A 288,358-nucleotide genomic window follows, 5' to 3' on the forward strand; every position below is an offset into this window, starting at 1 on the left:
TGGGAAACCCTCTAAGGACCGACGTATGCTGTGGGTACCATTCTATCTTTAGAAAAGAACATTTAAAAAGCATATACGCTAAAGTAGAAAAACTGGTGATCACGTCTTTAAAGTGTACAATACAGCATATCTTTCTATGCCACACTTCCTGTACAAGCATCTTAAAGTGACTAAAAAAAAGTACAAGCCTTCAGCATTAAAACTGGGAAAAAGGTACAGTAAGTTATTGACTTTTTCCTGCACATTTTTAAAACACTTGGGGCCAAGTTTTCAGTCATAGTGTAAGTGAATTCTACTCCATTGAAATCAGTGGTGTGTTCAGCATTCCTGGTTAAGTTTGGGCAAAAGTTTAGAAACGTGATATAGTAAGAAATGGGTTTATATCCAAGAACTTAATAAAACCTTAGAACTAGAATGCAATACTCAAGTCACGTACGTGGAATGAACACTTGCCTGCTATGGCTAGAAAAATTATAATAATGCTTTATAACTGAAGAGAAATATGTCAAAACCAACTAAAATACAATGGTAAGCCTTTAACTCTGATGTAATATGCTGTTCACATTCTGCGTAAAGTAGCAAGCAAGTTCCAGATAAATTGCATCTGGCAAAGTAAACGGTCTGGAAGATCTGCAGAGAATGAGCTTTTAAATTATGTAACTGAGGTATATTAAAAGCATGAAAGAAAGGCTAAGAATTTACCTGAGACAGTAAATAGTAGTAACCTTTTTATATGCTAAAGATGACTGTAAAGGATTCATGATGTAATTAAAATGGCAAGCAAAAGCTATCACGGGAAGGGAACAAGGCAGGGTTGTGAACCTTTGTAGCAGGCTATTGATATTCCCATTGAAGGGAACTGAAAAGGATGAAGCTATAGTGGAACCTCAGAGTTACAAACACCTCGGGAATGAAGGTTGTTCGTAATTCTGAAATGTTCCTAACTCTGAACAAAGCATTAGGGTTGTTCTTTCAAAAGTTTACAACTGACTTAATACAGCTTTGAAACTTTACGATGCAAAAGAAAAATGCTGGTTTTAACCATCTTAATTTAAATGAAACAAACAAGCACAGAAAGTTTCCTTACCTTGTTAAATCTTTTTTTAATTTCCCCTTTATTTTTTTAGTAATTTACATTTAACACAGTACTGTACGGTACAGTATCTGCTTTTTGGGGTGAGGGTCTCTGCTGCCTGATTGCGTATTTCCAGTTCTAAATGAGGTGTGTAGTTGACCAGTCAGTTTGTAACTCTGGTGTTCATAACTCTCAGATTCTACTGTATTCAAAAAGTAGCAGGGACCACCTTAAATCAGCTGTGGTGTTTGCTCAGACTTTTGTTGAAAGTTACTTTAGAGTTAGATCCTAACTAAACCAAGAGTTGTTCTGTAGTCAGCTGAATGGGGAGAGGAGTAACCATGTGTCTCGTGAGTGTCACCATGATAATTATGCCTTTGAATCTTAGCACCCATGTGAAATATATATTGTACAAACAGTACAGCATAGGTCCTAGGACTCTGCCCTGTGGGACCTCAGAGTGCAGGCAAATCACTTTAAAACATATTGAGCTTCAATCACTGAAGCAGCAGTCCATGGAATTGGGGTTTTCCCAAGACCCAGTTTTACTTGGTTCCCCAAGAACTCTGTTCGACTCAAGGCTCACTGAGGTTCCTTTATCTGGCATACAGCAAAGTTACACTGAGCTGGTCAGACTCAAGCATAGCAGGTGGATATAGGGCATATCACAAGTCCAAAATTACACAGCAAAACTTTAACTTACATAGATTTTTACTAATGCTAGTAATGCATGCATTTTTAACTACACATTGCATTATATGCCTCATGATTGGCTTGGTTACTTTTCAGAAACCAATCCCTATACAGCATGATCTGTCCATGTGCTGTTCATGTATAACCTGACTTTTACATTCCAAGTTTATTTTGTGCACTGGTCATAGCACCAAGGTGTTCCTGCTTACCTTAGCTACCACAGACATCCTGACTCCAGCATACTACTGCTTGTTAAGCACCTATTTAAGCTTCCATTCACCTTCCCAATCATGCACACTAAGGGTATGTCTACACTACGGAATAAGGTCGAATTTATAGAAGTCGGTTTTTTAGAAATCGGTTTTATATATTCGAGTGTGTGTGTCCCCACAGAAAATGCTCTAAGTGCATTAAGTGCATTAACTCGGCGGAGTGCTTCCACAGTACCGAGGCTAGAGTCGACTTCTGGGAGGTTGCACTGTGGATAGCTATCCCCCAGTTCCCGCAGTCTCCGCTGCCCATTGGAATTCTGGGTTGAGATCCCAGTGCCTGATGGGGCTAAAACATTGTCACGGGTGGTTCTGGGTACATATCGTCAGGCCCCCCTTCCCTCCCTCCCTCCGTGAAAGCAAGGGCAGACAATTGTTTCGCGCCTTTTTTCCTGAGTTACCTGTGCAGACGCCATACCACGGCAAGCATGGAGCCCGCTCAGGTAACCGTCACCATATGTCTCCTGGGTGCTGGCAGATGTGGTACGGCATTGCTACACAGTAGCAGGAACCCATTGCCTTCTGGCAGCAGACGGTGCAGTACGACTGGTAGCCGTCCTCGTCGTGTCCAAGGTGCTCCTGGCCACGTTGGCTGGGAGCGCCTGGGCAGACATGGGCGCAGGGACTAAATTTGGAGTGACTTGACCAGGTCATTCTCTTTAGTCCTGCAGTCAGTCCTATTGAACTGTCTTATGGTAAGCAGGCAGGCAAAACGGATTGCTAGCAGTCCTATTGCATCATCTTCTGCCGGGCAGGCAAGAGATGAGGATGGCTAGCAGTCTTACTGCACCATCTTCTGCTGAGCAGCCATGAGATGTGGATGGCATGCAGTCCTTCTGCACCGTCTGCTGCCAGCCAAAGATGTAAAAGATAGATGGAGTGGATCAAAACAAGAAATAGACCAGATTTGTTTTGTACTCATTTGCCTCCTCCCCCGTCTAGGGGACTCATTCCTCTAGGTCACACTGCAGTCACTCACAGAGAAGGTGCAGTGAGGTAAATCTAGCCATGTATCAATCAGAGGCCAAGCTAACCTCCTTGTTCCAATAAGAACAATAACTTAGCTGCACCATTTCTTATTGGAACCCTCCGTGAAGTCCTGCCTGAAATACTCCTTGATGTAAAGCCACCCCCTTTGTTGATTTTAGCTCCCTGAAGCCAACCCTGTAAGCTGTGTCGTCAGTCGCCCCTCCCTCCGTCAGAGCAACGGCAGACAATCGTTCCGCGCCTTTTTTCTGTGCGGACGCCATACCAAGGCAAGCATGGAGGTGGCTCAGCTCACTTTGGCAATTAGGAGCACATTAAACACCATACGCATTATCCAGCAGTATATGCAGCACCAGAACCTGGCAAAGCGATACCGGGCAAGGAGGCGACGTCAGCGCAGTCACGTGAGTGATGAGGACATGAACACAGATTTCTCTAAAAGCATGGGCCCTGCCAATGCATGAATCATGGTGCTAATGGGGCAGGTTCATGCTGTGGAATGCCGATTCTGGGCTCGGGAAACAAGCACAGACTGGTGGGACCGCATAGTGTTGCAGGTCTGGGACGATTCCCAGTGGCTGCGAAACTTTCGCATGCGTAAGGGCACTTTCATGGAACTTTGTGACTTGCTTTCCCCTGCTCTGAGGCTCATGAATACCAAGATGAGAGCAGCCCTCACAGTTGAGAAGTGAGTGGCAATAGCCCTGTGGAAGCTTGCAACACCAGACAGCTACCGGTCAGTTGGGAATCAATTTGGAGTGGGCAAATCTACTGTTGGGGCTGCTGTGATGCAAGTAGCCCACGCAATCAAAGATCTGCTGATATCAAGGGTAGTGACCCTGGAAAATGTGCAGGTCATAGTGGATGGCTTTGCTGCAATGGGATTCCATAACTGTGGTGGGGCCATAGACGGAACCCACATCCCTATCTTGGCACTGGAGCACCAAGCCGGCGAGTACATAAACCGCAAGGAGTACTTTTCAATAGTGCTGCAAGCACTGGTGGATCACAAGGGACGTTTCACTAACATCAATGTGGGATGGCCGGGAAAGGTACATGACACTCGCATCTTCAGGAACTCTGGTCTGTTTCAAAAGCTGCAAGAAGGGACTTTATTCCCAGACCAGAAAATAACCGTTGGGGACATTGAAATGCCTATATGTATCCTTGGGGACCCAGCCTACACCTTAATGCCATGGCTCATGAAGCCGTATACAGGCAGCCTGGACAGTAGTCAGGAGCTGTTCAACTACAGGCTGAGCAAGTGCAGAATGGTGGTAGAATGTGCATTTGGACGTTTAAAGGCACGCTGGCGCAGTTTACTGACTCGGTTAGACCTCAGCGAAACCAATATTCCCACTGTTATTACTGCTTGCTGTGTGCTCCACAATATCTGTGAGAGTAAGGGGGAGACGTTTATGGCGGGGTGGGAGGTTGAGGCAAATCGCCTGGCTGCTGGTTACGCGCAGCCAGACACCAGGGCGTTTAGAAGAGCACGGGAGGGCGCGGTACACATGAGAGAAGCTTTGAAAACCAGTTTCATGACTGGCCAGGCTACGGTATGAAAGTTCTGTTTGTTTCTCCTTGATGAAACCCCCCGCCCCTTGGTTCACTCTACTTCTCTGTAAGCTAACCACCCTCCCCTCCTCCCTTCGATCACCGCTTGCAGAGGCAATAAAGTCATTGTTGCTTCACATTCATGCATTCTTTATTCATTCATCACACAAATAGGGGGATGACTACCAAGGTAGCCCAGGAGGGGTGGTGGAGGAGGGAAGGAAAATGCCACCCAGCACTTTAAAAGTTTACAACTTTAAAATTTATTGAATACCAGCCTTCTATTTTTTGGGCAATCCTCTGTGGCGGAGTGGCTGGTTGGCCGGAGGCCCCCACACTGTGTTCTTGGGCGTCTGGGTGTGGAGGCTATGGAACTTGGGGAGGAGGGCGGTTGGTTACACAGGGGCTGTAGTGGCAGTCTGTGCTTCCTGTGCCTTTGCTGCAGCTCTGTGCCTTTGCTGCAGCTCAACCATACACTGGAGCATACTGGTTTGATCCTTCAGCAGCCTCAGCATTGAATCCTGCCTCCTCTCATCACGCTGCCACCACATTTGAGCTTCAGCCCTGTCTTCAGCCCACCACTTACTCTCTTCAGCCCGCCACCTCTCCTCCCGGTCATTTTGTGCTTTCCTGCACTCTGACATTATTTGCCTCCACGCATTCGTCTGTGCTCTGTCAGTGTGGGAGGACAGCATGAGCTCGGAGAACATTTCATCGCGAGTGCGTATTTTTTCTTTCTAAGCTTCACTAGCCTCTGGGAAGGAGAAGATCCTGTGATCATTGAAACACATGCAGCTGGTGGAGACAAAAAAAAGGAACAGCGGTATTTAAAAAGACACATTTTATAAAACAGTGGCTACACTCTTTCAGGGTAAACCTTGCTGTTAACATTACATACATAGCACGTGCTTTCGTTACAAGGTCGCATTTGCCTCCCCCCACCACGTGGCTACCCCCTCAACCCTCCCCCCTCCCTGTGGCTAACCCCTATTTCTGTTTAGCCACAGGCAAACAGCCCAGCAGGAATGGGCTCCTCTGAGTGTCCCCTGAAGAAAAGCACTCTATTTCAACCAGGTGACCATGAATTATATCTCACTCTCCTGAGGATAACACAGAGAGATAAAGAACGGATGTTGTTTGAACGCCAGCAAACATACACTGCAATGCTTTGTTGTACAATGATTCCCGAGTACGTGTTACTGGCCTGGAGTGGTAAAGTGTCCTACCATGAAGGATACAATAAGGCTGCCCTCCCCAGAAACCTTTTGCAAAGGCTTTGGGAGTACATCCAGGAGAGCCGCGAATGCCAGGGCAAAGTAATCCTTTCACATGCTTGCTTTTAAACCATGTATAGTATTTTAAAAGGTACACTCACCGGAGGTCCCTTCTCCGCCTGCCGGGTCCAGGAGGCAGCCTTGGGTGGGTTCGGGGGGTACTGGCTCCAGGTCCAGGGTGAGAAACAGTTCCTGGCTGTCGGGAAAACCGGTTTCTCCGCTTGCTTGCTGTGAGCTATCTACAACCTCATCATCATCATCTTCTTCTTCATCCCCAAAACCTGCTTCCATATTGCCTCCATCTCCATTGAAGGAGTCGAACAACACGGCTGGGGTAGTGGTGGCTGAACCCCCTAAAATGGCATGCAGCTCATCATAGAAGCGGCATGTTTGGGGCTCTGACCCGGAGCGGCCGTTCGCCTCTCTGGTTTTCTGGTAGGCTTGCCTCAGCTCCTTCAGTTTCACACGGCACTGCTTCGGGTCCCTGTTATGGCCTCTGGTCTTCATGCCCTGGGAGATTTTGACAAAGGTTTTGGCATTTCGAAAACTGAAACGGAGTTCTGATAGCACGGATTCCTCTCCCCATACAGCGATCAGATCCCGTACCTCCCGTTCAGTCCATGCTGGAGCTCTTTTGCGATTCTGGGACTCCATCATGGTCACCTCTGCTGATGAGCTCTGCATGGTCACCTGCAGCTTGCCACGCTGGCCAAACAGGAAATGAGATTCAAAAGTTCACGGTTCTTTTCCTGTCTACCTGGCCAGTGCATCTGAGTTGAGAGTGCTGTCCAGAGCGGTCACAATGGAGAACTCTGGAATAGCTCCCGGAGGCCAATACCGTCGAATTGTATCCACAGTACCCCAAATTCAAGCCGGCAAGGCTGATTTAAGCGCTAATCCACTTGTCAGGGGTGGAGTAAGGAAATCAATTTTAAGAGCCCTTTAAGTCGAAATAAAGGGCTTCATCGTGTGGACGGGTGCAGGTTTACATTGATTTAATGCTGCTAAATTCGACCTAAAGTCCTAGTGTAGACCAGGGCTAAGAAATTAGGTCTGTCTTACATCGTTACTTATGCCTACCCAAGCCTACACATGATCAATGAGTTAAGTTGAAGCAGTATGATCCAATATTATATGTGCTCAAACCACTAGTAAATACTAAGAAGGTTGGTCTCTATAAAAAAGAAAGCCTGAACCTTGTCAGACTTCTCAGCAAGGTCATTAGTTTGGAGGAAATGATCTAATTAGGTTGCCACCACTTTTTCAGCCTCTCATGTCCAAAAAGATCAGCTGTCAATGTTGCTGAGGACACAATAATGTCTGTGAATGCTAAAATTACCTAGGATTAATTAACTAAATCTAGCATGGCCTCTGGTGATAACATTTTTTGCTAGATCGGGGTGAGCAAACTACGACCCATGGGCCGGATCTGCCCATGAGCCGTTTTAAGCTGGCCCTCGGGCTCCCACTGGGGAGTGGGATCTGGGGCTTGCCCCACTCTGGCGCTCCAGTTGGGGGGGCCGCACCATGTGGCTCAGCCTCGCTCCGGCGCTTGATTCGGGGCGCAGGCTGTACCACGTGGCTCAGCGGCTTTCCTGCCGGGGTGCAGGGTTGGGGGCCACACCATGCAGCTCCCGGAAGCTGCAGCTTCGGGGGCCGCACCATGCAGCTCTGGAAGCTGCAGCATGCCCCATTCAGGCTCCTACATGCTCCAATGCCCCCTCTTCCCACCGGCTCTCCAATGGAGGCTGCAGGGGTCTTGCCTGTGGATGGGGCAGCATGCAGAGCCGCCTGCCCATGCTTCTGCATAGGAGCTGGAGGAGGGGGATGCCACTGCTTCTGGGAGCCGCTTGAGGTAAGCGCCGCTCAGAGCCTGCACCCCTGAGCCTCTCCCGATGCCCCTGCCCCAGCCCTGATCCCCCTCCCATTCTCCAAACCCCTCGATCCCAGCCCGGAACACCCTCCTGTACTCCAAACCTCTCATCCCCAGCCCCAACCAGAGCCCCCACCCACTCCTGCACCCCAACCCCAATTTTGTGAGCATTCATGGTCCACCATACAATTTCTATTCCCACATGTGGCCCTCAGGCCAAAAAGTTTGCCCACCCTGGAGCTAGATGATACTCGTTGAAAGTTTTGGTGGCATTGGTGTTCAAGTCAGTTATTCAAAGGATTTAGTCATTTGCATACATAGGCTACTCTGATGTTTTCTGAGAACTCCTACTGGAGTACATAACAAAGAGAATGTGGCCCTTTGTAGACTCGTTGCTGTACATGGCTATGCAAGGGACAGAGGGGTTTTGCCTCATTCCTGTTCCAACGCTAGATGACATCCCTTCGGGCAAGGGTATTCCCCCTATATGCTGTCAGCCTCAAACCACAGGACACATCTAGGTCCTCTTGACCAGAAGGTTGGTGGTTGTGAGGGCCTCTTCATAGCAAGGGCATGCATGTGAGGCCATGTAGGCAGAGTTTCTGGGTATGCATTAGTCCTGTTGTCCGTCAGAACAGGTAACAATGTGTGGGTACACAATAAATACATTTTATTGCAGTAGTGTCGGTTGGACCAAATCCCGATTGGGGCCCTATTGTGCTACGCACTGTACAAACACACAGTTAGACATGGGCTCTGCTCTGAAGAGTTTACAGTCTAAATTCAGACCAGATGTATGTGAGTTCAGTAAGCAGGGGAGAGCAGGGCAAGGGAAGCAATAAAACATGCATTTCCATAGGTTGGTTATTTGCATAACTAGATTTCAAATCATTTAAATTATGTATATATAAGCAAAATGATGATCCTGTGAGTTCAATAACCAAATAGCGTATCATGTACCTTACCAAAGCAGTCCAGGCTAAACTGAGAAGTAACAGCGATAATTACTTGCCTCTTGGTAAAAGACTATCAAAAGTGATTGTAATAAAGCCAGTCTAGGGAGAGCTTTAAATAGCAAGTCAGAGACTTGGACATGGAGTCTGTATTCACAGGGGAGCCAGTGCAGAGACTGGGTGCTGGGCTGATGTGTTACAGGGGCTCACTGCGCACAGGCTGCTGTGCTTTGTACCAGTTGGAATATTTTTCAGGGTGTGTGACTTCATTCCTAGACATGAGTTGCAATAATCAAATCTAGAGGTCCCACATGGATCACTGTGGCCAGGTCTGTTTGATAAGATGTAATGCAATCTTCTGGCCAGATAGAAGTGGAGTCTGGACATGTGTCAGAGAGTTTGTGCAGCCTGTCTAAACTTTCAATTCCCATGTTGTAAATCTGTAAGTTTAGCTTCTAACATAAAAGTTCCAGCCATTCATATAGTTGCTTTGGCGGCTTCCCATCTTTGCTGGCCACTGTGGGTATGGCTACACTGCAGTTAACAACCTGTGGCTGGCCTGTGCCAGCTGACGCAGCCTAAGGGGCTGTTTCATCACAGTGTAGATGTTCAGGCAGCCCAGGTTCTAGGACCCTGAGCATGGGCCAGCTGCAGGTGTCTAATTGCAGTGTAGACATACCCTGAGGGTGAGGTAAAATAGGTCAGTTTATTCATTAAGAGCATCCTGGACAAATTCTCCACCTGTAAACTGGTCCCCAATTACACTCATGCGCTTTGACTTGAAAAATTCCACCACAAAAGCCATGAAACCTGAAGAATCTGATGTCACAACAGCAGAGGTGTTGAAAAATGGTTTGTCATGCAAACTCGCCCCCCTGCCATTGTATTCTCTATGGCTTGAGCTAACAATCAGATACCAAATCTAAGGAGATGATCAAATTGCTAAAGAATAATGGCTTTTTGTCTAGGGACATTACCCAATAACAAAACATGCTGACTCTTCAGAATCAGCTGTGTGGGTGAACGTGAACAATAAGATTGGAATAAGGTTGTTAATAATTGTTGCATTTCAGAGTGTAATTAAAAATGTATTTTGAGCTTGGCAGCTAACTTTTAAATGTACATTTCTTGGCTAAGATTTTTCAGACGTGACTAGTGATTTTGGGTGCCTCAGTTTCCAGTCCCAACTTGAGACACCTTAAAGGGAGCTGATTTGCAGTGGGCAGGTGATCACTAATACTGGAAAAATCTTGTCCCCTGGCTATTTCATTGGTATTTTCTATTTCAAAATATCACAAGTTTACAAAATAGCTGAGTGTGTGGGACATGGGGGAGTCTTGGGCCCAATTTCTCTGACATAGGATTGGGTGTCCAGGATGAACTTCAGAACTGACTCAACAGATTCCATTTCTTTTACAATTCTGCACCTCTCAGGCTGACATCCTAAATGTTTGCAGCTTGCTGAAGTTTGAAAGAACTACCCTGAATGCTGGGGATACAATGGAAAGGTCACAGATCACCAATGTACAATGGGACTACTGGAAGTGGAAAAATATCCACAGATGATTTGAAATGTGCTTTTTCTAACGTTGGTGTCTTTGCTGCTTTTGAGATGCATGTAAATCTTCATCAGTGTCAAGATCTCAAAGAAAAGGATAATTACTCCCAGAGGATAGATCATGCAGATCAGTTTGACAGTTCTCAAGCTAACCCTGAATTGCAAGGATTGTCTTTAGCCCTGTTTTATAATTACTGATGCAAGAGCATAAGTAATTGTTGCAACTATTGATGAAACCTGTGTGCATGCAAAGTCTAGATGGCTCTTTCTTATTCTATACCAGATACCAAAAGAACGGACTTGTGTAACAATGAACTAGAAGGCATCCCTGTTTGTTTACTGCTAGCAGTCATGTTTCTGTACGTTTGATCCTGTGCTGTGTATTTTGTATGAGGTAATTTATACTATTTGGACCACTGGAATGAACAAGGCATTAAACCAGAAACATACAGTATGTATCCTCTAGGGACTATATTCTGCATTGCCAGGGGATGAACTATACAACTAAGCAGGTCTTTTATATCACTATGTCTATGTTTAACATACTAGATACAGATCCATCTTCCATTACACTAATTTCTGCGTCTGAGAAATGTCATACACACAGTGGCAATGTTTTCCAAACTAAACAGTGAATGTTTAACATCACATGAAGCTACTGGTTATTCATATTTTTATTTGTAGTTTGAGCTATAATTTATTTATATAAAAGTAGCAGCTGAAAATTCCATATAATCTTTACAAAAGTTCATAGTTCTCCAAAGTACGGCCACCCCTTATTTCTCTGTATGTCACTTCATTATAATAATTATTTAGGCAATCGTTTGCAGATGTTTCCTATCTGAAGTTATCAGTAAGTTTGGAACTGTAAATCCAGGTGTTTATTACCAGAAGATAGGTTACTACCATTGTATTGTTATACTGGCATGTGATACTCAACAGGTTGTTATACTGACAAATCAGATTACACTAACTAATGTAAACAAGAAGTGGTAGCATCAACATTTGTTATGATTATATGGAATGGTAAGTTCTAGGGGGAACAGCTAATCAATATGCAGCAATCTGCATATTATTTTATTATTTTTACAGCACTTAAGATTGTGCTCGTTGCTTTCCAAACAACTAGAACTCAAGATCCCAGCCCCAAGGAATTTACAATCTAATTTCAGGTGACCCACAGTGAATGAGGATGGGCAAGCAAACAGAAGTGGGGAAATGATACGGAAAGTCAAAGGTTACAATAATAGGATCATGTGATTACATACTTAAGGCATGAACGCATCTTAATGGTTCAGACAGACACACACACAGAACGTTGAACAAACTCACCCTTAGGATATGACTGAGCCTGCAAAAATGACGCTTTTAGGAAGGATCTGAATGGGGGACCGAGGTGGCTTGGTGAGCTCTGGAAGGGCGTTCTATCCATAGGAGTGGTGGTGAATGGACACAACTGGAAGTGGGAAAAGGAAACAAAGGGGATGTGAGTGCTGCCACATTTGACAGTGAGATTGGAAAACATTGAAAGAAAACCAAGCAAGAGATGTGGAATAAGGCTAAAGCTTGGCTACACTTGAAAGTTAACAGGGATTAAGGTAGGATATGAATTTAAAACATGATAGGTCAAGCTAAACAGAAACAAGGCACTTGTTTTCCAAAATAAGTGTGTTCATGCATGGAGTTAATCAGGAACTGCTGTATGTGTAGACAAGCCCTAAGCGTTGAAGGCCTTAAAAGAAAGGACAAGAGATTTGAATTGAATATGCAGTGCAATGGGAAGACAATGGTGGAGTTCAAAGAGGCTTGATGTGGTCTGAACTATAAATACTGTATGGTTACTGAAAGCAACTGGGACCACCACACAAGTCAGGTATCCCCATCCTCTGGCTTGCTGAGAGCGTTTCATTTTGGCTTATAATTGATACTATGCGGTTTCATAATGTAAACCACGAAACTTTGATTACACAAGTACCCACTATAACTCCATTTTACTGCAGGAATAGAAAGTGGGTTCAGTTTGTTTTGACAGCAGAGCTCCCACTTGTGGATAACACACACAATAAATATGCAAATTTGGACAGTCAGGATGCCCGTGCCCTGAGTTGCTCCTGTTGCATCCCAATGTAGTAAAACTGCTCAGACTAAAAAAACAAACAAAAAAACCCAAACCCACTTTCAGTTTATAAGAAAACAAATTGAGGATTAACTGAGACTCCTCATGAATCTAATCAGAATCTTATCATTACAGTAAATACTATGCAAACAAAAATAATAGTATCAAACATACAGATTTCTTCAGTACAAAAGGTCACAGGCCACGAATCCTATGCATTTAAAACATGCACTGCTGATTTGCCATTTATGCCACCACTTTGTCCTAAACTGAACAAACAGCAAGTGCCCGGCTCTCTGACTAGGCTGTTAGCCTTCTCTTTGTGGTTATCTTCTTGCTGCAATAAGTAAAAGTAGGCCTGTGAGCATCAGCCTTCAGGACAGAGATCTTCACCTCCCAGCTGTTACTGCCATCTCCCTTGGAGTCCAACCCGCCCTTTTTTTTTTAAACTTGGGAGTGGAATTGTCCCCCACCCTTGGAGATGCATGAGCATGCTCTATGGGTTTGTGAATGTTTTTCCCCCTGCTAGTCCCAGACTAGTTGGAGTCAGTGGACACCTGCTCCACTCTTCTGGCAAAAAAAGGCGCCCAACTACTGCTGTTTAAAGGAAGTATGGGTTACAATAACACAGTTGGAAAATGCTTGTCTGTGATCATTTATCACACCCTTCTCCTAACTCTGAACATATCTCCCACTTTTACTGAATCTCTCTCTCTCTTTCTCTATCTCTTAGTGGGCTTCTCCTTTTCCTTCTGCATTAGTGTGTGCTTATGGTAAGAAAAATGGCTATGCAAAATGGCACTTTCTTACTCAGCAAATCTGCTCCCTCTGTGTTCCTGGTTCCTGAGGCCTACTTGCTTGCTTTGATGACAAAATAAGGCTTAACTGTGTTTGGTCCTGTTAGTACTACTAGCCCTAACCCCCTAAGGCAGAGAGCTGGATTTTACTCCTTTTGCACATCATCGTCAGCAATCTATGGGATAAGAGAACAAACCACATGTGAGTCCTGTCTCTTAGCGCACTACTAGCGTGCAGATGCTATAGTGAGGAGCAAGGCATACGACCCTACATAAAATAGACTTAGAAGGTGTATATCTCCCTTACTCTTTAGTTACATTGAAAAACGGCCTCTGTATAAAGGAGGGCTACAAACTCTGCCTGCGTCTGTTGATGTGCAGCTACGCTTTTCTACCTTTCAGCCTCTTCTGTGAGACTGTTTCTTCTAACTAACAGAAATAAAAGGACATTAGGTAAGGTCACGGTTTTATAAAGGAAAAAACCTGAGGCATTTCAATAAGAACAAGTAACTGAAGTTGTACTGTTTTGTTCAATGTAGCTGCAGACATTATTTATAAGGAGAACTGGGGTTTTCCTATAATTATAGAATTTGTATTAATTATCTAAAAGAGCATATTTGTCCAGGTATTGAAGGGAAGGTTTATGCACCTGCTGCATGGATTGGGCCCTAGTTGTTTCCCTGAAAGTAATTTTAAATAAACTATAACCCCAGAGTATAGCCAATAGCTCTTAGCTGTCTTTCATTATCCTCTTTCCTGAAAATAATGACCTTAAAATTAAGTCAGTAAAAGGCACCAGCACGCACTAAAAACTACACAGTGCATGAAGTTTATATGCCTATCTGACACGGTAGCAGCGGGGTCAGAGTTTATATACCTGACTAGTTATGGTAAGTATATGTGTGTTATGTACCTGACTTGTATGGTAGTGTGGCTTATACTTGACTAGTACAGTAGCAGTGGAGGAGAGGGGTAATATACCTCACTGGTATCAGTGGGATATTTATGTTAATACTCCATAAAAACCTGTGACAGGGATTAAGGCCTAATCCTTCAAAGAGATCAGTGTGGGAACAGCCTGGCTCCCACAGTGTCCCATTGGGTAAAGGGGGTGTGTCCTTTACTGACCTCTTTGTTTGCAACATATCAATAATGCACCTCCCACTGTTAGTTGGAGACTGTAGGAGGACTCACTCAGGGATCAGGTTTGCCAGGAGACATGGCATAGATCTCAGAGCAGTGTCTCTGCTCAGGCATGTTCAGATGACTGATGCACAGACACTGGATTGGGTCACGCCTCTCCTAGTCACATGATACCTACTCCAGTAGGGCATTTCTCCTGGTCTTGACCTTATTGTCTATATATATTTTAACATGACAGTCGTCATAGTATCTAGGTACCAAAATAACAATATTTAGGTAGTGCTTTAAATGTTCAAAGCTTTCTACAAACATTAACAAAGCCTCATAACATGCTGGGAGATAGGAATGCATTTCCCCCATTTTATAGGTAGGAAAACTGTGGCAGAGAGGTGCGGTGAAATGACATGGCCAAGCCACGCGGTGAGTCATTGGCAGAGTAGGGTTTAGCATCCTTGCTCCCCACCTGTTGGTCCTTTCTCCACATCACAATCATACTGTGAGGTAGGAACAGAAGAGTCACCTCTGCACTGGCTAGAGGGACTGCTGTTGAGCACCACCAGGACCTCCCTGCCTGCCGGGGTTCAGCACTAACAACTGGGAGTGACAGACTCTAATGAGATTCCTGGGCAGCCCATTTGACACAAGTGCACTGGCTACTATGAATCCCATGCCAGATGCTGGTGGGTGTAGGTCTCTAAAGCATCCCCTTGGCTCTAATGTTGTGGACCCTGGGGATTTTCCCTGCCTTGCACAGACTGAGGCTCAGCAACAAGACATTAGCATATTGTGTATTTCTGATGAGTTGCCAAACCATTTAGAAGCCCAAACTTTCTTAGGAAACATCAATGCCTTTTTGCATGAAAGGAAAGTAGAAGTCTTAGAGGGATAAGACTTCCCTTTCTAATGGCACCTTCCATCCCAGCATAACAAAATACTTTGCAAATATTAATAAATATCCACAACAATTCTGTGAGAAGTATCCCCATTATTGTTCTTTTGCACATGAGAAAGCTGAGATTCAAAGAAGTTAAGGCCAACATTTTCAAATTTATTTGTTTCACGTTGGACTCCTAAATCCAAGGTTTGGGGCCTAATTAAAAAGGCCCCCATTTGCTGAGGTACAGAGTGTCCTCCACTACTACTGAAGGCAATGCAAGCTGTTGAGTGCTCAGGACCTTTGCAAATAAGGCCAGTTACAGAGGTTTCTTGAGCCTAATTTAGGGGCCCAAGTGGCCTGATTTGTAGGCAGTTGAGCACCCACAACTCTTTTGAAAGTCAGTGGAATCTAATGGTGCTCAGCCCCTCTGAAAATCAAGCCACCAAGTTTCTGAAGCCTAGCCTAAGTGACTTACTCAAGGTCTCACAGGAAATCAGCCCCAATGCTGGGTGTCGAACTCAACTCTCCTGACTTTCAGTAACTCTACCTTAGTCATAGGACCCTGCCTTCAATACAGTCCAGCACAATGGACAGACTCTTTCATAAGTTGTCCAAAACCACTTTGTGGAGATAAACTATAGGGCCAACGGTTTCAGACTTTGGTATCATAACCTGAACATCTAAACCCATAGTTAGGCACCTAAATATGCCACTTGATTTTTCAAAAGTGCTGAGCAACCCTTAGCTCCCATTGACTTAAATACGGAGGTAGGAGCCTAAACCACAGAGCCTCAGGTTTAGGCATGTGAGTTTGAAAATGCTGGTGAGGAATGTATGCAGAGGGGTAAAGAAATGATGAGAGCAAGACCCAAATGTTCAGAGCTGAATGTTTACAGTTGGGAGGCCACATCTAAATGGCCTGACTTTCAAAGGTGCAGCTCCCATTCATTTCAGTGATGTTTGTGGGTGTCCAGCCATTCTGCAAAGCAGGGTCTTTTATACCTAGGGGCATTACTTTAGGTAGCCTAGTTACTCTAGTCCCTACAGTGAAAGAGGCGTTTTCAGCTGACGTTTGTAAATAGATGCCTAGACACAAGCAGGTGTTTATAGATGGCAGGAGTTTTACTGGGGCATCAGAAAACCCTCCAAGAACATTAAAGACTAGCCTGGTGTCAAGCCAGGAAAGCAAAGGAAGCTGCCCGGGGAGGCTGCCAGCCAGTGGGAGTTTTTTGTGGCAGGAGGCTGCTGGGTGGAGTTTCTTACTCACCTTTCTGAGCTACCTCCAGCTTCGGTGAAACCTGCAGGGCGGGGTGGGGGGGAAACGCGCCTCTTGGAACAGGTTTGTCTTTTCCCTGCTGACGTGTTACTGCCCCAGATGAGCGTTTGAAACAAAACCACCCTGTCCGCGCAACGGCAGCCTGGAAAAACTGGTCACGTCAGGGGCGAGGGCTGCATTCCTGGCGGCGGCGGCTGCAGGGGACGGCAGGGAGTTGGGCAGGTATATAAGGGGCCAGCTCAGAGAGCCTGAGCAGAGAACGGAGCCTGGGGAGTGCGATGGGCGCCGGAGGAAGAGCCAAGCCAGCCCGAGGAGCAGAGGGGCTGCCCGGCTACCTGCCTTCCTCCCTCCCTCCAGGCGGCTTGGCGCGTGGGGAGAGCTGGGATCCCCGCGCTGCCTCCTGCACCAGCTCTAAGGGCCCAGCTGGCTGCAGCCAAGCTGGGAAACCCCAGTGCAAAGGGGGGTGGGAGGAGGGATCCTCCCTGGACCGTGGCACCAGTAAGTGGCCAGCTGCGTGGGGCAGGCCGGGGCGGCGCGGGTGTGTCTCTCTCTTGTTTGTTTTGTCTCGCACGTAGGTCTGTGCGGCGGAGCCAGTGCAAGCCGCGGCGGGCGGCGGGCGGCCTCCTTGGTGCAGTGGTTCTTAACAGTTCAACAGTTCTCTAGCATAATTGTGAAATGTTTAGGACCACTTGACCCGGGAGGCCCGGGCATCCGGCGAGGAGGAGAGAGAGAGCAGCGGACGGCGGAGCCCTCGGCGGCCCAGGTGGGAGGGCAGCCGCCCCCTGCCAGGGGGTAGTCTGCGCCTGGGACGGGCCAGGCTGGGGTGGGGGGCCCTGGTGCGCAGGAAAAGGGATCGCGGCTCGAACTGGATCGCTGAGAAAGGGCTGCCCATGCCCCGCTCTTAACCGAGCAAGTGACCTGCTGGGGGCTGCCTCGGAAAGGAGCTGGAGTCGGAGCCCGAGAAGCTGGGCTGGACGCTGACCCCTCAAACCGGAGCCGGGGCACTGCAGGGTGGGAGTGGGAAAATCCGGCAGACTTTCTCCAGGATCCCAAGTGGGAGCCTCCCGAGGCCCCTCCGGCCTGTGGGTCACTCCAGCCCCAGAGCGGGGAGGGATGCAGCCAGCCGGCTGCCCAAGCGCGACTTTTCTTTGTTCTGAAGTTTATTCGAACGCCCTCCTTTAACCGAGTTCTCCGCAGGCGGGGGTGGGAGTCCGCCCGTTCCCCCCGCCGCGGCGCTGCGGCGGGCGGGGGCGGGGACTGGGCTGCACAGGGTTCTTTGGCAGTTCTTTCGCAGCTTGCCTGGGCTGCTTCCCAGCGGCGCTGTGCACAGTACTGACAGGTGCTGGGTGGCTGGAAGGGAGGGTACCTGGCGCATGCAGAGTGAAGCTATAGGCAAATGGACTAGCTTTAATTGCAGAAAGAAGAGCGCACACACAAAATAGGCTGCAAGACCAGCTTATATGCCTATATTTCCCCCTCTGTACATGCCAGATATTCATACATTCTAATATATAGTTATGGATAATGCCCAGTGAAAATGAGAGTGACAAAGAGTAATACCAATGGAAATGTTTTTAAAACGTTATTGTACCGTGTGTTGTAAGAACTGAAATGTGGCTAATCGATAAGGAACAATTGGGGTACATGCAGAAACGAAAGGGTTTCTGTTGTCTTTCTGTTCTCTCTTAATTCATATCCATGTTCTGTTTCACAACCATTACGTGATTAAAAAAAAAAATTAAATGAATGTACTGCCTATGGAGGGTCTGTCTTCAGAAGTCTGATCTTTACATGCATGTTGGTGTTGGAGATCTGCCAGTCTACCTGTTGGTTCTTTAGCAATCTTAATGTTGTTTTGGACTCTAGCGTCACCTTTCTACTGCTGTACTTCATGTGGTCTTATTTTCAATATATACTGTTGTTTTAGAAATTTAGGGCCCAATCCAACTTTAGTCACAACTCAGGCAAATGACTTCAGTGGGAGTTTTGCTTGAATTAAGACTGCGGCACTGGGAACCCGATCCAAAGCCCATTGAAGACAATGTGTTTCATTGACCTTGTCTGCCTTTGGATCAGGCCCTGTATTCTTAGAATTTAGCTGCAGATTTCTCGGAGTGGAAAATATGGCAAAGTTTCAAGACAATTATTTCTGTCATAATTAAATTCTAAGGTTACTCCTCCATATCTCCCCCCACCCTCCTTTGTTCATATACATCTAAACAAAACAAAAAGAGGAGGCTTTTATTTAAAATGCAATGTTACCATTTCTAAGTCTTTAATGGGAAGGGATATCTGCCTGTGGTTTTTAAAACCAAACCAAACACACACCTACATCTGTGGCACTCTGCTTGCTTAAAAAGTTGCCACTGTTTTATAGCAAGCACGCTAGGTGCACATGTTCTATTACTGGGGGTGAAACTCTGGCCCCATTGAAGTCAATGAGCGTTTTGACATTGATTTCAATGGGGCCAGGATTTCACCCCTGTGTTGTTTCGGTGGGACAACATCCAGGGGAAACAAGATATCTGAATGCGGATAGGCAAAAGTGCCACGAATGTGCTGCTCCGGGACAGTTTAGAGCAGTAGGTAAAAATCCTACCATCTCTTACTCAGAACAGGTTGGGCAGGGTTAATTATGACATAATGGGGTTTAATATAGCTGGAAGTCAGGGAACGGTGGCCCTCTAGCAGTGTTTCTCAAACTGTGGGGCTGGCCTCCTTAGGCAGGCTTAAACAAGCCCAGATAAAATGGAAAAACAAATTCTGTACAGGACTTGGCAAAGATTGAGCTCCATATTCATTAATCAGGATGATTCCTCGTTCACAGAGACAAAAATTGAAATGGTCTAGCAAGGAAAAGATTAGCAGCCTATCCCATTTAAAGGTCTGATGATTCAATGCTATTCTATCTAGGTTCTTTTATATGGCACCCATCATCACAGTCTCCAAGCACCTGCCAAATATTGAAAAAGAAACAATAGTACGATTCTGTGCACCCAGTTCTCTTTAACTTCAGTGGGTGTTGTGAATGTTTAAGTAGTGCAGGGCTGAGCCTTGAAGTGGTGAAATTATACTTGCAAAACATCGTGGGCCAGGTTCCCTGGTTGGTGGAAATCAGTGTAACTCTGTTCATTTCAGTGGAGCTACACTGATTTACATCAGCTGGGAAATCTGGCCCAATGTGTTTCCTCACCACCACAAACAATGGACCTGATTCATAGAATCATAGAATATAAGGGTTGGAAGGGACCCCAGAAGGTCATCTAGTCCAATTCCCAGTTAAATCATCCCAGCCAGGGCTTTGTCAAGCCTGACCTTAAAAACCTCTAAGGAAGGAGATTCTACCACCTCCCTAGGTAACGCATTCCAGTGTTTCACCACCCTCTTAGTGAAAAAGTTTTTCCTAATATCCAATCTAAACCTCCCCCACTGCAGCTTGAGACCATTACTCCTCGTTCTGTCATCTGATACCATTGAGAACAGTCTAGAGCCATCCTCTTTGGAACCCCCTTTCAGGTAGTTGAAAGCAGCTATCAAATCCCCCCTCATTCTTCTCTTCTGCAGGCTAAACAATCCCAGCTCCCTCAGCCTCTCCTCATAACTCATGTGTTCCAGACCCCTAATCATTTTTGTTGCCCTTCGCTGGACTCTCTCCAATTTATCCACATCCTTCTTGAAGTGTGGGGCCCAAAACTGGACACAGTACTCCAGATGAGGCCTCACTAATGTCGAATAGAGGGGAACGATCACGTCCCTCGATCTGCTCGCTATGCCCCTACTTATACATCCCAAAATGCCATTGGCCTTCTTGGCAACAAGGGCACACTGCTGACTCATATCCAGCTTCTCGTCCACTGTCACCCCTAGGTCCTTTTCCGCAGAACTGCTGCCTAGCCATTCGGTCCCTAGTCTGTAGCTGTGCATTGGGTTCTTCCGTCCTAAGTGCAGGACCCTGCACTTATCCTTATTGAACTTCATCAGATTTCTTTTGGCCCAATCCTCCAATTTGTCTAGGTCCTTCTGTATCCTATCCCTCCCCTCCAGCGTATCTACCACTCCTCCCAGTTTAGTATCATCCGCAAATTTGCTGAGAGTGCAATCCACACCATCCTCCAGATCATTTATGAAGATATTGAACAAAACCGGCCCCAGGACCGACCCTTGGGGCACTCCACTTGATATGTGGAAGGATTCTGTCATCCTTCCACATCCAGCCTGCCCGCTGAAGTCAATAGGAGTATTGAGTGCACAAAAATGTGGGATGAGACCTCTTGATATCAATGAAGATGCTTCCCTCTTGCTCCATTTAAAAAATATTACCATACAGGTCCAGATGAGTATATTTTTTCTCTGCCTGAGCGCAGAATGCTCTGAGACAGCTTGAAAAAAACCCCTGCTGCCTGGTAGAAAAGTGGGTGTTTTGTTTTAAAAGAAAATCTCTGTAACAATGGCAGAGTGAACCTGTGGGAGTTTGTACACACAGAAAGAAAGAGAAAACTTAATGTCCTGTTTTGCTTTGTCAAACTAATGTCAAGACAAAGCTTTCCTGATTACTCATGGGAACTGATGCTTTACTCTAACCCTTTCAGTGGAATCCGGGAGGGTTACTGCTTTATTGGAATGTCTTCTCCATGCATGTTTTACCGTGCATGACATTTTAAATGTTCTGAATTGGATTGATGCTAACCATTGTTCTTTTTTTGTCAGACTTGTTGAGCTCCTGATGACAGGCTTGTAGTTTTCATAAACTGGGCAACAAGCCATTTGGATAAACAAACAAACAAAGCTATGCAATGAAATATTAAAATATGCTGGCAACTAGCTCTTCCTTGTGATACATTGCCTGAGCTAAGTGAAAACTTGAGGGGCATAAGCGAGGGAAATCAGACAGCTACTGCTCTTTTCTGCCTAAACTAGTAAAATGTTGCCGCACAGCATGTCTTCAGCTCGAGCCATTAACATGTAATGTTTGAGACTTTAGGGCAAAACGTAAGCTCACCCTACTCTGTAGCCAACATTTTGGCTTCATTTAATGACATCTGATATTAAGCACCTGGCTGAAATGAATAGTGAAGATATTAAAAGGCTGGTTATGGCCAGGATAGAAGCAGTGGCAGAGTAAACCTTGGTGCTACCCTGGACTTGGACTAAAGATGCATTTCTCCTAGCCTGCTGTGCCAAAGAGCAGGAAGTAAAAAACATTCCTCCTTTCCTCCTCCCCCTTTGTGTGGGCTGCTTTTGCTATTGGTGCCTAATATTTTCAGTATGCACAATAATGCATTGGACATGATAGCTAAGTGGTCAGAGATCCAGCTGGCAGCCCATAGCAAAGCTCGCCAAGCCAAATAAAAATAGAATGCCTGAATGAAGAAATCTATGTATTCTCTCTCTCTCTTTCAATTTCTGGATGCTACCCCATGTATGTGGATGACCTAGGCCTTGTCCCACTCTGCTCATTGATTAACATTTTGTTGAATGCAAGGCATCCTTGATAGCATCACACTTAAGTTCTTAACTAAGACATAGTCACACCTCTTCAAGCCCTTGAAGTAATCGCATAAAACCATTTTGTTGTTGTTAAAGCTAATAAAAATATTTTTACTTCAAAGCATCTATGAGCAAAATTTTCAAAGGGGACTCAGCGTGGCTGCTAACTCACACCTGCGGTTTTGTGTATGCAATCATTTGCAGGAATAATGATAAAACTTTCATTGTTTTATTGCCTGTTAGTGGCATGAATTGTTAGGCCCAATCCAGTTCCTGTTTTCTCACTGGCTGCAAGAAGAGCAGGATTTGACCCATGGGTGCAAAGTCAGTAGGTAGTTATTGATGGCCAGATCCTCAGCTGGTATAACTTGGCCTGTCTCCTTTGACTTCAGTGTAGCTACATTGATGTACACCAGCTGAGGATCTTGCCCTGAAATTCTTTCTCTACACAAATTATTACAAACACAAAATTATAGATGCAAATGGTCCAAGTGTATTCCATTTAAAATACATGAGAGTGGATGCTGACAATTGAGAGCAATGGGGCGGCCAAGGCCTGTCAGCATGACGATAACGAGAGAATGCACAGTCAATCTGTGGAACTCTTTGCCAGGGGATGTTGTGAAGGTCAAAACTATAATGAGGTTCAAAAAAGAACTAGATAAATTCGTGGAGAATAGGTCCATCAGTGGCTATTAGCCAGGATGGGCAGGGACGCAACACCATGATCTGAGTGTTCCTAGCATCTGTTTGCCAAATGCTGGGAGTGGATGACAGGGGATGGATCGCTTGATGATTATCTGTTCTGTTCATTCCCTCTGAAGCATCTGGCATTGGCCATTGTTGGAAGACTGGATACTGGTCTGACACAGTATGGCCGTTCTTATGAATGATGTGCTGATGAAGTGGGCTGTAGCTCACGAAAGCTTATGCTCTAATAAATTTGTTCGTCTCTAAGGTGCCACAAGTACTCCTGTTCTTTTTGCGGATACAGACTAACACGGCTGCTACTCTGAAACCTGAGGGTTAATATGTTTAGTCAGGAATGTGGCAATTCCCTGCGTTGGCATCAAGTCATACAAAAATCCAGCCATTTCAGAATTCATATGAGTCTCATTTCAAATGTGCTTATGATTTTTAGACACTATTAATGGCAGCCAATGTGGCAGTGCCCAGATTAAGCATGACCCCCAATGCTATCTGGCCTGCCTCCCTCCATCCCTGCCTGGCAGTTAGACACCCCTTAGTCACTTCTATCCTCCTGCCATTCTGGCTTCCCTTCATCTATATAGTCCCACAGGTTGCAGCTTGCTCCTTGATGGTGGGTATCAGAGTCTGTGTTGGACACCTGCGAGCACCAATAGCTGGTATGTATGCAGCTAAATCCCAAATAATTTGATTCTTCCTTACTCCAGTTTTCAATCTGATTTCTTTTCCCTGTTCTTTAATGTCAGACTAGTGACTCCATCTTTCCGCAAGGTACAGAAAGCTGGAATGGAAATGTTCTGCACACTGTATAGTATAATGTATTTTATAAGACAGTTGGTTAGAGTCCCCATGTGATGACTCTTAACCTGAGATGAGCATATCTGGCCAGAGCTGTAACTCTTTAGTCTCCTTTATGGTAAACATCACTTGTTCCTCATGTGCTGGAGTTACTTGAATTACCTTTGTCTTTCTTCCTGGAGTGCAACAGGAAGCAATTTTAAGAACATGAAGCACTAAAATTAGAAATACTTCAATGACATTTTTATGGTAGCCACATGCAGGGAATTCATTTTCCTACCTTGTTTAACCTTCACAATATCATAAAGTAGCTCTAAAGTCTTTTTGATGTCAAGATGAAATATATTTAAAATAATGTTTAGTTCCTGCACTTCATTAATCATGCAGCAAGCTACATTTCCAGTATTTTTATTTCTGAATTCATAAGGAAGCTGGGGGGGGGGGGGGAGGAAAAAATGAACCAATACATAGCCCATATACTGTGAGACTGTCAGGAAATGCTGCAGGTAAATGATCTAAGATATCTACTAATACACAGCACTCTACTGTCTCTTATTCCATTCTTTTCCTTTATGCTATTCTGGCAAATGTTTCAACTTTTCCCACTGTGATAGAACAGTAGTTAGAATTACTTCATCAAGCTGGTTAGTGTCCATGGTACATTGTGCTGCAAGTTTATGGTGAGTCTTGTGATAGCAGGTGTTTTTCCTAAAGCCCTGGTTCTTGGATTCATGTGAATAGTGGAGAATTTCCGCTGTCTTTTGTCACAAGTGCACCCTAAAATCTCAGTGACCAGAAGGTAAATAGGAAGAATTCAAATTGCATTTTATTTTTTTAATCTAATGATTTTTAAGTCAATCTCATGATTTGGGGAGGGGTCCTGCCTCATGATTTTTGAATGTTTGGATTTGGCAATACCAAATTATAAAAAATCTGGTAAAATGTAGCTCATTAATGTTAGGAAATCAAGACATTAGGTCAGTTCTTTTTTCATTTACACAGGTGTAATTCCAGAATGACTCTAATGGCTTGTGTGCACTGGAGTGACAGAACCAGAATAGAAAGACATTGATTTTGTAGTAGTGATCCATGTCTTTGCCATCTAGACTATTGCAATGTGCTGTATGTGGGGACGTAGCTTAACTCTTTTTAGAAATCTCAAGCTAGTGGAAAATATGGCTGCCCATTTATTACATGCTGTTTCATGCAGACAGCATGTCATGCTGGTACTTTGGGGTGTGCACTAGATTCCAGTTAGTTTCCAAACTGAGTTGATTCATAGATTTTAAGGTCAGATGGGACCCTTATGATAATCTAGTCTGACCTCTTCCACAACATAGGCAGGCTATAGAATTTCACCCAGTGGTTCCTACACTGAACCTAATAACTTGTGTTTGAGCTGGAGCATCTGTTTTAGAAAGACCGGCAGTCTTGATTGAAAGACTCCAAGTGAGGGGGTTACAAACATTAGGTTTACCATGGAAATTCCAAATGGTTTGGGATCCAGTTGCCTTAGAGACTCTCTCACTACCAGCCCCAAGTGAGATCAGCAGGAGTAGTGGAGCTAACAGAGCCCAGGTTTAAAAGAAAGGGAGCACTTGGTGGGGGTTTTCTCTAAAGAATCTTTCGTCTGGAATTCATGCCCTACGTGGTCCACCAGTGTCAGACTTTGTTGATCTTCAGGTCAAAGTGCCAGGCTTATCCATTTGCCCATGCTTTCTGAGTAGGCTTGGTAAGTAGGGGAGGCTACTCCTTTCTGTAGGTTGATTAGAGAGGCAATTTGTATTCTGGAAGATGAAGTTAGTTTTGACAGGGATGGCTAGGTCTTCTGTGTTGGATATTTAACCTTTTGGTTCTATGTTTTGAATATGTACGAGTACCTACAACTCTGGCTAAACTTACATTGCCTCATCTCTGTAGTAACGGAGCATCTCCCACATATTGATGCATTTATTCACGCAACAACCCTGTGAGGAAGGAAATTATTACCTCTCTTTCACAGATGGGGAATAAAGGTAGTGAGAAGATAATACCTAGCATTACACACAAAATCTGTGGCAGAGCTGGGAATTGAATCCAGGTGTTCTGAGATCCAGTCCAGTACATTAGCCATAAGAGCATTCTTCCTTACTTTTAAACATATATGAGAAATACTGAGAATAGTGGGTTTCTCTAAAATGCTTTAATGAGTTTAATCTTTCTACTTGCCAGAATAATATTAATTATAGATTAGGGATCTGAGCCCATGGTCCTTACCAGGCAAAACTCCCATTGATTTTAGTAATGTAACAAGCTAGAATAGAAAAACATTGACCATGAGCCAAATGTAATTGGTTAAATAATTATTGTAATTAAAACAATACAGGCTGTCTGATGTCTTTACTATCAGTATGCTCTTTCCAGTATCAATGTGACCCATCTGCGTACTCTGTGCTGACAATTCTAGGAGACAATTGGCCACATTCCACTCTGTCACAGCTTTGCAACACACGTTGAGTTCAGTGGAATTGTGCAGATGTGACTGAGAGCAGATGTGACTGAGTGCACTGAAGATTCACATCCCAGCTTGCTGTGCACTAACTCACCATGTAGACAAGCCCTTAGGAACTCTCCAAAATCCCACCCATTGAAACCAAGCTTTTCAAATCTAAGTGCTTAAAATTAGGTTCCTAAACCCATATTTAGATGCCTAAATATAAGTGGCCTGATTTTTAGAATCACCGAGTACCAAAAATCCAACTGAAGTCAATGGGGTGTTCTTAGAAATATCGGATCAAATGAGTGCTGAAATATGGATTTAGGAGCCTCACATTAGGGACACAGATTTGGAAAGTTTGGCTTGGTCCAGTAGAATCTTCAGGTAAAACGTCAAACTCTACTTTGCATCCTTCCAGACTTTCAGGCCAAAACTCTTTCACGCATTCTTTGGAATAACATATTCCTTATATGTTCTATCTAACCTTGTACACACTCCTGTGTCTCCAGTGTGTGACTGAACCCGTGAATTCTTAACAAATAAAGTCAACATATGAGACCATTAACAAACAAAAGAATTATATAAGTTCATGGAGGAGAGGTCCAATCAATGACTATTAGCCAAGATGGTCAGGGATACAACCCCATGCTCTGAGTGTTCCTAAACCTCTGACTGCCAGAAGTTGGGACTGGGTGACAGGGGATGGCTCACTCAATATTTGCCCTGTTCTATTCATGCCTTCTGAAGCATCTGGCACCCACCGCTTTTAGAAGACAGGGTACTAGGCTAGATGGACCATTGGTCTGACCCAGAATGGCCATTCTTATGTTCTTACCATATTTTAAAGAGTGTTAGCATTCACTCATGTAGGCACCTATTATTCACCCCTTGTTCAATAACCAGCACACATCTGGCCTGGTGTGAGCTTGAGCACTGACACATGACTGTAATTGTAGATGCTAAATATTATAGTGCTCAATACATTTTGTTTTCTATTATGCTAAGTTTATCCTATGAATTTCACTCCAAGACGCCGTAAAGAATTATTCTTCACTACTTGTTGATCCATAAACGTACCACAGAAAGAATTTGTATCACAGCATATATCTATGGCAAGATATTTCACAGAGAAAATAAGTATTTGATGGGTTGCTTAACACTCTGCAGTTGAGTAAATTGATAATCTGTAGGAGTTCATTTACAGATTAATCCCAGAGATTATATGTAGTAATATGACAATTGCAGGGTCTAAATAGTGTCTTCTGAGATGCACTTTAAAGCTAAATTTAAAAAAAGTTGTAATCTACATTCCTGCATGAGGTGACTTTGCAGAAATTTTAGATGCTGCATAAAATATGTCCCCATCAGATTGGCTCTCACTGTGCTGTCTAACATCCCAAGGCAGAAAGGCCAACATTTTCAGGTATCTACATTTAGGCTTCTAAATCCACATTTAGGCTTTGTCTACCCTTGGGCCTTGTCTGGCTTTAAAAGATTTGCCACTTTATGCCAGCATAGTTAAAGTGGTAAAGCCACCTTAAGGTGGCTGTAGTTAAACCAATATACAAGTGCTTACGTCAGCATGACTTATTCTGGTTTGGTGAAGCAAAATAAACTATACTGACATAAATTGCCTTACTTGTATAACTATGTCTACACTAGGACTTTTACTGGTATAACACTGTTGTTAAAATAATTTTACCCCAAGAAACATAGTTATATTGGTAAAACTTAAGTGTAGACTAAGCAATAGGTACCTGAATGAATGCCCCTATTTTCACTCATGGGTATTTGGGTGATAAGTAAAAACCAGGCCATTTATTTAGGGCCTTTGGAACCCACCAGTAAAGTTCAGTAGGTAATTGTTACTCTCTGTGTCCAGGCCACAGAGGATGTGCGTCATTACACCCCAGATATGGAGGGTGGCTCTTGAGCTCGGTTTGTGCACACTCATGTCTTTGGTTCCCTGGTTCAATCCCTGGTGTTGGACAAGTCAGTGGCCATCACACCTATGTGTGGATATAAGTGCTTAACTTTAGAAACACAAATCTGAATAACTGAACTTAGCCTTTTCTACAGTCACCAGCCCTGCCTGGGCCTTAAAGCCAGAGCTCCGTAGACCTTAACCTGGGTGTAAATTTGACCTCTGCACCCTCTGTGTTGCCTGACAACCCATGGCCCTGCAGGAGCTGATGTTGCCTCTCCCTTCCTTGGCTTGTGTAGTGGGACTAGGGAAAAAAATATCAAGGAGCACAAGTGGTGAAAGCAAAAAATACAACACTAGAGGGGGCAGGGAAAGCTGCCATACACCCACCCACAGATCAGATCAACTCCCACTGTGCCATGGATTAGGGAAAGTGGTGGGTGGTTCCTTTTGCTCCCCTCAGCAGCCAGGGAAATTTCTGGAGCAGCTTGCTGAAGGATCAGCAGAGGATGGGGAGGTAGCTAACACCCTACCTGGGGACGTAGTATATGGTGACAGCAGACTGTTTGGCCCACAACCAGCAGAGGGGTAAATGGGAAGGACCACTGGATATGAGTCTGAGGAGAGGGACTGAACCAAAATTAATGGGGAGTTTGGTTAAGAGGGGCATGTTAGGGAATGGGAAGTGGCATAAAGCCCTTCTGCGGCGACAGTGTTAAGCTATCATTAATTTAGGGTACCATTCATGAAGGTACTTAAGTGCCTAAGGCCCATTGTTAGGCGCCATTGTGATCCACAAAACTCATGCTCAGCTGCCACCTAAACCTTGTAGGTGCCTATGTTTCTGCCTCTCGTGCCTAGCTTTGGCCTAAACCCCAGAGTGATTCACAAACTGGTGAAGTTAGGCCTAAGTCATGTGTTGGGGCCCATCCGTGGGTGGGCTCAGAGGGTGCCTACTGGATCAGGCCTCTCAGGCAAGTTCATGCAAAGCAGCTGGTGGGGTGAGGCAGGAATAGGGCATCCTTTATAAGCTTTAGCCTAATGGACAGGGTATTCATCCCAGAGGTGAAAGACCCTCAGTTCAACCCCCATCCTCCTCCTGAGAGGGAGAAGAGATTTGAAGGAGCACTGACCACCTCTCAGGTGAGTGCTCTAACCATTGGACCATGGGACAGCCTGATGTAGGGTTCCCTCAATCCCTTCTGTTGATATTGTTCCACTTTAATTAAATGATGGTGTAATTGAACATTAATCAGGCCAAAGAGTGAACTCTATAGACCAATGCTACATCACTCACCTGAGAAGTACCCAAGTGCTGTTCAGATCACTTCTTCCTCTCAAGCAGTGTGAGTGTTGTGGGAATGGGGACCTGAATCTGGAGGATCTATGTGCTAGGTGAGTACCCTATGCACTAGGCTGAAGGTTACAAGGGAAGGCTTTTTTCTCCCTCTGCCCAGCTACTTTGTTTTGGGAACCGCAAGTGACTTAGGTGGCTGAACACCTATCTTCCCTTGATTGGTGGAGCTCAGGTACAAATAGGCACCTCCCTGCAGCCTAGACTTAGGCATCTCTTATCAGTGGCTCCCATTGGCTAGCTAATGCGCTGGTTTTGTGGATTGCCATCTAAAGTGCCCAGCTCTCCCCATTCATTACCTAGGTACCTAACTGATACCATCCACTCAGAGTTTGTGGCCTGTAGTGTTGTGCTGGTGATTGTCTAGGTGCCACAATGCCTTAGTGCCTTGTTGTCATATACTGAGGGGAACCCATTCCCTGCTAGGAACGCTGCTGTTTCTCTCCTTTGTTGTTATTTCCTTGTATCCCTTTCTCTGTTTCTCTCCCTCTTCCTGTCATTGTCTCTCTCCTTTCTTTCGTATGCATCTTCTTCCCACCTACAACTTGGAAATCTCACCTGTGAGCTTCACTCCGACCTCTTACTCAAGCCTATCTGGAGCATGAATGAAATAGTTAATGCTGACATTAAAAAAGTAATTGTGAGGCTTTAGAGTTAAAACCTCGCTAAAATGAATAGGGTAGAATTAGGGGGAGTTCACCTCTCTGAGACACTGTTTGAGTCTGTGAGCAGACTTAGGTAGCCATCATTGTATCAGTTCATACTCATTTCCTGTTAAGAAGGCTTTTCTTCACAACCACTGGAGCTTACTTTTATTTTGAATAAAAATTGAAATTCTGATGAATGTGTCATGTGTGCCACAAAAATACACCACATGGGTTAGATCTGAAAAGCAAGTAGGTGTTTGACACATCTAACCTAAAATGTTTTAACTCTCTGCATTAGATGCTAGATGACCACCAGATTATGTGACTGTCCATAGGCAGAGGTGCAAGAACATAGGAAGCCATGCTGTTTCCAAGTGCACATGTCTGTAAACATTGACACAAATAAGCATTTGCAGCCTGAAAATATCTGGGCAAAAGTTGGTGCAGAGTGAGTGGATCTTCCAGTTTAATTGACCATTTGTATGTTTCAATGGCAATATTAAGCAAGAAACTCTAATTTATGCTTGTTCATGTCATAGATTCTCTTTCTGTGTTTTACCATGCTCCACTGATACCATCAGTCCATATTTCTCCTTTATGGGTTTCATGGAATATTATATTCATTATACTTTGTCTTTCTTTCAGGCTGTCAAAGCATCATTCACTGATTCATCCTTTGTCTCATAGGGAAGAGTAGCAGGTATGAGGAAATGGAGTGAATAATGTACACCTGAACTTCAATGTAAAAAGTTAGTAACCCTGAAAAGAGAATTTATTGCTACTGATGCCATTAGAATGAATTCTGTCTATTAGAGTTAAAAAACATACTTTGTAAAGCCTCTTGGCAGACTTCAATAAAAAGCCACTACATAAATACAAGCCATTATTAATGTTACTGTTATTTCATTTGTTTATTTTATTTTGTATTTTATCTGGACTTTTTCTTTCAAATTCTGATATTTTGGTAGCAAAATATATGATTAAGCAGTATTATATATTCATACGAAGATCCTCTTGCCCATTAAATGATATGGCTTAGGGTTATCAGTCGGCAAGTGTGAAAAATCGGGACAAGGGGTGGGGAGTAATAGGAGCCTATATAAGACAAAGTCCCGAATATTAGGACTGTCTCTATAACATGTATGGATGATTTAGTTGGTGTTGGTCCTGCTTTCAGCAGGGGGTTGGACGGGATGACCTCCTGAGGTCTCTTCCAACCCTAATCTTCTATGATTCTATGAAAATCGGGACATCTGCTCACCCTAAATTGGCTTAGAGGCAAATATCTTACTTTCCTTTTGTGTCTAACTATTCTCAGATAGAAAAGGAGTACTTGTGGCACCTTAGAGACTAACAAATTTATTTGAGCATGAGCTTTCGTGAGCTACAGCTCACTTCATCGGATGCATCCGAGTCTCTAAGGTGCCACAAGTCCTCCTTTTCTTTTTGCGGATACAGACTAACACGGCTGCTACTCTGAAACCTATTCTCAGAAATTATTTTTAAAAGCTTTTTGCAGCCCTACAGTCTAAATCGTTAATAGTTTCCGTGACAGTAATTGATGGTGCAGCGCCACCTGCTGACAAATGCGAAGTGTAAATAGTAACAATACAATAGCACCTCAGATTAGCAACACATGGGGGAACTGAGATTGTTAGCAACTCTGAAATGTTTGTAACTCTGAACAAAACATTTTTGTTGTTCTTTTAAAAGTTTACAACTGAACATTGACTTAATACAGCTTTGAAACTTTACCATACAGAAGAAAAAAATGCTGTTTGTAACCATCTTATTTTAAATGAAACAAACACAGAAACAGTTTCCTTAACTTGTCAAATCCTTTTTTTAACTTTCCCTTTACTTTTTAGTAGTAGTACCTTTAACACAGCACTGTACTGTATTAGTTTCTCTCTCTCTCTCTGCTGCTGCTGCCTAACTGTGTACTTCTAGCTCCAAATGAGGTGAGTGGTTGACCAGTCAGTTGGTAACTCTGGTGTTCCTTTCAGAGTAACAGCCGTGTTAGTCTGTATTCGCAAAAAGAAAAGGAGGACTTGTGGCACCTTAGAGACTAACCAATTTATTTGAGCATGAGCTGCTGAGTTTCTACTGCATATACATTAAACAGAGAGCTGTCATAAAACTATGGTGATTGGATGTTGATCAATAACCTTAGTTCTAAATTGAGTAGCAAATTGAGATTCAAGTTTCTCTTTCAAAATTAACAACATTGCTGTGATAAAAAGACCAGTCAAAAATCCCTGTCCCTTGCTGGGAGTCAAAGCCACTTGTCTCATATAACTGATAGGTTCTTTTCAGAGGGATAATTTGCTGTTAAAAAGTAAAAACCTGCTCTATTCTTTACCTCTTTATGACAAAGCAACATAATTTTAGTGGAATTGTACACTTTTCTCATTCCAATCAAGTATGTTTAAATATTGAATTAAGAAAATGGAATAGTTCTGTTTGTTCATGGGATTAACAATGAACACTGATATGGACAGAACAGCAAATGATACACGTTCATGTTCAGATGCAGTAAAAAGAATTGGCCAGTCCCTCAAGGGGGACAATGCATCGGATGAGCAAGACAGACATTTCTTGAGAGGACCGTCTGCGAGATCTTTCTGGGAGGCGTCTGATGACTTCGTCCCGTACAATACAATCTTGATTGTAAAAAGTATGTGGACAAAGTAGTCTCTCTCGCTGAGCCTTCCCAGGATCTCACATTCTGTGTTACGAGGTCACGAAGAATAGGAAATGTTTCCTTTATGTGTGACTGGCAAATCTGCCTCCTTCTGTTGTAACTTTTTAGAGCATCTCATTTGATAAAGACTCTTTTGTGAAATATCTGTAGTAATCGTTTAATAACAGACCTCAGGGAATGCCCTCCGGTCTGACCGGTGTTATAGGGAAAAGGGAACTATTTGATTAAGCCCGAGTAAAGAACGTCATGTCTCATCCCTATGAATACAGTCTACGCTTACCCCATCTGCTACATATGCCTATGCTTTCCTAGTGAGAGGATCTCATTCAGCTCTCAGTTAAAAAACGGGATCATCCTAGGGCTGTGATTAGGAGTTACTCCTGATTTACACCTTTGTAACTGAAAGCAGAATTTGGCCCCGGTGACATCTGACATCACAGCCCCCCTTTTAGCTCTACCATTCAGAAAGGAAGTAGATTGCAAATCAATTTGCATTTGCCACATCCAGTTCCGAACCAGATTGTCCTCTAGTTTAAACTTGGACTCGTTGGCAGAGCAAGAACATCAACACCGCGATCGCCGCAGCCCACAGAGGAGAGTTGTGGTCTGGTTCTACGGGCAAAAGAGCTCTTTTAAAATACCGCATGACCTAAAGCCTCCTGCCAGGCTAGTTGGCACCATCTTAACATTCATTGTGTAATATAGAACTGATTTTGACGTCAACCATTTTTTTCGTGGATACAGTTGTTAAAAAATAAAGGGGGAAGAGCAAAAGCTTCCCCCGAGCTCAGTAAGAAGCTGGCTTTATTACCACGTCAAATTGGGAGGTGGGCTCTCTTTGGCCGTTGCTGACTGGATGCATGGGGAACGGAAAGTCCCTCTTTCATAACTATTGTATTCTTGGGGCTACGTTGTGCTCTCGGTTACAGTCAGACGTGGGTGCAGAGTAGGCACTGTTCATTTCTACCTGCTTGGTCACAACTACCCCTCAGAGAAAGTCACCTGGAGAATATTAGAACTGCCAAAATCTCCTCAGCTCCTGAAAGAGGCTCTTTACTGAATAAATCCCACTGAAGTAGGAGGGTGCATTGTACTGAGCTAATGTTTTTCTACAGGGCATGAAAAAGGGCTACGGAATATCCCAAGAGGATATCCCCACTTTGCCTAGAATGTATTACATGAGCTCTCTCCCTAAGAGGCAGATAAGTACCTGCGATCAAATTTATACCGTGATTTCCTTTTCTGCCCAGAGGTTAGTTGCCCGTCTATAGCAATACGGAGATAAAGGCAGATGTTTCCTGCGCCAGGGGCCACCTGTTTCCATCCCAGCTACAAGAAAAGGCACCTTCCGGCGGGGCTGTAGGTGCTCTGATGAATTCTCGCCTGGCCAGTCATGTAAACGCTCACGAATGTGAGGTGGGAAGCAGTAATTGATTGTTCCCACCATTCTGATCTGGTCGGATCGTTCCGGGTTACAGGGCCGAGCGCTGTGTCATTAAATGCTCCAGCTGACTCTGGGCAGCGGGAATCCCCCCGGGTCCTACAACCAAGCGCGAAGCAGCAGCTGTGGCCGCAGCGCTGGGACCTGTGGCGCTGGCCCAGGTGCTGAAAGATCATCAGGGCTGCTCCCAGCTCCAATTAGAGTAACTCTCTGCCACCCCCGCCCCCGCTCACACGTACACTCTGACGCTCTCTTCCACACCAGGCACACGCTCGCACTTCTTGACTCTCCCTTCCTCCCTGAGAAAATGAGATCAGATTAACAGGAACCCTTCCTGGAGATAAATATGAGAATCCTGTCCCATGCGCCTTAAATCCCGCAATGATCCCCTGAGCTGCGGATAATCTTTGCTGTCGGAATCTCTAGAGGCGTGCGGAACCCAGCCCCAGAGCAGGCAGCAAGGCAGAGGGTGTATCCAGATGATTCAGGCACCGCAATAGTTCTGACCAGTGCAGCGCTTAGGGAAACCTATAGAAGTAACACAATTGAAACAAATGGACCTTCGGACAACACTGGAGAAACCCGTGGGATCTTTACCTCTTTTATTTCCCCCAGTTTCCTGATGCTCAAAAGCCATTTGGTCAGAGGTCATTTAACTGTTAATAAAACTCAGCCTCTTTAATGGTGGGCGCGGTGAGAGACAGAGACTAACACCGTTTGAGTAAGTAGCGTTTAGCTGCCCAAGCGTGAGAGGCATCCAGGCAAGCAAGTGAGAGTTAAACTGGCATGATTAGGGTGACAAGAAATTGACTGGAAGAGCGTGGATTACAAACTGTCTCTCTTTATGACTTGCAAATTAGAATGGAAATTAAAAAGCTCGAACACAGCGATCCCCACGCCTCCTTGACACGGCCAACTGAGCAAAGGATGGCCCACAACTGTCTTACATTAGGAGATGTCAGCCTTTCCTAACCCTGACCTTCACCAGTTGTTTACAGTAGGAATTTCAATCGCTTTCCTAGTAGATCAGGGCTGGCGACGACATGGACTGAAGCGAGGACTTGCTTAGGAATCTACTTTGGCAAAACAAGATGTGGTGAGATTGGGGTTAGGGATCAATGCTGGATGCCAATTTTAAAAAGAGCCCCTTGAAACTGATAATTGAAACAGACTCTCTTTGAAGTCATATGTACTGAAACCCTGAAAGGATTGATGGTCCAGGGGTTAGGGCACTAAAATGGGATTTGGGCAACCGGGCCACACACTCCCTGTGCGCCCTTGGGAAAATCAACTAGTCTCTCCGTTCCCCATCTGCAAAATGGGGATAATAGCACTGCCTTACCTCAAAGAAGGGGTGTGAGGTGCTCAGAAGGGGTCATAAAGGTACCTAAGATATTCAAAGGGGCCAGCTTTCATGATGGGTGTAAACTCTAACACGAGGATTGAATCCCATTCACAGCCATGAACGACTGGCTTGCAAACAGTAAGCTCAGGAGAGGAGCGGGAAAGTGAGGTAAGGGCCATATTTCCAAGTGGAAAGGGGAAGTGGGGAGGTTAACAGGCTAACCCCAGAATTAAATGAAAGGATAGAGCAGAATAACAGCACGCTTCTCTCCAGACTCGCTGACGGATAGTGGTGGTGGTGATGAGTAGTTTACTGTTAATATAATCCTTCACTTTTATTTTTATTTTTACATATTTTGTCAGTGCTAGAGATCCTTGGGTGACACCAGAAGAGATTTTTTTCCCTCCTGGGAGGCAGTTACAGAGAACTTCTTCAGGAGACCCCCCCAAGGAGCTCCTTCCGCCCCTACTGGAGTCAGGGAGAGCTTTGCCTCTGATTTCAACTGGCGCAGAATCCTGAGCCATGAGATTAAACTACCTCTCAGCCATTTTTGCCCTCACAGATTGTCCTCTTACATACAGTCCAGCCATTATCCTTGAACGACTTACTGCCAAAAAAGTCTGCAGCTTGAAACTTCAGAGCGTGCGTTATTGAAAATTAAAGGCTAGCTAGTTCATCCTCTTACCGGCCTGTCTGCTACTATACGGTAGGCTATTTTCGGTACCTATGTGGAGTGGAGTTTTGGTGGGCTAGGTTCAAACATACCCGGAACAGTTAGGTTTTTGAAGCCCCCAGGAGGAGGAAGATGATATGGCAGGAAGGTTATAGTTGTGTACATACATCTTAATGCCTGATACTAACTACAGATCACACTGCTGCTCGAGAGTGATTTCTGGCATAAGAGGTGGTACAAAAGTGCCAAATACCTTCACAATCTGGGGGTCGGGGGGAGGGATAGCTCAGTGGTTTGAGCATTGGTCTGCTAAACCCAGGGCTGTGAGTTCAATCCTTGAGGGGGCCATTTAGGGATCTGGGGCAAAAATTGGGGGATTGGTCCTGCTTTGAGCAGGGGTTGGACTAGATGACCTCCTGAGGTCCCTTCCAACCTTGATATTCTATGACTTACTCTGAGAGGAATCCAAGCAACACGTGGTGTGGGAGTTTCTAGCTCTAAAAGTTGTGCATTGTCTCTCAGATGTGGTGAGCTTCCCTCCCGCCCCCTTCAGTGTCCCTGCAGGAACTTTATTTCTCTCAGGGCCTAACAATGGCTGAAGGCTTACTTTTTTGTCTCAGCAGTTGTAGCATTACACGTCAATGTTTTTTTTAAAAATCGAGCATAGACTCGAGGACAAGCTAAAAAGCAGACAGATTGTGTGATTCAGACTTACTGGCTCTTTTCTTACACTCCAGGGAAGCTGCAGTCCCTCATTATTAAACAAAACATTTATAAACAGTGGAAACAAGCAATGAGAACTGACTGGCCTGTTCTAGATTCCAGTTTTTTTTGGGGGAAAAAACCAACAAACCAGTAGTTTATTGATGAGGAGACATCTGAGACATTACATCCTGGATCAATAGCTCTTGCTCCATTACACCATGTCTGTGTATTATATAGATGTTTGTGGTGGTGCGCGCATGTTTGGGCTATATTTGATTAGAGAGAGAGATTAAAATACTGGAGGATATTCTCCTCTAGGAATATATGTTAATTTTTCTGGTTCTGTTGTAGTCGTTAGTAATACTGCGATAAATTGAAGCCTATGGTGGCTATAGAATTCTATCCGACCATTGAATTTTGGGAACATTTTGGTATGCTTAGAAAGAAGAGTTGCCTGTATCCTAAGGCAGTGCTTCCAACCTGCTCCGCTTCCTGTAACTTCCATTTCAGTATCTATTTTTGTATTTTTCACTCCATGCATCTGATGAAGTGGGTTCTAGCCCAGGAAAGCTTATGCCCAAATAAATTTGTTAGTCTCTAAGGTGCCACAAGGACTCCTGGTTATTTTTAAGGGATTTGTTGAGTTATTTTCCTAATCTTGCTTTATTTAACTATGTATGAGCTATAAGTGTCTAGGACTAGTCTTGTTTTGCTTTCCTTTCTTTCCACTTGCTCTGATGTCCTTTTGAATAGCATGGGAACAAGATCAAAGGATACTTTTAGCACCTCCATCCGCCCCATGCAGCATTTGCTACAGGGAAAAGGGTGATTCATTTTAAAAACTCTAACAGAGAGAGAAAGACAGAACATTCCCTCTGATTGAAAAACAAAACAAAACAAAACAAAAACAAAAACAAACAAAAAAAAAACAAACCCCGCAAACACCCTACGTGAACTTTAAAGTGAGCCCTATTATCACGTTATTTAAAGGTCTGATAGTGTCAGGTATCATACCGGAGAAAAATATTATGTCTGACAAAATGCTTATATTTTCCTGTGGTATTAATGAGAAGCTTGCCCTGGGCTATTTCCCCATCTCAGAGGGCAGCAGATGCGGAAAGTCCTTAGGGATCAGATCTTTGAAATTTCATCAGCATTCATGGGTGACCTAGCCTTTTGAAGCACAATGATAGACATGATAAATCATCTTTACAACGAATTCTAATTATCCTTTATGTGGCCTGGGTGCCTCTTGAAAAGCAGAAATCTAACACTTTTCCTTCATTGCTTCCAGATTTCTATGTGGGTGTCAAACGTGGTTTGTTCTCCTCCTTTCCCTCTGTGGATTGCATGAGTCCCAAACCGGTAAGCGTGCAGGAGTCAAACTACTCTATTAAGTTACACGATTGCCTGTATTGAACTAAATTTAATTCTCTCCCCACTCCCAATGAAATTACGTGGCGCGGTGTAAAATAAGATTAGAAGTATACCATTATAGCAATTAATACTATAATGCCTCCATGATTAGTGTGCTACATTGAATTTCATGGATTTTTGCTCACTGTTGGCTAGATTTCCCTTGGGTCCTCTAGGCCAAACCATTGTATTCTTAGTAAATTAAATGTGAAATCACAGCGATATACTTTAAAAAATCCACTATAACCTGTATATCATATTAATAAATAAATCCAATATAATCTGTATGGCATAACATTATAGCCCTATATGATCGGGGGAGGGGGGTTCCTTTTCTATAAGGACCACTCTTAGGTTATGGAAGTCCTGAGTGTCATGTGCCATAAATGGCTTGCTGGGTTTATAAGGAAAGTGTGTGCTCAGTGAATGGACCTTACAGCCATTTAGCGAGAGACAGCGCTTTGCAAGGCCAGCCTTTCAGAGTCCCCTGCGGTGCAGTGCTGGTGGGGGGTGGCAGGCGCTGCCCGGCTGGGATGGGGGCTGTCTGTGCCCCGAGATTCCAGCGCTGCCCACCCATATGTGCCGAGCAGAGGAGACCCCCAGGGGGCTGCCCTGAGAGGAGCGCGGCTGGAGAACAGGCTGATGGGGCCGCACAGTGGGGAGAACAGTCAAAGCGCCACGTGCCCAGCGCAGCATTTTGTACCCAAGGGCCGGTCCAGATTCTTTCTACCGACCGGCTCTGGCTCCAGCGGGCCTTGGATCGGGCCACGGCTGCCTTGTGTTTTGCCGGAGCTCTCTGGCACCCCAGTTCTTGTAGCAGGGACACGTTGCTGGAGGGTCATTCTGCACGCGCCCTTCCGGACGGCGCCTCACCCCTCCCAGCAGCTCAGCGCCCGCCTGCCGGGGATGGAGCTGGATTGCAGCCAAGCTACATAGCCTAGGGGGCGGGGCGGCGGAGCAGAGCCCCCGCCGGCAGCCTTGCCCGCCGAAGCATAACAGGGGCACAAAGCGGAGGGAATGGCAAGCATGGGCCAGGCCTGCTCCTGCCACACACCGGAGTCACGGACTGGGGGTGTGGGGGTCCCGCACATAGGGCCCCATGCTGCTCTCTCCTACTGACGCGGCCACCTCTTAGGTGTCACCTGTGTAACGCGGGCACCCGCCTCTAGCGTTGTGCAGGGGCTCTGGGGGCCTGCATCCGTGCGAAGGTGCCAGGGAATGTCACGCCCCCCGCCCCAGCTGGGCGAGTGCTGGGCTTTCTGCGCCATCCAGACTCTCTCGCGCGTCCCCTCTCCGCGCGGCCTTTGATCCAGAACTATTCACGATGCGGGGCCCGCGCACCTGTGGGAAAGGGGGGCTGGGCTCCTGGCCCTATAAACCACACCGTGGTAACTGGGGTCACGTGGGGGTGCTCCCACTCCTCCGTTCCACCGGGACCAGGGGCTTCCCGGGCTCCAATAGTCTTGCAGACGGAGCGGAGTTTACCCGAGGCTGCAAAACTTGAAAGGCGCCACCGCAGTGGCAAGGTGCTAATCGGTGGGAAGCAGCGTCTGCGGGGCTCTGCTTTGGCTACAGAGCTGAAGGGGAGAATTCCTCTGTTCTGTTCCCTCCTAACACTTGCCAGCCCGCAGATGCTCTCCCCCTCCGCCCCCCGGAGTGCCTTTAAAGAGGAGCATGTTTGAAGTGGCCCGGCCCCTGATGGAAATGCGGTTATTGCCGAGGTACGGTAATGGCTGTCTGGTTATCTGGAGCCAGGACTCTGTGGCGAGGAGATAAGATGGTTATTAAGAGACCCGTTTTAATGCTCGGGGATCGCTTTCAGAGCGCCCAAGAAAAATGGACTTTATCTAGTCTATTATTATATACAATCGCGCCGCTGATGTTTCTCTTCAGTTTAGAGCCCATGAATAAAAGCTAATAACTTTCCCTTCTGCCTGTTTATCGCCTGGACACCTGGGGGATTTTTCACTTTGTCAGAGCTTATTAAAGGGATACTTTTAGGGGTTAGAGCTGGGGGTATTGGGGCTCTCGCCTCCTCGGGGCTCACTTAATACCTGCCATTAATTACTGATGTCGCACACAGGACTTTTAGAGAGCGGCTGGCTAAGCCAAGCCTGGGAGAAGGGCTCGTGGTTACTGCGGGTGTAGGGATGGGGGTGGAATTAATTCCTGCTGGGGCTGAGGTTTTCGCTGGCAAAGGGGGTGAGGCTGAACTCCGGTAGGATTGAAGACATGGGGGATTGGGCAGTGGGAGGGAAGCGCGTTGCCGGTGGGACTCAGGACATGGAGAGTGAGTCTACACTGCACTGTTAGCCCATAACTGGAACTCAGGTTCCCCTTCTGTCTACACACAGAACCTCACAGGGTGGAGGGTCTGAGCCTAGGTCCCAGGGCTCAAACCCTATCGCTTTGCACTATCTATACTTTGCAGCCCCGCTGGACTCATGCTCTGGGAGTCTCCCCAAAGCATTTCACAATCCCACAGGATGACTTTCTTTGTCCTATGGACAGTCAAGTTTCCCCGCACTGCACCATGAACAAAGGGCTAGAAGGCCACATTTTGGAAGGCGCTGGGAAGTCTGGGGTATGGGTGGTTGGACTTGGGCCTGAGGAATGTAGTACAGATGCTGGAGCCACAGGTTGTGACCTAGGATTCAACAATGGATTGCAAGTGAGTGTAGCCTGCCTTAGCAAACCCAGGCTCTGCTAACTTTAGTTCTACCAGCTCCGGGCTTACATTGCAGTGTAGACATACCGGGAGAGGCCAATGGAAGGAGACGTAGGGTGAAATCCTGGCCCTTTTGAAGTCAACAGCATAACTCCTATAGACTTCAATAGGGCTAGGAATTCATCTCTGTTTCCCTGTGGCAGTGAGGACGTGGGGATTGTGGTTATGGCAGTAGGCAAGGGACAGGGGCATGACTCTGGATGGAGGGTATGGGGTACTGGAGCAGTAGAACTTTGGAAAATTCACTACCCTGCCCCCTAATAAATGTCCAGCAACATTTGTTACCCTTTCAGGGGGTTTAAACTCCCTCCTTCTGCCCTCAATTTACTTAGATTGTAAGATCTTTGGGAGCAGGGACTGTCTCTTTATTTGAGTGTACAGTACCTAATACAGTTGGGGCTGGGACCTCTAGGTGCTAAGCAATACCAACAATTATAAGGTTTATTTATTTATTTCACCGTTCTCATGAAATTGCTTCTCTCTCTTCCCCCATGGAAAACTAGCAATATTGCCCATGCTCATGTTCCCAACAGGAACTTCATCTTCCTTGGGGAATGGGCCCATGTGTTCCTTCCAGACATTTCCCACCAAAACGGGTCCCTAAAAGCATTTGTAAGGAGAGCCAAGGAACCTTGACTGGTGAGAAGTTTGGAATTTCAGGAGGAGTATTTCACAGGGAGAAGGGACCTGAGCCTGGTGGGTCTGAGGACCTGGGGGGATAGGATGGGCTTGGCAGGGGGCTGATTCTGGGTGAGATTGTGGAGGTTGAGAGACAGGCTAGACTTGGCCTAAGGGCAAGGGATTGATTCTGGGTGGGAGGACTGAGGACGTGTTCTGGGCTGGAGGGGGGGCTTAAGGCTCTGACTCCCGGAGGACTGGCTTGGAATTAATAGTTTCGGAGCCCATTGAACCACCTCAGTGCAACTCTGGAGTCAAACGCCTCCCTGAGGAGGAGAGGCGGTAGGAAACCCCACATGGTGGGTTTTTCCTTTCCCCAGACACGTTTGACTATTTTGTCCTCATTCAAATTTCCATCCCGCGCCTGCCTCTGGATCCCAGATTCCATAGCCATTATACAAGCCGCTGCATTCATTGGCTGCTGCTGCTGTCTAAAACAGTGATTTTCAAGCTATGGTCTGGGGGGGTCCGCAGACTATGTCTAAGATTCCCAAAGGCGCCCCCCATTCGAAATATTTTAGGGTTCCACAAATGGAAAAAAAATTGAAAACCATTGGTCTAAAATATATGCTTTTTAATCAGCTGGAAGCCTGAAATGGGAGACCCTGTATATTTTGGGGGTAACCAAGAGCCAGGATGCTTTTTAGTGCCATTTCCTTTGGCAAAACTTTTGTTTATACTAGCAATTGATTAAACCTGGCAGGACCCTGGGTAGATCCGGTGTCCTATGGCTTGGCAGATGTGTGAGCTCTTACACAAGGAATCACTTTAGGCAGGCGCAGCTCAGTGTAAACAGGGCATCACTGGACTGGAGACTGGCTTCTAGCATTCATAGGAAGGTGTCAAGAGTGTAATTTTTTTTTTTTGGGGGGGGGGAAGAGAAAAGCAGAGTGGTGACAGTTTGGATCCCTTACGGAATCCCGCCTCTGCGAAGGCGTGAATCTCGGGACTGCGCTGCTGCTCCTTAGTACTAGAAATTAAAGGCGCGTCGACAAGGCTGAGCTCGGCGACTGTGGTCCCCCTACAGAGCCGGGCTGCATAGTTTATTCTGCTCACTCGCGCTGGAGACACGCCGAAGCGGGGACAACGCTTTGGGAGTTGTTTGCTTAGGAGGAGAAGTACAGGGAAGGGGATTAATGCGCTGCCTAGCGCCCCTGCCCCCTTGGCCGCTCGCTCTCGCCGCCCCGAGCCGGGGCGCTGCCTGTCCGCCCGGCACCGCAGGCTGATGTCACCGTGGCTGCGAGCCCCGGCGGGATAGGCTCGGGCAAGGCGTGGAGGGGACGCGGGGCTCCTGCAGCCCCAGGCAGCGGCGGCAGCAGCCCGCGCAGCTCCGGCAGGCAGGGGAGCTAGGCTGGCTCTCGGTGAGACCCACCCCGCCGGCAATTAGCCTCACTTTTTATACGGCTCCCATGTAGGCAGGGCACCCAGGCAGCCGTGCCAAGGCAGCTCTAGGCCTGCCTCCCTCCCTCCTCCCTTCCCTCCCTGCAGGCGACTTTTCAGGAGGAAGCCACCAAATGCAAAAGCTCTGTCTCCAACTTTCCTCGTTAGCAGCAAAGCCGCGGGGTGGCGGTGCGGGGAGCTGCGGGGAGTACCCTGGCTGCACCCCCGGAGTCAGATTTAGGGGCGGGCGGGAGGAGCCTGCAGGGTTTCCACGTGTCCTCTGGGTCTGCTGGACAGGGCTTCGGAGAGCCAGAGAGGCCGAGGGGGGATGCATCTGCCACCGCTTGCCACTGAAGTCGCTCTGAAGGCAGCAGGCACGCGTCTGTGGCGGAGGAGAGGCGCTCCCCCCTTCAGCCCAGCCATTAGAGACCCGCTCCTCGCCCCCGATGAGGAGCGGAGCCAGCTGCTTGTGTGTCTCGGGCTCTCTGGTTAATAACAAGCTTTTAGGGGAGCGGTAGCCCCGGCTGGAAAAGTATTTCCTCGGGCGTTTCCCTTCATCCCTTGCTAACTGTCATCACAGACTTCACAGGCAGCCCTGCCTTCCTGGCACTCCCCCGGAGAAATCACCAGTGCATGGGGGAGGCAGGAGAGAGGCGCTCCGGGTCAACGGCAAGGGCATCCTCAGACGAGCCCGATGCGGGCTGGGCGCTGATGGCCGGCAGGAGCGAAGCAGGGGACAGAGGGGAAGAGGCTGCGGCTCTGATGGGACGCTGAGCGGAGCTGCTGCTGCTCGCCCGCGGGAGGAGCCCAGCAGACCAGGTGCGCTAGAGGGGGAAATAAAAAGGAGCGAGAGATATTGGTGGGTTTGCTGCCTGGCTACTGGCTCCCTAACCCCCAGCCCTGCGCAGCCTGCCAGTATGAAGGAGTAACTCGCACCCAGCGTGGTCCTTGGCCATCGCTCAGGGAGCCGGATATTTCAAACCAAACGATGGCTTTTCAAAAATCACCCGATCCCTCCAGCGCCACCAGGAAAAACCCCAGCCTGCTGGAGATAGGCGCTCTCTGCCTGGACTCGGACATCATCTTCGGCTTCACCAGCCACCTGCTGCGGAGGAAAGGCAAGGTAAGAGAGACCACCGCGGCTGGGGGTTGTTGGGACAGGAAAGCGCTCGGGGCCAGGGGCAGCAGTGGGCGAGTTGGGTTTGTCTGCAAGCACCGATTTCCGCCCCGTTGTAGACAGAAGCTAAAAGAAAACTTGGTAGGGTTTAAGTGTCTCCTAGTTCCTACGTATAAAGTAAATTCCGAAACGTGCAACGAGCCCACGTGCAGTTTCAGCACCACGAACAGTCCAGGCTGCACAATAAAAGTCCAGCAATTAAATCCGGGAAAGACACCGCTGCTTAGAAACACCCTTCCCAGGGCTCCTCTATGACCGTCTCAATGGCAAACGCGCGGAATACAGCAAAGCCACTGAATGATCCTTTCTGAAAGGGATCCGGGCGGCTCCCTCGGATCACCTTGCTTAAAGCGTGGAGCGGTTGGCTTCAATCTACAGGAAACCTTCGAAATGAGGGTGTCTTAGAAATACCTGTGTCTATCCAAGGTGTTTTTTAAAAAGCACCTGATTAGTTCTAGCAGCATGACTCGCAGCGCAGAACCGGAGCTGGAACCTGGGCCCACTCCCCCTTTCCAGCTGCAATCCAGCCCGACACTGTGAGTCGAAGGAGGCTTTTGCAGCCATTACTCAGACGCATGAAATATTTAAGCAAGTTACTGAAGACCTGCAGAGCGCATTGAGTAGACACGGTAAGGAGACCGGGCACAGCACTCAGAATCATGCGTGTGTCTTTGTCTCCTCTGCCCCCAGGTTAATGCCAGGGACAAGGTACTAATGAAGCGTTCCCAGCTGTGCACAGTGCAGGGCCCCGGCAGCAGGGCAGCTAAAGGTTCGCAAGGGCGGGCTGCTTGGGGGCCAAAGGCATTGAAGTTTGCCATGGGCATCCCTGAGGCTGTGAGTGGCCAGATGGGCTAGTTACAGTGGAGGGTCTCCGGCCAGGATCTTTAACGGCTGCTGTAAATTAGGCCTGGAGAGTCACATTTTCCGATTTCACCAGCCTCCCCTGATGGATGCATTGTTTGGCTTGTGCGCGTTTGTGATTTGCGCGCATAAACTCCGCGGGGGACCTCGCCTGCAGCAGGAGATGATGGGGAATGGCGGTCATCAGAGGCACATGGAGAGATGCTGGGCTCCCACCGGGAACAAGAGCTTTGCAGAGCTGCCTAGTGCACGCGTGAGCCAGCTGGGGCGCCGGAGCTCGCAGGGGAACCGCTGCCGCCCAAGAGAGTCTGGGGAGGTGGCGCATCAAGCGGAGCGTAAGGGAGCTAGCGCGCAGTCGACAGAGTTCAGAGCCATTAAGCGTGCATTTAATAGCTTTCATTACGGATTAAGCGTCTGGGATAAGTCTGCCTGGTAAAGGCAGTCTCCCTGATGAGGCGACACGCATTATAGCGCACCCTGATCATTGCTTGAGCGCCTGAAAATCCAGGTGCAAATCTCCGGGAGCTAAAGAGCGATTAAAGTCACGCGGCCAAAGAGACTTTCCATTTAAAGACCTTTTATCGGCAGCCCGCATTTCGGGCTGTGGCTCTTCACTCACCTGTGTCCAAAAGTGAGCTGCAAGAGGCGCAGCGCGTTATTATTATAACCATACTGAGTCAAACACAAATCGCGCGAGTGTAATGCTGGTACATATCGTTGACCTGTATTTAATGGGGATTATGTGTGCGCGGAGGGGAACCGAAAGTTTCCAACCTGCCTGCCCAAAGTCAAATGCACGCATGCGAGGCAGTCTAGCGGCTCTGCAATGAGGCACACTAAAGAAACCACTTGTGGCTGTGTGTTTCCGGAGTGAACCCCTCCGCCCCTTCTAAGTGGGTCTGGGGAGCGCAGAGTGAGCGCGTGTAGACTGAATTCGCGGGGGACCTGTGCAAGCACATGGCCAAGTCTCTGCCACCAAAGTGCGGAGTAGCACGGGGCCAGCAGATGGCGCTCCAATCACAGGGACCGCTCTTAGCCTGCAACCAGAGACCAGAGTATATTGCCCCAGCCCTCGCGGTTGCTTCATTCAGGTACTTATGCACTGGAAGGGCTCAGACTATCCGGTGCGAGAGCAGTAGCTGGACAGGGCAAGCAGGTCTCAGACACATAAATAGCAAAGACCCAAGCCACGCAACTACCCTGCCTGCGAGAGTGAAGTGTGAAGCCACTGCCCGTCACACTCTTGCAGGTGTAAAACGCATCCAGATCCTCTCCGCGGGTCAGAACAGAACCGGCGGGATCTTTGTTGTCGGGGGGGGGGGGGGGGAGCGTAGCAATCAGGGGCAAGGAAGGGTTCCACCCGTCTGTCTGCCTGCAACACAAGTGCTAAGGACAGGAGGCGGAACGGCAGCCAGGGAGACAATTAGCTGAGGAACGGGGATTTCTCCACCTGTCGGGTCAGCTGTCACATGCACATTCCTAAAGAGCTGATGGGAGCGGGCGGAGCGGTACACAGACTCCAGCGCGCGTGTGTGTGTGTGTGAGGGGGCGAGAGCGCGGAGAGTCACCTGTGCAAGGTGCGCGAGGCTCTCAAACGCCACCCGAGCACACGTGGCTGGGGCCAGGCACCGAGCTGCATCGGGAGAGATTCCTCGAGCGAGCGAGCTCTCCAGGCACGTGGCATAAAACAAACGGCGAGAGTAACTCAAAGGACGAGCTGTGCCTCCTTTCTTGCTAGTTTGAAGTGCAGAGCCCAGGGTTCAACCCCATTTCCTTCGCAGGCACCCTTCCCCCCCTCCCATGATGTAGCAGTTTAAAAACCTGATCCTGAGAGCTGTTTGGAAAGTTTGGCTCGGGCTGCCCCATGCACACTCCCAACAAGCAACCCCCTTGTCACCGTTGGGGAAATTTTTATTTGAAGGGGCTCGCGCGGCAGGCACCCCACGAACGCTCCGGAGAGTTTGGAGCCGAACGGAGCCTGCAGGGTCAATGTAGCAAAGAAACGCTCAGACTCTAGCGGCTCCCACCTCGTTCACCCCACCCCACGCGGAGCCCCTCCTCCTCTCGGAGCAGTTTTTCCTAACGCGCTCCAGTGCGCTCGGTCCCTTTCTGCCCCGAGGTGGGGAGCTCACTCCTCCTCCGCCTTCTCCTCCCGCCTGCTCCGCCCGCTGGCTCAGTCCGGGGCTTCTCTCGCGAACTTGCAACCCAAACTTTACTCCTTTGAGTTCCAACAACATGGGAGGAAATATTACGTAGCTCCAGGCCGCCGCCCGCCGCAGCAGCCGCCCTTGCAAGTGGAAACCAAGGAGCCGGACTTTGCAGCCCCCGGTCCCTGGACTTGGCAATGGGCAGGAAGGTCTTTCAGGACAGCTCGGGATTGCGCAGCCCAGTGTAGCTGCAAAGAGCTGGGATCTGGGCGCGCGGGTGGGTCAGGGTCCAGGTGACAAAAACCTGCCTGGTCCGGAACCATGATCCGGGCTGCAGAGAACCCAGGTGGGAGAAGGTGTCTGGGCTCTGAACACCGGGCTGCGGGGGTAAGTTGGGGCGGAACTTTTCAGGGCAGGCTAATGGAGCCTGGTGCAGAGCGCGAGAGGTTTCACCCCTGCCCTGCGCGCGCGGATCCCCCAGGTGCTCGGAGTTTGCTGCTCCTGTAGTTGGCCGCGCGCTGGGGAGGCGCGAGGGGACTTTGCACGGGAGGCCGTGCGAGCAGCGTGCGCGGGAGCCGGTCAGTGCACCCGGCCGTGGGTCACAGAGTTGACTTTTTGCACCGGTCCGGCCCGGAGGCTGCTCTGTGCAGGGTTCCCCTCCCAGGCGCAGGGGCCCCGCTTTGCAGGCTGCCCCAGATAACGGGAGCTGCTGGCTCCTTGCACCGTCCTGAGTCCTTCTCTCTTTGCAGATCGCGGAGGGAAGCTCTGGGCGAGAGCCGGCCCCGCTGTCTCTGGAGCTCGCCCCTAGGAAGAGGCTGCCCCCTGCCGCCGATGAGGACCGTTGCGGCAGCCGCCCCGCTCCGGAGGGAGCTGGGGCCGTCTCGCTGGCCGAGCTGGGGCACTTCGAGAGAACCGGGAAAGGAGGATGGTGCAAGAACTGCCAGGTCAAACTGGCCGAACTCAAGAAGCAAGCCGTGAAACTGGCCGCCAGCAGCAGCCCAGCTAACTCCCTGCCGGTAAGCCGGGCCCTTGCCCCCTGCCCGGGCACAGGCTCACGCGGAATGGGGTTGCGCAATCGCGTCTGGAGCGCACACAGCTGGAGAGCTGTGGGGCCCTTACCTAGAGCTCTACACTGTGGCCACCCAGTACCTGGCTACAGCTAGATCTTTGTATACTACACAAATCTGCGTGAGGAGGGCTGTCTAACACATAGCATGTGTAGAGCTGTGCAGCCAAGGTTCCTGGTACCTGTCTAGAGCTCAGCATCTGCAACTCAGTGCTACTGCTATCTAGCTTTCTGCATAGTAATTTTCTGGGTCTCTGCGCTGTTTTAGAGTAATAGATCTAGCTGCTAGGCTGCAGAGCTAGATCTCTGCATAGTAAATACCTGTGTCTATACATAGTGCAAGTCTAGATCTTTGCAAAGTGCTGATCCAGAGCTGCAAGGGGAGTAGAGGGGGCAAAAAAACCTAACAAGTTTTAAGACTGAGCTTGATAAGTATATGGAAGGGATGGGATGGTAGGATTGCTTTACAGTGGCACGTGGCCCATCTGTGACTGCTAGTGGTAAATATCCCTAACAGCTGGAGATGAGACTCTAGATGGAGAAGGCTCTGAGTTACTACAATGAATTCTTTCCCAGCTGTCAGGCTGGTGGGTCTAATATATTTGGGGTCAGGAAGGAATTTCCCCTCAGGTCAGATTGGCAGAGACCCTGCAGGTTTTCACCTTCCTCTGCTGTGTGGGGCACTGGTCGCTTGCTGATTTAAACTAGAGTAAATGGTGGATTCTCTGTAACTTGAAGTCTGTAAATCATGATTTGAGGACTTCAATAACTCAGCTGGAGGTTATGGGTCTATTACAGGAGTGTGTGTGGGGGGGAGGAAGTTCTGTGGTCTGCAATGTGCAGGAGGTCAGACTAGATGATCACAATGTTTCCTACTGGCCTCAAAGTCTATAAGTCTATGAGTACAGATCTAGGGCTCCATATAGTATACATCTAGATCACTCTGTCTGTACTATTTTGCATGTGATTTGATTATAACATGAGTGATTTCAGTACTAAAAATGGTTAAAAACATTTCAAAGACTTCAGATTTCAAACTCTTCTTTAGCACAATGAAATTGCAGCCATTGCAAACTCACCCAGTACATACAAATAGCTGATTGCCAACATTACTTTTTGCTGACAGCGTGAGCTGGAAAGTAGATTAAACATTGTGTGGCATGCAGTCAGGAACACACACTGTATCAGAGATCAAAGTCAGTCCAGACTGTGCAGTCTTTCCTCACACTAAGAACATGAAGTGCCAATAGTGCCCTTTGTCAAACTTGGTAGAAGTTGGTGTAAGTGGCCTGTGTCTCAGAGCCCCAGTCACATAGTTCTGGAGATAGTCTGAGCTGAAACGGCAACTGTGCTTTACAGGACATTAATTTGTTCTATTGCAAGATCACTAACAATTGGCAGTAGCACTAAAGTGGCACTAACAATTGCTCATTTCATGGAGGCCATAAAATGCTACCGAATGTTAAACTGTGATGTTCCCGATGTGCCTACATATTTCATTCACATAATTTGGAAAGAAAGTTTATGAAGGATGGTTTTGCTGGGCCCTAAATGTCTGGATGCTTGAATACACATCTCTGCTTGGTGGGTTGACTCCTGTTCTTAATCTCACCAGGGCAAATCTTGGTCACATCATATTCTCATGCATTTATGCCTTCTACTAGACATTAATGAATATCTGATAATGAATGAGTGTATAATGCATGAGTTTCTGGGGCTTTCATTTGCCATATGCATTGCTTTACCTATGGGTAGTGTGTTTATCTGCACAGTCGTCGTCTTCCTCTGTGTATATGATATGCATATGTTAGTTGCATTATATTATTAATATGTTCTTCTAGCAAAAGTATGTGAAACATCACTCTTAAAAGCCATTATAAGTAAAAAGCATATACAATCATGACTAGACACATTAACAGATCACAAAGATTAGGTAGTGGGACAACATAGAACAGAAAACCCTAGTAGTTCATTTACAAGGCAGACAAAATGTGTATTACATTTTTGATAGCATTGGAAGTAACATTGTTTTCCAAACAATGCTTATCTGGATGTTTGCAAGAAGGAGGGGAGAGGTCTGCAGAGGAAGCCAAACCCTCTTGACCTTCATTTTCATTCAAAGAGTTCCTGTATGATCTGCAGAATTCCCATTGAATCTAAATATAGTTTTGTTTGGAGGTGCATTGTACTGCAGTGTCAGTATGCAAAGTTCAGATTATAGTACCTTAGGGCTTGATCTAAAGCCCTGTGAAATCAATAGGAATCTTTCCATTGACTTCAGTGGGCTTTGGATCAAGTCCTTATTTCTTTAGTGTAAAATGTCATGTGCTTTATCTCAACTGAAGGCAGCACTATTGGACCTCCTGTTGTCTGGATCCCCATGAATGGTGAATAGAAGTTTAATTTCCTATTGTTAAGTGTATGTGATATACTGGCTTTAAACGAAGCATACAATGCCTGAATCCTTATTATTCTTATAGGAGTTTCTGCCTTTATTGGAAAGTAATGGGGTCCTATATTTAGATAGAAAAGTAAATGGATCTTTGTCATGGGAAAAAATACATATGCTGGAAAGTCAATGGGTCTTGCCCAGGTGTTCAGGTGAAGAGACCTGTCTCCAAAGGCCTGTTTGTGTGGTCTCATTTGTGTAAGTCTCCGGGGAACCTCCCTGATAAGTACTTGATGATGGGTAAATTAATCCCCCTTTTCTTCAGGGTTCAAAGCATGCACAGGAAAGTAATAATTTAATAGCTGTCGCAGTGTTAAAACCTTGACAAACTTGTTCTTAGAGTAATAGATACAAAGAGTGGTTAGTTTATTGAGTAGAGTATGATAATCTCAAAGAGCTGAAGCTGTAGAGTTACAGGATATTTAATGGTTGAAATTGTATTTTCAAATGCCCACAATACATTTAGTTCAGCAAATAAACTACTTAGTACAGAGGAAGACAACACAATCAACAGCAAGAGTCCCTATTAATTTACTGTACACCAGTGCACTTTGAAGGCAACAGGAGATAATGGTCCCGATCCTCAGCTGGTGTAATCTGGCATTACTCTGAAGTCGGTGGAGCTATGTTGATTTACAACAGCTGAGGATCTGAACCAGTGTGTTGGCAGGTTGAGCATTTTATAATGTTTCATAATGTGCTAGCAAGGCAGCTTTTATTTTGGTTTCTTGTTTAATTACATAACAATATTTGAAAAAGCAGCTTCTCTTTCAGACAGTGGCAAGTCCATACATTGAAAATAAAGATAGAACTAATGACAAGGAATTAACATACTATGGGATGAGTAAACACAAGAAGGCTACTTCTTTGAACTTGCTATGTGCTCAAAGGATTTGTGGCCTTTGCCATGATAATTAAGGAATCTTTCAGCACAGATTCAGAAAGGTCTCTATACCTGGTACAGAGGCTCTTTGGGAAGGTGGGTGGGTGGTTTATAGATGAAAGAAGGACATAATTATTGATGAAAGAGGGAAGTTGCATTCTCATACATGGTGCAGCTGATAAGGGTTTGAATTCAAATTAGAGTAAAAAGTCAAAATATTGTTTGCTGTCCAAAGGATGAGTTTCTGTAACCTGCCTTAAAGGATAATAATTGCTTGAGAATACTATGATTAATTTAGCTTTTGTGCTGCTGCCCTTTGAGTAAAAGGTAACTTAAAATGAGGTTTCAGTGCTAGAGAGATATTCAGTGTCTACTGGTACACATTTGTTGTGTTATCTTTTTAAAGTCCTGAAAGTCCACTGACCATATATGGACAACTGATAAGAAAAATATTAATCTTAGCCTCAGTTAAAACTCCAGAACCAAGTTCTTAAACAAGAAATTTACTACACTCTACACTATCAATTCCCTTCTTTCTGTGTTTTCTTTACTATTTGCTGTCACAATGATACCTGAAAGTGAACTAAGATGTAGTTTCAATCAAGCATGTGTAGAAGCAAGCAAAGTTTAATGTGGAAGTAACACAGATTAGCATTAAATATTGCAGTATCAGTGTCCGTTTACTGGGCCATGTACTTATTCTGTGTAAAAAAATAAAAAAGAATGAGTCTTGGTTTATCTCTAATAAAAAGTTTTGTATTTGTCTGGCAGACTGGATGCCTCAGGGAATTGGTAATGGGATACAGAGTCTTTTACTAATGGCGTTCTGGTTTGAATTGAGACCCGGTTGGTAATGACTGAAAGTTGTTATAATTTGACAGCTGTTTGGTGACCTATAGGAAAATACTTGGTGGTCACAGTCTCATTCCCATTTGGCAGATATCCTCATCACAAACCACAGCACAACAATTAGCACTAATTGGCATAGTTGTTGGCAGTCACACAAGAGAGGCCAAGGATTGAATGGGCATGTAGATTTAAATAATAATAATAATAATAATAATGCTTAGGGTTTAAAATCTTCACAGCACTTGACAAATGTTAATTAATTAATCCATTCAATGCCCCTGTGAGGTAAGTAAGTCTCATTTCTAAAGAGATGTCAAAGCAGCATATGGACCTCAGAAAGGAGGGAAACAGGCAGAGAGGTTAGTGTTGGCCTACACACAACAGTTATACCTCCTTACTTATACTGGTATAGTTAGAGCAGTACAGTCCCCAAATGTGGATACAGCTATATAGATGTAAAGGTGCTTTATACTGTCTGTCTGTCTATCCATCCATCCATCCATCCATCTCCATTCCTGTATGGGAAGAGGGATAAGCTATACTGGGTTAAGACACCATTATGCCAGTATAACTATGTTCACAATAGGCCCGTAGTTATACTGGTATAGTTAACTCTTTCAGTAAAAAATCACTTCCCTAGCCCAAATAGTTATATTGGTACAAACTATGTGTTTAGACCAAGCTTAAGTGAGGCCAAGAGCACAGGAAGTGCCAGTTTCAGAGCTGGGATTGAAACTGAGGCATCCTTAGCTCCTTTAATGGTAAGAGTGAGTCACTGGAGAGAGCTGAGTACCAGCTTCTTGTATTCAGCCTCTTGTATTCTCAAGAGGTGGGCTAGCTATATGTTGCACAAGTTACAGTCTCTGAGTAACCATGACTGCTCTCTCTAGAGGCGGGAAATATAGTAGTCCAGTATTGAGTTGATGAACATTTGTATCGTGGTTGGTAGGTCCTTGTCTGAAAAGAAAGGCTATAGTCTCCTGACAAGCAGGAGGTGAAGCACATTATCCTGATTACTGTTGATATCTAGTTATCAAGGAACGGTGATGAAACTAAAAATACTCCAAGGCCTCACACTAATTCAGCAAACAGAAGGAGATCCCTTCCACAGAGAGTGTTGTCAGGGTCTTGGCTAGTTCCTCAAAGTTTGTTTTCCCCTTCCTGCTACTAACTCTTTGGCTCTTGCCTGGACTGAGCTCCAGCCAGCTTGGTTTTCATCCAAGTGATTATTTCGTGCAGGTATTGTGACACCTTTGTGATAGCATTAGTCATAGAGATGCTGATGACACTCTAGTCTTCATATTGGTGACACTAGAACCTGGGGCATCACATGACCTTTCCCAGGGGTTTCACATGTATGCTAAAAAAATAGAGAGGGTACAGGTTTGAAGCTTGGGGGGCTCAGTATGTGAGGGCGCTTGATGACCAGTTGCCCATCATCACTTTGGGTGCTATCAGAGTATGGTCACAACCACTTAATTCAGTCAGTTTGCCAGGGACAGGAAGCTTGGAGATGGGGTAGTCGTTTGTGAGATCTCTGGCTTCTAGTGTTAGTTTCTGAAATATTGGTTGGACTATTGCATGCTTCAGGGATGTAGGTTAATAGTCTTCTCTGAAGAAGGTTTAAAGGAGGTCATCAGTAGTGGATCCAGGTGAGCTTCCTTGGATTTCACTCATACAATTGAGCTTACCTGGATAAGCAAGGATCCAATTCACATGTGAATGACCCTCACAACTTCTAGTGCCTCTGAGTGTGTAAGAGATCTGAACTTCTTAAGGCGGGTGAGGTAGCTCTTGTTCTCTGTTGTGAGTTGGCTTTCTTTCCCTCCATATTCAGTTTATCTTTTGAGCTCTTTAGAATGTGGGGCAGTTGGGTCTGGAATTTGGTGAAGTCAGCTGATTGTTTGGAATGACTTACCAGGCCTTGACTAACCTGTGATTCATCTTTATTTTGCTGTGGGACTATTTTAACCCCGCAAACTGTCCCCGCTGTAATAGTGTTACCACACATTGGGGGAATGGTATGGGGGAAGCTTGGGTGCTAACACTCTGTACTTACCCGGTGGAGAATAGGGAACTCCAGTTTTGATGTTCCAGTTTTCAGTGCCTTTTATGAGCACTAAATTCCCTTTAAAATGTTTCATATTTAACATTTCAAAAGATGCCTCAGTGTAGAAGGTGCATCTTTGTTAGTAAATATGAGCTACAGGGCATTTTTTGGATGCATCTTTAATATTTAATTCTGCAACACGGAATCTTGCATAGACTTGGCTGTCGAGTGCTTCAGGCTATGAGATCAGATGCGGTTTTCAGGTACATGTGGAGCCTAATAAAGGGGATAGTGACAATGTCAGATCAAACGTACTGAAATGAGCAACCAAGTAAGCTAGTGTGTCCTCAGCCCTGCAGTAGTCCCCATGCTGTGTAAAAGGCTATGAAAGCTCATGGGACTGAAGCAGGGTTGTAATCAGCTTGCCTAAAACATTTTGGATTGTCAGGCATGCCCTTCTAAAACACAGGTGAGCAGGATTATCATGCAGCGCTGATGCCTGAGGCAATTGGTCGTCTCACAGGGGGATCTGAAATGGGGGAAGTTATGATTCCACAATTAGCTCCTGAGACTGCAGCCTCCTGGGCTGGTGGAGGGTCATTAGTATTGCTCTTGCTCTTTCTTGAGCTAATTTCTTCAACACCCTGGCCTATTAGACAGAAAGGGAGGAAACACATAAACCAGTTAAAAATTGCAGGGGTGTGAAAGAGCATCTGCTCCTAACATCTGAGGTTACTTTGAACCTGTTGAAATATGTAGTATTGTTTTATTGTTTTTGCCAAGAGTTCCACCTACGTGATCCCAACCAACTTCTGACATGTTAATAGCAAGACTGTGGGAGGCAGTGCTCATCTCTCCTGCTGCTGCAGATTGTGACTGATTCTCTTGACTTGACAGTTCAAGACTCTTGGAATGTGGGCTGACAAAATCACCAAGAGATTTTTCTCTACCCAGAGCAGGATCCTCCTCACTTCTTTCTCCATACCCTTGATACACGGACCTCCAACCCCATGGAAATGGCATTATCTGAGTCCAAATCACTCTACCTACTGAGAACACACTGAAACAGGGGAGGGCAAGCTTAAACTGGCCTGCTCTTGAACAGATTTTTCCTATGAAGAGACCACTATTTTACACCATCCTTTCTAGAAGGAAGAAACTTTCTACATGGATTTGTATACATTTCCTGCATGGAATAATATTTTAGAAAGGCTCTGTTTTCCTTCTTTGAACTGAATTACCTTCATGACCTAGATCTGGTTGGATGTTACTCAGGTTAAGAGTGAGGGAGGTCTGTGTAATTAAGGTTACCAGGCTCTCTTTTTTTAGTATAGGTGAAAATCTGTGGAACCCAACTTATCATACATACTATCCCCATCCTCTGACCTGGAACCCCTAGTCCTAGAAGGAGTATTCCCTACTTACATTGCCAATGTAGTCGAGTAAAGAATGTACTGATCAAGAAACTTGAGTTCTGTTCCTGCCTCTGCCACACTCTGTCATCTTTGGGAAGTCACTTAAGTCAGAGTTTTCATATGTGTCTGCTAATTTTATGTGTCTGTTTTTGTGTGCCCAACGTGAGAAAACTAGGACTTTATTTTCAGAGCTTCTAAGCATCCACAGCTCCCACTGAGTTCAAATGAAGGAAGAATGGTCTATGGTTAAGGCACTGGACTGTGACTCAAGAGATCTGGCCTTAATTCTCAGATCTGCCACAGACTTCCTGTGTGAACTTGGGCAAGTCATTTAATCTCTCTGTGCTTCCATTTCCCATCTGTAAAATGGGGACAATAGTCTCTTTTCCTTCCCTTTGTCTGTATTGTCTTTGGGGCAGAAACTGTCTCTTACTATTTTTTGTTTTCAGTGCTTAGCACAAAGGGATCTGATATTAGTTGGGGTATCTAGGTGTATCATAATAAAAATAGTAATTAATAATAAAAACTGGCACCGACAGTGACAATTGGATGCTGCAATAGGGAATTTCTCACTTGCAACTGGGTTGCCAAGTCTGGTAGTTTTAAACTGGGGGTGAGGGTGGGGGCTGTCTAGCTGGGGTCACTGGTTGCAAGTGGGTCACTATCATTTGAAGAGAAAAAATGCTTTAGGAACCGGAAACAAAGCCAGGAACCTTAGGAAATAATCCATTAGAATTGTAAAAATGAGTCTGACTTAAAATAGCTCAGAAACTTGACAGCTAACTAGCAGGGACCCGGCGAATCTGTGGAACAGGAAGTATGGGGTGGTGCAGAGTGTGTCAGGGCCAAGTGGAGCGTGTTTAGGGAACAGATAAGAGCTCAGAAGAATGAGAATGGATTAGAAGTTTAATGATGACATGGTAGTACCTAGAAGATGCTTATCTGCATATTGCAATGGGCTCTTACTATTGTATCGTTAGATTACTGTATTGATGAACTATGGTGGATTCTTGCCAGATTGCAGAAACTATTGTACTGTTGTATTCATCCAGTAGCAAAGTGATGCTGTTATGGAAATGTACTAAAAACGGGTTATCTTGTTTTTTCTTAATAAAAATGTATTATTAAAAACATGAAAAGAAGAAAATGTTTGTAGAGATGCACAAAATATTGTTTTCAAATGAATATTACCAGCAAGGGGTGTATGTAACTTTGCATAATAACTGATTTTTCTTCTAAGTAAATTAAAATGAATATAAACCGTTGGTGTAAATGTTATTTTAAAAGCTGCTCTGGGTGATGCAGTAGCATAAGTGGAATAGTCTGTATTGCAGGGGGTTGTGTTTGAAGGTATAATGCATGCTTTTATTGAACAGCACACACATCAAACTTGTTTAACTTTATGGTTCATACTTAATTATTGTTGACCCAAGACTATAAAACCTTGGACACCATCCTTTCTTTAAAACACATCTGTATCTACACACACACAGACAAGTAGTCCATTTTGACTGACTTTTCTCTAATGTTGAAGTTGCACAAGTTTTAAGGCAGGGGTAGTCAATTATTTTTTGTCAAGATCCAAATTTCTTGGTCAAGGTATACCCAAGGTCCAGACTCTAGAGAAAATAATTAAAACATTACAATAATGATAACAAGTAAATAAAAAGATTTCAGGGTCCGTTCAAAAGCATCTGGCGGTCTGGATTTGTCCCGCAGTCTGCTTATTGACTACCCCTGCTTTAATGTAATAATTAAGAGATGTTCATTTGCATGTAGGAAAAAATGTTTAAATGATATAAACAAAACCATTCATTTTAAACAGCCACGTGTTCATGTTCATTTTTGCATGTTTACTTTTAGCACTTAGAATCAGGCTTTGTTGCTTACATATTGTGCTAATGCAAATTGCATTAATGCTTATGGCAGGATCTGAAGATGTGCCAACACTAAAGGTTAAATATACAGAACTATTCCTCTCCCCATGAATCATGCCTTAAATTCAGGCTTTATTCAGTATTCTTGGAATTTAGTAAACTGATCTGAATTTCTCATTGAGATGGAGGCCAGTATTACCATATGTCGTCAGTACTTGTACAGAATTGATTAGAACACGAGATGGGAGTGGGAAAATGATCAATTTTCATTTAGCTCTTAGCAAATCGTCTGCTAACGTTGTTGGGGGATTTTACACTACTCAGTGACTATGACATGAAAGCATTCTGAACAAAACTGAAACTTGATACCTCTATTTAGGGTGAACATTGAAAGGCTCTCAGCATTAACTGTGGAAGCAAAGCATTAGTTCTAGTTTTCACAGCATTCAAAGGATTATGTTTAAAGTGTATCTGATTTTACTACAACATACAAATGTTGAAATGTATTTTGTGCTACCATTAAGGCAGGTAGAAGACTTGTAGAGTTAATATATTGATCAATACTGATCTCACTGAGAATGGACTGATTTTGCTGGAGTGTTTTAATAGGCATATTCAGTTCATTTTACCCTCTCTTTTTAAGCGTAGAATCATAGAATTATAGCAATGGAAGAGATCTTGAGAAGTCATCTAGTCCAGACCCTTGTGCTGAGGCAGGACTATGTAAACCTAGACCATCCATTGCAGGTGTTTGTCCAACCTAATTCTTAAAAACCTCCAGTGAGGGGGATTCCACAACCTCTCTTGGAAGCCCATTTCAGAGCTTATCTATGCTTATAGTTAGAAAGTTTTTATTAATATCTAACCTAAATCTCCATTGCTGCAGTTTAACCTGATTACGCCCTTATGCTACTTTCAGTGGACTTGGAGAACAATTGGTCACCATCCTCTTTATAATAGCCCTTAACATATTTGAAGACTGTTATCAGGTTCCCCCCTCAGTCTTCTTTTCTGAAGACTAAACATGCCCAGTTTTTTAAACTTTTCCTCATAGGTCAGATTTTCTATATATTTTATCATTTTTATTGCTGTCCTCTGGACTCTCTTCAATTTGTCTGCATCTTCCTTAAAGTGTGGTGCCTAGAACCGGACGCAGTATACCAGGTGAGACCTTGCTAGTGCAGAGTAGAGTGGGACAATTGCCTCTCATTTCTTACATACAATGCTCTTGTTAATACCCCCCAGAATCGTATTAGCAATTTTCTGCAACTATATCACATTATTGATTCATACTCAGTTTGTGATCCACTATAACCCCCAGATCCTCTTCTGCAGTACTACAGTCTAACCAGCTATTCCCCATTTTGTAGCTGCACATTTGATTTTTTCTTCCTAAGTGTGGCACTTTGTACTTCTCTTTATTGAATTTCATCTTGTTGATTTCAGACCAATTCTCTAATTTCTCAAGGATACAGTTTGTCTGATGATGCCCTAGCTTGTGATATTTTATTTACTTGTTATTGATTTTGGGTCTGGATTACACTCCCAATGAGAATTGGAGGGCAATCAGCGTTTCTCATTGTAGGAAACAAGGGTGATGTCATGGTAGAGGGTCTACTACAGACTATCTATCCATGAAGAAGAGGTGGAAGAGTCTTTTTTTTAAACAACTAACAAAATCATCCAAAGCATAGGACTTGGTGGCGGTGGGGGACCTCAACTACTCAGACATCTGTTGGGAAAATAACACAGCAGGGCACAGATTATCCAACAAGTTCTTGGAATGCATTGGAGACAATTTTTTATTTCAGAAGGTGGAGAAAGCTAATAGGGGAGAGGCTGTTCTAGATTTGATTTTGACAAATAGGGAGGAACTGGTCGAGAATTTGAAAGTGGAAGGCAGCTTGGGTGAAAGTGATCATGAAATGGTAGGAGGGAAAACAGCACAATAAAGATAATGGATTTCAAGAAGTCAGACTAGCGTATTCAGGAAGTTGGCTGGTAAGATTCCATGGGAAGCAAGTCTAAAGGAAAAAGCAGTTCAAGAGCGCTGGCAGTTTTTTATTAAGACATTATTAAGGGCACAAGAGCAAACTATCCCACTGCATAGGAAAGATAGGAAGTATGGCAAGAGACCACTTTGGCTTAACCCGAAGATCTTCAATGATCTGAAACTCAAAAAAGAGTCCTACAAAAAGTGGAAACTAGGTTAAATTTACAAAGGATGAATATAAACAAATAACGCAAGTATGTAGGGACAAAATTAGAAAGGCCAAGGCACAAAATGAGATGAAACTAGCTAGAGGCTTAGGGTTAGTGCGTCTGGTGAAGACATGCTATACCAACGGGAGAGCATCTCCTGCTGACATAGTGCAGTGTAGACACTGCTTTAAGTCGATGTAACTTACGTTGCTCAGGTGGGATGACTTTTACACACCCCTGAGCAACGTAAGTTACATCGATGTAAGTGGTACTGGAGACAAGCCCATAAAGGGTAACAAGAAAATATTCTACAAATACATTAGAAGCAAGAGGAAGACCAAGGACAGGGCCCACTATTCAATGGGGGTGGGGGGGACAATAATAAAAAATGTGGAAATGGCAGAAGTGCCAAATGACTCTTTTGTTTCAGTTTTCACCAAAAAGATAAGTAGCAACTGGACGTCCAACATAGTGAATGCCATTGAAAATGAGGTAGGATCAGAGGCTAAAATAGGAAAGGAACAAGTTCAAAATTACTTAGACAAGTTAGATGTCTTCAAGTCACCAGGGTCTGATGAAGTACCTCCTAGAATATTCAAGGAGCTGACTGAGGAGCCATTAGCGATTATCATTGAGAAGTCTTAGAAAACAGGAGAGATTCCAGAGGACTGGAAAAGGGTAAATACAGTGCAAATCTATAAAAAGGGAAATAAGGACAACCCAGGGAATTACAGACAATCATTTTAACTTCAGTACCCAGAAAGATAATGGAACAAATAATTAAGTAATCAATTTGCAAACATCCAGAAGATAAGGTGATAAGTAACAGTCAGCTTGGGTTTGTCAAGATCAACCTAATAGCTTTCTTTGACAGGGTAACAAGCCTTGTGGATGGGGGGAAGCAGTAGATGTGGTATAGCTTGGCTTTAGTAAGTCTTTTGGTACTGTCTTGCATGACCTTCTCATAAACAAACTGGGGAAATACAGCCTAGATGGAGCTAGTATAAGGTGGGTGCATAACTGTTTAGAAAACCATTCCCAGAGAGTAGGTGTCAGTGGTTCACAGTGAAGCTGGAAGAGCATATCAAGTGGGGTCCCACAGGGATCAGTTATGGGTCTGGTTCTGTTCAACATTTTCATCAGTGATTTAGATAATGGCATAGAGAGTACACTTATAAAGTTTGCAGACGATACCAAGCTGGGAGGAGTTGCAAATGCTTTGGAGGATCGGATTATAATTCAAAATGATCTAGACAAACTGGAGAAATGATCTGAAGTAAATAGGATGAAATTCAGTAAGAACAAATGCAAAGTACTCCACTTAGGAAGGAACAATCAGTTGCATACATACAATATGGGAAATGACTGCCCAGGAAGGAGTACTGGGGAAGGGGATCTGGGGGTCATAGTGGATCACAAGCTAAATAGGAGTCAACAGTGTAACACTGTTGCAAAAAAAGCGAACATCATTCTGGGATGTAATAACAGGAGTGTTGTAAGCAAGACATGAGAAGTAATTCTTCCGCTCTACTCTGCGCTTATACGACCTCAGCTGGAGTATTGTATCCAGATCCGGGCACCACATTTCAGGAAAGATGTGGACAAGTTGGAGAAAGTCCAGAGAAGAGCAACAAAAATGATTAAAGGTCTAGAAAACACGACCTATGAGAGAATATTGAAAAAATTGGGTTTGTTTTGAGAAGACTGAGTTTTCAAGTATATAAAAGGTTGTTACAAGGAGGAGGGAGAAAAATTGTTCTTCTTAACGTCTGAGGATAGGACAATAAGCAATGGGCTTAAATTGCAGCAAAAACTTCCTCACTGTTAGTGTGGTTAAGCACTAGGATAAGTTGCCTAGAGAGGTTGTGGAATCTCCATCATTGCAGATTTTTAAGAGCAGGTTAGACAAACATCTGTCAGGGATGGTCTAGATAATACTAAGTCCTGCCATGATTGCAGGGCACTGGACTAGATGACCTCTCAAGGTCCTTTCCAGTCCTATGATTCTGTGATTAGGCCCTTTCTGAGTACCTGCTACCAGAGCTTTTAGGTACTATGACAGAACATATTAATGAAAAGCATAAAAACTACTACCCATGCTGCAGCTACTGCATAACAGAAGCCAAACTACTATGAACATCAAGCACAACAGCCAGAAAAAAATAGCCAGGCTAAACCAAATACACGTGCCTGTCGTGATGTTCACATGGGCTTTGGTAGACTTCCAGAGCTAGTTCCAAAGGTGAAGACCTTCTACTGTGAAAGTGCTATTGCTTGTCCTGGGGAATTCACTTACAAATGGAAACCAGAGCATCCCAGATGACCTTAACTGTTATGACGAGGTATAGGCTGAGAGGCAGTCACTTGTAGCTGGATTCCCAAATTGGCCTATTAAATACCTTCCAGCATCTGTCTAAAAAACTCTCCTTTATAAGGCTTAATGATGTGGGGTCAGATCCTCAGTTGGTATAAATGGCCATTGAAGTCAACTGAACTTGTCTCATTTATTTGGGAATAATGTGTTACTGCCCCTTGTATCCTAACTATAAGAAATTGTTGTATGGAAGCCAGTAAGTGAGCTATTTCCATGTGGTTCATGGTAATGGCTATCTAGTATCTCACACATACTACATTCAAAATTATTTTAAGAAACATACTGACTTCTTCCTGTATTATGCTGTCTTCTATTACTGTTTTTAGAGCATCAGAGCTGAGTTTAGTTTCTAGGCTGAAATTGGGAAGAAGAAATGCTGAGCAATAGAAATATAGGATGCTCCTCAGGATGACTTTATTTTAAAAGTACTAGCAATGCCACCCATTTTGTGAGCCTTGTGTTAAACGCATACACCGGTTGCAGCAGGGTGTTGACTGCTTGGAGTATAAAAACTATGATTCCAATAAAAGAGAAGGGGCTGAAGACAATTTAGCTTCTGATGAGAAAGTCAAGTAATCCAAATTGAAGGCCAAATTCTGCATGCACCGGTAAGAGGAGCAAAAGTCCCATACTGTCTTGTAAGCCTGTTCTGCACTGAGCCAACTGGTCCTGAGACTGGTAGGAACTAGTCAGTAGAGTGGAGAGAGGGATTTGCTCCTGATCCATGTTAGGGAACCACAGCATGGTTTGAAGGATTGGGAGAGAAGATGTTATACAAATGTGCTTCCTGCCTCTCTCTGCAGGCCCCCACAGATCCTGACTCTATGCCTTCGTTGCTGGGGCCATAGAGGTTACTACTAGGCCTTTATTAACCCATGTGGATCTTGTGCTGGGGGAGAAGGTAAGGAAGTGTCTGGATTAGGATCCCGGCAATCTCCTTGCACGAGGGCTGCGGGTTCACTGGAGGACTCAATGCTACCCTCCCATCCCATCACCATGGACTGGGAATTTTCAGATCAAAAGATCCATCTTCTGGCTGAAAATCCAGGTTTAGAATGATCACCTAGGAGTTTGCTGTTTGGGCCAGTAGACGCATTTGGTGTCCAAGATGTATTACTCACTCATGGAGCAATCCACCTTCATTGGGACATCAGGTAAGCACTGCTTTTCCTGATATGACCTCCAGTGCCCCAACTACCATATATGATTGTTGGCGACAGGGAGTAGACTCCACTTCTTGAGACGTGGAGGAGTTGTCTGGCCCCAGATGTGCTATACACCCATCCACCTCCAATGGGAGACCTCTCTCAAGATCCACATTAATCTCTGGTGAAGTGGCACATCCATTGGCTGTGAAGATCTGGAAAACTCCATGCTGCAGATGCACCATGGGCTAGGATCTTGCCCATAACTTGCGGTTAAAGGTTGGCTCACAACCTCCAGTTAAAATGTTGAGAATGGTGGTGCAGTTTGCATGATTGTGATCAGAGCAAGCAGTTTTTCTGTTTTGTTGTAATAAAGGTTTTGTTGCAAAGAAAGAAGAGTGTATTTGACATTCCTCAAACAAGCTTTCAAAAGGGGAATTTTGTTTCTTTGACTGAGTAGCACTGAAATGCTGTAAGATATTGTCCTTTTGTGGGTTTTGTAAAGAGGAGACATAGTTGGAGTAATTGATAATATGCCCAAGGTCTCTCAGTCTGCAGAAAGAGCTTCCTCCAGCAATTATCTCTAAAAATAAAATAAAACCCATTTATTATTGATAACCCATGTTCCACATAAAGAAATACTTCTTTTGATAATGTTAATTTTTTATTTGTAGGCTCAAAAAGAGTCTAGAGTAAGCCAAATGTGGAGGATGAAAAGAATATATATGAGTTAATGTATTAAGTTTACATATTTTTGGTTTGATGGATTTATGGCTTTTAATTACATCTTTATGCCTAGTCACTTGAATTGGGATCCCTTGGGGGCCTTTCTGTAGAATTTCATGCTTATTTTCTTACATCTACAAGATTCTTTAACCTATAACCTTGTGTATTCTGAAAGCCACTTGACCAGCCTTTGCTGAAGTTGCATTTTAGTCATTAGTTTTAGGTTTCAAAACATTAACCAAGAGTAAAATAGGTGGAAAATACTTTTGTGATTGAAAGGTTGCTCAATATGCATGACACTGAAGCAGTTTGATGTACTATAGCTATGAAATATAGGCGGTGAGTCGCAGCTCTTCCATCGGGGGGAAGGGAGGGGTTTGTGTTTCCCATATTCTCAGGCTATTCAGGGGGTCTTTGTAAATCGGAGCAGCCCCAGGCTGCTCTTAGCTTATGCACTGGTTACAATAGCTCCCATTGGCCTTCTGCTTGCAGACAATAGCCAGAACACGATGTACCCACCACTTCTCTGACATGCCCTTCCTGGGCTGTGAGTGGGACTGGGTAAGAGCCTCTAAGTTTCACAGGTCTATAGTTCTGAATCTTGCAGTGTACATGCTATTACTTCCAGCTGCTGTCAGATATAGGGCCAGGCCTCATCTCTTGAAAAAGTAAATCAGGAGTGAAAATTGAAGTATAAATTGGAGTTGAAATTGGAGTATAAAACCAAAGTAAAATGAAGAGAAAATCAGGCCCATTGACTTCAGTAGAGTTACTATTGATTTACACCAGTGTAACTGTGACACAGCGGCCCATTGGTAGGTCACTATTCTGTGTCAGCAATTCCTGTGAGGTTTGACATACTGGTTTCAAGTTAGGTATTTAAAAAGTAGCATGTAATATATCATTTGATATCTGATAACACACTGGTCATTAATGTCACTGTGAAATGTTTGTAACAGGACGGTAGGTGAAGTTATGGATACTCTCTGATATTATGTTTTGGAGACTGAACAGATAAAGGAGGCAAAACAGGTTTTTTCCATATGAAGGGGAAATATTATGGTGGCAGATGCTCTGCCCAGGAAAGAGGGTTCTGACCTGCTGCCCCCAGGTCAGTCAGTGACTAACCCTCCTGCAGTTTTGTAATGAGGGCGGTGTGATCCTAAGAGCACCCCATGCCATCTGGCAAGGGATTCCCATATGTAGCAGTGAGTTTCAGTGGGCTGACCAGCTCATTAACCCAACTCACTGTTGTCTTAATCTATATCTAAAATGTGTTCATGTAAGGTATCATACGCAAACTGGTGACACACAGGTGAATAGTATCATTGTGAAATATATGTATTAACACTATGTGAGGCATTAAAGGTACTCACTAATATTATGCTTTAAAGTCTGAGACCAAACAAAGGGAGCGAAAAAGGTTTTATCCCAGATAGGAGGGAAGGCAGCTGTCTACTTGTCTTCTCTGTAAATTAAGCAATGGGGAATCAAAACAATGGGAGCCCCATTGACATAGAAATCAGCAGGGGGATGGAAAGTCCACAGGAACAGAAGAACAGCAGAGGTCACCCTGCCTCTAGAAACAGGGGTCAATTAACTTTGTGAGATATAAGCAGAGATAGAAAGCCATTTTGGTATCTTTCACCTAGGAAGAAAGGGAACCAACACCTTGTACTTCTGTGGAAAGTCCTGACCGAGAGAAAGTCAGCCATGGCTATAAAGAAGAATGATTGATAAGAAATTGACCTTGAACAAAGACTGTAGCTTGCTAAGTTAAGTCTTACCCAATAGAAAGCGCATTTGTACTTTGTATTTGCTTGTAACCATTTTTGTCTTTATCCCTTTTACTTGTGCTCACTTAAAACCTCTCTTTTTAATTTTGTTTGATTAAATAAACTTGTTTTATTTTTAACCCAAACCAACCCAGGGCTATGTTTGAATTGAAGTGGTGGTTAACTCCAGTTAAAGTAGTAAGCTGTGCTTTTGTCTCTTTAAAGGAGCAATGACCCTTTTGAACGAAGTTCTCTGAGTGTTCCTGAAGACGGCTGGACACTTGAGGGGCAGACAGCTTTGTAGAAATTTGGGCCTGGGATCATGTTGGGGTCACTCTTCAAGTAGTAACCAAGGCTGGTGGAGACCAGGGGCTGTTGTGTGGTAGGCAGGCTGCTGGGGTCAGAGTGCTGATCCTGGGTGGCACAGCACACAGACCCTCAGGAAACTGCAGGCTTGTTTGCTGGCTGTTGGTGTCCGGGCTGGGAGCCCTAGCAGGAGAGCATTTGAGGCACCTATAGGGCAGGTGGTGACACAACCTCTTACTGGACTGGGTTGAGCCCCAAAATGTTACCGTAACTGATGGGGAAATCAGACCCATAGAACTGAATCTGTGCCTATATTCCATATTGGTCTCTCCTTATGTGGGGGGTTTGTGTGATCTATATGCCTCATTTTGGCTAATCCAGAATTATTTTCATATTATTTTTTTCACTGGATGAGGAGCATGGTAAGTATGATTAGTTATATGCAAAGAATAAAAAATGGAGGGTCTATTAGATGTATAGCTGTGAAACAGCTGATCCAACAGGTGTACAACCCAGAAATGTAAAGTACAAACCTTCTGAAAAAAGTTAACCTTTGGACTGATACTAGGCATGTGAAGTTTCAGCCCCCGTGAGACATTTTAAAAGAAGCTGGAATGAATGAATATGGGTTCCTAATGAAAGTGGAATGTCTCTCTTAACCATAGAATCTGTAACTGTGAATGTTATAAAAATTCTCTTTGTCTGTCAACTAGACTGAGTGAATAAGTGATATTTTTGGTTCAGTGGCTGAATGAAAATATCTGATATCTCTGTGGGAAGACATGGCTTTTCTGATTTGAAAAGTCTTTAGTGAGCAACATATTACTACAAAAAGGCTTGATATCAGTGGAGATTCTGCCTTGGCAATAAATGCAGAATATGTAGAAGAGACCCTTAATGTAGAGCCGAGATTAGTATTTGGTCCTTAAAAATGAATACAAATCAAAATATCAAAGAGTTGTTTGCAGAGTGTGGGCTTTCAGATGTCTATCATTTTCAGTGTTTTTCTGTTATACTGTGATTTCCATTTTAATTCTTTTGTTGGTCCAAATTTCATCTGACTTACTTTCTTCTTCACTACTGCAGTGGTACTCCTATTTGCCAGTGTGGGAAACTAGCCCAGCGCATCTCCTCTACTTATAAAGGCTGTACTCCTGCTTTCTTTGATTCTGAGTAGTGAGAGGTGTGGAATAGATCATTATCTCATTAAGTGTAATGGTACAGAAGCCGCTGATCCACATCGAAGTGAAGTGAGCTGAAAAATGACTATGACTGTGCAGAAAAAAAAAAAGCAAACCGGCTAACTGGACAGTCAGCTTTTTTCATCCTGGTTAACAAGACCCTTTAAGCCTATGCTGGAACAAGGAAAAGAGGCGGAGTCTGATCTTGGACTGGTTTAAGCCAAGAGTGCAGTAGCTCATCTGAAGGCAATGGAGTTACAGAGGAGTGAAATCAGTGTGTGATCAGAATCAGCGTCAACATAGTCAAAGCATGATGAAAGTCTTTAGAAGGTCATGAGGATTGCCTAAAGGGTCAGGAGTTGCTGTGTTTGCAGCCAGGTCTAGAGAATGATCTCAGGCAAGCAGAAGTTGTTAGCATTAAGGAGATCATCAGTGTTTCAGGTGGAGTATTGTATACATTTTCAATGTGATTCTCTGTCAGTTACGCTCTTTGGCCAGATCAACCCCCTTGCTTTTATGTATATAGGGTATAGAAACAGCAGAGGATATGCAGAAATTGCCTATATGATTTTGGAGGGAAAGGACTGACCTTAAGCAGCATCGTTCTCTTCTCTTGCCAGCTTTGAAGAAGTCATTGCATCTCCTTCATGCTTCTGTTCAGTATTATCTTGTGTCCTGCCTGGCACTTTCAGCCCCTGAGGGTGAGAAGGAAGTACTTGCCAGGTGAACAGGCAGGCGACCAAAGGAAGCACCTCAGGAAGTAGCATGAAGGTGAATACCCTATATCACAAAATTTTCCTGTTGCTCTTGGGATATTCATTCCATGCATTAGCAATGCCACTCCCTGACAGAATGAAGCCTACCACCTATGACGTTTTCTGTCTCCATTTTGTGCTTCCATGTTTTTTACCTCAGGAGGACATAATTTAGCCCTAAATTCCTGATAATTTTCAGGGAGCTATTCATGAAGGGTAGCTCATGCTACTGAAAATATACCCCTAAAGCTTAATGTCCTCTAGTGGGTGATTCAACACAATGACATAGATATAAAGGGAGAATGAAACTGGGCATCCTACTTTTCTGGCTATCTGGTTAGTACTGCAGGGCTGGGCAGAGTATAAAGTATGGTCCTCAGATGTGTGACAGGAGAAGAGAGACTTTGTCACCATATGCTCCATCTTCACTATGAGGTAGATCCTTGAGGGGGAAGAGTCAATGCTCATGTCCGAAATTTAATGGGCGATGGAGAACCCGAGGAATCCAGGTTCTTGAAGTCCACTCCTACTTACAGATCTTGGGACAGTATCATTTATATTTTTCCTACCTTTTAAGAACTTGGTTTGATAAACTTCAAATGTACTCAATCGCAGACAAGTTAGGTGGGTTTAAAATCACAGGGATAAGTGAATGCTATCCATACCAAAATGTTGTAGCTATCACCCTCTGTTGGAAGACCCTATAACATTGATTTGGACTGTCAAGAGCTCCTCATATAGGGCTTGATTCTTCTGTCACTTTTTACATTTATATAATTCTGTTTGACTGCAGTGGAGTTACTCCTGATTTACACCAGTGTAAATGAGAGGAGAATCAGTGTATAAAATGCTGTGTAAAAGACTCAGTTAATTTAAATGTAAATCTGTCACAGTCTAAAAACACATTCTACAAGAAAATGTATAGCTCTTCGGTTTTCCTTGCTTCTATAAAAATACTCTTGAAAGCAAATTTATGTCTCTTCAGCACTTTTGTTTAAAGACAGGGAATAGAGATATGGAGTCCCAGACAGACATATTTTTGTTATGGGTTGTTTTTGAGCACTCATTTGATGGTAAGTCTTTGTTCAGTCCAGTGCTTTGTCATTAATGACTGTAGAGTAACTAGATATGCAGAGCTAGAGGAAATCCTGTCTTATATGTTCCTATTCTAAGGGAGCCTTAGAAAGGATAACAATAATGCCACTTAGGTTTACTTAGTGAGGTAATGTGTAAACATAGTTACAAATAAAAACTTGCATGATCTCTACAGAAATAGAAAAATAGCTTATGAAGCATAATGTTGCCCCTGCTACATGTAGCTAATCAGGCCTGTTAGTGCATGTGGAATAAAATACAAGCTAAAGGAGCTGAAACAATTTATTGCAAGTTACCTGTCTCTGTGGGTGTAGGATTTAGGAAGTTGGCAGCAAATGTTAATGTCAACTGAAAAGGTGCAGGGGCCTGACCTAAAGCCCATTGAAGTCAATGGACAGACTCACAGTGACTTCAGCGGGCAGCTCATTGCTGTTTGGATTGTCTAGGCTCCTGTAGCATGCTATCAGGATTCAGCCAGCTCACCAGATCCTGTGAAAGGGATAGCACATTGGAAAATGTTGTTGGGGCACTCTAGATTCAGGCCCATCCTCAGTCAGAATCTCATTGAGTCCCTCCCAAGATTCTCTGGGAAAGGGAAAATAGAACTGTCTCCGGCTCACTTTCACTTGCTGAAAGAATGGAATTTAGTAATAACTTTTAAAGAGAGGAAGAACCTAATGATTTTTAAAGGACTGTGGGGTGTTTCGAAAGGGTCAAACCTGAAGTTCTTACTCAGCTCTTACTGCAGTCAATGAGATTTTTGACTGAATAGTGGGCTTTAGGTCTTGGCCAATAGGTGGGGAACTGACAGGTGGGAAAATAGGATGAATTTTTGCAACAAATTTGTCCCTGTTATTCGTCAAACATTTTTGAAATTTGAATTGTTTTGACCAGCTCAATCAGCAGCATGGTTGAGAGGAATGAGTGGGGCGTGAGAGTTAAAACTCCAGTGTATTAGTACCAGCTCTGCCACAGATTTCTTGGGGGGCCTTGGGCAGGTAAAATAGACTGACATTTTTAAAAGCATCCACTTACTTTTGCATGTGCACACTACTCAGTGTGCACATGCAAGTCAGTGAATTGCATGTGCATATACCTTAGCTCACATATAGCCCCTACATACATGTGCTCATTGGCTTTTTGTGTGCTCAACTTGGATGTGTGCTCTTAAAAGCTGGGGCATTTATCTCTCTGTGCTTCAGTATCCTTGATGGTAAAATGGGAATGATAAACTACTGTACAGAGATGTTGTGAAGATCATGTGTTAAAAGTATTCGAAGATATAACGCTCTATATAATGCTTATTATTTATCTTGTTTTATTTTACTCGCATCTCTAAATGGCACTTTAAACTATCTCCCTAAGGACTGTACCTTTTCTTTGGGAGTGAGACCGATGGAGAGAAGTCTCTGTGATTTTCTTTCCTGGGTCCAGGATTTGTAAAGAGATAATCCATCAAAATAGATCACTTAAATCAGTACATTAAAAAAAGAATATAAAGGAAATTATTAACTTGCTCTTGCTATATGCAAACTTTGGATCTGTTTGCCCTGTGCTGAAAGCATCACTCACTTAAGAATTTTGTTTGTAGCAATTTTGACTGGGAAACGAGTGTGTGGCAAGAGTTGCGCTTGGTTTTCTTTTTGCAACATTAGCTTGTCTCCAGGCTCTGTCAGTTAGAGGAATGAAGAATGCTCTTATATGCTTTTCAGAGAGAAATAGTAGCAATTCTGAGGAGGGTGGAGAAGTGTCATTTGTGCAGGGTAGACCGCCCAGGAATGAGGGAGATTCCATGTGCATGATGGGCTAGTGATGCATCAGTAGAACAGTTGTTAGACCTGTGTACTATCTTGATCCAATTGATATTTTTCCATCTGTGTGTGCCCAGTATTATCAATCAGTCACTGAAGAGAGGGCTGGGCTGGGAGTGGCTTTTGAAAGAAGATCTGGTGTAGAAGACTGTACTCCCTGTTGTCTCCCTTCTGTGTTTGTGTGTGTATGTGTGAAAGGTCAGGCTCTGATAAGCCCCACTTCTCATTTTCTCTTGTGAGGATGGGGTTACACCCATTTCTTTCCTTCATTGTGTTGTGGGAAGGGGGTCTGCCTGGGGAAGGTTATCCCACAAGGGGCAGGAAGAGTGATGGGTGTGAGGTTGTCTGGGATGGAGTTAACATGGGGAATTGGGTGTAACATGAATGGGAGGCAGCCTAGGGAAAGAGGTTGTATGGGTTTTTTTGGAGTGTGGGGGAGTGCTCATGCTGGGATATGTCTAGAGAGAGCAGGCATATGAGGGATGAGCATGTGTCCGTATGCCAAGCACATGATTGCATGGGGTTGAGTGCAAAGGGAAGATATAATTTTGCGTTAGTGTAGCATATCAGCTTCTTCTCCTCCGACCTGCTAATAGTTATGCTGTTTCCAGTCATATGGAGGAGAGGGAAGCTGTCCATCAACAGCCACCCTTCAAAAAGCCCTCAGATAGGCCCTATTTGTGTGTAGCACCTTTTGTATATCTTGTTCGTTTCATGTTATGTTATGATGGAAATCCTGATTATTTATCTTTAATATTTTCAAGAGCATGATGTCTGTAGGTGCACCTACTGCACTCTGAGATTTGTCATCAAGATAAGAGATGTGTTTAGGAAATCTGTAATGAGAGAAAAATGCTTAATTAAAAATTTCACTTTGGAAGGTAATCCATCTTCAGTTAGTTCTGCTGCAAATTGAAAGGAGTCTTACACAATGGCAAGTGGTGGGAAAATATACTTGGCTTTCTACTTTTTAAACAGGAAGGAACTTTTTAAATGCTAGACTCACAATAGTAATCAGGGCAGTTATTTGGGAACATTATATTGCATATTGTGGCTGCAGAGTGTTGGGGGTGTATGCTTAGTCTATATAAGATGGTATTCTGCTTTCTGTAATGAATATTTTTAAAACAAAAGAAAAGAGGCTTAGTTGTGACTTTTTGGATCTACAGCAAAAAAATTGATTTCTTTTACACTGAACAAGACTTCCAAATGTAACAGCTAATATATTCTGAGGTCATGGCAGTCACACAGTTAACAAATTCTTCGTTTCCTGAGAGGTACAGCTTTATGTGAAAAGTCTTAAATTCAGAGTCTGCAATAGAATTTTAGCTCTTCATCCCCAATGACCATTATAAAATTGCCATATGCCTAAAAATATGCTCAGCACAACTGTGATTGTTCAAACTCTGAATTCACTCTCATTTTATGACATGATCCTTAGTTTAAAATAAAATTATTCTTCTTCAATAGAGGATGAAAGCCATTTGGTTATATATGGTTCATTATAAAATGCGGTAACTGTAAGTATTTTGAACAGTACACATGCTTTATTTGAGTTTTTATACCACTTTTGGTGAACAGTAAACTATAACATGTTGTCATTTTTGTCATGATCAGTCCATAAAATCAGTTATCTTTCTCTTTGGTCCAACTTATAAACACATATAAAACTGAAGCAGATGTCAGAGCGATAACCAGGTGTACATTGTAGTGCTTTGCAAAGTTTTAATTGCAGTATGCACGTTAACATGTTTAATGGTTTTGGTTAGTAAGTGTTTCTGTCAGTTGTGTCTTGTACAGGTTGTTTAATTGTACTCAATATTTTTCAGACTGAATCTTACTATTTCATTCAGACAGTTTCTGAATAAGCTTTCTCTCTGGGAAGTATTTTTTTTGTCGTCATGCGTACAGCACTGTGGACTTCAGAGTTGCCGTAGCTCTATATGGTACATTGGGGTGAAATCAAAATGTTTTAGATTGTAAATCCCCTGGGACAGATATTTTCTCTTTTCCAGGTTTGTATAGTTCCCAGCACAATGAAGCTCCACTCCCAGTTGGGCCTATGGACAGTACCATAGTATAAATATTTGCTACTACTGCCAGGTTAGTATAAGCCCCAGCACAGACAGTGTGCGGCTCCCCTGTGGTAGGGGAGCAGAGCCAAATTGCTGGTGGAGCCGTGGAGGAAACAGAAGCTCATGCCCCTCCATTGGGCCTCTGGTGATCCTGGCCCTGGTCTCTCCCCTTGTAGGGACATGGAGGCAACTGTTGCCTGGGAGAAAGGAGGCTCTGCGGGGAATGTGTGTCTGGAGAGGGGTCTGGGATTTGAGAGGGGCTCAGTCACAGAGCTCAAAAACATTACCGTTGGGTGGGGTGGGGAGCTCTTTGGGATAATGAAGGTGCTGACAGTATGAGACCTCCATGTCAGAGCTGTCAGCCAGCTGCAGCTTAAACTGCACTGAGTGGGGGCACCCACAGCTTCCATGTTGTCTCTTCGGTTTTCACTTTTTGCTGGAGACCCCGCCTCCAATGCTTAATTTGGAAGGTAGCGGTGCCAGGGCTCAAGAAATTAGGTGCCAGGGCTCAAGCCATTTTTTAACATTTGTAACTGATGTAGCAAGCCCAGAGGTGCCGGGGCTATGAACTGCTAAGCCCAGAGGTGCTGGGGCTCAGCCCTGGCAAGGTCTGGCACAAAATAAGCCTCTGTGGCCACTCCCTGGAGACCCCACTGCCACACACGGCATTGGAGAGACAGATTCATGGACTCTGCCTCTAAAGGCAGGTGACCTGGCTGGGAGGTCTTCAAGTGGCTCTGTGGCCACTGCCCAGAATAGTGACATGGCAAGGAGTGGGGTGCCCATACCTCAGGATCTCATGACTGTGCCAAGGGCATGGTGCCTTGCTTTTCTACCAAACACACCATGTGTTGTAGAAATGCCTGTTTGCCTCTGTTCCCTGCACTTACAGTAACTACATTAATTTTTAAGGTTTTTGTAAGTCAGTGGAAAACTGCATATCAATCTGTCTGTATGTGCTCAATTGTATTTAACTCTTTATAAGCCCAGTACCCAGTAATGGTGTTTTGGTGCTTTCAGCGAAGCCATTCCAACAGCAGTTAGTATACAGCACAGATTTGGATTTTGTATAGTGGGGCCTTTGTTAGTTAAATAAAATAAAATAAATAATGGATAAACATCCAGCCTGTCTTTTCTATCAGTACATTTTCTCACCATACAGGTGCCCAAATATACTGCTCAGCTGCTTTCTGGAGCTCTGAAATGTGAGTGCCTGCGACTGATTGGGTTGTGATTAAAAAGCAGTGACTTTTAATATGCGATGCTTCAGGGTGAAAAGGAGTCACTTTCATTAATGGTTTCTGGTGTGGGAGAGCAGAAGAGCATTAAAGCAGGGTTTTCAAGGACAGTGAATTGGCTGAGGTGTTAGTGCATAAAGATGTTTTGATCCAGTTGTAACGAGTAGCTGCTAGTTCCTGTTGTTGTTTCTGTTTTGATCAAGAGCCACTTTGTGTATGGCAGGGGTAGGAGGTGAAGGCAAGGAAAGGAAGTAACTGTTCAAAGTGCATCTCCTGTGGGAAGACAAAAACATGAGTAGCGTGGTGGAATCAAGGTTAAAAAAATTACTTACTTTCCTTTGGTCTGCATAGTGCATCCATCATGTACAGTTTTCCACATGTTGGGTAATGGAAAGTTGAGCCCCAAAGGAAGTTCTCTTTGTAAGTCAAGATGGGATCATAAAATTAATCATTGTTGGGTCACTAATTGGTGTGCAAGATAGGAATTTCCTAAACTGTATGATAAGTTCATTGGCTTTTTGGCAGGGAGCTCTTTAGCGAATGATATTCTTTCCTGGTTCTGTTGTTAACGCAGGAAAAGCATCAGGTCATTTATAGTTACACCCAGATCACCGCTTGTTTTTAAATAGAAGGGAGAAAAAAAGAAGTTGGCTGTCAAAGAGAATCAAAATGTTTCTGACGAAGTTTGTTTTCATGTCTCTGTGGCATAGTAGTAAAGCTTGGCAGCCACATGATAATCGTGAAGATTGATTGCTCTCTCTCTCTGTTAAGCATCTCACATCTCTGAATTTATGTTAACACAAGCATTATTCCAGCGGCAGCATCTGGCTCATTGGCAGGTTCCACAGACAGTTGTTCTGATGGCTCTGGAGATGCCTTTGGGCTGTCATGTAGTTAGGTGGCTGAGTGGGCTGGCTGTGCTGCTTTGTCATTCCCTTTTTTAATTTGTTTGACTTGCCTTTGTTTGTGCTGAATGGCTCTTCAGAATATGGGCTTTCGCCACTCTTGCCTAACCTGTACATGCAGGAGCTTTTATGAAATACCCAGGTTAATTTATATACCCGTGCTTCTTTGCTGATCAGAGCTGGAGTTACAACGTCCCAGTCCATAGCTTCCATGCAAGTTTTCCCCGTGAATCATGGCCTCAGTCTTGTGCAATAAAATGCACATTTTTGAGCATAGTGCTGCATAATGAGTTTCTCTGAGAACAGAACTACAAGGATAAATCAAATATTACCATTATACAGTCAGTGTCCTGAGGGGGCTATGTTGGGAGCTGGGAATTCAGGAAGTCGTTCAGATTTCTCAAGATGACAATATTTGTGTCTTAGGTAGTAAAGTTTTGGGGTCAGAGCCACAGCTCATGTAAATTGGCATGGGACCATTGACTCCAGTGGAGCTATGACAATTTACACCAGTCGCGGATCTACCCAGACATGTTTTTATTGTACAGTGTTCACATTTGCTGTAAAAACACCACTCCTTTAAATGCACTTTGTTTTTTGAGGGTATGCAGGTGTGAATACAAGTGCAATTTTAAGAGATAGTGAAGTGTCCTTTTTATTAAGTAGGATCATTGGGGTCACTGGTTCTTCTGGATGAAGTTCTTTGGCCAGACTAGATGATCATAATGGTTCCTTTTGGCCTTAAACTCTGTGGATCCATGGAACAGCTACACCATAGTCACAACTGGAGCTGTCTTAGCGATGTCTACATAGCAGCTGAATGGCGTAATTCCCATCGTGGGTAGACATACACTCACTAGCTCCGCTTGAGCTAGCATGCTAAAAATAGAAGTGTGAATGCAGTGGCATGGGTGGTGGCTTGAGCTGGCTGCCTGAGTACAGATGCTCCCCAGGTTACGCAAACCTGACTTATGCAAATCTGAGCGTACGGAAAAACTTCTGTAAGACAGAAATAGGAGGTTTTTTTTTTTTGGCGTAATGGCTGGAGATACGTTTCTGACTTACACAAATTTCAACTTACGCAAGGTGTTCTGAAATGGAACGCTTGCATAAGTCAGGGACTGTCTGTATATACCCAGGAGTTGGGTAGGATTGTACTTGGGCAGGTAGTAGGGTTGCCACCTTTCTAATTACTGATAACCAGGCCCCCACGGTGATGCTCCTCCTCCGCCTTTTCCACCCCGGGCCCCTGTTACTCGCTCCTCTCCTTCTCCCCTCCCGTCGCTTGCTGGATAGTCTCAAGGAGCCTGCCTGCAGGTAGGAGGTGGCCCCGCCTGAGCAGGGGCTGTCGCAAGTTAATGACCTGGCGCCTCCCTCCACCCTGTGGGACCTGGACTTTTAGTTTGGGTGCCATTTAGAGTTGCCAGGTTCCCTTTTTGACTGGACTTTCCAGTCGAAAACTGGGCACCTAGCAACCCTAAATGGCAGCTGGACACAGACACCAAAAACTGACTTTCGGGGTAAAACCTGGATGGGTAGCAACCCTTGCTGGTAGCTTGAGCTGCTGCATTTGCTGCTGTGGCCATATGGCTATTTTTAGCACGCTAGCTTGAGGAGAGCAAGCATATGTAAGTCGATCTGCTCTGGGAAGCACACCTCCTAGCTCCTGTGTAGACGCACCCTGGCTTTCAAGTTTTATCATAACCATATTAGCAAGACATATATATACACAGATTTTCTTTTTTCAATGTATATTTCCTTTTTATAATAGCAATAAAACATAGATCATTGAGTTTTTTATTGAAAAATTGAGACAATAAAATCTAGTGCCACAGTATTTCAGTTTTAAAGTGGGAGGAATTTTCCATATTAATTCAACTCATCATCCAAAAACTCTGCATACATTTGTTGCATGAACCTCCACCGAAATAAATAGACAGCTCAATGAAATAAAAATGTTCATAGCTGATTTTGGGTTAGGCTAGGGATGCTTGTCTCCTTTGTAGTCGAAGGAGTTTTGCCTTTGTCTTCAGTGGGACCAGGATTTCACTCTGAGGCTGTAATTTCTCTTCTTAAAGAAACCCTCCATTCACTAATACCGACTATTTCTTCCTAACATGTGTTGAGTTAGGTTTCTTTCTTCCAGAAGGGCCTAGAAAACAAATGACAATAAAAACATTCCACTGTAATTCAGGGGTTCCCAAACTTGGTTCGCGGCTTGTTCAGGGGAAGCTACTGGCGGGCAGCGCCACTTTCCACAGCTCCCATTGGCCGGGAACGGCAAACCACGGCCACTGAGAGCTGTGAGCGGCCGTACCTGTGGACGCTCAGGTAAACAAAGCATCTTGTGGCCCGCCAGGGGATTACCCTGGACAAGCCGCAAACCAAGTTTGGGAACTCCTGAACTATATGATAAATTCAGGCTTTGAGTAACACAATTCTGCACTATGGTATCAGGCTATAAGGTCTCCATGCCCCATCCTATGTATTTATTTTGTGTAACGTCTATAGAAGCTACATTCAATAACAGAATTGTTTAAAAATCCTGTAAGGGTGACTAGATGGCTCAGGAGAATGGTAATTCTCATTCTCTGGTTTTAATATGACCCGGGTCAGTTTGGATTGAAGGTAGTTACCAGTTGTTTGGTTGCCTATGTGAAATGTTGGAAGTCTTCATGGGATTCTTTGTAGTCAAATGTCCATGTCACAATAACAGGTTTCAGAGTAACAGCCGTGTTAGTCTGTCTTCGCAAAAAGAAAAGGAGTACTTGTGGCACCTTAGAGACTAACCAATTTATTTGAGCAGGAGCTTTCGTGAGCTACAGCATCCGATGAAGTGAGCTGTAGCTCATGAAAGCTCATGCTCAAATAAATTGGTTAGTCTCTAAGGTGCCACAAGTACTCCTTTTCTTCATGTCACAATAGGCACACCCATTTCAACAATACACATCCTGAAGTGGCCTATATTACTTTATTCTTTTCCCTCTCTAGCTTACTTTATTGTTGGTTTAAGCAGTCACTGTCACATTTGGTTGTGGCTGTCTTTTCTTTTTCAGGAAGGCTCTCAACAATGGGTTAAATGTTAGTTCCCATAAAGATTGGGTAGCAGCCCTCAGTAGTGTACACTTTGTCTCAGTTCCTTTCTGGAGTTGTTTATCCCTAGATGGTGTGGGGTATTTTAGAGCAGCTAACAAAGAAATCACAGAAATGTAGGGCTGGAAGGGATCTCAAGTGGTCAACTAGTTCACCCCCTATGCTGGGATAGGATTAAGTATCCCTAAAACGGTCCCTGATATGTTGCTTCCATTGGAAGAACTCCTGTGCCTGGTAACTCTTTCTGGTTCTGCAAGACTTGATGGATCAGCTTTTGAGCCTTAGAGAGGTTCTTATTTTAAAGCCAATGGGCGAGAGCCTCAGCTGGTGTAAACTGCATAGCTCCTTTACTCCAGCAGAGGATCTGGCTCTGTGTTGTGAATGGGTTCTTCCTTTGGGAGAAGTGTAGAGGAGTTGTATGGGATCCTTATTTCACTTTTCATGAAGACCAAGTCTTATCTAGGGCGCTTCGTTTTTTCTCCCTAGAACGCCCAAAGATGCTGTGTGCCCACAACTGCTCCCATTAAACTCAGTGGGAGTTGTGGGTGCTCAGTTCCTCTCAGGATTACACCCTCTGTATGGCAGTCCTGAAAAGATCCTGGTGGAGTTCTAAAGGATGCTCTACTGTTGGCTCATGTGTGGCATCAGGGAGACTTTGCAAAGGGGAGTCACTCTGCTTTGTGTGGGACTAGATTCCATTCCACATAGACTGTGCAGGGTAAGAACTTGAGCTTCTCTACAAACTTTGAATCAGCATTAGTGATAGCTGTTATCCACAAAGGTATTGCAGGTTACCACTCCATGATAATCCCACCTATATATTTTTGATTTACTTCGGCTGGCATAGGAGAACAGCCAATAAGGTAGTTTTTTGTCTCTTAGGTAGGTAGGTTCCTCAAAATAGTCCAGACAGCCCAGACACCTCAGTCAGTAATTTGAAGGGGTTAAAGCTGAAGTTTGGTTTATTGCCCATAGTTATTGTAGTTAGTATAATTGCGCCTAGACTATTCAGCTGGAGATTAGCAGCCAATAAGCTTCTTATGTAAGGACAGTGTTTTCTTTTTTCCCCTGCCTTCACCTGCTGGAAGGGAGAAGCAAACAGCCTGTCTGACCTGGCATAGGATAGAAGTACTAGAAACAACTTTATTTAATAGGTAAGAAATTATCCTGTGCTGTTCAGTTAAGTGCGGATATGTAAATAAACAATGATAATAATTCTTTATTATTTTATTACCATAGCACCTGGGATCCCTAGTCATGGGTCAGGACTCCGTTGTGCTAGGAGCTGTACAAACACAGAAAAAAAAAGAAGAGTTAACAATCTAAGTAAATAGTAATATAACAATCTGGGATTTTTTTATTTTTTGGGGGGCAATCCTAAAATGATAATCAATCTCATTATCCCTTGTTTTCATCCTAAATGAGAGATCTTCTGATACTTCTGTCTACCCATCCTATATGTATGATGGAAAACTTACTTTTGTTACATGGTATCTGTTCCTCCTGAAAACATGGAAGAAATGTCTCTGGGTCTGCTGAGCAATGTGTTTACCTAGTAAACTTTTCATGAAGATGTGATAAAATCCACAGTAGGGAGATAAGCCTGCAGATGGGTGTCATGCCACCCTGTTGTCACCATAACTGGTGCTTCATCAGCTCTCTTGTGGATGTCTTTCCATTTATAATCAAATACTGCTGGTTTACTTTCTCTCACAGAGCATCTGACTTGGCTTTTTAATGAGCCCCCTACAATTAGCTATTCTAGCTGAAGGTACTGAATTTGGCGCAGTTTTATCAATTCTGGTGCCTGGTTATTTGTAACTTGGAATATTGTGTTCAGTTCCAGCTAGTTCCAGACAAACTGGAGAGAATGAAGAGAAGAGCAACAGATTTGAATACGTGGCTGGAAGGATTCATTTGTCTACATGTGTACATCTTGGCTAGGCAACTGCTAAGGAGTGTGGGGGATTGTGATAATAGACTATGTAAATATGTAGGAGATGAGGAATTATTTAGGGTGTACAACTAGGAGTAAAAGCAGAAACTTAAGGCAAGAAAAATGCACGCTGAAAAACTTGCTGACATTGAATTGCATGGGTTGTGAATAGCCTCCAAAGGGAAGTAGGGCATTTAAAATCTATCCTGTTGGCGCCTCTGTCCTCCCACCCATAGCACCTGAGCACAAATAGCAGGTCAGTCTGCAAGACTGTAGTCTTCCCCTGGCATGGTGCTGTGCAGAGAAAGTATGTGTGGTCAAAAGAAAAGGAGTACTTGTGGCACCTTAGAGACTAACCAATTTATTTGAGCATAAGCTTTCGTGAGCTACAGCTCACTTCATCAGATGCATCCGATGAAGTGAGCTGTAGCTCACGAAAGCTTATGCTCAAATAAATTGGTTAGTCTCTAAGGTGCCACAAGTACTCCTTTTCTTTTTGTGAATACAGACTAACACGGCTGTTACTCTGAAACCTGTCATTATGTGTGGTCAGTATCCTGCTTAATGAAACTGTAGAGAACAGTCCTGCTCTGAGAGGGGAGAAACTGGGTTGTTTAATAAGTCTTTTTCAGCTCCCATTTGTGTGACTGAGATCATTATCTCCTGGCCAAGGGATTTTCTTAGAAAGGTTCTTTGATTCTTTGGGGGATGATCCCGCATGATCTATTTGCATATTTTCCCTTTGCCACACGGGAGGGGGAGTCAGCTACCTGTATGGCACCAGAGGCATCTGGAGAAGGATTTGGCCCTGGCAGTGTGACTGTAATGCCTCTCCACATCACTTAAGACCCGCTGTGGGGCTGTGATGGAAAGGGGTAAGTGGAGTGGCTGCAAAAGGGGTGTCTGAACCACCTCTGAAAAGTGCAGAGCTGTCTTCAGGGGGCGGGCAGGTGGAAAGGCCATGGAATCTATGCTTATGCAGTGGCTCAAAGGAGGAGTGGAGAGGTAGGGTATGTCTACACTGGAAACTTCAAAGCACTGCCACAGGAACCCTGTGCCAGTCAAGGGACTGGGAGAGATGGTCTTGAAGCCACACATGGGTTGTCTGTAGGTTTGGGGAGTTAGGATTCCATCTCCTCCTCTTTCGCCCCCTCCCCTCCTGCTTAGTTTTCTGAACAAAGTCCAAGTGGGAGGGAGGGGGAAAAGTCTCACCCCACAGAGAGGATGTGATCCCCACCACTGTAAATTTAAAGTCAAGTCAAGCCAGCAAGTCAGTTTTTGCTGAAGCAGTGACACTTTAATTATCGTGTGAGATAGATAGACCTCCTGCTGTGCTAACTAGCCATCTGCATATGGCAATTTGTAGCTTCTAGGAGGAATACACAATAGGAAGCCCTGGCTATTCTGAAAGCTTGAACCATTCCCTTATATTCCTCAAGTGTTCATTCACTAAAAAAGTAATTCATAAAATGAGCAAGTGAAAGATACATTAAATGGGTATGATGTTATGCCATGTGCTGGCCTTTTAAGGTGAAATTAAATGTATGAGGAATTGTTTTATGAAAAAATTAGGAAAAATGTCAACTTCCTAACTTTTGGTGTTACGCATCCGTTTAGTTGGATTGAGATGGCTTGACTGGAACAACACAAGAGTCTGTATACTGCTGTCCTGTGTACTCCAAGCATTTTTTCCAGAGAGTCATGTCCAGGTTTTCCAAGTTGACATTTTCACTGAGGTAGGAATCCAGAAGCTTTGAGCTGTACAAATAGAAAAGTCCAGATGTCCAGCCGATATAAATGAACATAGCTCTGTTGAAATATGCATCCTTTATACCAGCTGAAGATCTGTCCCAAATTGTTGTTCATCTCCTACCTCTCCAGTGCCTGTATGAAATGGGATGTTGGTCTCAATCCTGTTTCTTGTCAGAGATGACAAGAAAAACTTCTCAAAACTGACCATCACAATCATCGCTTTCAGCAGAATCCAAGGACTGAATGGGTAGAGACTAAAATATCCTTTTCTCCCTGACAAGGTGGTTCCTCTGAAGCACATTTTGACAGAGCAGTGTGAATTGTGTACACTGTACAGATTCTAGATCCCTTACTTGCATTCAGTAGTACCTTACTACTCAAACAGTCCCATTGAAATCATGCATCCGATGAAGTGAGCTGTAGCTCACGAAAGCTCATGCTCAAATAAATTGGTTAGTCTCTAAGGTGCCACAAGTACTCCTTTTCTTTTATTGAAATCATTGAGACTACTCATGGATTAAGGCACTACTTTGCCATGTGTAAGGGCATCAGACTCTGGACTTCTGTGGTTCATAGAGGACAGTCTTTAGAGATGTCAGTCTAGCATGTTTCACAAGTACTACATTTGCTTTAAGCAAAAAGAAAAGTTTTGTTCTTCCATGCAGTTCAATAGATGATCAAAGTTAAAGCACTAATACACCAGTGAGAATTCACTCCCCAGCCTCAAAGAGGAAAATAATTAAAAATAGAAAACCGATCAAGCTTCATTTAAGATATACAATTTCCCTTAAAGGTTTTTGTCTAAACATTTTTTTTAAAATTAAGATTCAAAGGAGAGCTTTTGAAACACAGCGGATTAGCTATAAGTGCAGTGATGGCTTTATAACTATTTTCCAAAACGTTTATATTGTAAAAGATGTTACTATGATAGAGAAAAAGTAGCGAATGGATGTTGCAAGAGCACATTTTCATCTGAACAAAATCAGTGCTGAATTTGCATTGTGAAGTTACAGTAAGTCACAGAATAGAGAGAGAGAAAAAAATTAAAGGTTTACTTAAAACCAACAATAAATGTACAAATTAAAAGTCATCATTTTAAAATGAAGTTGTACTCTATTAAAATAAGCATAAAATTGCATACTTGTTTGGATGTGTAGTTTATAGAATACACAGAATACTAAAATTGACTCAAATGCAAGTAAAATATCTGTTTAATTAGATCGTAAAGAAAGGAAATTAAAAGTAATATTTTGTAAGATAGTAATTACTGTTTCCAAAGTAGTCTGGTTCCTGTGTATTGACTTAAATTTAATTGTGATAGGGGATCTCTTTGGGGTTCTACATTTTGTTTGTGTCTTTTAATTACTTTAAATCACAACCATTACCTTTATTTTGCTTTCTTTCAACTAAATACACTGCAGGGCTTTTTGCTTCAATAGCCTGCCTGTTCACAAACACAGATCTCTGAGCCATCAGCCTCTACCTTTTCATTGTGAGAGGTTACAAGTCAAATCCTTGCAGGGACCTATGCAACAAGATAACAGGAAAGGACCTTGTAACCAATGGGGAGTAGGTTGAGGTGCTGATGGGCGTCTGAGATGTAAATAAACCAGATTGCTCTCATTTCCTGTTTCCACTGTATTATGCATTCCAATAGCACAATTCATCTTTATGACACACACCTATGGCTTTAACTTTACTGCAGGCCACTAAAGTACATTAAAGTGGGCAGGAAATGGAATTAAAAAGAGCTCAGTTGAGTGTTTAGAATAACTAAACACATTGCAATCGTTTTTAGTGTAAGATGACAACTCTTTTCAAGAAGATTTAACATAGCGCTTCACTTTGCTTATACAAATGAATGTCAGTGTAAAGGAATGCAATATATTTATAAATTAGGTATTCAAATATGCTCAAATCAATTTTCAAAATTCTCTGGGTTAGCTACAGTTAAAACACAAGATCGAGGGCCAGGCCTTCAGCTGGCTGAAGTCAGCGGAGCTATGCTGAGGTACATCAGCTGAGGATTTGGCCCCCACACGGAATATGAAATGAATGTTTAAATAAAATTTGCAGACTTTTACTACTGACAGCTGCACAGGGAGGACCAAATTCTCCTGCCTTAAATGAATAGTCCCATTAAAGGTAGTGTGGTACTCATGTGGGGAGAGCAGGCAAGATTTGGCCTTAAAAAGGCATGTAGTTGTTTTCAAACTTAGGCACATTTTAGTAGCTCTGAAGATGTGGTGCACAAGCCTCCCTATTCAGAGAGATATTTTCAAGTACATTTACAATTTTTAGATACATTTAGCTTTTTTAAAAAAATGGTGACATCTAGTCAATACTTTTCTTGTGAGGGTTTTTGCAAGTTTTTTTCTTTACTGCATATATACTACGAAGATATATGGCAGGAGGATTGTGAGTTTACAGCATAGGTTACTTGAACAAACATAACTCATATTCTCCCTTCCATAGGATAATTAGTGCCTGCCCTATGATGTCACTTACATGATACTTGTGGTTGAGGTTTTTCAAAATGAATCATTCATCCTGCTCTTTCTCTGATTACACTGAATGGCCTCTGGTTTTGCTGAGCACTGTGTTCTTTTTTTCTATCAGTGAATAGATAATTGAACACAATCCTCAACCTTCAAACTGTTTATCAATATAGAAGATATTAGTGGATATTGCACAATGTCATGTAAGGTAAAAACTAATTTGTAAGCAACACAGCAGAAAGCTGGAAAGGCAATTAAGTTAAAAAGTCATTAACATTGATCCTTTTGCACTGAGAAAGTACATTCACATTCCTTTCTCAGAAAGCATCTTTGAAAAATGTCTTGCACCTCGGTCTATCTTTAAGGTAATAATGATATTTAGTTTTCTTCAAATATTTTGCTTTTAAAACAAAGAATTTAGTTTAATGCAGCATATTGTTCAAGATTCACTTGAATTGTATGAACAAGGAGAAACCTGTAGGTAATTAGTAAGGATGGTTGCTGGCTGTTTCTCTCATCATTTGTTCACACTACAGGTATAAATGCTCACTGAAAGGATAAGGTTACAAGATGGGTGGGTATTACTTCAACGATTGCAGCTTCTTAAGTGAAAATCCAGATGCTTTTCTTCTTTCTCTCCTGTTGGTTAGCGTGGGCATATGAAGTAAATAGCTGAAGGTAAGATTTAAAGATTAAACTTTTTCTGTTTTGCAGTGGCAGAATAGCCAGTACTGCTTCTTGGGGTTGCCTAGACAAAAGTACCCATCTGCAGACTTTAAGTAAGTAAATGCACATATGGGGCCAAAATTTCAAAAGAATTCAGAGCCAGATTGTCAAGGGCTCAGCACCCACAAGTGGGGTCAGATTTTCAAAAGAGCTCTGCTCCTATCAAGGCATATAGGGTACTGACCTTTTTTACAATTGGCCACTTATTTTGATGCCTAGATGGAAGTTTAGGTTCTTCTGAAAATTCCGGACTTAGGGCCTGATCCAATTACCATTACAGTGGATAGGACTATTCCTATCAGCTTCAATGGGAATTGAGTCAGCCCCTTGTATTTTACAGTTGTGAGGTATGCTTTGAAACCTTTATTTAAAAAATATTAACTGAAGAAAACACATGCTTTCTTTTTTGTGGCAAATGGAATATATTGCAGCCTTATAGTCTGCAAATTCATTGGTCCTTGTCAAATTTGATTAGGCAGAAATGCAATAGCTGAGACAGAAATCGGAGAAGTGTGAATTAAAATTACCGATCTCTCCTCTCTTTCTCTCTCTCTCTCTTTTTAAGCTACCTTTTCATTACTTGTGCTTGTTGTGAAATTATTTTTATTACTGTCATCAAAGATAAAACCTTAAGGCAAACTTTGGGTCCAGTCCTGCTCATGTTGAAGTAGATGAGAGATTTACCCATAGATTTACTGGGAACAGAATCAGGGTATTTAAAATCTACCTCCTTACTCTTCAATCCTGCAGCTGTTGCTTGTGTGAGTAATCCTCACTCAGGTGAGTAGTCCCACTGAAGTGAGCGAGATTACTCATGTGAGCAGGGACATCTCACTTAAAGGTTGGCAGGACCAGGCCATGGATCTTATTCATGTGAATAGTGCTTACTTCCTGGGACTTTATGGAGCGTTGGATTGGGCTCTCTCTCAGTGCAATTGGCTCTAATAGGACCACCTGTGTTTGCTGGATTGTGCCTTTACTACAGGTTGATTATGCCCTTCCAGATTTCACATACAGTAGCAAACAAGCTTAAAAGTGAAATTAGGTTTTCAGAAACAGGGGAAACTATCAGTGTAAACCTGCACTGTACCATTCAACTCATTCAAGCATTCTGCAGATAATTACTAATGGTGTACACAAAGTAGCTATAGAGAGGTAGCATGATAGGTGTGACAAGTACTGTGTGGTTTGTTAATGCGCTTTGAGTGAGAGATCAACATATCAGTCTACAGCGTAAAAGACAACTGCTCCATCCTTTGTAGTGTAACAGATTAAAATGTTGTTAGAGCACTGCTTCGTCTTAAATGTTGAGGTCCTTATCATACCACATAACCTTCCTTGTCTGGCTCTTTTCCTTCTGTCTGTGAGGCAGTAATTGTGGTTGGAATTCTCATTCCCCTTCCCCCCTCTTGCTTGCAGTGCACAGAGCACATTTGGTCACTTTAATTTCTTCCCTCTGTAAAACATGTGAGTGTAACTTCCCCATAAGTCTTATTAGAGCTGAGGCTATTGAAGTGGAGATTCACTAGGACTCAGGATTGTCACAGGGTAGTGAAATCCCTTTCATTGGGCTGGCTTAACTTTTAAGTTACGTTTAATGTTTTTAACAGTAACTTGTGTTTCCTTTACCCTTCACACCCATCCGTGAGCCAGGTGTTCTTGTCACACTGAGTGGAAAAATAAAAGTAATCCAACTGTGCACAGCTGGTACCTCAGTGAGAAGCTGGAGGAGGATGGGCTGAGCTTCAAGAAGTGATTAGAGAAACTGCTTGAGTAGTTTAAACGGCCTCCTGCAACTGCTCGATAAAATCCAACCACTGGAAAGGGGAGACTGTTTTTATAGTGAATTACGATATTTAAATCTACACTACAATACACTTACATGAGCGGTGTAGTGTAATTTCCTAAAGAAGTTGTTTTCTCAAAACATTTTTGTATCACCTTGATTTTGTAACTTTGCACATTTGATTGAACGGGTGTTACTCACTTCACATATCCATGTGTGATGGGCTTCATTCTGTTCTCTCTTACACTGGTTTAAATCAGGAGTAAGTCTACTGAGGTCAATAATTACCCTGCTGGAAACTAGGCGTAAGGAGGAACAGAATTAGGCTTACTGATTTCTTTACATCAGAAGCACATTTTTGATCAGAAAACATTTTCATGTAGTAATTTGCTTATTTTAAATATTTAATAGCATTTTAGCATTGCCCTATTAGTCACATAATGCCAGAGCTTGGAAACACTGATGCTTGGGCTTAACTTTAGTCACATGATTAGTCCCACTGACGTAAGAGAACTAAATAGCACTATACCTTGAAAGTATGTGTTTCTTGTGGGACGACTCAAGTGAGTAAAGCTAATCAGGTGTGTCATTGTTCACGGGGTTTGGCCCAGAGAGTTCTATCCTGGAAACACTTGCTACTGAGCTTAGTGCCATTTAGTTTTCTTAGTAGACAGTGAGAGTATGTTCAGTATTTATTTACAGTGCTCAGTAGTGTGTGCAGGATTGTCCCGAGAAAAACTAGACTTTTCATTTTCTATTTGTCAGGGTTCATTTCTGCTTAGGGGTGGGTTAGAAGATCCTAAAATATTAGGTTTCAGAGTAACAGCCATGTTAGTCTGTATTCGCAAAAAGAAAAGGAGTACTTGTGGCACCTTAGAGACTAACCAGTTTATTTGAGCATAAGCTTTCGTGAGCTACATCTGATGAAGTGAGCTGTAGCTCACGAAAGCTTATGCTCAAATAAATTGGTTAGTCTCTAAGGTGCCACAAGTCCTCCTTTTCTTTTTCCTAAAATATTAATTGCTCCTTCCTGCCTGATCGGGGTTTCTTTATTTATGTGTTATCATCTCTCAGTAGATTGGGGAGGGGAAGGGCTTCCTCTGTCATGACTGTGAGCAACTCCTGTAACTTCAAAGATCATTTTACTAGGGTCAAGCTTCATAAAAGGAGCAAAGCCAAAGTAAAACCAGCACCTTTATTTGAGTCCATAAATCAGTTTAGTCATACAATGTACTGGGGACATAACTGTCCAAGCATAGCAACAGAGCTTCTTTTTCATTCTAATGGTGTAGTGCTGTCGGCACGAATACTTTATAATTCCCAAGGCTTAGACATATCCGTGTTTAGATATTCATTTAAGGGGCAATAATTTAGGAGCATAATGAAAAGAAGTACAATAGTTAATGATATTAGCTAATGAATGGTGTGATGCTAAATACTCTCTTAACAGCTTCTATCAACAGCAGTGTTGTATTTTTTGAGATACGTTTAAGAAAACATTGCAAGAGTACTCCAGCAGCTGATGATGAAATCAAGTCCAAGATTCTGCCTGAGTTGTTAAATAGTGTTTTTGGACTTTTTACATTCAAACTGCAGGGAAATAGCTCCCTTGGAAGAGAATAATAAGCAAAGCAAAAATATCAATGCCAGGATTTTTAAAAACAATTTTTACTGATGTATATTATAATTAAAAATCAGATATGTTGGTCTTCCAGTAAGCTGCTCATTTCCTTGAGAGCAATCACAGCTTAGCATAAAGTAGCACATTTTTTTAAAAAAAGGGTACTAATCTGGTTACACTCTAAGCGCACACACGATAGGACTATGTTACTAGCTTTGTCTGCCCTCATCATTAACAAGCAAATTAAACATTTTTTCACTTTTTTTTTAATTAAACAAATAAACCTTGGGCTGCTCTGTGATCTTTCATTAAACCCTTAATTGTCTGGAGAACTCAACATGAGTGCTTGGAGTTGGTCAGTTTTGTTGCACAGCATTAGGTATTTGGTAGCAGATTAACAACAGAGCTGGATTTACTCTCTTCACTAATCCTTAGAATAGTCTGTTGGGGAGGAAAGGCAGTTGCGTGTTTTAGGAGATAGGTTACTGTATCTCTGAACTGGAAGCACAGCGATGGGTTTTAAAGTGTCTGGACAGGCATGAAATGACTTTGAAAGAGAGAAGCTTATTTAGTGGAAACAAAATAGGTGTTGCTTTCAAATCAGCTTCTTGGCATGCCTACCTCTGAAGGTTGCGGTAGGCTCCAAATGTATTTTTCATCAAAGCAGTTGTAGCGTAAGGAAATATTGCCATCGCCTAGATCACAATTTTCAGAAATGACAGGTTTCAGAGTAACAGCCGTGTTAGTCTGTATTCGCAAAAAGAAAAGGAGTACTTGTGGCACCTTAGAGACTAACCAATTTATTTGAGCATAAGCTTTCGTGAGCTACAGTTGCATCCGATGAAGTGAACTGTAGCTCACGAAAGCTCATGCTCAAATAAATTGGTTAGTCTCTAAGGTGCCACAAGTACTCCTTTTAATTTTCAGAAATGTAGTTCCCAACTAACGGAGGAGCCAACTGCAGTCAGTATCTGGTAAACTAATTCTGATGCTGCTTGATTATTCAACACTGAGGGCAAGGACCACAAAATATTTACCAGGTCACGCTTTAATCTGTTTAGTGCTCTGCGGTCTAATTTTCATGGGTTTAAGATGATTGCATGCCTTTGAAGTGCATTACGATATTAGTAGGGTCTGCACCATAAACATTGTTGCAGAGCGTGAAAAACATGGGCACATTTCAAAAGGAGAGTTAATTAGAAGGGTAAGTAAATGAGTAGTTATCAAGTGCACCACGAGTTCCACTGTTAAACTCTGATAATAATTTTCATGCTGGGCATTATACAAATGAAGCTCCTTAACACTGATTAATCAGTTATGGGCTGCGAGTCTGCCAGGATACTCAGCTGAAGCCTAAGAGTTAGCAAGATACCTTCACTACAAGTACCACTAAGGATGAAGAGTGAGTTGTAGACTGTATTTCCTTTTTTCTGTACTTGTCTTGGACTGATTTTCCTTTTTCTACTTTTTTTTTCCCTTTAGGACCCAAGATTATCAGCTTTAATTTTTGACAAGCTTCAAGTGCCTGACTATTTACAGAAAAACAGGAATGAAGGAGAGAGCAGATGTGAAATTTGCGCCACCCACCTGAATCAGCTGAAGCAGGAAGCCATTCAAATGATCCACACCCTTAATCAAGCCAGCTATCAAGAAGTACCTGGCCTCCCTCAAAGTTCTGGAGCATTGACAGGTGTCTTACCAAGGATGGTGACTGTGTCATCCCAAAGGGATTTGCCGCTTGTTTCTGGGCAGGTGGGTAGACAGTCCGGAAAATCAACAAATCTTTTCTCTGGGACAGAGAGAAAGAAGGGACTTGGATGGCCTCAAGGCACAAGCAGTTTTCCAAACTCCAGTGTTCAAGTAACTGTGGCTCCCAGCGGCCTCAGTGGTGCTTTGAGCTCCGTGACTATCCAGGCTCAGCAATACCTTGAGGGGATGTGGAGTATCTCCAGGGTGAACAGCTTTCTTCCGCAAGCTTGTCTAGTAAGTACTGGCAACTCTGATAAAAAGATTATTAGTTTTTTAGGGAATCAGCTCAAATTGCTTTGAACCATGTCTTGAGAAATTAAGAGTTGAAAGGAGCTTTAAAATGATGATTTTTTCCAGCATATATAACTGTTAATTTGCTTCTGATCTCAGGTGATAGAACAACCTTTTTGCAAATCTCTTTGCACACTTTTCAGCTTTGCCTATAACAGATGGTGATCTTAACTTTCACACACGAGGTGTCTGGGTTTAAAATCACCAGTGGCTAAATTCATCCATGGCGTAACTCCATAAACATCAGGGGAGTTATACCAAGGATGAATTTGACTCATGATTCTGAGTATGATGCTGAACTTCTGGAGCCCTGTTGACTGCAGTGGAAGTTATTCATATACGGTAGGGGAGAAATAGGAACTCTGAAGTTTAATTTATTGTAGGACAGTTACTACTACAGAAGAAGGCTGTTCAGAATGTTCATATATTGCTCTGTGCCCATTAAGGTCGTATTTTTGACTCTGAATTCCAGTGTCTGTCTGTTTTTAAACAACTCCTGTATTATATGCATCTCTCTATAACATGGAAAATTTGTCTTTGGAAAAAAGCCATATAGAGAAGTTTGTTACCTTGAAAAGAGTGTCCATTACTGTCAAGGTTCCTTCCCCACTCTGAACTCTAGGGTACAGATGTGGGGACCTGCATGAAAACCTCCTAAACTTACTTTTACCAGCTTAGGTTAAAACTTCCCCAAGGTACAAACTATTTTACCCTTTGCCCTTGGACTTCCACTGCCACCACCAAACGTTTATATGGGTTTATTTTTATTAGGAAAGCATTGTTTGGAAACGTCTTTCCCCCCAAAATCCTCCCAACCCTTGCACCCCATTTCCTGGGGAAGGTTTGATAAAAATCCTCACCAATTTGCATAGGTGACCACAGACCCAAACCCTTGGATCTTAAGAACAATATAAAAACATTCAGTTTCTTAAAAGAAGAATTTTAATAGAAGTAAAAAGAATCATCTCTGTAAAATCAGGATGGTAAATACCTTACAGGGTAATTAGATTCAAAACCCTAGAGACAGGTTTCAGACTAACATGGCTGCTACTCTGAAACCTGTCTCTAGGGTTTTGAATCTAATTACCCTGTAAGGTATTTACCATCCTGACAGGCTGCTTCTGCTGGGCTGAGAGTATAGTTGGATAGGTTAACAATATTGCTAGGTGGGGTGAGGGAACCATTGCTGTGGCCCCTTGTAGCATGTAGTAGTTTAGAAAGTTTAGTGTCCTTTTTCTTTTGTAGAGAAGCAAAGTGTGTGTTGTAAATGGCTTGTCTAGTTTTAGTAAAATCCAGCCACGAGGAAGTTTGTGTGGAAGGTTGGTTCTTTATGAGAGTATCCATTTTTGAGAGCTCATTCTTAATCTTTCCCTGTTTGCTGTAGAGGATCTTGATCAGGTGATTCTGCAGTTTCTTTGAGAGCGTGAGGCACAAGCTGTCAGCATAGTCTGTGTGGTATGTAGATTGTAATGGATTTTTTACCTTCAGTCCTTTTGGTATGATGTCCATCTGTTTGCATTTGGAAAGGAAGATGATGTCTGTCTGTATCTGTACAAGTTTTTTTCATGCAGTTGATAGATTTCCACTCCATACGGCTAAATGCAGTGCCTTGCATAAGTGTCTCTAAGGTGCCACAAGTACTCCTTTTCTTTTTGCGAATACAGACTAACACGGCTGTTCCTCTGAAACCTGTCATATTTATGACAGTTACTAATTTTGTATGATCTGTATTGGTCATTAAAAGACCTTCAAGAAAACAGACCAAAAGTTGTTTGCTATGTAGGAGACACACTTTTTTTTTTTTTTTTTTTTTAAGAAAAGTAAAATTTCATACTGACCTAATACCCGATCATTGTGCTGCTGGAGGTGCCCCCATTCAGATGAGATCTAGACAAATTGAAGTCTACTGGTGGCCATTTTAATATCCTGAAGCAGATTTTGCAAGACTGGAGCTGTTGGCTCTGGACAGATTTCAGATTGGCATACTACTGTATATCAGTCTACATCCTTGTACATAATCACTGCCTAAGGTTGTTTGGTAGTTTCAGCTGATTGAGCTCCAAGTTCAGCAGAACACTGCCTTCTAAAAACACTGCTGTGTAATATTGCAGTTACAGAAAGACTACTGTGTTTGCATCCTAGAGGGGGTGACTTTCAGTGGTGGGTGAAACAATCGAACACACACCTGTTACCCTGATGTAAATCTGCAGTATCGCCATGGAAGTCAGATGGATTTACTCAGTGATGAGCTGCCAAAATCTTAACAAGCAGTTCCCTCCTCACCCCATGAGGGGGTTGTGGCCTGCCCCGCCCCCCGGGACCCCTGCCCCGTCCACCCCCCTCTCCTGTTCCCTGACTGCCCCCGGAACCAGGCAGGAGGGTCTCGTGGGCCACCGTAGTGGGTACCCACCCTACCCCGCCCTGTCCCTAAGAGCCACAGGGACCTGCCGGGGGGCAAGGTGGGGAGTCCCAGCGGTGTTTACCTGGGGCGGCTCCCGGGAAGCATCCGGTAGGTCCCTCTGGCTCCTAGGGGCGGGGTAGCAAAGCTAGGGGGCAGCAGGGGGAATGGTCGCTCCCCCACTGATCACATCAAAAGTGGCGCCTTAGGCGCCGATTCCGTGGGTACTCTGGGGCTGGAGCACCCACGGGGAAAATTTGGTGGGTGCAGAGCACCCACCGGCAGCTCCCTGCCCCGTGCCTGGCCCCAGCCCCAGCTCACCTCCCCTCCGCCTCCTCCCCTGAACGCGCTGCCCCGCTCTGCTTCTCTGCCCCACCCCCCCCCGGCTTCCCGCGGATCAGGTGTTTGCGCGGGAAGCCTGGGAGGGCTGAGAAGCAGGCGCGGCTTCGCGCTCAGTCCCAGGGAAGCGGAGGCGAGCTGGGGCGGGCAGCGGTTCCCCTGAGCGGCCCCCCCCCCCGGGTTACCTGCTGCAGCACGGGTGGCCCTCCTTGCGCCCCCCGCCCCAGCTCACCTCCACTTCCCTGGGCCTGAGCGCGAAGCCGCCGCTTGCTTCTCAGCCCCCGAGCTTCCCGCGCAAACAGCTGATTCGTGGGAAGGCGGGGATGTGGAGAAGCAGAGCAGGGTGGAGCGTAACTCGGGGGCAGAGGCGGAGCCGGAGCGGAGGCGAGCTGGGGCCAGGGGCGGAATTTTCCCCGTAGGTGCTCCAGCTCCGGAGCACCCACGGGGTCGGAGCCTAAGGCGCCGCTTTTGGCCAGTTGATAATTTAGAAACCCTTTTAGAACCTGTTGTCCCGCGGGACAACCGGTTGGCCTACCCATGTGCAAAGTACAGAGCTGCGTAGGGCACCAGGAAATTGGGGCACCAAATTTCCTGGTGCCCAACGCAGCTGCGTGCTGCTCCAGCCCCTGCTCCGCCTCTTCTCCATGGCCTCCGCCCCATCCTCTGCCCCCACTCTACCGCTTCCACAAAGCCCCCTCCCCTGCTCCGCCACAGCCCTGCCCCCACTCTCCTGAGGACTGCAGCAGGGGTTGGGCCTCCTGCACTCACCGGCGGCGGTAAGTGGAGCGACCTGGCCCCAGCCTGCTCCGCGTTGCTGGTGAGTGTTGGGGGGTGGTTCCCCCCTACCCCCCAAGGCTGGGAGCCAGGGAAGCAGAGCGGAGCAGGCTGGGCCTGGACAGGGCACCAAAATGGGTAGGGACGGCCCTGCACACTTTGTTTGAAAGCACCATGTATTGGTGTTTTGGAAATGAAACTTCTGCAAGATTTACAGTTTGAGAAGTTTTGAAAAATGTGGATTCATAGAGTTTAAGACCAGAAAGGACCATTAGATGTTTTGGAGCGAAACCAAATTTTGAAACGCTAAAATTCTGGAAATTCTGACTTTTGGCCAGCTCTAGTTCATATACAGGATGTGTAAGAGAGGATCCTTCTTGAAATAATGTGTTTACTACACTAAGTGGTAGCTTTCTATCCAAGGAGCTCAATGTGCTTTACATGTATTAATGAATTAACACTCACTACAGCATGTGAATTAGGTATTATCCCCATTTTAAAGACTGGGCAATGGAAAGGCTAAGTGACTAGCTCAGCAAGTCTGTGGCAGAGGTGTAACCCTTCAAGGTTACAGATAAAAGAGCCTCAGAGTGTATGTTCATAGAGTTCCATTATGTTCATGAGTTTATGAGATCCATTATGTAAGAACATATTTTCTGTATGTTAATAATTTTCATGCATGACCAATTTCAAGGACAATATAGTAAAAATATTGTCTGGGAGACAGAACAACTATGAATATTTTACAATAATCTTCAAATCAAAGTGTTCCCTCCTAAATACCTCTCTCAAACTCAAAGTATTGCACAATAATGCCCACCTGTGAGCTGCAGTGTTTAGTGAATTGCTGCATTCTTATATGGGTTTGGAACTCAGATTGTAAACTTTTGGGACAGGGATGCATCTTTAAAGCATCTAGTAGACTTTGGGTGCTGTATAAATTATAATGTTATGTGTTGCAGGATCAACTATTGGGAAAAACAGTTTGGGAACCAGGACAGAATAAAATGTAGGGGGAAAAACATAGGGAATAAGGTTCAAAAGATGCAGATACAATTCAGTTGTGAGATAGAGTCTTGTGATCAGTTGCTTCAATTGATTGCTCTCTGGTCAACAGTTTAAAAAAAACTACTGACCAGCTAGAGATGTTCCTTTTGGGGTGATATAACTCTAAGACAATTGATTTGTGTCTGGCTGTTGAAGAGTGTGAATATTATATTTTATTTTTAATAGCCCTTTTTGTCTCAAAGCTAACAAATTGAATACAATTTCACCTCTGGGGTGAAACGTGACAAAGGTCCAACAATGCATAGCATCACTACACAAAAGTTTAGAATAGGAATGAAGAACTGCACGGGGAAGCTCAGGCATGCCATATGCTGGAATTTGGTCAGGATGCTAATAAATCAATGTAAATATATATAAACCTTTTAGAAACGTGCAAATATATGGACTCAGGAAAAGTTATGTCTTTCTGTACATTTTCAGGTAAATGTATTTATATACTACATTAACCAGTTTAATGTAGCTATCCCCAGTGCAGTAAAAACATTACAGCAAATTGTTTTCCCTTGCATTTTATGCCAAAACATAAACAATGTGACATGGGATTTGAATAGAAACAAATGGTACCGGTTATATTGCAAAAATATTGCAGCTTCTTAAATCTTCTAGTTCAGGGGTTCTCAACCTTTTTCTTTCTGAGGTCCCACTCGATATGCTATAAAACTCCAGGGCCTAGTGGGGGTGGGAGGCCTCGGGGCAGGGAGGGGGTAGCTCAGGGTTCAGGGAGGAGGGGTAGCTGGGGTGGTGTGCTGGCAGAGGATAGCTCAGGGTGCAGGGAGGGGGGTACTAGGGGCTGTGTGCTGGGAGGACTCCCCTGCGGTCCCTGTTCCCGAAGGGGTCTGCCAGCCACAGAGCTGGGCCTCCCCACTCGGGGGGGGGCTCTTACAGGCTGCCGCTGCAGGAACAAAAGGGGCTGGGAGCTGAGGAGCAGCTTCAGCCTGGGGTATGAGCAGGCGACAAGGGAATGCTGCCGCTGCCTGCTCCATGGCACCAGCCAAAGCAGCAGCTGCCCTGCACTGCCCAGCTCTGGCTTCTTGCCTCCAACCTGGCCAGGGGGTGGGAAGGGGGGCAGGGAGGAGAGGTATGGAGCTGCCACTGGGACTGCCAAGCTCTTGTGCTGCAGTTTGGAAGGTGGGGGATTGCCCTCCATGTCGCCAACTCTGCCCATCATGGGCTCAGGGTTTCTGCTCCACAGGGAGCACCAGGGCTCGGGGCTCTGGCTTCAACCCTGCTGGGGTGGGGTGCCAGGGATCGGTGCTTGAGTCACAGGGTCTTGCGGCCCCCTTGAAACGGCTCGCGGATCCCCCGGTTGAGAACTGCTGTTCTCGTTTGCTTTAAAAAATTCAGTGGGAGAACTGGAAAATTGGATTATTAGAAAAATAGAAGTAACATGCAGAATAAGATGACCAAATATATGCCCCTGTTCAGCAAGGTGCTTAAGCACACAACTGCCAGTAAACACATGATTAGTCCAGTTGAAGTCTGTGGAATTATTCATCTGTCTTAAGTTATGCATGTGTTTAAGTACCTTGCTAGATCAGCCAGACACGGCCAGATCCTCAGCTCGTGTAAATCAGTATAGGTCTATTGAAGTCAAAGAAACTATGCTGATTTACCCCATCTGAGAATCTGGCCCGTTTATTTTAATCACAATTCAAAGTCTGTCCTTGAATTCTCAGGCAAGAGTCTCCTATTTACTTGAATGGGATTTAGGTGAATACATATGAAGGCAGAATTTCCCACTCAACAAGTGTATCCTAAAATGTACATCCCGATGGAGAATCTTCCTCTTTTCATCCAAGAGGTTTTAACTATGTACTTCCTTTGCTGAACTGATTTTGACAGGGACCTTCCCTGTTCCTATTCATCCAGCCAGTTTCCATTTCTTCTGCTTTGTCATAAGTCACTTGCACTATTTATGTGCTCCTTTATGATCCCCGGATCAACTAATCATTGCATTTGATCAGAACATCCCACTCCCTTTTTTACAATCTTCCCCATGAGAAAGAAATCCAGCTTCAGTCTGGACCTCAGAAAGGTCATCAAATATCACATTTTTTTAGATCAGAATCTGTCTAAAACCCAAAACTTTTTTCATCCCATAAGGTGTGAAGGTCACTATTTTACATGACTTAATTTGGATATGAAGGAGTTTTACATTGGCTCTAACAGAGTGACGCCTCAAAGCATTTAAGCCCATTCCACTAAGATTGTAGTGGTATTTCCAGTAGGACTATAGTAACAGTATTGTCAGAAATAGAATTTCTTATTGAAATTTGCAAAGCTGTTACTTTGTTCATATTTTGGTTATTCAGCAAGCATTACAACAACATTTCATTGTCTGAATATTCTACTTTTGGATACTGTGAACTGCAGGCTACCAGTGTTAGCTTTTTGTTCTCTTAATTTTGGTTTACTTACCTATTTTTGTTCCTACCACTCATGTCCCAGTGGTAGTAAGGCTTTTGATAGGTGGATATGTGGACCTTACAAATAGGACAGTTTTATCTTGGCTGTTTATTGGTCTTATGTCTAGGTCATCCACCAGTTAGAGGCCCCTTCACCTCTCTTCTCCTTTGTCCTCTCCCTATAATTGGTTTACTTGTAACTATTTATATACTTACTATTTATATGCTTTGTGGATATTTGGAAGTTGTCTCCTAGGGTCAGTCTCCAATAGGCACCCTTCTTCAGAGGTGGGTGCAGTATAATAAGCTACCTGGCTTGACAGGGTCATCTGGAACTCATCGGCTTCTACCTGAGCGCTTGGTGCAAATGTAACTCACACACCTGGGTGTGGTGTTCTGTCCCATTTAGTGGCACTGAGACCACTTAGAGAGAGAGATTAATGAGTTTGCTCTACAACCTTAGGTAAGAGCTGTATGGCTTTTAGCTCATGCAGTAGAGCAGATGTGGGCAAACGTTTTGGCCTGAGTGCCACATGGAAGTTCCAAAACTGTATGGAGGGCTGGGTAGGGAAGGCTGTGCCTCTCCAAACAGCCTGGCCTCTGCCCCATCCGCCCCCCCCCCCACTTCCCGCCCCCACCCTGGGACCCGACCCCCATCCAACCCCCCTTGCTCCCTTTCCCTTGACTGCCCCCCACATCCACATCCCGGCCCCCTGACAGGCCCCCCAGGACTCCCACGCTTATCTAACCGCTCCCTGTCCCGTGACTGCCCCCTTGGCCCTTATCCAACCCCCCCTGCTCCCTTCCCATGCCACTCAGAGCACCAGGACTGGCAGCTGTGCTGCCTGGCTGGAGCCAGCCATGCCTCCACACAGTCTAGAGCACCGGGGCAGGCCGGCGGCTCTCGCAGCTGCGCTGCTCAGTAGGAGCTCGCAGCCCCACTGCCCAGAGCGCTGGCGGCATGGCGAGCTAAGGCTGCGGGGGATGGGAGACAGCAGGGGAGGGGCCGGGGGGCTAGCCTCCCCGGCCAGGAGCTCAAGGGCCGGGCAGGACAGTCCTGTAGGCTATAGGGGGGAGGGATAGCTCAGTGGTTTGAGCATTGGCCTGCTAAACCCAGGGTTGTGAGTTCAGTCCTTGAGGGGACCACTTAGAGATCTAGGGCAACAATAAGGGATGGTACTTGGTCCTGCTGTGAAGGCAGGGGACTGGACTCAATGACCTTTCAAGGTCCCTTCCAGTTCTGTGAGATAGGTATATCTCCATATTAAAAGTTTGCCCACCTCTGCAGTAGGGGCTCATGCACCAAGTTCCAAAGGTCCCAGTTCAGTACCCCCCTCTGACAACTGGGGTCTGTCGGTGTTACACAAGAGAGAATCTTTCAGACCTGTGAGGACTTGACACAAGTAGTCTTGGGCTTGGACTGGTGGATGCACTTGATGGGAGAAAAATAATTTTATAGATGGGACAAAATTTTCTCATTTGTCTAATCATAGAACTGGAAGAGACCTTGAGAGGTCATCTAGTTCAGTCCCCTGCACTCAAGGCAGGACTAAGTATTACCTAGACTATCCCTGACAGGCGTTTGTCCAACCTGCTCTTAAAAATCCCCAATGATGGAGATTCCACAACCTCCCTAGGCAATTTATTCCAGTGCTCAACCACCCTGACAGTTAGGAAATTTTTCCTAATGTCCAACCTAAACCACTGTTGCTGCAATTTAAGCCCGTTGCTTCTTCTCCTATCCTCAGAGATTAAGAAGAACAATTTTTCTCCCTCCTCCTTGTAACAACCTTTTATGTACTTGAAAACTGTTATCATGTCTCCTCTCTCTTCTCTTCTCCAGACTAAACAAATCCAGTTTTTTCAGTCTTCCCTCATAGGTCATGTTTTCTAGACCTTAAATCATTTTTGTTGCTCTTCTTTGGACTTTCTCCGATTTGGCCACATCTTTCCTGAAATGTGGCGTCCAGAACTGGACACACTACTCCAGTTGAGGGGCTTGAATCCTCGACATACTCTTTAAAAGGCCGGTGAAATACACCATTGCCCCAGCACCTAAGCACCGGAATCATGACATTCCTGAGTGGTGGAATGCTATGATACATATCAGGGTCATGTAACATGGACAAAAACACCGTGGTAGTAGACGCTTTTCCCTTTTTTTGGTTTAGTTATTGAAACTCAGACATAAAAAGCCATTACAAAACAACTGTTCCATTAAATTAAAAAAAATAGAGAGAGAATTTATAGTATGTAGCTAGAATGCCTAGACTTCTCATGCATTTCATATATGTATATTTAATGGAATTTATTGCCGGTCTACAGAACATGGTGTCAAACCAACTATGTTAATTGAAAAAGATTTATTGTATTGTTAATGTTGTAGCATGGTTCTAGATGGTGTATAAAATAATGCTAGTTGAAATGGCATTAATGTATGCATTTAAGTTCCTTTTTCATTTATGTGCATTATTGATCTTACTTCATTGTTGGGGAGGTAATGGATATATAATTAGAATACACTCACAGTAATCAATGATGAGATTATTAGGCTTATAAATAGAATTTTAAGACTAAGATGAGGTAATTTCCCAGTGTAACTAAGAATCAATAATTAGAGGCTTGCCTTGAATCTTAAAGTAGTACTTGTAAGATTAAAAATATAACACTTTTAGAGAAGTAAATCTATGTATATTTCTTAACTGTGTTACACAAAGATATGGTTTATACAGAGTTTATATTTAGTTCTTCTGCAAAGTTAGCCCTTCTTTTAAGTTTGACTCTCTAACGCTCTCCCCAGCTGTGCAGTCATGAAGGTTGGCTGCCCAAATTTGACCTTGTTCTAGGGGCTGGAGTCATCCTGCCTTGCCCAGTTGCCATATGTTTGCAATCAGGCTTGAGGGAGTGACATCAGAAGATTCACTGAGCAAATCCCTTGTCCTAACACAGGGTAGTAGGTTCTTTCCTGTCTGACTTCATGCTCTTATTTCAGGGCAGAATTTGAAAGAGGCCACATGATGACTGGGAAGGCTACTGACTGACAGCTCAGTGCTGTTGGACAAAGAGAGAGGCTCAGCACCCATTCTGTCACGTCTCTCAAACTAAAAGTGATGTATCAGGGTAGGAACTCAGATGGGATGGTGGTGAGGGCCATGTAAATAGCTGGATGGATAGATAGGGGAAGGGACTCTTCCTCTGATGACTGGGTGGGGAAGGGGCAGTTTGTCCATCCATGCATTGGCGATGATCCCTTGCATCACTTTTGATACCCTCCCCTTCTGACCCTCTCCAGTGATTGGAGGTGGCATGTGTGAGTTCCCGCACCTCCTGCTAACATACCAAGGTTAGAAAGACTCTGGTCTGGTTTTAAAAAGAACCAACACAACCCCGATCAAGAACTGTTAAGTCGCTGTGCATCTGTGTTAATCGAGCTCTCGGGCTGTAATAAATTCCACAAGCTGCTTGACTCTAGAGGAGTAAATAAAGAGGGCACTGACGATAAAGGAGTTGCACTGCACGCATATGAACTGTCCATCCCCTGCCTTGGAACTCCAGTGTTCTTTCTCTTTGATGGCTTTGCCTACTGACCAAACTCTCTTGGGGTGGGCTGACTTAGTGAGGAGTCAGCATGCATGTAGCCCAGAGGGCAGCATAAATTTTAGGCCTGTCACAGAGCCTTGTTTAGTAGCTTTGTGTGTGCTAAGGGCCCAATTCTCCCCTCAGATGGCCAGAGCTTGTACATTTTTAAGCAAGATACTAGCTGCACAGTGACATGTACTCTGGTACCTGACAGGAAGGTTGGTCCCTAAAATTGTTTTCTTTAAAGTAGTTTAAATTTAACACACAGGCCCAAGCATGATCAAAATAGAAATTAGGAATGAGTGTCTCCCATTTTTGCCTTTTATTTTCTTTATTGGGATTTCTCTGCTGCTCATGATCAGAATATCTGAGCACCTCACAATATTAATGAGGATGTTCTTGGGTAGGAAAGTATTGTAGTCTCCATTTTACAGATGGAGTGAGGCACTGTGAGATTAAGTGACTTGCCTAGAATCCCCTGGGAAGTCTGTGGCAGAGCCAGGGGCAGGCCACCCCAGGTCTCGTGATTCAAAGTCCTGTGCCTTGCATACATGACCATCTTTCTTCTCTTCCCTTAAAGAAATATCGGGCTATTGGAAGTTTGCACTAATGGAAAGGCCTTTGCTCTGATTTGTCTTATGTGAGGAAAACAAATCCTAAGCTGATGTAAATGTATATTATTTCAAGCTTGTAAGTGCCTCCCTTTGCTTTCAACTACCGACTTCTGTCAGTGTAGTCAGGGGAGTTGACCAAGAAACCATGGGCTGCAGATTTGGGCAAACAGTCCATTTTTAATTGTGACCAAAGTGGTAGTTTAAAACATTTTGGCTTTGGGAAGCTGCATTCATTTCTAATGTGTGTTGATAAAACATGTCAGGTGAGGTTTTCTTGTGGCAGACAGATCCCAGTTATTCAAGCATAGGCTTTGTTTACTCCACTGAGACTGTTTGGAATCCATCCCCCACAAAGTAGTGATTTGAAAATGAGGAATATCCAGCAGGAGACTCCTTTCATTTGGGGCTGCCTTTTCCTCTGTGATCCTAAATCTGAGGGTGCCAGGTTTATACAGGGCATCTAGGAGGGCACACAGGTTTCTCAGAGTTTATTTGACAATGTGTTAATCAGCTGGTAGAGGTAAGAAAGAGATTCCGCTGGATACTGAGTGGCACAGAGCTGATTTTTCCACTGCCTGGGACTGGGTGTGGCCATTTACCCCGGTGTGAAGTGGCTGTAGAATGCTGCTAAATGAGAATGGTCGCATTTTACACCCACTTTGTATGAGTGCAAATGACCACACAAATGGCTAGAAGAAAAGGAGTACTTGTGGCACCTTAGAGACTAACCAATTTATTTGAGCATGAGCTTTCGTGAGCTACAGCTCACTTCATCGGATGCATCCACGGTATGCATCCGATGAAGTGAGCTGTAGCTCACGAAAGCTCATGCTCAAATAAATTGGTTAGTCTCTAAGGTGCCACAAGTACTCCTTTTCTTTTTGCGAATACAGACTAACACGGCTGTTACTCTGAAACAAATGGCTAGATTTCTCAATGCCTGACGGTCTGTTTGCACTAGCTTCAGTGCTGTAGAACAGGCATAGCCATTCCTCCCCAAGGAATGCCCTGGAGGGGAGCCTCTGCAGCAGCTCTGGCCTCAGCGGCATTCCAAAGCAGGGACCTGGGCAGCCTAGAGGAGAAGCAGGCATTTCAGGGGGTGGACGAGAAGTAGTGACTGTGGTGGCCCCACACCCCTGCCATAGGCATAGTTTGACCTCTATATTGGTGGGGATGGGGGGAAGTGGGCATACACATACAGACACACCCATGTGCATGCTGATACTCCTGGGGGAATTCTGCACTACCGCTCAATGCAGAATTTTGCAGAAATTAATGGTTTTTGCATATAATTTCCTTTCCCGCACAGAAACGGGCTGCAGTGCTGCTGGCTGCCACTACAGGCTGCTGAACCTGGCAGAGACTAGCTTGCAGATAGAATACACTGCAGGGGGTTGGGGTGGGGGTGGGGGGAGAGTAGAGAGTTCCTAGCAGCTGCAGCTTCCAGCATGCCCTGAGGGAAGGAGACGATGGTGCGAAGGAAACTCCACACAAGCCTGGGGCCCCGTAACAGGCTGTTTCTCCCTTTGGATCCCTGGGTGGCAGGGAGAGGGTGTCTGGGCTGGGGGCGGGGGGGGGGGGGCGGTTGGGCTATGGGCAATAGGGGGAGGGTGTCTGGGCTGGAGAGGGGGGCACAGCTGGGCTCTGGGCAATAGGGGGAGGGGCATGGCTGGACTCTGGGCAGTAGGGGGAGGGTGACTGAGCTGGGGGGCATGGCTGGGCTCTGGGAGGGAGGGGGTGCAGGTAGGTGGGCTGGGCATCCCCCATGGCTGGGCTCAGGAGGGAGGGAGTTCAGGTGTATTGAATGGGGGTGTGGCGCCATGGCTGCTCTCTGGGGGAGGGGTTGTGCATGTCTGGCCCCCTGGCTGGGCTCTGGGGGGAGGGAGGGGGCAGAGAAACAGGAACTGGGTTGTCATAGGGGTTTCTTTAACGCTCTATTCCTGGGGGAATTTTTGTGTTTGTTTGTATTGTTACAGACATACTTGCTGACAGGTATTTTGAAAGAAGGCATGATTATATAGTATTATTTTGACAAATAAAATTTGCAGAACTTAAAAATATTGTGTGCAGAATTTTTAATTTTTTGGCACAGAATTCCCCCAGGAGTAATACTGAAGCCAGTTTCCTTGGCTCACTGGCTCTTTCCCCTGCCTGGAGTGGTATCTGGGCTGCTGGTGCTCGGAGGGGGAGGGAATTTTCCGACTTCACAGGGGAGTCCCAGCCGCTGCTGGCGGCCACCCCAGCACCGGCTGCTGCAGCCATGTCACTGCTGTGGTACAGCTGTGACCACTTCCCTGCTGGAGTGGCTGCTGCTGCTAAGGGGACTTCACATGCCTGCTCCTGCTCCCCCCCCCCATTCCTGTATCCCCTTCTCTTCCCCATCCTCTCCCCACTTTCCCCTGCCCCATACCATCTCCTATCCCACCTGCTTCCCCACTCTCGCTTCTCCCTGTCCCCCTGTAGGCATTCACCTTTGTACAGTAGAGCGGCAGGCACTAGGACCCAGGAGGTGGCATCCAGCTGCCGAGACAGGGACCCAGAGCACAGGAGAACAGATGCTCTGCCCCGCCCCCTCTGCTCCCTGCCAGCCGAAACATGCTGGAGCAGGAGGAGGGGGCAGCATGGGAAGCACAGAGCCCCTCTCCCTCACCTATCTCACTCAGGTAGAGCAGAGCAGGCCCTCCAGGGCAGGTCGGCTAGGGTTGCCAGGCACTGGTTTTCGACCGGAATGCCCAGTTGGAAAGGGACCCTGCTGGCTGTGGTCAGCAATGCTGGCCAGGCTGCTAAAAGTCCGGTTAGTGGCGCATGGCTGCCAGAAGTGGCTGTCATGTCCAGCTCCTAGGGATAGAGGTGGCCACAGGGGCTCTATACAGTGCCGCCACCCTGAGCACTGACTCTGCATCACTCATTGGCTGGGAACTGCGGCTGATGGGAGCTGCGGGGGCGGCACCTGCGAGCGCTGGCAGTGTGCAGAGCCCCCCGGCCCCTCTGCCTAGGAGCTGGACATGCTGGCCGCTTCTGGGAGCTGCGCTTCTGGGAGCTGCAGGGTAGGCAGGGAGCCTGCCTTAGCCCCACTGCGCTGCTGACTGGGAGCTGCCCGAAGTAAGCGCCACTTGGCTGGAGCCTGTGCCACGACCCGCCTCCCATAGCCCAACTCCCTCCCACATGTCTGAACCCCCTCCCAGACCCTAACTCCCTCCTGGAGCCTGCAGCCTTCACCCCCTCCCGCACCCCAACCCCCTGCCCCAGCCCTGAGATTATTCCTGCACTCTGAACCTCTCATTTCTGGCCCTACCCCAGAGCCTGCAGCTCCAGCGGGAGCTCTCACCCCAACCTCCTGCCCCGGCCCAATGAAAGTGAGTGAGGATGGGGGAGAGTGAGCGATGGTGGGAGTGGGGATGGAGTGCGTGGGAGGTGGGGCAGGGATGGGGCTTTGGGGAAGGGGCAGGGCAAGGGTGTTCGATTTTGTGCAATTAGAAAGTTGGCAACCCTAAGCTCTACACTCACAGAAATGGGGGGGAGGGAATGGCACATGACTCCCCCTCCCCCACACCTTTCCTCTCTTTGGGGGAGCAATGCCCCCCTGCACCCCCCAAAAACTACACCTATGACCTCATTGGGATCTCTGAAGCAGAGGCACAAGCCCTAATAGCTGCCCTAGCCTGTGCCAGGGGCAGGAATAGCCCCCATAGACCCTAAGCAAAGGCAGACACAAGCTGTCTCCTCTCCATCCTTGCACCGGCACAGGCATGAATCTGGCCCAAAGTGCATGACCGTGAAGAATCAGGCCCCACTTCTGTGCTCTCAGCATCTGATTCTGGACATACTGAATTCAGTTACAACATTCCCAGTGACTTCAGTGGGTGCAAGGACTGAGCCCTCAATCTCAAACATTAATCCAAATTCTGAGGGCCCTGAGTTTGCTCATTATTTTGAATCTCCTATGAGGTAGCTTGCTGCACTGCTGTGTGAGATGGTGGACAGACCCTCCTATTTCTACTAAATTCTACCTCTGCTTTGTTTTCTGATGTAATTTTCAGGATGAAACAATAGTGAGGTGTTATAAACTCCCATTTGTAGCTGGCAGTGGTGCCTTTTTTGGGATAACTCTGTATTTGATTCACAGAGAGAGTGTGATGCACATAAAAGGCCGACACTGCAGGTTTAGGTACAAATTACGGGAGACGGTATTCTTGTTAGCACAGCACAGCTGCAGGTTGTAAAACAGCTACAGTAGTGTATTTTAGTTATAAACTGCCCTACTAGTTTATAACAAGTCCCAGTGGAAACACACTCGTAAAAAGTTTATCCCAAACATGTTTCAGTTCAAATGGGCATTTACTTCATGATACCTTTACATGAGTCTGAAAGGGAGAAATTTCACTTCCAAGGTATGTGCACCCTGTCATCCATGCTTGGGGGAAAGGAGGGTTTACAGTCTGAGAATTACCCAGATAGTGATTTACATCAGATTTGTTCCAGTTAATGGTAGTAGGTCATAGAGTTTTAGCATGAATTGCTTTTGGGTAAAATTATTTATCATTATTTCATGTACAAACAGTAGCTTATATAAGATGCAAACTTGTTAGGCCAAGCAATTTCGACAATTTAATTAGCTGTTACCACTGTAGTTTTAAAGTGGAACTTATTGGATTAAAGGGAACCCCCCTGAACCCCCTCCCCGCAAACTCCAGTGCAAAACCACAGGCCCAATCCTGCAAGAGCACCACATACAAAATCCGCATTGTCTTCTGTTGGAATTCTGCATGCAGAATTCTTGCAAGATTGGCCCAGTGTTTGGAAAGGAAACTGTGTCCAATTCTGATCTCACTTATGCTGGTGTAAATCAGGAATAACTCCATTAATATGAGTAGAGTTACATATATGTAAAACTGCATTAAGTGAGAGGACAATTGGACCCGTCCACTTTAATTTGTGTCCTTTTTATACTTCTCTCCTAAATGAAGCTACCTTTGGTTTTTATGTTTAGAAATCCTATCTGTTTCCTTTCTCTTGCACCTCCACCCATTTTTCTTGGGATTCTCCTTTCTGGTTTTCTTCTACCTTCATTTTATTGTCCACAAATTTATTTGTCCTTCTCTCTGCTTCTGTGTAAGCTTTTATATCTCAACGTTTGTTTCTTCTCTGTCCCCAGTGCCAGTTTATGCACATGATTTTACAGTTACTATTCCACTGGAGCACAGCAACAGCAGGCTGGCTTTTTGGGTATTTCTGGGAAATTCTGTGGCCTGTGTTATCCTGGAGGTCAGACTGAATGATCTCAATGGTCCCTTCTGGCCTTGGCATCTGTGAAACAATGGACAAAGGCCAGTGTCCAGAGACTGGAAACATTCTGGATGAATTTTTGGCTTTGGACCTCAAACTTTTATTAATAAGTTAAGAGCTTGTTAGAGCTGTAATTGTTACTTACTTTGGTTATAGGTAGACAAAATCTTATGAACCTTGGTATCTGATATACTGTATTGTGAAATTATCTACAATATAATTTTGGAAAAGTCTGATGTATTTGAAACTAGGCAGATGTTTCCTGAGCTCCTGCCATACGGTCGCAATAGAGAGCACTGATCCATGTATGAGTATACAGAGAAAGGCCTCTGTTCCCTGGTGCTCCTGAACCCTAGTGAATGTACCTGCAGAGTGAGGGAACATGTGACACCATCTTTGGCTTGTTCTGCCCCTTGAAGCAAATTGGATCAGCCGCTCCCTCCCTACCCCCTCGCTTGCTAATCCCTCCCCACTTGATTCTGGTTGACTCCCTGCCTGCCCATTTAGACATCTCCTTGCTAGTTCTTTCCCCATCTATGTTGGATGGACTCATGCTCCTGCCTGCCCCATCTTCCACCTGCTTCAACAGACCTGCTGCAATACCTTTACCTCTGCCTCAGTGGAACTGCCTGTTATGCCCTTAAACCAGCCTGCTCCCTGGTGTCGTGTAAAGAATTACAAGGACTTTTTTCAAACATATTAAAGAAGACAAGTAGCTGGAGTTTGAGCCATCAGTTCTGAATTCGTCTTTTTAAACCTCCTTATGGTAGTGATTGATATCTGGCTATTACTATGATTGGCACCCTATGAATACCTAAGATATAAACCTGCACAGCAGCTCCATCCCAACTCTCCTCTGCTGCTAACTGGGGTGAGAGATGGGGTGGGATGTGTAGGACTGTACCAGCCCAACACTGAGAGGCTATGCAAGAATTGCTAGGGTGCTCAGTTTCTTCACCTCCCCAGGCCCCCAGGTTCCTGGTGCTCACCCCATACTCTCTTTAAGACTCCCATCCCTGTCGTATTTCAATCTTCTAATTTAAAAAACAAAATGTATGGCCACTATTCGCAGCTCAGATAATTTGACTTCCAACAGGAGCACCATGGCCAAAGAGCAGTGCTTGTGACTCTGGTGTGTGCATGTCCTCATGACTGGCCCTGGGACCTAGCAGGTCTTGCACAGGCCAAGAGAGGTTCCCCACAGTGAGAGGGCAGATTAGGTCAGGAGTCCCGACCTGGTTGCTCCAGCCACTGGCCAGCTTTCTCCCCTGCCACAGCACCTTCTAGAGACGCCTACAAAATCCCAGGCAGCCAGTCCTGAAGTGTAAAACACATGGGGTAAGATTTTCAGAAGTGTCGGCCTACTTCTGCTTTCATTGAAGTCAATGGGTGTGTGACTTATAGAGGGAGTGGAGTTAAATCCAATGCTGAGCAGTTGTGGAAATCTCTCCCTTGAGGATTATTCAGTTTCCAAAGGGTTAAGGTTTCTATTTTATTTTTATAAGGAACCATTAATCTTGTGGAGCAGAAGCCTATGGCAGTTAAAATATTCAGTGCAGTCAGTAACACATTATAATGACAAGGTTGTGATTTCTGCACTTGATCATGAATGATTTATGAAAATTTAGTAAACAGCGAAGGCACAGTTCCCTTTCAGCAGCCTATTGAAGTCATCTCCTTGTGCAGACTTGTGTAGTTTAAAAAAATGCCCCAACAATCAACAAACCTGCTCCCATTCCCCTGGAAAATGATTTTTTCAAAATACATCCTTCAGAAGAGCACTGTGGATGAGGTAATTCTCACGATTTAAAAGCAACACCTCCTTTCATTATCTTGCTTTAATCCTTCAGGGCCCATAGTTGAAATTATCCTGAAATTGTTATTTGTGACAAATTGCAGTGAATGGGAGGTTCTCCAAGTTTTTTGTTTTTAGTTTTCATACCTCACGGCAAGTGACTCGGACCTGCTCGATTTTCTAATGCCTGAACTGGCATTTCTTGAATCAGCAACACTTCTTTTCTCTGATGGCTGGCACTAGCAGAACTTACTTGTGCATTAGTCCACCTTCCCTCGTACTTTGTTTCTTTTCTGCTTTTCTCTCCTTCCTCTTTCATCTCTGGCTTCTCTCTCCTCCCACGCTCCATTTTTGCCTCTCTACTTGCTTATCAGAGAATGGTCTAGAGAATTTCTTTGCGAGCAGGACCGGTAGACACCATACACACTCTTGTTCTCTGCCTTCCCTAACCCCTCCTCCCCCTTACCTCTCTCTCCATCTTTCTCCCAATCATATCGCCACCATCCCTTTCTGTACCTTCCCTCCCCTCCCTCTTTGCTTCACACTTAGTTAGAAAACATTCTCTCTAAAAGGCTCCCTGGGCTGGTTGTGAGTGTCCATCTTTGGGAGCATTCCCTGCTGTGTGGATGCTGAGCCTGCCCCTGTGTGAAGCACTTATTACAATCAGTTCTGGTCTCCTGTGACCCATCAGCAGAGCCAAGGAATGGGAAGTCAGTCCCTGATTAGAATCAACACTTCAGGAGCAGACCACTTCTAGTGCCAAACACTAGTAGCGCTTACTGTTCTCTAACACTAATAGCACTTTTAGGGCCTGAGCCAATGCCTGTTAATTTAGGTGGGAGTCTTTTCACAGATATCAATGAACAGTGAATCTGGCTCTTAAGGCAACATTTTGAAAAAGCCTAAGGCCCAAATTTTTAAAGGTATTTAGGCATTGTTGTGCTCAGCGTCACAGTGTCTATCATTTTTCAAAAGGGGTTTAGGCACTTAGGCTGGGATTTAGTCTCAAACTGACTTAGGGACTTAGGCTCCTAAGTCTAACTGAAAGTCAATGGCATTTAGGCTCCTAAGCCACTTGGGTATGTCTATACTGCAGTTAAACATCTGTAGCTGGTCTGTCTCAGCTGGCTTGGGCTTGGGCTACAGGGCTGTAAAACTGCAGTATAGACATTCTGACTTGGGCTGGAGCCCGAGTTCTGGGACCCCACAAGGGGGCATGCTGGCTCAGGATGGTGCAAACACTATTTGAAATGAATCCTAAGCTTTGAAGAACCTTTTTGTTTTTCTCTGTCAATATATGGCAAAACTGATGTTACCTCTGAGTTTAAGAATACTAATTGAGTAATTAAAGACTTAATGGAAAGGTATGGATTCTCTTTAAATACATTATTTCAATGATTAATTTATCGTGCATGCCTCGTTCTCATTTTTTTTTTCCTTTCCAAGAATCATTGCTCTCTCCTTTGGGTCCCACCTGTCGTTCGTTGATATAAATCTCTCTCTAAGAGGCAAAGAGTAAAATCATTTCACTTACTAGGCAACTGCAGGCTAAATTTTCAAAGCGACCTTTTGGGCACTGCAACTTTTGTGTGCTGAACTGGAGACCCCTTGCGGGGGACTGATGTTCAGCAAGTATAGAGCATTTGCCTTCTGAAAATCAGGCCCCATTAAGGCCTCTCAAGTTAAGGACTCAAAAAATTGAAGTGTCCAGAATCACTAGGCAGTTTTGGAAGTTTAGGCCTGTGGATTTTGAAAGGGGTAAGAGCTGGTGGGTATATATCTGCATTGTTATCCATTATCTGTATAGGGCCACATGCTATAATAGCTTCAAAAAAGGTGCGATAAATCCACTTTCATCATATGCATACTAGACATAAAAATATCTCATTCAGCAATAGAGCTGTATTAAATGAATAGCTGTTAAGAGATGTAACCTACTGTAAGACTAGAAGTGTGGTGCAAAAAAAGGTTATCCACTCAACAGGTTCTACTGAGTCATCATAAATCTCTGTTATCTGTCGCCTTGAAATTCCATGAAGTATCATGTTAGCTGTGCACATTTCACTTTTAGCTTTAGATTAAGAAGTGTCTGCCCAGAAAATCCAGTCGTTCATAAATCTTTGCTTCTTCTGTAATACTTTGTAACTTAAATGTATGATTCTCCTACTAACCACAAAACACTGTTGCGTAAATTCCAGTGCTATAGAACTCCATGAAGAAATTTTTGTGAAATTCAATGGGGACCAGGCTTTGGCCCTATAGTTTTAATTTGTAGTAACAAAAGGTGTACATGGAATTTATGGATTGCCTTCTGGAAGATTCTTTCTTGGAGTCAAGTTTCCTAAATCAGTCTGTAAAAATGTTTTTAGTGAATTGCTATGGGGAAAAGCATCAACCACTTAACAAACCCCACCACCCAAACTCTGTAAGCATCCGATCCTTAGACTTCAATGGGAATAGCGGGTGCCCAGAACCTGTCAAGATGCACTTAGCACTTTTGAAAATTGGGCCCGCAATGAAACTCCATGCAGCACTTCAGGTGTGAAGTGACTGACTAGAAAGGAGTTGCTTGACATCTGAAGAATTTTGCCACTCCCACTCTGATGAGAGAAGCTCAGTTTGGATTTTTCAGAGTGTGACAAAGCTGAGGTATTGACTGTAAGTGTGGATGCACTGTGATGTCTGTGTAGCAGATAGTTCTTTAAAACTTGATCTGTGGTGGCCCAGAATTTAACATTTGGTGGCATCCCAGGGAGTATTTAATTGCATTTGTGCTGCATTACAAGGCTGTCTCCTTTTCCTGAATTTGTTTTAGTTAATTAGTTGTAAATGTCAGAGGAGTATTTCAAATGACAGAAAGATCCTATATTATCATACATGAAGCAATTAACTCTTCTGACAAATATTTATTGTGGTGTCTTCTTTAATTAAGCTTTTTGTACTCTTGGAAATACAGCGTGTTCTCCCCAAAAGGACACTTTTCCAGCTCTGTGGTTGTATATTTTTGCAGACTGCCATGGACATCACAACTAGCTTAATGAAACTTGGCAATGGAAGAGTTAATAGGCCTACACCTCAGATACTTACATGACACTGTCTGTTTCAGAATACTGATTTCCGTGCTATTTTGGCCAAAAAACCAACCAAACAAAACCCCAAACAAACCAAAACCTCCCCCAAACACCACTGATTTGGGTCTTTACACTGAAAATGATTAATCCCCAGGCACTCTTGTTCTTTGCACAGATACCATTTGCAGGAGAAATGTAACATACTTGTGCCGTTGAGACCGATGATGTTGGAAAAACAGCAGAGCAGAGGCTTATAGGTTTTTTGTTTAAAAAATTGATGTTTTTACTTGTTTCTCGTTGCTGCTCATATGAATACAAGTTACAAATATGACTGTTTGTTTGTTTAGCTCCTTTTAAACAGATAGGTCTCGTAGTTGATGTGCCACTGAGAAATAATTCCTGACAGTTATAACTGAACCAGATAAACAGTTCTGCCATCCGCAAAATAACACGGTAAAACAAAAGGGTTCTGCTTATCGTTTTCCATTTCTTCATGCTTGTCAAACTGTTTAACTGTGCATTACCCAGAACAAAGGGTCTCCGTATTACTCTGCTTGTCTGCTGTGGTCATGGTTTTAACCTTCTCCACTGCAGGGTCCTTTATGGCATGCTTGTCCACATTCATTACTTTTTCCTTGCTGTGGCTATGTTTTAAGCACAGGCTGTCATACATTTAATCTATGTTCATATGTATACATCCGCATATGTATCTTTAAAATTTTTCTTCAGGCAGAAACGGCAACAGAGGGTGGACGGGAAGGTCCTAACGTTCACGTCGCCTCAGGGCTGAACAACTGTGACCAAACTGGAACAGGCGGCTCACTGACCTCGCAGAGTTTGGTTGCTCCTGCTGGGGCCTCTGCTGGTACTTCAGCTGCGGCTTCGTTCTTCATAAGGTAGTGTTCATCTTTACAATTTACATAATTGCTAATGGATATTACGTGGTTATATATTGAAGGTTCCACTGTGAATAACAGTTCATGTTAGTGTATGGTGGCAATTGCTGAGAAGGGAGGTAACCATCCTCTCCGGACACTGGCCTTGCACCATTGCTGAGGTCATGTTTTTATTTCTGGAGACCTAATGGGTATAGTTACATATAACAAATCCACCACATGATAGGCTTCCTCTGAGCAGGGGTTTTGCTGCTTTGTACTGGCAGAACTGAGAAGAGATGCTTGAACATCATCTACATCTATTATAATTTGTACAGTCATCAATGTTATGCACACAATTGACATACATTTTCAGAAACTCCTCAAAAGAAGTACTAAAACTTTGTGGATTATTAATGAGACTGAAGCCAAGGCTGTCCCTCTTTATGCCAATCCAGCTTTTGTACGAGTGCATGAAGAACTCAGTTGTGTTATCCGAAATGCTGACATGTACCATAGTATAACTTGTAAAATCAGATGTTGTTCTTGTTCATGCACGTCCAGCTGCTGATCTAAGAATTATTTTGGGGTAGTTCTCTGGCCTGTGCCATACAGGGAGTCAAACTAAATGATCATATTGGTCCCTTCTGACCTTATAAGTTACATATCTACAAGATGGTATGTGTGTGTATAACCAAAGGAGCAAACCCTTCATTCCACATGCTAATATTGCTTATCAAAAATTTGCTCATAGTGGTACCATATTGACATGCATCCATGTTTGAGCTATTTTTTCTTCCCATCTACCCCAAAGGGTAAGTCTATATTTTGACATTTGAGATTATTTGAGAAAAATGAAAAACACTTTTTATTTAGGTTGTTGTACAGTAACACAGGGTTTCTCAAACTTCATTGCACCACGACCCCCTTCTGACAACGAAAATTACCACACGACCCCGGAAAGGGGGATTGAAGCATGGCAGCGGGGCCGAAGCCCGAGCCCTGACTCCCAGAACAGAGGCCAAACCTGAAGCTTGAGGGCTTCAGCCCTGGGATTGGGGGGCTGTAACCTGAGCCTTGCTGCCCATGGCTGAAGCCAAAGTCTGAGCCCTGCCACCTAGGGTTGAAGCCCTCGGGCTTCAGCTTCATCCCTGGAGGGCAGGGCTTGGACTTTGGCTTCAGCCCCGGGCCCCAGCATGTCTAATGCCAGTCCTGGCGACCCCATTAAAACAGGGTCGTGACCCACTTTAGGGTCCCGACCCACAGTTTGAGAACTGCTGCAGTAACATAATATACGCCTGTAAATAGCATTTCCCCCCCTGTAAATGGTAACAAAAATAGGCTCTCTGGCTAAAAGCTTGAATTTCAAGGTATAGCCTGTAATAAATTGTTAGGACCAACTGGCAGAGTTTTCACAGTAGGGGTTCATTGTGAAAATGGTTACTAAACTATATTGGTGAAAATGCTGGAGTTCTAATTGCTAATGTTGCTTAAACGGAAAACTGTTGAGCAGATAGTAAGTAAGTTCTAAAAAAAAACCCCAAAACAAACTTTCAGGGACTCCTTCGTGCTTTTCAGTTTCTTTTCTATACAAAACTCAATTTGTAACATTCTGTTGGGAAAGTTCAGTGTGTTCAAATGTTCAAGTTTTCAAATAGTATTAAGAAATTTTCATGCTGGGAAAACTCGCTAATATAATGCACACAGAACATCCTTTCTTTTCTCCTTTCAATATCTTTTTGCCAGATTTTCTGATGTATTTGAGTTTAAATGAAGCCTTTGCTTCTTCCCAGGCCAACTTCTCGTGACATTACGCCTCATATTCTTCATAGAAATATCGCTATGATAGGAAAAAGGTATAACTAAGATGTGTTTTATGGAAGATGGGTCATGTGAGATATCATTGGAAAGGTTATGATTTTCTGAATGTGATGATCCTATTTGTATGCATGTACCATTTCTGTATCTGAAGTTAGGAATATTGACTATGTAACAATTACAACTGTGTTTTCATCTGGGGAATGCCCACCCGACAGTATGCAGTCAGCCTGGAATGGGCCATTAGGGAGATTAGTATCTTCAAAGTCCTATTGATGTCCCTCCTTCCTGGGATGCTGCTTTGACACTGCAGGGTCATGTGATCATGTCACCTGGTACTGGACACCATCTTGGACTTCTAATGTTTTCCCTTAAGAGGGGGCGGTGGTCAAACTGAGTAACAAAGGATTCCCGCTATATGCAAATCCTATTTAAGGCTGGGGAGTGAGTTAATCTAGGTTCTTCTCCGCTGCCTCCCTGCCCAAGCAGGAAGACTGCTGAAAACACCTAAAGAAACAAAGGAGCTAAACTGGGGGAGGCCAGGGGTTGAGCCCAGGTGATCAAGGTCTAGCCTGTGAAAGGAATACCTGGAGATTTAAGCTGCAAGCAGTGCAGTTTACCTTCAAGAAACTCTGCAACCTGCATAAAACAAAATTTAGGTGAGAATTTGCTACTATTAATCAGTTAATTTAATGTATTAAGTTTAGGTTTCGTGTTTCGTTTTATTTGCTCAGTAATCTGCTTTGTTCTGCTTGCTGTCCCTTATAATCACTTAAAATCGACCTGTTGTAGTTAATAAACTTGTTTTTTGTTTATTCCAAAACCAGTTTGTGCAATTCATAACTGGAGGGGCCGGGACGACAGGAAAAGCTGTGCATATCTTCCTCCACATTGAGAAAGGGAGTGGATTTCATGAGCCTACGCTGTATAGATCTGTATCCAGTGCAAGACAATATATTTTTGGATTTGCACCCCGAAGGAGGTGTGCACTTTAGTGCTAGGCAATCCCTTATCTGAGTCTTCCCACACAGAGCTGATCTCAGTGTCTGTATGCCTTTGCAGCTGGGTGTGTCCCTACCTGTGTGTGTGCTAGAGGAGACTTGAGGGCCTGGCACAACAGGACAGGGTGAGAGAGCCCAGGGTGGTGGAATGGGCGGGCTCAGTGGGACTCCAGTACATCAGGTATGGGCGAGCAACTCCTCACACTTCTCTTCTTCCATGATCCTATCTAAAGACAAATACTAGTCTGAATTTGTGTCCTGTTATGACTGCTGCTCTACACACAAAATAACTATATTAGAGGGTAATTCACACCCTTCGTTGTGCAAATTCTGTGTGTGGGCATTCTTACTTTGATTTAGTTCAAGTTGTTTTGGATTTATTTCAGTGCAAGTTTGTGTGTACACAATCTTATGCAAGTACAATGTGATAACTTCACTGCAAACTCCAGAAGACAGAGAAGTAGGACTTAAGGGAGGAAAAAATTCTTACTCAATCTCAGATATCTGAAATCATGGGGCGCAACTGTCCAGATAAATTACCTTCTCTTTAAGAGTGTAGTTTTGGGTTTTTTTTAACCCTGGTTTCTTCTTTAATGATTTTTATTGGCATGATGCAAAATAAATTGAAGTCAATGGAAAAACTCCCATTGACCTCACTGGGTTTTGGATCAAGCTCTAAATGCTTTCTATAAATCCATCTTTGTTTCCACTGAATCAAAATTTTACCGATTTAGCACTTAAATTCTGGCTAAAACATTTAAAATCCATTAGTTATGCTGCTTGTTACCTATCATTATTCCTTAGGAGAATGTCTTTTGTTCAACTGTTAACTAAATAACAGAGTGAGTTGAAATTTTTTTGCAGAATTTTCTTTTTTAATGACTTTTATCAAAAATGAAACTTCTTGAAAAATGATCAGTTATCAAAATTTGCTATGATGTTTTATTGAAATTATTTTAGGATTTTTTCATGTACAAAAACTTTCATTCTCTTACTGAAAACCAGGTTTTCAGCAAACAAAAATGTTTAAAAACAACTTGAAATATGATTTTTATAAAAATTTAGGCTAAAATATTGTAGAAAATTTCCCCCCAAATGGAAAATAGGTTAATTTCAAACCCTGTGAATCAGAAACAGAAGCAGTTAAAGCAGATACTGCTGCCCAGGGCCGCACCTTCCTTCCAGCACTCCTTGGTCCCAGAACTGGGCAAGGAGATCCCCCATTTGGGGGCTAGGACTCATGCAGCACCAGCCTCAAATCCCCCAGCCACGTAATATTTAGGAAAAAAAGCCAGGCAGAGATTGAAGCTGACCTGAGCACCTGCAGAAACAGCTTAATCAGGGACTACTGGCTATTGATGTCATTGGAGTATTTTTTTATACTTTTGGTTGGACACCTGGTGCTGATTGGCTGTTTGCTCTAACCGCCACCCACCTCCTCCCTCAATCTTTTTGCCTCATTCTATTCTTGCCTTTCATACCCTCCAGCTTCCTCCCCTTCCTCTTCTTCCCTGCCCTATTCCCTTCACTCCCTTCCTTTTATGTCCCCCCTCCCTTCTGTTGTCTTTGTGTTTAGCTAATCTGCCTCTCAACTAAACACCATTCTCCCCTCAATAAAACAGAGAGGAATAATGGCATCAACATGTTGTTTGCTGCCATCGCATTGTTCACTCTGCTTGTATGTTCTACTTCTTTCGCCTATCTTGTCTGTCTTGCCTATTTAGATTGTAAGCATTTTAGGGCAGGGACTGTCTACTACCCTGTGTTTGAATAGTGCCTCATGCAATTGAGCCCTGTTCATGGTTGGTTCCTAGAAATGACTAATAAATATGATTATTAATAATAATTTGTCGGTTTGTGCAAAATCATTTTCCTTCTTTTTGACCAGCTCTCCTGACAGTTGGAATTTTTCACTCACGTCCTTTTTGTTTAGTTTTGGGAAAAGATCTATTCTATTAGTCATAGAAATAAAGTAGATCAATAAAAGTATGCCTGTAAGCTAAATTTTAGCATATTGCAGATGTAGTTTAAATTACTTTGAAATACAATAAAGCCCAAATAATGAGTCTACCTTTACCGAGGTGAGTAGTACCATTCACTTTAATGGGATTTCTAACATGAACAAATATTTCCAGGCTCAGGCTCAGTATTATTGTTCTTAGGGAAACAACATTTATCTCAGTCAGGAAGGCCAACTAGAGGTATGCAGGCATGTTTGGGCAGCCTCTGGTTGGTTCATGGCTTTACAGCCCGCTCCAACCTTCTGGCATCTCTGCTGACATTAAAATCTGCATCTTTACTGAGTGTTTCTCTCTCACCTTTTCATTATTGTATGCTTAGCCATGCCTGGGGGGAGGGGAGAGTCATCTGTACTGTGTTTATTTGCTTATGTTTGTTCTTTACCCCAAATTATAACCCTATATTTGTAAGTTCACAATTAGTTGCTCTGAAGATAGTAAACAGGAGAACATGGCTTCAGGTGGGTAAATATAATTTAAGTTCTGCAGCAAAATATTTTTCTGGGTCTACAATATATGCATGATTCCAAATGAAGATAATTTAAGTAGCCCTTGTACAGAATGCATTTCTTTGGTTAATAAATATGCAATCTGAATCTGCATATTGAGTAAAGAGCTCTTTTTCATTTTACCTGCTTGCTCAACTTCTTCAAGCTTAATTATGTGTTTTGCTTTTTTATTTATTTTGTTATTTTATTCATCAGCTTGAAATGCAAAAATCTCTGAAGTGGAGGTGCTGAGCATCCAAAATCAAAACCAAATAATTAAAACCGTGGATGCAAGTGTGTCAGCAGAATAAAGTCAGTTTTAATCTTCCCTCATCCCTTGCTGTATTACAAGAAAAACGTTTTGACCAATATTGGACTCTGTCACATTCAGACCTGAAGAAGAGCTCTCTGTAAGCTCGAAAGCTTGTCTCTCGAAGCTGGTCCAAAAAAAGATATTACCTCCCCCACCTTGTCTTTCTAATATAAACAAACTGTCAGAACCTGCAGTCTGTAATCAGTGCGAGTGTTACCTCAGTAAGGACTACAAGGTTTGGCAGAAATAACAGATTTCCAGCAAGAAACTGGCAGAGTAAGAAGGCTTTCCTCTAATAAAACAAAATAAAAAGGACAGATACAGAGCCAACTTCTGTTCTCACTTCAGAGAAGAGGCTCCTGGTATAAGAGGAGTAGAACTGTGTCCCATATTGATCAGATTTAAGAAAAGTACAGTGGAACAGATCTGAAGTCTAGTATTAGTAGAACTGTCAGGGAATGAACTCTGCCTAGCTTTAGCAATCTGAATTTTATAACCATTGCCTGGCTGGCTGGTTTTTTTTCCTAAAGAAAGTGATATGAAAAGCTTTGTTCTTACTAAATGAAACTCTTTATAGTTACAGTACTACTAAGTGGGCCCAGTCCTGTTGTCACTGTTTCTTATGGGGGTACCATATAAGGCTGTTATAAGATGTAAAACTTTTGTTGACTGAACACCTCAGGGAGAGGGAGCACTGTAATTTCCAAGAGCAGGAAGGAGAAAGGGAGAGAGGAAGAGGTTAGGAATGAGAGTGCACTGGGGGAGAGGTTAATTGCCTAGTTACCAAAAGGGAAAACACCACTCCCCTGAGAGAGAAAAATCAAGCCCCCTAAAAACTGAAGCAATCACCATTAATCTGTGACTTCGGCCTGTTTGTGACTTGTGACAGTTGTGGTGATTTCTGTGTTCCTCGATAGGAGTTCTACTTCAATGAAGCCATCTGTGGCTGGCCCTGACACAGAAAGACAAGACTGAAGTAAGATTTGAGCAGTGGCAGGATGTTTATTGAAGAATCAGAGGGATTTAAACCCCTAGTGTAAAAGGCTGGATCACATGATGGGAGGAGGAACAACAATATATAAAGTAATTCTTCCTAAATCTTTATCTTGGTAGATTTTTGGAATAGCCCATCTTCTTTTCTTCCTCCCAAATTAGCTTATGAGGGATGTTATTTCTTGCATACTATATGTCTCTTACACTGCTAAGAGCTTTTGCAAGGTTTTTGTGTATGTGCCAATTAATCACGTTTGCGTTTGCAAAATGACTTCCATCGAAAGTAGGATAATTAACTGTAGTTGCAGTGTCTTAATACCCGTGCTACCATTTTTGTTTTATCAAATATCTTTTTAATTACTGTGTTTACTTGGGTTACTGAATCACTCCATTGTGATATAGGGTAAAATTCTAGGCTCCTAAATAATTTATGCACTTTTTGAGAGTTTTGCCTATAGGGCCCAATTCACCAATATATTCTAATTTTATTCTGGGGTAACTCCATTTAAGTTAATAAAAATGGAGTAAGACAGCATTGAATCAGACTCATTATTTTTCTGTTGCCTGCCTACTCTTGAGTGTGCAAGAAAACTCTCCATTTATATGCATAGTGTTTTTTGCTGTTTACCAGGAAAAATTCTATTCATCAGTCCATTTGCTTATCAAGGTCATAAAATATCCAGACAGTGAATAGTATGCATTATATTTAGAAACTTAGTAGGCTTTCTGTAGATTCAGGATACTCAATCATATTTTAATTCATGTGAGTCGTGGATTAAAGAATCTAATTATTCACTAATGAGCAATAATGGTACATATAAACTAAGGGTCACTATCCTATTACAGGCACCTGATGGTTCACTGATAACCATTTGGTCGTTAGATTGACCATAAAATACAGTCAATAATTGAGGTTACTCACAGAGCAGACACCTTATCAGCTTTAGGCATGGTGGGACAGCTTGTCAGTACTCAGTATACTGATTGTGCTGTGACTGAGCATATGATTAGGGTATTGAAGCAGTGTGTATCTAATGAAACTTTAGGAAAGGCATAGCAATATTACCACAACCATTAAATGACTAATGTGTTATTGTTCCAAGCCTCAGATGCTTCAATTAGTTCCAATAAACTGTATCTTGAATATTTATTTTAATGTGATCTAGTGTAGCGGTAGGCTCAGGACTTCAAAAATTGTGTTTACAGGCTTTACACTAGTCAAATTTGGAATGTTTGGGGGATAGATACAATGGTTATGAAATCTGTATGGCTTTGAATGAAAACCTAATGGAAGGAATAAAGGCTATCATGCCGGTTCCACATTTTGCTGTTTATTTTTGCATTTTTATATTTAAAATACTTTCTGAAAAAGTCAGGCATCACCTATTGCATAAGATTAAAGCTATCTGTGGCAAAATTTTATAGCCCTATATTCTGCTCTTAGATTCATCCATGCAGCTCCCATAGACTTGCATGTGTGGATCTGAATTCAGAATTTTTTCCTTAGTATATTTTGCCATATGAACAGTCAAAATGTTCTAATTCATGAAGCCTTCTAGGGAGACTTCATACTGTATCACAATGCTTTATACTATCTATGAGAAATCAGACCTAAGATCCATTTTTTTTTTACTATTATATTTTTTCCATGACAATACCTTAACTTTCATAAATTATTTAATACAGCAAAGGATGCAAACTGCCTTTTGTCTTTCTGAACTGCTATTCAAACTTCTGTGATGTGACCTTGGAAAGTAACCATAGAAACGTGTTAAAAGCGTTAACCTAAAATCTGTAGTTCACTATGACAGTGATGCAAATTCCGTGAAAGAAGATTATGATGTATTAAGAATACTAGTGACATATTACCTGTAACCTATTAATATTACCTGTAACCTATTAAACCTGATTATTCCATGACTATCAGTACTTTCAGAATTTAATGGAGGGGAAAAAAGCACAAAACTCTAACATTTTTAAAGTTGCTATATTAAAAAACTGTAGCTAAATCAATCTGTCAGTCTAACTTGCAATCCTATTAAATACAGGCATTATTTTTCTACTGAGTTCATAATACAGTTCACCAGTTCTCTATATTTAATAGCTGTAAACTTTTACTCTCTACCTGGCTGGGGTTGACTGGCATCATAGCTTTGTGCAGAGTTGGTATAATTTAAATCTTCTTGACAGATAAAGTGGATAACTGGGTTAAAAGTTATGTAGTTCACTAGAAGGTAAAGGGAATTTTTGACTCATCAGATACTGAATTAGACCTTTTAGTGCTGGCTTGCTGTGGTGAAGACTAATTTGTAAGTCTGAAACAGAAGTCAAAAGTAGTCCTTGATATTGCTAAGAATAACAGGAATGGAAGTCCACCTGAATGAGGGGGAGAATGAAGCTAAGTCACTTATTATTAATTTCCTCATTAAGCACAATCCACACCCAAGAAATCCTAAGCTTTCTCTTGGTATGATAGAAAAAAATAAAATTTGAATTAATTAGCTAGAAAAGCCCAGTACCAGCACATCCCAATTAAAGCTACCCTACTGATAAATATATCCCTATCCCCATGTATATTTCATCTTCAGATTGCCATTTAATAGCAATAATGAGCTAGGTACAGGGCCATTCCTGGGGAGCAGTGACTGACTAGTATTAATGGTCCTTGATTACTACTTGGAACATTAACCCTTTCTCTTTAATCCCCCTGCAATGCCCCGGTCTCTATTGTTGCTGTTTAATTTTTGTTTGGAAGGACATCTTCTTCCTTAAGTTTAATAAACCACAACATTTACACCTGCACTGGAAACTGTAGCACATGCACCAATTTGGCTGTGTGTGTGTATTTTAAGCCACATCCCTGTGGTGTTTAGCACAGTGTTATGCCATCATGGAGAAGTGACAATAGGAAGAGCAGGGACTATAGAATTGTACGATATCTTGTAACATTTTAGGGCAATTTATGAGTTCCTATTTGCGGTGGCAGCATAATACTGTCTATAAATAAGAGCAACAATGGATGTGTAGGTTGCATCCTGTTTCATGTTAACACACGAGGGGGATTCTGTGATGAATCCGAACTAGACAGTCATGTTTGAATCAAGCAGGCTTTGCTCTTTAAGGCAGAAATGACTCTCAGAACACCAGACCAAAGAGGGAGGGAAGATCAGAAGCACATTACTGATAATATCACTAATATAGCACCATACATTTACACAGTAAGCCAGGTTTTCTGCCGTGAAGAGCTTGCAGTCTGAGTTTAACAAGGCAAACAAAGAAAATACACAGAACAATAGTTCAGGAAAGGGAGAGTGTAGAGGAGTTGCAGCAGTCAGGAGAAGAGGTAAGGTAGATTCCAAGGCATCAACAGACTGAAGCTGAGACAAAGAGAGCAGTAGAAAAGTCAGAGAGGTTAATGGACTAGAGATCAGAAAAGGACAGTGATTAGACAGGGGTGGGGGAGACTATGCAATGCTGGCAGAGAGCAAATGGTGATCAGAGAGGGGGGCTTTAGAGAGATGAGAAAGAGAACAATCAAGAGAGTGACTGTCATGGAGAATGGGGGAATCAGTCCTCAGCTGCAGATCAGGGTTAACAAGAGGCATATAGAGCCGGGGGATTAGAAGGGTCATCAGCATAGAAAATGAAGTCAGTGAGGATGAGGGAAGGGGATCATAGCAAGAGCCAGGGAGAGAGCGTGCCAGGCATCCAAATCAGGGAAATAGGAAGGAAGAGCAGTTAGGATGGAGATAGGAGAGAGGGGTAGCTAGCCAGAAGGCATGGACCGCAAACAAGAAGAAGTGGGATGGGAAGGAGGGACAGGCTGGAAATGGGAAAATGGAGAGAAAGAGGAGGCCAGTGCAGCAAGAGAAGGAGGGGGCACTCAAAGAAATGGAAACAGCAGAGACTACGTTGGAGTGAAAGAGCCAGGTTTTGGTGAGGTGAAGTAGGTGGAGGTCAAGAAACCATGGAGGAGGTGACCAGATTCTCAAAACAAAAAAAAAAAAAATGGGGCACTTTTCACACTGGGGCTGTGTGAGAGAAGGGGGGCATATGGATGGGAACAGGCCCCACTTCTGGTGGTGATGCAGGTGCCATCTATCTGTCCCTCATTTTTTGGTGAGTGTGGGGGGTGGCCCCTCGGTGTCTCTGGCCTGGAAACGTTGCGATGTCTGTGCCCCTGGGTGATATGACTGGGTGGGCGGGGGGAACGGTTTCCCAGACTGTCCACCATGTCCCCAACTGGGACGGAAGAGTCAGAGGGAGTTGCTGATTATAAAATGAGACACTTAGATGACCTGTTGTAAGGCTCCAAATTTCTGGGACTGACTGTTGACTAGTCCTGTCCTGGGTTGGGGGTGGGGGGGAAGAAATGAGACATTGGGTCACTTTAATCATTCATAGGGATGGAATAGGGACTCCAAAGGGAGCAGGAGGCTGAAAGGGAAAGGGCAGAGGAAGAAGAAGAACCAGGCTGGTAAATATTAGTCATTATACCTGGTAGAATGCTTTAAAAATCATTTGCAAAGTGTACAGCTCACCCATCCAGGCTGGATAAATACCTTGGAATGTGTTCGCTGCACACTTGCTAGTAGCTTCCTAGTAACAATAAATGTCCTGTGTCTTTTTATTCAGTTTTGTGACACAATAAATACAGAATTAGTACTCAACAAAACACATCCAGTCTCTACAGCTATCCATCCAGTTACCTTATAGATCCTTGTACCTTGAGGCTAATCCCTCAGGAGATGAGGGCTGACTTTCATCAGCACTAAACACAGAGCAGCCTAGCTAAACAAAAATGAGATTCTGGAGCACAGGATGCAGCCTCCGGGGCTTGCTGAGCTGGTTCAGCCTAACGCCTATTATCTATAGGAGCTGATGCCGGCATTGCTGCTGGGAATACATTTTAAACCACTTGTGACATGTGGGAGAGCTAGATAAAATCAGTTGAAACCAAATGTCTCATAAATATGTGGAAGGGGAAAATCTAGTATCAGAACTCCACGAATTTGAACTTCTAGAGAATGACAGAACGGGCCAGAACAGGGTGGGTGTAGTGGAGTCAGTGGAAGGGATTAGCAGTGTTGCAGAGAGGGTGGCGCTTATGGCTTTTTAATTGGGCAGAGCCTGATATATTCAGGAGGAACCTTGAGTCCTATCCTGTGGATATTTGCATTTATTCGCTTTCTGTTCCCTTAACACTAGATTTATTTATCTAAGTATATTTCCCTTTCCCTCTGTTCCCATATTTCTCCCCTTCCTAACTTCTTTCTTTCTTCCCTTTTTTTTCTGCATTTTTGGTCTTTCCAATCTGCCTTTGCTTTTTTTTTATTGTGTTGCCTTTTTAACTCCCAAACTTCAGCCCTCGTTTTGTTTCCTATATTTAGGTTTTTCCACCCTTGGCTCAGCAGCAGTGGCAGCTGCACTGATGATTTTGCTTCAGTAGGGATGCAGCGTTCCATAGGTAAAATGATAATCGTGACTTTCCAGCAGGGCTGTAATTTGACAGTTTGCACCTGTTTCTTTTAACTTTATTGGTGACTTTTACATTCTTATATGCAATATATATTTTAACTAATGTAATGCTTCGTTATAACTGACAGACTCGACAGTCGTAATGATAAAAGCTGCCTGCTGCTTACTTGAATATTTGATTCTCATTGTTGAGTTGCAGCATGCATTACTGGATAGCTTATCATGTACACTATGCAATCTTCAAGGCAGACTTTTAAGTAACGTGGATTGTATTCTAGATTGCTTTGCCCCTGTTAATGTTTTCAAAAAGGATGCAGTGTATGTTTTCAAATATCTTTAATCACAACATAGTTGATAGATATCACATATAAGTGGCAATGTAACCTTACCCAAAAGGAATACTCCAGCGGTATCATTTCAGTGCTGTTCACTTCATATGCGAGCTGTTTGTCCTACAGAATTCTCTTAATTTCAGTGGGAATTCTGTACCGGGAACATCCCTGAATTTTTGGGCCCTACAGCTCTTGCCTGTGTTTATCTAAAGCTGTGAGGAAGTCTAAGACAAACTCATTGGAGGGAAACAACAAAATGAAAGTTCTTGTGAAAACAACTTAAGTAGCATGAAATCAACCCAGTTTCAATACTATTAATTAATCTAGCTACAAGGAGATTGTCCAGCTACAAGTCCCAAAATGTTCTTTCGTAGTGTAGAACATGCAGTATCTCTTTTTAGAAGAAAAAGAACAGGAGTACTTGTGCCACCTTAGAGACTAGCCAATTTATTTGAGCATGAGCTTCTGTGAGCTACAGCTCACTTCATCGGATGCAGATGAAGTGATGCATCCGATGAAGTGAGCTGTAGCTCACGAAAGCTCATGCTCAAATAAATTGGTTAGTCTCTAAGGTGCCACAAGTCCTCCTGTTCTTTTTGCGAATACAGACTAACACGGCTGCTACTCTGAAACCTGTCTTTTTAGAAGATTTTCCTTATGAAAGGAATTGGTGAGTTCTTTTGCAGTTCAGTAGTGGTCCATACTGCAGAAGCAAGTACATCTCTTCAATTGGTTAAGTGCTTTTTCAGTGGGAAAGTTGTCTGTCTTTGCTGGAATTTGAACCTAGGATCCTTGGATCCAAAAAGCTTCAGTGCCTCTCAGCCATAATAATAAAGATACACACTTCACAGGCCTATATATAATCACAAGAGGGGAAGGCTATTTCATTTCTCTGCTAGGTAATATTTTAAATTTGAGTGGTACAATTTCAGTCCATTATATGTCCGAGAAGATCCGTTTTAGAACTACTTTGAATTAAGTAAATCACAGCAACTTCATATCCTAAGAAGCATCCAAGTCCCTCGTCCATTTAAAAATAGTTCATTTTGTGGGCCTGGAGCTCCTGCCTTTCTATGATTTCCACTGAATCATTTAATACTGTCGGTGCCTATTAAACCTGATCAAACTAGGGATAACAAATGTCCCCCTAAGTAAGTTATTTTGCTTGGCAGTATAGATCGTGTCAATGCCCTGACTAAAACTTCACTGATGCTAGGAAGGGCCCATTACTGTATTCTCAGATGTGAAGTAATCATGGATCTGGTACAACTTACGGAGAAGAGAAATACAAAGGGTTTAAGGATAAATATCACTGGGTTTTGTATGCTAAAATAGGCTCTGCATTAATACACGTTGACTCGTCCATACTATGGGTGGCTTAGGATCATGGAAAGACTGGATCAGACTGGTCCATCAAGTCCATTTTCCTAACTGACAGTGGCCAGTAGCAGATGCTTCAGATGCACCCATCTTAGCCGTATCTTACTCTTCACCTCCCATCACTTCCCCCGCAACAAATGCCTCTGCTCCTCCCCCTGGTCCGGGTGAGTCAACATCAGCCAGTCAGAATGCCTTTGCCCTATACACCTGATGTGTGTTTGATAAATATCATAGAACATAATACGCTATAACAAGTAATTTATTGCCTGAAAAGTCGTTTTAGTATTGGCTCTTTTTTTTTGTTTACTACGACTGGTATTGCAGGGCAAAATGCTAAGTGCTCTGTGTATATAATTACTTTAATAATGAATGGTTAGTTAATACAGTTGTTTCTGTTTCATTACTTTTGAGCTTTAAAATGGCTTTATTGCTTTTCCTGATTGAATAAAAATGAAGCTAAAGTTCTATTTTCTGAACCATACCATGTGTGCAGGAGGCGCCGTTTAAAGGCTGGGAAATAAAGTCCAACTTTTTGTCTAGGAAGAATGCTGGGATTGGATTGATGTAATTCTGCCTGCGTTAGCTTGGTTTGTTTATGAAATAGGGGGATATGAAAACATTGTTGGCTTTGAGGTAGCTAAATTTTCTATATGTAGTTATGTGCTCTACACAAGTTAGGAATTGACATATATTTTTATATTCAATGTTGACAGTTTTGCTTACATAAAGATTAACCTACACAGGTTTCAACAGTTTGTCGTATGGAGCAGCAATAAATAGTGAGTATAGAAGTACAGCCATGTGTACATCTGTGCTTATTTCATTTTACAGCATTTGTGAGCAGAGCTAGACTGGTAGAAGCAGGGCATAGTTACTGGCTGCTACCATGGAGTATAAATTAGCCAGTTTCTCAGTCTTAGCTCTGGCTGTGGGGGTCCAGAAAGCTTGGACCCTACACTCACTGCAGTTGAGTATCTGGCCCATAATTCTTGATGTGGAAAAAGTATAGATCCTAAGAATAATACTGTGATGATTCCTTAGATCACAATAATCAATGAGAATTTTTCCGTTCACTTCACTGTGAGCAGAATTGGGCCTTTACTGTGTTAACTTAGTTGATTTCTCTGCCATTCTGATTTAGTAGATGATAGCCCCAGCTCCAAGTGAGAGAGCTAAATTTAAACCTGGAAGGCAGGGTTATCCTACCTCATGGAGCAATTGTAAGAGGCAAGGCAGGAACTTAACCTTAAACTGACATCTTATAAATCTCTATCAAACTGCATTAAAGGCAGCCCTTCTAAAAAAGCCACCCTTTGATGCCTTACATTGTGATCCAAATACAGAATTGTCCCCTGAGCAAGGTGACCAATGGAAATAGCTGGCACTAACGGCTTGTTCATTGCTTGACTGACTGGCTAAATAAACAAACGTTTGGTAGCCATGCCTGCCTGAAGATTCTAATATGAGAAAAGTCTTATTGCCAGTGATTGACTGTGTAAACAAGCAGTCATATTAAGCATGTTTTAGTGGGAAGAGCATAAAACCATAATCCAGGAACTCTGTATCCCTCTGTACCAGTGACTCATTGTTCATCTGTAGACCAGATTGCTCTTAGATTAAGCCTTCTATATGAACACTAGTTCACAGCAAGCTATGAATCTCACACAATCTTGCCACACACTAAGGGTATGTTTACAATGCAACTATAACCCCTCTGCTGGCCCGTGCAAGCTGACTTGGGCTGGCTATGTAACTGCAGTGTAGACATTCAGGCTTGGCTGAAGCCCAGGCTCTAGGCCCTGTGAGGTGGGAGGGTCTCAGAGTTCAGGCTGCAGCCTGGGTCTGAACATCTACTCCTCAATTAAACAGCCACTTAGCTTGAGTGCGAGTCAGTTGGCATGGGCCAGTCGTGGGTTTTTAATTGCAGCGTAGACATACTATAAATAGGGTTGCCAGGCATCTAGTTTTCAACCGGAATGCCCAGTCGAAAAGGGACTTTGGTGGCTCTGGTCAGCACTGCTGACTGGGCAGTTAAAAGTCTGGTTGGCTGCCTGTATTGGGGCAGGCAGGGTGCCTGCCTGGCTCCGCGCAATTCCAGGGAAGCTGCCAGCATCTCCCTCTGGCCCTTAGGCATAGGGGCGGCCATGGGGGCTCCACGCGCTGCCCCGTCCCGAGTGCCGGCTCCGCAGCTTCCAGTGTCTGGGAGCTGCGGGGGTGGTGCCTGCAGGCTGGGGCAGTGCATGGAGCCACCTGGCCGCACCTCCACCGCGCCAGAGAGACATGCCACCACTTCCCGGGAGCTGCCTGAGGTAAGTGCTGGCTGCAGCCTGCACCCCCAACTCCCGCTCGTGCCCCAACTGCTTGCCCCAATGCTGAGCCCCCTCCCGCACCCAAACTCCCTCCCAGGGCCCGTACCCCCTCCCACACCCCAACCCTCTGCCCCACCCCAGAGGCCCCTCCCTGCACCTTGAACTCCTCATTTCTAGCCCCACTTCAGAGCCCGCCCCCCAGCCCAGAGCCCATACTCCCTCCACACCCCAACCTCCTGTCCCAGCCTGGAGCTCCCTCCCACACTCCGAAGCTCTCAATCCCAACCCCCAGCCCGGAACCTCCTCCTGCACCCCAAATCCCTCATCTCCGGCCCACCCCAGAGCCCGCACCTCCAGCCCCGTGAAAGTGAGCGAGGGCGGGGGAGAGCTAGCGATGGAGGGAAAGGGGATGGAGTGAGCGGGGGCAGGGCCTCGGAGAAGTGGTGGGGCAGGGCAAGGGTGTTCGGTTTTCTGCAGATAGAGAGTTGGCAGCCCTAACGGTAAGTGTCCATGTGACCTTGCTGTCATACGCTAAAAGTTCCATGGTGTACTTTAATGTGCCTTGCTTTGGGCGAGGAGTAGATCAAAGTGCACAAAGTCCCACTCTTACTACATGGCAACAGGGCTCACTTTGTGCATGGCAGCCTAGTGCAGGTATATTTACACCCCAGCTTGCTGTGAACTAAGGGTTTGTACAGACAAACCTACCGAATACTTATCAGGATTAACTCATGAATGTTCATACAGTACTTCGAATATGTAAAATGCTGTATAAGTGCTAAGTAGTGAGCATTATCATTATTATTAAGCAAGGATCATTTGGATTCAGGCCCCCCAGCTAGAGGGAATTGGGATGGACTAGCGAGTACAAGCCCTAATGTCTGTATGATTGCTAATGGCCAGCTGGCTGGAATGCACGGTCTCATTAGGGAGCAATATCCTAGGGGTAAAGCTCAGAGGTCCACTGAAATAAATACAGCTCTGCTGATTTTTTTTTCTCCATCTGTGAATTTGGCCCAGAGATTGTGGAAGAAATCAATTGTTCATGGAAAGGATGAGAAAAGAGGTTGGGAGGACAGGAAGAGCAAGATCCTGAAGTTTTTTTGGAGGATCCAAGTCTTACTGAGCTCTAACATGCAGTATCCCTTAATCTTAATATATCTCATTTATCCTTAATCTAGTCTTGTGTAGACACAGCCTGCTGTCAGCCAAGAAATGAACTGAATATAGAAATCTATGCCACTCAAGGGGTCATTGTGGACAGTTCTCTGAAAACGTCCACTCAATGTCAAAAAAAAATGTTAGGAACCATTAGGAAAGGGATAGATAGTATGACAATAAATATCATAAGGCCACTATATAAATCCATGGTGTAACAATCTTGGGGTTCATTAAATAACAAACCAGTGAATGAGAGAGTAATAAAACTTTAATAAAACAAATTGGAGAGTGTTTCTGGTGAACTGCTGCACAAACCAAGTGGAGTTTCCAACCCCAGGGCACATCTCCAAATTGCCACACTCACAACACAGTTCCTTATGAGGGAATGTCTCCATATCACAATCTTTCATAAACATGTCTCTACATCTTAAAGAAAAATTAATTCACTCTTATCTACATATATAAAATCAGTTAACTATCTAATAACACATACATTAATTCTCAACCCATCTAGTACATTTCTATAAACCCAATGTGTCAGCTACCTAGAGAGGAGAGGTTACCAGCATATCTTTCTGGAGTGAGTATTTACCACTCACTTTCCCCAAATACCCCTTCTCCAGGCAGGCTAGCAAATCATTTTCCCGCTCTGATCCTCTCAGTATCCGCCTTTCATTAGAGTCTGAGTTGTTCTCTTGTTCCTTGACAGTTTCTCCTTCGTGTGTTGATGATAAAGGATCAGTCAGATGGGAAATGCCAGAATCCACATCAGCTGTCAATGTGTTGGATCTTTCTGGGATTACTCGTAGATCCCTTCGATTACGTCGAAATGTGCCCCCTCTTCCCAGCCCCCCCGGTCTATATAAGACCTTGGATGCAGCTGTTCTTTAATGGTACTCTTTGGCCCCAAGTATTAGAGGTGTGAGTCCTCAGGCCCACTCTGTCACCTGGGTTCAGAGATGGGAGCTCACACGCCCTTTTGTCAAAATAATATTTCTGCTTCCACTTCTGATTTTCTTTTCATCTTCTGTATGGCTTCATTGTGATGAGATTTCAGCAAGTTCTCAGTAATTGGTAAATTAGATCTGATCCTTCTTCCCATTAACAGCTGAGGTGGGGAAAAGCCATTCTCCAGAGGTGTACTTCCGTAAATTAATAAAGCTTTATACAAACCATCCCCACTGTCAAAAGTTTTTTGCATAAGATTCTTTACTATCTGTAGACCTTTCCACAAGCCCATTTGATTGGGGGTAATTTGGACTCGATGTTTTGTGATGAAAATCCTAATCTATGGCAAATTGCCTAAAATCTGCACTGGAAAATTGTGGCCCATTATCACTAAAGACTTTATCTGGAATTCCCTGTCTGGAGAAGATTCCCTTCATGCCAACTATCACTGACTTACTGTTAGTACTGTGCAGTGTGCATGATTCTTCCTCTTCTGCACCCCAATACCATTCATTTTTATTCCCTAGGAGTTTTCTCAAAGCTGCTGCTTTGTGGATAGATTAGGTGTAATTTCCTGAGGTAATTAACCATTCCCAGGAACCGTTGGACAACTTTCTTTGACTGGGGATGTGGCATCATTTCAATGGCTGAAATCTTCATCTTATCAGTTTTTACATCTTTTCTGGAAATAATATCCGCAACAAAAGTCAGTGCTGTAACCCCTAAAACACACTTCTCCCTATTTAGTTTGAGGTTTGCAGCTCTAGTTGCATCCAGGACTTTCCAAATTCTACGATCATGCTCCTCTTTCGTTGAGCCCCAGACGATGATGTCATTAATATATCCATAAATCATCTGTCTGGTTTTGTGGTACATTTCTGGTGCTGAAGCTATGCCGAAGGGGAAGCGAGAGGAGCTGTATCTTACAAATGTGCATAGTTTTGAACTTTCTTCAGTTAATTGTCAAAAGTGCCAAAAGTGTGGGGACGCATCCAATGTATTGAAATACTGAGCATTTGAAAATTGAGCCATAATCTCTTCTCTGCTTGGTAGTTTGAAATGTTCCCTTTTTATAGCCTTGTTGAAGTCTTGGGGATCTAAGCATATGTGTAGCAGCTGGCCATTACCTTTCTCCACAGTGACGAGGGAGCTCACCCATTCAGTTGGCTCCTCAATTTTTTGTATTACTTGCATTGCTTCCATGCTTGCAAGCTCAGCCTTGAGTTTATCATGGAGTGCAAATGGCACCTTTCTAAATGGATAGATAACTGAAGGCACCTGCCAGATTGTATGTTCACCTTGCAAGCAACCCAAATCTTGAAACAGGTAATGATATTCCTGAAAAGAGTGCCTCATAGCAAAGTTCAGTGTGATCTTGTAGTGAGAGCACGCATTTTACCAGATTGAGTATCTCACATGCATCCAGGCCTAAATTTGGTGTCACCCCTTGGCACTACAATGAAAGGGAGCCTATACATGGTGTCTTTATGGTTGATGCTAACGACACACCTTCCCTTCACTGGCATATTTGTTCCAGAATAACCAGTTACTTCTATTTCTTTTGGTCCCATTTTTGGTGTTATTTTCAGTCTCTCATAATCTTGTTCAGACAGAATATTAACCTGAGCTCCTGTGTCCAATTTCAGTAGAATGATTGTTCCATTCACTGTTACAGGCATATCCAGTTCCTCTCATCAGGCTTGCTAGAGCCCAGTAAGTCTATGAGAAACTCCTCAACCAGATTGCCTTTACTGAATATACTTGATTTTTCTGCATTTGGCATCTGCAGCCTTTTGCATAATGATTATTTTTCCCACATTTATGAGAGTTTCCCAAAGCCAACACACTATTTGGGGCCAGGCTATGATCCATACCTTCCACATGACTGTCTGTACCCAGTCTTCCCCCAGCAGTGGTTTTCATAGTGAGTGGTTCTACTCTTTGGTTGGACCTATTCTGGCTATATTCTTTTGTAGTTAGTACACTGATAACCCCTTCTGGTGAATTCAGCTCTTTGGCTTGTGCTTTCACAGTTGCTGCTGCCCTGCATATTTGAGGAGCTTTTTCTAAAGTTAAGTCTTCTTCACTGAGCAGTCTCTCTCTTAACATGTTGTCTTTAATGCCACAAATGATTCTATCTCTGACCAGAGACTCTGCCAGCTCATCAAAATCACAGGTTTTACAGAGTTTCCTTAATTCTGTGACACACTGCTCTGTGGTGTCATAAGTTTTTTGCATGCATGTAAAAAATGTATGTCTTAAAGGTTTCATTTCTTTTTGGCAGTCTCAAATTTAGTCAGCATTTTACTTAACTTCATGCTTTCACCTTCTTCAAACTGAAAGTTGTAAATATCCAATGCTTCCTCCCCAACAACATGCAAAAAGATTGATGTTTTCACTTTATCATTTTTCTCCTCTGCCTCATGACTGCTAAATACAATTCAAATCTCTGAATTTTTTCCAGTTCTCTGCAATGTTGCTTGACAGTTGCAGACTGGAAGGAGGTTGCAACACATCCATTTTTGGCTTTTCCCCCTTCGTAAACTAGTCAAGCTACTATTGTGCTCCCAAATACATGCAAAAATCTCTGTGCCTGCTGCTCCATGTGCTTCTCTGGTACCTCCCTTTGTCTCTGCTTTCAGTTGCAAACACAGGAATTAACTTCAAAATGACTGCAGTTTCCTTCTCATTCAGCACTTCTGATGCCATGTAACGATCCTAGGGTTCATTAAATAACAAACCAGTGAATGAGAAAGGAATAAAATGTTAATAAAACAAACTGGAGAGCATCTCTGGTGAACTGCTACACACAGCCATGTGGTGTTCCCAACCCTTGCCTCCAGGGTACATCTCCAAATTCCCAAACTCAGAACACAGTCCCTTATGAGGGAGCGTCTCCAAATCAATCTTTCATAAATAATCCCTACACATAGTACGCCCATACCTTGAATACTGCATGCAATTCTGGTCACCCCTTCTCAAAAAAGATGATATTTTAAAACTAGAAGAGGTACACAGAAGGGCAACAAAAATGATTAGAGTATGGAACGGCTTTTATATGAGGAGAGATTAAAAAAGACTGAGACCGTTCATCTTAGAAAAGAGCCAATAAAGGGGGATATGAGAGAGGCCTATACAATCATAAAGGGTGAGAAGAAAGTGAATAAGGAAGTGTTTTTTAACCCCTTCACGTAAGACAAGAACAAGGAGTTACCCAATGAAATTGATAGGCAGCGGGTTTAAAACAAACAAAAGGAGGTACTTTTCACATAACTCACAGTCAATCTTTGGAACTAATTGCCAGAGAATGTTGTGAAGGCCAAAAGTATAATTGGGTTCAGAAAAAGAATTTAGATAAATTAATGGAATTTGATAAATTCGTCAATGGCTATTAGCCAAAATGGCCAGGGCTGCAACCCCATACTATGGGTGTCCCTAAGCCTCTGACTGCCAGATGCTGGGACTGGGTGACAGGGGGTGGATCACTTGACGATTGCCTTGCTCTGTTGATTTCCTCTGAAGCATCTGGCATTGGCCACTGTCAGAAGGCAGGATACTGGTCTAGATGGACCATTGGTCTGACCCAGTATGGCTACTCTTATGTTCTTATGGATGTCTGGGATTGCAAATCTTTCATTTAACTTGTAGACATTCTCCGAGTTTTGTTAAAGTTATTCTAGGAAGACCAGGCCAATGTTGTTTGGGATTTTTTTTTTTAGCAAGTTTTCTGTGCTACATTTCTAATTTTAGAAGCACAGATCAAATACGAATAGCAATAATATTAGTAATAATGCCAACAAAGTTTATCTGTTTGCTGCGGAAGGCTCAGGATAGACTGCTAGAGGGTGTATTGTAAGGACATCCGTCTATTTATTGTCAGTATTGACGAGTAATTAAGGAAACAATAACTGGAACTGCAGATACAAAGACGGGCTCTGTTACTTTTCCTGGTGCTTCCTTTCAAGTTGCTTTGCAGTGGAAAGCAGGTAAAAGAATAGCTGTTAAACAACACAGTAGTAATTGCTAAATTTGTTCTGGCATTGTTAGATGGGAATTGGGGAAGAACAAATGAGTATGGTTTTTGAATAGAGAGTAGAAATGGTAAAGAGTAACCCAGATCCAAAACTCCAAAACCGTTTTTTTATGGGGGGGATTGAGGGGGTTTCAGAATCCAGATTAAAAATTTCTCTATAAATATCTGTAATGTGCCAAACTGAAACACTGCATGTGAACACTTCAAAATGAAGGATGTTTAGTATATGGACTGAAATTTTATGGCTCCAGCTCCTCCCTACCCTTGATCCCCATTGAAGCCTCCAGGAACCACTGCTATGCAAATAATAAAAATTATCTCTGAGAGATATGGATAAATAACATAGATTTGAAAACAGAGTGCTAAAGCTCTGTTAAAAATATAAGTAATTACTGGTACTGAAATGTATCTTCTGTAGTGTATTTTTGGCAGTGTGGCTTAAGAGCTAGAATCAGGACTCATGGGTTCTATTCCTGACTGCCAGCGGTTTGCTCTGTTTCCATGGGCATGTCACTTAAACTGTCTATACCTCAATTAACCCATCTACATAATGTATAAAATGGTAAGTTTAAGAATACTGCTGTGAGGAAATGTTTGTAAAATGCTTTGGAATCTTCTGATGAAAGGCATTACATATGCACATAGTTTTAATAAAGCCTCTATTCTAGCTTTTTTTTTTTATGGTATAGATATACATTACAAGGGAGTGCAATTACGGCACTTACTCTCACAGCTATAATGTCCATAGCTTGTCTAGTGAACTTAAGCTTTAAGAATCAGTATAGAGCAGGGTTCGGCAACCTTTGGCACGCGGTCCGTCAGGGAAATCTGTGGGCCGGCTGGGATGATTTGTTTTCCTGCAGCGTCTGCGGGTTCAGTCGATCGCAGCTCCCATTGGCTGCGGTTCGCCATTCCAGGCCAATTGGGGCTGTGGGAAGTGGCGCGGGCCGAGGGATGTGCTGTCTGCTGCTTCCCGCAGCCCCCATTGGCCTAGAACGGTGAACCGCGGCCAGTAGGATCTGTGATCTGCAGAAGCTGCAGCTAAACAAACTGTCCTGGCCTGCTAGCGGATTTCCCTGACGGGCCACATGCCAAAGGTTGCTGATCCCTGGTATAGAGCCTTTACTGTACAATTAAATGTCTGAAATGTCACATTAACTTTTAAAAATGTGTATTTCTTTAGTGGGTAGGGTTTGTAGCTGCGTTTATTCTACAGCCTTGCTCCCTTTGTGCTAAACATTACCTAATTGATCTTCTCATCCTTTGCCTTGTTGCCTCATCCATGCACAGCGGAAAACCTTATATTCTGTAAATTGTGTGGAGGAAGGAGTAGGTTAGAGACTGTCCCTTGTCACTGATATTTGAGTGCTCCTTCATGTGCCATATATTAGTTTTATTTTCTTCCATGACACATAGCTATGAGGAAAGAACTCTCCAGAGTGTCTTAAAAGACAACTTCTATTAAAGATGAAAAGAGTTAAGCAAAATGCAGCCAGTAGATCTCACAGCTAGAAGGAAAAATAATATACACCAGTGTCTCAGTAGCTTTAATTGGAAAGGGAGAGAGGCATGAGTGTGCGGAGTCCAAGGCTTAGTTCCATTGCAAGGATTTTTGTTAGAGAATTAGATAAACAACATAAGTTAGATGGGGAAAAGGAAAAGGAAAAGGCTGGGGTGGGAGAGGGAAGCGTGAGAGTATGTGTTTGTAGTAAAGCTGCTCAATGCTTGGAAAACCATCATAGATAGATGATCATAATACTTAACTTTTACATAACGATTTTCTCCATAGATCTCAAAGTACTTTATAAAGAAGGGTAAGTATTGTTAGCCCCATTTTGTAGGTTGGTAAATTGAGGTTCAGAGAAGCTCAGGGTGTCACCAAAGGTCACCCAACAATGTGGTGGTAGAACTGAGAACAGAATTCAACTCTCCTAATGCCTGCCCCTCTGCTTTAACCAGTCGACTGTGCTGCCTTCCAAGATACAAAAGGACAGAATTTTCAAAAGCTACATTTTCCCTTTTGCAGTAGCAATTTTGTGGGACAAATTAGACCTGCAAAAAGGAATGCTGGGCTAGGGTTTGGCTGAAACTTTAAGCCAGATGTTCTGTACTGGTTAGTTGGGTACAAGTTATGGAAAATCCAGCATTTTTAAACATTTCAAAAGTAGTTTCTTATGAATATATACGCTGTTATGAATTTTCCTCAAGAAGAAGTGTTGGTGAAGTCTGATGGGGTTTTGCTATTTATCCAGGCCTACAGCCATACCATTTGTGGGCTGTGTTTTGGACTAGCTGGGATTTGGATGGGGGACCACTAAGCAGAATGCTGGTGCTGCAAGAAGTGATGTTGGGGACTCAGTATGTGGCACTGCTCCCCTCAGGTTTGTTGTTGAAGTCCAAGTATGGTATTAAGTGTACTGCACTGCTGGCTTTGGACTGAGATATAAATTACTAAGATTCTGACCACTTGTGCTCTTTAATGGACTGATGGCACTCATTGCAAGAGCTAAGGATAAGGAAAAGCTCACTCTCTTATCCAAATTCCAAACGCCGATAATTACATTTCACTTATCTAAATCCCTCATGCCTTTTCAGCTGGATCCATTACTTTCATCTTCTGAAAACACTGATGTGACTGCTGCAGAATGTCTGTGATGGTTCCATCCCATAAGTGGCTGCATTTCAGCATTGGGCATAAATGTGTGTGCAGGTGTAGCCCACTAAACTTTGTTTATAGTACACAAGCACTTCAGGGTGCTTTTTGGGTAGAAAAGATGCTCTATAAACATAAGCCTCATAAAAATATCTATTACTGCAAGTGCCCTGGTCCTTGTTATAATGCTGATTATTCTCTAGGACAGCTATTCCACTTCCTCTCCTTTTCTTGTTTTCTGACTCCCTATGTGGACATGCAGTCCCTGTGCCAAATAAGTATTATACGCCAAATTCTTAGGAAGAGAATATATCAGTACTAAAACACTTAATTGCTTGATCTAACGTATGGCACTGTGCCTGTTTAGATTACACAAAGGGTGGAGATGCACAGTGTGTGTACTATACAAGGGAACAGTCTGAAATTTGTTCTTTCTCCATATGATAACTTAAAAGGTTAGGCCCAGTGGTGTTGTTTTTCACTTGCCTTTTTAAATGGACAGCCTTCTATAAGCTGGCTCTTTTGGGAGATATCACACCTCAGTACAGCTGACCTGTTTTTTTCTAACTTGGCCTTTTTTGTGCACCTTAAGTTATCTATTGGCACTTGATCTGGGTGCCTGAATAAACATGGGATGTGTAAATCCATTCTTTATATCCCGTTCTCTTTCACATATGATTCTCAAGGGGATTGCTGCAGCAGACTTTATGGAAACAATAATTATTTCATCAGGACTTCATGTATATCTTGATTGTACTTTGAAGACATTCTCGAGAGCTGTTTTTATAATTTCTGCAGTGGATCATAGTGTGAAAACAAGGAAATAAACATTATCTTTCATATCAATCAGCAATATGATTAAATAACTACAAGAGCTGATTGCTGCTTGGCTATTGAAAGAAATGCCAAGTGTGGTACCACAGTGGACGTACCCAACAGATTGAGTCTCTTTGCTATACAGTAAAACCGTATATTTATGACACATTTAAGTTTTAAATTTACAGTTGCAACTATTGTGCTCCTGAGCAATTGGTTTGTCTCAAATCCTGCTTCAGAATTTAGATATGCATTTTCAGAGTTGACTGGGATTTTAGCGTCATAACTCCCATGGTGGGATTTGTGCAACTAACTCAGGCTGCACTGCTACTGAAAACTTAAGGGTTCATTATCACTGCTTAGAAAGTCCAGTGGGTATAGAGATTGTTCATTGGCATTTATGATTCCCTGGAGTTTGCTGCTTTTATGTTATGAAGAAATGCAACTGGTCATTGTGCTGATCTCTGTACAGAGAACACAACCTATTGTTTAGAGCTAGGAGATCTGCATGCCAATTCCTGGCTCTGCTACTGACTATCTATATAACTTTGTGCAAGTTTGTGCCATATTCCAGAGATAATCCTGGGACAGGGCAGTTATGTGCCACCCCCTTTGACACAATCTGTCTCATAACCTCTCTCTGCTTCAGTTTCTCCATTTGTACAAGTATAATAATTATTGCTTAATAGGTGTGTTGCCAGACCTAATGTTTGTAAAGTACTTTGAGATCCTTGGATGAAAGGTATGATACAAGTGTAAATTATGTGACAGGGTTGGGCCAGATGGCTACAGGAGAGTGATAGAAGGCAGATATATTAGCTCCACGTTAAGTAGGTCCCTTTTCCCTGGGTAAGGTAACAGGGAAGGTTCCAGAACAATCAGGAACTTTCTGGAAACAATTAAGGCAGACAGGCTGATTAGAACACCTGCAGCCAATCAAGAAGCTGCTAGAATCAAGACAGGCAGGCTAATCGGGGCACCTGGGTTTAAAAAGGAGCTCACTTCAGTTTGTGGTGTGCGTGCAAGGAGCTGGGAGCAAGAGGCGCAAGAAGCGGTGAGTGAGAAGGTGTACTACTGGAGGACTCAGAAGTACAAGCATTATCAGACATCAGGAGGAAGGTCCTGTGGTGAGAATAAAGAAGGTGTTTGGGAGGAGGCCATGGGGAAGTAGCCCAGGGAGTTGTAGCTGTCACGCAGCTGTTACAGGAGCCACTATAGACAGCTGCAATCTACAGGGCCCTGGGCTGGAACCCAGAGTAGAGGGCAGGCCCGGGTTCCCCCCATCCCTCCATCCCCCCAACTCCCTACTTGATACCAGAGGAGTTGACCTGGACTGTGGGTTCCACCAGAGGGGAAGGTCTCTGGCCTGTTCCCTGATCCATTAGGTGGATCAGCAGAGACTGCGGGGATCATTCTTCTTCCTTTCCCCATGCTGGCTAGTGATGAGGCTAACTGAGTGAACTGCAGATTTGAACCACGAAAGTGGCCAAACTGAGGGCTGCCATGAACCTCTGAGGCGAGCAAATCCGCCAATAAGCGCAGGACCCACCAAGGCAGAGGAGGAACTTTGTCACAACTATTAACAATAAAATGATTAATACTAGCCTCATACTCATGAAATAATGAATTTAGAGTGACAGGCTTTTGTATAATGGGCCCAATCCAGTGAATGATCCATCTTCAGAACTGGAATGTTGGCATATTTATAAGGTTGGGCCCAAAGGTGTCAGAACTATAACTTATTGCATCTTTACTTATTTTAATCTTAATAGGGGTACAGACATTAAATTGAGCATCTCTTGGCACTGTTGCAGAATGTGTCTCTGTGTGCTCTCCACTGATGGTCTCTGGGTCAGATCCCACACTCCTTATTCAGGAAATCTGGCCAGTGAAGTTGGGAGATTTACTCGTATAAAAGTGTTCAGATCTGCAGCCCGTGGATACACTGGAAAACTGGTGAGCAGAATGGGTAAAATCCTAGTGCCACTGAAGTCAGTGGCAAAACTCCCAGTGACTTCAGTGGAACCAGGATTTCACTCCCTAGGCATGTGGAACATGCACATGAATGTATCTCTTGTGTTAAGTTCACAGGTTGATTTTTAGAACATATGGGTTTTACTCCAGAGCCTAAGTTTTATTTTGGTTCCTTGATATCCTGCTTGGTGCCATCATTAAGGATTAGCAGAAACCTTGATTCTAATCCCATTCTTACTCACAAAGAACAGAGTTACAATTTTAATTGTACGTTTTAAATGTTTTCCTTCTTCATCTTTTGTGTTTTGAAATTCTGCATTTCAAAAGCAGGATCATTGTTTGGCACGTTAAAGCATGTCTCTTTAACGGATTTTCCTTTTAATGAGGAAGAATGGAATTAAGGGGGGAAAAATCTGTCTTGAAGGGATTCTCTTTTATCTAATAGTTTTCAATGCAGCCAATGGTAGAGAGACTTGCACTCATCTGATTTGCAGTCTATTGGAATGTCTTTTTTCTGTATCGGGTAACTTGTTAGCACACAAAACATCACTTTCATAAATGTTATCACCAGCAAAGCCCATCTGGTCCTGCTAGTGACAAGGGGATGATTTTAGGTTTTTATGATGTCAGTGAGATTTCAGCAGTCTTGGACTCATCTGCCAAGCTGTTAGGGAAAAAAAGTTAAGACTATAATAGGAACTCTGTTGGGGGAGAAATTAAATGAATATCTTGCCAACCATATTTCTGCCCATATTTCCTTCGATTAGTCTCCTGATGGTGTGTCCTTATGAAATCTGATTAGAATGAAATGACTTGATTTGTTAAACAGGCAGTGATGACAATGAACATCTGTTTTACTGCTCTAAATTGCATTGAGCTCAGAGTAACATTGTCCTTTCTTGATATTACTTTATACAGAGCAGCACAGAAGCTTAACCTGTCCTCGAAGAGAAAGAAGTGCCATCCGCCCCTGCCACGCTCTCACGACTTCTCTGTCTATGCCACCAACTTTAGTGGCATACTGCAGTTATGCTCTCCCCCAGCACCGCCATGCCTTTTGAGAGCAGTGTCAAAAATCAAGGACAACCCTGGCATTGGAAAGGTAATTCGAGATCTCAGTCTCTTTACAATTTCCTACCTAATTTTAAGGAGCCATACATTTTAAAGCATAGAGGCAGGGATTAGGTGGCTCAGGGGAGTGGTGCTGGGATACAGAGTCTTGCACATCTGTTTAGATGTGACTGTGAGTAGACTCTTGGGTGGCCTATAAAAATGAGTTGGTGGTCTCTGTCCAGATTCCAGTGGACAAGTGTCAACTTCATAAAAGTGAAACGAAAGGAATAAGTGAGAGGAGAAACAGGCCTTCCGCCTCCAGCCATGGAAATCTGGCATCTTTTAAAAGTGCTAAATTGTCAATTTTGCACTAATTTTACTTAAATAAAATCAGGTAAAACGTAAGACAATTATTTAGAGTTTTATGTATATTTCTGACATGTTAAAAGCACAAGCTACAGTGTCTGAATACTTATTTACATAGGTTACAAGAGATTAATATTTCAAGGTGGACCTAAAGTACCTAACGTGCAGAGGAGAGTTAAAAATGCACCTCAAGTAACCATACAACTCAACATTAACATAAATAAATTGTCTGCCTAAGTACTTTTTAAATGACACTCTGTTGTATTGTATTCTGTTAAATCAGTGAGTTGAAGGAGATAAAGGTTTTTGCCAGTGTATTTTTGCTAAATGGAAGTGAAATGTCTGTAGCTTTACCATTCTATGAGACACGTTTTTTAAGAGGACATTTACAAATGAGAATGTGATTTCTGCCCCGATTTTTTTTCATATATTTGATAAGAAGCAGGCAGATGAATTTTTGAATGCAATAAATTAGCAAGTAGTTTAGTACCTCTTACCTGGGAGTCAGTGATGAGGGAAGGGAGAATTTAAGAGACTGTTTCTACATTTGCAGCATATGCCATTTACCCTGTCTGCCTCTTCTCCTGCAGACTTAGGGCTAAGTTGTGGCATTAAGCCACATCCTTGTGTTAGGGATAGCGCAGAGTTATGTTGCCTTTGGGGGAGCTCTGCAAGATATTGTGTTTTATAAAAATACGGTGTCCCTAGAGCTCACAAATGCTTGCAGGAGCCGTTTCTGTGCACCTTAAAGGGCTTCAAACTGTGCACCCTTCCATAGCTGGCCACCTCTGACTATGGCCCTGCCTTCTTCCCATCCCTTTTGGTGGAGCTGGTAGTATTAACTAGGACCACTCATTTTGCTGAGGGGAGTTCTGTTTTGTCCAGTATCCTCAAATAGATAATCCAAATATAACTCATGATCACATACAGGATTCCAGATCAGTAAAATGTCAGGGGAATCCTGCAAATAAGATAATCTTGTAGAGATCACTTTTCTGTCCATAAGCAGAATGGAGCAGAGCAGGGGGCAACTAAACAAAGAGAAAAACCCTGATAGAAAACAGCAGATCCTGCTAGAAAGCTGGACCATTCTGCACAGAACTAGACTGAGCTCTAATATTTAGGATCTTGGGCTTCTTCTAACAAGGGAAGTATGTAACACACTGACGAAGTGTGTCATATTCCCTTGTAGTCACTGGTACTGTAGACTGTAAAAGATAACATTCTGCTCTAGCCACCTACTCATGGAGTTACACCTTTAGCTGAATGGAAGGGTCCCGTGGTGTGGCGTTGAAGGCCTGGGTTTAGCAACCTTGGTCATGCAGAAGGCAATTATACCAGTCTCTCTGGCCCTTGATTTTTAATATGGCTGTATCCCTTTAAGCCAGTGGTCTCCAATCTTTTTACGCGCAAGATCACTTTTTTAATTTAAGTGCAACCCAGGATCTATGCCTCCCCTTTCATGAGGCCCTGCCCCACTCACACCATCCCCCCTCCATTGCTTGCTCTCCCCCACTCTCACTCACTTGCAGGGGGTTGGGCTGCGGGACGGGGTGGGTAGGGCCGAGGGGTTCGGAGTGTGGGAGGGGGCTTTGGGCTCAGCCTGGGGCAGGGGTTGGGGTGCAGGAGGGGGTGAGGGGTGCAAGCTCTGGGAGGGAGTTTGGGTGCAGGCTGGGGCAGAGTTTTCGGGGGGCAGGAGGGGGTCTGGGCTCTGGGAGGGAGTTTGGGTGCAGGAGGGGGCTCCAGGCTGGGGCAGAGTGTTGGGGTACAGGGTGCTGGTCCTGGGAGGGGGCTCAGAGATGGGGCAGGAAGTTTGGGGTGCAGGAGGGGGTTTGGGGTGCAAGAGGGGATATGGGGTGCTGACTCCGGGAGGGCGTTGGGGTGAGGGAGGGGTGTAGACTCCTGCTGGGTGGCACTTATCTCGGGCAGCTCCTCGTCAGCGCTCCCTGCCTGCCATGGCCCCATGCTGTTCCCGGAAGCAGCCAGCATGCCCTGTGGCCCCTGGGGGAGCACGTGGCTCTGCGTGCTGCCCCTCTCTGCAGGCACCACCCCCGCAGCTCCCATTGGCTGTGGTTCCCCATTCCTGGCCAATGGGAACTGCAGCAGTGCTGCTTGCAGGCAGGAGCAACGCGCAAAGACCCTAGCCTCCCCTCACCACCACAGGGGCCTCAGAGGGGTGCTGGCCAGGACAGGCAGGGAGCCTGCCTTAGCCCCGCTGCGCCGCTGGACTTTTAGCTTCCGGAGATTGCGATGGACTCTCAGAGGCTCCAGGATCAACCAGTCGATTGTGATCGACCAGTTGGTGACCACTGCTTTAAGCGTTGCTGTAAAGCAGTCCTTCACTGGGAAAACTACTTTCTAAAAAACATCTTCAAAACAAAAATACCTTAGCTGCTTGTAAAAATCATGATTCTGCATAAAGGATTCCTCATTTAACTTAATGATAATAGTCACTGGGCAGAGGAAAAGAATCAGCCCATGTATGTGCTATAACACTTGACGTTTATATCTCCACCCTTCCGTATCAAAATGATAACGAGCAAGTAGTCTTTGGTGGCATTTATCCCATTGCGCTGTAATACTCTTCCTTTATATTTTCCCCTTTCACCTGCTAGCTCTTTGTGGGCAGATACAGCCTCAGGCTGATAGAGTTTTCTGGTGATGGTGACAGCAATGGGAATAAATAACCATTTGTTTCTCCCTCATTTTACTTTAAATATCAATGCAGTTAACAAACAACGAAAGTTGGCAGATGCCTCTAACTTCATTGGTAACTGAAGAATCCTGTCTCCTCTTGCCATCATTGTACTTAATACTCTTCCTGCTCAACACTGACTTCTGCTTTTTCTTGCGGTCTGGAGAATAATACCAGATGGCTCACTCACACAGGGGATATGCTTTGCAGAAGCTGGACTCTGGCATGTATTTTTCTTACTGGAACATCCAACATCTGTCTTTGTGGCAGGCTCCCTACTTTCTTTGATGGTTCCAGAGTCAGCTGTGTGCCTGGCCTCATTGCTGGCTGTGGTTCTGTGTATGTGGCTACCTTGGGTTAGGCAGCTGCTACAGCAGCACTTTCCTTCCTCACTCCTAATTTGGTGCTATTTTGTTTCATATGCTTAGTCTTGACTGAGTTGCCTTTAACTCCTTTAACTTCAGTGGTTGTTGAGGGTGCTGAGTACCTTCCAGGAGGTGCTCCATACATTGCAAGATCCCACCCACGGTGGATAAGATGCATCTGTAAGTTGAAAACCAAATGTTTGCATCTGAGCCTGGATAATTTAAACACAAGCCAGACATGTACAGAAAAGGCCAACTCTCTGCCCTGGGGAGTGTCATATAACAGACCAATGTGAATTTTCACTGGGGAAAGTAATGTACAAAACCTGTGTTTCCCTTACAAACAAAAAAAAGCACTATCAGAAGCCCTATAATACTATGATCAGAATGTTAGCAACGTAATATTAAATTGTAATATCTGTATTGTGGTCTTTGATGGAAAGCTAATAGGAGTTCTATGTGGAAGGGGCTTTCAAGATTGGACCCTTTATTTACAAGATTCAATTAAAACAGCATGGCTAAAACTTTTGATTTTAGATCGATTCACAAAAATTAGAGATGGAAAACAGACCTAAGAGCTCATCTAATTCCCTGACTGCCCGCAGGTTCCAGTGCAATATTCTGCCATACAGCACGTTTTCCAATGCTTTGATATTAAGTCGTGTAATGGTATAGACAAATCATATTCAGCACTGACCTCAGTGGGAGTTCTGTGTTCAGAATGTGCAGTAGGAATCTGCATATGTGGGTCAAAGGGGAGAGGCAAATGTTGCTGTGAATATAGAACGCTAATTCAACTAGCATAAAAATTACAGCTACTTGTAGGGCAGAACATGGCTGCCATTTGGCACTTCTGATATTACCCAGTGATTTTTAGGAGGCAAAGTGATTCTTAGCTTCTCCAGTTGAAACCACAGGAGGACGTTTTAAGGTAGGGAAAATGGGGCAGATCATCCATGATGAAGTCACTGTGGCTAAACCAGGGACGAATTTGACCCATTGTAATGACCTAATTTGTCCAGGTCAAACCATCCCTGCCCTTCAGTGACCTCAAGTAGCCAGGGCTTTGGTTTTATGTCTCATCCAAAACACATCAACATAGGTTCCTCTAGCACCATTCCAGAATATTTTTAATTCTGATTTGCCCATATCAGTTGTGCAGCACCTGTGTTTTTCTTTATAGGTATGTCATCCCACTGTGGACCATGCCTGACCTTGCTATAGCTAATGAGTTCAGGAGTGACCACAGTTCAAGGTGTTGCTACTGTGATGCCCTGTTAGCAGTCACCACGAGAGCTGCAGTGTAAGAAATGGTGTTGACTATAATTTATGAAGAAACATTTTAATAATTACAAAACATATCTGCTTCTTTGCTGCAGACACTCAGAAGAATCAGCTGGTTTGGTCTTATGAACAGCATGGAATCTAAACATATGTTCTTTAGTGAATCAAGCACATAATAATTAAATGACAGTCATTCATTGTATTTTTTGCTTAGTATTCTTTTCCTTGTGAGATACTTCTGATAAAGGACAGAAAGAACTAAAAAAACATATTACAAGTTGCAAAAATTTCTGCCCCCCAAGTGTATGTATCTCTAAATGATCTTGTCAGATGAAATTTAGCTCTGTGACTGAGCTAGGAGAAAGGTTAGCTTTTTAAACTTCAGAACTGTAGAGGGTTGCAGGAGTCCTGGAAAGGTAGTTGTGGTTCATAGTATTATCAACATATTTACCACTGTTACAGCAAAATGTACTGTATCCCAATATGGCTAAATATTTTTTAAAATAGATAATTTAATTTCAACATCTGGACTCTAAAACCCTTGTTTGATTGTGTATTTCCAAAACTGACCCATATTTTATGTCATGCCTAGTATGGAAAATCTCTGGTGGCTGAGGCCTCAATTCAGCAAAGTGCTTAAGCATGTACTTATCTTTAAGTAGGTGCTTAAGTCCCATTCATTGGCTTCACGGTTAAGCTTGTGTTTATGTGTAACCCTGAATAGGGGTGCTTCCTGAATTGGGGCTTCAGTCAGTGGGACTTAAGCAGCGACTTAAATTAAGCACATGCTTAAGTGATTTGCTTAATGAAAGCTTGAATGTCTGCCTTAGGTTTTTCTCTAGTGACTGTCCTTATATTGTAGAATCTAACTGCTTGGTCCTATCATTCATGGCCCAGCTGGGTCCTTTTGCTGGCTGGCTTGATGGAGTTTCAGGAGAGGGGGAGAGGTTCCCCAAACCCTGGGAGCTCAGCAAAAACCACTGATCTTATGTGAGCATGTGTGTGTGGAGAATTAGGGGAGAAGCCCAGAGTGCTGAGTAAGCTGTGTTAGCTCAGTTTAGGTGCAGAATGAGAGGCTGCTGTTGAGAATTTGGCCTAAAGGTTGAAATTTGCTTTCAGCCCAACTGTATTGCTCCTCGTCACATGAGTGGGAGTTCTGCTATGGGCTGATGGCAACATGTGGGCTATATGTGGATTGAATATAGTACTTCTTGTAAATATATTTATTAAAGCAAATTTCAAATACTTTAAAAAGCATTTTAATTTCTATTTTGTCTTCTTCATTGTCTCCAGTGTTCTCTAAAGGGAAACCAGCCCAGACACACAGACATGTGCCAGCTCTGGTCAACCTAGCCCCCTATTAATAGCCATGTGGACGTTGTGGCACGGGCAGTGACGTGGGCCAGCTGCCTGAGTACAAGCCCAAAAAAGCCACTGGCAGCGAGCCTGTGCTGCTGTCCATGCCGCAACGTCCACCCTGCTATTTTTAAAGCGCTTATGTCAAGCAGAGAGTGCTTGTGTCTGTCTGCCCAGTCTGGGGGGCATTCGGAGTATCTTTTGTTCCATTCCAAAACCCACCTATTTTCCCTGTTCATCGGAGTTTCATCTGGAGCATGTAAATCTGCCCCAGAATGCAAATCCCTGATTTTACATCTAAGCCTTTGTTTAGAGATAGATGGCCCAATTTGTTTCTGTACCTATAGTGTAAAATTTTATACAATGCCATAGGTGCTAACAAGTGGCTTGAATTTTTAATAATGTCAGGTGGAGGAAAAGTTTAAACTTTCTTAAGTTATAATGGAAAGGTTTCCTTGGGACCTGTGTTTAGTATAATAAGCAATACCTACCCCCCCCCAGGCACAAAAAATCCCATTACAAATGGCATACTGTATTCTGAACAGAACTTCACTCACTACTGAAAAATGTTATGTCGCAAATTATATCTCTTACCCATGAATCTGCCGAAAACACCAGAGTCCAGATCATTTAGTTGAATCCTGCTTAAAAGGCAATGATCCTATGCAGTATGATTCTTTTAACGGAATCATTTTTCTGGTCTCACTGGGTGTTGTTAAATTTAATGTCAGAATAGTGGGAAAGATGTCTGAAAGCCATTTAATATTGTCACTGGAAAGAAGTTAGATTATGCTCAATTTCTGACATTAATGTGCTACTTAAGATAATTTATCATATTGTGGTATTAAAAAGACATCCTTTTTACAGTGGCTGCTGCATAGCATTCTAATTTGCTATTTTTCTTTAGTGTGGTAGGAAGCCTTTTTCATGCAAAATGTTTTTTCCAGGGTTCTGTTCAACACACTCTTTATAATACTGCATCACTTACAAGAGCAACTTTAAGTGCTTGTCTCTTCCAAAGATCTTGTCAATTTTTTTATGTTAGAATGACAGAATCCTTCTACATGAGACAATTGATATGGAGCATTAAGAGGGAGAATTTGAGTTCCCAAACTGGTGTCTTGGAAAGGCATATTCATATTTTCCTTCATTTTTTATTTGCTTTAGACATTTACTTTCATTTATATTTTTTTCCCAGCCTATAGTCAAGGTACCTCTAACATGATTTACTGATGATGTAGACTTTTCTTAAGTGTACTGTATACAGCACTCACTTGTTCTTACAATAGTTTGATGATGAATAACAAATAGGTACTTAATTTTGCCATCTTTATTGCTGCTTGTTCCTAATGACTAAAGTATTATTTCCAATATACATCATATGTCTTACTAAAAGGTCTTCAGTCTATGTATGCAATTTTGTAGAACCCATGACATACAGATCCCTGCTGAAGGAACATATTAAACACAATGCAGAAAATTATATAAAAATACACTTCTTTCTTTTTTCCCATGTTTAAAAAGGAGTAGTTTTGTGTGGTATCATCTGGGAATATAGAATCAATTCTTGCTTAATAGAGGCCATTTTCTAAAGAGTACAATATAGAAGTGCTTTTTTAGGTTCTCCCAAGGGAGCTAAATAGTTTATGCTAGCATAGCAGTTTTGCATATAAATTTGCTATATAATGGTAGTGGCAGAATGTGAAAGGCTTGTAAGAACTATCCACAGTAAACCAATTTTGTAAGGGTTGTATATCTGTCAGTTACAATTAAATCCATGAAAAATATTGGCTCTGAACTAAGACTTTTGTAATTTGATTTACACAGTAGTTGAGAAATAAGCAATTTCATTGGAAAATGGCCAGTAATGAAAATGAATTCTGTGTAATTTCTTGGTGAGAAATCTTAATTCAGAATGGTGTATATATAAATAACTTTATTCTATTAATTTGCTATAACTCACCATTCTGAAAACATTGAACAAAATTAACTTCCCTGTCTGGGCAGTGCCTGTTATGAATGCAAGTTCCCAGGGAATTTATATTGACTGTTCAAATATGCTATAATGATGTTTATTGCTAAAGACCAAATTGCTTGTTCATTTTAAGGATTATGATACTGTGATCATGCTGCGCATCACCAACATTTCTAGAATAGATTCCAGTATAATGCCAATATAATTCCTGAAATATAGACTAATAAAATGTTCAAAGCTCATTTTAATAGCAAGGTCTGGACCTGCAAACTCATACACCAAAATATTATAATTCTTCTTTAGCATATACTTTCTTGTTTTTCCTTCTTGTTCTGTTTAATTTTAACCTCAACATCTCTGTAGGCTCCAGTCCAATAAAGCACTGAAGCACATGCATAACTTTAAACATGTGAATATGGTAGATCTATTGACTTCAAAGGGATTATGCGCATGTGTAAAGTTATGCATGTGTTTAAATATTTTGCTGAATCAGAGTCTTAATTCCCTTAGTATTCACATTACTAATGAGCAAACTGGTTATTCAGAGAATTAACGTTGTCTTTCCTTGTACATCTCCCTAAGGTTAAACACGTAAAATATTTGGTACCTCTTATTGGTCATCTAGAAAAATAATGGCGTCATTCTCTCCTGACTTGTATATTTTGTAGTCATTGCCTAAGGACACACTTGAAGTCTGTGGCAGACTTGGAAATGGAGTCCAGCATTCCTAGTTCTGTGTCTTAGCCACAAGGCCATCTTTCCTACCTCTTTGATTTCAATCAGCCTTCCTATCTTGCTTGATCATATGGCACAATTCAGTGGAGTCATGGATATCTTCCTCCTCTGTGCTTTCTGTCCAAAGATCCATTTTCATGACTGGCAGTCGGTAATTCTCTTCTATTAGATCTATCTGTTATAATGCTCCTTAGGAGAGTGTGTTATTGGCTTTGTCATCTCTTCCCCAAATGGCACCTTTCTTCCTGAATTCACCTTTGGAAATCACTTCTATTGGGATGAAAATTCCTGCACTGATGCATCTTCATCCTCGATTTCTACCAGCTTCATATCTCATCAGCTTGTGGCTTTGAACTATCTTCCTTCAACTTAGAACATCCAAAATATATACCCTACTGATTGCTAAGATGAGCAGCCTGAGACAAAACTCCATCTCCATCTTGACCCAGGGCACCAATCTCATATTCACTCGTACTTTCGGAAACCCTAGAGATTTGACTTGACTTTTTCTTTTTTCATGCCTGTTAATCTGTAGAAATATTTCCCATGTTCAACACCGTCTTGACCACTCTTACCCACCATTCTTTTGTCTCAGTTGCTATAATTCCTTTCTTTGTATCCTGCCTAATCTCCAGCTCCAGTCTGTTTTAAACACAAAGGAAAGCCTTGAAGTCAGAACAGTGCCTTAGAGTTCTTTCTTGGATCCCTGTGCATTCTGGAATCAAGGATAGACTCTCCCTGATAGGCTTCAGGACACTTCATTGAATTGTCCCACTGTTCAACCTCATTGCTTCTATTTTCCAGCCTACTCTTTGGGTTTACTGAATGTGTGGCTTCTTTCTGTTCCTCTTCCCTGTCTCTCCTCAAGCAGGTGGCAGACTCCTTTTCCTTTACACCTGAAACAACCAACCTGACTTTCTCTGGAAACTGCCTCAAGACTCTGTTTTGCAATTTGGTCTAAGACTCAATACTCTCCTACCTGCCATAAAACAAACACGTCACACTCCCAGAGCCTCACTAATTCCTCATGTGTAACTATAGATAATGTGACCTTGGTATCCTGTTTCACACTGCGGGCTCAGTCATGCCATTGAGGCACTGACCTGCACTGAGAGTTATGTGTAGCTACACAAAGTTCCCCTAGGCACTCCTCAGCACAGAGTGGTAACAGAGGAGTAGATGGGATCCTACCTGGCCCTGTATCTGTGGATCTGATTAACATGTGGATATGACCTACTCTTTAGAAATTGGCCCATAATGCAAAATTCAGATCCAGTTCCAGACTTCCCCCCAAAAGCCAGGGATGTTTTGGTTCAGAACTGTAAAATATGAGTCCGGTTCTGATCCACCCAAAGTTCAAGAATGTTCAAATCTAGAATTTTGGTTCAGGCCTATCTCTCCCAAAAGCATGAACAACATTTGGGTGTACTGTCTATAACCATTCAAATGTTCTGTAATATGTTTTCATATGAAAGGCTGTATATCGGGCTTTATGGGAGCTAGCATTGTCATCAACACAGGTGGGTTGTTTCTCTCTGACTCTGTGGAGCCTGAATTTTGAGCAGCCATCAGCCTTTGTCTGCTTACAAGTCTCCCTTAAATCTGTTCTGCACATGCATAAAATAGCCTTTTAAACATTTTTTTTTTGCACTCTTCAGCATCCTTCCACTTCATTTGCCATTAGATGGTAGAAGTGAGTGAATTTCAGCTTGCAGATGTTTGCTTTGATAACCTTTCTTTTCCCTGACTCCTACTGTAGGCTGACAAATAGATAAATGTTAAAGGAAAAAAACAAATTCCTGATTACTGTGAATCTTTCTCCCATCCTAACCACTGACATTTACAGTCCCGCCCATTGTTGTACATGGGGCAGGCACACCCTGACCTCATGCCACCCATTTCCAGGGCTTTCCAATTTATTTATTTATTTATTTGTTAAATTCTTCATCTCCTGTGGCATATTCAGGATATGTTTATCATCTTCTTTTCCCAAACACTTTTGATTTTAATAGGATTTCCTTCAGCAATTCTGCTGACCTCCTGATTCCTGCAGAAACATGAATTTGGAAAGTTCAGCAGTTTACTATTAACCCATGGTGTTCAAAACCCACGAGATCACAGAGCCAGTTAATTAACAAGATACTAGATTTGCATGATACAGAAGGCTTCATGATTAAAGAAAAATATGAGTTATACGGATGTGTAGTGGTGTTTTATGTGTGTATTTTATTTTAGTTTTGTTTGTAGAAATCAAATGGAGGTACAACCTGCCCCCTCCCCCCATTCTTATTCCTCCTCCTAATCTTTGCAACTGGCCACATAGCCAATACTGACACCATCTCTCTCTAGATGTATATTTATATCCAACTTACAATGTTTTTTCCTACTCAGTGACTTATAGTGACACTGAAGAGAACAGTTAAATGTGATATGCCTTACTTTCTATAAAGAGAAAGAAAGGACAAGAGAAAGAAAGGAATCCACTAGAAACATTCAAACCTCAGCAGCATTACCATATGAGTGAAAATGTCAACCATATGCTTCATTTAAAGGAATATAAAGTTGGCAAAATCACAGATTGTTCTATGCGTTCCTATAGGGTTGGCTCTGAAATTCTGCAGCAATCTTTGTCTGCTGTTTGTGTGGTCATTGTGAGTACTGCGAGGGAGTGGGGTGTAAAATAGATTTTTATGGGAATAAATTAGCATCCCTCCATTATTTTTATTGTCCTCATCTTTGCCAAGGGCGTGACTCTCTCTTCTTGTTTAATCCACTTTCTGAGGCCTGAAATGAGTATTCTGGAGCCAATATATCTTGTCTTGTCTTGTGTTTGTCTCTTCTGCTTTTTTCTCTGTCTGCTGTTATCTCTCCTTTTGTCTCCCCTTTTCTCTTTCAGGCCAACTTTCTTCCCTTCCTACTTGTTCCCTCTATCCCACTTCTAGACTGACTGACTCTCTCATATTTTTACTACTCCATCCAGTGTAGTAGTTAATATCCTTTAATAGCCATTGGTAGTTAATATCCTTAACTACCCCATTATAGCCTCTATGGTGTACATCTGGGGTGTAATTCCAGAGCCTGAAATGGACGCTGGTGCACTTGACTCTAGTTAGTTTTAAATTAACCTACCTACTTTTAAATTAACCCAGTTGTTATTTGTTTGGTATGCAAGTCACTGCTGCACCAAGGTTGCGTTAAATCACTGCTCTTGTGAAAATATTTAATTTTGTAAGTGAATAAATGCATTTGACTGTATTGCAGGTATGATTGCTCCAATTCTACATTTGCTCAGCCATCAGTGTACATAACCAGGATTGGACTAAGGGATTAATGAATTATGAAATATGTATCTCGTGCTGAAAGATGCATTTGCTTTACTTTTCTGGGTGGTGATGGCCTCAGGTACTGAAACGTGGGTTTCTCCTTCACTCCAATTGAGTGGGCAGGCTATATCCTCATGATGTCTTGTTTAGCTCTGAGGCAATGAACTTGGGTTGTTGGGGTATCAACCACTCTCCTAGTTATGGGTCAAAATGTTTTTTGTGACCTCCAAGCTCCTTCTTCCTGTATTATTTTCTTTAATCCTCTCCACCCCATGTCCTCACATCTAGATGACTCTCTTTCCACTGGGAGTGGCTCTCTCCAGAGCACAGCATGCTGTTCCAGGAGAGTCAGATGGGGTCACACATGAGAGATTCAATGGACTTAATTCTTACAGCAAGGAGTATGCTGCCTTTCTAGTGCTCCTAGATCTTGCCTGTCATAAACTCATATTCCTACACAATAAAGAATTGTACTTTTGGTAGACCAGTAATTGTGAACCTCACAGGTCTCTAGGTGGGTTGACATAAACCTGCTCCTGACCTTCAGTCCCTTGAATCTGGGCCTCAGATGTTATGTGAAACCATGTAACATTGTGCTGATTCTCATTGTGCTTCCTGTTATTCTACATGCCCTTATCACTGCAGTATCTGAGCTCCAGGAAGATGGGCACAAAGAATACTGGAGCGGCATCTCAGGAGGAACTGTTCTCTTCTTCTGTGAAGAAGTTGAATGTGGGGTTGCTGGAGGACTCCTATGCTAGGCAGTCAGGATAGCATTATTTTCCTTTGTTTCTAATATCATATTCCTCTTCCTTCTTAAGCTGCATCTGTATCATAGCACAACCCTTGCAGCTGAGAATATGGACCTTGTCAAACAAGGCGGGTTCTAAACTAGAGGACATGGAGAAAGATACATGAAGCAACAAAGTGTTCTGTCATGCTCCCAGAAACACATGCCTGAATCCAAGATTAGCCATGAACCCCTTCCTCCCGTGTGGCTGGTCCGTTACTATTGCAGTCCTTGCTTATGCTGGCAAGTGTTTACATAAGCAATTTTCTTCTATTCCCCAGTGAAGTTAATGGGCCCACCCATATAAGTAAGAGTTACACAGTCTAGCCCTACATTTTCAGGTGTATGGCCTTTCAACAGTGATGGGTAAGGCATAACTGGAGTAAGGCACAGCTGAAGTAGACAATCACATTAGCTATCATTTAGATTCAGATGTACCTGGGAATGGGAAAATGTGGTTAATCTGAAGTCAGTAGTTTTCTGCACATACACAAAACCAGTTGTTACAGACAAAACACTAAAAAAGAAGGCACCTTCCTCCTCCGTTTCTCTTGAAAGCTTACTTTCACTTTAAAAATGAACATGACCCCGGAGGCCAGATAGATGTAGAATCTGATCCATTATGGTGAGAGATTTCAGTATCCTCTGGCTCCAGAGAGATGGACTTGAAAGGCTGACTTGATGCATGTTGCTTTTTCTGAGGGTGAAACCCTGTTTGCTTAGGGACTAGCATGCTGCTACTGGAGGTAACTTGCTGCTGAGGTCATGAGCAAACCAATTTTCCTTTTATACCGGCGCCTCCTGCAATAATAATAGGTGTAAGAGAGAAAGGAAAGTACAGTTTATAGATGCATTTTGAAAACAGCATACATTTTAAAGTTCATTTTAATCAAGTAATTTTGAAGTGTGGTGGTTTTGTTTTTGTTTTTTTTTCATCAAGAAGGTTATTTACTGAACATCCTGGTGATATGTCAAGGTTGAGGGAAGCACTCTAGCACACAAAGCTAGCTTCATGCAGCTTTTATGGGGAATCAGCCTTGAAGCTGTCACCTGTAATGCACTTTCCCTTTTGAAGCAGCTGTTTCATTTATTTTAAGGTTCGCTTATTTTCTAGGACTGTCTTTTCATATTCAGATCAGTACCAAAGAGAGAAGAAAGCAAAGCGTTGAGATCAGGAGCCCACTTACCAGGGCTAACCTGTTCAGAGGATGCAATATTCCCCTTCATGAAGCCTTGTGTAAGGTTTACTTGAAGGGCCTATAAATAGGGTGTTAGGGGTTTTTTGTTTTTTGTTTTAACCTCTTCGTTCCTTTGGAGAAATAGAGGAAAGTTTTCAGGGCTAACTTTTGAAAAATAACTCCTGTGATGCCAAAAATGGGTATTAACACCCCCTGTTTGAATATACGGGGGTGCCACACACGGTTTAGCGTTCTGAACTGAGTGTGCTATGCAAAATAGAACTGCAGGGCATCTAAACACAACCTCCAAAATACCTTAGCCAACAGTTAATAAGGACGCAGGCCCCAATTCAGCAGGGTACTTTGGGATGTGTCTAACCAAGTCTGTCATTAATCCCATGGGCTTGGATGACCCGTCTACACCTCATAGGGGACAAGGCTCTATCCCTCCTGTCCTTGCACTGCAATCCTAAATAATGGCACAACCTGCTCAATTCTCCTGCATATTGGACTGCTTGGGTGCCATTCTGAGCTGCAATCCATACTGAAGCTCTGCACTGCCCTCAGCACAAATGAGTGTCTTAGCCCTGGTCTACACTGGGGTGCGGGGCAGAGGATTGATCTAAGTTACACAACTTCAGCTATGTGAATAATGTAGCTGAAGTCGACATACTTAGATTGACTTACAGTGGTGTCTTCACCTCAGTGAGTCGACTGCTGCTGCTCCCCCGTCGACTCCACTTGCGCCTCTTGCGATGGTGGAGTACAGGTGTCGACGGGAGAGCGCTCGGGGGTCGATTTATCGCGTCTAAAGTAGACGCGATAAATCGATACCTGCTGGATCGATCGCTGCCTGCCGATCCGGTGGGTAGTGTAGACATACTCTTAAAGGCATAATCTGGCGCTTTACGTTTTGTTTCAGCATCAATTTAAATAAGCTTGGAATGGCAATTCATTTTCTTTTTGGCTGTTCTTTCTTTTGAATGAAAGGGGAAATGGCTGGGGTTAACTGCTGTTTACACAGAACAAATGTAATAAAAAGAGCCGAAATCTTTTAAAAAAAAAAAAAAAAAAGACAAAAAGAACCTATGCTAATGTTGTAAATAGACATAATTTGTTAACAACATTATTAGAACACTGTGGTTGTAATAAACTAGTGTTGGAAAGCCTGGAAATGCAAAGCTAAGGTCAAAGTCAACAAATAATTGTCGAACATTAGAAATATCCCCAGTCAGAGTTCTACAAGTTTGACTTTCTTTTCCCACGCACCATTCAAAGCTGTCCTGGCGTTATATCTGAGTCAAATCTGCAGGTTACAAGTGTGTGCTATATTTGGCTTGGTATGTATTTTGGATGGTTGATCAGGTAGATATTTAGGCTCTTTTGGATTCATAGTGGAAAGGTTGCTAGCAGACAGTTACACCTGGACTGTGAAAGGATAATTAAAAGGAGGAGTATTTGGTTTTTATTTACTGTCAATGGGTGTTTTGAAGTGGAGAAGGCTCAGGATTGACGCCCATTGTACAACCGGGCACCTGGGGACAGATGGGGGCTCAGATGGTGTAAATTGTCCCAGCTCCATTGGCTTCAATGGCATTATGACAATTTACACCAGTTCAGGATCTGTTCCATAATGTAGAATTAAACGCTGACCAGCAGTGGTATCTCATACACAGCAGGATTTTCCTGTACTTGGATTAGGACATAACTCTACCATTCTGCTTATAATTTAAACATGTCACACAATTTACATAGAGTCCCACTGGTGGAACACGTCACTTCTCTTAGTTTTGAATCTGCTAGACAGTGGTGCACTGAGGATCTAGGGCCTGCTGCCCTGCATCTTGTGTAGTCATTTGTACCTGTGCAAAGAGCATGTAAAAGACAATAACGCTTCCGGTCTCCAGGGAAGACCCTAGCAATAAGTTATAGCTGCAAAAGGCTTCTGACCACGTGGGTTACAGCAACAGCACTTTTGTATTGGCGGAATTGGACTTAAGATATGTCAGCGGTTAGGAGGAGAGAAAGTGAGAACTCCGAGGACTTGTTTCTTACAACATCTTGTTTCATTCTTGGTTTATTCAAACAGCTGTTCAGGAAGGATTTGTCAGTACATTAGGTCACAAAGTCTGTGAACATTAAGGTCCTGATTTACAAAAAGATCTTGCCACATTCTCCTTTTCTGTGGACACAATTTTTCATTGAGCGTTGATTGTGCCTGCAAATCAGGGGTGTGTGTGTGCGTGTAGTCCGTTGGTTCGACGGTGACGTTTTCATGCTCTCTCTTTTTGTGGATTCTGGAGTGACTCTGAAGTCCAAAGCATGACACGCATGCTCATGAGCGGATCGGGCAGACAAAGTAATTGGTGAGCGTCTTGGTCACTATAGCAGTAGTATGATGCTTTTCCCTTGCAGCTAACAATCGATTATTTCTGTCTTCTTCAAAGGCTTGAAAAGCTCTGAGTGCTGTGTGTTGCCATGCTGATCTATTTAACTCAGCCTTCTTAAGATAATCTGGTTTTATTGCACCATAGTGTGTGGTTTTTTTGATGCTGTCCTTGTAGTGCTTGCTGTCCTTATAGTGTTTTTCCTTGTAGACACTTGATTCTGGTGTCCTTGTGCCAATTCTCCATAGAATTTTTCTCTGGGGAGTTAATATTCAGGCATCCTAATGATGTGTCCAACCCAGTGTAGTTGGGCTTTTATCAGCATGGCCTTGATGCTTATGGCATTTGACTTTTGGAGAACCTCCAGGTTGATAATTTTGTCCTGCCAGCGGATCCCCATAGTGGCGTGCAGAGACCACATATGGAAGGCCTCTAGCTGTTTGATATGCCATTTGTATGGTGTCCAGGTCTCACAGCCATAGAGGAGAGATGTGAGCACAAAAGCATTGTAAAGTTTTATTTTTGTTGAGAGGGTTATGTTGTGGGATTTCAGGACTTTGTTATGTAGCTTTCCTAATGACTGAGAAGCTTTCAGTATCCTGTTCATGATCTCTTTGTCAAGAGATCCATCATTAGACATCTAAATGGTAAAGTGAAAGTGAACCCTTTTAAAATTAATTCATTGCAGGCACAAGAGTGGAAGCCAGTGCTGAAAATCTGGCTGTAAGTATATGGAGAAGTCATTCTGAGTCACAGAACTGTTAAAAATGTACAAGTTTTGGGAGCAGGGAATAGTTTGGGGGGTGGGATACTATGCAATTATTTACATTAGCTGTAAGTAGGAACTAAAGCTGTCACTTTCCTTGTAACTACTTGCAGGTGAAGGTGATGGTGAGAATTTGTCCCTCTCAAGGACCACATGACACGTCCGAATCCATGTCTTTTCTAAAGGTAGATCCACGAAAAAAGCAAATCACTCTTTATGATCCATCTGCAAGTGGACCATCCAACTTAGGTCACAGGAGAGGAACTGTTGCTGTCCCAAAGATGTTTGCCTTTGATGCAGTATTCCCTCAGGATGCTTCTCAGGTACTGGAGATAAGCACTTAACTCTAACAACTCTTCCCATGGGCACATCATTTTAATTCATATAAGAGTTCCTTATTGCTTCTGGGAAATTTTGTTTGAATGAGTTAGTATAATTCCTGGGAAAACATGGTAATTTAATAGACAGTAGATAAACTCTCACATGGTTTCAATTTAGCCCAGAAGTGAAGCTACATCCATGGAGATAAATTTGCTGAATGAATACTTTCCCTGTATTTTTAGTGCTGCTTAAAGGCACAGTCAACTTGAAATTTACATTTTTAACTGAATATGTTGTAACCCTTTTTAAATCAATAGGATTAGGAGTACAACCCCATTGACTTCAGTGCTTTGCTACCTAGGGACAGATTTAAGCATGTGCCTAAAGTTTAGTGCTTTGCTGAGTCGGGACAATGGTTACAACTAACCCCATAAGATTACTATAATTGAAAGAGGGCAGGGAAGATTTTTATTTTTCTCTCCTTTTTCAGGTTTACATTTCACATCACTTCCTGAATAGTCAGTTTCACTGTTTTGTTGACCATGCATGCCCTTCTCCAGGCCCAGCAAGGCCTGTCTTATGCACAATAACAGCAGTAGAGCTGAAACTGGACGGGCAGCAGGCAGACATGTGCACAGAAGGAAAGGGGATATGTTTGGTGACGTTGTAGTCAAGACCACCCAATGGGAGCAGAAAAAAAACTTATAGTAGCTTTAAAACAAAGGATTTTTAAAATAAATCTGGACATAGACCAACCTTTACATAGTTCTCTATCAGAACAGTCAATTTTATGAAACTCCAAATAATTCATGTTGAGAATGTTACTTTACAGCTTGAATGAACAAGACAAATTTTGGCTAAAAAACATTTTTCATCCTTTTTATCTCAGGTACTGGATCAGTGAATAAGCATATTGCGGTCTTAATGTCTGGCAAGTGCATAGGAAAAGGCATAACTACGCACTCAGACGCACAGCGCAATTGCAAATGCCCCAGTAGTGCAGCCCTAGGGACCAGTATAGTCTATTTGTACTGAAAGTTGCAATAATCTATGTGGGTGGTTGTGCACAGCAGCTGCTGATGGTTTGGGTGCTGCACATGCAGTACAAAAAGGAGATGAGGTAAAATTTTGGCCTGATCGAAGTCAATGGCAAAACTCCCATTGTCTTCAGTCGGGACAGGATTTCACTCTGATCTCTGGGCCACACTCTTCAACACTCTCTTGAAGGGCCTTTGAGGTAGCATTTCTCCGCTGTTTCAAGGTGACTAGAATCAGAGTGGCCAACTTCCACCTGCATCATCATTGCTATGGGCAGGCTTGCTGGCATGTATCTATGCTCATTGTTCACTGGTGTATGGCCTTATGTGTGTATGCCATCAATTGCTATATTTAATAAATCATGGTATATATTTCAACCCCTTACATACACTGATAAATTGTTTTTAGTACACTTAGGGAATTTAGCGAATTCCCTTTACCAATTATATTATTGTTTTCATAGTAAATGGAAATCAGATACTTAGAAATTCTTATTCAGGGATCTTCAATGCATTTTCTCCGGTATGAATGGCTTTTTAATTTCTACAAGCACTCTTTGGCTGGCTTCATTTCACTGAAGCTGTTACTCTTACTGAAAACCCTTGGCTAAGCTATTATACCAGCAGCAAGCTTGGTTGGATAGTGTTCAATTGCTACATTAGTCATAGAATCGATATTCCAAGGGAATTGGTATAAAGAATTGAAAACTATTTTAGGCTGCTATAGCAGCTTTTATTTTTTAAAAATGGAACATAGTTGCTAAAATAGTAGAAATAATGCCATAAAAATGGGCAAAAGTGTTACGCTTCAGAAATATTGAATCATTCTTTTCATGTAGGAGAGAAGTAAAGAGTGAATTGTGTAACTTATTTGTCTCCAATTGTTCTTTCAGGCTGAGGTATGCTCTGGAACAGTAGCAGAAGTAATCCAGTCTGTTGTGAATGGTGCAGATGGTTGCATATTTTGCTTTGGTCATGTCAAGCTTGGTGAGCTCCCAAATTCGTTACAGTTAATTACTATGTCAGTCTGGTAATTACATACTGTCAGCTTCTGGAACAATAAATCTGGAGTATACGAATAGATTAGAATTTCTTTTTAATTAGCTTTGCCAACTTATCATGGTTTATTTCTACACTGGGATCTTAAATTCTAATTTGAAAAGGTAAACTGTAACATCAGATTAGTTTATGTAGGAACAAGCTTTTAGAGGCATGTTATGATGAAAATCAAAAGATCAGAGATACTTTAAAAATTAATTTGCTTTGGGTTTGAGTTACAAAAATGGCAAAATTAATTGAATAAATACTAACTGATTAATAATTAAATACATACAAATCATTTTTGCATTTGTTAGCCCAAGCTATCTGTACAGCACATGGCATATGATGTAAATTGGGAGCTGCATAAGAAGAAACTGTTTTATTCTTGAAAGATAAGTTTTTATATTTTCCTTTCCTTTCCAGGTAAATCTTATACCATGATTGGCAAAGATAACTCCACACAAAGCCTTGGTATTATCCCCTGTGCAATTTCTTGGCTCTTCAAGTTAATCAATGAACGCAAAGAAAAAACTGGGACTCGTTTCTCTATTAGAGTATCTGCTGTGGAGATCAGTGGCAAAGATGAAAACCTTAAGGATTTGTTAGCTGAAGTAGCCACTGGCAGCCTTCAGGATGGTCAGTCTCCAGGGGTTTATTTGAGAGAGGATCCGATATGTGGAACCCAGGTATAATGGCTATCGCAACATAGGCTTTTCAGCCTGACTTTCCTCTGTTTTTTATTTCCTTTTATCTGACAATGATGATGACAATTTTTAAGATGGTAAATTTTTTTATTGTCTTTAATATATAATCCCCACTCCCATGGTGTACATATTTGTTTCTCTTATCGCCCTAGAGACTTAGTATGATCAGCAAAAAACATTCCCCCCTGCCTTAATTAGCCATTTTCTTGTTTATATTCAAGCTTCAAAACCAAAGTGAGCTTAGGGCCCCGACAGCAGAGAAAGCTGCCTTTTTCCTTGATGCTGCAATTGCTGCCAGAAGTACCAGTAAACCTGAGTGTGATGAAGAAGACAGGAGGAATTCACATATGCTCTTCACTCTTCACATTTACCAGTATCGCATGGAGAAGAGTGGCAAAGGAGGAAGTAAGATCAGTCACTCCAAATTCGATGTATTTATTTAGTTTGAAATAAATATTTTTACATTTAGATTAAAAATAATATGCAGTATACTAAAAAAGAACCCAACCAAGCCCCCCAAGCAGTCGAGAATGGACAAACCTTGGTAGATGTGGCTAATATCTTCTTTGTTCAATTCACATGTAGCCCCATTAATATTTAATTCAGGCATTACCCCACACTGCATTCATTATTTCTGTCATTTGAATAAATTCTGCATAGCTAATCTGCTGTGAGTCCTTTTGCTCAGGTGAATGTGTGTATAAACATTGTTTTGTTTTAGTGTCCGGAGGACGGAGCCGTTTGCATCTGATTGATCTAGGAAGCTGTGAAAAAGTGCTGAGCAAGAGCCGAGATGGGGGAGGTTCCCTGTGCCTGTCTCTGTCTGCCCTGGGCAATGTAATTTTGGCCTTAATTAATGGTGCTAAACATGTACCATACAAGTAAGTAAATTACTGTGTACATTGCCTTAAATATAGCTTGCAAAAAAATTATACCAAGGGCCTGCTAATCTATTGCACTATGTCAATGGAAGTTTTGCCAGTCACATATATGACAACATATATCTGGCCTCCAGTACAGTTTTTATGACATTTATGTTCATGTAATGTATGATAAACCCTGGGTGGGATGATTAGTTGGTGATTAGGTCCTGCTTTGTGCAGGGGGTTGGACTAGATGACCTCCTGAGATCTTGCAACCCTGATATTCTATGATTCTATGACTTTAGAGTCCCATAATGTGGTGGTGGTATGCACAGCGGTCTGAAAAATCATATGCATTGTGGCATATACCTAAGTTGGATGAAGGGAGCTTGTCCACTTTGAAAAAATTGCAGAAATGTTTTTCTTTTTTTGTGAAATGTTGAAACTTTGAAAAATTTTGGCCAGCTTGTTGAAAACCAGGGGACATTTTATTTCCCTGTTGTTGTTTTTTCAAATTTAGAGGTCTTCTTGAAATTTCGAGAAACATCAACCAGCTTCACTGTGCATGTAACAGAATGGTGAGGATCGTATCAGTAGTGCTATAAATAATATGCCCTTTTCAGCAGGTTGCACATATGTATGTTTCCAATAAAAACTGTGCATTTAAATACATTCAGGACCATATTCTGTTCCTGTGTGAAAAAGGGAATGGTAACTTGACAAAAGTGAGCATCGATGTGTGCTTTATAGAGTGTGCTTGGCGGTACTGTCATGGTGAGGGAATACATTCACATCTGCACGGGGCCCAGTCTAAAGAGGACATCCCTGCCACAGACATCACTGGTAGAATTTGGCCTTTCGTACCAGAGTTTAATTGTTGCTTGCTATGATGAGTTGTAAGTTAGTGCCTCATTTATTTCTCATGTCATTTCACATATTTATCCAGTGTGGAATATGGAGCAGGTGCTCTTTCATTTTGTATTAGGTGAAAGCAGGTGTTTTCCTTAGGCCAGTTGCCAGCTGAGCGAATGGACTAGAATAGTGAATGGCCAGAGCCTCAGGACCAAGCCCTTTGCCACCAAGCCCAGCTCAGTGAGCAAAGGCGTAAAGATGACTTCCTGACACAGGCCACTGGGTGCTGGGCCAGTTCTGAGGAGCAACTTGTAGCAGCCTCAGGAGTGTTCTAAGTTGTGCCAGTTGCATACAGCCCCTAAGTAGCTTTTCTGGCAGCTGTGGCATTCCAGAGCATGATGACTCCTCAGCTGCACTGGCTATGGCTGAAGACCACGTTGGCCGTACACCATCTAGTGATTCCCCCAGGGAAATCCTCGGACAGCCAGTTAAGCTAATTTCCCACCGGATTTGTGCTGCCAGAGCAGAGTGGGCAGAATGGAAGCCAGGATCTGGCCCTAAATCTGCACCTAAGCCACACAGAAGAACTATAGCAAATGTCATAAGTACTTCAGTGTATGAGCATTGTGATATAGCTGTATCCACCCAAAAAGACGTGCACGTTATGGTATATGCGAGCTTATAGCCACATCCATAGCCACAGATCGGGCTATAAAGCATGGATGAGTGTTTGAGTAATCAGACTTTTCAAATAGGTGGGCATTTAAGGCATCTCTTTTCTCCCTTTGAATAGTGGAACATTCAGTGCACTGCTGCATCAGGCAGTGCAACGTCCAATGGATGGCTGTATTGTCACTTACTAAGGGGAAGCTTTGTGGAATTCTTTCTTCTCAATGCTACAAGGTGTGGATCTGGTGTATGGGCTCCTTCCTCTGTGAAGACAAGGAGGACAGGGAGATTTCTTTGCACCATGCTCCTGGTCAGAATGTCCAGGTCATGGTATCTCTTTTAAAATGGGAGAGGAAAAATTAGGTGGGGCAGGGCTTAAACGTATCTTTGATGCCTAATAATATATTTGTTAGGGTATTCTTGGCTGTGTCTGTTCAGCAATATAAAGTTATTTTATTCCTTGTTACACGAGCTGTTCATCTGTAGGTCATGTAGGTTAGGTAACATGGTGATGGTGCATTCAAAGTAGCAGAGATTAGCTCTAACGAGATAAAAGATAGTACTTGTAAGGTGTTTGGGTAATACTAAGTATCATGATGAACTGCCAGTAAAGTGAATAGTTCTTGGATTTGCCCAAATTAACAAAGAGTTTACACCTCTAAAAATATGCAGGTGGAGGAATAAATTTGTTATCTCTGTGTGTATATATGCTTAGACATGTTTTAAATATGTACAGATCATGTATATTTCAGATCTACCTATACCATACATACATGTACACTATAAAAATGAAACCATAATACTTGGTATTTTAGAAGAGTCTGCAAAAGGAACTAGAATTCTTTTAAACCATCTTAGTATTATTATTTATTACATAGGGACAACAAGTTGACTATGTTGCTGAGAGAATCATTTGGGAACATCAACTGTAGAACAACCATGATTGCTCATATTTCTGACTCCCCAGCAAATTATGCAGAAACTCTCATGACAATTCAGCTTGCATCACGAATCCACCGAATGAGAAAGAAGAAATCCAAGGTTGGTGTACAAGCAAGCTGCAATTAATTTAATTGAAAATTTATTCTCTGAACCCCTTGGTGGGGGAATATGGGACTTCTAAACAATGAGGACTAATACAAAATGCATCAAAGCTTGGTAGAGAAATTGACAAACGTGTTGGCCCAAAGCTGTTGTTATTCCACTTGATTATTAGTCCTGAAACATTTGTGTTTTAATTTTATGCAAAGGCACGTTTTCACACACACACACACACACACATTCCTTTGATTTTATGTGGGATTATTGCAAAAATTCCTTTGATTATTATATGGGGCTATTGCTAAAGGTTCAATTTGTTTTAATCAAAAAACAATAAGGAAAGAATGTAAGATGCTAAGATTGAAAGACAACATAATATTTTGATGTTATGAAACTTATCTGTGGTAAACCTATTAATATAATAATCATATCATGTTTAAAATGTATATAGATAAGTTTTGTTATTTAACTTCATATTGTAAAGGTTTCCACTAGACACAATTGTGGTTGATGGTGAAAGCAAAGCAGAGTACATAATGAGCCCAAGATTTCCTCTCTTATTATAAATATATTTAATATTAATAAAGATTTTCTTTTTTTATAATTAACAGTATGCATCCAGCTCATCTGGAGGAGAAAGTTCATGTGAAGAAGGCCATGTACGAAGACCACCTCACTTGAGACCCTTTCACCCAAGAACTGTAGCACTTGACCCTGATCTTCCTGCACTGAGTATTTCTAGTGATCCTGATTATTCCTCCAGCAGTGAACAATCTTGTGACACCGTCATCTATGTTGGTCCAAACGGTGCAGCTTTGTCTGACAGGGAACTAACAGATAATGAAGGGCCTCCAGAGTTTGTTCCCATAATTCCTTCCCTTAACAAAAAGAGAAGCAAGGACAACTTTGCTATTGCTAGAAGTTCTGACAAGGACCATTTTAAGTGCAACACTTTTGCTGAATTGCAAGAAAGGTTAGAATTCATTGATGGAAGTGAGGAACCTATAAAGTTTGCTTGTGGAGAAACACCTGTTGCATCAAATTGTAGTCCTGTGACAGTGATAGAAAATGTGCAGTCTAAACTGATAAATGAAAAACCATCTTCTCCATCTGGAGCGTATAAAAAATCTGTTCCACAGGAAACAATGTCTCCAAAAAAAGGACATAATCTTCATTTCCAGGCTGCTGTTCAAAGGGGTGGCAGCTGTCATGAAAAGAACGCCCCTCACATCAAAGCGGAACATTCCAAACTGCAAACCAAAGCTGAAGGCAAAAAACTGGGCTCAGCCTCGGATGGCGAGAAAGAGAAAGAGACAATCACAGATTCGCTGAAATCATTGAAATATAACCCTACTAGGAGTCAAGAGCAGAGTAAGGCCACAGCTGAACCTGTAGTGAAAGAAAAGTTCTCATATGTGAAGCGACCTTTACCAAGCCCTGCGCCCCCACCTCCACAACAGAGAGATCAGACCCTCAAGTCCAAAGAAGCATGTTCAGAGTTGGACAATAGCAGTGCAATCCGGACTCCTCCTGTGGGAATGAGTAAGCAAATGACTAGCAAACCTGAGCACAACTTGGTAGGAAGCACATTTCTAGTTGGCAGTAACACCCAGAATCAATCTGGCGCTATCGAGGTACATAGTTTCCACTCAGCGTTCAAAGGTAAATGTTTTGACCGGGATATACTGACCACCACAGTGACTTTGCAGCAGCCTGTGGAGCTGAATGGAGAGGACGAGCTTGTTTTTACAGTGGTAGAGGAACTATCCATCAGTGGAATTTTAGATAATGGAAGGCCTGCCAGTATCATTAGCTTTAACAGCGACTGCTCCCTTCAGGCTCTTGCATCAGGTTCCAGGCCCGTTAGTATTATTAGCAGTATAAATGATGAGTTTGATGCTTATACCTCACAGGCAAGCTCTACTGGTGTAAATATTGATATTGTTTTGCCCTTTGCTGAGGATCCGTTTTCCAGCAGCAGACGTTCCTCCATCAGTTCTTGGCTTAGTGAAGTTAGCATTTGTACAATTGAAAGTGATGGAGCCCAGTCCAGTGACAGTTTTGTTGCCCAGTCATCTTACAGCTGTAATAAGTCCAAGGAACCTTTTAATTTGGATTTGCCCAATGTAACCACCCCATTGAAAAGCTCCCTGAATGACAGTGGATTTTGTTTCTCAGAGCTGGAAACTGAGAGTATAAGTTCTAGCAAAATGTCTTCAGGCATCAACAAAATCCCCCCAAACTCTGAATTAACCAAAGCATCTCAGATGAAAAGTGCTTTTTGTGTAGCTGATCAGCCCCTAAAAGTTAAATCTAGCAATTCTCGAGGTACACCGGTGATAGAAACAATACATTCTAGTCTTCCTAGGAAAACAAAAACTACCTCATCTCCGACTCACAATGATGCCACTGTAAGCTACAGGGAACAGCAGAATCCACACACAATTTTTGAAGATCCCTGGCTGGTGCGCATGGATAGTCACTTGGAAGCAAAAGCTGCAGAATCTCTGCTGTCTCCAAAATCTCACACATTTGGTACTGATAAGCAGCCAACAAAAGCTGCCCAATACTTCAGCAGTGCAACCAAGCCAACTAAGTCTCAGACTATGCTTGCATGCTCCCAGAGGGTTGTAGATGGTTGTGAAATGGCTTGCAGATCTTCCAGTGAAGCCACTAAAAAATCTGAAGCAGCAATGAAAATGCCACAGCTTAAGAGAGGAGCCACTACGCTGGGTGTGATGCCAGTAGCACACAGTAATAGTGCTCCATCAGAAGGTGTGAGCAGGGGAAGTTCTGAAGCTGCCTTTGCTGTTGGCAGCCTGAAAACATCCTTGGGAAAGAAGACTCTGCCACAAAAGTCAAGCATGCTACCTAGGCCAAATGGGACCATACCTCCAACACCTCCTGTACGTAAATCAAGCCTAGAGCAGAAAAATGTGGTGGTCGCAAATAGTGGAGGCAAAGCTGCAGGCCTAGACTGTCCTAGAGTTGTAACAGCAAAAGCTGAGGAAGAGGCAGAATTGCGATCAAAAGCTGGATCTTGGGTTAGTGAAAGTACTAGCAGTAAAACAAGCCTCAAGGGAGACCATTCTTTGCCTAAAATGACTTCAAGTTTAAAGACTAAGGCATCTAAAAGTGAAGCTGTTCATCGATATGAGAGTCACATGTCTCTGGAAAGGTGTGATAGTCTGACATCGGTTGGATCCAAAGCAAACACAACTAGGGAAAATGGCAACGCTAGCATCAACAATGGTAGAACGGGACGATCGGTCCCACGGCTGGGAGTTCCCCCTGTGACTTCACCACCATCACATACTGCACCTTTACCCTGTAAAAACAGCCAGGCAAAAAGTACCACTAACCAGAAGGCTCAAGCAGGTGGAAACAAAAACCGCAGCCTTTCTACCAATGGGTCAAAGTCGCTTAGCTCCTCTGTAAAATCACTGACTCAGTCTATTGGAAAAAGCTCTAGCATTCCTCCAAGTGGGAAAACAATCCCTCGATCTGTGCAGGGCGTCAACAACAAACCTGGCAGAGGAACTATTATGGGGACAAAGCAAGCAATTAGGGCAGCCAACAGTCGGGTTAATGAGCTGGTATCTGGCAGTTCTGTTAAAATGGGGCATTTCAGAGGCTCCACAGACTCTGATAGCGGGAATGACAGTGGTATTAATCTCAGCGATGAAAAATCACAAATTCCAGTGTTGCCATCTCCTTACAGCAAGATAACTGCGCCCCGGAGGCCTCAGCGGTATAGCAGTGGGCACGGCAGTGATAATAGCAGTGTTTTAAGTGGAGAACTGCCACCAGCAATGGGAAGGACAGCTCTTTTTTACCACAGTGGTGGCAGCAGTGGCTATGAAAGCATGATTCGTGATAGCGAAGCAACAGGCAGTGCCTCTTCCGCACATGACTCAATGAGTGAAAGCGGAATGTCATCACCAGGACGCATGAGGAGTTTGAAGTCCCCTAAGAAAAGATCGACAGGTAAAAAATTAACACGACTCAGGCTTGCGTTTTCAGCCATCTTAGAAATTCATTGATATTCTTCTCATATTTTAGGATGTTGAGTTTTTATTGTGCTTCTTAAGTAAACTGGTAGGTCACTTAGTTTGAATTTAGATGCCTAGCCACGTTAAAGATATACATATGGATAAAAGATGCACTAAATTGTAGATGAATGCTGTTAATTCGTTACAAAATTATAGGCTTTGTAGTTTTTAAAGCAAGTTTTAAAGCTAAATTATGAAAGAGATAGAAGCCTGAGGCCTGGTCTACACTGCGGGGTGCGGGGGATGGATCAATCTAAGCAACGCAACTTCAACTACGTGAATAACATAGCTGAAGTCGATGTACTTAGATTGACTTACCGTGGTGTCTTCACTGTGGTAGGTAGACTGCTGCCACTCCCGTCGACTCTGTCTGCGCCTCCCGCGGCAGTGGAGTACAAGAGTCGATGGGAGAGTGCTCGGGGGTTGATTTATCGCGTCTAGTCTAGACTTGATAAATTGAACCCCACTGGATCAATCGCTGCCCGCCGATCCGGTGGGTAGTATAGATATACCCTAAGTAGTGTAACTGTTTTTGTTCAGAGAGGTGTGACTGCCGTTCACTTACGTTTGTCCTAAATCTTCTAAATCCACCACAAAACCAGAGCGATTGGCTGCTTAACAAGGGCTAAATTCCGCCACCTTTATTGACCTTCAGTGGCATTTACTTGTTGGCTTCATTGATGCTGCTTGTGTGGGTAAGTGGTACTGAATGAGAGTTACGGCTTCAGAATCAGGGTTCTAATGTCCAAGTTTTGGAAATAGTTTTTACTATTCCAGCCAGAAATACCATGTTCGTTATTGGGGATTCACTGCAATTCATGCAATGATAGCTCCTGACTGAAAGGCTGCTCCTGCAACCTTTAACTTCCAGTAGCACTATGTGTGGGAGTAGGGTAAGAACTACTCCTCTGAGCATGGGCTTGCTGAATCTGACACGTCAATTGGAAAGGTGTAATTATTGCAGTCTCTGTAGGTGCACATGATGCTTGTGCCAGCACAACTAAACGAGTTAAACTGATGTATATGTTATTGTGCTTTCTGGTCAAAGCAACTGAGTTGCTTTGATAGGCAATAAATCAGTTCAGAGACCTTGTGCAACACTTGCAGCAGTTCTTTTTTCATAGCACATGAAGCTCTCCTACAAATCAATATTAACAGCTGTGTAAAGTTGCACACGTATTGAGAAGGCATTGCTCACTGATGGATTTGTATTTGTTTTTGCCCCAGGAAATGCTTAGAAGGTCTTTAAAAATGACAGATTATTTCTTTTTCAGCTGAAATTGTCTTCGTTGGTAAATTATACCTTACTTTTTGAATGCTTCATACTCTGACACACTAATATATTTTATACATGAAGTGGGACTTCATAGGAGTTTTATTCAATATTGGACAAACAGGAAATGTTTGATAGACCCATTATTGGCCTAAGTATTCAATAGGAAATGTTAGCCATGTTCCTGGGGTAACTTAATACTAACCTGTCAAAGTGGATTTGAGACTTGCTTCTGTTGGATTTTAGCTCTTAGGAAAGCAGTGCTAGAGAAACTCATCCTGGGAACTGATCCTAGTCCCATCAAAGCCAATGGAAGCCTAATCCTTAATCCTGCAACCCCTTCTGTGTAAGTAGTCCCCTATGTCCACATGGAGCTCCAATGACTTCACATTGGGACCACTAGGTACCATGAAGTTCATCTGCTTGTATGCGATTGACTGCATCTGTTTATTGACTTCAGAGGGCTTCCAGCTGCCGGAAGGCAGTTGCAGGATTGGGATTTTAGTTCATGGGGAGGATCAGGCCTGACACAGTCAGATTGAATAACTTGAGGTTGTGGAAAGGATACCCTGTTGATTACATACCCAAAATAGACTAAATTGATGTGGCCCAGCTGCCTGGAGGTCCCATATTTGCAAGGATTCATTTATTAAGAATATTTATACCAGGTAACTCCTTAAGCACATACAGCAAATATCTCACTTTCAATGAGGCCTGGTGAGCTTTCACCTCTTTATTGACCATTCGTAAAGTTTATAAAGTAACTGACCTGATCTCATGGCACTTGACTCCCATGTAGGAGACCCAGGTTTGGAGATGGCCTCAGTCATACTCTTCTAAGCAGCAGTGAAATGTTGCCCTCCTGATGAACTCAGCTGCAGTCAGAAGAAGAGAGGCAATAATTATAAGATGCCATACCTCTGGTTTTCTCCCATGAGACTCCAGACACTGAGGATAATTTTACTTCACTTCTCCCTCAAAGATTCCGTCCTGCGATGGGAAAATTTTGGAAGCCACTCCTTTCAAGGAGTGCAGTGTTCCTCTGAATCTCCATTAAAAGGGAGTCACTAGAGGGAATGTACATTTCTCCCACTGAGCTCTGAATCAGCAAGCATGAAGCTGCTCACACTCCCCATCACAAAGCGACAAAGAGCACAAGCAGTAATATCACTCTTACCCTTCAACTTGTTTTTGTGTCATTGGCTCCAGTGATCTGGGGATCAGTGCCACTGGCTTCGGTTTTGCCTGAACATGGCTTGTACACTTGTTGGTTAATGACAGATGCATCACTAAGAACTAGTCTCTCAAAAAGTAGAGGGTGACACATGACTGAAAAAAATGTCTGCATCAATGCGCTCAGCTTTGTATGGGCAAATACCAGCACATGTCTGGATGCCCATTTTTTTATGGGTACAAGACAGTCTCTGCCTTGTGAAACTTTTGCCCTGATGCATCTTGGTAACAGTAAAAAGAACAGGAGGACTTGTGGCACCTTAGACCATAAGCTTTCGTGGGCTACAGCCCACTTTATCGGATGCATAGAATGGAACATATAGTAAGAAGATATACATATAAGTTGGAAGTTGCCATATAAACTGTGAGAGGCTAATTAGTTAAGATGAGCTATTATCAGCAGGAGAAAAAAACTTTTGTAGTGATAATCAAGATGGTCCATTTAGACAGCTGACAAGAAGGTGGGAGGATTCTTAGATTGGGGGGAATCTTAGATTCCCTAATGACAGGTTTCAGAGTAGCAGCCGTGTTAGTCTGTATTTGCAAAAAGAAAAGGAGTACTAGTGGCACCTTAGAGACTAACCAATTAAGTATCCTCACACCTTCTTGTCAACTGTCTAAATGGGCCATCTTGATTATCACTACAAAAGTTTTTTTCTCCTGCGGATAATAGCTCATCTTAACTAATTAGCCTCTCATAGTTTGCATGGCAACTTCCAACTTATCTGTATGCATATATATATCTTCTTACTGGGTAACAGTGTTGTTCTTAAATCTGGGAGACCCTTGTTAAGTAGCAAGTGAATTTCCTGGTTCCCTGGCCTTTGCAGCTCTGTTGCATTGTGGAAGTGATGTGCTTGGACACGAAAGAGGAGAATTACGGTTGTAGCATAGCTAGTTGCTGCCCTAAGTGCCAGAAGCCTTCAACTTCCACTGAAATAATCCCACATCATTTTGCAGCTTGGATGCTGAGTTTAGAGGAGGCCATGTGCCAGTCCAGTTGGCCAACAGGCTGTTGTTATGGTAGAAGAAAAAGGGGGGTTGGTTATGCAATGGGGTGGAGTGAGGGTGGTTCTGTAGAATGAAGTGGAAACCTCATCTGAACAAGTCTTGCTTAGAATTAACCTAGGCATAGAACAAATAGCCTGTCAGAATCATCAAACGTTATCAGCCTCGTCACATTACCTAGTTGACTACTTTTGCCAGAGTGAAGAAATGAATGAGATCATACTTGCTCACAAAAAAGAAAGGTACTCACTCATGAAAGTGAGCAGACAAAATTTAGGAAGGCTGGCATAAGGAACTGATGCTTAGATGGCCCTTGGGAGAACTACTACTGCTGTTTACCACCACTAAACAAACAAGGACCGTGCCAAAGCCCATCAAAACAGTAAGGCCCAGATCTTTAAAGCTATTTAGATGCCTAACTCCCATTGATTTCAGATTGCAGTTAGGTCCCTAATAACTTCAAAGATCTGGCCTAACTGCCTTACATTATTAAAAGAAAAGGATTAAAAAAAAGCATTTCCCCCAAAGTATCCTGAAAACCTATATATTTTCTTTGTTTTGTCATATTTTGCAATACACTAGTACTCCTAGGTTTTGGATGCATAATGTCCCATGTGATGCAAAATACTTTAAAAAAAATTTATTTAAGGTCTCCAGCGTCGTAGACTGATTCCTGCTCCATTGCCTGATGCTACATCCCTAGGAAGAAAGCCCAGTGTCACTGGCCAGTGGGTTGATCTACCACCTTTGCCAGGCACTTTAAAAGAGCCATTTGAAATTAAAGTTTATGAGATTGATGATGTGGAACGATTACAGCGACACAGACAAGAGGAAACTGAGGTCAGTACATATTTTACAACAACTCCAGACAACTTAAATTACAATATACAGGCAGAATCACTGCTTGAATGCTAGTTTGGCATTCAGGAAATTGATTGCAATTAAAGCACTATAATTATTAATTTTACAATTCATATGTTGGGGTGCCCTTAACGTAGAAAATGAAAATAATTACTGTCTACAATTAATTGTGTTCAACATGACTGATGGCATGAACGGAGAACACCAATGAATACATTATGAGAAGACTTTATAATCTTAGCCTGCCTGATGAAACTTTACAGCCTCTCTCTACTACAGGGTCATTAACTCTTTATGTAAATGACATAAAGTATCCTGGTTAGAATTCTATTAAATCAGGGATATTGAGAGTTTAATTTACTTGTAATTGGAAAACAATTCAGTTAATTCTATTTTGGAGACCAGAGTTCTGTATTCTTCTGATGCCTTTTTTTCCCCCATTTTTTCCAAAATAGCCTTTCCAGGATGTTGAAAAGGTAAGAATGCTTTTATATAACTACAAATTCCTATGTCTTAATGTTCTTAAAGAGTTCAGAGTTTCATTTAACATGATTAGACTGTGTTTATTATTTGCAGTAGTAGAGAAAATAATTTCTCTACAAACAGTAGCAATTTCAGAGTATATTAGAGATGTATGTTAATTTAGAAAAGTGCAATAAATGCTTAACTGATTGTGGCATGCTGTTTCTGTAGATTAGAATCCATTCATGCACATTTCAAGTGAAGAGAAAAAAAATGCTGTTAAATGTTACAATGTAATGAGGTGGGTAGGATTTGGGTGGTGCTGACAAAGGCCAGGCCAGGCCAGACAGATTCATGAAGTGGTCTTTCTGTGCCTTTAAAGGGTCTGATGTATTTCAATACCAAGCTGAAGATTTTAGAAAGGCGCCATCAGCAGATTAGAGAAGTGAAGGCAAAACATGAATGTCTGAAGGAAGAGTTGGAAGAGACAAAGTGCAGATTGATGATGGATCCAAATAAGTGGAAAGAAGAGTGTAAGTATTTCGCCAAAGTCACTGTGAAGTCCAGATTCAGCAAGAAACTTTTGCACATGCTTAACTTTAAGTAACGAGTAACTTTAACTTATTTAACTTTAAGCATGTGCTTAAATTGCTAGCTGAATTGGGGCCTTAAAGAACTTTGCACAGCAATGAAGTTTGGTATGGTATGGGATTGCTTTGCAATACTGGGGTACTGTAAGTAGAATTCAGAAACTAGCAAAACTATACGAAGACTGAAATAATAATAATAATTAATAATAAATACTTTATATAGTGCTTTATAGCCACAGAGGTATTTTATACCAGGAATAAGTATTATTACCCTCATTTTGCAGATGGGAAACTGAGGTGTTGAAATCAGAGCCTTATTCCAGCAAAGCACTTAAACATATGCTTACATTCTTTGCTAGATTTGCTAGATTGGAGCCTAGGGCTGGAATTCTGACTCAAGTGAAGGTAACGGCAAAACTCACTTGAGCTGAATGGGGACAGGATTTTACCCTAGGACTTTGTTTCTTATGTGATGATACCAATAACTGTTGACCTAAGATGTTAAATTCTGCATCTGAAATAATTTTTTATTGTAGACAGTTTCTCATATAAACATTTTGGTTTTTCGCAAACAGTTGAGGTGGACCCTCACCTTGATAAGGAGTCTCAGGAGTATCTGGAGGCACTGGAGCAAGTGACAGAGGAACTAGAGCAGTGTGTTAATCTGTGCAAGTCACATGTCATGATAGTGACCTGTTTTGATATTGGGATGATATCTGATGTGCAAGATGGAGTTCGAGAAGTGGAAGTTTGAAGGTGGTTTTTCAAGGGACTTTAGGAAGTGGAGCCAAACTGTCCAAAACGAAGAAGAAAAAGGATTAGGAAGTGCAAGTGGAAATGTGAAGACTTAAAGCCACAATGAATGTTGTAGAGACTGATACAGATGAGGAATTGGAATGTTTATAAATCATTATGGTGCCTCTACGTGACCTGAACTGTACAAGGATAAAAATAGAAATAAACATTGTTTCTAACAGAGAAAAGCAGAAAAATCTAGTACAAACCAAGACTTTAAAAAACAAACAGAAAACAATGAAAGTGCCTTTAAAATTCATTTGATTTTCATTTTGTATTTGGTGCTAGAATTAAAGCCAGCAAACCTAAGCAGACCACAAAATGTATTCCTATGAAATATTTTATACTGTATAGTGTATTTATGACTATATGTAAAAAAAACAACATTGTAGCACAAGCAATAAGTAAATTATGTTTTCATACCTGAACTTGCCTTCTTGTTTAATAGAAAAGCTGTTTTATGTAGCAGAACTAAAATTGTATTATAATTGTTTTCTTGGTTAGGATTCAAGATATTTTTATGAACAGTTATCTATTGAAGAAGTGTATTATGGAATTTCAAGATGATTGTTTTATGTTCTGTTTTTGTATTATTCCTTTTTCAGGTCAAAATAAATGTTTGTGTTCCATTTATATATAAATATATATATAACTGCTTAACTACTTCCTTGGTTACTAACCTCTGTTTTCATGGATCCGATCTTTTTAGAGTTGTTAACCGAACTCGAGGAAGTCTAGAAGGGCATTGTGGTTTGTTTTTCTCTGACTACAGGAACTGAGAATTATGTTTATTACCAAAACCATAAAACAAACAAGCAAAAAAAAAAAAGTTAGTTTTTGTAAATTTTAAGTTAGGTCCATATTTTTATATAGTTTTGACTATAAATAAAGGTTTTTGCATTATGAACTTTAAGACAAATAGTATATCTTTTTACAGTTTTTCTAAGGAAGGCAAACCCTCAGGATCAAGTTTATACATGCTGCATGAGATTTGTGCTTTTTTGAAGGAGACCACCTAAGCGTGGAAACTATTGATAAATTTGTTGCCAAGCGAATACTTTTGAAAAGGTTTAATAGTGTATGTAATATCACATTTCATAATGAATCATATTTTCTGATCATCTTGCTTTTTATGGGTTTTTTCAAATCCTTTGTACAAATGTGTATTATAACAGCTTGCTTCAGCTTTTATCTGTGAATAAAAGATACATCTATTGTTATCGATTGCTTCTTATTATTTCCATGATTTTCTCTATGCTGCAATACAATGTAAGAAGTGCAAGGCACAATTGTATAGCATTAGGTACTTAAATACATCTTAAAAATCTAATCATGCATGTCTTTCCCCTGGTCATACAGGAAATGTGTGGCTATGCTGGGAATTGAACTCAGTTCTCCTGAATCCAAGTTTAGTTTTGTTAAATATTATTTAAAACACACTGACTTCAGTGGAGCCAGGATTTCACCCAATGGGAAGACTCCTACCCAAGGTGATTTACGGTTTATTGGGCCAGATCCATCTCCACATGGGAGGTGGGTTCAGTTGTCTCTATGGCACCTGAGTCTCCATGTCTCCTGAGTCTGTGCATTGTCTTACTGCTCCCTCCCTCCAACTAATTAGCAGGGAATTTGCAAGAAAGTTAACATACACTCCTCCTCCTCATTAAATGCAGAGTTTCTTCAGGGGTAGGAAGCTCTGGCAATGTGACTTGGAGAAAAGTCACAGGTAGTCCAGAGCCTCCAGCAAATTGCAGGGGATCTGGGAGGTTTGGATATCTGGATGGGATTCTTTATCCTGCAGATAGCAGAGTTTGCAAGAAATTCTACAAAGGGGAACCAGGGTGTTCCTTCCCTCTTTCCCCTTGATTTTCCCAAGGAAATGGTACAGTCCAGCTCATTTTTATGTATTGCACATTGAATCATATTTGGTGGTGCACAAACTATAGATGGAATGTGGGGGCCCAGTTTCTGTGTTCCTCTATTGCTGTGTTAGCTCTTTTTCCAGGTCGTGGAGCAGGTCAGCTTGGATTCTGGTGTAAAGCTCTGGCAAAATGAGACTGTATCCCATGCCTCATGCAGACAATATTCTAAATAGCCAATGCAAGTTAGATCTATAGAGCCCTGGACTGTGAGAAGAGAGATTGGTCTAGAAGTGGCAGAGTTGTTACAAAGTGTTCCACCCGATCCAGCACCTGCTGATTTCAGTGGATGCAGGATGGGGCTATACATTCAAATTATCTTTACAATTCTTTTGAAACAATTATAGGAGTAGCAATTATTCCAAAGATGAATAGCTTGGATTACAGAATCATTACACACAAGCCTATTTATCAATTAAATAAATCTATCCCTGCTATGAAAAACCCTCAAAAAAGACAGCATAGAGTCAGCAAGGTCAAATACCTTTTAGCAAAAATGGAAAAACACATAATTGCATAGGTGCTGGAACTAGGGGTGCTGGGGGGGGGGGGCGGTGGTGCAGCTGCAGCCCCTTGCTTGAAGTGGTTTCCATTATATACAGGGTTTACAGTTTGGTTCAATGACTCTCAGCATCTCCACTATGAAAATTGTTCCAGCACTCCTGTATACTTGGCCAGACAGCAGTACAACCTGGGATTCTTGCTATATGAAGTGAAAAGGCCAAGGAAAGATGGGCTCATATTTTGAAAAGGAAACAATGTTGTTTTTGGTGGATTAATGTTGATAGGCTCCATGGTGCTGACTTTGCCAGTATGATTATCCAATGAAGATACATGGCCATATCCCACCACTGATGACAAACTCCTGCTGAAGTGAGTTTTATGCAGAAACCGATCACAGGATATGACCCATACACACAACTGGGCCAGGTTCCAATCTCCATTACACGAGTAATGTAAATCCAAAGTAATTCCTAGAACTGCAATCACTTATTCATGAAACAGAATGAAACCCAAGAATCTAACTAGTACATAAACTATCACAATCTCGACTGGGTACGAGCCTCTTTGTTACGCACTCCACGCTCATCCTCAAAAGGTTTATTTTTTCAACTATTAAAAATCTTTAAACAACAAAAGCTCCCCCAAATTATATAAACATAATGGAAAAACTACAGCAAAATAATTTGGTTAAATACACAACTGTACATTGTTTGTAGATCACCCCAGCGTCCTTTTATAATTACCTCCATTGCATCTAACTATGCTTATGTTTACCACATAGTAACTACAGAAGGAGCATTTCAGGGTTCCTTGGTTCTGTGTCCACATGCCAATAGTGCCTTTCTGCTCCAGCAACAGCTAAGATCCAGCCTCAGTTTCATTTAGCCTTTGGCTCAGTGACACAAACAATACACGGATGCAAAATGAGGTGAGGCACCATGAATGAAAGTGCAAGCTTGTCTTCATGCAAATCCTGCCCTTTGTAATTGTGGACAGTAAATTATCTCCCAATTTTTTTTCAATTATCCTTTAGTTTATCACACTCCTTCCTTTCTAGTTACTTTTGCAGTTCTGGCAAGTTAAAATTGATACAAATATATTCTATGGGTATGATTCAAGACTTTTTTTTGTGGAAGACTTCATTATATAAGGTCACAAGTAGTAATTGCAAAATGAAGCTGGATGGTTTATTTCATTAATTTTCCATGGAGATTTAATGATCTAAGAGGGCCATTAAATTGCATACTTAAGGAAGTGATCTTGTTGAAATTGTTATGGTATAAAATGAAACCTTGGTAACCTACGATGCAAGAAAAATCATGCAAGTTACTTCTGGCAGGGCTAATTCTTTCTAGACTGACTCTTCTCTGTGCCCAACAGGGCTGCTTTGTTCTGTGGACTGCAATTTTGAATTCCTAACCTCTTCCACATGCTTAATTTCTATCTAAAAGGATTGCCTGAGACTCTGAAGCTGATGATAATGATACTATGTAGCTAAGAGGAGGTTCCATGGTACTGGAAAAGCTCTCTCTTCTAGTGGTGTCCCTAAGGGTGTTCCATGTCAGGTATACATGCTCCTCTTAAGCCCTTGAGTGGAGATTTTAATTAGTGTCTGTTTGGCCCACACATGAACCCTATGCCTCATTGTGCTGGATACTGAGGCTGAATAGGTGTGTGCAGGTAAACCACCCTGAGCTCCTTCTCAATTGCCTCAACCTGAGATGGTGCCGTAGCAAGTCTATTTTTCTAAGACAGTTGTTGTTATAGTTATAGTTAAATACTGAGAGGTTTATTTTCTTTCGCTTCCCTCTGGTGGAACTTGTTTTCTGGGCAGGGCATATCTGGTTCTCTAGGCTTGAAACGCCGCCTCTCGCACTGAGATGCTATACCTGTGAACGATGGCCACTCTAAGTGTGTCTGTTGCTTGAGGGAGTCCCATGTCTCCCAGCAGTGCAGGTTCTGCCTGGCCCTCAAGTCCAGGGCAAGGAAGACCAGGGAGATTAAATTCAGACTGTTAATGATGAAACACTCCCTTAAATCAGCTTCTGAGTCAGACAGGAGCGCCCCCCCCCCCACCAGCATACATCTGTCTCCAGAGAGATTTAGCACCCCATCAGCCTTAGTGCATATGTCCCCTAAGAAAGGGAAGACTTTGGAAATATCAGGGAAAGCTTCCAAAATTCCATCTGAAGGGGTCAATTCATAGTACAAACTGTTGGATATCTTGCAGTCAGCAACACCCTCCAGGGTGGTCTTACCTCTGTCAGTGAGGCGCTCCTAGATCCAGCTAAGACAGTGTGGGAGACTCCTTCCACTATCCTGCCCACAGATAAACAGTCAGATAAGAATTATTATCTCCCACCTAAAGAGTCTGACTTTTTGTTCTCCCACCCTTTGCTTAACTCCCCAATGGTGGATGTGGTAAATGAGCAGGGTAGACAGCACTTCTCTAAGTCTACCCTGTATGACAAAGACCAGAAAAGATTTTGATGAAAGGCTGATTCATCAGCAACCCTGCAATTAGGATAGTGAACTATCAGATGGTCATGGCCAAATATAATTTTACAAATTATAACCAGTTCAGAGCTTTTATTGAACACCCAGCACAAGAATATAGGGAGCAACTCCACTCCATCATCTCTGAGGCCAATTATTGGCCAGAATGGCTCTTCAAGCATCCTGAGATGCTGCAGACACTGCTGCCAGGTCCATCTCCACATTGGTAGCAATGCACAGGGCATCATGGCTCCAACTCTAGGAGTTTCTGAGAGAAGTACAGAACACAGTGGAGGATCTACCCTTTGATGGCCAAAAACGTTTCCTGGAAATCACATGTGGGTCCTAGCACGCTCTAAAGGACTCTGGGGCTACGTTATGGTCCCTGGGCATATATACACCTACACATAAGAAAAGGTTTAGTAGGTCACAGATAGCCCAGAGATTGTATCCTGCTCAGTTTCCACTGAACCCTGCTAAATAGAGACATAGATTTCAAAGAAAGAGGGCCGCCCAACTGCCCTCCACATCCACTCAGTCATCTTCAAGGCAACAGTTGATGGGTTCGTCGAGGATTTGAATCCTCCATTGGTCCTCTCCTCCCCTCACTTTGGAGTCTGCTTTACCTAGTTCCAGCATGTGTGGAGGAGGATCACTGCCCGTCATCATGGGCAAATCAGTAAGGGTCATGACGGAAAATGTATCCTGAATATTCTATATCAACAAGCAGGGAGGAGCAAGATCCCCCCACCCTCTTTGTGCTGAAGCCACGAAATTATGAAACTGGTGAATAGCTCATCAGATCCAAATTTCAGTAGCCTACCTCCCTGGTATTCAGAATACTAGAGCCAAGGTCCTCAGCAGGCACTGCTCACAGGACTATGAATGGGAGCTAGACATCCAAGTTCTCCACAGTATATTCCCAAGAAGGGAACTGCCCGAGGTGGATCTGTGCCCTCTTTTCTGCTCACAAGAGGGCCTGAACCACCAATCCTTGGGAGACACCTTTCTTCTATTCTGGAAGAAGGGCGTGTTGTGTGCATTTCCTCAGTGCTCCTCATACTAAGGGTGTTGAACAGGACCAGATGGGACGAGGCCAAAGTTATTCTTATAGTGCTAACCTGGCAAAGTCAAACTTGGTACCCTTAACTGCGTCACCTATGTGTCCAACCATTGCTCAAGCTCCTGACTATTTCCCATCTCCTGTCACAGGATGTTGGTCATGTGCTTCATCCCAAAGTAGTGGTTCTCCACCCCAGGGCATGGCTCCTCAATGGTTCATGAGGTTAGAAGCCTCCTGCTGTAGAGAAGTACAACAGGTGTTACTGAATTATCGAAAAAGGCCAACCTGTGCAACTTACCAGCAGAAATGGAAGAGATTCTTCCAGTGGTGGTGTTGTCACTGCTTCCTGCCTGATTTGGTGCCGCTTTCAGTTATCCTGGATTAGCTGTTGGATCTGAAGAAATTGGGGTTAGCAATTAGATTGATTAAGGTCCATTTGGACACAAGATCATGCTCTTGTAGGAGGATTCTCTATATTTGCTTACCCAGTGTCATCTAAATTCATTAAGGGGTTGAGGCATTTCTTCCTGCAGATTAGAGACCCCACCCCAACCTGGGACCTCAACCTGGTACTCAATTACCTTATAAGACCTCCATTTGACTGAATGGCAATTTGCTTTCTGCTCCATTTGTCTATGAAGATGGCCACCACTTTGTCTTATAGGCTTGGGGAGATTGGAGCACGAATGGCAGATCCCCCTTTACAGTATTCTTCGAGGACAAGGTCTCTTTACACCCCCCACCCTAAATTCTTATCAAAGGTTCTATCAGAATTCCACTTTAACCAATCCATTCATCTACCAGTGTTTTTTCTGAAGCTGCATACTTCTCTACTTGGAATCCTGTTTCCATACCCTGGATCTTAGAAGGCTTCAAAGCATATATTTTTGAAACATTACACCCTGATCCATGCCAACAGATCCAATGCGGCACTTGGTTTTGCAATACTGTCTTCAATGCTGGACTCTATTCTGAAGCTTCCTCCTCCATCTGGGGATACTGGTTGAAAGACACCTGAAGTGGAGCCAGCCAAAGGGACACCACTCAAAGGTGAAGAAGAAGTTTCTCACTTTGTGCAGTAACTATGGTTTTTCAAGATGTGTGTATTACACCCACAGACCTCATCGGCAGCAGGCAAGACTGAACCTAGGACTTCTGGAGCTAAATGCACGAGCCTCTACTGCATGAGCCAAAAACCACATGGCCCTTAGCGAAGGCTGTAGAGCAGACTTATTAATATCTAACTGGTGTCAGTGCCATTGGAGGGGACATGTGCTCCTTCCCCTCTGCTTCAAACTGTTCTCTTGGAGATGTTTGGGTCAAGAAGGAACCGAGGGCAGTTTGCCCGTGCACCCCTGTATAGCCTCAGTGCCTGGCACAAGGAGAGCTAGGGCACATGCGCAGGCCTAACGGACACGCTACCTGAAGATCTCTGATCAAGGGCTCGAGAGGTGCATGTACCCCCGAAGTGGCGCAGCCATAGGGACACACATCTCGAAGAACTGTACAAATTGAGTAACCCCTTCTTTATCCCCTCTTCTTCCTAGATCCTTCCACCGAGTTTAGGAATAAGTGACCCCAGGTTACTCCAAAACACGTAACTTCTGCAGCACAGCTCTGCTGCAATGCTAGGGATTGCTGTACTAGATCTTCATCTCCTCACTGTCAGAATGTGAAATTCAGCTCTCCACCATGGGCCAGGCGCAAAATGCCAATGCACGACTCCAGCCCTATTGTGAGGCCTCATGTGGAACTTGAGTGGTGCATAGTTCTTGGCTGGCCATCTGCACAGGCATAAATTTCACCCAGAGTGAGGGGACTGGGTGATAGTTTGGATCCATGGCCAGACAGTGCGCTTCAAGCAGAGATGGCACAGTCAGCAAGGGAAACATTGCACCAGCCCATGTTTTGCAAGCCTGGATGAACAACCAAGTAGTCAGTGAAATTAGTTGTGCTGAAGTCTGGTTTAAGCAGCACCCATCTATGGAACTACTGATAGGTGAGCTTTGGAGATAGAGATTAAAATGCACTTCTCAATTGATGGATTTTCTTCCATCTCTTTGCACAGTGCAGGTAAAACATATTTTACATATTTGTGAAATCTTTCTATTTACAGTACTGCCCAGCTAATCTTATCCATCTAACGGCATTTCTAGGCCACTCATCACTGTCGTATCTAAGCACCAATACTAATGCAGAATGGAATATAAATATGAAATTATCTGTTCTTTTCTCAGCAAGAGAAAGACTTTTCAATTATCTCTATCTCAAGGCTCTAGGTATTTTGATTCTAGTTTATAAACCCTTGTTTTCCAGACACTTCTATTTTATTTTTAACATGATGTGTGAAACATAATTCCACAGACAACTGTTCTGTGTTGTGGCTATATGCAGCGTATTTAGGCAAAAATGCCAGTCACAGGGTGGGCTCCAGATCAGATGTGAAAGCTCACATAACTGGATACAAATTAAAAATGCCGATGCATTGAGGCCCTCATTCAGCAAAGCACTCAAATTAATGCTTAAAGTTAAGCATGTGAGTAATCCTATCCATATTCACTAACGCACCTAAACATGTGCTTAAATCTCCTTGACTTTGCTGAATTGAGACCTAAGTTATGCATGAATAAAATAATAATAAAATAATAAATAATATGCTTTATAGAGATTATTCTACTTTTAATACAATCAAATAAACATTTTATTATCCCCCTCTTGAATGCATAATATGTGTGTGTGTGTGTGTGTGTGTGTATTGGGCCACATCCTCAGCTGGTGCAATTCAATTTAGCAGCATTGATTCCAATGGAGCTACGTTGATTTACACCAACTGAGGAACTGGCCCATGATTTTCTTGTTAACAATAGCCTATGAGACAACAGAAACATTTCTTTTTCTGTTGCTGTGTACATTAACAGACAGAAACTTACGCCAAGACTTTTCCTGATACATCTAATCTAATCCTATCTATCTAGCTAATGTATGAAAGAAGCTGCTTTATGCAGAATATGACTTGTAGGATCTGTTGTTTGTGAAATGCGTAGAGTAAGACATCACTCTTGACAAGGTATGTGTTTGTACAGATTTATGACTATACTTTAGGGGGAACTGCCTGATAGAAGTGTGTGTATTGCACCATATGTCTTTAAGACAGCTCACTTTAGACTACATCAGTTCACTTATTATTTCCCTTCCTCCGATCATTCCAACAGGTCAGAGAGATGTTGGGGGAACTTTTAGAAGCACAGGGTGAGCCATATACAGGCTCTGTATAAAGTGCCCCTCATATCCTTCCCTTCCAGATTCTTGACTTCCACCGCCCACTGCTTCATTTAACTTTAGAAAGGATTTACCAGTGGTTACTAAGCATGGTGCATGTGCCCCTGGCTGAGGTTCTAGCCCAATGTTTTTTCACTTATTGCAAATGTGTCCAGAAATATGATAGGTGCATATTTGATATAAAAAAATGAATGTAGCCCCTTGCAACACACTGCCCACATTAACTGGCATGTTGAAGACACTCTTGGCAGGTCAACATAGCCTGGGAAAAGCCAGGCTTTCCCCCAAAGGTTAAATTATATACCCAGTTACACTGGTGTAAGTCCAGAGCAACTCCGTTGAGGATCACTAGACTTACCCTGGGTTTACATCAGAGTAAATGAGAGCAGAATTTAACCTTAAAAGTTTACGATTGGTGTCCCTAATTATCAAAGAACTAACTGTGCAACTCAGTCCCATTGAAATCAATGGGAGTTTTGCCATTGACTTCAATGGGAAAGGGACCAGGTTATTACCTAGCTTTTGACACCATATGTAGTGTATCACCAGCAAGAACAGAGCTCTCAGTCCCGGGGACATACAGGAGTGTGTGATGGGGTATCCACCTCACACATTGTTTGAAATGGTTAAGGTGGCCAGGTAGACCAATTAACTCCCTAGGCTGCACCTGGAGGAGAAGCCAGGGAGCAGGGAATTGACTGGAAGCAGGCTCAGCTGGACGGGTCTATATAAGTCAGGAAGCTGGCAAAGCAGAGGCTGTAGTCACTCCCTGGGAGATGTGTTAGGGGCTAAAGGTTAGTCCACAGCCCTTCCCTAAGAGGAGGGAGTTGGGAGGCTGGTGAAACTAGAGAGGGGGAAAGCCAGGAAGGTAGGAGAAGGCTCAGGGGAATAGCAGCAAGGAATAGCAGGGTAGGCCTTGGCTGCTGACCGGAGAGCCCCTGAGTTGGAATTTGGAGTAGAAGGCGGGCCCAGGTTTCCCTACTAGTCATGGGGACATGGCAGCGGACAGATGCAAAGGACAGTAGACAGCTTGAGATGCTTTGTTGGGGAAAGACTTAGTTACATTGTCCCTGGAAGGGGACACGTATGGTGATCTTGCCAGATGGCTGAGTCACGAAAAGGAGGCTGTAGGTCCTGGAGTGAGAAGGGTCTGCAGGGTGAGAAGATGGCCAGGAGGTGGCCCCACTAGTGGTGAGTACACCCCATCATAAAGCAGAATGGATGACTCATTGTAATTTGGCTTCTACCACCCTACGTTGTTGGATTGCCCAGCCTTCTGCCCTTCAGAATGGCATGGGCTTAATCCCTTTTGCAGAGCTCTTGGCATGACTCCTGTGATTTGATCTGAAATGCATTTTAATTGATCTGACCTTGTATTGGTAATTCTTTTCGAATTGCAATGTGGCTGTGAGGTGCTCTCGCCACTCTAGTGAATAGGCACCATATAAACAAGAAGATATTTTAGAGCTTGGAAAAACTGGCTTTAATTTACAATGCTGGCTTTTCTAGATTTTTCATTTATTGCTATGGCAACATCAGTCCATTTGCCAGCACATGCAGCACAGACAGGCCTTACAACGATACCTCACCTTGAGGGGTGTCACTCATTTTATTATTGATTGTTTACGAAGGTTCAGGTCGTTCTCTTCCTTGGTGCAAACATCAGGCACTAGACTTCCAGAAGGATTTGGTACCGCATCATTGTAACAGCAAGTGGTACTCTTGGGTATGTCTGCCCTGCAGCACTGTGTCTCAGAGCCCGGGTTAGCTGACTCTGGCTCATGGGGCTCAGCCTGTGGGGCTAAAAATAGCTGTGTAGACATTTGAGCTTCCACTGGAGCCTTGACCCTGAGACCTCATGCTGTGGGTCTTTTATTGCACTATAGATATATATATTAATGATCAGAACTTCACCCCCATATAATTTGTTGCACCTTCTGGCTTGGTGTCTCACTGTCCAGAGTCACACTCGAATCGCCTTGCCTTTGTTCTGCCATGATAGCTCTCATGGGGGGGGGAGGGGGAATAGAGGGTTGTTTCCCATTGCATTCCCTCTGAGAGAGCACCCCCAGCCTGTGTCCACACCCCCTGGGTTTCCCACCCTGCTGAGGGGAGGTAGAGGGTATGTGATTCCGCTTTGAGGAGGTGGGGACGCAGGCTGGGAGGTGCTCAGGCCCCCTCACCACAGGCAGATGGCGGGTTCTCTTATCATGGCCGGGCTGCAGTTCCAAGGCCACCCCTCCTTTCCCCCCCACCGGCCTGAGCTGTGTTGGGGAGAGCCGCGTGGGGAGCCTCGGTCTCTACACCCACCCTAGTGGGGAGCCTGGGACATGGGCAGGGGGCTGCTTTCAGCCCTGGCTTCTGGCTTGGCCGGGGACATGGCCTTGGGGAGTGGGGGCCCTTGGCATCGCTCACTTTGGGGAGGGCTCTGGCACCCTTGGCTCTGGGCTGTAGCTGCCATTGATTAAACTTTGGCTTAACTCTTCTCCATTTTGATGGCATTTCCTCCATCAGGGGTCAAGCTACCCTCCCAAGCCACTCACCCATCCAAAGCCATTAACACTTCCTGAGGCATCAGCCAGTCACCAGGGGGTAAAGTTGACTGCCATTATGGTAACAGGCTACAATACAGCCGGACTCGACCTTACATTATGTTAGTACCTACAGGGTTCAACTGAGATTGACATCCCACTGTGCTAGGTGCAGTACAAACAGGTAGTAAAAGACAGTCCCTGCCCTAAAGAGCTTACAGGCTAAACAGATAAGGCAGAAAAAGGGTGGGGAGGGAAATAGAGGCACAGAGAGGGAAAGTGACTTGTCCAAAGTCACATAGCATGTCAGCAGCTGAGCTAAAAATTAGAACCCTGACTTCCAGTCCAATGCCCTGCCCAGTAAATCCACTCTAGACCGAAACATAACGATGATCCGCACAAATCTGGTGAACCTTTTTTTACATTCAAAAGACAGTTTTGTGACACTGAGGATACAGAAATGATTAGTTACACAAAAGGAATGACTCTCACAGCATATTAAGTTTCCTGCATGAATCATTTTTTTCTCTCTCATTTTGGGTCTTTGTCACCTATTGAGTCCCACCTTTGGATTTTGGCAGGTAAGTGCAGAGCTTAAGTCAGGAAAGGATATATCTTGAGCCCGGATCAGAATTAACATTCGGAAGCCTGTGCATTTAGATTCACACAGTGCAAAAAGAGGAAACCAAACTCCTCACACATTTTTTACCAGTGCCAAAAAGCTTACACAGCTGCAGCTGAATTAGGACAGGGAAGAAGATCTGAGCTGGGATCACCAAGAACATGTAAGCACATAGGAGCCACGGTGGGAAGCAATTTCTTGCATTATGCTAAGTATCTTTTTTTAAGGGTGGAGGTTGTGCGGGATCACAGTAAGGCAGGGTTATCTTTTGGCATCTCAAGTAAGTTATTGTTGCTACTGCTGTTCCAAAATTTGGGTGGAAGGAATTACTTACTGTAGGTAACCATTTTTTTAAACATACTTTAGTCACATACTTCAGTGTTTGCGGAGCAAAACCTCTACATATGGGATGCTGTAAAGTTCAAAGAAGGCTTTGAATTGTGAGTCCCTCTTTGAAATAATTAATTTTCAAAGAGCAAGACATTGTCTTCATTTAAGACAGGAAATGAGGGGAAAAGCAGAATTTTCCCTGCAGCTTTTTGGGACAGAAACAAAGGGGAGGGGGAAAACTGCAATAACATAGACAAATAAACATATAAAAAGAAGATGCCAAAGCCTGGTGCATGCAGATTTCCTTGCAGAAGCTGTGTGCAGTGATTCCTATAAAGTGCTGTTGACAGCTCCAGGCCTCCCTGATCCTTCCCTCTTCTGATTCCTCCTGCTCAGCTGGGCCTCTTCAGTTCTTGCTGCTGTGGCCTCTTAGGCTGTGTTGCTAGGTCTCTGCCCTGCACCTTGGTGTCTAAAGCATCTGCTGCATTCTTGCCAATTGTTCCTTATTTGTATTATGGTAGTGACCAGATGATCCCATTGGGCTAGGAGCTATACAGATCCATAGTAAGAGACAGCCCCTACCCTGCCAAGATAGACAAAGGATGGGAGGGGAAAGTTAAACAGCAGGTGAGTGGCAAAACTGGGGATGGAATCCAGGTGTCCTGATTCTTAGGCCCACACCCTGTTCCCTAGACCATACTGCCTTAGTAGTTATGTTTAAAATGATGCTGCCAGTGTTGATATGCCTAACAGACATATTTAATGGTGATGATTGTGTATCACAGGTCAGAACCTCAGCTGAGTGAAGTCAACAGAGCTATGTGATTTACACCCGCTGGGGATTTAGCCCCATATTTTCATATTAACTTGTAAGGCCAGTGCATTAGCTTGCTAAATCCAAGTGAATTAATGTTTAAACTTGTTTCGTGGTTTTTTTTCCTAAAAAAAAAAATATTGAAAAGGTGCATTCCCTTTCACATACCATATCCTCTGGAAAGATACAGCCAGACAGCAACTTATTTGTATATGGTTTATCTATCTGGTAAATATTTAATGGCTGTAAGTAATGGGTTTTGATCCTGGAAACCAAATGCTTTTCCTGGCTTACTAATTCAAGACCTGATAAAGTTACTTTATTAATGCACTGTTTCCAAGAAAACAAAAGGTAAAACACAATGAATCAGCAAACTTCATTCAGTTATATTCAGGAACACCCAGGGCTCCCTTCAGAATTCATGGAAAAACCTCCTCTTTCTAATATGTGTGCTGAATCTACTAGTGGAATTAACACGAACAAGTAACTGGTTATGTAGCAATATCCCAGGGAGCATGAGTCTTCCACTAGAAGTTTTATTTTTGAAAAAGCCCCTATGGTTTTTCCTTTTTTTTGTAAAGAATTTTCTACTCTAAATAAAATCTGTAGAAACTGTTCTGATTAATCCTACTGAAATGGGCTTCAAAACCATACCATGTGATGTGTCATTGGAAAAGTTATGGTTTGCTGCATGTGATTTTTCCTATTTGTATGCATGTATCATTTCTGTATCTAAAGTTAGTCAATATTCCTATGTATCTGTATTTCAATTGTGCTTACTCTGGGTGACACTCACAACTAGCCTTTTTGTACAACAATGAAGAAACCAGACAGTGCCCATCAGCAAAGACAATGGACCCTGGAAAGAAGAACATAACCTTCCTGTGAATGTTCCAGACAGCCTGTAAGTAATGGCTGCTATGACTCAGCAAGGTATGCAAAGGCCTGTAACCAGGCCACATGACTCTGGACTCCCTCTTGGGATGTCAGTGTTTTTCTACAAACTGAGGTATGGGACAAAGGGTTCCTGCCATATGCTAAAGCTGTACAAGGCAGGGAGTGACATCATCTCTTCTTCACTCCCACACAAGAAGACTCCTGGAAACACATGAGGAACAAAGACTGAACTGGGGGAAGTGCTGATCCCAGGCCAAAGAGATTTCCAGCCTGTGTATGAAAACCTGGGGATTCCAAGCTGCAAAGCAAGTGTAGCTTGTGCTTTAAGAATCTTCAGCCTGCTTGTATATTCAGACAGGGTGAGAATTTGCTAATTCATATCCTGTCTTTCTAGTATTTTAGGCTTAGTTTGCATTTTTGTTTATTTGCAAGGTAATCTGATTGGATCTGTTTGCTATTACTTATAATCACTTAAAATCTATCTTTTGTAGTTAATAAACTTTTGTTTTTTGCTTTATCTAAACCAGTTAGTTTGAATGAAATGCATGAGAAATTGTAAGTGCAAGGGGCCAAGGCTGTTGCATATTCCTCTCCACATGGGGGGAGGGGAACTCTCTGATCTTACACTATACAAATCCCTGTGCAGTGCAAGATGGTATAATTTGGGGTTTATTCTCTAGAGGGGGGGTGTGCTCAGGGAGCTGAGAGTTACGTTGGCTGAAGCCTTTCTACTGTTGCTTCATGCAGTGGCTGGTCAGATAACTTGCATGTAACTGCAGCTGGATATGTCCCTACCTGTGTGTATGTTGTTAGAAGTGTAAGACTGGGAGTGGGTCTGCAGCTTGTCACAGCAGCACAGTGAGAGAGGGAGCCCAGCCTGATGGGTCAGAAGACTCAGTGGTACCCCAGTTCCAGGTGGCACCCTGGGTGGAACCCTTCCTTCCTCTCTTTCTATAAACCTTTAGGTATTAGATACTAAAGGATTGGCAACAGCGTGATTATTGGGTAAGATCTAAGTTAGCTATTATCCTGGGTATGTGGCTGGTCCTTTGGGACCACAAGAACCCTTTGATACAATTAGTTTTAAATAACCACTCATCACTAAGTCTAGTGGTGATACAAGGACTGGAATATCTAAGGAGATGACTTTTCTGACTTCTTGTTAGCCAGTGTGGTGAGACAGAAGTTTCCTTTTGTTGCTGGTCTGGTACATCTTATGGAAGAATAACCACCAGTTTTGGGGTGTCTGCCTATTTCTCAGCAGTTTGTGCTGAATTTGGTATCCTCCAGTTGTGAGCCACTGAGGCACGGTGACAGCTCCATCCTGCTTTCACTGATGTTATCAGCCATTGACTTCAACAGCCACATGATAGGGCACTGTAGATGACATGGTGCTTCAGGAACTAGGTGGATTTTTGTTGTTAATTTCAGATGGTTTATTTGTAACTGTTAATTGTATGGCATGATGGGTATTAATTTATTATTAATATGGATCAGATTGCAGCCATGAAGGTATGGTCTAGGAACACAAATTCCAGCATGCACTTGTTCAAACAGTGGGAAATCTGTAATCTTTGTGTGCAGTGTTTCTCTACTAAAGACAAGACTAGTCACAGAGCACCCTTTCTCTGTGCTCATTGGGTTAAGGCCTGTCTTCCTCTGTGTTCATGCAGTGCCCGGCACAATGGGGCCTTCATTTCTACTGGGACCTCCAATTGCTACCATATTAAAAGGGGAGGTTCAAGCTGGTCCTGAAATGTCTGGGCTAGCAAAGGCTGGGAACACCTGTTTCTATCTTGAGTGACTCTTCCTAGCTGAAGCCAGAAGGCACTGGTAGGTTTGGACAAGGACAAAGGCATGATCCCTGTGACACTAGGCCTTGAAAAGAGAGGGGAAAGAACATGAGGCTTGCCAGAAAACCTCCTCCCAAATACACAAAGGCCATCTTGTAAAGCTTTTATGGCCAGTCTTTCAAGTGATGTAAATCAGCAAAACTCCACTGGCTTCAGTGAAGCAAGACTGATTTTTTTGCATCAGCTGAGGCTATGGCCTGCTATGCGACCAGCGTAGTTTTAATAGTTTAAAAAAAACTTTGTTTTCTCCTTGTCGATACTCCATAAAGAATGGATAGGTTGTTAATTAGTAATAATAAAATTTGATACTGTATTTCATCCATGTTTCTCAAAGTGCTTTACAAATATTAATGAAGCATCAATAAACCAGTGTTTGGGTGGGCTTGGGGATTTGGGGAGGGGATTTGAAGGTGATGGGAATAAGGGAATATAAAGGGAACACTTCACTCCCCACTGAAATGCAACCATGTATGAGGTAAACCATGGCAGTTACTTAACGATTCACATAAACACTTTATGACCTATTAGAACAGGATGTGCTGGAGAATATGGCAACCAGTTGACAAATCAGAGGGGAATTTAGGTCAACTCAAAAAACAAACAAAAAACCAAGGAGTACTTGTGGCACCTTAGCAAGTACTCCTCGGTTTTTTGCTGATACAGACTAACACGGCTACCACGTTGAAATAGGTCAACTCAGATTCCCTGAGTCTGGAATGCAGTTAAGACAACGGGGCTACATTAACTCTTGTAAAACGTGCAATGGGGTGCTAATTAGAGCTGGCCAAAACTTGGAATTTCCAATTCACAGCAAATTTCAACGTTCTGAAATTTAGCTTTGTTCTAATTCAGAACAAAACCATTTTTTCCCCCCAAGATTTCTCTGAAACCAGAAATTCTGTTAAGTTTTTGTTTTGGAAAGCCTGACACAGGGTCAAAAGTTCATTGTGTTTCCAGGAAACATTTTGGGTTTGACAAATTGGCATTTTCCCATGAAACCGTATTTAAATGGAAAACTCCCAACCCGTTCAAATCTTAATGACTATCAGCAACCAGGGTGCTGATTATAGATACCATGTATAGTACAGCACCTCTAGTCTAACACCAAAAGAGAGAATGAGGTCAGAACAAAATATGATTAATTTCAACAGCAGCAAGATGTACCTTGGGTGTCTCCCATCCAAGTACTGAGCACACATAACCCTGCTTAGTTTACAAACTCAGACATCACTTCACAAGAATATTTGGCCACAGATAATTGCTAGGAAATGTTGTGTGATGTTGGGGAATTTGCCTATGTGCACTTTATGAATTCTGGTTGATGTTATGAAACTGCTGTATTTCTGAATACCACTCTATGTGGTATTTGCTGATAGGGGCTGTATCGAGTACCTACCAGACTAGATACAATCATTGGTCGTTAGACCTAAAATGGTCACCTATTCCGGTGGAAACACCTTGGGATAATGGATTGGCTGAAACTTGTGGAAACCAGTTCAACCAAGTTTCTCTGCAGGGAGCTGGAGAAGTGTAGAACCAGGTGTTGGCGGCAGAACATATAAAGTCTAGGGACTCACTGGAATTTGGACAGGTAAAAAGGGCATGCTTTTGTAGCGGGGGGGCCTGTTTAATTGCAGGACCAGCCAAGGTGAAAGGAAGCTGCCTGGGAGGAGGGAGAGAGAGACTCCATGATTTGGAAGAGAAGCCACATGCAAGATAGGAAACCTGGATGGCCCTAGAGGATACTGCCCTAAGCCCAAGAACCCTCCAGCATGGTAAGGAAACTGAGATAGGGAAATACATAGAAGTGTGTTTATTATTTTGTCTAGCTTTATGTATTGCTTATGCTACACAGTAAAGTAAAGAGTGAGGGCTTTTAGAATCCTATGCCATCTGTGTATTGGTTTGCTTCACTTATTGTGTTCCCCTGAAGAGTTAAACAGGTGGGATTCTGAGAGAGGGTGTATTTAAACTATGGGAAGCCTGAGGGGTCAGCACAGCCTAGGCAGTTGGACTGTGGAGTCTCAGAAAAGGTTGCTAGACAGAGGATCTGCACCCCAGAGTGTGACTAGAGACCCCAGCTGGGGCAATGCCTTGACTCCATTCAGACACCAGAGGCTTAAATAGCACAGCAGGCCCAGTGAGGTGGGTGCCAAACACAACAGTCTAGTGAGAGGCCAGCCAGTGGGAGCTCTAGCAGGGATGTGTATATATAACAGATACAGCAATATCCTGGCCTGATTCTCTTCTCACTTATGCCAATTTTATACCCGTGCAAGTCTGTTTACCTCAGTGGAGTTACCTGTGATTTACACCAGTGCCTGGTTCATAGTAGCTATATTTTCTCTCTCATGTTATCTCCCTCTGTCAATGTCTTATAGAATCCTATTTTGAAATCTGCAGTGTTTTTATACAAATGAGGCCCAGAGTATGGAAACTGATGCAGCAGACAGTGAAAGGTATATGGAGAAGTATGAATATGGTGAAGCATTAATTTTAATCCTTCACTTTCAATACTCAGTGCTTAGGATGTTAATAAATCAGAGAAATATTTAATAAAACAGACTTTATTTCTGAGAATGATTCAGGGAACTTCTGATTTAAAATGTGAGACTGTTTTGCTTCTCTCGAGGAAAGTTGGTAAATAACTTTCTCTCAAGCTGGTATGAATAATCAGTAATGGAGAAAGTAGGATGTTACTGTAGCTGATAAATCCATGTTTGTTGGAGGTTACAATCACGCAAAGTAGCCTGGTCATGGTATTTTCTTATCATGACCCCATTTATTCCAGATTCTGACCTTCGTTACAACAGTGTACATGTGAAACAATTACACTGAAGTTAATGCAGTTAGTCCAAACTGAAACTGGTACTGGTGAGAACAGACTTTGGCCCTTAGACCCCAGTTCAGGAAAACATACCTATTTAAGAAGGGTACTTAAACACCTGCTAAATTTATTTAAACATGAGAGTCAGTGCTTTGCTGAATCAGGGCCTTAGTATGGACTTGTAGAATGGCAGAGAAACAGCCAGCGGTGAATAAGGCCACTCAACATTTCAGGCCAAATCCTCAGCTGGTTTAAATTAATGTAGTTTCATTGACTTTAAAAGGGTTAAGCTAATTTATACCAGGTATGGATCTGAGTAAGGGCCAGTTGTGTTGCTTTAGGAATAGACAAAGGGCCGTATTGTCTGAGTCACAGTGTGGTCCCTGGTTCCTCCCTGGCTCCAGGGGCAGTAATGTGCACCAGTTCCACACTTGGCACAGATTATTCCTCCTCTGTACTGACCAGAGCGTTAGAAGGGCAGATCCAAGGCTCCCCTCCCTCCCTCCCTGCTTCTGCCCACTTGCGCAGGGGAGGGAGTAGCACCTCTGTGGATGATGATCTTCTACCAGTGCTTAATTTGTAGTGAAAGAGGTGCGGGGCTCAAACAATTATTTTACTTTCATAACTGACACGCCAAGCCTAGAGGTGCTGGGGCTCAGCCCTGGCAAGCCCCGGCACAAATTAAGCACTGTTTTCTGCATCTCCCATGCTGTTGCTCGCCATATGGGTAGGCCACACGGGGAGATAAGTGGGTGCCTTATTTCCTGTTACTCCCCTGAACAGATGTGTAGGACAAATGACAGTTTTGCTCTTTATGACCAGTCCTAAAGTGAGTGGAAAATTACAGTGGTCTAAGGTTCATTAATGTTTTCCATACTGGTTTGAGTGTTCATGGTAACTGTGACCAACCACATCCTAGCTTCAGATGAGTTGTAGTTACAATTATTTTTTTAAAAAGTCACTAATTGTGCAGGCCATCTGCTGTGTGTGTGGGGGGAGGGGCGGGAAATCCTAGGTATTGTCTTTAGTGTGCATAATCCAATTTTTTGTGTGAAGGCAGACTTTAATCACTAGACTAGCAAAATGAGGCATCTGTTTCTAAATTTAAGTAGCTGAGACTAATCAGAGTAATTCAAGTTTTTCTGCAATAGACTTAATTGATCACCTAATTTCTCTGCAGAAAGGGGCTAATTGTTTATTTACCTATTTAGTTATTATTTACAGAAAGAAGAGTCTTAGTCATTTTGCAGAGTAATCTTTATTTGAAAGTTATGTACAAGACTTGTATAGAAACCTACAAAATGCAACTAAGTTTTGATTGACAAACCCAAAGTCTGAAGTCATGCTAAATGTAGGAAGAATAGTGCTGATGATAATACCACCAGAGGGTCTGAGCATCCATCAGAGTGTACTTTTGTATAAAGTTGTGTTCAAATACAATTTAGTTTGAAGTGGCTATTAATTCTTCCAATATAAATTAGATTAAGAGTTTTACAGTAAACTGTTTCTCAAGTTTGGTTGGCACTCTTGAGCAGCTTTCAGTTCTCAAAAATGAAAATCAGAGTCATAGAAACGCAGGGCTGGAAGTCATCAAGTCCAGATCCCTGCACCAAGGCAGAGCCAAGTAAATCTAGACCATGTGTGACTGGTGTCTGTCCAACCTTCTCCTTAAAAACCTCCACTGAGGGGGATTCCACAACCTCCTTTGAAAGTGTATTCCAGAGCTTACCTATCCTCATAGTTAGAAAGTTTTTACTAATTTCTAAAATAAATCTTCCTTGCTGCAGATGAACCCAATTACATCTTGTGCTACTTTCAGTGGACCTGGAGAACAATTGGCCATTGTCCTCTTTAACAACCCATAACATATTTGCAGGCTGTTATCAGGTCCCCTCTCAGTCTTCTTTTCTCAAGACTAAACATGCCCCGTTTTTTTTTTAAACTTTCCTCATAGGTCAGGTTTTTCTAAATCTTTTATCGTTCTTGTTGCTCTCCTTTGGCTTCTCACCAGTTTGTCCACATCTTTCTTAAAATGGGGCACCCAGAACTGGATACAGTACTCCAGCTGAGACCTCACCAGGTCTGAGAAGAGGGGGACAATTCTCTCATGTCTTACATACAACACTCCTGTTAATACCCCCCCCGAATATTAGCCTTCTTTTGAAATTGCATCACACTGTTGATTCATATTCAATTGGTCATCCACTGTAACTCCTAGATTGCTTTCAGCAGTACTACTGACTAGCCCGTTATTCTCCATTTTGTAGTTGTGCACTTGATTTTTTTTCCTTCCTCAGTGAAGTACTTTGTACTTGTCTTTACTGAATTTCATCTTGTCAAGGTCATTTAGAATTCTAATCCTGTCCTCCAAAGTGCTCGCAACCTCTCTTAGCTTGGTGTCATCTGCAAATTTTATAAGCATTCTCTCCACTCCAAAGTCATTAATGAAAATATTGACCAGTACTGGACCCAAGACTGACCCCTGTGGCACCTCACTAGATACATCATCCCAGTTTGACAGTGAACCCATTACAGAATGATAATTATGGTGATGCTTTGCTCATATACTGTGTAGCGCCTTTCATCTCAGATTATTTTACAAAGATCAGTTCACCAAGGGTACACCTTCACTACCCGCTGGATTGGCGCGTAGTGATCGATCTATCGGGGATCGATTTATTATGTCTCGTCTAGATGCCATAAATCGATCCCCGAATCGACACCTGTACTCCACCTCGGCACCTATCAAATAGCGTAGCTGAAGTTGTGTATCTTAGTTCGGACCCCCCCCACACCCAGTGTAGCCCAGGCCTTCATCTCACAAAACCCTGTGAGCTAGGAAAGTACTATTAAATCCGTTTTATGGATGAATAAACTGAGGCAAATGATTTGCCAGTGAGTCAGTGGTACGATGGAATAGAAGTCAGAAGTCCTGGCTCCCCCTTCATTGCTCTAGCTACTGGAGAACATTCCACAGTCTAAAGGCAAACTGCCGATTTGGCATTGGAGAGTTGCAAAAAACCCTACAAACCTTTTGTAAATACTAGTCGTGCGTTTGATACCAGGCAAAATATTGATATTTCTCTAATTAGCAAGCCAAGCATTTCATTATAAAACTGGTGAAGTCCACTGAATCCATCAGTTTCACAGTTGAATGTTGCCACTTTCACAGCAAAATCTGATTTCAGTTTTCAGCCTGCCAAAACTGCTTGTTTTCACACACAAAAATCAAGGAAAGAACATGGGTTCGAAAATCAAGTCCCTCACAAAAATTGGCATTTCTGAATTGCCTGCTAGTAAGCAGCCACTTGCTGAAAAGTAACAGTGTTTGTGACATTGGAAATATGGGAATTCAGTGTGCTAAGAGACCATAATAAAGTCTCCATCATATTTAAGTACTGGCTTAATAATCTTTCAAGGCACAGTTCTGATCTCTGACTTGGAAAAGCATTGCTCCAAAGATTGAAATAGTCAAGGTGTTTGAGAGACTAGAAGCAGCTTTCTACTTAAAATGATTGCTTTTTCAAGATTTGACACCCTTTTGCAAAGCAAGTTCAGTCTGCTATGTGTGTCTAACACACCTGTGCTCAAACAGAATGAAAATGAGGCATGGTATGAGCAAACGTGGAAAGTTGTAGCCTTACTGTTCTAGCCTGATTCACCTATACTTGCCTGAAACTGCTTAATTGATCAGTTTATAAAGTGAGCCTGTTATGAAACTGTAAGAATGTCAACCACCTGAATTTAAGAACAAATGATTACTGTTAGGGCTGTAAAGCAATTAAAAAAATTAATCATGATTAATTGTGTGATTACAAATATTAATTGTGATTAATTGCACTGTTTAATAAGAGAATACCATTTATTTAAATATTTTTGGATGCTTTCTAGATTTTGAAATATATTGATTTCATTTATAATACAGAACACAAAGTGTACAGTGCTCACTTTATATTTTTATTCCAAATATTTGCACTGTAAAAACCAAAAGAAATAGTATTTTTCAATTCACCTAATACAAGTACTGTAGTGCGATCTCTTTATCATGAAAGTTGAACTTACACATGTAGAATTATGTACAAAAAAACTGCATTCAAAAATAAAACGTAAAACTTTAGAGCCTTCAAGTCCATTCAGTCCTATCTTTTGTTCAGCCAATTGCTCTGTGTAGCAGGGTGGTCACCCAGCTCTGGCCCTGAAGGGGTTAGAACAGCCTTGGGAGAGGGCTGCCCTGGGGAACCAATAGTAAAAGCAGCCCTGGAGAGGGCTGTGGCTGGGAAAAGGAGTGAAAATACTGGAGTAGCTGACCCCAGGTGTCGCCAGCTCAGTTAGGACTCAGCTGGCCCTGATAAGAGGGCTGGGGGCCAGGAGCTGAAAGGAGTCTCACTCTAGCCCTGGAGCAGAAGGGCTAGCTGTCTGGGAGCAAGGTACCTGAAGTGGAGCAGTGCTGGGGAAGGGCAAAGGGAGCTGGGGAGCTTCAGCCTGGTAAAACCCCAGGCTGCAGGCCTTGTTGAAGACTTGTGAAAGGTACTGGGGCTGCAGAGGGGTAGCCTGGGGATAAGCAAAGGCAGCAGGTCCTACCCCCTTGCCAATGATGAGTGGCCTTTACAGACCGCAGTCTGCCCCAGTGAGTGGGGGCTAGATGATGACTGGCAGTAGCCACTGAGGCAAGGTGGGTTTAGAGGGTTGGGGGGGGGGGGAGACCCAGAGCGAGGGGGTACTTCTGGGGCAGAACCCAAGGTAGAGAGGCACCGGGGTCCGGGAGGGACATGGGGCCAGTGGCAGGTGAGACACCGGCCTGCAGAGGGCGCTCTGTATGCTCGAAAAGAGCTAATTCCCAGATGACCAGCAGGAGGTGCTGCACCAGTGAGTCTCATTTCGCTACACTCTGACAAATGAGTTTGTTTACATTTGCAGGAGATAATGGTGCCCGCTTCTTGTTCACAATATCACCTGAAAGTGAGAACAGGCGTTCTCATGGCACTGTTGTAGCTGGCATCGCAAGATATTTACATGCTAGATGTGCTAAAGATTCATATGTCCCTTCATGATTCAACCACCATTCCAAAGGGCATGCATCCATGCTGATGACAGGTTCTGCTGGATAACTATCCAAAGCAGTGTGGACCGACGCACATTCATTTTCATCATCTGAGTCAGATGCCACCAGCAGAAAGTCAATTTTCCTTTTTGGTAGTTTGGGTTCTGTAGTTTCCACATTGGAGTGTTACTCTTTTTAAGACTTCTGAAAGCAAGCTCCACACCTCATCCCTCTCAGATGTTGGAAGGCACTTCAGATTCTTAAATCTTGTGTGGAGTGCTCTAACTATTTTTAGAAATCTCACACTGGTACCTTCTTAGTCAAATCTGCTGTAAAAGTAGTCTTAAAATGAACATGTGCCAAGTCATCATCCGAGACTACTATAACATGAAATATGTGGCAGAATGCAGGTAAAATAGAACCGGAGACATACAATTCTCCCCCAAGGAGTTCAGTCAAATTTAATTAACACATTTTTTTTTTAACGAGCATCAGCAGCATGGAAACATACACTCTGGAATGGTGGCCGAAGCATGAAGGGACATACAAATGTTTAGCATATCTGGCACATAAACACCTTGCAAAAGTGGCATGCGAACACCTGTTCTCACTTTCTGGCATCATTGTAAATAAGAAATGGGCAGCATTATCTCCCTTAAATGTAAACAAACTTGTTTCAGCGATTGGCTGAATGAGAAGTAGGACTGAGTGGATTTGTAGACTCAAAAGTTTTGCATTGTTTTTGTTTTTGAGTGAAGTTATGTAACTAACAAACGTAGATTTTTTTTAAGTTGCACTTTCATGAGAAAGATTGCACTACAGTACTTGTATGAGGTGAATTAAAAAATACTCATGTTTATAACTTTCACAGTGGAAATATTTGTAATGAAAATGTGAGCAGTGTACACTTTGTATTCTGTGTTGTAATTGAAAAACAATATTTGAAAATGTAGAAAAACATCCAAAAATAAATTTAATTGGTAGTTTATTGTTTAACAATGTGATTAAACTTCAGTTAATTGTGATTGATTTTTTTGAGTTAACTGCAATTAATCAACAGCCCTAATGACTATTATTTGTATTATTAGACTAGAACCAAAGGGACTCACCTGAGAGTGGGGTACCATTGTGCGAGGTCCTTGCAAACATGTAGCAAGAGGCAGCTAAAGTTAACAAGCTAAATAGGCAAAGAGTGGTGGTGGGGAATAGAGGTGAATTGACTTGCCTAAGGGCCACTGCAGCGCTGGGAATACAAACCAGATCTCCTGACTTCCTGCCAAGGGTCCTCTCCACTAGACTATACTGCCTCTGCCTACAGAAGCTACTGCTAAAATAAGACTAAAATACTTAATGCTAAAATACTACCGAATTGGTGGTATTGTAATTAGCATCAGCTATTACTGAGTCACTTATTATGAGGTTAACTATGTAACCCAACCACAAGAGAATTCCTAGATTTAAACCATCACTTTGAATTATAGCTGGAAATGAGCTGAGCCTATGATCCACAACTTGGCAGCTAGCTGGAGTTTCCAAGTTGCCTTCAAATTTAGCTCCACGAAGAGCATGTTGCAGCCTGGAGGCAGGACCGGCTCTAGGCACCAGCAAAGCGAGCAAGTGCTTGGGGTGGCACAATTCCAGGGGTGGCATTCTGGCCACCTTTGTTTTTTGTTTGGGCAGTTGTGCTCTTGGAGCTTGGGGTGGCAAATTCTTTGCTTGGGGTGGCAAAAAACCTAGAGCCGGCCCTACCTGGCGGTCACTATGGGTTAGATTGCTGTGGGAAGGCCCAAAAGGAGTGGTTTCAGTCTTCTCCTAGCCTGTCATCGATGGAAAATAGCACCACTCTTGCTCAGTGCTGGTGCCTTGACATCTGGAAGCAGCTGAGAGTCCAACAGGACCCCTCGATTGTGAACTTTACTAACACAAGGCACAACTGAAGGAGCAGATGTTTCTGATCCCTCCTCTTGTTACTTCCCTCAGCTAGCCAGCATCCCCTCTTCTCTGGACTGAATTGGAACTAGCTCTCATCTAAATACCAGTCTGAATCAGATGCTGCTGTATTAGCCAAATACTGTATCAGCAAATCATTTAACAAACACAGGTTGTTACATGTGTTTGAAATAAACAAGAATCCTGAGCCGCCTCCTCCCTATGTAATCCCCAAAAGCTGTCTTACAACATGTCATTGTGTGCATCTTTCAGATCCAAACATGAAATCTAGCCTGTAGAGATGTTGTGCCTAGAATAGGGTGCACTAGAAATGCAGATAGGAATACGTGCATTTATGACATTCTCTGGGAGAGTTGGGATCTATAAATCAATGACTGTTTTATGTTAATCTATACTGCATGTAGTTATTTTTACCAGGAACAGAATCAAGCATAGAATAGACTTTTCAATATTAAATGGAACTATTGGACCAAGTCTTTAAAAAGTCAGCGGTACACATGGTGGGAAAAGTGAGAGCTCACTCATGCATCCACATTTGCAGGTAGACACCCACACAAAACTTGTCATCAACAGGGATTGAGCAAAATGGGACACAGTTCTCGTTTGATATTTGTTCAAATTAATAAAAATTAAGTTTGATTAGACTGTTCAAAACCCTATTGTGTTCACTTGCACACAGATCTGTGTGGTTTAACTTTATTAGTGAAAATTTAACTTTAAATTCAAATGCTCAAATATCTGATTTATGGGTAGAGGGAATGCAAAGGTGGCTTTAAGTCAACATGCCAGTCCCCTAGGGTGACCAGATGTCCCGATTTTTATAGGGACAGTCCCAATATTTGGGGATTTTTCCTATATAAGTTCCTATTACCCTCACACCCGCTATTCCAATTTTTCACACTTGCTATCTGGTCACCCTACAGTCTCCTGGCATAAATTAGAGCAGTCTAACTTGCATCAGCTGTGGATGGCTCCAAAGAACAGCTGTCAGGGATTGTTGAGATGCAGGGACACCCCAAACCTGCCCCCTCCACTGGGACACTGGCTCAGCACCAAAGGATCTCCTTGTGGTTGGAATACTCTGGGCTATCTCCTCAGCTGGTATAAACCACCATAGCTCTATTGAAGTCAGCGGAGTTACAATGATTTACCCCCACTGAGAATTTGCTCCTTGAACTTTAAGTCTGCTTTTTTTTGCCAGTTGGGAAGCCCAAAGCAGCCTCAACACAGCCATGCACTGGGGTCAGCACTTGCATACACTGATTCTTACCTCATCAATTATCAGATCATATAGGTGAGCAAAATAGGTGCAGTTTTCCTTTAAAGGAATTATTTTCCCATGAGATGCCAATGCTGAGCACAGAAAAATCCATCCTTCTCCAACTTAAATAAATATGATTTCTATGGAGGACATTAATAATTTAGCTTCCACAAACACTTCCATTTCTTGAAAAGATCTTAATACATCTCTGATGGAATCAGAACATCTTTTCCCAGAGAGTGTAGTGGATGGATGTAGATGTCATGGGGTCTTTAATTTTCACTCCTTAGATTTATGGAAATGGAGAACCAGGGCTACTCTTTTTTTCCTTCTGATTGACTTCTCTACAGGGGTCTGCCTTTTACATCATGCCAAATGGAGTGCTTGGGGAGACAGACATAATGTTCTATTAGCAGCCTCTGTTCAGTGCAACTTTGCTGGTCCTGTGGACTAAATATATTAAGAAATGTAATTGCCTTATGATGAACTGACGACTAGTGCTTGCTTGCTTGGAGAGGTGTAGTGGAACATGCAGACTATGGGAAGAGGCTGGAAAAGCCAAACACTCCCAGTTTTCTTTCTCTGTCTAATGCTTGACCCAAGGATCTTTCCTATTAGTTCCAGGATTTTGCTTTCAAAATAGGGAGGGAAACGGAACTTCCAGCACACATGGAGAGCCTCTGATAACTGACTGTATGAAAAGGTTTAATATAACTCTCTCTGTAGGATTTGTACTTTAATAGTCCTGAGAATTTCAGAGCAAGACTGAGATCAACAGGCTGTACTATGAGGAATGAGGTAAGATACAGAGAATCAAGTCATGCTGAGCAAGATAATGCAATAGAATTCGAATGGAGCATTACATGATGGAGTTACAGGGAGTGTGACAAAATGGCCAGTGTTTGTACGGTGGTCCCACGCTTTTCTTGGCAGAGGGGCTATAATGCCACCCCTGCTCATGAGGCACCAAGTGCCCTGCTAGTGGCCCAGGAAGGTGGTAGAGGAGGGAAGTGGGGAAGGGGTCTGGGTTTGCTCCTCACTCTGAGCCCCAGCCCCACCTAACCCCTGCGGGTTTCTTCCCCTTTTCTCCGTGGGTAGGGTTACCCTCGGTCCTTGATGCTGTGGGAAGGAATCTTCCTACTCTGCTGGGGGAGGGTCTCCCTTCCTCCAGTTCTCTGGTCTTTCAATTCTCAGCCACACACCTCCCAACTTCAGTCCTCTCTCACTCCACCCTGTCTGCCTGAAGCAAGCTTTGTTTTTTTTTTAAAAGTTCCTGACAGGGCCTTAATTGGCTACAGGTGCTCCAATTAACCTGTAGTAACCTTCCCTCCTCTACAGGGAACCACACCTTAATTAGCCTCGGTCTTATATATGTCCCCTCGACCACTCTCCCACTGCTTCCTGGCATATCACAGGACTATGAGACTAAAAGCAATTTCAGTCCATTCCAGGCCATCCTTAAGGTGTCAAATTATCTTATCTAAAATCCAAGTGCAAAATGCTCATTGTAGAACCATGGAGGGATGCATCTTCCCCCACTGAATCTAAGAGATGAGATAGTGTAAAGAATTGTGAAAATGCGCCTTACTTCGTTCCTTTCTCCCCTCACCTCCTTATTCTATGTTTGTGTGTCTCATGTCTTGGTGTCCTCTCATATGAACACTACCCTACAGAACTGCACAATGGGCATTTGTGATGGTGCGATTGATCTGTTGCAGATTGCGATGGTGCAGGGTGTCCACACTAGCTATCCTGTTCCAGTTGCACACAAGACAACATGTCCATACCCCAAACTCATTTGCTGATGATGCTGTGTTTGGCTGAACAGAATATCTTCCTCAAAAGACATTGCTTGAAACATGAATCCCACACAGTTTACCTCAATAACCATAGATTGTTCTCTCACATATCTTAACCACCTGAAGAAAACTGCAGCAAGGTGAGCATGCGTAACAACTGTCTAAGCAAATTGGCTGGCACTTTGTGGGGAACAAACACTCAAACTTTCTGATCGTCCCGTTTAGCCCTCTGTTACTGTGCAGCAGAATCCTGTGCTCTGGTCTGGCTCCATTCATCTCACGCCAAGTTGGCTGACACACAATGACACTCAACCATGCACATAGTAACTGGGATGATTTGATCCACACCGGTGCCGTGGCTTCCTGTGTGAAGCATCACCGCTTCCTCACACTTCTGTCGTGAGGAAGCTACAGCAAGACTGATGGAGAAGATCAGGGCAAACCTGAGCCTACCACTATACACAAACCTTTTTGTACACCCGAGAGAACGCTTGTTGTCAAGCAGCCCATTGTGGCCTCACCTGCCCTCCCCAGGTTTCTCTGCAATGTTGATGTGGCATGAAGAAAGGTCTGCAGCTGACATCAGAAACCAGCCTCTTATAACTGACTGGACCATGTGTGTACCTGGCTTTGATTTGCATTGCTGCTAATGGGCCCTTTTGAACCAGTTTTGAATGGGCCAGGGTCAATATGCAGCCAATCTTCCTACCTGGGCCAATGAGAGGATCCCACATTAGGCTCTGGCCAAAGACAACAATGTCCCACATCACTGACGACTGCCTTTTCATCCAATTGATGGTGGTCTGAGGGCTCTGCATTTCACTTATGAGGATGCTGCAAATTGGCCTGGCAAGTTCTGCATCCAGTAAGGAGCAAGAAGACTGCACTCATTGTAACTAATGCAGTAGCATTGTAGTTCCCATCCACAGGAATTAATGGAGATACACCAGTGTGAGAAGGGAATTGGGCCCTATATGCATAAAATATATGTGCTTGTATTTGACAAGTGAAGTATCCTGTCACTAGAAGCATATCAGGGGCATTGGGGGACTATGCTTTGAGGAACAATTGCAGCTGTGAAGGTGAAACACCAATCTGTTCTATCCATCTAGGTATTGCAACAGTACAGTCACCTGACCCAGGATGCAGCAGGAGCGAACCTTGCTGACAGCAAGCACAAGTTCACCTGTTCTGGCAATACTTGTGCATAAAGCTGGTCAGGAATTTTATGACTTTGCTGGAAAGTGCTGATTCATAGCACCTGAAAGATTTTGTGGCAGCATCTCGGGTTTGATGAACTTCCAGCAAATCAAAGGCAGGGTTACTCAGTGAGAGTAAGGGGATCAGAATCTCTGGCCCTCAATAGGAAGTACAATAACGTCTTCTGAAGTTAAACTCGTCTCCTAGACTTTTGGAGGTTTACGGCTTGCTCTTGCAGGCCGTAAAGAGATAAAGAACTAATTTCCCTTCAGGCTTTTGAAATTCCCCAGGACTGACTAAGGTGTGGTGGTGCTACAGAGATGCCAGGCTGTAAATGCTGATGCTGCAGAGTTTTTCTGGGCCAGGAGGCCACCCTGGAAAATTGGCCTATTTTTTTTTTTTTATTGTTGCCCAAAAATCCCTTGAAGGGTTTCAACTGGTTTAAATCTCAAAGCATTAACTTTCCTCACCACACAAAATTCTCAGCAGTCAGCCCAGCATTTCTCACTCACCAATATTTAGTGAGAAAGAGCGTTATCATACGGTCAGAGTCAGGGGGACAAAGGGTGGTACAAACTGGCTCATCTCTGTTTACTTCCTATGGAGTTTTGCCCACTTACACAAGCAGAGAATTTGTCCTGTTCAGATCAATTATATTCTGTCAGTGCTTAGAGATCCCAGGGCCTTCTTGTGCTAGGTGCTGTACATACACATAGTAATAGACAGACAGTCCCTGCTCTGATGATAGTAGTCTAAAATAGACAAGGCAGATGAAGGCTTAGAGAGAGAGAGAAGGTATTATTTAGTCCCTCTCTACATATGAGGAACTGACAGACTGAGATTAAGTGACTTGCCCGTGTTCCCAAAGGACTCTATGACTGAGCCAGGAAATGAATTGAGATCACCCGAATAACTAGTCTGGTGCTTTAACTGCAAACCATCCTTTCTCTTCATTATTACTTCCGAAATCTGCTACCGTCTTTGTATGGAACCTTGGGGGAGCTTAACTTGTCAGCTTCAGTCTATCCACCTGGGAAACAGTGTAGTAATACTTACCGTACAGGAATGTCCTGAGGCTTTGTTAATATTTGTGAACATTGTTGACATCACTGAGTGAAGGGTGGTATATAAAATGTAATGCAATAATGGTGTTGTAATATCAAAACCAGAGGTCAATATCTAAGGACAGAGGTTAATAGTAACATTCCTATTGATCAAAAATGATCATTGAGATGCTATATCTTTTCCCCCTTAAGGCTGAGTAACAGTAATAACCCACCAATCATAGTCCATTCAACTGCCAGTTGCTTATGGGCCTTAAAAGATTTTCAGTTAGATATGTCAAACCATGGTATTGTATTTAGGAATTTTCTACCCAGTACAGAATAGACAGGCTGTTGCATAATTCCACTTTTATGAAGTCACATTGGCAAATGTAGGCCAAGATTATTATTATTATTATTTTTTTTTTAAAAAGGGTGTTGAAAGTTAGGCCTAAATCCAAGTTTAGGCACCTATATAATGTGGCCTGATTTCTTTTAAAAGCACTTTTGTGAATCTGGCCACTCATTTTTTGAAAATCTTCACCTTGGCCTATGCAGGAACCGGGTAGTGGCAGGAACAACAACAAAGCGTATGTGTTTAAAATTAGAATTTCAATCAGAAATTTGGGTTCTGAAGTAGAAATGTGTATGTGCTCTCTGAGCTGATCCTGTAAGCTCTCCATGCAGAACTCCCCTTCATGTAACATGCATTATTGTCCTTTTGTGAATCTCAAGTGTTACCTTAAAAGTTTTGCAAGGGCCAAATGTTAAGGCTCGGTTCCTAATTCTTGATCCACTATCAGCATGTCTCCCATTAGCTGTTGCAGTTCCTGATGACTCAGCCAGGGTATCATCCATCGCCTGTGATGAAGACTGTACCTTCCTTAGGAAATGTTCCTTAGGAACAGATTTGTACTGGAGATAGTAAAGGTGCTTGATTCTTTGGACAGCTTTTGAGGGACATTAGGAATAACAGTCTACTTTTACAGATGATCTGTCAATGCAGAGGATATTGTAACACTGAGTTATTTATATTGATTAGTTTTCAGAGTAGCAGCCGTGTTAGTCTGTATCCGCAAAAAGAAAAGGAGGACTTGTGGCACCTTAGAGACTAACAAATTTATTTGAGCATAAGCTTTTGTGAGCTACAGCTCGCTTCATCGGATCGTATTGGTTAGGCACTCAAGCTCAAAGACAATATAAACCTACAGTCATTGCTTCTAACCATTCCCCCTATTGTAGTTTGTCCAGATTTTCTTTATTGGAATTATTTCCTATATATTTCACATTTTCCGGTCTTTAAAAGTAAAATCTATGGGAAAACTTTCCAGGTTTCACCATTCTGATTTCTAAAATGCCAGAATGGCTTAAGCCAGTGGTTCTCAACCTTTTCCACCCTTCACCCCTCTATTTAGCCAAGAATTAGCAATATGATTGGTCCATGATCCTGACACCTGTTTGCAACCTCCATGTGGAGAACCTGTAGCTTAAATAATAACTCCCAAATACTCACATTCTTCCAATCCGATTACTATGGCACAGCATCATAGAGGGACTGATTCTCTGTCACTTCCATCTTTAAAGGTGCCTGCATAGCAGATAAAATTCATTTCTGCTGTAAACTCCCATTGCTATCAATGGAAATTGCTTCTCTCAGTCTGAATTGGTGCCTGGAGTTCTCCCACATCAGTCCCCAAAGTCATGTAAACCAAACACCCAATTTAACTCTCCTGATGCACCAAGGGAACAAATCGGTTAAACTTTTATTTAAACGACACACTCCCAGATCAGAGGCTGCTGTAAAATAGGTGAGCGCTATGTGTGTCTATAACTAAGGGTGGTTTTATGAGCATACTTCTGTTAACTAACTGCTCTGATCTTGCCTATTTAGTCTTGAAATTAATGTGTAAAAGATGCCCATGAGCAACACGCAACTGAACTGACTATGATTAGGTAGATTATTACTATTACTCACCTCAACAAGTTGCTATTTGTTTCATATGCTCCAGAAAATGTTGTAATGCATGCAAGTGGAATAATATCCATGTGGGTTGATGTTAAAAATCCCCGTACAAATATACTGGGACTAGAGAGTGAATATGGACTCATGCGTACAAGCGAATTGTCTGTGTTAGGAAATCAGGTGCTCACTGGCAATCGGATATAAACTCAGACCCTCTCACTGTGACTTTTAAGTTTCAAACACTTACTTGTTGTTTACTTCCAGTGTTAGGAAACAGGAACTGATTTATCAGAGCACCATGCTGATTAAGAAGAGCTTATCTGTTGTAGGAGTTTGTTTGAAGTGTTCCAGGAATTTGTCTGAATTACTGTGTGCTGTGCCAAATCCTTTCTAGTAATTAAATATTCAATGTGTACGGTTTTAAAACCTTTAAATTTTTTTCTCTTAACTTCTCCTTGGGATTTTAACCTATGTAGCCCTTTGTGCATGTACATCCCAGAAAGCCAGATAAGCCTCCCTGGAGTTAAAGTAACCATCTTGTGTATCCAGCCAGGCAGGGTAGAGAACTGAGAAAGTCCAAAAACGAGTTTGAAAAACACAATTTTCTCTTGTGAATAAGAGGGGGAATTGATTGGGAACTATCTTGTCCACCTCTATCTACTTCCATCTGCCACAGTGCTCCTGGAGATCCCATAAACCTCTGGGCCCAGGACTGGGCTCCAGTGGTCTCATGCAGTATGGTACATGTTTTGATAACTGACTTAAGTTTCAGGACACAATTTATCGCTGACTGTCTGGGAGAAAATGGATCCATTTATAAATGTTCAGACTGTAAAGACTGTGTTTAGCTAATAAGACAAATCCTTTTTAATCCATTATTTCCGCTGTTTTTAGGAGCAGTTCTAAACTGCAAGACCCAGTTTGTTATCAGAGTGTAAATGAGCCAAACTTGCAGCTGCATAGACCATTAGGTATGGAGAAAAACAGAAAACCAGCCTTCTCTGATTTTACAACAGAGAGGAGAGCTGGAAGGCAGCTGCATTCAAAGCTGTGGGAAAGGCTAGGGGACTATATATTTGCTGATGGGAATGGCAAACCCTTTGGCATGTGATGGCTGGGGAGCCAGCCATTGGTGTTGGAAGCAGGCATAAATTAAGACAAGATAATGAGAGAAATGCTAAAATGCAGCAGCCTCATGCAGCTCCTGCCTTCTGGGTAATTTGGCTGGATGGTACCCCATATGAACCAGCTTCCATGATTTAGTCATGGATGTCACTGTATAATGCTGCCCTCACCCAGTTACACCTTTTGTGGTCTCCGTGTTGCCCAATTTATGTCTATGTGCAGTGTTGTCTGTTTGTGTGGTGAAGCTCACAGCTAATTGCATGAAAGGGACTGATATGCTGCATGGCCACGGAATGGTTCTGGAGACTCTGCCATCACATGGGCACTATGATCCTCTGGTTACAGAGGGTGTTTTGACCTGTATCTGATTGTACTGATCCATTTTGACCTGGTACGTGGGTACTGATCTGTGCAGTACCTTATATCTCAGATGATTGCTTGGATCTTTTTGCTTAGGTCAGGGCAGCTGGGTAGTTTCTGAGTTGCACATGCCCATATCTCCTGGGAGAGCTATGGAGGGTTCCTGTGTGCTTCCTGTGCTTGGATCTGGGTAGGTGTATCTTCTGGCTCCTGCTGCTCCTTCTCTGCTGGACTTTGGTGGGTACGATATATAGAGCAGCAGATTAAGGGATATGATAGGCAATCCCTTCCTGCCCACTGTGTTGGTTGTGTGGGGATGAACACATGTCAACATGGGGGGCGGGATGCAGTGGCTGATTCCTGGTCTTGCTGTGAATGTGACGTTGACTTTCTGTGCTGCCATCATTTAGCAGAGTAACCAGAAACACTCCAACGGTGACCATAATTGCCGTGCATCTCAGTACTGAATTAAGTTGCTGAGTCTCTTTGTTGAGCAAATACATAAAATAAATAAATGAGACTGAATTACTGTGGGGACTTTGCTTATTGACATAAGCTAGTGAGTAAAGCATTTTGGACGAGAGCCATTTGAACTCTAGCTTGCAGCGAACACTGGAGGTTTGTATGAATCCCAGTTACAGGCCTTGTAATTAACTTTTGTGCATTTTCTGGGCATGCCACACCTAACGTAATTTCTCCAATAATTATATTAATACACAAAACAATGTAACTCACATCAAGGTTGGGACTGAAGAAAACAAAAGGCTTTACACATGTTCACAATTTTAATACTGACAATGCTGAGATTGGCACTGAAGCACAAAGTGTGTAACGTGGTCAGAGCACCTAATGAGAAGATTTCAAGATGGAGTGGAGTACCAAAGCTTTTTGGTGCTGACCCTGAATCTGGATCTGCTACTCAGCCCCCTCTGGCCATGTGCAGTCCCAGCTGTAAATTAAATACCCAGAGAAACAGGGTTTCTTCTGGAGATGCTGACAGTCTTAATGATATAGTGCAACTATAACAGAATATCTTCTTGTCGAGACAGTGTGGTGTGGTGTTGTGTGTGGTTTTTTTTTAACAGTAGTGCCTAGAGGCCCCATCAAAGATCAAACCCCATTGTATTATGCCCTGTATCAATGCGTAGCGAGAGATGGTCCCTGTAGCAAAGAGTTCACAATCTAAGTAGACAAGCCTGAAAAAAGGCATGCGAGGAAACAAGTTGCGAGCAAATGCGAGTGGCGGCGAACCAGCTGAGCAGCGGGGGACAGCAGAGCAGCTCACAGCAGGAGTTTGCCTGGGACTGGTAAGTATCCGAGTGTGTGTTTGTTTGCTTGCTGAGGAAGTATCCGAGCATGTGTTTGCTGGGAGGGCAGTGTGAGAGCCTGAGTGAGTGTCTGATTAGCTGCTAGCCTGCAGGGGGCGGGCATTAGGGTGTCTGTTTGTTTGCGTCAGGGAAGCCTGGCTGTTTAAAAATAGCCAGAGCTTCGCGAACCAGCTGAGCGGTGGCGAACCAGCTGCGCAGCGGGGGACAGCAGAGCAGCTCACAGCAGGAGTTTGCCTGGGAGTTCGCCTGGAGTGAGCCCAGTGAGGCTTACGTCTTGCAAACTGCTCTGAGGAAGCTCATAGTAGGAAGGTGATATGGAAAGGGGGGGGGGGGTTCAGCTGTTGTGACCTGCACTGGATGTGCCATGTTTGTCTTTCTTCCACAGGACAGAAGCGACTTTGTCTGTACAAAGTGCAAGCTGGTCTCCATATTGGAAGAGAAGATTGAAGGTCTGGAGCAACAGATAATGACCCTGAGTTGCATACGAGAAACTGAGGATTTTCTGGACAAAACTCAGGATAGGCTTCTAGGGGCACAAAGCTCTAAAGATATAGAGCAGGTTGCACAGAGGAGCCAAGAGGCCAGTGAAGAAGCTTGGCAACATGTGACCTCCAGAAGAGGTAAGCGGAATGTCCGGGTTCCAGTAACACAGACACAGGTAACTAACCGCTTTCATGTTCTCTCAACAGGTACCGTTGCGGAGAGTGGACCAGATGATATGTCTGGGGCGAGAAAGCAGAAGGAGACTCCGCTGGTTGGAAGGCATGAGATGCGGTGTCCTGAGGTTGGGGGTTCCAAGACCACCACTCCCAAGAGGAGAAGGCGGGTGGTGGTGGTCGGGGACTCTCTCCTCCGGGGGACTGAGTCATCTATCTGCCGCCCTGACCGGGAAAACCGAGAAGTCTGTTGCTTGCCAGGGGCTAAGATTCGCGATGTGACGGAGAGACTGCCGAGACTCATCAAGCCCTCGGATCGCTACCCCTTCCTGCTTCTCCACGTGGGCACCAATGATACTGCCAAGAATGACCTTGAGCGGATCACTGCGGACTATGTGGCTCTGGGAAGAAGGATAAAGGAGTTGGAGGCGCAAGTGGTGTTCTCGTCCATCCTCCCCGTGGAAGGAAAAGGCCTGGGTAGGGACCGTCGAATCGTGGAAGTCAACGAATGGCTACGCAGGTGGTGTCGGAGAGAAGGCTTTGGATTCTTTGACCATGGGATGGTGTTCCATGAAGGAGGAGTGCTGGGCAGAGACGGGCTCCATCTTACAAAGAGAGGGAAGAGCATCTTTGCCAGCAGGCTGGCTAACCTAGTGAGGAGGGCTTTAAACTAGGTTCACCGGGGGAAGGAGACCAAAGCCCTGAGGTAAGTGGGAAAGCGGGATACCGGGAGGAAGCACAGGCAGGAATGTCTGTGAGGGGAGGGCTCCTGCCTCATACTGGGAATGAGGGGCGATCAACAGGTTATCTCAAGTGCTTATATATAAATGCACAAAGCCTTGGAAACAAGCAGGGAGAACTGGAGGTCCTGGTGATGTCAAGGAACTATGACGTGATCGGAATAACAGAGACTTGGTGTGATAACTCACATGACTGGAGTACTGTCATGGATGGTTATAAACTGTTCAGGAAGGACAGGCAGGGCAGAAAAGGTGGGGGAGTAGCACTGTATGTAGGGGAGCAGTATGACTGCTCAGAGCTCTGGTACGAAACTGTAGAAAAACCTGAGTGTCTCTGGATTAAGTTTAGAAGTGTGTGCAACAAGAGTGATGTAGTGGTGGGAGTCTGCTATAGACCACCGGACCAGGGGGATGAGGTAGATGAGGCTTTCTTCCGGCAGCTCACGGAAGCTACTAGATCGTATGCCCTGATTCTCATGGGTGACTTTAATTTTCCTGATATCTGCTGGGAGAGCAATACAGAGGTGCATAGACAATCCAGGAAGTTTTTGGAAAGCGTAGGGGACAATTTCCTGGCGCAAGTGCTAGAGGAGCCAACTAGGGGGGGCGCTTTTCTTGACCTGCTGCTCACAAACCGGGTAGAATTAGTGGGGGAAGCAAAAGTGGATGGGAATCTGGGAGGCAGTGACCATGAGTTGGTTGAGTTCAGGATCCTGACACAGGGAAGAAAGGTAAGCAGCAGGATACGGACCCTGGACTTCAGGAAAGCAGACTTCGACTCCCTCAGGGAACGGATGGCCAGGATCCCCTGGGGGACTAACATGAAGGGGAAAGGAGTCCAGGAGAGCTGGCTGTATTTCAAGGAATCCCTGTTGAGGTTACAGGGACAAACCATCCCAATGAGTCGAAAGAATAGTAAATATGGCAGGCGACCAGCTTGGCTTAATGGTGAAATCCTAGCGGATCTTAAACATAAAAAAGAAGCTAACAAGAAGTGGAAGGTTGGACATATGACCAGGGAAGAGTATAAAAATATTGCTCAGGCATGTAGGAATGATATCAGGAGGGCCAAATCGCACCTGGAGCTGCAGCTAGCAAGAGATGTCAAGAGTAACAAGAAGGGTTTCTTCAGGTATGTTGGCAACAAGAAGAAAGCCAAGGAAAGTGTGGGCCCCTTACTGAATGAGGGAGGCAACCTAGTGACAGAGGATGTGGAAAAAGCTAATGTACTCAATGCTTTTTTTGCCTCTGTTTTCACTAACAAGGTCAGCTCCCAGACTGCTGCGCTGGGCATCACAAAATGGGGAAGAGATGGCCAGCCCTCTGTGGAGATAGAGGTGGTTAGGGACTATTTAGAAAAGCTGGACATGCACAAGTCCATGGGGCCGGACGAGTTGCATCCGAGAGTGCTGAAGGAATTGGCGGCTGTGATTGCAGAGCCATTGGCCATTATCTTTGAAAACTCGTGGTGAACCGGGGAAGTCCCGGATGACTGGAAAAAGGCTAATGTAGTGCCAATCTTTAAAAAAGGGAAGAAGGAGGATCCTGGGAACTACAGGCCAGTCAGCCTCACCTCAGTTCCTGGAAAAATCATGGAGCAGGTCCTCAAAGAATCAATCCTGAACCACTTGCATGAGAGGAAAGTGATCAGGAACAGCCAGCATGGATTCACCAAGGGAAGGTCATGCCTGACTAATCTAATTGCCTTTTATGATGAGATTACTGGTTCTGTGGATAAAGGGAAAGCAGTGGATGTATTGTTTCTTGACTTTAGCAAAGCTTTTGACACGGTCTCCCACAGTATTCTTGTCAGCAAGTTAAGGAAGTATGGGCTGGATGAATGCACTATAAAGTGGGTAGAAAGCTGGCTAGATTGTCGGGCTCAACAGGTAGTGATCAATGGCTCCATGTCTAGTTGGCAGCCGGTGTCAAGTGGAGTGCCCCAGGGGTCGGTCCTGGGGCCGGTTTTGTTCAATATCTTCATAAATGATCTGGAGGATGGTGTGGATTGCACTCTCAGCAAATTTGCGGATGATACTAAACTGGGAGGAGTGGTAGATATGCTGGAGGGGAGGGATAGGATACAGAAGGACCTAGACAAATTGGAGGATTGGGCCAAAAGAAATCTGATGAGGTTCAATAAGGATAAGTGCAGGGTCCTGCACTTAGGATGGAAGAATCCAATGCACCGCTACAGACTAGGGACCGAATGGCTAGGCAGCAGTTCTGCAGAAAAGGACCTAGGGGTGACAGTGGACGAGAAGCTGGATATGAGTCAGCAGTGTGCCCTTGTTGCCAAGAAGGCCAATGGCATTTTGGGATGTATAAGTAGGGGCATAGCGAGCAGATCGAGGGACGTGATCGTTCCCCTCTATTCGACATTGGTGAGGCCTCATCTGGAGTACTGTGTCCAGTTTTGGGCCCCACACTACAAGAAGGATGTGGATAAATTGGAGAGAGTCCAGTGAAGGGCAACAAAAATGATTAGGGGTCTAGAACACATGACTTATGAGGAGAGGCTGAGGGAGCTGGGATTGTTTAGCCTGCAGAAGAGAAGAATGAGGGGGGATTTGATAGCTGCTTTCAACTACCTGAAAGGGGGTTCCAAAGAGGATCGCTCTAGACTGTTCTTAATGGTAGCAGATGACAGAACGAGGAGTAATGGTCTCAAGTTGCAGTGGGGGAGGTTTAGAATGGATATTAGGAAAAACTTTTTCACTAAGAGGGTGGTGAAACACTGGAATGCGTTACCTAGGGAGGTGGTAGAATCTCCTTCCTTAGAGGTTTTTAAGGTCAGGCTTGACAAAGCCCTGGCTGGGATGATTTAACTGGGAATTGGTCCTGCTTCAAGCAGGGGGTTGGACTAGATGATCTTCTGGGGTCCCTTCCAACCCTGATATTCTATGATTCTAAGTTAGAAATGGCATACCCAAAGTCCCCCCCACACGTCAGCAATAGAACCCATGTCTTCTGCCTCCTGGTCCCCACTGTCTTATCCACTCGATTACACCATCTTCCAGGGTTCTGGGCTACCCAGTTGCCAAGTTCTTTCACATTTGAATCTGAATCTTGAAATAGGAGCTATAATTGTTATGACATTCCAACCATACATTCCACTGAATGTTGCATAGTTGTGAAATAAAAATCGAAGGCCAAAGATTGGGATTTAGAGGCATTGAAGATACTCTGGCTGACTAAAAGAGGGTTCCTTCATGCTTGGATTTTTGTCCTCTTTGAACACATTACAAAACATGGCTTGACATGATGATAAAGCTGTTGAGCTGAAACAAAGACGACAACAAAATGGCACTTAAACAGCCTGAAGAATAACCATTCAGTACATAAAACCCAACTAATGAAGTGTGTGAATCTAATGTCTGAGTTAATTTTCAATCATATTTGTTTTAAACCAGCTGGTCAATATATTTTAATCATGTTGTAAACTATCAAACAGTCAAAAATCAAAATAAACTGCCTTTTTAAAAGATGGATTCACTTCATTTGCAAAAATGTACTTAGTGTGCAGGAATTTTGATTTTTGTGAGAACTCTGAACTTTCATTTAAATAAGATTTCCATTTGTATTACATTAGAGTTGACAGAGGGGAAAAATGAATAGCCATCTGCTAATCAGTTTATTTCTTATAATGAGAACAAATCTACAATTTCACTAATCTAAAGGGCACAGAGAACGAACTATGTGGGGAGCGAGTTTCTTGCACTTCAGAGAGCTCAAGACCAATTTGCAGGAAATAACAGTTTGCAAAGGTCCTAAACTGTGAGGCGATGATGCTGGTTGAGTGGACTAACCCTGCTCTCATTGAAGTCAATGGCAGTATTCTCCTTGATTTCAGTGTGTCAGGATCGAGCCTGATATGTGAGCAAGAGCTTCTCATATTCTAGTTTTAGCTTGGGCTAAATGTTACAGGCCAGATTCTTGTTTACACTAGGCTATCGCTACACTGCTCTGGCCTTAAAATGGGAGTAAATTATATTGACGCTACCTGAGTAGTGTAGACGAATCTTAGTGTAAAGCAAGATCCCTGCCCTACTACTCCAGGTAATACTCATCTGAGGCTCTTAAAGAGTTTTACAAAAGTTAAAACTTGCATTGCCCCTGTAATGTTATATCAATTTACAGATGGGTAAGGGTGATGTAGAGGTCGTTTTGTTTTATCCAGCATCCCACAGGAATTGGAGAGAATGTCATCTTTGCCTAGTTAAGATTACAATAAATTGTAACAGAGAGCTGGCCTATAAACATAGGCATGGCCAGTGCTCTGCTACAGGTATATAGCCTCGTAAGCTTGAGGATTGCTGGGGGTTGTAGTCTTCAGACATGCCGGAGAGGGGTCAGCTGACTAAGTATTATGGGACCACAGATTGGTGACTATATAAAGGAAAGCACTGGCCAAATCTTGAGAAGGTGAGGGCAGAGGCAAGACTTTGGGGGCAGGGGAGAAAGAGTCTTAAGAGACTGTCGGGAAAGGCTACCTCGGGGGAAAGTTGTGTCCTCTGCGCTCCTGGCTGCTGAAAGCTGGAAAGGCCTCTGGTGGCGGGGATGAAGTGCTTTGTGTTGCTCTGCATCTCTTTGTAATAACAAAGCTGGCCCTGAGGAAACAGCCGAAATGTTGTGTGAACTTAAGTCTACCTTTCCTGGCTGGTGTACCTGCCCAGTGGCTTACAGGAGCCCTCAGCGATAGTCACTTGTGTCTGGTGTTGGGGGTAAAATAGTGCATCTTGGTTCTATTATAGGTTTTATTGTTCTCTAAATTAGAACAAGAAAAGGTATTTGAGAGACAGAATGGTCCAGTGGCTGGGGCACTGGACTGGCACATAGGATACCTGGCTTCTATTCATGGCTCTGCCACTGACCGATGCTTCACCCCATTTCCCCTCCCACCCTCTCTCTGTCTTGCCTATTAGGATTGTAAACTCTTCTGGACAAGGAATGTCACAGTATGTTTATACAGTGCCCTCCCCAATAGGGTAGTGATCTTCTTGGCTGCTACAGTAATATAAATAAGTTTTTGATTGCTGTCTGGCTGGAGTAGACGTTTTCCTTGTAAACTTCAAGTACCCGATTAAACGGATTTGAAGTTTCCATTTGTTAGAAATTAGTCCATTGGCACATCTGAAAAACACACTTTTTCAGTCATCTCACTTTACATTGGAATGCTTCACGCACTTAAAGACTTTCCAAATGTAGCAATAAGCACACAGTCATAAGTAAGGCAATGGGGGAGAAGAACAATTAAACATACTTTGCTCAGCTCCAATGTCTCTATCCCAATCTGCAAAGCTGGTGTTCAGAGTAACAGCCGTGTTAGTCTGTATTCGCAAAAAGAAAAGGAGTACTTGTGGCACATTAGAGACTAACCAATTTATTTGAGCATAAGCTTTCGTGAGCTACAGCTCACTTCATCGGATGCATACTGTGGAAAGCGTAGAAGATCTTTTTATACACACAAAGCATGAAAAAATAATAAAGTTTGCACTGGCACTGAAAAATTTCAACTTTCAAATGCTGCAAAGCACCTGCCAACATGCTGGTGCAAGGAACCTTCCAGCTTAAAAGCTCTAGTGGGCAAAGTTTTCCTGCCAGCAAGTTGGTAGAGGCCACCACTTTCCTTGCCAGCACACTGTGCAGGGAATTGCTTTCTAGCTCAACTCCTACAAACATTACACTTTAGCAGCGAAAAATGTATGTGCTGAACAGTTACCATAGTGACCTTGCACAGGGCTGCTGCCGTTACCATCCCCAGGCAGAATCAAATGTGGGTTACTGGACAGGTCCCTTCTCAGATGAACCAGTCCATGTGATATGCTTCAGATTCTGAAGGACAACTGCAAAACGCAGAAGCTCATAGAAACCAATGCTTGCAAGATCAGCATCGGTCCTGGATCATTTCCAAGCATCACATGGCCTAGAGCAGATGGGAAGAAGTGTGGGCCCAGGATTTAACACTTGCTGTTGGATGGAGGGAGGATGGTGGCATCTAGGACCACACACAACTCAGTCCACGAAGTCTTGGGTGCAGATGTCATTATGACCTGCTGTTTAATTGCATGTAATGCCATTTCATATGAATATTTCTGCACAAAAAATAAATCAACCCATAGTTTTCTGCCTATGACATTTTGCATGATGATTGTGATGTATACCCTAGCACATGAATACTTTGGGGGAAAGATGAAACCTCATGATCTGAACAGTGCCCGTTTTTTTCTTACACTCGGCTGCCACTGATCTCTGTGCTAGAAGTAAAGTCTGGGGTGCTGGTGCTGTAACTCTTACCAAAGACAGAAGCTGATGAGCCTTCAAGTCCAATTGTTGTCTATCTGCATCTAATCAGCAACAGCTGGACAGGGTCTGCTGTCAGACACTGTGGACAAGAGAAGCCTTCCTTATTTTCATCTGGAATGGGGAGACGACCAGAGAAATAATCAAGATTCATAGAGTCCAGGGCGAGGAGGGACCACTGTGATTGTCTAGTCTGATCTCCTATATTACATAGGTCATAGAACTTCCCCAGAATAACATCTACATCCAGATTTGGTGCCTCAAGCACATCTCTGCAAACAATGCTTTTGAAGATCTGCAGCTTTGCAACACAGGGCCAGATTTTCAAAGAAGCTCAGGGCCAGGTTTTCAAGTGCCCAGCACCCAGCCACTGCCATGTGAACTGAACAGATTTTCAGCACCCTACCACTGAGCACTCGGAAAATCTGGTCCCAAATGAGCACTACTGAAAATCTGGAGAGAGAGAGAACAAGCTGCCCATGTCAGCTAGCTGCTCTCCATCACACTGTGCTGTGGAACTGGAGAACTCACTGGAAGAACTGACAAAGGTTTCTTGGACAGTTATATTGTCTGCCCTTAAGGCTAGGGAGGAGCATTTAAAGAGTTAAAAACTGTACCCCACAAATTGTCAAGCTAGAAGTCTCCTGTGGGTATTTAAATAAGAATCTGCTGTGAGTGGGCAAGGAGACTTGTTTTTTTCCTGAAACTGAGAGCATGGAGGTGTTCTCACAGGCACTTGTTAAGGAAAATTCACTGCTAAGCAAAAAGCTGAAGACTTTGGAGAATAATTTTACAAGCAACAGCTTTTGGGTACTGAGAATCAAAGAAACTGCTGAGTTCATGTAAGATGTGTGGAATGTATTAGTAAGGCTATATTCTGCCACCTAGTTTTATTCAGGATTTTCCCATTGGTTTCGATGAAGATTTACATACACAGATCAGTGACACGATGTGACCTTAAAATCATGGAGGATTTAACTGTGAATATTGCAAAAGAAGAGTCTCTTCAGATGTTTGTTGCTGCCTTTTGATCATCAGTAGGTAATTTCCCCTCTGATTCTGTAATTCCAACAGGACACTTTTTTTCCCCAGCAAATGTCAGTCTGAGTAGATTAGGGGAGGTAAAGATGGTTATCAGTAAGAGAGGATGAGCCATATAATCTATTTAAAATATTCTAGTTCGTGTAAGCAAAAGCATATTTACTTTGGTTTTGGTACAAAATGTCCCAGCCAATTCTGTAACTGTAAGTTGACGTAATGCAATGTGACACAATTTCCTGCTTTGCCCTGTCTGGACAGGAACACTTTCTTTTCCCTCTCCTTTGCTACCCAATTTTAACTGTTCATGGATATTGTTCATGCAACTTGAATGAAGCCATTTTTATGATCCCTGTAAGAGAACCTAGCAGCAATCCATTTCAAAAAGAAGGAAACTTACCCATTTAATTATCAATTAAGGTTTGGATTTTCTAGTGTGTACTGACCTCTTCATTGCAGAAGTCTTTCTGTTTCACCTCCACACTTTTATTAGCTGCATATTTTTACTATGTTATTAGAACATGAATTGGTCGAATGAATTCTAAGGAAAAGAGATGTTCACTTAAATAGTCTCTAGAGATGGATCCAAATCAATCCTCCTTGACTCAGTTCTGAACAGTCCTTGAACTTTAGGAAAGATCCAGTCATGATTATGTGTGGCTTGACCCTCTCTCGGTAATGGAATAAACCAAAGTACCAATACAAACAGCCATGAACTCGGAAAGTTAGGATCTAGTTCTTGAACTGAACTCGGTCACTGAGGCCCATACTGAGGCTAGTATTTATTCCATTCACATGCATTCTTACCCTGCAAGGTAAATATGTGATCTTGTCTGGAATCACTCTAGTGTCCCACCACTGGGCTGTCAACAGGTAAGGAGATGGGACTCAGGGATACATTCAACGGAACTGATCAACCTGCAAGTCACACAGCAGTTCTGCCAAGTCCTCCACATAGAATCTATACTCAAATATGCATCAAACCATGAGGTTTGGCAGGACTTCTACCTCTAACTGCTCAAGTGTATTTTCTGCATATTTGAGTAGACATTGGATTTTTGCACTGTTCTTTTGGCATATTCTTGTCATCCATGTTTAGCATAATCTACTTGGTGAAATTTGGAAGTCTTTGAATTGAAGCTCTGAGAGGATTCATTGCCACGCCAATTAAGATTCAGTAATATATTAGATAGTCCTCTCCTTACAAGCTTCCATTTTACTATCAGTTTAATGTGCATGTGGTAATTATCTATTTTGGGGTGACATTTAATAGACTGCAGTTCATTGCTGCTCATTTCATCCTTTTGTATACGGACTGCTGGGAAAGAACCTGCATTTAACATTTTGGGATTGACAAAAGAGGAGAAAATTATACCCCTTGGCTATACCCTTTTGATCTTGTATATTTACCAAGGTGAAAACAAGTGTATTTGGGATCATTGCCTCGTTTGTTTTACATTGTGTTCATTTTGTGTTGAGACTATGTTAAAAGAAATGATCCTAATCCTTAAAATTCTGATCAGAGAAGCATTTCTTTCATGCAGGAGGAATTTTGTGTGTGTGGGGGGGTACCTAGCCAAATTCTTTTCTGGACCATTTTGCTTAGACTCTTCCGCAGTTAGAGTTTCGCGGCAGCTGGCAATGCAGTTCAGTGTTTGGGGCTTATTGGACGTAGATCTGAAAGGCTCTGTGTACATTAAATCCACTTATATATCTGGATTTAAAATCTGTACCCAAATTAAAGGATTTGGGGGTTTTCCATTTCACATAAAGAGTATATTAACACAATGATACTAGTGATTTTTAAATGAGTGTAATTAGTAAATATCTAAAAAGTTATAAGAAAATTAGGGGCCTGACTGTCCTCTAATTTACTCTGGTATAACTTGGGAGTAGTTGAGTCTGGTCTACTTTTGTGGCCGTCCTCAACTATCACATATGAAGAGCATGTTACAGGAATGAGCTTAGCCGTATAACACCTGTGGGAGGTGGAGGTGTATTACTATAGACAGGGCAGTGAGGAGCAAAGAGATAAAGTAACTTGCTCAAGATCACAGAAAAAGCCCATGACAGAGCCAGGAATTGAACCAAGGTCTCTTAAGTCGCAGCCTAATAGCTGAGCCACAAGGTCAGCCCCTTTCAGCCTTTTGGAATTGTGTTGGTGTCAATGAGAGGAGAAGCAGGCCTATTGTATCTAAAAATGGTGTCAAATACCTTTTCTGGTCTTACAGATTGCATTGTGTCTCAGAGGCAGCACACCTGCCTGCAGGTAGCTTACACAGTCCTGTGGAGCAAGAAAGCCCTTCCTGATGCAATATACATAATAAAAAGGTGAGCGTAAAAGAGGAATGTGCAGCTCCCACATTTGCAATAAGAAGGCTTGAAAGGGACAAATTACAGCAAGCCTTTTCTCTGTCTGGGAACAAGCTATGCAGCAACAGGAAGCTCTTGCAAGGGATTTTCTTTTGCCTGGTGTTTGCTGAGAGGAGAGTGGAACTGGATTTCCACACACAGAATCAGACAAGTGGCTTGGAGAGCACAGGCGAGAAATACAGCTTTAATATTTTTTAGTCTTGCACAACATCATTAAAAAGATGTGGTTGCCTAATATGCTCAAACTATCCAAAAATGCATGTTACAAAACATTGGCCTCTGAGAATGAATCCTAGGTCCAGATTTATGTGGAAGAAAACCTCAGGCCAGATCCTCAGCTGGTTTGCATCAGCGCCACTGGTGTTGGTAGGGCTATGATGATTTACTTTAGCTGAGGATCTGGCCCCCTGATGTTTCACTGGCACTGTCTGAAGCCTTAAGATATATTTTATGGGCCAGATTCAAAGCTAATGTGACTTGATTTAGCTTGGTTGACGTCAATGGAGCTACAGCCGTTTCAACCATTTGAGGTTCTGGCCCTATTTTCTTAAACTAATACTGTGTTCTCTTCTCCAGGATTGTTTTGAATGGTGCACAGCCAGTGAACCCCACTGTTGAAATAAGGGTAGAGGCTCATCTGGTGTAGATCAGCATAGGTCGACTGATGCCAGGTGAATAAAACATGAAGCTATTAAAACCGTCGACTGCAGTAGACGTCGCACATAGGAGCTTTACTTCCACTAGGGTGACCAGACAGCAGGTGTGACAAATCAGGATGGGGGTGGGGGGTAATAGAAGCCTATATAAGAAAAAGACCCAAAAATCGGGACTTTCCCTATAAAATCGGGACATCTGGTCACCCTAGCACAAATATATCTGCCCTGAATACTGTCCAGAAAGAATTGTACCCAATTCTGTTGACTTTGAGAAGGCAAACTATAGATGACAATAATCCATGCTGATTTAAAAAACAAGACTGGGTAGATCTAGTGCAGAGTGCCCTGCACCCGGTTCAGCTGAAATAGACATAAAGAAAAGTAATTAATTTTTATAGCCTACCCTAGATTTGCTTTAGTGACGGAGGTTTTTGGTAAGTAAGCAGTGTCCTCTCTACTGTAGATGGAAGATCAAACACTTTCCTCTTCCAGTAAGAAACTTGGTTATTAAAACGTTTCTTCAGAGTAACTTGTCCCTGTCAGAAATCGAAGGTCATAAAGGAAGAAGTCAGAGTTTATTTACTTCCACCCTACTGCTCTAATTAAAGGGCTGAAGCTTGGTATCTCCATTTGATTCTCTCAATAAGCCCCTACAATTTATTCTGAAGAAGGAAGGAGGAGGGGAAGTAGCCATGTCCTCCTGATAGTGATCAAAGACTTTAAAGATTTCAGCAATCTGCTTAGTTTTTATCTGCTTCACTGAGGAAAGAGCAGTTCACAATTAAACAGATGCATTTAAACAGTAACCCCACGTCTGACTCAAACAGAAGGAAAGGTAGGAAGAAATAATGGTGATGACATTCGTTACAGAAAGAACTGACATTAAGTGTGTGTTTTTTGGTACTGAATGTCCTTGTGTCTCTCTTTAACAGGAAAAAAAATCAATCCGGGAATTTTTGGAAATGTGTATTGTCCACAGCAGCCGCAGTACATGATAGCTGCTCGATGCATTTTTAGTTGACTAAAATGGTGCTTTGGAGGGGAAAGGGATACAGCGTACAAGTATAGGGTCCAGGCTGCAACATTCTGTTGATCTAGGGCCAGATCTTGCAATATATTAAGGTTTCTTTGTGCTGCCGGATTGGCACAAAGGTTCTATGCCACCATGCTGCTGGGGTCCCACGAGAGCAGGAGGTGGTGATTACAGGCTAGACTGGGCAAGGAGAGAGTGCATGATCTTCACCAGTGCAATGGTGCTAGGGGGTGATTGCAGGCTGGCAGAAGTTAGATCAGCTCTAAGGCTGTTCTAACATGTACTAGGACCCCCTCTCCTCAGCTGCGCTGGGCTCTTCTCCAAAGTAGTTTAGGATTGAGTCCTTTACTTCCTAACAGCACAATTGTATAGCCAGGAAAGACTGAATGCATGTGATAGGAAGTGAATTAAAGTGATACTTTTTTTTTTCACAGTACACCGTTCACCTGTGGCACTCATTGCCACAAGATACCACTGAGGCTAAGTTCTTCGTAGGCTTCATAAAAGGATTAGACATTTATGTGGACAATGAGAACAACCTCAGTTACATTCAATAGCATCAAAATGTTGTATTGCCTGAAAAATGAAGTGCTAAGGCAACCTTTAATAGGTGGAGGTTAGAAAGAAACTTCTCCTTTGGGCATGTTATTCCATAACACTCCATTATTAGGTGCCAGCGTTGGAAATTTCAGCTGTCCCTGTGCAGAGGGACAGCACAAAACAGGGTGAAATTCTCTTGATCAGAGTCAGACTAGGAATTAAAACTCAGATCTCTGGCTCCTACTCATGTGCTTAGGCCATTAGACCACAACCATAGCTAGAAACTTGCAGAAAAGGATCTTAAGAGTCTAGATTGAAAGTCCGACAACATGGGCCAAGTCCTCAACTTGTGCAGCTCCATTAACTTCAGTGGAGCTATCAGCATTCCCAGCTACTGTGATTTTTAGCACAGATCTTGCGATGTTTAATGTTTTCTTAAGACCACCGCTCCTGAAGTCAAGAGAATCTCCGCTTGCTTTTTTTTTTTTAAATGAGAGTTTCTAACCCTCATGGTTGTGAAGAAAAGGTTAGAAATGTGACTGCGTACCCTAGAGACTTTATTATTTACTTCACTTATTTTCACAAATTCAGAAGATTTTTAAACCAGTCTCCTAATTTTTGGAAAGCTGACTCATGGTTTTTGAATCCTTGGAGTAGACAGCACTCAGCTATGCCAATTTATACCAATTGAGGGTCTGGCTGTTCTGGTTTCCTCATTTGTGAAGCTCAAATCTTGCCCTGTTTCAACCTTTTATTCCCCATTCTCAGGCCTGGCTCCAGGCACCAGCGTTCCAAGCAGGTCCTAGGGATGGCAGTTCCTCCTGCTGCAGCGGCAATTCGGTGGCAGCTTCTCTGTTCCACCAGCCGCGGTGACAAATCCTCATCAGCTTCTTCCTTTTGCCGTCCGCGGTGACAGTTTTTTTCCCCACTGCCTGGGGCGGCGCAAACTGTAGAGCCAGCCCTGCCCATTCAAAATATCAAAAATTAGCTATGTCGTGCACTGTTTGCATGCCAGCTTCCATTATTTAAATGAAAGCCAGGTTTGAGAAGATCAAAATTGCACCACAGAATTAAACTTGCTACATTTCTTACAACTGCCAAACGTCCAAATCCATTATTATTTTTTAAATTGGTAAGAAAAACATTGTGTGTCAAATCTGAGCTCAGGGAATTTTACTGGATGACTTAAAACCCTGAAAACAGGGGTGTATAACAAAGACCATTTAACTATGGAGTCATGATCCATGATGCTATATAATACCTTAAAAATACTTAGAGCCAGGCTGTTGGATAGCAACAGACTTTTTAAGACATTCAAAGATTTGCCTTTTATTCTGCTTTGGTGGAATCTTTTAAGTCAAAATTGCTCAGAGGGAACGTGGAAGAAAGCATGGTGGAAGTAAGTAGAGCCCAATCAGTACATATCTAACTAGATGGGCATTGCAGCATCTCACCTATTATTTTAATTTGGGTGGAAAGTACAAAGCATGCCAAGCAATGTACTTCCCACATGTGGAGTGGAGAAAGGAACACTCCTACAATAAGCAAGCATATTGCAGCAAGGTAAAGGCAAGTTGTCTTCTAGGCGGTGCCTATCAACCTTGTTAAATGCTGATGTTCTGTCCTTTTAATTAAAACAAGCTGGCATTTATCGTCTCATGTAATCAAGAAATGGAAGATTTTATAACCTCTTTTTATGTTCTGACATGTGGTGAAAGAAAATATTACTCTGCTTTTACCCAAGCACGTCATCTGGAGGAAGGAAAAGTTTGTCCAGTTTTTACATGCATGTGGCTTTTCATTGTTTGCCTTGTTTGCCGGAACTCCAGCATTACCTGACTGTATCCACTTTTGAAGTGAGCCTAATCATATGCTGTTAGGCGATGAGTACCAGTCTTCCACCGCTCTGTGTGTAATAAACCAACTGTGCATGCATTGTAATGGCATGTTTAGCTGAGTGGTCTTACTCATTTTGCTGTGCTTCCTTTGCTGCTGGTAGTTTCAGGCTGCTTACAGGATGCATTAGCTAGCACATGAATCATTCCCTTTCCCATGCCCCCGTCCATAATCCAGGCTTTGCACTGGGGTGAAATGACAGTCTGCAATGCTTTCATGTGCATGATTTCTTACTATAAACAATATTTTCCATTCCAGGGTAACCTCTATTTTAAATGGTTTTTCTTTCGAACATTCAGTGCAGTTTTATATTCATACATCTTATTCATGTTCTTTTTTTAGTTTTTATGCCCACAGTTATGTTCTTTTCAAGAGATCCACAGTCATTACTCGAACAATGCTTCAGGCTCAGCATTGCTCATTGGACTAAAGAGTTGCAAGTTCAAAAATGGATTCTTGATCTTTGGGCTGGCAGAGATTGCAGATGTCACACAGGTGGCATGTTCTGTCTCAAGGGAAGCAGTTGTCCTGTATTGTATGGGGATTCCCAGTGATGGTTATGAATGAAGGGAGAGTAACAGGTCTACTCTTCAGCGAAAATCACAAAGAAATGTATAAGGGAGGGGAAAAACAGTTATTAAAAGCACACAGCAGGTAAGTGTGATCCTTGTGACTGGTGTTTTTAATGTATATGGTAGCCATTCAGTCCAGGGGAATTTGTGTTCCTTGTGACATAAGGATAAAGCAGAACTAAGTGAAGTGATGTTGTGATTCAAAATATAGGGCCTCATTTTCCCTGTACTCACAGCAATTTTATGCTGGTACAACTCCACTGATTTCAGTGCAGATACTCCTGATTTATATCCCTGTAAATTAAAGGAGAATTGGGTCCATAGATCTTTATTTGATCCTGAAGTTAGATTTTTTTGAAACCATTCCTTAGAGATATGCTAAAAGGTAAATACTCCAAACCTCCAATGTCAGCAGTGTTTTATTTTTACTATCTTGAGCAAACTGCTGTCTACGTTCTTTATGGCCTGGGATTGAAGAATGCAGTGAGCTGCATGGAATTACTAGTTGCTGCTATCAAAGTAGAAGAAGCTTTTCATTAAGTCCTGAAGGTTGTTTAAAAGTACATCTTTCTGTAAGACAGGAAACTGGAAAGGCTTTTTTAAAACAAGTAACAAAGCAAGTAAGCAAACCAACCAACCCCCCCTCTCCTCCACCAACCTCTTCAGTGGTTCTGTTGACAACTGTCTCTCTTCTCAAGGTTTCTTTGATCTAAAAGTGACACAGCCTATAGCTATTGTGAGGGTTTATCTTTACACTGTTAGTCCTCTTAAGAGCTGGGGTTGGGGATGATGGGGCTTTTCCCTGAGCTAGGATGAAGAGTTCTCTTCCCGGCCCCTGATTACGAGTGTGGAAAGGCCAGCTCTGTGGTCTCTCCATCACCTTGGCTGAGTTCTAAGATGGAGTTAGGGAGACACTGTGTCAGGCTGTGGGTCCACATGAAAAGTGACCTGCAAAGAATTAAAAACACCATCACCCTGGCCTAGTGCTCTTTGTTGCTTCTTTATAGTGGATGAAGAAGGCTGGAAGGAGGGTGGGGTAGCCTGAGTAACATGAGTAATATCATGTCTAGACTTGCTGATTTTGGTGAAGGAGCTCTACAAGGTCTCGGGGATGTTTATTGTGAGCTCTTAACACCACACAACTCTCTTGGGTGACTGCGAGAGAAACAGGGAGACCCTTCCCTTCTGTTCCTCTAGGGTGTTGGGAGTAGGCCCCAGTCATGGAATCCTAAGTGACAGGTATGATCTAGTGGATTGAAAACAAAGCTGGGCGTCAGGAGACTTGGGTTCTGTTACCAACCCTGACACTGTGTGATCTTGGGCAACTCATTTAATCTTAGCTTCCTCATTTGAAAAATGAGGAAAATAATGTTCCCACTTCTGTAAAGTGCCTACTTTTCTGCACAGCCATGTTAGGCAAATCACAGTCTCCTCCCAGTCCCCTCCTCATCCCTTCCTCAAGCCCTGTGCTATTCTCACGCAGGGTTTTAATCTGTGTTTTAGGTTGAAATAAACTGTGTACATTTACTTTGCTACAGAGTTGGAGCCTTAAACATAAGAACAGTTTATAGTATCCCACACATCAAGTCTGTACATAGAAACTTTCTGCAGTGCTTGCCAGAAAAGAACCCCTTTAAAAGTAACATACTGGATACAAACTTAAAGGATCATAACGATTTGTAGACTAGTGGAACTGGTCTAAACTGGAGGAAAGAGGAATTTCCCATCAAGGGGAGATTGAAATATTGACCACCTCTAGTTGCTGTTCCTTTCCCATATCCAGAATAACATATCATTCATTCTAGGTGCACTCCACAGTTTGTGGCTATAATGAAATGCTGTTAAACTGACTGATGTATCATTCATTGGAGCATCTTACTTAGTGGCTAACATATATCTGAACTGCCCCAAATTTTACTGAAATGGTACTTCATATTCTCCCAGACACAAGTCTGAAACCAAATTTCTTATTGTTCCTATGGATTTTGATCCTGTGAATGTTTGTTTGGTATTGAGGGATTAGCTATTCTTTGTGGGTGAAATTTACTTCTGGGCAAGAGGGCCAACAAAGGCCTGGACACAATTTAAATCCTCAAATTGTTATTCTCCTGTTTTTTAAAAAGCTTCAGTCATCCCAGTGATTTAGGTGACCAATCACACACTACAAAGAGTCAAAATGAGTGGTAACAACCCATAGGTTGGGACTGATTTACACAAACTATTCAGCTGCCATAACTGACTGAGTCACAGAAATCAGGACTGATTTGCAATTGGAAAAATGGGATGAAGTCACTGAATAACTTCTTCACAACAAATAATTTGACTAGGTTCACATATCAGGAAAGATCTCTCTCTCTCTCAATGTGCCTTGGAGGTCTGTATCAACTAAAATCAAAAGAGATTTACTTGCTTTGTAGAGGTGTATTGTTTAAATGAGATGGTCTAGTTGTTGGAGGACTTTGCTTCTCTTTGCTTGGAGGTTGCGTGATATGTTTTGTTTTGTTCAAGTTTAAATGGCTCTTTTATCCTCTGATACAGAAATAAGAAAGGAAACTATTTAAAAAGCCAGAGCCTCAGAGCATGCAAATTGGTGTAGCTCCTTTTACTGTGCTGATTTACATCAGCTCATCTGGCTCAAAAATTTCAGAGCTAGTCCAAAAATGAACAAAAGTCAATAGAGAGAATCCTCATGTTCCTCAACCTCAAACCTCATTTTCTAAAAGAAGGAAATCAGCTGCTGTCCTGTGTATTCACAGCTCATATTGGCTGATTATGGCTCAGTAACTGACATTGGCTGTGAAGGCAGCCACTTGGCTGGTCCCTTGGCTAGTGGAAAGGAAATATTGGCTGCCAGCTTGCCTGAAAGAGAAGAGCCATAAAATGAGGAAATAATTAAAAAAGGATAATGCTGCAAGGGTCACAAAATATTGCAAATAGGAACATATTGAGCTTTTTGGTATGTTTAAAGTGCCTGGTGAGTTGGCTGGCTAGCCAGCTCCCTGTGTGTGTGTGTGTGTGTGTGTGTAACTGGGTTTGCATGTTCGAGGTGAAAGGTAAAGGAAAATGGAAATTATTTGTGCCCTTTTAATGTATATAAGGACATGAAACATGTTTTTTCTTTAAAATGTTTTTTTTCCAGCAATTTTTACAAAAGAAATTAGTTTTGTCCCTCTCATTTTTCCTGGAAGACTCTGTAGATGGCTGGAGAACTAGCAGGATTATGACTTAGAACGTAAACTCTTTGGGGGTAGGGGCGGGGATCAGGACCATTGGTTTTTATGTTTGTACAGTGCTTTGAACAGTGGGGCCCTGGTCTGTGACTGGGGCTCTCAAGTGCTACCGCAATGCAAGTGATGATCCTGCCTGAGTAATTTAAATCTTGTTCAAGGGGAAAACTGATTATTTCCTTTTCTTGGGCAGATGCAAATTTAAGGATTGCACTACGTCTTTAGTCTGGCTCTGGAACACAATAGTTTTATGAGCCTTGTGATACTTCGTTGTGTTTAATCCCATGTAGTATTTCCCCCAGGTCTGTGGCCTAACACATGGTCCTAACAATGCAAATGATTAATAATAATACTATGACATATTAGAAGTTGCTGTGCCATGAAAGTGAAACCTGAGCAAGTGACAATGAAAGATTGTCTAAAACTTTTGGCCAAGATTTTCAAGAATGGGCGCGTAAAGCCAGGCTTGTCAGTCCATATGTGTAGGCACTTCCGTAACTAGCTTAGTGTTAACATTGCTGAGCATTCAGCAGATCCCACTAGCTTTAGATCCCATCTGAACATCAGGCTACTTGGTTAGGTGCCTAAACATAGACTGAAGAGCTATTAGGCTCCATTTTTTGAAATCTTGGCCTTTGTTTTGGTTAGCACCTATTTAACTAAGTTACTGACAAATGGATTAAAAAAAAATCTTTTTGGGAGAGAGTCAACCCACTCATGCTTTTAGTTGGAGACTTGTGCTCCATTTCTCTGATGCTCAAAGGACTCTTATAGGAAAAGTTGGGAAGACAAAACTTGATATTCCTGCTATTTTCAAGGTAAGAAACGCCACACAAAAAGTGGGCACAGAGCTGTTTTGTTCAGACCACCTGCCATTGCACTAGCAAGTGGATGAGTAACAGGCACAGATTGAATCCAAGACCCATGGAGTGAAATGCATGAGCCATGATTGCTTTTGTGAATGGCCCAGCTCCATATATAGTTTGTAGTGGTGTTGTCGCTGTGTTGGTCCCAGGATATATGAGAGAAACGAGGTGGGTGAGGTAACATTTTTTTACGGGACCAACTTCTGGGGAGAGACACAAACTTTCACTGATAGAAGTTGGTCCAATAGAAGATATTACTTCAGCCAACTTTGTCACTCTTAAATCCATAGATAGTCTTCAGTAAATGTGATTGAGCCATGGTCTCAAAACGAAAACATATGCTCTATTCATCACATAGGATATGTACAGCTGGTTGGCTACCATGAAGTCTGTGTAACTGCCATAAATTGTTACATGTAGATAATCTGATTATTCAATGTAACCTCAAAGGCAGTGGAGCTAGTAGCAGACACATAAACCGCTTATGTGAACTACACACTAAAAGGGACCAAAAATCCACAGAAGATTGCACACATTATTATTTATATTATTGTAGCATCTTGGAGCTTCAGCCATTGACTAGAACCCCACTGTGCTAGGCACTGTACAAACACAAACGAAAAAGACAGGTAGTTGGGCACCAGCCTGCCACAACTGTATGAGCTAATGGCTGCTGGCAGCCACAAAACAGGTGGGCACCCACTTTTGCCATCTGTTAAGCACCCAAAAGTGGGCCCCCAAAACTGGAATCTGGCATGAGCTGAATGTTCAGTCCTTAACTTAAAAACACAGTTAACAAACACAAACAATTCTGTAGATGCAAAGAGTTGTCGGTACCAAAATCGGCACCCAGGAATGGAAGTTAAGTTGAAAATTTGACACCTCATGCCGTAATTTCCCCCCAAAATACCAAAGTTTCTCGCATAGGCAAAACAATTAGACTGTACAATGCTTAATTCCGTTCAATGGAGTTTATAGGAATTGCCTTGGAATATGAATGGGAACTTGACAGGGGTCCCCTCCCCCAAGGCCTCAGGATCAGTATCTCAGTTTTCAAATGCTTTTTTAGAGCTTGGTGTAGTTTTCTCTTTCTGATCTTTTAGAGACTGATCTTTGTCATTCTTGGGTAATGGAAAAAATTGGTTGTATTATTTTTCTCTCCTCCTTTTTGCTCCTTGCTGCGGCGAATTGCTGGAGAAGGCTTTTAAAATATAGACGTGCAAGGAAACAACTGGAGGGCACAGCAGTTTGAGACAAATCCAGAAACGTTTGGTATTTCTGCCTGCAGCAAAGATTGGCTTGAGGATGAGCCCAGGGGCTCCTGTGGTATCTGTCTAAATAAGTAATTTGTCTTGTTTGGGGAGGGAAAATGGATTGTTTCCTTTTCTTGGGCAGTTGAAAATGTAAGGAGCTCTTCACAGAAAACCTCATTAATCTCGCTCTGGAACGCAATAGTTTTATAGGCCCTGAGATACTTTTTTGTATTTACTCCCACTTAGTCACCTCCACTAGTATGCAATTCCACCAGGTCTGTGGCCTAGCAGATGGTCCTAACTAATGAAAAGAGCCCTTTTAATTAGTCCGTCTGAAGACATTTATTCACATTGGTGGGCGCTCCCAATAAAGTTTCAATGACAAAGATCAGTGTAGCTGGCTTCCAACAGTTGCCATCTGCTTGGTGGCAGAAACTGGCTATGGGATCACTGTTTGTATTTCCCACTTCACTGAGCTGGAAACAGGTTTAAGGCTTGGGGAAGAGAGGAAAAAAAGTCTCCCGGTTACTGCCTACAGCAGTTTGAAAGCTGTGGTATCCCTGCTTCCAGAACTAGGATTACAACAGCTTATCCTGCTATCTCCAACAACAGTTTCAGAAAGCGGATTTAGAAACCATGCTCATTTCCTCTGGCAGCAGATTTTCAATATTTGAGAATATCTTCAGTTTATTTGCTAAGGCTGTTACGTAGACTGTTGGCCTGCTTCTTAATCTGAGCATTTTTTTAAAATTCTCTACTTTACTTTTAATGACCACTACAAAATAATCTAAAAGGATTTAAAAATGCAGCACAGCGTCTCGGTAAGGCCTGTCCTAGGAGCCTAGGAGTTTGCATACTAAAGGAGACTGACTGCATATTAAAATGGCACCACTTAATAGCGACCTTGAATAGAACTGGGAAGGAGCATGGAATAATAGATGATTTGCAGGACTTTCTGCCCTAAAATTATCCCTCATTTTATTTGCTATGAACTGAGGAAGATGTCCATTACATATTGGCAAATTAATTTAGGAAAACAATGCTGCCCATGACAAAATGGAGACATTTTATAGATTGCAAGGCGAGAAGGGACCATTGTGCTCCTATAGTCTGACCACCTATATAACACAGGTCATAGAACTTTTCCCCAGATAATTCCTTTTGAAATAGAGCATATTTTAAAAAATGTTGTCTAGTGGTAGGAGCACGGAACTGGGAATCAGGGACCCGAAAAAATTCTTTCTGGCTCTTTAAATGACATTGTGTGGATTTGGACAAAAATACTTAATCTTTAGGAAACTAAAAACTTTTATTGACTACAATGGGCTTTAGATCTGGCTTTTAATGAATGTTTGTAGCATTCTTTGAGATCAAAGAAAAGTGCTATAGAAGTGTAATGCCTTATTAATACATATTATATTAATATATTAAATAGACATAGTGTATATTAATATAATATACAAAATAGATGTTAATATATTATATATGAATATTAATTATATTATATTATACTATTATTAATAATGTGAATCAATAAAACATTCTTAATACATAGTTGGATCTGGCTAGCTCAGATGCAGTCTGAACTTTGAAGCTTGTTAGTTCTAAGCCATATATTACTAGGCAAAAAAAATCTTTTGAATTACTTTGTAAATTCTGTTGAGGAACATCTGTGTAAAGTGTGGGTGAAAGCTTGCTTCCCTTTTTATGCCTGGAACTTTCAGTCAGAAGTGTTTTTAGGTGCAGTTTTGCACTGCCAGTTATCAGTGGTTAGGTAGTACAATTTCAGATCTAATGCACTTAAAATGGTTTCTCCTTTAACAGACAGCATTAGTTAGGTTGAAGTAAATATTGTTTTCTGAAAGTCGCTCAATATTTGAGCTATTTCCATAAATAAAACTCCCCAAATCACAGAGTTTTTATTATACACGTGAAAATATTTTTCATAAAGTTTTCTGTGTTAACTCAGCCATGTGATCTTATTTCAGTATTGCCAACTCCAAATATTCAAAAATCATGAGATTAGCTTAAAAATCTTGAGATTTTAAAATATAATACGTTAAATTATTTTTATTTGCCTTCTGGTTTCTGAGCCTTTAGGGTTCACTTGTTTAATGTTTTGGGGCTTTTTTTTGGTAACCATGAGGGCTACATACTTATTTTTTTTTAAAGTGAAAGATGATGCAACATTGATTTCAGCAGATGGGGCTTTAAAAGAAACCCTAAAACTCATGAGATTCATGATAAAATCACAAGAGTTGGCAACGCTTATCTCAGCAAGGTGCAAAGTACTAGTAACAGCAGCAGCCATCTTGAATTATTCCACTAGTGTGCATTTTTATTGCTAAATTATACTTAACATTCCCAAACATGCTGCATTTGATGAAAAGATTAACAGCTGTGTGTATTGAGCATTTTGCTTAAGGACTTCATTGTTATTATATCCCCTGTCACTGATAGTGCCCACAATTAATACTTTTATTATTTATGATTATGAACAAGTCGTGTTATAGTGCTTAGGAGCTCTATTCATGGACCAAGAACAGGGTCCTGGTCCATGAACAAGCCTTTTAAGCAGTATAATAGCACAAAAAATAAATAAGTGTTAATTGTGGTTGTCACCTGGGGTTATCAGAACCCCCAATATGGGCAACTTAACTATTTTATTTTAGGCGGTGTAAGGAATAAATTAACAGGAACTTAGCAATGCTGTCCGATCAAGGAGTAATGCAAGTAAGCGTGCTTTTGTCTAACACTGCAGTTCATTAGATTTAAGCACACACAAACATAAGCAATAGATTTAGAACATTTTACTATTTACCTCTATTTTGAGATAGTATTGAGGAATTAACGACAGGTCAGTGCTGGCCAAACGCCTCCCTGCCGGGGAGTAAAGCTCTCAGGAGAACGTTTTTTTTAGGATGGCTCCCGAGGACTGCTTTTAAATATACTTTATTATTTAAACTTTTTATATTTTTTTATAAAACATATACGCTATAATGATTGTATTAAATGATTATTTAAATTTTAATACATTTTTATTAGAGATGTTTAGACTTAAGGCTGTTTATATATAAAATTTATTTTTAGAGTTTTTTTTTTAAATACTGATTAGCAAAACTGTCAGTTATGATCTTGCTTCTGAAAGCCTGCTTTTAAATTAATCCTCTAACTATGTGGTGGTCTATTTTATAGTGGCTGAGTGCACCTAATATGGTTGCAATTAGCTTGATCACATTCTGGGGTATATACATATACACCCCTTAAAGCCAGGGTAACAGTGGGCACTACCAGCAATAGGGAATATAATAACAATACTAGGCACTGTACAAACACAGAACAAAAAGAACGTCCCTGCCCCAAAGAACTTACAATCTAAGTAGAAGACGAGGCATTAGATGGGTACAGACTTAATGGGGGAGTGCAAGCAAACAGTGAGATCTTATTGGTCCGCATGATAGGTCTTGGTACACTAGCAGCCCAACCATTGTCAAGGGTGGTTTTTTTTGGGTAAGACTCCAGAAGGGTTTTTAAAGGAGGGTTTTGAAGGTGGACAATGAAGTAATTTTGTGGATGTTTATGGGGAGCACCTCCCAAGCATGAGGGTAGTGTGGGAGAAAACCCATGAGGGCTTTGTTTGAAAACAGAAGTGCTTGTTTGAAAACTTAACAAGTGGGCCATTGAGGTTGGTGTGATGGGCTGTTTGGAGGCAGGAGTCTACCTGTTGATACTGAATAAGAAATGACAGGTAGGGTGGGGATCAATCATGAAGGGCCTTGAAAGTGAAGATAAATAAGTTTGATATGATAGAAGAGGGAGCCAATGGAGGGATGCAAAGAGAGGGATGACATGATTAAAGTGATGGGACAAGAATGTGATCTTTGGAGCTGCAGTACATCAGCAGGGCAAGGTTGCATTTCTCAAGGCCAGAGAAAAGGATGTTGCAGTATTTGAGACATGAGATGATGAGACATGGATGAAAGTTTTTATTATGTAGATGGAGAAGGCTGTATCTTAGAGATGTTATGCAGAAAGAATCTGCAAGACTTAGACATTGCCTGGATGTGAGGACCTAGAGAGAAATCCAAGTCAAAGACGACACCCAGGTTACGGGTCTGACAGGCAGAATGGTGGTGTTATCCACAGTGATTGGAAAAAAAAGATAGCTTGGAGTGCTTGGGGGTGAGTTGGATGGGGGGAGATTTGGAGCTCTGTTTTAGATACATTTAGCTTGAGCTGATGGATAGACATTCATGAGCAGATGTACGAGAAGCAGGCCGAGATACTAGTTTGGACTGGAGACACGTATGGAGTACAGAGTTAGATCTGTGAATCATCCACGTTAAGATGGTAACTGAATTTTTTTGCTGATATTGCTCAGAGTTAAGATGTAGCAGGATAACAGAAGAGGACCAAAGAGGGAGCACTGTGGAACCCAGTTATGGGGTATATAAACTCCACATGGGGAAAGAATGGGTTAAGGAGCAGTTCTGGACTCCGGGGCTCCACCTCACTACACCTGCAGAGCCGGTTCCAGCTGGAGGAGGAGCTTAAAAACAGAGCTGGGCAGCACAAAAGGGCAGCAGACAGGACAGGAGGACAAACCTATACTGATAGCTCCCAAGCAAGGGCAGAGCAGAAGCCCTTAATGTAAGGGAGGAGCCTGCAAGCAGCAGCTACCACAGGCCTTAGAGTATAGGTTCTCAAACTGGGGGGTGCACCCCCTGGGGAGCACGGAATGTATTCTGGAGTGGGGCCTGAGAAGCTTTAGGAAAAAAAAATACTGCACGTATTCAGAGCTGGGCATCCAGAGAGCGGGGCGGCTGGCCAGGCCCCCAGCTCTGAAGGCAGTGCTGCCACCAGCGGCAGCGGAGAAGTCAGGGGGCATGATATGGTAATGAGATCCTTACTTCTGTGCTGCTGCTGGTGGTGCCAGTCCCTTCAGAGCTAGGCCCCGGCCAGCTGCTGCTGCACTCTGCTCTGCCTTCAGAGCTGAGTGGCCAGAGAGCATTGGCTGCTGGCCGGTTGCCTGAGGTGTGGGACCGTAAACTACTACAGACAAAAAGAAGCAGGGCATGATCAAATACATTTGAGACCCTAGAGGAGGGTCCAGGAAGGAAACCCAGGTGAGAGATAGCCGAGAGCTTTTTCTCTTGGGCTGAGAGCAGACTGGGAGGCTGAGTCCTGAACTGGGAGCCTGACTAGAGATAGGGGCTGATCAGGGATTGTAGCCTGCCTGAAACCACAGGTTGATGGAGACTGTGAGAGCCCCTGCACAGTGGGAATTAAACCAAGGAACTTGGGTCAGTTTGAAGGTGGGGTTAGCATGCAAAGAAGGCTACCAGCTGAGCCTAGCTCGGCTGAAGATTCGGTTGTTTTTGCTATTTTCTGTTGGACTTTAAGTGAAGGACTTCAAGGTCTCGTGGGCAAGTGAGTGGTGGGAGGTGGCCCAGGGAGGCAGGCTTGAAGCAAAGCCTTGATATCTCTGTCTCTCACAGAACCCTGGGTTGGAGCCTAGGCAAGAGGGAGGGCCTGGTCTCCCCTACCAACCCTGTCTCACGAAGGGGACACAAACCTCTTCCCCCTGGCGATAAGGGAGATAGACATTGTAAGGTCAGGCTTGACAAAGCCCTGGCTGGGATGATTTAGTTGGGGATTGGTCCTGCTTCGAGCAGGGGGTTGGACTAGATGACCTCCTGAGGTCCCTTCCAACCCTGATATTCTATGATTCTATAAGTCCTGAGGTAAGGGCATGCAGCCCACAGAAGCCTGGACTTGGCTGAAGACTCTCTTTTGTGAGACATTGGACTTATGTTACTCCCCGCATCCTCTGCCTTGGAAGGGGGTGGGCTCAGTGGTAACATGACTAGGGGGCCAAGTCACCCTCTACTGGAAAGGAGAACACCACTGTGCCAAAGTGACCCAGCAACAGGGGATGCTATAGACAGGGGCAGAGTTATGACCAAAGTACCTAACTTCTATGCAGTACCACAGGTAAGTGTTCCCCATCATAAACCCCCACAGAAAGTTGATGGGGGGGGGGGAGCATGAGGAGGATCTTCTAAAGGACATGCTAAAGGTGATTAGAGAGGTAGGAGAAGAACCAGCAGAAAATAGAGCGATGGAAGCCAAAGCAGAACAAGATTTCAAGATGGAGCATGGCTGACCGTGTCAAAGACAACTAACAGGTCAAGGAGGATGGGAATGGAGATATGGCTGGGAAGAGATCATTATTGACTTAGGCGAGAGTGATGTCAGTGGAGTGCAAGGGGTGGAAGCTGATTGGAGAGGGTCTAGGCTGGAACTGGAGGAGAGGAACTCCAAATTGTGAATGGTGCATTCAATGAAGTTAGAAATGAAAAGAAGAGGTGGCAGTAGCTGGAGAGGCAAAGTCAGGATATTTTTAAGAGGAGAGAGACTAAAACATGTCTGTATTGTGAGGGGAAAGAGCCAGAGGAGAGGCAGAGGTTAAAGAGATGAGTAAGGGAGGGGATGAGATCAGGAGATGATTTAGGATGAGGTCACTGGGGCAAGTGGAGGGGTTAGAGGAGGAGAACAGATGAGAAACTCCTGCGTCTGTGACTGGAGAGTAGGAGGGGAAGAGAGAAGGGAAAGCAAGCTGAGGGGAGGGAGAAGATTGTTTTGTATTTTGTCAATTTTCTCTTGCCAGAAATTGTTGAGATCCTTTGCAGAGACAAATGGAGGCAGGCGAAAGGGAGGGTGTAGCAGGGTGATTACCAGCTCCGGGCCTGATACGGCTGGGGCTGTGGGGAAAAGCCCTGTCTGATTAAGGGAGCAGCCACAGCTGTGGCCAGTTCAATCAGGCACAGCTGGCCCCTATAAGAGGCAGTGAGCCAGGAGCCCTGTCAGTCTTCCTCTGCCTGTAGAGGGAGAAGGGCCTGGCTACAAGGTGCCAGGCAGGACACCCACATTGCAGCAGGGCTGGGGAAGGGCTAGAGGAGTTGGGAGCTCTAGCCTGGAAAGCCTCAGGCTGCAGGCCTGACTACAGGCCAAATAGGTGCAGGGTTGCAGAGGGGCAGCCCATGGGTAGGCGGTGGCAGCAGGTCCAAAACCCCCTTGCCCCTGATACAAGGGGCTACAAGGGGACTGGCAGTAGCCCAGACTGAGGCAAGGTGGGATTAGAGGGTGGGGGTTCCCCTGGGTGGGGAGACCCAGAACCTGAGAGTGTGGTGGTACTGCCAGGGGGGCAGCACCCCAGAGAAAGGGGCACCGGGTCATGAGCGGGACACGGGGGGGGGGGGGGGGCTGGTGGTAAGGCGGATCACTGGCCTGCAGAGGGCGCTCTGGTGGCTGGATGCACTTATTCCCGATGACTACCCGCAGGAGGCACCTCCGGGTGAGTCCGAACACTTACAGAGGGTTTGTGCCAGGTGCTGCAGAAATGCAAAGGAAGACTTTATAGTTTAAAGGCTTGATCCACAGCCCATGGCAGTCACTAAGCATTTTTCAGTAGGCTTTGAAACAGGACCTACTGCTGTTATGCTGTCATCTGAAATGGCAATTCTATGGAAAATTAATAGAATTTAGAGACCCAGCAGTTACTTTTCATGATACTGAAATGGTTAACATTTTCCTAATGTCATATGTTTTTATTACATTTAGGGGGCCATCTGGGCTCACTGTGGTGCCTAATTTATTGAGAAAAGCCAGTCATGTTCTTGTAATCATCGCCTACAGCACTTTGACTCAGAAGCCCATGAGTTCAGGTTAGGCTGGGTGTGTGTGTTTCATGATCAGATTTACTAATATAATTTTTTCTCTTTGCATGAGATGTAGAATGGCCATATTAAACAATACAAGCCAGCTTGTCTCCCTCCCTAGAGTATGTAAAAGCACACACAGGAATCCCTTTTGAGGGGAGAATGTATTCCTCACTTTTTGCATACCCAACATGTTTAAATACTGATCCCTTGTCTTTTACAGCATTGTGTGTAATTTAAATGTTGGTGGCAGCCAACAACCCCAGAAGCTGAAGCATTCTGTTTCATCAAAGAACAAGATGTGACAGGTTAATCCTTCCCACATGACTCCACCAATATCCTGTGTGTGAAGGGACCATTTAGAAGTCTCTGTCCTAGAGTAAGCCACTGTTTCTATTGTTTCTGTAGCTACCAGCACCATGTCTACACTAAGTGAGTCGGGATGACACATTTTAATATTCCGGTGGATGCATGTGTTGGCTGTACTAGAATTCTCGCTACTACCAGTAGAGTTGGACAAATGGTAGCAATGTTGGGGAAACTTTAAGGAAAAGTATCTAATGCCATAAAAACCTAAAGATAAAACAGTAATTCATTTAGTCAGATCCTCAGCTGGTGTGTGTTTGAAATCATGGAGGTACACCAGTTGAGGATCTGACCCTTCATATCCATGAAGTCCTTAAACTCCTTGCTGAGACTGCTTACTACCATATGATGCAATCTGTGATGTTAGCTGTCAAGGTTCCTTCCCCACTCTGAACTCTAGGGTACAGATGTGAGGACCTGCATGAAAGACCCTGTAAGCTTATTTTTACCAACTTAAGTTAAAACTTCCCAAGGTACAAACTTTGCCTTGTCCTTGAACTGTATGCTGCCACCACCAAGCGTTTTAAACAAAACAGGGAAAGAACCCACTTGGAGACGTCTTCCCCCAAAATATCCTCCCAAGCCCTACACCCTCTTTCCTGGGGAAGGCTTGATAAGAATCCTCACCAGTTTGTACAGGTGAACACAGACCCCAAACCCTTGGATCTTAAGAACAATGAAAAATCAATCAGGTTCTTAAAGAATTTTAATGAAAGAAAGTAAAAGAATCACCTCTGTAAAATCAGGATGGTAAATACCTTACAGGGTAATTGGATTCAAAACATAGAGAATCCCTCTAGGCAAAACCTTAAGTTACAAAAAGACACAAACAGGAATATATGTTCCATTCAGCACACTTACTTTACCAGCCATTAAACAAAAGGAAATCTAACGCATTTCTAGCTAGATTACTTACTAACTTTACAGAAGTTGTAAAGTAAGGGGCACCTGGGCATATAAAGAGGCACTGCATTCCTGATCTGTTCCCGGCTGAAGCATCACACAGACAGACACTTTGTTCCCCACTTCCCCCTCCAGATTTGAAAATATCTTGTCTCCTCATTGGTCATTTTGGGTCAGGTGCCAGTGAGGTTACCTTAGCTTTTTAACCCTTTACAGGTGAAAGGGTTTTGCCTCTGGCCAGGAAGGATTTTATAGCACTGTATACAGAAAGATGGTTACCCTTCCCTTTATGACATTAGCTAATGTAACACACCTGCACCCTGAGTAACTCATGTCAGGCTGCTGAGCAAACCATCAGAAGATAACAACTTTTGGCCACTACTAGAGCTGGCCAGAGAACAACAGTTCTGTTTTGTGATAACTTTTGAGGTTTTGAAATTTTGTTTTCTTTCTGTATTGGAACAAAACCAAAAGCTTTCAAATGTTTTTGTGAAACTGAATTGTGTCAAAACAGCTATTTTGGATCAGAAAGGTCAGGTTTATGATTGGGGTCTGTCTCTCTCTGGAAGTGAGCAGAGTCCATCCCATGAAATGTTTTGGCTTTGACGAAACAACATTTTTTGATGGAAGAACATTTAGTTGAAAACATTTTAACCAGCTCTAGTCACTACAACCTGGCTTGGACTGGAACTGCCAACCTCAGGGCAAACGGCTCTAGAGTCTATTATGAGTTGCCTAAGCCATCTACTCCCACAATCATTTATTAGTTACTTTTTAATAATTTTTCAGACGAGAAAACTGCAACCGTAGCACAAAAGAAATCTTGGCAACATACAAAACGCCAAAAGGAAAAGGGAGATCAAGAAGGTGGTGGTGCTAAGAACAGTACAAAAGAATCCAGGGTTACATCTACATTTGGAGAAGGGGGTGTGATTCCCAGCTTGCATAGACATACTCGCTCTACTTCTCCTCTAGCTAGCACATTAAAAATAGTAGTGGAGCTGTGGTAGCCCAGGCAGTGCCGGCATGGGCTAGCTGCCCCAAGTAAAAACCCTGGGAGAACCTGTGTGTGTGTGTGCTTGGGGTGGCTAGCCCATGCCACTGCTCATGCTTTTACAGCTACACTACTATTTTTAGGTCATGTCGAGGCTTACCAGGGATTGATGCTGAGGCGATCAATTTACTGGGGGTCGATTTAGAGGGTCTAGTGAAGATTGCTCTCCCGTTCGGTACTCTACAGGAACAAGATGTGTAAGGTAAGTCGATGGGAAAGTGTCTCCCATCTACCCAGCACGGTGTGGACACTGCTGTAAGTCAGGCTAAGCTACGTTGACTCCAGCTATACTGTTCATGTAGCTGGAGTTGCGTAACTTAAGTCGACTTACCCCCGAAGTGTAGACAAGGCCTTAGTCTGCTATCTAGATGAGATTTATCATGCGTATGTCTACGTGAGCTGGGAATCCTGCCACTAGCTCCAAGCCAATGCTAGGAAATCTTTTCTCTTTCTATAGGTATCTCTGTCTGGGTTATCTTTTTCCTTTTCTCTCTCATCTATTTTGTACATTAAGTATTTTTTAATGTGATGCACATGCAGAAACTGGCTAAGAATGTAATTTTGGCTTTTGTGACTTATGTTCACATTTCATTTTCCTTCAGATGTTCTGCACAGCAGGACAGGCAAGTTGGAGCCATGGGGTTCTGCCCACAGAACATTACTAATATGCAGCTGGGCACTAGCATCTGGATAGTTTGGCTGAAAGCAGTTTGAATATGAGCATGTTAATTCCTTTTTTTAACCATGCATGGGGTGGAAAATAGCATGCAATGTGTTCCATGGGCCACTGGCTATATCCTGTGCATGCAAAGAATGGACTCAATGCTCTAGTGGGTCTTTTATATCTGTATGATCATTTAATAGCCTCTTCCAGTGTGGGTAGTGTACATGGACAGCTTGGATTCATGGGGGTGGGGGTGGGGTATAGCTAGAGCTTTTCTGCATCTCCTACTCAGAGCAAGGCTGACCAATAGTATACTACTGCTCAATAACCAGATGATGATGTGATAAAATTATGACTGAAATATTAAATTGGAATCTGTGAAGTTATTAAAGAAATTCAATTTCTCTCAGTACAGTGACGCTAGTGGCACACACAGTAGTTTTCAGAGGGTGAGTGTTTATCATTATACGTCTTCTGGCTTGTGACCACCCTGCCTTCTCCTTGTCTTACACTGTTTCCTTTTCTCCTCCTCCACCACCACCTTTTCCCTTCTCTATTATTAGTAGGCAGGTGAAGCTACTAGGTTTTCGGCAGCTCTCATAAATTCAACACTTGTGGCTCCTGTGGTTGATCTTTGTGAGGCTGAACACTCGAGCCAGGCTTTCTGGGACATTCTCTGATATAGAGCTCTTGGCTGGTGGCCTGGAGCACTAGTGGAGACACTCTAACGCGGGGTGCTCTCAAGCTAGGGAAGGTGGTGGGTTTTTCCCCCCAAGAGCTGTTTAGGAGGAAGATATGCCAGCAACTCTTTGTAGGCAGGTGATAATCATTCTAAACCCTCAGGCCTAGATCCTAATTGGACATCTTCCCTTGCCAATTGTGATGGCTTTCTTTCTCTTATAGGGCTTGAACCAACTCCTGCTGACCGCAGTAAGAGCAGGATGGAGCCTTTATGCACAAGACTATGTCACAAATAATAAAGTTATTCATATAGTGGCCTGTGGAAACATGGTTTAATGCCACCCCATTGGATAACTACTCATTTCCATGTTTGGTTTGAGATTGTTGTGGCTACAGGGATCCCATGGTTAGACCTGTGGCCACATCATCATCTTAGCATATGTGCAACATGACTCAGGCGGCACATGACCAGGATTCATCACCAAATGTCCGCTGGTTGGATCATTCGCTTCCTTGGCCCACGCTTGGCAGAGACGGGAGTGTGACATGAACGCTGATCCATGCCCCCTGGTCCCATAGTGATACTGTGGTATGGCATCCTTTATCTCTTTTTCTTCTCTCTCCTCAGCTGTTTTCAGTTGAACCTAAATCTTTAATCTACTCTTATTTACACAGTTCATGCTTGTCTGGTGGGTAAGTGTGTGTGTGTTTTTTTTTTTACAACATATTATAGCACAGTGTATTTCAGTCTGCTAAAATTGTTACCTCACAGTATCTGAATGGACTCCATGGGAAATGCTCTGTGTCTATAAACTAGAACTATCTAGGGTCACTGAAAGGGGAACCAGTTCATCCCCTTGCACCAGTATTTTCATTGCAGGTTGCTTTGTCTAGAGAGAACTGCACTAAGAGCTGTGAAGAAGAGGTTTGTGACTGATTAGATTGCTGTTTTGATCTTTCTTGGAAACTTGCTTCTTGGAAACTTTAGTTGAGGAAATCTGAGTTGGTGACGTTTGTCAATTTCATAAAAATATTTTCCTGGAAATTATTAGTAATTACAGACTAATTTTTAATAAAGCTCTAAATGTTTTATAACTATGCATCTAGGTAGTGTGAATGCAACTTCTCATGAAATCAACTCCAATAAGACTACAAATGAAGAAATCTCAATCCATCTACAGCTGGATCATAGCACAGTAATTGTTTACTTATGACTAATAAGACTGCAGTTCCAGAGTTAGTTTTGTTGAATCTCTGGATAGTGTTTACTTCTGTTGTCTATAGGAGCTTGTTTAATCACCTTGGATGTTACTGTGGCCATTTGGGACATTCATACTTTGGTTGTTTTAGTGCTTGGTTACTTTGGGTCTACATTGAGCCATATAAATGATCCTTCAGGTTTGGGCCTTGTCCCTTTGTTTACCCTTTCAAACACATACAGTACTTTTTTCCTGAGACTGTAGAAATGCACCAAAGAGGGCCGTTCAGATCCAGATCCTGTTAGGTTTAGGTTAGTGTTTTGAGCTTGACTTCAAAGCCAGTGCTAGGCTTAGTGTTTGGTCTTGAGTGCACCAAAATTTTGGTGCACTCATCTTATGAGATTCCTGCCTCAAATGATGAAAATCCCAGGAGGTCATCTGAGATTCCTACTACATTTGACTGTTGGAAAGTTCAGCTCTTCTGGCAGGATTCCCATAGTTTTGGTCAGTATCAGAACAATTTTTTTTCTTTTCCCATCAGTCAGGGCTGATTGTTGCCACGCGTTCTTGTCCAAGTGCATCTTCCAAGATGACACCAATTTGTTTCATGTCCTCCTTCAGCATCTCAAACCACCTTTTTTAGGTCTTCCTCATGGCCTTTGTCCCATGACTTCTATTTCCTGTACAGTCTGGCCAACATATCTGACATCTTGTTGTCTCGCATGACCCAGCCATCCCATATTCCTTACATCTTACTGTGATGGGGGCTACCTGCATCGTGGCTCATATCGTTTCACTACCTGCATTATGGATCATACCATGTGTGACAGGTTGGATCACAGAAACCCCCTTGGGACTGCCACCTGACTGCCACAAGACTACTTCTGCTCCTGCTTTCCTGCCCTGTCCGCTTAGGACTTCAGTGCCCTGCCTGGAATAAATCCATTATACCCTGTATAAAGCTTATACAGGGTAAACTCCTAAATTGTTCGCCTTTTTAACACTGATAGAGATGCACAGCTGTTTGCCCTGCCCCCAATTATTAATACATACTCTGGGTTAATTAATAAGTAAAAAGTGATTTTATTAAATACAGAAAGTAGGATTTAAGTGGTTCCAAGTAATAACAGACAGAACAAAGTGAATTACCAAACAAAATAAAATAAAACACACAAGTCTAAGTCTAGTACAGTAATAAAAACTGAATACAGATAAAATCTCACCCTTAGAGATGTCTTTAGTAAGTTTCTTTCACAGACCAGACACCTTTCTAGTCTGGGCACAATTCTTTCCCTGGTACAGCCCTTGTTCCAGCTCAGGTAGTAGCTAGGGGATTTTTCATGATGGCTGCCTCTTTGTTCTGTTTCACCCACTTATATATATATATATATATATATATATATATATAAATTTGCATAAGGCAGGAATCCTTTGTCCCCCCTCTTGGTTCCCACCCCCTCCTTCTCAATGGAAAGCACCAGGTTAAAGATGGGTTCCAGTTCAGGTGACATGATCACATTTCACTGTAAGACTTCATTACCCACTTGCCAGCACACAGGAAGACTTACAAGTGAAACAGAGCCATCTACAGACAATTGTCCTGGTTAATGGGAGCCATCAAGATTCCAAACCACCATTAATAGTCTACATTTTGCATAATTACAATAAGCCCTCAGTTTTATTTTATATTTTTAGTTTTAGATACAAGAGTGATACATTTATAGAAATAAGATGACCACACTCTGTAGATTATAAGATTTGTAATGATACCTTACAAGAGACCTTTTGTATGAAGCATATTCCAGTTACATTATATTCGCACTCATTAGCATATTTTTATAAAATCATATAGAGTGCGTCACACCATGTCATTACTATCAGAATAACTAGATATGAAGAATTGCTCTCCCCTCAGGTTTTGGGTCTGAGCTGGAACGAAAACCAAAGGTTAGGTAAGGTTCAGATCCAGGGATTAGAATCCAAATTTGGGGGGCAAGGGTTGGAAGAGATTAATCTGAATATAACCCAGTATTTTGACTTTATCTCCAGTTATGGCAAAGATTTTCTGCTGTTTTTCAGGTGGCTGTTAGTTACAGTATATATTTTGTAACAGTCCCTAGTGAGGCAGGCTTGCATTTGCAGGATTATAAGTGAGCTGTAGCTCACGAAAGTTTATGCTCAAATAAATTGGTTAGTCTCTAATGTGCCACAAGTACTCGTTTTTAAATTTGCAAAGGTTCATGGCTAGATGAGCTTTATTTGGTTAAAGGGATTTGATTCTTGGCAGTAAAAATCGCACAACCAAAAATCAACTCCATGAACTCTTTGGGACAAAGTACTGTAGCCCATATCTGTCAATTTGGGAGTTACTCTGGACTCAACTGGCCACTTTAGATGTAAACACTTAAAGGCTGTTACTCTTTTTTTCTATTTTATTAATGTAGCAAGGATTTAATCCTGCTTGACCCTTGGAAGCTTGAAAATAGTTTTACATGCGTTAGTGACATCCAGATTGGATTAGTGTAATTCCTTGTTTGTAGCTCTGCCAGCATCATTGTTTTAGAAGCTGCAGCTTCAAAATGCAGCAGCAAGAATGATCTCTGGCACCACAGAAAGGAGCATATTAAACAATCCAGACATCTCTTGTGTGACTTCCAGATTTAACAAAATTGGCTTGAACATTTGTCTTCTGTTTTACAAAGTCTAATGATTTGGTCCTTAATTGTTTGACTGAATGCTTGTGTACACACAAACCCAGCCATTTATGAGTTAATGCTGGGCTTCTGGCAGTTTAAAGACAGTATCGAATGTTTATAATATAATGAATTTGCACAAAGTGCTTTTTTTCAATAAAATTCCTTTGAGGAATTTTCTGGCAGTTTGTTAAATTGACTGCTTCTTTGTTCTAGTTCAGAACATCTTTTCTTTTAAGTCTATCATGGAATCTAGAATTTGATATTCTAGCTATATTTGGGAACTCTTTTTAAGATGTAATACTGCTTTTGTGAAACTTTTGGAGCTATTTGAGAAGCAAGGGCCCTATACACAAAGGACATGCACATGCATGCCTTACTCAAGCAGGACTTCCACTGAATTTAAGGACTAAATATATATGCTTCTATTATATTTGCTAATATATTGTCCTTAGACCCCAATTCAGAAAAGCACTTAAGTGTATTCTCATGTCCCAGTGAAGCATGAACTTAAAGTTAAGTATATGCTTATGTACTTTCCTGTATAAGGATGCTTTTCTGAATTGGGATCTTAGCTTCTAACCTTTTTTGGACAAGGATCCTTATCCCACAATTGAGGAAGAAGACCGTGCTGGTTAAAAAACCAACCTAGGTTAGAGGGGGAAAATGAAGGCAACTGTGTTTAATAAAAAAAAAAAAAAAAGGGGGTGGGGTGGGGTGGAGTAATAACAATGAGAATATAAATCTGAAGTTAGGAATTATAGAAAATTTGATAAGGGAAGCAAAGGGACACATGGAGAGTTAAAGACAATAAGAAGGAGATTTTTAAAAAATATATTAGGAACAAAAAGAATCCTGACAATGGTATTGCTCTATTACTGGATGGAAAGGGTAGAATTATCAATAAATTTCAATAAACATTTCTGTTCTGTATCTGGGGGAAAATAGATGATGCAGTCTCCTGCTAGAATGCTAATACTCTTTCCATTCCACTAGTGTCTCTGAAGGATGCTAAACAGAAGCTACTGAAATTAGAATATTTTTAAATCAGCAGGTCCAGATAACTTACATCCAAGAATTTTAAAAGATCTTGCTGAAGAGCTTGCTCGTCCATTAGTGTTGATTTTAAATAAGTCTTTGAGCACTGGGGAAGTTCCAGAAGACTGGAAGAAAGCAAATGTTGTGCCAATTTTAAAAAAGAGTAAATTGGCTGACCTCGGTAGTTAGAGGCCTCTCAGCCTGACCTCAATCCTGGGCAAGATAATGGCGTGTCTGTTATGGGACTCTTTTAATAAAGAACAAAAGGAGGGAAATATAATTAATGCAAATAAATCTTGTCAAACTAACTTGATCTCTTTTTTGATAAGATTATAAGTTTGGTTAATGTAATATATTTACAGTTCTGTAAGGTGTTTGACTTGGTACTACACAACATTTTGATTAAAAAACTGGAATGATATAAAATTAACATGGCACACATTAAATGGAGTACACCTGGCTAACTGATAGGTCTCAAAATTTAACTGTAAATGAGGAATCATCATTGAGGAGTCTGTTTCCAGTGGAGGCCTGCAGGGATTGTTCTTGGCTCTATGCCATATAACATGTTTATCGATGACCTGGAAGAAAACATAAAATCATCACTGGTCAAGTTTGGAGATGATACAAAAATTGGGAGAATCATAAATAATAAAGAGGACAGGTCCCTGATTTAGAGCAATCTAGATCACATGGTAAACTGGACACAAGAAAATGATGTTTTAATATGGCTAAATAGCCACAAAGAATGTAGGACATCCTTACAGGGTGGGGGATTCTATCCTGGAAAGCAGTGACTCTGAAAAAGATTGGGGGCCATGCTGGATAATCAGCTGAACATGAACTTCCAGTGTGATACTGTGGTCAAAAGACCTAATGCAGGGGTCTCAAACATGCAGGCCGCATGCAGTCCGTGGAGTTATTTTATGTGGCCTGCCAGCTCCCTGTGCACGCCCCCCCCCCCCATTTACCTAGAGTGGCTCTGGCCCAGCATGCACCGGGGGGCAAGGCAGGGAGCCTGCCCTGCCCCCAGTGCACGCTGGGCCGGACCCGCCCCCTGCCCTGAGCCCCCTGCCACAGCCCTCCTGCACCCCTGGGGCCAGGGAGGGGGCAGAGTTGGGGTGGGGTTTTCAGGGAAGGGTTTGGAATGAGGACAGGGAAGCGGCGGGGCATGAGTAGGGCCTCACCAAAGGGGTGCAGTGGGGTTGGGGCAGCAGGAGGTGGTGGTCAGTGGTGCGGCCCTCGGGCCAATGCACTAGTCCTCATGTGGCTCTCGTGGTCATTTGAGTTTGAGACCCCTGATGTAATGTGATCCTGGGGTGAATAAACAGGAGAATTTTGGTTAGGAGTAGAGAGGTTATTTCCCCTCTATATTTGACACTGGTGTGACTGCTGCTGGAATACTGGTGTTCACAATGCAATAAAGATGTTGATAAATTGGAGGGGGTTCAGAGAAGAGCCATAAGATTAATTAAAGGATGTGAAATCAGTGACGGACTCACGATGCTCAATCTCTTTAGCTTAAAGAGAATGTTAAGAGGGAACTTGATTACAGTCTATAAGTACCTTCATGGGGACAAGTGTTATAGCTGAGTTGGTCCCAGGATATCAGAGACAAGATGGGTGAGGTAATATCTTTTACTGGACCAACTTCTGTTGGTGAGAGACAAGCTTTCGAGCTTACACAGAGCTCTTATTTAGGTCTGAAGAAGTCTCAAGAGGAGCTCTGTGTAAGCTCAAAATCTTCTCTCTCACCAACAGAAATTAGTCCAATAAAAGATATTACCTCACCCACCTTGTCTCTCGACATAGGGAATTAGTACTTAGTAATGGGCTCTTCCATTTAGCAGAGAAAGGCATAATAAGATCCAATGGCTGTAAATTGAAGCTACTCAAATTCAGACTGGAAATAAAGTATAAATTTTTAATAGTGAGAGTAATTAACCATTGGAACAATTTACCAAGGGTTGTGGTGGATTCCCCATCACAGACAATTTTAAATCAAAATTGGATGTTTTTCGAAAAAATATTCTAGGAATTATTTTGCAGAAGTTCTATGGCCTGTGCTATGCAAGAGGTCAGCTGGGATGATCACAGTGGTCCCTTCTGGCCTTAGAATCTATGTATTTGAGAAAGATGGGCTATCAGAACAGAGGAACATGCCACAATATGTCTCTTGACTACCATATTGCTATCAATGTCATGTTAGATGTGAATGTACTTCTATTCTACCGAGACTGACTGTTCTGTCCCTGACTGTTCTATTAAATTATTGACCCCAGAATGTGAGATCATGAAAGTGTGGTTCTAGAAAACTTGATCCATCTGTATCATTTCCGATTTCCTCCACTCATATATTTGTACTGTATATCTTATTCTGAATCTGTCATACAATATGAAGACCAGTGGATCATAGGGATTTGATTTTTGTGAGCCATGGGTCACTGTTATTTTAAGCCCATTTAATGTGCCTAGTTTGGTATTTGACAAGGAGGCAGGTGACAAATATACAACCCAAGCCTTTCCAACAAACAGACCTTAAGTCCAGCTTACTCAGGATGAACTATGTCTACCTGTGGTTGCATTTCCTGGAGTGTGTCACTACAGGGTTTCTTAAGGGCACAGTCTACACCATATTTCCTAAAATGCTGTTCAACTGCGTGGCTAAGTTTTGTCCATATAAATGAAGGTAGTTAAGAAACCTATTCCATTGCTTTTCTGTGTGTGGACAGTGTATGTTGACATTTGTTTGGTGTCAAGTTTTTTTTACATGGTGACTATTTTCTCATAATGCAACAGCAATTTTCCCAGAAGTGGAAGTTACAGATGCTTTGAAATGTGTGTGTAGAAAATGCAAGGACATGCTTATTTCAACCACTAACAAACCAAGAGTTGCCTAATGCTGTGGGTATCACGTTGCTCTTAATCCTCCATGATAGATTTGTAGTTTTAAAAAAAAGACTTAAATATTTCTGAAAAATGGGTGGGTATTATACCTAGCCGCAGATGGAGTTTTGCTTAAGTTTTAGGTGCTTTGTCATTCTTTTCTCAGCATATTTATGGAAGGAGGCCCATTATGTCGATGAAGACATTAATTTGAATTCACTTCTTGGGGGAGAGTGTACATTGACTGGACTGTCAGTTGACCTCCTTTTTTAAAACAGGCATATAAGCAGAAGATAAGTCAGCTTACTCCTGATCATTTACAGAGGAAACTCCACTTTGGACAAAATTCCCCCCCAGTAATGAAAGACAAGGAATTATAGTAACAGTGATGGAGAACAGCCACACAAATGTACCACAGGATGCCAAAGCTGCTACAAATGGGAGAGGCAAAAAAGCAGAGGCCGCTATTGTCGAATTCTGTTGTTAAAGTGCTAGTGGGCCAAATTCTACCCTTTGTAACAGGCACACACGAATCACTGGCTTCAATGGGAATTGTGTAAATCTGAGTAAGCACACGGTTTTGTCTTGTACCCTGTACTCGGAAATGATGGTGAAAGGCTCCCTGGAAGTACTAAGATTGATGGATAGGTAGCATGATGTGCATGCATCAGTGAAAATGACATAAGAATATGTGGGTGACTTATCAACTCCCACAGAGGGGCCAGATTGCCCCTTGCACCAGCTTGGGTGCATAGTAGCGGGTGAGGGAGGTGCAAGGAGTCAAGTGATGACACAGCCTGAAAAGGTCTCCTGTGTACTGGGGTGGAAAGGTGCTTCCTGAAACACAGTCCCTCTATGATTTTCCTGTGGGGTGGTCCAGTTGCATGCTATCCCGATGTAGAGTAGTGCCTAAATGACATTTAGTTCAATGTGTATAAAATGAAGGTTAAGAAAAAATTGTGTACATCATACCCCCCCTGACTTCAATGTATAGATTTTATAGCATATTTTTAAACACATGATCTATATTGCAGCCCTTCACTTAAAATTCCATTCCCCAAAATGACTTTAAAATGTTGCAATAATTCAGTTGGAAAATGTACAGTAAAATTTCTTTCCTTTTAAGGGTTGAAAGGTCCTTATCTAATGTTTCTAACAGTTCATCTGTTAGGTTCTTACCAGCTCAGATTGTGCCTTTTATTTCAAGAGAAATTGCTACAGATTTAATGAAGGGAACATTTTGAAACCAATTTTCAGTATTCTTTTCCTAAAGGGATTAAACTGCTAATGTAAATGTTCACAATAAAAGCAATACTCACACATATGATGAAATTCGAGATCCAATCACTCTGGCATTCACACACTTGGAAAGAGTTGATTGAAATTAGTGCACCCTTCATGTGCCCCTGCCTTCTATCTCAATTTGTCACACCATTGTGAGCATCATATAGAAATTTCATTGGATTTTAACTGACAACCCCTTTAGCAGCCATTGACTATGGGTATCCGCATGGCCCCACAGTATGCCAACATTTTTATGGCTGATTTAGAACAACGCTTCCTCAGCTCTCGTCCCCTAAAGCCCCTACTCTACTTGCGCTATATTGATGACATCTTCATCATCTGGACCCATGGAAAAGAAGCCCTTGAGGAATTCCACCATGATTTCAACAATTTCCATCCCACCACCAACCTCAGCCTGGTCCAGTCCACACAAGAGATCCACTTCCTGGACACTACAGTGCTAATAAACAATGGCCACATAAACACCACCCTATACCGGAAACCTACTGACCGCTATTCCTACCTGCATGCCTCCAGCTTTCACCCTGACCACACCACATGATCCATCGTCTACAGCCAAGCTCTGCGATACAACCGCATTTGCTCCAACCCCTCAGACAGAGACAAACACCTACAAGATCTCTGTCAAGCTTTCTTACAACTACAATACCCACCTGCAGAAGTAAAGAAACAGATTGATAGAGCCAGAAGAGTTCCCAGAAGTTACCTACTACAGGACAGGCCTAACAAAGAAAATAACAGAACGCCACTAGCGGTCACCTTCAGCCCCCAACTAAAACCCCTCCAACGCATTATTAAGGATCTACAACCTATCCTAAAGGATGACCCAACACTCTCACAAGTCTTGGGAGACAGGCCAGTCCTTGCCTACAGACAGCCCCGCAACCTGAAGCAAATACTCACCAACAACCACATACCACTCAACAGAACCACTAACCCAGGAACTTTTCCTTGCAACAAAGCCCGTTGCCAATTGTGCCCACATATCTATTCAGGGGACACCATCACAGGGCCTAATAACATCAGCCACACTATCAGAGGCTCGTTCACCTGCACATCCACCAATGTGATATATGCCATCATGTGCCAGCAATGCCCCTCTGCCATGTACATTGGTCAAACTGGACAGTCTCTACGTAAAAGAATAAATGGACACAAATCAGATGTCAAGAATTATAACATTCATAAACCAGTCGGAGAACACTTCAATCTCTCTGGTCACGCAATCACAGACATGAAGGTCGCTATCTTAAAACAAAAAAACTTCAAATCCAGACTCCAGCGAGAAACTGCTGAATTGGAATTCATTTGCAAATTGGATACTATTAATTTAGGCTTAAATAGAGACTGGGAGTGGCTAAGTCATTATGCAAGGTAGCCTGTTTCCTCTTGTTTTTTCCTACCCCCCCCCCAGATGTTCTGGTTTAACTTGGATTTAAACTTGGAGAGTGGTCAGTTTAGATGAGCTATTACCAGCAGGAGAGTGAGTTTGTGTGTGTATGGGGGTGGGGGGGATGTGAGAAAACCTGGATTTGTGCAGGAAATAGCCCGACTTGATTATGTAAAGAGTTGTCACTTTGGATGGGCTAGCACCAGCAGGAGAGTGAATTTGTGTGGGGGCATGGAGGGTGAGAAAACCTGGATTTGTGCTGGAAATGGCCCACCTGATGATCACTTTAGATAAGCTATTACCAGCAGGACAGTGGGGTGGGAGGAGGTATTGTTTCATATTCTCTGTGTATATATAAAGTCTGCTGCAGTTTCCACGGTATGCATCCGATGAAGTGAGCTGTAGCTCACGAAAGCTCATGCTCAAATAAATTGGTTAGTCTCTAAGGTGCCACAAGTACTCCTTTTCTTTTTGCGAATACAGACTAACACGACTGTTACTCTGATTTCTAAGTGAGTAAATGTTACCTGGGATTAGGAAGATATTTTGTACAACCAACCAGGAAAATATCTGGGATTTTAAAACGTCAGGACACAAAGCTGACTAGGATAGCAGGCAATATTGCTGAGGGATGATATTGGGTCTCCCAAGAGAAATGTATTGTGGCTTACACAGCAGGGACACTATGGAGAGAAGCTGATGATGAAAAAGGAGGTGGTTGTTGCTACAGACCTTCAGGACCGTTAGAAAAAATAGTTTCTGAAATGTTTGTATAGATAAGAGGCACCTGAAAGGAGGCCTGGAGATTGATTGTAGGGAATTTAAATCACTCAGATGTTGACTGGAATAATAACCATAGAAAAGCTAAGGAAGGCTGTTAAAGGTACACTAGGATAGAATTGTTTTATAATGCAGTTTGTTGAATGGTCAGTATAGCCTGAGGACATTTTGGATCTATTCCTTGGAAATGAACCAAGTACTTTGATTTAATAAGGTTGGAAAATGGGACCATCTCGGATCTAGTAAACCCTCAGGTGCTATCATCCAATTTGAAACACTTGTTTAGGTGGGAGTGCTAGATGAAGCAACATAAAAGTGACTTTGAGAGATTGTGAAACTCCCCGAGGTGTTTTGATTAGAATTCATTAATTTGTAGCACAGGTTCAGGCCAGCAGTTGGAGGGATTGCCACTGACATTCTGCCCGGGGGTACAGAAAAAACTACATGGGCAAAAGAGCCGCAGATACCACTGTGGAAACTGGGAAAACCATCTGAAGGCAGGATGGAAGCAACAAGTAAAAGGCTTTAAAAATAAACCTACAATTTACTGTGTAAACAAATCAACTGTATCAATAATTAAGAGCAAAAATAAATTCTGAACATGGGGAACTGTGCAGCATATTTCAGTCTAGGATCAAGGGATTTTCAAATACATTTACAGTACCCAGAAGACATGTGAGAGAATTAATTCACTGGGGGAATGTAGACAGAGAATGAGGAAACAGTGGATTTTTTCTTAACCATTTACTTTGTTTCCGTCCTTAGAGAGAAGGGAAATCAGGAGTTGTGCAGGAGAGGAGTATGTTAATCTCCTCCGATGAGCGAGGGCAAGTTAAGACAAGTGTGGACTGAATAGAGAGGCAATGGTTATCAAAAGACTGGATCCTCTTCATCAGTAGAAGAGGAACAAAAGCAGAAAATAAAACCCCTCAATTGATCCGGTACAAAAACAATAGCTAATTGGACCCCACGGAAAGGATTACTGATGAAGTTTAAAAAAAAAAAAGGCCTGTGAAAATGGACTTTGGATTTGAAACACTTGTTTACAATACAGATCAATGTTTGGGGTAACAGTATCAAGAGTCTGATTTTAAAGCTTTAATTTTACCACAATTGGAACTATGTGCAGTAGTGAAAACCAGCACAACTGGATTCTGAAGGATTTCGATGGCTGCTTAAGTTCCTAGAAAATACAGTTTAACTTTGATAAATGTAAAGTAACACAAAGCAGGATTAGACTCCTGTAAACAACAGGACACTCCAAACCCTAAAGGCCTTTTTGATCATGATTTTCATAGAAATTATATGAAAGCAAGAACATAGATGTCATAAATATAAAGGGAAGGGTAAACCCCTTTGAAATCCCTCCTGGCCAGGGGAAAGCTCCTCTCACCTGTAAAGGGTTAAGAAGCTAAAGGTAACCTCGCTGGCACCTGACCAAAATGACCAATGAGGAGACAAGATACTTTCAAAAGCTGGGAGGAAGGAAGGAAACAAAGGGTCTGTGGGTCTGTCTATATGCTGGTTTCTGCTGGGGATAGACCAGGAATGGAGTCTTAGAACTTTTAGTAAGTAATCTAGCTAGGTATGTGTTAGATTATGATTTCTTTAAATGGCTGAGAAAAGAATTGTGCTGAATAGAATAACTATTTCTGTCTGTGTATCTTTTTTGTAACTTAAGGTTTTGCCTAGAGGGGTTCTCTGTTTTTGAATCTAATTACACTGTAAGATATCTACCATCCTGATTTTACAGGGGGGATTTCTTTATTTCTATTTACTGCTATTTTTATTAAAAGTCTTCTTGTAAGAAAACTGAATGCTTTTTCATTGTTCTCAGATCCAAGGGTTTGGGTCTGTGGTCACCTATGCAAATTGGCGAGGCTTTTTACCCAACATTTCCCAGGAAAGGGGGGGGTGCAAGTGTTGGGAGGATTATTCATTGTTCTTAAGATCCAAGGGTCTGGGTCTGTAGTCACCTAGGCAAACTGGTGAGGCTTTTTACCAAACCTTGTCCAGGAAGTGGGGTGCAAGGTTTTGGGAAGTATTTTGGGGGGAAAGACGCATCCAAACAGCTCTTCCCCAGTAACCAGTATTAGTTTGGTGGTGGTAGCGGCCAATCCAAGGACAAAGGGTGGAATATTTTGTACCTTGGGGAAGTTTTGACCTAAGCTGGTAAAGATAAGCTTAGGAGGTTTTTCATGCAGGTCCCCACATCTGTACCCTAGAGTTCAGAGTGGGGGAGGAACCTTGACAATAGATAAGAGAGGATACCTCCCTGTACCGAAGGCAAAATTCTCTCCTATTTCAGTCAGTTTGTGCCACTCAAATGGCTGAACTCTGCTCCTAAGTGGCCAGCTAAAAGTTCCCTTGGTGTGGGGGAGCTCTCAGCTGGTATAAAGCTGGCAGAAGTGGCACCAATGCCAGCTGCCTCCTGCACCTGACTCTAATGTAAAGATTGCATCGGGCATGTCAAGGGTGGGGCGGAGCCTGCTGGCACTCTGTTATGTCTCAACTGGCATAATGTGCCACGACTGGGGCAGCTCCCTGACTCTGCCCTCCCGCCTCTCCCTACTGCTGCACTGAATAGATGTCAGCACAGAAAATAATCAGATCCAAAGATTTTAAATTCAGACACCCTCTGGTTTCAGTCTGGAAGATAATGTTGCTTGTTCACAGCCTGCAGCTTCTGGAATTCTTAATAGGAATTTTTCTAGCCCACTGTTCCCTGGACCATCTTCAATTTGCTCACACTAACCCCTTTACATTTTATGTGTACATTACAGAAGCTATATCTTTTATTTGTTGAACATAAAAGGCTGGTTATGTAGAAGCTTTATTTTTCTAGTAAATGTCATGCCTCCCACCTGATTTTTATCTCAGGCAGGTGGAAAATTGTGGTTTATTGGGGTAATGGACCAAATTAAGGAGTATGTATTGAATGGAATAGTCATGCTGGTGTGACCAGGAAAAGTATTTGGGGAGGAGTTGTAGAAAACCTGAAGCCATCAGCCTGGTTTATGACTGCAGTTAAAATAAGAAAAGGCAAACAGAATATTGGCATGAATCTAGAGGGCCAGAACATGAATAAAAATGCAGTACTGTTGCTGTACAAAGTGCCGCTTACACTCCATTTAGAATACCATGTTTAAGCTTGGTCACATTTTTCTGTGGAGAACTATGATTGCTTTTGAGAGGGGATAACAAAGGGCAGCCAGGATGATTTCAGGTCTTAAGAGTCTCTCCTGTGAGGAAAGGCTATCATGGAGACTCGATTTATTCTTATTGGTGAAGAGGATTTGAGTCATTAACTGTGTATGACACAATAGCCTTCATGTAATTTGTTATTTAAATAACTGTAAACAATGATAAACATTTCATTTCTTTAAGGGGCCTTTTCATCCCCTGCACAACTGTTTACCTATACTTATTTGGGGAACATTTATTTAAGGCTCTATGCAGCAGTCTACCTGTGTGAAATTAAGGGTGTGATCATGGCACTGATAAACAATGCCTTGCTTTGCCAACATGTCTGTTGCTTTGTCAGCAGCTTACTTAAAATGATGAGCCTTGCTGTGTGCCCTGAAAATCAATTGGGTGATTTCAAATATTGAACAGCGTGGTTGGTGCTGTATGGATGAATTCAAAGTGTAGAACCACCTGTAGGTGTTTACAGTCTAAACAAACAATGAAAACAATAGATAAAGATAACACAATGTCTTTATTTACAATAATCAGCACTTGGTTGCTAAATTCTCCTCCATATGTGACTGGTTTGGTCACTTGTGTGATATTGCAGCAACAGGCTTAGACAATCATGTACAGAGATGTGAGGATCAAATAATAATTTGATAATTGCAGTCATGTGAGGGTCCTTATAAAGGGGTCCCTGAAAAACTGCTCATAATGAGGCCAGAATGAGAGCTGAATGAATAACTGACTTTTTTCAGTTTGTTGGCAATTCTGAAAAATCAAATTTTTTTTATTTGACCTGAAATGGAACTGAAAATTCCAAATAATTTCAGCAAATCAAAACAATTGACAAACATTTCATTTTGGGCTGAATAAAACATTTTGTTCAATACAGTAGAAGCTCAGAGTTACGAACATTAGAGTTACAAACTGACTGGTCAACTACACACCTCATTTGTAACCAGGCACTCTCGAACACAATCAAGCAGCAGAAGAGACACGCATAGACAGAAAAAGGCAAATACAGTGCTGTGTTTAATGTAAACTACTAAAAATATAAAGGGAAAGTTTTAAAAAAAAGTTTGAGAAGATAAGGAAATTGTTTCCGTGCTTGTTTCATTTTATTAGGATGGTTAAAAGCAACATTTTTCTTCTGCATAGTAAAGATTCAAAGCTGTATTAAGTCAATGTTCAGTTGTAAACTTTTTTGAAAGAACAACCATAATGTTTTGTTCAGCATTACAAACATTTCAGAGTTACGAACAACCTCCATTGCCAAGGAGTTAGTAACGCTGAGGTTTTACTGTATTTAACTTTTGCGTCTAGACATTTTAAAAATAAAAGCAAGGGAAATGAAAAGCTAGAGTCACAAAATGGCTGGCACAACAGCTGCTTCCCTTATAACCTTTAGCCCAGTGGTTAGGGCACTCACCTGACATGTGGGAGATCTGGGCCTGAATTCCCCTCCTCCCCTATGTGATGTGAAGCAGATTTTTAAAACTGGGTCTCATCTCCCACATGAGTGCCCTAGTCACCAGTTTGCAGGGTATTTTGGGAAGTGTATCTCTCAATTTGTCCTGCTGCAGCTGTTCCACTTTGTATAAAATACTAGAATAGTATAAAATACTTGTATTGTCATTGGGCCAGAGAGAGAGATTCTGTTACTCCTGGAGGAATTCTGTGTAAAAAAATTAAAAATTCTGCACATAGTTTAAAATTCTGCATATTTTATTTGTTGAAATAACAATATAATCATGCCAGTTCCAATTATTTTGGTAATATATTTCAAAATACCCGTTATTATGTTTGTAACAATACAGACAACAAAAAAGATTCAGGAAATATTTTTTGATGAATAGATTCCTTACTAGGCATATTAATATAGAACTTTGAGTAATAATTCATTTAAACTACAATACAGAAATTTATTTCCCGCATCCCTCAGAAGCAGTGCAAAGGCTTGGGAGAGTCAGGAGTAATGGAGGAGTTGAGGGAGAGGGAACTAATTGCTGGGAAGGAATCTAGGAGTGAATCTGGAGGGTTGTTGCGTGTGAGTGGGAGAAGGATGCAACCGTTTTTTGGTAGGGGAAGGGATTTTTAGGGAGTTGGGGAGCCTCCCCCATGCAGACCCTGGCTGACCCGTAACCTTTCCCATTCAATCAGACACATCTGCCCTGTCCCTGCACAACCACTCATCCACCCCCATCTGGCCCTGCAACCTCCCATCCCCATGTGGCATTGCACCCCCACTCCCATTCAGCCCCTGGCTCAATGTTGTCACCCCATTAGCTCCTGTGCCCTCACCCCAGTCTGTGCCTTCCATTAGCCCTTCTGAACCCCGATCTGTGACACCTCCAGCAGCCCTGTGTACCCTGCTCTGTCCGTCCCCTCCATATCCCGTGCCTTCTCACCTGGCCCCATGGGCAAGGCATTGTGAGGAAAGCAGTCTCTTCCCCCTCTTCTCCCCTCTCCGCAGCTGGCTGCTTCAGCCTGGAGCTAGCGGTTCTCTCTTCTGATGCCAAAGGAGTCTCTGGTGGGTGATGGGTGAAATTGAAGAGCCTCCCGATCAGAATGTATTTTCTGTGGGAGTGAAGGAAATCTGCAGGGGACATGATTCTGTGCATGTGCATGGCACAGAATTCCCCCAGGAGTAATCTGTAGCCTGGTGATGAGAGCACTCAGGGGTCTTGAGTCCTGAAAGCCACATGAATTTTAACGTGACAGATTATTTCTCTGAAAATTTATATCAAAAATACATTTTAAAAAAAATTATTCACTGTTCATCAAGTGGCATTTCTTACTCTTCTATTTAAAATCTTTCAGTCATCTAGTCGGGGAGCAGAAAGAACACCATGTGACTTTAGTGATCAATCACATAGTCAAAGTTATTGTGATCCATAACCTAACCGCTATTTGCCTAACAATTCACTGAATACTTACTCATATCAGGATCAGTTTATGAACGATTTGCAAACAGAAGAAAAAGCTAAATTTGCAATTTTATTTGTTACAAATAATTTGACTATCTCTAATCTTGAGCAAGCAGATAATTCAGACAGCATTATTTCACACTAAGAAGACTGAATGTTATACATATTGTTACCAAGCTGAAAGAAAAGGAGTACTTGTGGCACCTTAGAGACTAACCAATTTATTTGAGCATGAGCTTTCGTGAGCTACAGCTCACTTCATCGGATGCATACCGTGGAAACTGCAGCAGACTTTATATACACACAGAGAATATGAAACAATACCTCCTCCCACCCCACTGTCCTGCTGGTAATAGCTTATCTAAAGTGATCATCAGGTTGGGCCATTTCCAGCACAAATCCAGGTTTCTTTCAATGCCTTGCATGAATGCACTTGGCTCAACATTCTTTTGGAAAGAGCACAATAAGAAATCAAACAGGTTGGTATAGTATTAACATAGATGTGACAGTCTTTTTGAGACAAGTGGCCTTTTACTGTCCTACAATTATTTGTACTCTTATTACCACTCCTGTAAATGAGAGTTCTAGGAAAAGTGTCCTTGAATGCAGTGCAAAAAGGCCTCCTCTAATTAAAAGTTTCCGTACACACACACCCTGTATTGAGGTGTGTGTGTGTGAGAGAGAGAGAGAGACATATCAACTTTCAAGGAAAGCCATTGTCATTGCTTCAGGTGAAACATAAATTAGAGATGCAACTGTGACATTGGCAGACCGGGTGCCAGTTCATACCAAGGCTCAGGGCCTCACTGAATACTGACAAAGGCATAGTTGGAAACCAGCCTGGTTTATTTAAATTAGTACAGTTAAACTAGCTATTAAGAATGTGTTTAGTGTGTAGACTTTATGGAATGCTTGTAGGATGCTGCATGTATTTAGCCTACTTATCATATCTGTGTATTCCATGGTATAAAGTTATACTGAGTGTTTGTATTGTAAACCTCTGTAATTGTGTAAGTCACTAATCGGGGGAAAAAGCATTCATTATCGTAAAGTGCTTTGTCCTGCACACAAGATGGCCCATTGCTACACAGTGCCTCATTTGCCTTCATCAAAGGACTGAGACCTTGTTGACTGCATTCCTAACTCCCTCCAGGAAGGGGAGGCCTGCATAGGAATCCTCATCCCATCAATGTGGAATCTGGAGTGAAGGGTATAAAAAATCCCTGACAAGGAGAAACTGGATCTCTTTGCTGTCTGGACTCTGACATAAGCAAGAGATCTCCGTGCTGCGTCTCATGGGTCTGTCCTAAAGGACATGTAGAGCTGCTTATTATAGAATATTTTATATTACCTTTTAAAATCTAAGACTGTAACTCATTTGTGTGTGTATGTTTCCTGTTTTAGTCTTATAATTTTCATTCCTTTTCTTAGTTAATAAATCTTTAGCTAGTTCATTACCGGATTGGCTACAGGCATTGTCTTTGGTTTGAGATCTGAGTACAAATGACCTGCGGTGATTGGTCCTCTGGGACTGGGAGTAACCTGAACATTATTGTGATTTTGGGTGTAAAGTGACCATCTATCATATAATCCATCTTGCCAGGTGTCGTGCTGTCTGGAGTGGCTCACAACCAACTGTGAGTGCCAAACTCAGGTCAGACTGTCAAGAAGCAGGGAAGAGATCCCAAACTGGTTGTATGTTCTATAATAAGATTTCACCAATCCAGTAACATACTCTTCACTTTATCGCATTATATCAAATTCAAAACATCTTTTCCTAGAGTTTCCAGGCCTTGTCCTACATTGAGGAACAAAGAAACACAGTGAAGATAGGAACTGCCATATTGGATAAGATCAGTGCCCATGTATTCCAGGATCCTGTTTCTGACAGTGGCCAGTACAGATGCTTCAGAGGAAACCATGATAAACCCCATCATGTAGCCTGCCCATAGAGGAATTCTCGGAATAATCCTTGTCAGTTAGCAATTGGTTTATGCTTTGGAGCAGGAGGCATTCTATCCATTATCAGTTATTTTTATGCTTTCTAATGTAATTGTAGATATATCCATTAGCCATATGTGTGTGTGTGTGTATATATATATATATATATAAATGTCTAAGCCTTTAAAAATCCCACTACGTTTTGGGGGTTTGTGATATCTTGCTTCAGTGAGTTCCACAGACTGATTATGCATTGCGTCGACAAGCATCTCCTAGTGTCTCCTCTCATATTCCCTCTCTAAACATTCCACCCTGTTTAACAGCACCCTTTGCCCATGCCTATGTCCATATTACTTTTGATGTTACCCTTTATGCGTGGAGTAACCTCCCCAATAAGATATGCCAAGCTCCCTCAGCCCTGGTCTACACTAGGAGTTGAGGTCGAATTTAGCAGCGTTAAATTGATTTAACCCTGCACCTGTCCACACAACGAAGCCCTTTTTTTCGACTTAGAGGGCTCTTAAAATCGATTTCCTTACTCCACCCCGACAAGGGGATTAGCGCTTAAATTGGCCTTGCCGGGTCGAATTTGGGGTACTGTGGACGCAATTAGACGGTATTGGCCTCCGGGAGCTATCCCAGAGTACTCTATTGTAACCGCTCTGGACAGCACTCTCAACTCAGATGCACTGGGTTTAGCAGGCTGTTGATTTCACAGAGGGAGGGAGGGAGGGAGGAGAAAATGAATATAAAACAAATCTGGTCTATTTCTTGTTTTCAGCCACTTCATCTATCTTTATACATCTTGCTGGCAGCAGACAGTGCAGTACGACTGCTAGCCGCCATCATCTCCTGGGTGCTTGGCGGAAGACGGTGCAGTATGATGACTAGCCATCATCTTCTGCTAGCTGGAGGTTAAAAGACAGTGCACTGCCGGTAGGACTCAATCGCCAAGAGACAAAACAAGGGAAATGACCTCGCTGAGTCACTCCCATGTTTGCCCAGGTGCCTGGTTAAAAGAGCACCCAGGACTATGTCGATGACGGCTACCAGTCATACTGCACTGTCTGCTACCAAAAGGCAATAAATTGTTGCTGTGCAGCAATGCAGTACCACGTCTGCCAGCACCCAGGAGACATATGGTGACAGTTAGCTGAGCGGGCTCCATGCTTGCCGTGGTATGGCGTCTGCACAGGTAACTCAAGAAAAAAGGCTCAAAACGATTGTCTGCCCTTGCTTTCACAGAGGGAGGGAGGGAACGGGGGCCTGACGATATGTATCCAGAACCACCCACGACAACGTTTTATCCCCATCAGGCGCTGGGATTTCTACCCAGAATTCAAATGGTCGGCGGAGACTGCGGGAACTGTGGGATAGCTACCCACAGTGCAACGCTCCGGAAGTCGACGGTTGCTTCAGTACTGTTGACACACTCCGCCGACTACATGCACTTAGAGCATTTGTGTGGGGACACACACAATCAACTGTATAAAAACATTTTCTACAAAACCGACTTCTATAAATTTGACCTAATTTTGTAGTGTAGACATACCCTTTGTCTCCACCTTCAAGGAGCTATTCAAAATCAGCCTTTCCCATGAAGTGTTTGACTCTAATGGCTGCTCTCCACTCTCTGTGCTCTAGTTTTATTACCCTTCTCTCTCTGTCTGAAGAGTATAGGGACCTATTTTATGTTTGGCATTGGTTCTCCACGGTACAGCCCCATCAGCATTTATTGCAGCCTTAGATGATGATGATAATAAATGCTGACTTGTTCCTTTTATCATTTGGATTGTTTTTTTTTTTTTAAACAGGGGAATGGTTTGTATCCACTTTAAAACTCAGTTACTGTACTGGTCTTCCACAAACCTTGCACACTTAATGGCCAAGTCTGCCTTCCTTTTACCTGAATACACAATGGCAGCAGGGTACAAATGCAAGGAGCTTCCTTGCTCCCTATTCTGTAGCCCAAGTAAAGGCGAGGTGGAACCGCAGGTTCTGTGCTCAGGGGTACATGGGCTGCTCTCTCTACTCCCTCAGAAGTATGCTGAGGAGTTCAGGGATGTTTTCTGTGAGGCAGCACACCTCTCCATGCTCCCTCTGGGGGCATGTAACTCCACACTGCCCTTTACTCTGGGTAGTGCCTCGGTGGAGTTGTCGAATACATACGCATTTGTTGATGAACATTAAGTTTTAAAGCTAATATTTAGCTCAGACATCATGGTGATGGGTGAGGGTATAAAAATCTAGATAAGCAACTAGGGATAGACAAATCACTCACTAGTTTGGTCAGTATCTGTATTCATCTGTGGATACCTGGAATTTTTAAGGGGTAAGCCACATAACTGATGAAAGGCAATATAGAAGTGTCAGCTCTTCAAAAGTAAAATATCTGGGAAAAATTGAAGCAATGATGTGTGTTTAGTGATTTACTTAATGGTGAGGTGGGCAGTTGGAGTCTGATCTTGCAAGATGCTGAGTGCCCTCTACTAGAAGTTGTGCATGCAGAGGGCACTGAGAACCTTGTATGACTGGGCTTCTAGTTATTTTTATTTCTGGGTTTTCCATCTTTACTGGAAAGACGATTGGTGCCATTTGGCACCTACAACTATATTGTATGTATAAACTACTCATTCAATTTGGCCTTGGTTTGTAAAAGTCATCTCAGCACCTCCTGTACATCAGGAAGGTTTGTGAGGAGCATTTGAGAACTGTAAGAAGAAAAATTCAGAAAAGTTATTTTGCAGCTGTGAAAATAATCATTGTATTAATTAGCCTTCTTATCCATTTTTCTCTTTCCAAGGTCTCAAAGTGCTTAATGTCAACTAGGACATAAAATAACATGTTGCTAGAATAAAACAAATACACCAGTCTTAACAAAAACAATTTAAATTGTCACTCAGCAGATCTAGAACCTGATTGTGCCACCTTATTCCAGGTGAGTAGTACTTACTGTGGGCAAGATCAAGCTTTCAGACTCAGCCCTGAATATGCAATCGCATGTAGAAGGAAGAGCACTCGGCAGGAATTGTGAATCAGTCACAAGTCCTTCTTTGCTCTGGTGAGGGAATATATATTATTTCACCACTTTTTGGAATGCAATTTAGTCCCTTCCTTGCACCTGGTCACACCTGCTTGCTGGTGCTTTGGAGGAGCAGGGCAGTGGCCCCACCCACTTCCTATCCACTTCATTGGAGGAGTATCCAGCTCTCCTTCCATTCTCTGTCCTTCATCTGCAGCCTGAATGTGGCTGCAAAGGTGGGTTGGGTGGTTTTACTTCCTCCGTATTCTTGCCATGTTAGTAAAAATCTAGCACTCTGTGAATAGGAAATGTGACTGGTCATGGAGTAAGGCACTACTCAACATGAGTAGAAATGGCGAGTCATGGAGTAAGGTATTATTTAACATGAGTAGAGGCGGAAAGACCGGGCCCATAGACAGGTGTTCAATAATCAAATAAGAGAGGTTATCAGCCAAATTTATATTTCCAAATTCAAATGAATTAATATTAATGACAAAGATAAAATACAATAAATGTTAACTATTAATGAGGCACTAGTCAGCAACCAAGTGCAGAATTGGTGAATAACAGAGAAGCACAGAGGCTATAAGGAACTAAAAATAATGCAGATGAATTGAAAGAGTAGCAATTTAAATAATCAAATTACTCCTCAGGATTAACTGTATGTAACTGATAAAGTGAGATTTAAATGGCACAACAGAATTTGTGTTATGAACCAACAAGAATAATCTACATTATAGGGTCAGAAAACTCTATCACAAAGGCCCTGTGCAATGATATAGTTGAAGGGATTTATTAATTATTATTATTTTAATATTATAGGAGAGATGGTAATGATCCCTATAGTATCACTTTTCATTATAAATATTTTTGCAGGACTCCTCCCCCCCCCCCTTTTTTTTGTTGTTGTTGCTGATGAAGCTCCGACACTTCCTTTGAAATCTGGCAGTGGGAAAGCCCTTGGCCTAGAGAAGTGCCTTTTCTTTGACATAGGCATTTTCATTCAGGTTTGACTGAATTAAAACCAGTTAAAAATCACCATTTCTCATTTGAGTACTTCAGGAAAATTTTGATAGAGAGAGCGAGAGCGCGCGCCAGGGTGGGCTCCCACTGACCACTCATGAACCAAGCACATGGCACCAGTAGCCCATCCCTTCTTTGTAGTAACAAACTTTTCATGCTGAAAGCTAATGCAGTTTGTCCTCCAGACCCCAGATCAAGTGGGAGAAGTCATTGATAGAGGGTAAGCGTCCAAATCCTGATGATGAGGGGGTTGTTATAATTGTACATAATGGAATTTGTTTTAACCTGTGTTCTTAAAACAAAACACCCCTCCCTCCTAAGAAATATAACTATTAAAAACAATATTTAGGTGGCAAAGTCCAGTATTTGAACGGTAGGAAACGTGAGATTTACAGTTGCCTGTTCAATGTGACTTCTGTCGCTTGTGCATATATCCTATGACACAATCTTTAATTACATGATTGCATGCTATTTTTTCCATAGTATCCTGCCTCAGTCAGTGCACAGATGGACTCTCACTGGGGCAGACTTAAGGTTGAAAGTTAAGGATTTCCTAACTTGTAAATGCTTGACTTTGCAACTTAAATTATTTTTTAACATAGGTTTTTTTTTTAAATGTAGCATTTTATATTGTGCTAGCACTCAGGGGCATTAACCATATTGGGGACCCATTGTGCTAGATACTGTAGAAATATATAGGACTTAATTTGGCAGGTGCTGAATATTCTAGCAGTGATCCAGCAAATCACTTAAGCACGTTCTTATCTTTAAGCTTGCAAGTAGTCCCAATAACTTAAGCATCTGTTTAAGTGCTTTGTTGAATTGGGGCCAGAGAACTCAGTACTTTGCAGGATTGAGGCCAGAGTGAATGACATTCCCTGCACCAAAGAGCTTACAGCCTAAAAAGGAGGGGAGTTAGAAACACATTTCTCCACCGTCCACCATGTGTGGCTGAGCAGGGACCACTTACGATAGCAATTTCTGTGCTCCTTGTGCCTGGCACAATAGCAAGACTGCTTGTTCCTGTTCCCCTGGGAAAGCAAGGCCAAAAGAAAGGGGAAGGGATAAGGCAGAGTTGTCAGCCCGCCCCTCATTCAGGGCTGTGGCTTATTAGCCACAACTGAGCTCACAAGGTTTTGTTTCTAGGACTGATACCAACGAGCAATTTGCAATGGATTGCAGTATTCAGTTGTGGGATACCTGGCTATCAACCTGATTAAAATAAACCTGGGTCTGACAGTGACACTGTTGCTGATATTTTAGAGGTGTTCTCTTGCCATATTCAGTTGAGGGGGCCTGTAACAGGGTGATCTGCTCCTTCAAGGCCTGGCACTGGCAAGTCAGCTCACCCTGTGTGATTATTAGACCCTGCTGGGAGGGGTCAAGTGTTGCCTATAAAGGGCTGAGAGAGCTCAGTTGGGGGAGAGTTGCAGGAAGGAGGTTGGCTTCTGTGACTGGCTCTGGAGCAGAGAGTGGGGCACAGTGAAAGTTCTCTAGGCCCCTGTAGCCTGTGTTGGTTAGGGGGGGATAGTTTTGTTATTTCAAATAAAAAACTCCAACTAACACCCTGTTCCCTGAGGGAAGGGCCTAGAAGAGACTTGGGTGGTATGTTAGTCTTTCCTGGACGGGTGGAGGCAGGCCAGGAGTCCTACATGGTCATATCCTGCCATGAAGTTTTATATGAGTCCCTCCCTTGACTTCAATGGGAGTCCCATGCAGGGGGGAGAAGGCCAGCATAGCTGGTCTGATTAGTAGCTGGTTAGTCAGGAAAGAGAAAATGGCGGCAGCCACTGAAGGTTAAAGTTAGAAGGTTTTTTTTTTTGTTTTTGTAAATCCTGCTTTGTGGCAAGCCTAAATTGGGAGCGGAGTGCTCCTGTGGCTTTGCTTGTGTAAGGGGACTGTTCAGTGGGGGTGTTTTAGTGGCTATCTCCCAGTACTAAAAGGGGGAAGGGTCGATGGGGAATCAGGACCCTGAGACTGACAGCCCCCAGGTACAATGGGGAGAGGCCAATGCTCCAGGTCAGCTTGAATGACAGGGCGGGCAGGCTAATCAGAGAGTCAGGAGGCCAGGGAGGTCCCGTCCTCCGTGTGAGCTGGATTTGCCTGGGTCAGACAGAGTGGGGCCAAGCTAAGGAGAAAGCAGGGGCCCAAGCTGAGCTGGGGAGCAGAACTGTGCCAGATCCAGAGGGGCCAGAAAAGCAGCCCAGGAAGCAGGTCAGTGCTGGGAGCAGAGTCACAGAAGCAGCCTGCAGAGCGGACCTGTCCTGGGAGCAGAGCTGTAGCAATCAGAGGGGCCAAAGAAGCAGCCCAGGGAGCTGGAGGCAGAGCAGCAGCAGCAGTGCAGAGACAGAGTGGTGGAGCTGGGGCTGGACCAGTCCGGAGCTAGGTGCGGTGAGCAGCTGGAGAGAACGAGGGGGACCCTGGGCAGCAGGCCCACCACAGGGAGACGCCTCAGCCAAGAGGCTCTGCAGGCCAGGCTTGGATCGTAACCCTGACAGGGGAGGGGCGACACTGGGAAGAAGGATCCTACCTCTTAGAGCCTGAGAGCGTGTGGCCACCACCAGAGCAAGTGTCCAACCCACAGCATCCCTACAGCACAGCCAGGGCCTGAGAAGAAGGCCTGGGACTTACAAGGAACAGTCTGTGAACTGCCCTGACATTCCAGAGACACCGTTTGTGATGTTCCCTGCCATAGAGCGGGTGTTGTGTTCCCTTTAACCTTTCCCATTTTTCCTTATTCTTTTTAAAATTAATTGTTGATTAAATAACTTGCATTTGCTTTAACTTGTATGTAATGGTCAGTGGGTCAGAGAAGTGCCCAGTGCAGAGAGAGTACCCCGGAGTGGGGACACCGAAGCCCCTGTCCTAGATGACCACAGCAGGGTTGTGGGTCGACCCCCCAGGAATCCTGGGCCCAGCCTTGTTGGGGTTACGAGGACTCTGCCAGACAGGAGAGTGGAAGGGGAGCCCTCAAGGGCAGGGAGGTCACTGAGTAAAGGAAGTGGGAGCGAGGACTCAGATCCTTTCGCTAGCCCGGGGTAATGCAGAAGCCAGGAAAGTTCCCCACAATAGTGGGACTATTCCCCCGCTTACACTTGTAAGATTTATGAGCTGAGTTTTGGTCTGCTAGACCCTGTAGTACTTAGTCTGATCTGGAAGGCCTGCCAAGAAAGAATTACACTGATACAATGGCAGTACAACAAAAGCATATATGTAACAACACCTCTGAATCATTGTCCAGAGTGACTTGCTGTTTCCCTGCTGTTAGGTGAACAATTTTAAGTTATTCCCATATGTTGTTCTGAAGTTGAGTTCAGATCCAAATGCACCTAAATGGCCAACTTTTCTCACAAACCCTGGTCTACACTAGGACTTTAGGTCGAATTTAGCAGCGTTAAATTGATGTAAACCTGCACCCGTCCACACGATGAAGCCCTTTATTTCGACTTAAAGGGCTCTTAAAATCGATTTCCTTACTCCACCCTGACAAGTGGATTAGCGCTTAAATCGGCCTTGCCGGCTCGAATTTGGGGTACTGTGGACACAATTCGACGGTATTGGCCTCCGGGAGCTATCCCAGAGTGCTCCATTGTGACCACTCTGGACAGCACTCTCAACTCAGATGCACTGGCCAGGTAGACAGGAAAAGAACCGCGAACTTTTGAATCTCATTTCCTGTTTGGCCAGCGTGGCAAGCTGCAGGTGACCATGCAGAGCTCATCAGCAGAGGTGACCATGATGGAGTCCCAGAATCGCAAAAGAGCTCCAGCATGGACCGAACGGGAGGTATGGGATCTGATCGCTGTTTGGGGAGAGGAATCCGTGCTATCAGAACTCCGTTCCAGTTTTCAAAATGCCAAAACCTTTGTCAAAATCTCCCAGGGAATGAAGGACAGTGGCCATAACAGGGACCCGAAGCAGTGCCACGTGAAATTTAAGGAGCTGAGGCAAGCCTACCAGAATATCAGAGAGGCGAACGGCCGCTCCGAGTCAGAGCCCCAAACATGCCACTTCTATGATGAGCTGCATGCCATTTTAGGGGGTTCAGCCACCACTACCCCCGCCGTGTTGTTTGACTCCTTCAATGGAGATGGAGGCAACACGGAAGTAGGTTTTGGGGACAAAGAAGAAGAAGATGATGATGATGAGGTTGTAGATAGCTCACAGCAAGCAAGCGGAGAAACCGGTTTTCCCGACAGCCAGGAACTGTTTCTCACCCTGGATCTGGAGCCAGTACCCCCTGAACGCACCCAAGGCTGCTTCCTGGACCCGGCAGGCGGAGAAGGGACCTCCGGTGAGTGTACCTTTTAAAATACTGTACATGGTTTAAAAGCAAGCATGTGAAAGGATTACTTTGCCCTGGCATTCGCGGCTCTCCTGGATGTACTCCCAAAACCTTTGTAAAAGGTTTCTGGGGAGGGCAGCCTTATTGCGTCCTTCATGGTAGGACACTTTACCACTCCAGGCCAGTAACATGTACTCGGGAATCATTGTACAACAAAGCATTGCAGTGTATGTTTGCTGGTGTTCAAACAACATCCGTTCTTTATCTCTCTGTGTTATCCTCAGGAGAGTGAGATATAATTCATGGTTGCCTGGTTGAAATAGAGTGCTTTTCTTCAGAAGACACTCAGAGGAGCCCGTTCCTGCTGGGCTGTTTGCCTGTGGCTAAACAGAAATGTTCCCCGCTGTTAGCCACAGGGAGGGGGGAGGGTTGAGGGGGTGGCCACGCGGTGGGGGGAGGCAAAATGCGACCTTGTAATGAAAGCACATGTGCTATGTATGTAATGTTAACAGCAAGGTTTACCCTGAAAGAGTGTAGCCACTGTTTTATAAAATGTGTCTCTTTAAATATCGCTGTCCCTTTTTTTTTTTCTCCACCAGCTGCATGTGTTTCAATGATCACAGGGTCTTCTCCTTCCCAGAGGCTAGTGAAGCTTAGAAAGAAAAAAAAACGCACTTGAGATGAAATGTTCTCCGAGCTCATGCTGTCCTCCCACACTGACAGAGCACAGACGAATGCGTGGAGGCAAATAATGTCAGAGTGCAGGAAAGCACAAAATGACCGGGAGGAGAGGTGGCGGGCTGAAGAGAGTAAGTGGCGGGCTGAAGACAGGGCTGAAGCTCAAATGTGGCGGCAGCGTGATGAGAGGAGGCAGGATTCAATGCTGAGGCTGCTGGAGGACCAAACCAGTATGCTCCAGTGTATGGTTGAGCTGCAGGAAACGCAGCTGGAGCACAGACTGCCACTACAGCCCCTGTGTAACCAACTGCCCTCCTCCCCAAGTTCCATAGCCTCCACTCCCAGACGCCCAAGAACGCGGTGGGGGGGGCCACCGGCCAACCAGCCACTCCGCCACAGAGGATTGCCCAAAAAAAAAGAAGGCTGGCATTCAATACATTTTAAAGTTGTAAACTTTTAAAGTGCTGTGTGGCATTTTCCTTCCCTCCTCCACCACCCCTCCTGGGCTACCTTGGTAGTCATCCCTCTATTTGTGTGATGAATGAATAAAGAATGCATGAATGTGAAGCAACAATGACTTTATTGCCTCTGCAAGCGGTGATTGAAGGGAGGAGGGCAGGGTGGTTAGCTTAGAGGGAAGTAGAGTGAACCAAGGGGCGGGGGGTTTCATCAAGGAGAAACAAACTGAACTTTCACACTGTAGCCTGGCCAGTCATGAAACTGGTTTTCAAAGTTTCTCTGATGCGTACCGTGCCCTCCTGTGCTCTTCTAACCACCCTGGTGTCTGGCTGCGCGTAACCAGCAGCCAGGCGATTTGCCTCAACCTCCCACCCCACCATAAATGTTTCCCCCTTACTCTCACAGATATTGTGGAGCACACAGCAAGCAGTAATAACAGTGGGAATATTGGTTTCGCTGAGGTCTAAGCGAGTTAGTAAACTGCGCCAGCGCACCTTTAAACGTCCAAATGCACATTCTACCACCATTCTGCACTTGCTCAGCCTGTAGTTGAACAGCTCCTGCCTACTGTCCAGGCTGCCTGTGTACGACTTCATGAGCCATGGCATTAAGGGGTAGGCTGGGTCCCCAAGGATACATATAGGCGTTTGAACATCCCCAACAGTTATTTTCTGGTCTGGGAATAAAGTCCCTTCCTGCAGCTTTTGAAACAGACCAGAGTTCCAGAAGATGCGAGCATCATGTACCTTTCCCGGCCATCCCACGTTGATGTTGGTGAAATGTCCCTTGTGATCCACCAGAGCTTGCAGCACTATTGAAAAGTACCCCTTGCGGTTTATGTACTCGGCAGCTTGGTGCTCCGGTGCCAAGATAGGGATATGGGTTCCGTCTATGGCCCCACCACAGTTAGGGAATCCCGTTGCAGCAAAGCCATCCACTATGACCTGCACATTTCCCAGGGTCACTACCCTTGATATCAGCAGATCTTTGATTGCATGGGCTACTTGCATCACAGCAGCCCCCACAGTAGATTTGCCCACTCCAAATTGCCCACTCCAGATTCCCAACTGACCGGTAGCTGTCTGGCGTTGCAAGCTTCCACAGGGCTATCACCACTTGCTTCTCAACTGTGAGGGCTGCTCTCATCTTGGTATTCATGTGCTTCAGGGCAGGGGAAAGCAAGTCACAAAGTTCCATGAAAGTGCCCTTACGCATGCGAAAGTTTCGCAGCCACTGGGAATCATCCCAGACCCGCAACACTATGCGGTCCCACCAGTCTGTGCTTGTTTCCCGAGGCCAGAATCGGCGTTCCACAGCATGAACCTGCCCCATTAGCACCATGATGCATGCACTGGCAGGGCCCATGCTTTCAGAGAAATCTGTGTCCATGTCCTGATCACTCATGTGACCGCGCTGACATCACCTCCTCACCCGGTATCGCTTTGCCAGGTTCTGGTGCTGCATATACTGCTGGATAATGCGTGTGGTGTTTAATGTGCTCCTAATTGCCAAAGTGAGCTGAGCGGCCTCCATGCTTGCCTTGGTATGGCGTCCGCACAGAAAAAAGGCGCGGAACGATTGTCTGCTGTTGCTCTGACGGAGGGAGGGGCACTTTCATGGCTTACAGGGTTGGCTTCAGGGAGCTAAAATCAACAAAGGGGGTGGCTTTACATCAAGGAGTATTTCAGGCAGGACTCCACGGAGGGTTCCAATAAGAAATGGTACACCTAAGTTATTGTTCTTATTGGAACAAGGAGGTTAGCCTGGCCTCTGATTGATACATGGCTAGATTTACCTCGCTGCACCTTCCCTGTGAGTGACTGCAGTGTGACCTAGAGGAATGAGTCCCCTAGACGGGGGAGGAGGCAAATGAGTACAAAACAAATCTGGTCTATTTCTTGTTTTGATCCACTCCATCTATCTTTTACATCTTTGGCTGGCAGCAGACGGTGCAGAAGGACTGCATGCCATCCACATCTCATGGCTGCTTGGCAGAAGATGGTACAGTACGACTGCTAGCCATCCTGATCTCTTGCCTGCCCAGCAGAAGATGGTACAGTACGACTGCTAGCAATCTTTATCGCCTGCCTGCTCACCATAAGACGGTTCAATAGGACTGACTGCAGGACTAAAGAGAATGACCTGGTCAAGTCACTCCAAATTTAGTCCCTGCGCCCATGTCTGCCCAGGCGCTTCCAGCCAACGTGGCCAGGAGCACCTCCGACATGACGATGACGGCTACCAGTCGTATTGCACCATCTGCTGCCACAAGGCAAGGGGTTGCTGCTACTGTGTAGCAATGCCGTACTGCATCTGCCAGCACGCAGGAGACATACGGTGACGGTTACCTGAGCGGGTTCCATGCTTGCCGTGGTATGGCGCCTGCACAGGTAACTCAGGAAAAAAGGCGCGAAACGATTGTCTGCCCTTGCTTTCACGGAGGGAGGGAGGGAACGGGGGCCTGACGATATGTACCCAGAACCACCCGCGACAATGTTTTAGCCCCATCAGGCATTGGGATCTCATCCCAGAATTCCAATGGGCAGCGGAGACTGCGGGAACTGTGGGATAGCTACCCACAGTGCAACGCTCCGGAAGTCGACTCTAGCCTCGGTACTGTGGAAGCACTCCGCCGAGTTAATGCACTTCGAGCATTTTCTGTGGGGACATACACACTCAAATATATAAAACCGATTTCTAAAAAACCGACTTCTATAAATTCGACCTTATTCTGTAGTGTAGACATACCCAAAGAAAAGCACCAGCTGGTGGAAATTCTTACTGTGATGAAATAAGGGGGTTGATAGCAGTCAGCACCTCCCAGGATTAGGCCTAAAAGCAGCTGGGCTTGCTCTAAAATTTCTTTTAGCTCACTTTTGTGGCTGAGTTTAACTAAAGGAAGCTTTTATTCCTCCATGCCTTGATAAATGAGTCTTTTTAGCGTGATGAGTGGAACTGGAGAAAGAGGTTCAGGTTTCAGGAGTGATCTAGTTCAGTGTAGCATCTGAGGGCTCAGCAATTCAATCTGAATCCACGCTGCCACCCCTTAAACTCCAGAATCCCAGCATGTTACACCGGGCACTCAGCATTGTTAATAAATATCTTTCCTACTACAATTTTGCCTCCCTGCCATGTCTCTTGTTGTTAATGGAACAGTCTTGAGCAGAAACAGGTGAATCATCAAAATAACCAACAGGTAAATGTAGTTATCCCCGCATAAGCAAAATGTAGCTCTGTGGAGGCACATACACACGGAAAAGCGGGGAGCCCAGGTACATGTCCCTGTGGAGCATCATGATTTTTATCTATAGTGACAACTGGCTAAATTAACAAAGTGCCACCTGCCAGAAAAAACTGAAAGCACAGAAGTACTGTACAGTGTTTGGCAATTTCATTTCTCCTATCATGTATAGTGAGACTGAACCATCCTTTGGGCCAGATGCAAAAATACAGAATGAAGGTCCAACATAAGGTGAACCTGGGAGCACAATCTGCAATGAATAATTTATTAATTGAATATAGCCCTACTTCCTGTTCACTAACATTTTTCATAAAAGTAAGTGTGTGTGTTTGTTCATAATCAAATCTGTTTTATGCAGACACTTTGCAGACTGTCGGTTATTTGCAGCAAGAACTGCTTTGAGTCTTCAATATTTGTAATTCAGAATGTACAGTGTTGCCAATGCTCACAGCTTCATAGATTCATAGCTTCCAAGGCCAGAAGAAGAATCTAGTCTGACCTCCTGTATAATATGGGCCATAGAACCAATTGTTTTGTGAGTCTCACAATAATTGGTATTTTTCTAAAAGTCATGTGAACACTGAAAAATCTAGACTTTTCAAATTTTTTTTAAAAAGTAAGTTTCTAGCCCTCATGATTGCAAACAAAAGCATGAAAATGTGAGCCCTAGCACATTCCAGAAGCTCAAAAACAGAAGGCAGGTTTATTAACACACTGGTCCCTCCCCATAAAAAAGTCTTTAAAACAAACTTCTGGCTTTAAAAGAAATCTTAGATGTTTTGAACCCTGATTGATTTTTTAAAATCTCTTTTTGGTTTGGCAATATAGTTCTTTTGATTACCCCCCCCCCCCAGATTATAGTATGGCTTTCTCCCTGATTGGGAGAACATAACACGATCAGGTGTTCAGGGTGAATATGTGCATTCAAAATTTTTGTTCCGTGAATATTTTGCAATATTTAGTGCTTTGAACATTCCTGCCTGTGAAGCTTTTTGGCAGGCAGTAGATTACTTGTAGAAGGTGAACAAAATAGTCAGAGAAAGATTAGATAAAAAAAAATTAATCAAATAATATTTTTGGAACAATTGCTAAATAAAACCAAGATGAAAGGCAGAATGGAGTGGGCTGTAGGAAGAAAGTCTTTGAGTGCTCTGTTAAGTGTTACTTCAGTGGTGACACAGGTTGATTTCATAGCTACTAAAACAGCAATGGGCATAGTGTGTGTCACTACAACCATAAGAAATTATTTCTACTGGGGAAGGAATAATGGCCCACAGTAAATCAGCTTGGTTACAAGATCTCACAGGATAGAATTTACGTGAGTTCTTATGACAGACAGAAAAGGAACCCCAGTTGTCACCGTACTTGTGGAAGCTGAGATCTGATTGGAGTTTTTTGTAGCGTGTGACCATTCAGATGATATGGAAGGCAGATTTTCCAGTGTAGTATGTCTGCTCTGTATTGCACTGCTGGCACAATCTGGTCCCTACTGGCATTTTATAAGTAGCCTGTCTGATCATCCCTATGTGAGAATGATCCTTCAATGGCATAGAGCCAAAGTAGGGATTCGTATGTTATTTCCCCACAATGACTGCCAACATACCAGTGAAAAAGAGGGTTTGTCTGGGACACTGCTGTGACCTGCTGTTCATTGACTATGTCCTCCAGGATCCATGCAATACACAGTGAGTTAGAACAGCCCTGAGGCTGCTCTAAAATGGTGCAGCAGAGCCAGCCTTGCACAGAGATGCAACAGGATCAGAAGAGTGTGAATGTGGGAATTGACTTGTATTCTGCACACTTCAGCTACAGCCACAGGTCTGTATCGCCTTTCACTACCAGGCTGCTAGTGAAAATCTGTCCCAAGGCTAGTAGTGACTGAAAGTTGATGATCTGACTGCTTAGCTACCCATGGTGTAATGAAAGTGGTGGTCAGTTTTTTCCCCTTTCATTCCTAATGTTTTAAAAAATACTAAAAGAGACGTAGAGGTGAAAGAAGATGACAGCGAATTATGTATGAGTTAGTTGTGCAATATGACAGCAAGAAAGGCCATTCAAAAGTACTATGCCACAGAGCAAAAAAGGCATTAAGGGCTGGTCTAGACTACCACTTAAGTCGATGTGTCTTACATTGCTCAGGGGTGTGAAAAAGTCACCCCCCTAAGCGACATAAGTTACATTGATCTAAGCACTGTACATGCTGGTGCTACGCTGAGGGGAGATGCTCTCTAAGAGTTAGACTCTAGACACCTGATCCAATGCCCATTGAAGGCAATGGGTGTATTTCCACTGAATTCAGTTTGGATCAGGATCTCTGTGAGTGAAGATCATAACTGCGTTCCGTTCTGGGCATTTCATTACCAGAATGGTGTAGACAAACAGCAGTCAGAGATGAGCAACCAACATTATTAAAAGGTTGGAAGGAGTGACTTATTTGGAAAGATTTAAAGAGCAAAGTCTTTGTCTTAGCAGAGGATGGAAAAAGGGGCGAGGGTGAAATGGTGGGAAGTAGGATAATTGGCTATAGAGATTTAATTGTTGAAAATACCAAGAAGGGAGATTATTCATCTTGGCACAGAGGAGTATATGGTAACAATGAATAATTAAGAACAGGAAAACTTAGGCTAAATATTGGAGGGAAATATCCTGACAGTGAGACATTAGAGCCCAGATATTACATGGATGAGCATGGTATAGTAATAGATTTATACAGCTGTGGAACAGTCTTCCATGAGAAGTGGTGGAAGACTAATCACTGGAAATATTTAGAACTAAAGTGGAAAGAGCAGTAGAAATATATTGAAGAGAACATGCCTGCACTGACAGGCCTGGCCTTAATGGCTAACGAGGTCTTTTCCATTTTCCTGAAAGAACTGCCCCAAGCACTGAAAGAACCCTGCTTGATTTCTAGGTCCCAAGCTGAGTTTGCAGGACCAGCAGTTGCAGAGATAATTGAATCTGGAGTCTTTGTGGGACAATAAACATGGAATCCCATGATACCGTATTTAAAGTGGTCTCTTTATAGTGGGACTAGTCCCACTGAGGAAAAAATGGTTGAAGTACTGAGAGACCTATGACAGGTTTGAAGGATGTGCCTCAGACTGAAACCCCAGAGAAAGATTCTAGCTCTATAGTTGGAATTTTTATCTGGGGTTGGGGTACCACGGTGTTGGATGTGAGCATATAGCAAAATCAATTTCACTTTTGGTTGTTGTAATTACAGCAAACCTCAGTGCCAGAAGCTCAGATTCCAATGTGGTTCCAGTATATCCACAGTTATGTTATCTAATAGTTTATTATTCAAAGACTATTTGATGCTTAATGGCAACAGAAATGTGAAAAATGCAGCATTTGAAAACCCTCTGGGGAATCAGATTTTAATAGTCATGTCACAAGTTTCTGGCAAGAAGTGTGTTTGTTATTTTTGTAATAGGGGAACTGTTTTTAATCCCCTCACACACAATTCAAAGGAAAAAATGAGGAGCTGACAATCCACAGTATATAATTAAACTAGCAAATGCAGAATTTAATTAAATTCTGCTTCAGTTATAAAATGCTGGACTTCCTAAAACCTCAGAAATCATTATTGATCAAATACTCCACCACTTCTGGGTTTGTCATCAGCCTAAAGTAGTGAATTATTCATAAATTCGAGCTTAATAGAGTAATTGTTCTTTCTGATGTCCAGTGTCTGTGTGAAATGTCTAGACATGAATTGCTTTTATTTTTTGGTGACTGCACACCAGCACTATCTTGCTAATGCTATCTGCTTGTCACTCTAACAGGCCAAGTTCTGCAGTCCTTGCTCAGGCAAAACTCCCAATTACTTTTATGGAAATGGTGCCTGAGGAAAAAGGAGCGTGGATTGCAGGGTTAGGCCCAATGTGGAATCTATGGTAGCCACTCCCCATGTTATACATTTCAAATTAAGAAGCAAACCACTCACAATTAGGCTTCATCTAAAAGAGCGGTTGACAACCTTTCAGAAGTGGTGTGCCGAATCCTCATTTATTCACTCTAATTTAAAGTTTCGTGTGCCAGTAATACATTTTAATGTTTTTAGAAGATCTCTTTCTATAAGTCTAGAATATATAACTAAATTATTGTTGTATGTAAAGTAAATAAGGTTTTTAAAATGTTTAAGAAGCTTCATTTAAAATTAAATTAAAATGCAGAGCCCCCTGGACCGGTGTCCAGGACCCGGGCAGCGTGAGTGCCACTGAAAATCAGCTCACATGCCGCCTTTGGAACGCGTGCCATAGGTTGCCTACCCCGATCTAAGAAAAACCCCAAGCCCCTCCAAAACACAATAAAAACGATTTTCATTTACCACAATATTTACATATTTTGCATTATGCTAATGCAAACTGAAGAGATTTAGTCCTGCCTGTGGCATATTTTAAAAAATGCAATTTGTTAATCGTCTTCGAGCAAAAATAAAAATCAACAAAAAAATATAGCCCTTGGTAGGCACATAAAATTTATCACCTCTGCTCCACTCATATAGTTTATGAATCAATACACCCTGAGATTATTTGGTAGCAGATCTAGTCATTTCAAAATAGTCTAAATTTAAAGTTCTCCCTTTTATTTTATTCTCTGTTTTATTTGGCAGTTTGTTTGCTGTCCGAGCCAGTGGGCATAAATGATTTGTGTGTGTGGGAGATGAACTGCCAGTTGGAGCATGACCAAAACAACAGCAGCTGCCAGTCTCCCAGGAGTCACAGTGGGTAATTCAAGATTAACTACAAAAACTATTTGTCAAGTTTACTTCGAAAAGTTTCACCTCAGAGTATGAGATCTCCCTGCAAAGGACAGGTCCTGATGTGTCCCTCTAATACTATGATTTTTGCAACAATGGCTGTTGCAAAACAGTAAAGCATTTATTCGGGGATATGATAATAGCCCTGCTGCTTGTTTAGAGTTGGCCGAAGAACCATGGTGCTGCTACAGAATAAGGATCTTCATGCTCTCTGATTGCATTCCTAATTGCTATGGTACCTCCTTAATAGTGATGTAACTTTTCTACACTAAGCACCAGTGATAATACTGTTGGTCTTGTCAAGCAAACCCTTTGCTTTCTTTGTAACCTTGTGCAGCCTGCTGATGCTCTATGCAGATGTTAAATAAACGCAATACTGCTAGAGGGCTCTATGTATCTTTGTATTGGAATTTTGTATCCCTCTCCTTCAATGTTTCCTGGTTTTCCATTCTCTCTCTTAAGGATGCTGCACTCCCAGTAATGATGGAGTTTCGATTAAACTTTTAATTTAACCCATTAGGTTCAGAATTAGGCAGGACATGTGAGACTGTTTCCCATTCATCGTTGACTTTGACGCCTGAGCATAAGAAAAATTGTGGTAGCTTCTCCCTCCTTTTCTGTGGTATAATTCTACATTGTTTGCCTGTCCAAAACGCCAGCTCCAAGTAATTAGGGAAGGAATATAGAACTGGGTCTCTAAGCTAGAGGTCCAGATGGAGCAGTGGGCAGGATGCTTATTATATTCACAAGGAAACTATGTGAGGAGACATCCTCCTCCTTGGGCTGCAGAGCTGCTCCACAGAGATCACGTCGGCTTTGTGACCTTGGTGTATCCAACAGGAGGTGGTGGCAGAGGATCTGTGCAGCAAAGCCTGGAGGATCTGTGCAGCAAGCAAATGCTTTGGCCCCCCCGTTCCCCCAGCCCTCCTCTGCCTAGGTTCCTGAATGGCATCATCGCAGCTGGAGCTCTCTATGCACAATGGAATCAGATAGATAGATCCCTCTGCCATGGGTTACTCTGCAGCTGTGATGGAAGGAGCTAGATTTCTCCTTCACTAAAAATTACGTATAGATTTTGTTTGCTCTGTCAATGACACACACTGATATATGGAGAACATAGGTCGCTATAAGTTGTGTGGGCTGGGAAGGATGAAAGATTGCAGCCCTGGTGTGTGAGGAGGCCTGCAGCAGCAAGAAGCTCAACCAGCAGTTGGTGTAATACAGAGGATAAAATACAGCCTTGGGCTATCATAAGTCTGTCACGCTGTCCCAGGATTTCTATGGTATATTGTCAGAGCAGGTTTTTCATGGACAAATCCTTCTCACCACTCCCACTTCAGAGACCCGGGTTACAACAAAGCTTCTTGCAAGATTTTGCAAATTGAGTAGTACTATCATTTAGTCATTTTCAAAATAAATTCTCCACACAGATGTCTTTTTTAAGATACCTTTTGGTATGTTTCTTGAACAGTGTTGTTATCCAGAGAAACTTGCTACAATTTGACATCTAGTTGTGGCATTGCACTTCAAAGTAGATCTCCCCAAAATGGGTAACCTTCTAGCGTCTCTTGCTGTAAAAACACAGACAGGAAAATAAGATTTTAAAATACAGAATGGAGGAGAAATGCTTTAAACATAGCTGTAGCTCAAAGTGGCTTGTTGGTTCTTCTTGGGGAGAACTTTGTAGCTTGTTTACTATGCAGAAATCTGTCTCTCTCTTCACCAACTGCTTTGCAAGATGTCTGCTTTGCCTAAGCATTTCCTCTTGGTTCTTTAATAAGATTTTGCTTCCCTTCCAAGATCGGGGAGTTCTGTTTCCGTGTTTGTGATAAGCCACCTGCTTCATTTTTTACAGCACTGTTTTTACTCCTACCTTTTATGTCATGTAGTAACCTTTCAGAGGAAGCAGGCCTTGCATTGACTTCTGCATCCCTTCTGCAATATGTAGACTGAAATTCTTCAGCATAGGTTGGGTAAGAGGAAAACACTGGTGGGAAAATTCACAGAACCCTTCTGTGCTGTAACACTTCACAGTTCAAAATATTAGTTATAAATCTTGATTGGTGCCTTAGAGCTGAAGTACCCACAGCTGGGATGAATACTTTGTTGATCCAGATGCAGTGGAGTCATGCAATAAACAGGTAAAGCATTGTACCTATAAAGCACCAGAACAATTTACACCTCTTGACAACAGCAAGCCTTTGTCAGGGTCAAAAAGTTTCTGTTGCTTTCTAGTCATTATTTCCCACATGTTTGTGAAGTGTTATGAGCTGGGTGTTCAGAACCAGTAATGACTGAAAAAAATGGGTTTGTTTAGTCTGGAGAAAAGAAGACTGAGAGGGGACACAATCACTGTTTTCAAGTACATAAAAGGTTGTTACAAGGAGGGTGAAAAATTGTTCTCGTTAACTTCTGAGGATAGGACAAGAAGCAATGGGTTTAAATTGTACCAGGGGAGGTTTAGGTTGGAATTTAGGAAAAACTTGCAGTCAAGGTGGTTAAGCACTGGAACAAATTGCCTAGGGAGGTTGTAGAATCTTCTTCACTGGAGGTTTTTAAGAACAAGTTAGACAAACGCCTGCCAGGAATGGTCTAATTATTACTTAGTCCTGCCTTGAGTGCAGGGGACTGGATAACCTATTGAGGTTCCTTCGTGTCCTACACTTCTGATTCTATGTCATTCTTACACTAAATATAAAGCCAGCAATCAGGTTTGCAACAAAGTAGGAATCAAATTAATTCTGTTTACTTTGGTGTTTTGTTTTTTCTCCAAACCCATCTATCCTGGGTGTGATATTTATAGAATCACAGGATTAGAAGGGACCGCAAGGGTCATCTAGTCTAACCCCTGCCAAAATGCAGGATTTGTTTTGTCTAAACCATCCAAGACAGATGGCTATCCAGACTCCTTTTGAAAACCTCCAGCAAAGGAGCTTGCATGACCTCCCTAGGCAGTCTGTCCCATTGTCCTGTTGTTCTTACAGTTAGGAAGTTTTTCCTGAGGTTTAATCTAAATCTGCTATGCTATAGTTTGAACCTATTGCCTCTTGTCCTGCTCTCTGTGGCGAGAGAGAACAACTTTTCTCCATCTTTTTTATGTTAGCCTTTCAAGTATTTGAAAACTGCTATCATGTCCTCCCTCAGTCTCCTCTTTTCCAAAACATACCCAAATTCTCAGCCTTTGCTTGTATGGCTTGCATTCCATCCCTTTGATCATCTTTGTCACGGTCCTCTGGATCCTTTCCAGTTTCTCCACATCCTTTCTATACATTGGTGACCAAAATTAGACACAGTACTCCAGCTGAGGCCTAACTAGCACCAAGTAGAGTGGTACTATCACCTCCCATGACTTGCATGCTATGCCTCAGTTTATGCAACCTAACATTGCATTTGCTTTTTTTGCAATAGCATCAGATTGTTGACTCATGCTTAGGTTGTGACCCACCACAACTCCAACATCCTTCTCAGCAGTGCTGCTGTCAAGCTAGTTATCTCCCATTCTGAATTTGTGCATTTGTTTTTTCTTCCCTAAGTATCAGTATAGTGATGATGATCTTACATGAGCTTCCAGATGGGCCCCAAAGCAATTTCTAACTGATTGTGCAAACTTAATATACACTAGTAATTGAAGTGCAGCCACTGCTCGGCTGAATTGCAGCAATGATTACAGCATAAGAAATGTTAGATGACAGGACATGACGTGGCATGAGGACTACCATATCCAGTTGAAATTACAAAGGGAAGTTAGATAGAATGTAAATTGCCCATGTTTGCATGTTTTCTGCAAAATCAAAATTTTTGATGGGAAAATTTTGTTTGCAGAATTATATTTATTTTTCAGTCAGGAAAATGAAAACAAAATATTTTATGTCGGGTCAACTAGAATAAAACAAAATGTTTTTATCAGATAATATTGGGATGTATCACCTCAGTTCAGTGTGAATCTATCCCCCTGACTGGCCATGGTGCCTCATGGGAATTGAAGTCTGGATGCCTCGTGACTCTGTTATCTCCTATGGGCTTCACTCCCTAGCTGGGCTACACCTCCCATAATACACCAGGGTCTCCCTCTGGCTCAGCTGCCATGGTGCTTCACTGGAGGGATAGTCCAACCAGGAAGCGTGGCCCAAAGAGGAGAATGAGGGCATGAGGCATCCAAATTACAACTCTGATAAAGAATCAAGGTGCTCAATATGGACACAGGTTTCAGAGTAGCAGCCGTGTTAGTCTGTATCTGCAAAAAGAAAAGGAGTACTTGTGGCACCTTAGAGACTAACCAATTTATTTGAGCATAAGCTTTCGTGAGCTACAGCTCACTTCATCAGATGCATTCATTCCGATAAAATGAGCTGTAGCTCATGAAAGCTTATACTCAGATAAATTTGTTAATCCCTTAGGTGCCACAAGTACTCCTTTTCTTTTTGCGGTTTCAGAATGGTAGCCGTTCAATGTTGAACTGAACTGAAATGTTTAAAGAGAGAAGGTGAGTGAGTTGGATCAACTTCTGTTGATAAGAGGGACAAGCTTTCAAGCTTCACAGTGCTTTTCCTTAGGACTGGGGAAGGTACCCAGAGTGAATCCGTTATGCTTATCGATCTGTCCCACTTTGTATTTACCTTCCCCAGACCGGAGGAAGAGCTCTGTGACGCTTGAAAGATTGTTCCTTCCACCAGCAGAAGTTGGCCTAATAAAAGATATTACCTCACCCACCTTGTCTCTCTCCTATCTCTCTTCAGCACAGCTACAACAATGCTGCAAACATGAAATGTTTAGAAGTTTATGAATCAAAATTTTTCAAAAACTCTAATTTTGTGAAAAAATTGATATTTTGGCTTCTCACCCTGATCTGGGACCTAAACAAGTGCCAAAACATTGGAATTTTCCAAGGAACAGAAATCTTGATTTTTTTGGATCAGTGCTACTGCTTCACTCTGCTTAGCCTGTAAAATCTAGCGAGCTCATTGTTCCAGTTATCATGGCTTACTTTTATTAGCATCCTATTTATTAAAAATTCAACCTTGAAATACATCTTCCCTCTTGGATATGAAGAGATATATAGGAGAGGCAAGTGATTCTCATTGCACTTTTTAATTGGTGAATACAATTCATGATTCTAGGCTCACTCACTGATTTGATAGTTAGAAGTCTGTCTGGGCTTTATTTATAAGATTTTCTTTTTAAAGGATTTAAATTATGATTATACAAATTTGCTGGAGGCAAAAACTTGGTATATGTAGGCTCAGCCTGGGAGCAGTGATTTGCCACATATGGTTTAAATTGCTTTAGATGTTTCAAATGTTTAGGCTTTCATTATGCAGTTAATTCTTTTGTGTGATTTCAGTGCTTTTCTGCACCTCCATTTTTGGACAAGTAAAATTTGCTGGACTTTAATTCATAGTGTGCTTTAATGCCTTAGATCTTTTTTTATAAAGACAAAATGTTGCCAAAATACTAGTGTGTATACATGATAGCAATGTGTTGTGAGGAAGTTTACCACAGTTAATTACCGCAGTTGAGCGTATGGACTATGCATGTTACACAGATGGACTGTATGATATCCAGATACTTTAAGTATGCAAATTCCCATTGAAGTGACAGAGCTTAGTGACTCTCTTGGATTGAAGCAGCTACAGTCTATTGTATCAATAATCCAGGGATTAAGGAAGCTCTAATTGTAAATATGATGCACAGAAGAGCGATTTATATTTGGGACAAGTTTAGCACAGTTCTTTGCAGTCTAACTTTCTGCTCTCCCCAGGATCCAAATTTGAATCTCAGCTGTGATTATGTTCATGTCACACATGGGGGTCTGATTTCCCCACCACCCTCCTTACTCACACTAGAGTAAACTAGGAATAATTCCATCAGTGTAAAGTGAGCAGAGAACCAGTTCCAGTCTTTTCAGCAATGAAAAGTAGTAACTGCTCATCAGCCTACCTTGCTCAGTGTCTTGTATTGTATGTTGCTACACTCATCAGCATTACATGCTTCTTTACTCTGACCTACAATGATTAGGGACTATAGGAAAATCACATCTAGGGCTCTTTGTTTTCCTCTTTAAACCCTGCATGTAAACATGCCCAGAAAAAATCTGGGTTTGAAACTCAAATGGGGTTAGAGTTAAGGCCTCCGTTTTTATCCTTAACCAGCCCTGTCGTGTTAAGGTATTGCAGCATGTGCTGTATCTGATGTGTAACCTCACCTGCCAATTGCTCTTCCAGACCTAGACATATGGTAATAGGGTGAATGAATGGCATGTTAACCTTCACTGGAAATTTGCTTAGGTTGGTTAAGTCAGAGCATTAGAACACTTGCAATAATTAGTTTGTACTCTATTTGGAAGAGCTGGATTCTGCAGGACCTGCAGTGCATGTATTGTAGAGGGAGGTACTGGGGAAGGGGGATATCAGGAGTTTTCCTTCACTTGTTGGCCCATATAAGGGCCAGGCAGAATTGCAGTCTGTGCACGTAGGTGAGCACAGGGACTGCTTCACCTCCACCTCTGTGGACTTATACCATCCTAAAGGAGATAGTAAGGTGGCCTCCACACTACAAGGGGACAGGATGCTTTCTGTCTCCTGTTGCCCCACACTGCCTTTTACCCAGGTGCTCCTACTGGCACAGGGGTGAAAGTAACTTAAAGGATTTACCGGTACTCCGGAGTCCTGAGCAAAGGGCGTGGCCTCGATTGGAAGGGGCGTGGCCTCAACTGGAAGAGGCAGGGCCTTTAATATCCGGGCCCTTTAAATCACGATTTAAAGGCCCCAGAGCTCCGGCTGCGACAGGGAGCCCTGGGGCCTTTAAATCACCCCCAGAGCTGCCAGCTGCAGGGGCAGCTGGGAGTCCCGGGGCTCAGGGGCGATTTAAAGGGCCCCAGGCTCTGGCCGCCGCCACTGCAGCAGAGCTCCGGGCCCTTTAAATCACCGCCGGAGCCCTGCCGCTGCTACCCCAGGGCTCTGGCAGCGGGGCTCGGGGGGCGCTTTAAAGGGTCCGGGGCTCCCCGCAGCGGCCGGAGCCCCTGGCTGTTTAAAGTGGTGCCGGAGCTCTGCCTCCGCTGCCCCAGGGGAGCC

At 43.1% G+C, this 288,358-nt stretch overlaps 1 protein-coding gene across 2 annotated transcripts; it reads left to right on the forward strand.

Annotated features, from left to right (window-relative positions):
- Positions 1–42,275: 42,275 nt before the first annotated feature.
- KIF26A (kinesin family member 26A) lies at positions 42,276–176,940 on the forward strand. 2 transcript variants are annotated; one of them, XM_048854573.2, is made up of 16 exons: positions 42,276–44,035; positions 47,847–48,113; positions 90,169–90,669; positions 112,785–112,951; positions 141,564–141,747; positions 159,032–159,241; positions 161,170–161,263; positions 161,741–162,003; positions 162,243–162,426; positions 162,743–162,902; positions 165,284–165,446; positions 166,058–169,433; positions 173,662–173,852; positions 174,329–174,349; positions 174,718–174,868; positions 175,501–176,940. In XM_048854573.2, the coding sequence occupies exons 1-16, from the start codon at positions 43,901–43,903 to the stop codon at positions 175,677–175,679; spliced, it is 6,246 nt and encodes a 2,081-aa protein (XP_048710530.2). In that variant the 5' UTR covers positions 42,276–43,900; the 3' UTR covers positions 175,680–176,940. The 2 variants fall into 2 exon arrangements, with proteins under 2 accessions (XP_048710530.2, XP_048710531.2); XM_048854574.2 differs by lacking the exon at positions 42,276–44,035 and adding an exon at positions 47,030–47,484.
- The last annotated feature ends 111,418 nt before the right edge of the window (positions 176,941–288,358 follow it).

Source organism: Caretta caretta, chromosome 6 (assembly GCF_965140235.1).
Source record: "Caretta caretta isolate rCarCar2 chromosome 6, rCarCar1.hap1, whole genome shotgun sequence".
Taxonomy (NCBI): domain Eukaryota; kingdom Metazoa; phylum Chordata; order Testudines; family Cheloniidae; genus Caretta; species Caretta caretta.

Coding starts and splice junctions, on each gene's coding strand:
- KIF26A (XM_048854573.2), top strand. CDS start 43,901: ATGGCTTTTCAAAAATCACCCGATCCCTCCAGCGCCACCAGGAAAAAC. Junction 162,903..165,283: donor GCTAAACATGTACCATACAA/GTAAGTAAATTA, acceptor TTTATTACATAG/GGACAACAAGTTGACTATGT. Junction 174,350..174,717: donor CTTTCCAGGATGTTGAAAAG/GTAAGAATGCTT, acceptor GTGCCTTTAAAG/GGTCTGATGTATTTCAATAC.